Source organism: Perissodus microlepis, chromosome 1, assembly GCF_051167445.1.
Source record: "Perissodus microlepis isolate ML-2025 ecotype Zambia chromosome 1, ASM5116744v1, whole genome shotgun sequence".
In the NCBI taxonomy this organism is placed as follows: domain Eukaryota; kingdom Metazoa; phylum Chordata; class Actinopteri; order Cichliformes; family Cichlidae; genus Perissodus; species Perissodus microlepis.
In genome coordinates this window covers 17,145,314-17,433,671 of record NC_140461.1, presented here as the reverse complement: position 1 = coordinate 17,433,671, position 288,358 = coordinate 17,145,314, and the positions used below count along the sequence as shown (strand labels likewise).

The 288,358-nt window shown below is 41.3% G+C and overlaps 6 protein-coding genes across 10 annotated transcripts; 2 read left to right on the top strand and 4 right to left on the bottom strand.

The window, feature by feature from the left end:
• Positions 1 to 71,934: 71,934 nt before the first annotated feature.
• Positions 71,935 to 75,879, bottom strand: irf8 (interferon regulatory factor 8). Its single transcript, XM_084932435.1, has 9 exons — positions 75,767 to 75,879; positions 75,409 to 75,620; positions 74,855 to 75,038; positions 74,553 to 74,650; positions 74,230 to 74,287; positions 73,761 to 73,808; positions 73,239 to 73,631; positions 72,976 to 73,091; positions 71,935 to 72,804 (listed from the first exon to the last, which is right to left on the bottom strand). The coding sequence occupies exons 2-9, from the start codon at positions 75,577 to 75,579 to the stop codon at positions 72,610 to 72,612; spliced, it is 1,263 nt and encodes a 420-aa protein (XP_084788561.1). The 5' UTR covers positions 75,580 to 75,620; positions 75,767 to 75,879; the 3' UTR covers positions 71,935 to 72,609.
• Positions 75,880 to 77,326: 1,447 nt separating this feature from the next.
• On the bottom strand, positions 77,327 to 94,119 carry dusp22a (dual specificity phosphatase 22a). Its single transcript, XM_084932434.1, has 7 exons — positions 93,792 to 94,119; positions 92,996 to 93,029; positions 92,287 to 92,369; positions 90,887 to 90,936; positions 87,939 to 88,013; positions 87,554 to 87,725; positions 77,327 to 78,873 (listed from the first exon to the last, which is right to left on the bottom strand). The coding sequence occupies exons 1-7, from the start codon at positions 93,810 to 93,812 to the stop codon at positions 78,670 to 78,672; spliced, it is 639 nt and encodes a 212-aa protein (XP_084788560.1). The 5' UTR covers positions 93,813 to 94,119; the 3' UTR covers positions 77,327 to 78,669.
• Positions 94,120 to 95,450: 1,331 nt separating this feature from the next.
• Positions 95,451 to 98,091, bottom strand: cox4i1 (cytochrome c oxidase subunit 4I1). The gene is made up of 5 exons (XM_084932432.1): positions 97,982 to 98,091; positions 97,180 to 97,256; positions 96,282 to 96,446; positions 95,943 to 96,074; positions 95,451 to 95,776 (listed from the first exon to the last, which is right to left on the bottom strand). The coding sequence occupies exons 2-5, from the start codon at positions 97,253 to 97,255 to the stop codon at positions 95,640 to 95,642; spliced, it is 510 nt and encodes a 169-aa protein (XP_084788558.1). The 5' UTR covers position 97,256; positions 97,982 to 98,091; the 3' UTR covers positions 95,451 to 95,639.
• Positions 98,092 to 98,096: 5 nt separating this feature from the next.
• Positions 98,097 to 102,908, top strand: emc8 (ER membrane protein complex subunit 8). Its single transcript, XM_084932431.1, has 5 exons — positions 98,097 to 98,642; positions 100,034 to 100,110; positions 100,220 to 100,289; positions 101,457 to 101,551; positions 101,771 to 102,908. Exons 1-5 carry the CDS (start codon positions 98,430 to 98,432, stop codon positions 101,928 to 101,930), a joined length of 615 nt encoding a protein of 204 aa, XP_084788557.1. The 5' UTR covers positions 98,097 to 98,429; the 3' UTR covers positions 101,931 to 102,908.
• Positions 102,909 to 105,743: 2,835 nt separating this feature from the next.
• Positions 105,744 to 109,685, top strand: gins2 (GINS complex subunit 2). The gene is made up of 5 exons (XM_084932429.1): positions 105,744 to 105,920; positions 107,104 to 107,218; positions 107,761 to 107,860; positions 107,970 to 108,096; positions 109,094 to 109,685. Exons 1-5 carry the CDS (start codon positions 105,831 to 105,833, stop codon positions 109,187 to 109,189), a joined length of 528 nt encoding a protein of 175 aa, XP_084788555.1. The 5' UTR covers positions 105,744 to 105,830; the 3' UTR covers positions 109,190 to 109,685.
• A 137-nt stretch (positions 109,686 to 109,822) lies between these two features.
• On the bottom strand, positions 109,823 to 274,766 carry gse1b (Gse1 coiled-coil protein b). 5 transcript variants are annotated; one of them, XM_084932396.1, is made up of 17 exons: positions 271,799 to 274,766; positions 225,359 to 225,497; positions 133,860 to 134,057; positions 126,883 to 127,091; positions 122,289 to 122,455; positions 121,851 to 122,045; positions 120,283 to 120,450; positions 119,773 to 120,140; positions 119,243 to 119,564; positions 117,261 to 117,904; positions 117,002 to 117,114; positions 116,626 to 116,887; positions 115,237 to 115,350; positions 114,692 to 115,054; positions 114,170 to 114,508; positions 112,923 to 113,026; positions 109,823 to 112,507 (listed from the first exon to the last, which is right to left on the bottom strand). In XM_084932396.1, the coding sequence occupies exons 1-17, from the start codon at positions 274,307 to 274,309 to the stop codon at positions 112,367 to 112,369; spliced, it is 6,357 nt and encodes a 2,118-aa protein (XP_084788522.1). In that variant the 5' UTR covers positions 274,310 to 274,766; the 3' UTR covers positions 109,823 to 112,366. The 5 variants fall into 5 exon arrangements, with proteins under 5 accessions (XP_084788522.1, XP_084788554.1, XP_084788531.1 ...); XM_084932428.1 differs by lacking the exons at positions 225,359 to 225,497; positions 271,799 to 274,766 and adding an exon at positions 192,147 to 192,397; XM_084932405.1 differs by lacking the exons at positions 225,359 to 225,497; positions 271,799 to 274,766 and adding an exon at positions 173,164 to 173,989.
• Positions 274,767 to 288,358: the final 13,592 nt, after the last annotated feature.

Genomic DNA, 288,358 nt, shown 5'->3' with positions numbered 1-288,358 from the left:
TTGTCTTTTGTGCGCATGGGGCAAGTGTGGAAATATTGTGAAACCAGATGTTACTTCTATAATTCTGCGAGTCTCTGCTTTTCTGCAGCGATGCTCTTTGTGTGTGTCATGTTAGCTCAAGACTGGCAGTGCCACTTTAATGACCTAAAGCTTAAAGTCTTAAACCGGGACAATTTTGCCATTAAACCCCTGTCTCTCTCACACAGAGCTTTTGCTTGAGTGCTCTTGTTACTGGGGGGAATCTGTCAGTGTGACGCAGTGCTGGTTTGTCTTGGCAGCCACTATACTGCTATGGGATACAGATGTTAACGGTCTCTGTGTGTGTTTCTCAATTAAAGCATTAATCCAAATCAACCCAAATGATCGCACACAGCGCAACGACAACCAGGGAGGCCCCTTGTACTTTCTTTCTCCTTTTCTCGCCTGCTTTACATTTCTATCTTCCCTTTCTTTCTTCTTAAATGTCCATCTTTTCTCGCCCCGTGGCCTCTTTAATTGTCTCCATCACCTCTTCAGTTCATCAGCGTAATCCACCTCTCTCCTTCCTCCTCCCGCTCCCTCCTGTGATTACTCACCCTGCATTCCTTCAGCATGCATCAAAGCAGCCATTTCTAAATGTGGAAAAAGTGAATGTGGAGAAGAGGAAGACAATAGCGCAATGAGGCTCCGCTCTGACGACCATTTCATTTTTCCACTATTTTCTAAGATTTGAAGGTGTTTATGTTCCTCTCTCTGCATCTTCTATAGTATACCGTATATTATGCTGCTATACAGGGCATGTAATTTGACGCAATGACAGATTTCGAGCTTCTGAAGGCAAGCCTTTAATTCGGAGGGATAACACGACTTTTATGGGCATTGCAAACCCCCATGGTTAACGTCTGGGTGCAAATGCATACAAACACCAGCAACCCACCCACTCACTCATAAGGCGCTCTCAAACAGCAGGTCACAAACATCCTGCTGTAGCTACCAGTAACTCATCATGTGTACAAACAAATGTCTTGCGGAGGCAGGATGCACTTTGGAGAATGACACCCACCTGCACAGGTCAAGCAGTGTGCAAGTCTATGAACTCAAATATATGTTCACATTTGGCCAGTGCTCACTGAAGACCCCCTTCGCCTTCACCCAAAGAGGGCACACACTTAAACACCGTTGTGCTTCTCCACATGTACATAAGTTAAACTCCCACTTCAAATGTTCCTGAATGTACTCACAGAGCCAAGCAGGCTTAACAATGGGCAGATATAGAGCAATCTTGAGTAAACAGTCAAAATATGGCTTCAGGCAGGGAGGGGATGAGCTCCATCTGGAGAAGTTGGTGCCAGATACACATAAGTGATCACGGGCCTGCGTGTGTCTGTGCATGTGTGAGCACGCTCATGTACAATGGCAATTCTAAAGATGAAGATGTCAATGTCCTGGTGTATGTGCGTGCACTGCGGAGTGTCTGAATGTGTGTGTTCCCCTGTCCTCCCAATCCAAACACAGTTAACAGTAGCATGCTGTCATAACACCCTGCCATTCAGCAATGGAGGCTGCTGTTCATACTAAACAGGCAGAAAGCTGGAGGAGAGAGAGAAATGCTGGAGAAACAGGGAGAGGCTGAGGCAGCAACAAGTGTGGAAGTGAGTGAACGGGAAGAAGTAGAGATAAGGTAGGCGTGAGATATTGACCTTGAGTATATAAAAAGAAAAGAAGGATTATACTATTGTGAACAGGTTTCTAATAGTTCAGAAGGTTTCATGGTAGAGGGTTGGAAAACCTGCAGTAAGCTTCCCGAGGTCATCTGTGATTGCATGTGCCTACATGTTTTTTTGTTTGTTTGTTTAATTAAAAGGGGGTATATGTGCATCGCAGTGCATATATTTATACCTGTCGCTTCATGTAATTAAGCAAATGGGAGCAGAAACTAAATAAATGACACCAAAGGACACATTCTGATATTTCACGTCAGCTTTCATGCTCAGCTAAATTTATTCATGCCTGTTACATGTTTTCATCGCTTTTATTTTCATAATTAAAAAAGATAGCTACATATAAAAATCTAAAGAAACCGTTTTTAAATATAAAACATGTTGAATTCACACGAAAACAAAAATATTCCAAAATAACTCAAAACTGGTCTCGTGGTGAATTTCAAAATGTCCTTTGAGGTCAACTCAACAATAACCGAAACTCTAAACAGTGAAAACGATGGAACACACACAGACTCGCACACATGGGCCTTCAGTTTGGGGGGGGGGGTGTTCCAGTGTAAACAACAATGACATGATTTTATTTTCCTCCTTCCCACCGCTCTGTAACACAGCTTTCTCGCTTGCACTTTCTTTCCACGTCTTCTCACGATGAAGAGGAGCACACATTGCGGCTCATTATGCTCGTTTCACTGTGAAATGCCCTTGTAATGTTCTAAGAAGACAAACAGCTATAACAGTTTATGTAAATGTTAAACTGCTTCTTTTAAAAGAAAGAAAAACTGTTCACTATCTTTTATAACATCCCCGTCTAAATCTATATCAAATATCTGTGCTCAAACAAAGGAAATCCCCAAATAAATTCCATTAAGATTTTATATTTAAGTCAGAATTATAAAAAAAAAATCACCTTTAAACAGCTGCAAAGCAGACCCATGCAAAGAGAGTACAGCTGGAAATCTTGTTTAAAAAAATTTATTAATTAATAATTGTCCTATCTGGCTTTTAGTTCATTTTTCAATATTTTTGAAGTTTGAGAAAATGACTCTTCCAAAAGAATGACAAATACTAAGGTTTCTCCCCACAGAGCCTTTAATTGTCTGCACACCCTTAAACCATATATTACATTTTAAAATGACAGAACTACTGGAGAACAAACATTTTACTCGATTACAACACCAGCTATATCAGATGAAATTACAGAACAGCCTGTGAAACATTTTGCATTTGTTTGGTTATTTTTAATAATATTTCAAATTTTTTAAAGAAACTCTTATCAAAGACCTTTTGTACCACACATTCTTCATGTCCGTTAGCTACCACATATTTCACATGGGCAGATATAAACCTTACATTTGCCCCTACTGACTGTGTGAGGTAGTTTTTTTGTCTGTCTTACCCCATCACTGCGGTGCTCTGCAGGATTATAGGGTTGAAAGCGCCACCTAATAACAGGGTGCACCACGAGTTGTGCTCATTTTGCGGACGGATAGCTGATACCTCAACTCATCCTGTCATTGTCATCTAAAATCCATGGCTCTAATTAGCTGTAAATATAGGTGATTTTTTTTCTCCTCCAAATTATGCACTGGGCTCTCTCTTATGTAAATTGAGTTAGCGAATCAAAACATCTTCTCAAAGACACACAAATATGGAAAGACAGAAACTCAAATTATTAGAGTATAATATTGTTTAAAGTGCAACCTGCTCAGTAAACAAAGTTATGGATCCCAAAAGTTTGATTTTTTTTTTTCTCTTTTTCTCTGGTCAGGCTGAACTTGGCAGCAGTATTGGTGGACATTTTTCTCTGTCAGGCCGCAGGAGTCAGTACAGCAGAGCCAGCTGCCGAGGCTCACAGCCTGGCCTCTAATTAAAACAGTGGAAAATGAGATAACTCCACAGATCCATCATGGCCGCTGTTGGCTGTCAGAGTGCTCGGGGGCTGCCACCCACCGTATGTTTACACCAGGGCCACTCGGCCTCTCTGCTCTCAGGGTGTTTTTAGAGTCCCGGCCTGATTTCTCTAATGGGCCGAGAGTTGGGTTTTTTTTTTGTAAGTCTCCTTCCACCCTTACTTTGCTTCGAACCTCTCTTCCACCCCTCCTTGAAGTGTTCCTGAAGGGGTTGACAGAGGCTTGGGGTGGCGAGGCACCTCCACCTCCCCTTTCCATCCCCTCCTTCCATATTTCCCACCCACTCTGCCTCGTTAGGCCTTCATTTATTAGGCCCTAATGGAAGCTGGGAGTGCTGTGATGTCATGCACTAGAGCACAGAGAGGGGAACCTTTCTCTGTTTTTTCTTTCCTCATCCTTTAGTCATGCTTCAGATTCTTCATTTATACGCAACACTTTTCCATTTCACCCTTGTCTGCTTACAGCATCCTTTCCTTCCCGTTTGTCTTGAACTCCTGCACTTTGCTTTGCTTAGGTCAGGGGTTCGCAGTCGATATAGACAGAAAAGACCAAGGCCAGTCTGGCAGATCTGTTGCAAGGTCTCGCGCGGGGTATGAGGGAGTGCACAGAGGTCCACGGCACATCACGGTCAGCAATTCATTTATGGGTAGAGACTTGGAACGTGCCTGCGGTGCTTGACTATTTTGTGTTAAAAGACTTATTTTGACAGGTGCCATTTAAAAGAGAGTAAAACTGCCCCTGTGATTAGAGTAAGGCAAAAGCTGTCTTCGTTCTAGCTGAAGAATGGCAGAGTGTTAGCAGATATCCTTCAAACTCTCATGCCAGCCTCGCTAATGAGCCTAAGGCCTCTTCCATAGCTTTTGCCAAAACACTGCAGAGGAATCCAGCTACCAGCTCTGTTTCCCTTCAGCAAGCAGAGAACAGCAGCCTTTCACACTGGAAGGAATGTGAAGGTAGAGATGAAGGACTCGTCACAGCTGGAGATTTGTTAGCACCCTGTTAGCAGCTCTGAAATCTCTGTTGTTGAAAAATAAGCCACGAATTAGCTTCTCTAATGCTGTCTTGAAAGAAGAAATATTTTCCATTTGACTGAGATTTTAATGATTTAACAGGTAGTTTCATTTAAAAAAAAAAAAAAAAAAGCTCTATATGTTGTGACAAGTGTCTTCAAAATACATAAATTAAATCTCCATTACCGATTCATAATTTTTAAAATCTACATACTGGGCTTTTTTTTGTGACCGAAAGGCTAAATTACATTAAAATATCAGAGTTTATTATGAAAGAATAAACACAAATAAAAGCTGGAAAGATGAGCAGGATTCATGTTTCTAAGCCTCTGTGTGTGTGTGGTGTCCAATAGGCCACCCAACGACAAAGCTCATTAGTTTCGGCAACACATTACTTCATGTTTCAGGTTAAATATCATTACAAAAAGCCCATTGATCATGCCGCTGTGAATTCAGCTAAGTTGATGACAAAGACCACAAATGTGATACTTGGTCCTGTAACTGGATCTGGATGTTTTTGTTCTCATTTCAGAGGCGTGCACACACAGTTTGGTCAGCAGCATGTGCCTCATTTAGAAATCAAGCAGAGATCATTACAGTACCACCCTCTCTCTCTCTCTCTCTCTCTCTCGCTCTCTCTCTCAGTAGTAGCTAACACATTTTCAGACGTCAACAGATGTCAAATTACTCTACAATTAGGCCAATGGGCCTCCTTGCACGATTGCATTGTGTGCTTTTGCTAGAAAGGGCTTGGTAAGTTGGGCTTTTGATTTCTATATGATGACAAGTCATCCATCACGCTGAACACTCTCTCTCCCTGCTCCCCTGCTCACATCTCTCTCTTCCAAACAGACTTTCTTCTTCTTGCTCTCTCTCTTCTCCTGACCTCACTCCATACTCACTTGCTCCTTTTCTGCCCCCCCCTGACTCTCGGTCCCCTCCCTGCTGTCACTCTTAGTCAGGATGAAAAAAGGTCAGTGTAAGAGTCAGCTATGAGAAAGAACAGGAGAGTAAACAGAGGAGAGAGATCAAGAGCATTTTACACCCGGTATAAATATTTGCAGAAATGTGGCTGCAACACGTGGAACACACATGAAGAAAAATAAGGAGGGGAGAACATTGCTGCAGTTGGATTTCTGCACACATGCACATGCGACCCACATGTAGGCATGCACATATACACAAACCGACAAAGCATTTTTAAAGCCTTTCTCTATTGCTGGCGTTTGGCCTGGTAGGGCAGTGCAGTGAGCAGAAAGACCACCCTTTAACTAAATGGCTTGTGATGCAAGCCCGCATGTAACAATGTAGTGACCTTGAGCACAAAATCCAATCCCTCCAGAATCAGATGACCATTTGCTTCATAAGAAAAAAATGCTTTCCATGTTATTTCAGTTCCAGTGATTGTTATGTTAGAACAGAAGAGCGATTATCTTGTATTACTGTGGATGATGTGACCTGTGGACATGTCGTGAATTCCCTGTCAGACTCTTGTCATCTGACTGACCGCTAAGCCCGCATTGCACACAGCTGGTTTCAGTATCACTACCTCCCTTGTAATTACTGACAAGCCTGCAAGCACCCAGAGACACCACTGAAGGTCTTGGCTGTGATGGATGGACAGGTGAGGAGACCCTTGTCACTGAGAGCACGATAGCTCACAAGAAGCAACTGGGTGTTGACAGAGTGATAAGTTTATACTAACAGATCACAGATAATGTGGTAGATTGGCGAGACTGGCCCATGTTAGAGGTGCTGACAAACAGCAACAGCAACTTTTAAGAAATAGCACCGAGGGACTGATTAAAGAACTTGACCGATAAAGATACTGTAAACACGCCTAACTTGGAATTCCCTTTTATTTAAGATACCAAAGAATGAATGAGTCAAATCATTACAGTTACCAAAATTAATGGTAACTGATCCTAAATTACTGGAGAAGTCCAAATGCATAGCTCTTTGTAGCTACCCTGCAAGAGAAAACAGAACATCACTGCTGCCTTAAAAGGAAGGAAACATGTAACAGATGCAGAAAGACATGATAGGAGATGGTGGCTCTGTTCTATCCCCTCTTCTCCAGTCACTGCAGTCGCCTTCACTCAGTCATTCATTCAATCCTAACTCTATTTCCTTTTCTTTATCTGTCCAGCTTTCCTCCACTGGTGCTTCCAGAGAAAGCTCACTCAGGCGGCCTAAAACATGACTGAGGTAGACTGTTGGACTTTACTGACCTGCATACTAGAAAATATTTCCTGAATGTTAAAGAAACTCTGACATATATGGGAAGAGTGACATTATATGTGCCAGAATATGCATTTATGAGTCACATAGCTTCTGAAAAAAATGTATTTATAGCCAAGTTTGCACCTTCTAAAACTAGGACCTGTTTCCTAATTATAAAGTCACAAAGTTAAAGATAGCCAAACAAATATTCTGTGCGTCTTTAAGGAGCTATATGAAACCGTTCCTCTTGTTCTTCATTAAACAAATCATGTTTTAAATGTTGCTGAAATGTGTGGCAGCTTGCAGTCTGTATAACACAGCAAATACACACGCTGTCAGATTAGTTTGCAGAGTCTTGCTATCCTTAGCATTGCTAGCAGTAGTAGCCTTGGGTTCTTCAATGCTAGCATTCACATCCTGGTGCAGAATATGGTTGCACAGTTTATTCTGATAAGGCAAACATACAGCTGTTATATTTTTGTTCATTTCACATAAAAGTACTGCAGAAGAGTGGCAGCTAGCGTGGCTGTCATCTTTTTAGCTAATCTCTTTTTTTTTCTTTTTTTTTTTTGCAAATATTGTAATGTAACAATTTTATTTCAAGTATTTTTATTGGCAAACTAAAAGGTAAAAATTCACCAGTTACTGTCACAGGATACAAACAAAACAAACAAAAGTCAAAAGATCTCAAAGTCATTTTTGAAATATCAGGGTCATATGTCACTCGCTTTGGATATTATCAGTCCATACAATGGGCGTTATTAGCAGAAATCAGTCCCATAGATATGGGCCAGGACTGATTTCTGCTAATAACGCCCATTGTATAGACTGATAACATCCAAAGCGGGTGTCTTAGTGATCCTCCATCTGGATGGATGATAACAACCTTCTGAACAGTCTAGGAGGCAGAGAAGGTCCCTCCTGGCCCATATCTATGGGATTGATTTCTGCTAATAACGCCCATTGTATGGACTGATAACATCTGAAGCGGGTGCATATGTTCAGGTTCAGTAAGTTTATTCTACATACAATGAAAATGTTATTGATCACTGAATAAAATTCATAAATAAATGAATTGCTCGGAGGAATATTTTTGTTTAAAAAATGTAACCAAAGTCAAGTCATTGGTTTTGAACAAATTTGGTTGTCTTTAATCTTCTTTAAGCTCACCTCTGTGAGGAAGACCTGAGAAATGGTTGCACATTTGCTAAGCATGCAGATTCCTCTGGTCTCTTCTCTTTTGTCATTCTACAACTAGTCCCATGTGATGGCTTCCCTTCCCTGGGTCAGGTTCGGCTGGAGGATTCTTCCTGTTACAATAGCGTTTTTCCTTCCCACTGTTGCATAGTGCTTGGTCGTCTGATTGCTGGGGTTTCCTCGCTAATATTGTAGACTCTTCACCCTACAATATAAAGTGCCATAAGGTGACTGCTGTTGTGAATTGGTGCTACATAAAAAAATTGAATTGAATTGAAAATTCAGAAAAAAACATTTCAGTAATAGCACACTTTGCTGAGAAAGACAGAAGACAAGTAGACAAAAGACATTACACAATATCTACAACATACACTGAGCTTAAACATAATATGGTTTATTAAAATAAATAATAAATGACTATTAAAAAAGTTGTTTGTCAAGTAAAATGATATCATTCTCTGACTTCATTTCTCTCTCAACGCAGCGCTTTTATACAACCAAATGGAAGGTGAACTTTGTTTTCGCAGGCATATGAATCAGCAAATGAAGTAATCAGCAACTTGACTATCACAGCAATTATGTACACTAAACAAACAGTTTTACATAATTAACAGCAGATTACACTCAGTGAACCTTTGAGCCACTACATCCCACCCCTTCATCGTTTATCTGTGCAGCGAGGGTTAAAAGGCCATCACCAGCCTCTGCCTCCTCCCAGTCCAGCCCCATGTAACCACCAGGCTGCTCATCTGAGGCTTCAAATGCCCTCTCCAGCACAGGGTAATTGAGGGGTGAACAGATAAGGAAACTAGCTCAGTTGATCTGCTGGTATGAGGAGGCGGTGGTGGGGGAGTGAAGGGGTGGTGTCCCCAGAGCATCAGGGTCATTTGGCTGCTCTCCCTGGATTGTCAGTGGAATGTCAGAGACAACCAGACACATTTTATAGACCTACTTCTAAAGAGAATTTGTTAGTCAGTCTCTTAATTCTTTCTGACTTTCTGACCCAAAGCTAATGCGTTCCCACAGAGAATGCAAAGTTTTGGGTTTTTTTTTTTAAGGTCACAAATATAAACCTACAGTAGATATATAATGTTTACTTTTACTAGTTTAATTGACTTTACAAAGTAGCTGAATGCTGTAGTTTTTACTCGAGTTTCTCCGAAATTTCAGCTGTAAACTGGGCGTGCTGTTTTTGTATTTACAACAGGGGGTACGTAGGGTTAACTCAAAATGAACTATAAAGCCCATGTTCATAGCAAGAAAGCGTCGAGTCGACAAATGTGGAAAACTTTTACTGATTAAAAACTAAATCTGCTAATTGAAATATATTTATACTGAACACAAGTATTTCCAGACCAAGCTCAATTTGGAGACTGATTTTAATTTGCATAGAAAATACACTAGTGTACAAAAATCTTAAGCTAGCCCCTTTTAGCCCCGTTTTTTTATTTATTGGTTTTAAGCGGCCAGACTTTCTTGTAAGTCTTTAAAAAGGTCTGAGCAGTAGCTCTTCATCAGATTTTCTATACGTCTTTTTTTTTTTTTTTTTTTTTTTGTTTAAAGGTTGTTAAGGCACTTAACACTGATCTATGAGTCATTCAAGGATAAAAATGGCACATAACTCTAGGGATGAACCAGTGATGTGTCTACACATAACAGAAAACTTAGCAAAGCAAAGAACCAATTTTGACTTATCTACCTACTCTCCAAAGTCTCATCACACACAGTCTAAATGCAGGAAAAATAATACCTTTGGAATTTGTTCCATCCTGACACAGAATGGAACAAAAGGCAGCCAACGTACAAAGAAGAGCTTTGAATGTCCTTCAAGAAGCCTGGACAAGTATTCCTGAAGACTGCTTGAAGAAATTAAAAGAAAGTTTGCCTAAGAGACCTCAGGTTGTGTTGAAGAATAAAGGTGGTCATGCCAAATGTTGACTTTCATACTCTTCGGAATAATACAAACTCTTGTTTTGCTTTGTATAATGTATTTGTAACAATGTAGTTTATTGTAATGTATTTAATAATGTATATTTATATGTTTATGCATACTTTAATAAATCACTGGCCTTGTTTTCTATTTTCCTAACATAAAGATACATAAAGAATAAAGGAAATAAGTGTCTCAAGACTTTTGCACAAAGACTGGCACCTGTAAAAGCTGCTACACCTGTAGAGGTTTTTCTACCTTTGGACAAAGCCACACTAGGCTTTCCCTCCTTTTTCCAACAGTTAGCTGTAAAGTTGCCTGTTTCTGCCCACTCACAGCAGATTCTGGATGCTGAGGTGAAAGTGCCATCATTTAACTTATCTCACGTTCATTCAGACATTTTTTCATAATAATCATTTATGATTATTACAATACTGTCTGTTATGTACTCTATACATGCAAAATCTTGTCCCGGTCATATAAAAAATATTTCTAAGATCTCTTCCTATCCCTCTGTCACTCACTCTGTGGTTTCTGCGCTGCTCTGTGTCTGCTACATGACTCTGAGCTCTGGCGCTTCTGTCACTTCCAGCTGCTCTCTCTATCAGCTGTCATCACGTCTGCAAGACCATCACTGCCAATTAATTCTCTGCATCCCCACACTACTTCTCAAGAGCAGCAGCTCCATGTTGTTGTGCGTACTATTCCTGGGAGCTACATCAGTGGTGTTCAAGGCTGTGACGTCGTCTCAGAGGCAGCTGTTTTTATTCTTATGTCCTCCTTGCACCCACTCTCAGGGCCTGGCAGAGTGCTGAGTAATAGCTTAATGCTGAGGAATTTTTAATGTTCTTCCTTCTTATAAATGATTTAACTACAGTTACTACCTCCTACTATCCTCTTCCAAAATAAATTCTCTCTCTGTCATGTATTTGGGCAAAAGCTCTTCTTTAGGTTCAAGCATGCCAGACTTCTAGAGATTCTGAGGAAAACAAAATAACTAACAGGCATCACATCTGAGGTGTGTTCAGGGCTTGGTTGAGCTGTGGTCAAAGAGTGAGATTAGGAGGAGGGGCAATGAACCCTGGGGTCCTGTGTTGGCCCAGTAATGGCCCAATTTTATCATCCTACGACTTCCTGTAGCCTCCTCTCCTGGGAAGGCCTGTTGGAGCTCTGCTGGAAGCTCCTGATAAAAAAGCCTGGCTAATGTTCACATGCTGCTGGGAACAAGAGGGAGAGAGAGGCAGAAAAAGAGACATAGAGAGAGAGAATGTAGAAACAGCAAGCGTGATTAATTTCGACTGTCACAAAAGCAGAAATAACCTAACATACCTCTGCCGAGTCCTCTAATGATGTAATAAAGTGTTGTGTGGGGTCACGACGACACAAACCATGAGAACACTCACTCACACACATGTGTCACATGTCAGTAGTTGTAAGACAGTGGAAAGCAGACCAGAGTGTACGAGTGCATAGATGATGGGAGGGAAGATTGTTATTTTGGTGTTTTTGGCCCCAGATGAGAGTAAATCCAGTCAGAGGATAGGCATGCTTGACGCCAGGCATGAAAAACCATGGGAGCAGGGACCAGGAAGAAGAGAGAGATCCCAGGGCACCACGCTGACTTCCTGTGTTGTGAAACAAAGAAACTCAATAAGAGATTTAGACACGGGTAGGAAGTGCGGGAAAAGGTGAAGTAAGATATAATGAGATGAAGAACACTTCAGTTTTAATCAAGCTGAAAAAACTGAAAACTTGCAGGAGATCACAGTAAAGAGGAAGGAAGGGGAACGAGATGAACTGATAAGCGCTCAACAGGACTCACACAGCTTTGTGTGCTTGTGGACTCTATAAGTGACCTTACACTGACACAGTGTCATGCATTAATAAATCTTCAGGCAGATTTTCAGTTTGTGAAAGTCTGTGTGACATTTTCTCACATGTCTGAAGAATATCAGCATTTTTTAAAGATCAGCTTCAGTTATGCAATCTATTCCTCTGTTTATAGCAATACAGTACCTCAGAAATATCATTTACAAAAAACTCTGTGTAGTTGTTCATAAATAAGACCACAGTTACCTGTTTCCGTTCACTTGAAGCAGATCCTGCCATTAATAAATTAGATGAAATCAGTACACTCAGTCAGAGAACTTTCAGCACACACGCAAACTGTCATTGGAGTTGGCCAATTATTTTTTATGATATACTTTTCTCAAAAGAGGCGTTTTACCAAAACCTGATAGAGTCAGGTAATGAAAATCTGACTGGTTATATGTTATTGGCCCATATTGACACAATACCACCATTGATCACAGTTTTTAGGTAATTCCTGGAATTGTTGACACTCCCAGTCATCCTGAACTACCAGCCTTGTATTTTCTCTAATGTGTTTGGTTTGGTTTCCCACAAATTCTCTAAATATCAATACAGCGTTTGATAGATGCAGTAATATGAGTTTTGTATTCATGTGAAGCTGAGTTTATATTTGTTGGCATTGTACCTTGTCCTGTTGGACTTGTCAACTTTATGTTTTACTGTGAGTCCATTGATAGGACCGCTTGATTAACTGACTTGTGCTGCGTTTGAAGAATAGTTTGTTTCCCGTGTAAGGGTTGGTGACCTATGAGTTACCGTTTCAGATATCCTTTGCACTGTCAGTGCTAGGTAATTTGCCAAATAAGGTAGATATCTGTTAAATCTTACTTTCTGTCTGGTCCAATCTTAAGTGAAGACCAATTATCTACTGGAATTATATTTGTTGACATTTCTCTTTTCTCTCTTCCTCCTTACCTGATGAGGCGCATGTGTTGAAAGTAGAAATGAAATGCTTCCTGTCCTTGTATGCGCATATGTGCAGGGTGAGCAGCATGCACCAATGAAAACAGATGAAATGGAGGAGTTGGGGTAAAAGTGGGTTTTAAAGCAGCCTGCAGATTAGATAACCTGTAGACTGTAGGTAAAAGCAACACATGAGAGTTGCCAACTGGCTGCGCAGAATTGTATCAGCTGAGCCATAATCTGATATGGGTGGGTAGTGATTTAGCCTCACTTCGTGGCAAGCCTGAACTAATTCTATGATGATGATGAAAAAGGTATGTCTTTGTAAAAGGACACTTTGGCACTTCAGCTGTTTTTTTGTTGTTTTTTTAGCAAGTTCTTATTGTCAGACTTGTATTTACACTTAATAGACCTAATACATCTTGAGCTTGAAAATAAAACTCTTGAGTAATTTTGACTACAAATGGTATTAGTGGTGAAAAGCTGCAGGTTCCATTAATAACTGCATTATAACAGCTATCAAATGCTAAAATAGAAGAGGAGAGATATCAATTTAGTTTTGATGAAAACCCTGGAGAGAAAAAGAGTGATGGGAAAACACAGTATACTGTAGTACTGGGACAACTGGAGCAGGGGCTAAAATGAAAGGGAAGTTTGAATCTGTTTTGTCATGCCAAATAATGTTTTATTTCTCTGGAGATAAAAGCCTTTCATGATGTCCAGCATGAAAAAAAGCCATCTCTCTACAGTGCTGTCTGGGTGGAGCTGATGCACAATGTTGAATGAATTCCATTAGGCCTTAAATTACCTTTAATAATAAAACAACAGGCAATTACCGGGGCACCATTAACATGGAACTGAGGTGTTTGCTCGTGCGTGTGGCGTGGGCCAAACATATGGTTCGGCTCATGACTGGCCCAGCGTTATAAAGCTAACATTGTCATGACTGATGTATGGTGGCGTAGTAGTGGGCTCTGAAAGATCCATTTGTCTTCTCAATTAAAGCTGAGAGGGGGAAGAGAGGAACGGGATATGGGGCCAAGGAGGTTAGGGGGCTACCCCCTGTGCGGTCCACACTTAAGAACATGTGGTGGGGCTGACTCTGTGTATTTGTGTGTTTGTAAGACAGAAAGAGGGAGAGAGTGAACAAGTGTGTATCCGTCAGTTGGATGCAGGCCAGATGAAGCCTGGGAGTTGTTTTGGCAGCCCTTTTCACCTAAATGCCCCTACTCTCCCACTTCACTCTCTTCTCCCATATCTTTTTCTTGCTATGTCCCCCACCCCTCTCCATTTTGCCATGTAGTCAGGAATCTCTTCCCTGGGGCAGAGACCACTTTAATGTGGGAAGCCTGGCAAAGGCAATCAGGGACCCAGACTTTTCTACGCCACACACACACACACATGCACACACACACTTGCACTTAAACATACACATAGACATACACCCAGAGTAGTCTCTTATCTGACTTGACGACATGGCATGCATGTTCTCTATTTCCTTCTATGATCTAGCACTGTCTCACCATCAAGCACTACAACCTAGATAAGACCAAATTAGGGAAAAAGGGGAAGAGGAGAGCTATTATTACAAGGTTTAAAACTTCACAAATCAGTTTTTTATCCATTAGGGTACAGTTTTCATCAGCTAGTTAAATAATTATACTATCTACAAAGACATTCTTTGATGCTTGTCAGCTTATCCGGCACATGCATAGTGTTTTTCGTGTTATTTTATCTGACAAATTAGCTTAAGTAGAGCACAATTTAGGTCAAACTGTTTTCGCCTTGTGTGTATCAATTAGGGGAACTGATGAATTAGTTGCTGTGGATTTCTGTCTGAGCTGGGAAACTAAATGTTGACGAAATTCAGACTGTGTGAAACCCAACCATCACAAATTCAAATGTCACTTTGTGACAGCCACTAATATTAGTGCCTTACTTTGGCCACCAAAGTGCAAAAAGTTCAGTAAATGCAATGGTTTTACCGTAAGACACATCTGAGATTAATAATTAATGCTGGAACAAAGAATCAGATTACTTCATATGACGAGGTTGACTATTGCTGCAAGGCATAAGAAAATGTACACCAAAACTGAAATTCTCTGTGTTTGCCATCCAGGGCCTGAAGTGGTCTGCACTAAACAACCACTGAGACTAAACAACTTTTTGTAATGTCTCATTCGTTATGTGAAGTATAGCCTTTCATTAGCATCATGGCACAAAAAAGAATAAAGGGTCTTGCACTTTTGTCTTTGTCTCAAAGAGTAGACTGTAGACACATAGAATAAAGGGCGCAAACGGTTTTCTGTGAACTTTCTGTGAGTTTTAAGACACCAGTGGTGCACGTGCAGCGGTGATCATTTTAGCATGAACAAGCAGGAATGCTGCATAGTTAAAATGCTGTTTTCAAAAAGCTTTCATTTAAGAACCACTGTACTTCAGTTATCACATTTAAATGTGATAACTGATTATTTTAAGTTAATCAAATGTAAAAACTTAATCTGCAATTCTTAATTCGTCTAATCAAATAAATATAACAGAGTGGGAGGCAAAAGTACTGAATTATATGTGACTAATGATCTATCTATCTAAATAAGTTAAAATATGAATAGTGAATTTAAAGCACATGTAAATCAGAACTGTACTTGTCCAGATGTAATGAATTTACTTCCCACAGCTGGAGTACACACACTCCGCTTTCCTAACATGTGATATGCAAACAACTTCAGTGCAATAGTAAAAGAAACAGAAAAAAACACACTAATCCAAACTCTAATCCAGACTTTCTCCTTTTTCATCGCTGACAACAAAAATCACACATATTCCACTGGTGACTGTATTCCCAGCTGCGGCAGTGCTAATGCTATGGAAAAATCAAAATAAAGGCAGTATTGTTCTGAAACTTTTTATCCTATCCAACAGATCCTAATTGCCCCTTCTCATTATCCTGCCTCGGTGGTACACTGTTGGTGGTATGCAGTGAAATAGAATAGCACTTCTAAGGGGCACAGGGGAAGTGCACTATATGCTCAGTGTGTGATGCTTTTTAATTCAAGGTCTCATCCAATTCCCCGTTGCTCCTTGTGCCGGAACATCTGGAGCAGGCGTTAGCCCTCTGTCCGTGCGTCTAATAATTGCTGGCAGCACAGCAAAACAGATCTCACTGGCTGCTTATGAGGCTATAGTATGACACCAGGTATGGTGATCATTTCCGAGGTTTAATACAATCCTGCTATGGCAGCACACATCACTTTCACTCACCTTATTTCAACTTGTGCACTCTTCAGCCAGTTGAATATGTTGCGGATTTTTTTTAAAAAGAAGAAAAAATCTACTTTTCTATCACAGAGTAAGTTGACACTTGACACAGCACCAACAGGAACACGGTGTGGATTGAAGTTGCTTTAGAGCTAACCTCTTCTAATGAGATGCTGGCCGCATTTCTCTTTGTATTTATTGTGAAAATGTATAATAACTTAAGCGAGCAGTTTAAGGCGGAAATGTTTCGAGCGTGGTCTTCTCATGTGAAACTAAATCCTCTGCTGCATTATGGAAATTTGAGGCTCGCAGCGAGTGCTAAGCAAACTGAGGCCACTCTAATAGTGTGGTGCACTCTAATGAAATCAGCAACCCTAGGCCTCAGGAATGAGATCCATGCACCACTTTTCATTCCCTACATCCTCACCCAAGCCGGCTTTTCAATTGGGCATCCCACTGCTAGTTTTAAGGAGACAAGGCTGCGTGTCTCATCTGGCTAAGAGGATGGTAGGCTATCTCGCAATCTGCAGCACTTTAGTGTTTCAGAGGCACTGTGTTCCCTGCCAGGGTCAGATTGAGAACAGAGAGGGAAGAGATGTATAATGCACTGAATCATAGGCTACTGTAGTTGTGTACCAAACACAAATACCTTTCTGGAGACAATGCCAAGAGTCGTAATTTTAACTTTATATGGATGGTCTGATGAGAAACAGGACAGAAAGTCCGAAAAAAAAGGTTTGCCTTTGGTTATATGGTCGTCTCTGTCTTTCCTTCTGTCTCACCACAGAGTGTGACAACACTCTCTAAATACAGATTATCATGTCTAAATGAAACCCGCTGCCCTTGCCTTCTTTGCACTATAATTTAATAATCTAATATTTATATTAAGTCCTGATATTAGTTTATGGAAAATCGTCACATGCAGTTTAAGCCCAAATCAGTTAGCCAGCCAATTTCAAAAGGTGTGATTACAAGCATTGAAGCTACCATGGGTAGCATTTCTTCCTCTTTTTTAACTCCTTTACTAAAACCATGTATTTTAGATTGGTGGGTGAATGATGTATCAAGGTTTGAGTGACTTAATTGAGGAGACAGACCCTTTTAAGGAGGTGAATTGGCAATGTAAGAGACACCCGCACAGCCCCACAGACGGAGGAACCCTTAGGAAGTTCTGGGTTAATTAGATTTGTCCTACAACGCAGCTCAGCCCTTTTCACTTTAAATATTTATGGCTCACACATCAGGAAAACAGACATTCGAGACCTTTCTGAAAGCCGGCTAACTCCTCATACTGAACTGTTCCCCCAACCGCCTGCACACTCACACACACTCTCTCACACACACAAGAGGCAGGAACGCACAACACAAACAGAGGACTAGAACTGAGGTACAGAAACACTCGCCCACATAAGCACGAGTCCACTCTCTGCTCAAAATAAATTTAAATTTAATGGCTGTGATTCACTGTTTATCTTTTTCTCAAGGGTTCCTGCATGTGAGGAAAACTAGGGGATATTTTGGTTTATGTTGAAGTGATGTCCACCGCACATGAAGCCAGAATATTTTAATGCCATTTCAATACCCCATAATTTCTAATTATAAAATTGTATTGGGTATAATGTTTGCATCTATATGTTCCCAAGTGCGCAAGGAATTTTGGACCATTGACAAGTAAGGCCTTAAATAGTTGTGTTTTCACTGTACTAGGACATATGGTGTGTCAGCTGCTGTTTGTGCAGAAGCTCTGGGGCAAAGTCAGTTGCATATATGCATGTATGTATTTGGCATCATTGCCCTCCCCGTCATTCTCCCCGTGGACTGCTCTGGGTCACAGAAGACCCTCGATTCTCTGTGACCCCATTCGACACTTCAGCGATACTCTCTGGTTACTGTTTCTCCAGACTTGCAACCCTTGCCAATACACTGACACAAACACACACACATGCACACATACCCTTAAATAGCTGTGTTAGACCCTTGGTAGTTTCTCTGTACAAGGAAAGACACTGAGACACAGAGAAGTCACACTAGAGACTAGACATGGGGAGGGGAGAGATATAAAATAGATCAAAAGAAAAAAGGAGGGAGACAAAGAGAAGAACAGAGAGAAAATCTGAAAATTAAAGAGGCTACGACTCTGAGGGGAAGAAAGGGAGAGCGACAGAGATGTCTTGAAGGCAGCCAGACGCCTGTTTGCAGCCTGAGAACAGGCCTGTCCAACTATCTTTCTTTGTCCTTTAAAGCTCTACAAGGCCTGGGAGACGTTTTATAGTAGCAGATCCTCTTGGCTTTTAGTCCATCCCTGGATTCCATGGGATTGTATTCCATTACTGTTTCTATATATAGACGAGGGGGGTGGGAACTAACAAAATTAACAAATTCAAGCAGTGAGAAAGTTAATAAGAAAAATGTTTTTTCCCCCTTAATATTAAAAATCTGAATTTAAACAGTTCCAGAAAATTTCCTACGTAAAATTCCTTCACATGGTAGCAAGCATTCACAAGCATTCTCCTGACACTGAACTTGGAAGTTGTCTAAGTGCTTGACCCTTTGATAATGTGACACAACAGTTCTTTTGTGCCATCATACGATCTGTTGTTAACTGGAGTGTTATGCTGCTATTTGATCCAGAGAATGAATGTTGTTTCTGTCCCGGGAAGGGCGGCGGCAGGGGGGGGGGTGGGGGTGCATACTGCTTTTTACTGAGCCTGCTGTGTCTGCTCAGGACCACACAGCCATGCAGCCTGGGACCCTGGGACCCCAAATCATTAGATATAAGAGGTCTGTGAGACACTTCATGCTCCACCCCACCCCTTGGCAGGACTGTTTTAGCCCAATCATGTGCTTCCAGCTGACAGACTGATGCAACAATTATGAGCATTTAGCACAGCAGATATGAGAAGATATGTGAAAGGGCAACAGGCAAACCAAAACGTCTGAATGATGAATAGGTCACACCATGTCTGTGTATGAGAAGTCAGAGATTTTAAGATCTTTTCAATAAGCACTTTATGATTCTAATTTCTATGTAGTGCTCCCAAGTTGATTTTTCTCAGCTATCAACTTTTCGGTCACTGTGATGTTTTGTGCACACCACCAGCATAAAAGAGTGCAATAAATGTGAGTTCATGTTTTCTGAGTAATTGGAATGCAAATTACAAAACAGTTTCACTTAACTGACGTTTTCAGGTAAAAGCACACTGACCCTCAAAGCATGTTAACGCCATCTAGAGGGTGCTATTAGCAATCCATACACACTGCTAAGTCACACACTCAGACTCATGTCCAGCATTGAAACAATGAAGGGTTTTTTCATAATATAAATAATTACTCTAAGAAAAAGCAATACTATAACCCAAGGAGCTTCTAATATTACAAAGGAAAAAAATACACTACTGTTTATCCTTAAAGAAATTTTAGACATTCATCATCATCGGCGTGCAAACACAAGTGTAAATTGAGCGCAGATCATAATTCTAAGTCTGCCAAAGCTGCAGAGTAAATGCAACCAGTGCAATCTTAAAATCTCAGATTTGATCATTTTTAAATCTGGGAAACATTTAAAATGTTGTTGCTAGATATGATAAAAGAAAGACGAAAGAGTAGTTTAAAAAGCAACTATTCTGTGATCACTGACAATGACTGTGGCAATAAATAGATTTAATTAAAACAGCTGGGATGCATCCTCATTATATAGTTTTATTTGCTATGTTGTTGCAAAATTATGGATTTTTTTCTATAGTTTTAATAACAAAGAAAATGCATCACGCCAGGCAGGGACCTGTCTGATACTTTATTCATTTCTTAGGCAGAGGGGTGCAGAACACAATCATTTTTCATCCCCAGGATAAGTGCTACAAATTCTAATGTTTCATGCACGATATCCTGGTTATAACCTGTGCAGCGTGTTGTTGGCACAACGCATTTTAGATAGCAACAACAGAAAAAAAAACAAACCATCGTGTTGAAAGTAGCAAAAGTTGTATGGTATTTCACCTCTGAAAGCTAAACACAGAGTGCGCTTTGAGCCCAGACAAACCAAAACTCCAAGTATGGATTTTGCCATTGAGAAGAATGCCATGTTTAAAATAAACTGCTTATATTTTGCAAACCACTGCTCTATAAATACTCCACACAATGAACTACTCTTAGCCTCTGAATGATAAAACTGTTTTGCTATGTTCTTTATATAAAATGGGCTAATAATTTTTTTTAACAATAAACACAATAAAAGTCATTATTATTATTATTATTATTATTATTATTATTATTATTATTATTATTATTATTATTATTAATTTGATTTTAGAATGTTTCAGAATTTGGACCAAAAATCCAAACATTTGGTGCAAAATGGTTTTTAAATAATTATTTATGGAATTTTTTTCAGAGGTCATCCTTTGCACACATAAGGTTGGAGCTAAGATGGGAAATGCAATGAAGCATTTTAGGACCATATGCCCACCTTTTAAAAAACTGAATGAGTCACCTCTCTCTCAAGCCTTCCTGTGCCGTGGCTCTACTCCCTCTCCTAGGTTTCCTCACCAGTTGGTCCTCCTTTTTCCTAAGAGGAACCTGGGGACAGGCTTTAAGATGTTGGGGGGGGGCAGCATAAGGGAAGTGGCCTACGTGAGAGTCTCATTAAGGACCAATATAGCAGGTTTAGGCCTTCATCTGTCTAGGGAAACAATAGAAGATTCAGAGCCAAAGTCTTTTAACTTTTAATCTGACAGTGTCACCAGAGTCTGAAGTAAATGAGCCTGAAAACAGGTCGTATTCATACTTTACACTCCCCATTTAGGCCAAGGCATCTGCATGTCTTATATTGTATTAATTTATTTTTAATCTACTATGATAAACATAATAAATAAAGAAGAAGAATTGTAAATTATCCAAATTACCCATAAAATAAATATTAAAATTTAAAAAGTATTATTTTTTGACTAATTTCCTAAAGGGAATATCTATTCCAAGAGTTTCATTTATTGCTAGTTTTAGCTAGTGAATTTTACCATGACTGTCATCAATATTTTATATCTTATGGCTTAAATTATAAATAACTTTGAAGATTTTTATTACTGTGCCTATCTTGCAGCAAACGTCTCTTCACTGTGTTATTTGACTGTTTGCAGACATACTTTGTGCAATCATTGTTTTTTAGGATAGGGGTCTCTGGAAAAGGTCTTGTATGTCTGTATATGTGTGAGAACTTCGGCTCAACCCGTGTACAGGTCATGACCTCATTGTGTTCCCTGGTAGGGACCCAGACACTCTTGTGGCAGGCCAGGAAGGACAGAGTCTGTGTTATTCTTCCCTGCTACCTGTCAACCATATTTCACTGCTCCGTGACCTTCACCAGCTCCCTACTCAGCAGGCAAGTGTCCAGCTCCCCCTGAAACTCTCTGCCTGGGCTCCTCAGTGCCATGGATCCCCAAAACTCCTGTCAACAGATATAACCTCGCCATCATATATCTGCCCTACAGCACCATTTTCCATCTTTAGGGACACTGCTTCCAATTCGTTTCCTCAAAAACAGTCCTGACCTCAAGTCACAAAGGTTTCTCAACCCCTGATTCTTCCTGTCCAGACACTGACCCATACCAATGTCCTTGTCCAGCTGACCCACTGCAGCTTCAAACTTCCAACTTCTGCTTAGCTTAGCTCACAGCTTTGTTAAGAAGTCCTTCCTTTTACTCTTGAGGAACTTGTTGTTGGCTAGTACAAAAATGCTTCCTAGGTCGTTTTAGCAATTCTGTTGGTTGCACCTCATTAATGTGCACAATGCAAAATCCACCCTTATATTACAATTATCATAATATATTAGCAGCAATATAGGTGTTCTCAACTATCCTTTCTTACAGCTAAAAAAAAAGATAGTGGTGTTGTGGCCATCCTGTGATCGGAATTTATCAAGCCTTGGAGGGCTGTGTGCAAGAACCAAGAATTTAGCTTGTTCCATTATGAGATAAAGGCCAGATGAGGAGGGAACACAGCCCAAGCTACCTGTCATTCGTTATCATAAATGTGGTATTAAATGTGGAGATAAGCGATGAAAGAAGAAGGAGGCACGGTGCTGAGGATTACTGATGCACGGGCGGGAGTGTGTTGTAAGCAGACAGATGGTGCAGTCCAGCTCTGCTCTGCCTGATCCCCCTGACAGCTGCACTAGATCCTCGATGGAGGTGAGCTTGGAGTCGTTGCTGAACTCAGAGTACATCATGTCTTTCCACTGGAAATGCTGACCTTGTGTTTCAGTGTGCATGTGTGTGTGTGTGTGTGTGTGTGTGCGTGTGTGTGTGTGTGTGTGTGTGTGTGTTTGTGTGTGCGCATCTATTCTCATGGTAAAGTGATGCGGGGCAGGCGGCATGACTGGTGGCAGTGGGGAGTAATTGTGATTGAGAGCATTACTTCTCACTCCACCCTATGTCACGGTGATATACCCCCCCACCACCACCAAAAAAAGCACGCGCACACACACACACACAGACACACACACATTCATAGGCTCTCCCATGGGTCATTCTGACACTGTCCAGATAAAGAAAGAGACTGATGGTTATGTGGACTTGTGGAAAGAGAGAAAAAGGATGTGTGTATGTGTGTAAGTGTTTGTGTGGTATATATTTATTTTTGTTTAGCCTTTGCGTGTTAACATGTTTGCCAAACTTCTAAATTGTGTGTGAAGGCGAGATTTGTGAAGTATGATAAGCTTTTTTTTCCCCGTGTTTCGGATTTCAGCAGAAATTTGAAGGAATCGTTAAAAAACACTGCCTTCCTTTAAGTTAGTGTGCATGCTTGATTTAAAGCAGTACCTTGTGTTTTCTCTGCAAAATGTCTGTTTTCTCTTTATCTAATATTCCAGAGAAATTAATCATGAAGTTATAGTGGGATTTAGTGAGATTAAGATGTCTCCAGATGCAGTTATTTTTCCCACATAAAGTAAAAACAGTGTATCAAAGTGTCATCATTTGTGCTGTAAAGATCAAGACAACAAAAAAAACTTTGCTCAGTGTATTTTTATATTTTGATAAGCAACTCAACTGTGACTTTTGGTTAATCATCATGATGTGATTTCCCAGCTAATCTATGTGTGGTTTTTCCCCAGAAGAGGCTGCATGCCTCCGACATGGAGGCGGACACACTCTTCAAACTGCACTTTGAGATTTGGCAGTAGAACAGCAGTGTACTTACGAGTCCCTTCCTGTTTGTGTTTACTTACTGTTACAGCACTGCTATATCGAAAGATTGCACTGTGTGAAACCTGTGGGTCTTTTGGTAATAGTGAGGCTATTGACGGTGTCATCCAGGTTCACATAAGGTCCTAGGCCAACCATGTGCCAGTCTGTTGTTCCTCGGTGCTCTATGTTGCTCCGCCCTGACCTGCCGTATGCTTTTGCCCACAGGGGAACCCTGCCGATGGGGCGTGTGCTTGCGTGCGTAGGCCCCTGAGCCCCGGCCCCTGTGTGGTCTGCCTGTATGTGTATGTGTGTGGTCTTCCCGGCCCCCTGCTCATCTGTCCGAGGCCTGCTAACGGCCTGCCCAATGACCACGGCTGTTTACTTTACTTCTGTCTGCACCAACTGAACTCTGATCGCCCGCTTCCTCCAGCTGGGGCAAATCAGGCCCCAGCTCCAGCTCTCAGCAGCCCATGGAGAGGCCCCAGAATGTGGGACAAGATGGGACATTGGGTCCTGGTGGATTAAGACACCTTCAGATCCACCCACGTATCCCAACTCTGCTTTCCTATCCACTCTTGTTCCCAACTTCTCGGTGACTGGTAGCCATACTCAGGCATATGGTTGCTGCAAGGCAAAGCTGCCTGTAATTATGCTGTCAGAGGCCTGTCCTCATTGGCCAGGATAATTGGTCTCTCTGTAACCGTCAGTATCAGGAACATTTCAGTCTCTCTCATCAGTGGAAACAGACAGACTGGCAACTCACCCAGATGCAGACATTCAGATGTTGGAGGTAACCATTGTTTTTTTGAAAATATGAGCCTGCAGATGTTGGCATTATTGAGGGTAGATGTTCTGACAACAAGAGGAGAGACAAATTTTCTAGTTTTTCAGTATGTATGTATATTTTCTATCCACTTCAGTATTATATTTTGTTACAGATCAGCATGAAATTGGTTAGAAATGTATGCTTAGATTTCGTGCTACACTCTATCTGCTGTATTAAATGTTCTTTATCCCGTTTTTATTGTCTCACCCACCTCTATACACAGAAAATCCAAAGGTTTGCATTTATTAATGAACTTATTTACAGTGAAGGTCAAAGAGTTAAATGGCCGAGTGTGCCACTATACACAGGGCATATGATCCTACATAAATCCACAGAGTAATGAGGTGGAAGAGCGGCATACCTACTCCCCCCCCACGCCCGCCCGACCCCCTCCTTTTCTATTCTTCCCCTGTCTTTGGTAATTCCTCTTATTAAGGATGGATTGGTGTTGAGTGTGTATGCACGAGTGTTGAACTATAGGTCCTGATTTTGGAACTGGGGAGAAGACAATCAGGGGGAGGCTGGTAGTGTTTAAGACCTGTGTTTGGCCAGGGAAGCCAGGAAAGGCCCTCTGGGGTCACCCTCTACTGCTTTACAAATTGAGGGCTATGCCGGCAGGCGCCAAGGCAGAGCCGAATGAGCGAGCCTGCTGACCTGTGACCCTGGGCGAGCCCTTGCGCAGGAGCCCTTGTAACCCAGGAGAGGCGACCATTGACATCTGGGGGTCAAATTCCTCATCTTCCTCCTCCAAGGCTGCAGGGGATTCCTGGGTCTTCCAGCATCCATCCTGCACAAATTAGATTTAGCACTGGCCATTCCAAAAATAAACAGCTGGTTTAAGCATATATTTATTCTGATCCTAGTATTAAATAAAATGACTTGTTGGAGGAGGTGGCTTTACAGGCACAAAAGAGGAGCAGGTAATAATGACTTGGTTGTAAATTTTGTTTAAGAAAAGCATCAGGCAATCTTTAGAACTTCCTGAGGATTTTCGTGAACGTACTGGCATATTACTGGAGTCCTGAATTAGAGTGGAATGATGCAGTACTAAAACAAAACATGATATCCTTGAGTTAAAAGGCCTGCATGGAATCACTTATTTCTGGGAATCTGAACTACTGACTCATCAGAGGATGCTGTCATAATCTACAAACAAGCTTTCTTACATTTTATGATCATTTTCAGATTTTGTAAATTTGAAAATATGTTTACTGTGCCACCAAATAAAAAAAAAAATACTCAGTTTCAGAATTTGTGTGAGGGAACTTTTTCACATTCAAGGGCCACCACTTCTGAGCATGGCTGTCTCCAGCTTGCTTTCTTCTCATTATGTATAGAGTGTGTGCAACCAGAACCCCAACTTTCCATGTACAGCAGAGCAACATCTGTCTGTAATGTAACGTTTCCTAACATTTCATACTATATGGGTAATTCCTGACAGCTTAGATCCTGTAAAAACACACGGTTACACCCACACTCTAACAGACAGACCCAATCTTCTCATGCCAGCCTAAAGAAACCGTCATCGGCTGCATCTGGCGTGGGTGTCACCAGGCTCCCTGCGGCGCTTCATGTAAACATCTTCCCACCTCTAAAGCTCTTTCCATGTTGCGCTCTCTGGTGACTGCTGCTTAATAGTAATTGCTTCAGGAAGTATGATCACCATGGTTCAGGGGCTTCCTAATTCTATCAGAGGCCAAAAGGAGGGTTTTTTTGGGGGGTGGGGGGGTGGGGGGGGTAATAGGTACACAGACTGAGAGAAATAATCACTCCGTGAGAGGCAGAGATAAAACAGGGAAAATAAAAGGAAGGGTACGTTTGGGATCAAAAACATGTGACCTTGTTGTTAGACTCCGAAGGATTGTCACAGTCATTTTAGCACAGAGACGATTTGTATTGTTGTCAGAGGAAATTTACGTGCAGCAGCATGGGAGCAATTCAAATTACGGATTGCATCCTAATGTAAATAGCTGATGCTTTTATTGCACGCTTAAATTTAGAGAGCAACAATGAGAGGTCATAACTTCCATAGCGGGAACATAATGAATCACTACTGCTATTATTTAGCCAACATATGGTCTCCAGTGGGACTTTCATTGCTCCTCTGGATGAATAAAAAGCATATGTAGCCTTTAATTAAGTAGTCTAAATTCTAAAGAGCAGGGAAGATTATAGGTAAACATGCTATGTTAACAGGTGAGACTGAAGATTTTACTATAGTGCATACTATTTTGTAGTGCAAAACCATGTATTTGGTCACATGCGTGCGTGTGTGGCCAGCTGGGGCACATGGCTCCTGACACCCACGAAATGAAGAGGCCAAGGGGTGCTGAGAATTTCCTCCACAGGTCTCTGAGCATGTCCACATGCATGGTTAAACCTCACCACTGGAAACACATCCTGCCCCATCACGTCACCCTCTGGCCAAAGCCCTCCTGGACTGCAGCGTTTCCCATGGTTGACAGTGACACAGACAGCGAGAGGTGTCAGACCGCAGCCCTTGGCTATCCATTCCTCGCTGTCATACTCAGATGCTGCAACGCTGCATGGGTGTGTATGTATGTGGCTCCACATCTGTGCAGCTGTCCAGCATATATATATATATATATATGTATGTATATATATATATATATGTATGTGTATATATATATATATATATATATATATATATGTATATATATATATATATATATATATATATATATATATATATATATATGTATGTATATATATATATATATATATATATATATATATATATATATATATATATATATATATATATATATATATATATGTATATATATACACACATGCATAAATGTGCAAGGAAAATGGGTGTGAGTGTGTGATAGCTAATCTCTCGCCAGCAAGACTCCCATAAGAGCCCCCTCTAAAAGGCCCGGTGACATATATAGAATAGCAGGAAGAGGGGACATCCGAGTGAGGCTGCTGGAATTTCGCCATTACATGCGACTTTGGATGCTCCTGCGCTCCCACGTATGTCATTTGAAAGAATAGAAGAAAGGTAATGGAAAACAATCTGTCTTTTGAGGTCAGCTAATTTATGCGCTTCCTAAAAACAAGACAGGCAGATGCCAAATGTGCGAAAGCAAAGGTGGATTTATTAGGTCTGAAAAATAATGTATTCAAAGATATAAAAGGCTGCGTACACATTCCGGGAAACAAACTGGCATCTTACCTATGATACTGTATCATTATCTTAGTTGAAAACACACCCAGAGGCAGTGAAGACTGAGTGTGTGGGAGACTGACAGCAAGACAGAAAGTCATAAAGAGAAAGAGTACTCCAGTGTGCTATGTGTAGTGAACTGTGAGTGGCCTCTTGGTTGGTAGACCATAAGAATCCGCTCTGCTCAATATCTGTTTACTACTCCCCAACACCTTGGCAAGGCTCCACCCAACATAGCTGCAACCATTTAAAGTGCATTAAAAACACAGGTGTATGCACACATTTTCACTGCAAGAGATAAAGCCCTATACAGAGACAAAGCAGAGCTATAAAACTCTTTTTATGTTGGGAGTTCTTGTAGCTAAGAGTAAACACCTATATTATGGCACAGCATATTATTTTGAAAGATCCTATTCCATCACTCGGTGAATTACGTTATGGTTTCTGTCCAGGCTTCCACTTGGGCTTCTAGAATATTCTATTAGGCATGGTGGTGTTCGTTCCCTGGCATTGAGTTAGTTCTGATGGCGTTGATGGTGGTCAAATCCAGATGTGAGGTATGTAGTCCTCTGGTCATGTAGACTAAACCTGCGGAGAGAAGCGCTCCAGTCCTCCATTGGCTCACTGCTCCACAGCAGGGCTGTTGCCCACATGTGATTCTTCCAGCATGGGCAGTAACACAAAATGTGACAAAAACTTGTTGATAATGCAGCTTACGTCACAGGGAGGACTGGGCATGTGAGTGTCAGTTAACTCTGGTCAGTGTTTTTGTTGTAGTCAACCCCCAAAACCTTACTGTACAGTGTGCATGCCTTCAGGGCAGAACTGGAGAATTTAATAATAATTTATCCGAATTCCTGAAATGATTGGGATTTCAGAGCAACAAAAATCGTAAATAATTTTTAAAATTCTTAAAAGGCCTTTTATCCAGCTTCATTTGCCTGTAAAAAAAATACTTCTGTCATTTGACTTGTTATGTAAATGTTATGACCAGATAGTGTCAGATATGTCCTGGAAAATCTTGGTATTCACTTTATCATTCCATAATAAAAAATGGTGACTTTCCACCCATTTTCTAAGCCACTTCCTGTTTGGTATCACGGGGAAATCCCAACCTCACAACAAAAATTGCTATGCTACGGTTTAGGCCTGTCTTTGTTTCTGCCTTGAACATCGGTGTCGGCTGGATGAAAGGAACACTAATAGCTGCCACAGTGACTTAACACAAAAGAAGCACTACATCAATCCTCAAAATGCATGCCTATTCGTCAAAAGCCCGGAACAGTTAGGAGCTGCGCAGTTAGCACAACTTTCACAGCGTCTTAAATTGTCCTAAGAAGTGTGTTAAGGCACAATCAGCAGCTTTCATCCCTCTGCACATAAACATTTCCTTCCTCTTAACAATTTGTTCCTATCTCTAACTTCCTGCTTGGCTTCTGTCCTCATGCCAGCCACCCCTCAGAGCGATATATGATATCATATCTCAATTATGACTCTGTAATTTCAGCTATTATGCTACACAAGAAAGTGTTGTCCCTAGGGGGGACATCCCTATGTCAAATGTCCAACATGAGGTCACACTCTCTCCTAAACTGACAGCAAAAAGACAATTCTGGCCCAGGATAAAGTAGAACGTGGGCTTCTTGCAGTTTCCAGTAAGCACGTTGCCACTGAGTCAGAGGTGGTAGATGGGAGAGAAAAATCACCCCTAGTATAACTAGACATCCCTGGGCTTCCATTGTACCACCTCTGTGTCCTCATCACCCACGCAATGTGGTGAAAGTCCTTCTTGTTACCTCTCCATCCTTCCAACACCCCTGCCATTGTACTGTAACCCCACTGTCTCCTTTTCTTTCCTGTCCTTGGATTTTTGGGGTTTGGAACGGTGAAAATGATACAGGAGACATTCATGTCTTTGGCTGCTGTTCAGAGTCGGGGGCTCCGTCTGCACTGGGAGAAAGCTTCTGTTGTATTGCTGCCCTTCACTCTGTCGGGCTGTGTCCTTGTTTTTGTGCAGCGGGGCTGCCTTTACAGGTGAACGGCAGCCGGTGGATTCCAGGAGGTCTGACTGTAAAACAGGTAGAGTGTAGACTTCTTCTCTGATCTGCCTCCCGCTGGGGAGAATCTTGTTGCCTTACCAACCCCAGGACATTTGGGGATGGAGAAATATTTTCATAACTGATTGTGTGTGTGTTTGTGATAGAAAAGTGAGAGAAAAGGAGAACTAGGGTGACATATTCTCCAAATTGACATGGGTAAAATGCAGCAGCTCGATAACCCCCACCCTTTAGCTCTCCTGTGCTTCTCTCCCTCATTGGAGAGTATTTGTATTTCATACCAGAGATATAGGAAGCAGGACTGGAATGTGCCGGGCTTTGGCTTCTGAGTGAAAGGCGCTGTAATACTTTTGACACTAATCACAGAGTTCACATATTGGTTTGATTTCTGCAGATTAAGCTCTAATGGCCAAACACTCTCAGGGTTAATCAATGTGTGAGTAGATGGGGTAGGTCTGGGGCCACGTGGAGCACATGGTGTTGGATCTGTGTTTGAGGATAGCTGCTCATGGAAAAAAGTGGGGAGACAATGAAACTAACTGGTTGATCCCAGTTACTACCTGGGATGAGGAGGATAAAAAGTGAGGCAGGAAGAGCTGGTAATGTGCCGTGGACCGACCTGTTGCCTGACAGAGACCCAGCTGGATGTGCAGAATGCTAATGGGCTGGGAGTGAAGAGACTCCAGCTGGCTCCGCAGGAATAAGAAGACCACTACAGTGCCTCCCATAAAGTAAAGGTCATGGGTTCAGTCTGTCTGAGTTTCTCTGTAAAAGAGCATAAAACAAAATCCCTTACAAGAAAAAAACTGCAACATAAAGAAAAAAGAAGAAGAAAAAAAGAAAATAATAGACACTACTACTCAAGAAAAAAAACCCTTAATCTTAGTTTGTTTTGTGTTTTTCTCATGAGTGTTGATTACAGATTTAGGGTTAAGTTTATACGTCTCTACTATCTATTAGCTTTAGCAATAAAATGATAACATTGTCTCTTGAGAAAAGATACGATCCAGTAACATATACCTCCAAAACTTTACCACTCTTTCCAAACCAACCTGGCCTGTTGTGGTAGAGGTTTGGACACTGCGTCTGCCCAAATGTGGGCTTTAAACACCAGAGAGAAAGCAAACATTTCAGAGAATGTCATATGGTTAGCATGATGAAAAATATACAGCTTGGCAGCGCAGACCAGCATGACCACGAGCCAAGGAAAGCACAAATAGAGAGTTAAAAAACGTTCACAGGCTTCTACTGTGCTAAGATTTATCAATACTACCAATATCAGTGGGCCCTATATTTGAAATGCAGGAGACCAATCAGTTAAACTAATACGATTTTACCCATTTAGACTGAAAACTGTGTTTTTCTACAGCCTGCCTTTGTCACACTGTGGTATTACATCACTGTGGGTGCTTGGAAAAGGAATGGGAATTTATTATAACATTTTAAAAAAATGTTAAGTATTGCAGTTATGAGAGGAAGGCCAGATTGTCTAAGCTGAAATAAAATAGGCAGCAAGCCTGCTGTGTGGCCGAGCTTCACTGAGAGAGTTTAAACAGATAATATGTCTTTCTCTTATGACTGATAAGCACACGCACATGTACACACACACTCACTCACACACAACCTTCTTGTGGCATGCTGACTGTGTTTATCTCAGTCCAGACACCGGGTAATAAAGCACATTCGTTGTCAGCGCCAAGCCCAGCCGTGCGCTCTTCTTTGCCCGACAAACACAGACGCAGCTCGGGGAGAGAAGCTGGACCAAGGGCCCCCTCCGCTGGAGAGCCTGAAGAGGTTTGGCTGTTAGGCTGATGTGTGACAGCATGTGTTTACTTATTACGGTGCTGACTGTATCTTAAGTGACAGTGAGGCTTATCCATTAAGTTCGAGTCCAGGTCCCAGAGAGATAAATAACTGGATGGCCGAGTGCCACGAGGCCAATCTGAAATGCTTTGCTGCTAAAAAAAAGAAAAAAGAAAAAAGTTTGTTGTGAAAGGAGATCACACTGATGAAATGTGTCTCCCTGCATCTTAATATAAAACTTCAGTGCAATATTTTCAGAATCATACAATAAAGGCAGATGAACTACTTGATTTTAGGGCAGAGAGCAATACAATTTAATCTATATTTTTTCATTTTTGATTGTTTTTTTTATGTGCTTTGCTTTATAATCCACTCATGTCCAACCTTGTTACATTAATGAATGTATAGCATTGTATACAGTACTTTTAATCATTTAAAGTTCATGTCCTTTCATAATGGTACTGATGTGAAAAATTGCTGCCCGAATTTTCAGTTGAGTGAATCTGCAATTCTCCTTTTCTTATATCTTATATAAGAACATTTTGTGCACACTTTATATACGTTATGATATATGATTCGCTATATTATTATCTTAACCTGCCTTTAAACGCAAGCGTGTCTAACATGTGCTACCTGTTATGTCCGAGTGCCAGCATTCATCAAACAAAATTTTAGCTGGATGGCCTTTGTCATCATCAGGCTGGTGGGATGAACTCGCTTGCGTGAATTTGTGGCTCACTTAAGGAAATAATTTTAACAGATGGTTTTTGATGGGTACAATGCAATATGTATTACATCACCAAGGGTTGGTATAATGTGTACTTGTCCCCACACATAAAAGAGACAGGTTGTGTGCATGAGCACTTGGTCATACATGTGCAGTTGTTTTGAAGTGGTGTTTATGTTAAGCTGTGATTAACACCATCCAGGTGCTCTTGTTGGCAGAGCTGTGCAGCCGCTGTTTTAGACACTTGCATATTTTCCCTCTGCCTGGGTCCAGTCAGCCATATTTACAAAGCTGGACGAGCCAACACGCTGAACTGCTGACCACCATTTATTCTTGGACTGTCTCGTAAACGATGCTCCTCCTTGGAAAGACAGTGCGCATGCACGAGGGAAGGCGAGATGAGTGGGGGAGGAAGAATTCCAGAGTGACAATGAGTGCAATTTGGTGTTTGAAATTGGAGGGTGTAGGAAAGGGAGGCAAGCAATGGAAGAGAAAGGGGGCGAGGGTTTGGGACAGAGGAAACATAGGTGTGATGGTCTGCTTCAACGGGAATGAGTCGAAGATGGATGCTGTAGCCAATATTCAGACAGCGTTAAGCATTTAATTAACCCTATCTCCAGTGGTTCAGACAGGAATTCCAGTCTCAAGCCTCACAGAATACTGGTCCTAGCAGACGAGCTGGATAGTGGATTAAATCTGTGTTCACCAGCGATTCAGAGCAGTATAGAATAAAATAGAGTCATAAGTACTGTTGGTGTGAATTGTCAGAGCAGTGTGTCTAAAAACATTTCTTCTGAATACATTTAAATGTATTAAAATGAAAAGAGTGCTTTATATGTACAAAAATAATTGGATCAATTGAAGAGAAATGTTCCTGTGCATGACATTTTATGACAAAGTTAAAATGTTCACAAATAACTTATGAGTACATAAAGAAGACTTGCTCAAAGGGCTGCTATTAAACATTTATCTGTAATTTAGTTTCATACTGAAGAACAGGTCTGTGCATCCAGTACTGGTAGTGTACAAGAAAAGAAAGAAAATGTCAGGAAGTGAGGAAAAACAGGAGGGCAGGAACAGGTCAGTATAACACCATTATCCATATCATAGCAGAACGTTTGTACTGACATTACAAAGTTATTATTATTTTTCATTTCTGACCTGGAAGATCAGGATACAGATATGGGAAGAGGGACAGGAAGCAGTGGCTCATTCTGAAAGAAAAAATAATAAAGAACAACTTTAGAAGAAAGCTGTTTTTTTTCACCAGCATGCAAAAAAATGTAAAATTGTGTATCAGTGGTGCAATCACTAACATTTATTTAAGTGAAACTCCTGTTCCACGTCATTATAATGATGCACCCGAATTTCAGACAGTTTACTGGAAATCAAGCAGATCTCATTAGTCATACGAGATGATTTATGTTTTAAATGTGCAAATTTGCAAAGATTGCAGATTGCGCTTATTTTGAACATGAAACTGAAATATGCACCTGTATTTAAATCATGAATGTTACTGTTTAATAAATAGTAAAATATCATCTTCCGTAGTGGTCAACATGATGAATTAGGAAATTTATTCCAGTTAAAAACTAAATTGAAGTCTTTATTTTAACCTCCTTATTTCACATTTGTCAACAGAAACATTTCACAGTTTTTTAAACACACTGAAAGGCTTTTATTGTTGAACTGCGTTAAAGGTGTTGCCCTGCATGTGTTTGTTTGTGTGTGTCCTAGTGAAAATGAGACAACTGTCCCTCTACCCAGCTTGCAATGTTCAGTAATTATTTAATATGATTTTGAAAGAGGCACTTAGCCGTTCATTAAAAACTAATGAATGGCAGGGACATTCTCGTTTTCTCACATAAATATGATGTCACACAGATGTAGGTTAACAGTCTCTGGTATGTTTTAATTACTCAGCAGGAGTTTTGGATGTGATTACATATGGAGATGAGCTCAAAGTTGCATGCTAATACACAGATGTAATCAGCAAATAAAACCATGAGCTGCGATGTTGTGTCACATTAACCTACCATAGGGCAACTGTTGTTATGAACTCACATTGCTTCAATAAAGCTAAATGTATTTAAATTAAAGGTTTTAATCAGTCTTCAGCTTTTTATTCTTTTTTATTTTGGACACACTGTGTATATTTTCATTTCAGGATTTTAGCACAGGTCCCCCCCCCCCCCCCCCCCCCCTTTATAACCACATTTTGATGGAAACACCAAGAGTCTTGCACTGACATTTCCATGTTCTCATCTCAGTAGAACCTGTTTACAGCCCTCCCATAACCCCTGTGCTCTGACAGTGAAAAGAAGAGCATGCACTTTTGATTAAACTACCACAGCCGTATGTTTACTTCAAGTTAAGTGGAGGTCACAAGCATTTTTTTTTTCTTCCATTCCCCACCCTCCCCAATAAATCTCTTTCCGGCCAGAGGAGAAGAGGCTTAGGGCGGAGAGAGAGGGAAAGAGACCCCGCGCTCGGTGGTCCTCTGCAGCCAGCGCTCGGGAGAGCAGGAGCTAAGAAAATAAACTCTCTCCTCTGGCACTGAGGGTGGGCGATGCCACTCTGCGACAGAGGACGGCAGGTTCTGGTGAGTGTTACTGAACTGTCACTACCCCATTCCCTTCGAGCGCCCCCATCACTCCCCATCAGTGTCCCACTGGAGTGGGCTGAGCAAGTAGGACAAGGGGTGGGGTCAGAGCCAAGCATTCCCTGCATTCCCAGCCAGCCAGTAAGGCGGCAGGTACAAGCAAAAACACAAGTTCACACACACAAGCGCATGCACACACACACAAAAACACACATGCTGGAGTAAATGCGCATGCTCCCACTGCTGCTGCAATAGTGCAGGCCACCAGGGCACACGTCACTGTTGTCAGATTGAACAAGACACAGAGCTAATCCAAACCAGTTCCAGGCTTCACTTGAGATACACACACTCAGAGATACACGCACATGCATATACAAAACGCACGTCCATACACACAGGTATGCTCACATTTATCTACAAAAGATTCTTATCATTCACAAGTACACAACCAAAGCCAAATTATATATTTTGGAGGTGCTCATAAGTATGCATCTGTGTGTGTTTGTGCACGTGTGTGTGTTGGTGTGTGTGTGTGCATGAGAGAGAGAAAGAAAGAGGGGGAGCAAGACCAGCTGCTTAATGTTTAACTGGAGCAGCTCTTAGTAGACTTGGCGTGCCCTGACAAAATCCATTTTGTGATGGAGCTGTGATTACAATGATAGGCCTGGAATTATGATGCTGGCTCTACAGCACGGTTTGTTCACAGCTGTAGTGTGCACCATCCTTTGTGCACTCATCCTCCTTTCTCATTCTTCCTTCCTTTCTCACCTCATTACAGCGAGGGTTACATTGCTGCAATAGTTTGCTAAGTCCACATTTTGAAATATATGAGACGAGTGAATTCAGCATGTCAGGTGAGTGCTGCCCATGTGTGCTGAGAGATTTTCCAGAGAGTGGGGGGCATAGTTGCCATGAAGTTTGGTTGAATGAGAAATGTGTCAGGATTTATCCCTTAAAGGCTTTGATGAGGCTTTTTCTATATATAATAAATGGTCAAATAACCATGAGTGGTCAGACACTGATCTACTAATTCTGGGTTTCTTGGTGAAACCTTATCATATTAGCAATGATCAGTGGAATGAAGTTGACCTTCTGAACCCCACTGAAACAGAACACAAACCAAATGTGCATTTAGCACAAAGCTCCCGTAGCATAAATTGGACTCATTTGAGATACTCTGAGAAATCAAACCCCATCGTGCGCAGATGCTGAGATAGATTTTTCCATTCCTACTGATTCATCCAACTCAGATGTAATCTCTTCTTCTCTCACTGTTGGTTCAGAATGGTAAATGCATAATGGCAGCAGATCCTAACACTCCATCACCTCCGCCCCAACCCCCCTACTCTCAAACACACACACACATACACACATGCAAACATATGATGGTTTTCATACTGATTTGAAGCTATAAAGGTCCTCAAGTATCCTGTAGTTTATATGCCAGTGGTTCACTTAGACAACGCTAAACACTCCTGTGAGTGGCACTCCCATTGTGACTGTTTCTATCCCATTAGTATCTTCACTAAAGATTCTTGTTCTGAAGTGTAGCGTTTGTATACGTGCCAGCAAGGTAGTTGATTAACCATTTATTCTTCAGTGGTAGTTATCAGGACACAATCTACACATGTAAACACACACTTAATACAACACAACATGCACACTCCTCTCCCCTTTCTGTCCAGGATCTGGGTGTTCCACAGCACAACTCTCTGCCCTCTTGCTTCGGCTTTCCTCTCCATGCTAAATGTTATCCTTTGGGCTCCTAATTGCCTGTAATTTGCTTGCTGAAAGAATCCCCAGCTTGTCTGGACCAGCGACGCATGGTAACCTGAGAACCCCTGAGGGGGAGGCAGGGGAGGAACAGTGCGGGAAGGACAGAAGAAACCAGGGGAAGTAGACAGATTAAGAGGGCAGGACGTGAAGGTGAGGAGGAATAAAAAGAGGTGAGGACAGAACATGAGTAATTGCACAAACAGAACTGTTGAATAAAAATTCAGATGGAAGTTTTCATCTAATACGCTTGATTTGTTTGGTTAAGAACAAAGTCTGCATCCAAACCCCATATCCATAGATATTTATTGCATTAAATATTAATACTCACTGACACTTTCATCTAAAAGTCAAAGTGAAACACGTTGAATTTGAAAGTTGGTTGTGTAAAGCTTTTATTTAATTTTATTTATTTGTTTATGCATTCATTTTTATGTTTGTTGCAATTTATAGGAAACTAATCCTGAAAGTCATCATGTAAACTTCACATACTTTATATATAATTGGCATTACATTTTTAAAGAAGTGTTTTTCTTTAAAATGTAAATATTTCTGCAAATTTGGATACTGGCATTTACAACTTACTAGAAACCAATTGGACTGCAATCTTTATGCTTTTACATACAGTGCTAAATGTTTTTATTGCTATCCCACAGCGCAAAAAATGAGAACATCTGAGAAATTTAAAGAGTTACATTGTTATTTTTATTTCATTACATATTCAAGAGAGAAATTATTTAGGTTCAGGTAAAATAAATAAATAAATCTGTCTATTATTGACAAAAAAAAAAAATAGAAGCTAAAACATTTCATAAGGTAACAAATTCTCCCAAAACATGCATAGAACACTGAAAACATGGTATAATTCATTCACGTAGCTGTGCCCAGACAGATATCTGAATTACTGGAGCACACTGATCCGTTTGGACTGTTTGAGCCCAGTTACACACTCTTAGGTGCACTTGCAAACACACATTCACACATTTACTGCTTCAAACCTTTCTGATCAGAGTATACTGTGGTCACATGGACAGGATACAAGGTCTTGATTGTTTGCTTTAATTTCCTGCGGTGAGGGATGATGACTGCCTCCCCGCCTTCCTTCTTGTCTGTCTTCCAGCAAGTTTAACATGCCTCGCTCCCAATGTACCAGAGAAAACCACGAGAAAGTCAGACACTCAGACACATTTCCCAAAAATTAATCCACAACAAAGGATTTGTCACCAAACAAGTCCCCCCACCTACCTCAGTTGGCTCAAAATCTAGTCTTTTGGTCCCTTCCCCTTCCTCCTACTGCACAAGACACCAAATGCTGTGGACAAGGTAAACTGCTTGGCCATGGCTCTCTTTAAGCATACAGTTGATTGCTATGAGATTACACTGCTCCTTTTCAGCTGGGGTCAGCGTCCTCATGTTTGACAGTTGGAATCACAAGCAAATTGTGTCATTTCCTACTTGTTGTAGCTCTCACCATGCATGTGTATGTGCATGTGTGCGTGTGGCTGTCTGATCTCCTTAGACAGCCTAAAGTTTGCAGGCTGTTATGTGACCTGTGAATCGCAAGTTTACTGCAAGAGCAACCGTCCTACTTTTCAAGAAAATATAGCATTTTCCTTCCCCCCTTTCTGGAAACTCGTGACTCATCACATTTCTGTTGTTCAGCGTGTTTCTCAGTTCAGTGTTTGGTAATCTTTTTGTAATCGTTACTATTGTGACTTTCCTAAAATGTCATTGCAACAGTCTCACGTTGTTTCTGTGGTCGGTGCCAGCAGCATTGGCCTATTGTAGAGTAGAGCTGGTTTACAGTTTACATGTGAATGTTTGTCTGTACTCTGTACTCCTCCTAAATGGGACCACCCAGGAGCGCAGTGAAGTGGTACTGGTCTCCCTCTCCATCGCTTTCTCGGTCTCACAGTATATTTGTGTCTTTCGTTCCTTTCTGTTATTTTGTAAGGCTGTGCTCCTGTCTTTATAAGAAGAAGTAAAGGCTAACTCACTCATCTCCAGATCGTAAAATGTGCCCTGGACGCACGGTCATGAAAATATCAAAACAAGCAGAATACTCTCTGAGTGGCCTCATCTTTATTGTGGTGTTGTTGATGATGTTTTATAGCTGAAACGTGTTCATTCTTTGCCAAACAGTAAACAAGAAGACAGAAAAAAAGGTGCTGATATTCTGCTTGTTTTGATTCTTTTCTCTTTCCCAAAATCAATACGCTTTGCTGACATAGACATTAATCCTGCATTGCCAGCCTAACAAACACAGAAATACAGAAAACTGTATCTTACAGGAAATTCTGGACGTACAAGTTTGGGTTTAATTTATTCCAGAATAGCCTGTGACAGTACAGAAGCACTGTGTAGGAACTGATCTGATGGATTCTGGTATTATTGTGTTCACAAAGTTCAGTTGTGCAGTAAACAGCAACAAAATATCTATCTAGAAAATTCGACTTTCATTTGAGCAAAATGCATTTGCTGCTTGCTGCTTTCTTAGTCACATGGTATGGTATGGTAGCACAGTCAGAATTTAGGTGTTTTATACTGTTGAGGTTTTAAACGATACCATGGTGACTTCAGGCAAAATATAAAAATTAACTTTCCTATTATTTTATTCACTTAACCAAGAAATTTGTAAAATTGTTTTATAATGTATTGCTGCTGCAAGCATGTGCCCCATACTATGTATTTCTTAGATGCTATTTAAGATCATTCAATTATTTATTATCTGTCTAATAGCAGGACCTGTCCAGGATGTGCTCAGTCTGACACCCAGTACTGTCAGCTGGGATATACCCCAGCTGCCCCACAAGCCGAGCTGGATAAGCGGTAAAGTGAATGGATGGATGGATGTTTAATGGCAGACTGAGGGTGGGATGGTGGTGGTGGCTGAAGCATGAGCCCTGTCCCACTGTGTCTCCTCTGCTTTGGCCTCTCCTGTCCTAAAACACACAGTCCTACTGTTTATGTACTGGGGTCATGGACTCTCTTGCTGAAGATATCAGTCATATCTCTCTATCATGACCTGTTCCCTGGAGATATTCCATAATAGTCCATCTTTGCACTGCCATGATAACACCATGCGCAAAACAACGAAAAAAAAAAAGAAAAAGAAAGGAAATGCCTTTTGGTTCCGGTTAAGCTTGATTCACTTTTGAGTACATGGCATGTCAAATGTTTGACAAGCTTTGCTGAGGATAACCTTACACTTTGAGCACAACAGACAATAACGAATCTGCGGCTTTGCCTCGTTTCAGAAGATGATGCAGTAGGTTGATTAATAAAGACATAAATATAATTTAGTCTAAATTACAGTATCATTTATGGCACTTATTTTTTTCCTCTCAAATGTGAAAAATGTATTGCTCAGTGTGGGAAATTTGCTAAGTGCATCAATCATTTGTAAATACAAACAGTTAGGATGCCACATCTTACACACACACAGACACATGGACTCAATCTGAAATTAGTTTTACAGAAAGTGTGAGAGTTACAGATCAGAGCTGACGAGAATCCAACGCTGTGTAGTGGCCACTGCCAGTGGAAACAAAGAGATGTTGTGTTTGGACTAGCTTCCATGTCCCACTGCGATAGGGCCAGATGAGTGAGTGGAAGTGCAGGCAGCCTAATTGGAGAGAGAGTGAAAAAGCACAATGTTGGACTGCTGGCCCCTTGTGACGTCACCTTGGCTCAGCTAGTGCTGTTTCACTGAACAACAAAATACATGTGCACCTAATGTTTCTGCTCAGCTGCAACCAATCCCGTGCTGTGGGAGATCCTGCAGGTTTTCACTTCAACTAAGTCCAGTCCAAAGATGTTTCCGTAACGCCAAATTATAATTAAGAGTGTGGAATCTATCACAGAGTGATAGTACGAAAGTGCTGTATGTTTCTCACGCAAGGAGAAAACGTATGCAACAGATGAATGATGAAATTACTTTATTTAGATATGATTGATTTAAGTTTCATTTTAGAAGCATGTGTTTCATCTGTAAAATGCTACCAGAAATGAATCATCTGAAATTTGGACAGAAGTTGGCTGAAAATACTGTTAAGTAAAAATGTTAACATTTTAATGAAATCATTTAAAATATTCACTTAAAAAATTTAACTGTGCATTTTATTTATAATCCATAAACTCTGCAAATAACCCAGATCATTACAATAGCTGCCATTCTAAAATCTCTGTTTTTCAGAACCTGAAAAAAGGTCACATCTAAATATTGTGCGTTATGGTTTTGTGCTTGCGTGTATTCGTGTATGATAGAAGTGATGCTGTTTGTTGTTGTTGTTTTAATTCAGTTTCTAATTTTTCCTCACTCTTCAAATGTGTGACATTGGCTTCTGGTTAAGTTCAGATTTGTTTAATCCACATGTAATATTTTGCTTTGCCGCCATTTTTGGCACCAAGATTTGACTGAGGGAAATGTGGAAAAGAGAGATGAGAGGTTTTGCTGAAAAAAAGCCCTCTGCCTGTTCTCATGTCACAGCCAATCTAATCAGCCTGCCAGGACTAAAGAGGGGTACAGAGGAGGTCTCTAATTACTCATTTGTTCTGTATCTCCAACCACTCAGCAACAATAGTTAGCCCCGGTCTCAACCTCCCCCAACTTCCCCTGTGCTCCGACTAACTGCATGCACACACGCACATGCCCACACAGTAGATGTTTACTTGTAATCATGGCATTTAGTTACAAATATGATGTGTACAAGAAATGGAAAACACAAATGAATGCAGACCAGAGACCTTGAAGCTAGTTACAAAGTTACAAATATACATTTAGCAGACGGTCTCATACAGAGCAGCTCGTACAGAATGAACTGGGAATCCAGTCAAATCGATTTTATAAAAAGACAAACTGTCCATCAGACCAGTGTCAGGTTCGGTGGTTAGAGTGGTTCAAGCTGATTTAACTTGGCGGGACAGTTAGACAGCAGCTTAAACAATGAGAAGGAACTGATGCTTGAGACTGGGCAAGATAACAAAACTGTCACTGAGGACATATTGCAACCCCAAATTCAACTATTTTGTTAAAACAAATTCACTTTATTTTTCAATATTTTTTTGCATAGTCCTTTGCTGAAGTGGTATCTTTACAGGAACTCTACAACTTTCTTTACTTTTAAATCAACATATTTAAGCAACTTCTTTGATTATTCCTTATCTGACATGTTTTTTTGATGTTTTATTTTCAATAGTTTAATATTTTATTTTATTATTGTAGACATTCTATCTTTAAAAAATATATTGATGACTAAAGCTCGTATTACAAGACTTTATATTTGCGTTCTTAAAGAAATGGAAATAAGATTTGTCTAAAAACACAAACAAAAAAACTAGGTTATTGCGTCCACTTAAACAGTTTCTTTTAAACAAATTTTAGACAAATTTTTACAGGTAAATTGGTCACGTGTTTTAACTATTCAAAGTAATCAAAATATGTAGAAAAAGAATCATTCAGTCTTCTCATTATGCACTGATAGAACCTCGCATTCACACGCAAAAACCAAGCTAGGGCATGCAGTAACTGGGTCACAGGGTTAACACAAGCCAATTACCAGAACAGTTAAGGAGTGGACAGGAAACACAATATTTACCACATGACTGCCACAGTGATGTGCCACACACAGAAACGTGTTGTTTATGCCTCGTTCTTTGACTTTGCCATTAGGTTTCACTGCAGAGGTGAAAGCTACACTGAGCCTGAGCAACAATAAGCACCTTCGGAAGAACTGCAGGTTTAAAGATTGCGATTCAAAACTTGCTTTATTTTTCTTTTAAACAGCGGAAACGATATCGAATGAATTTATGAATTCATATACAAACAACTGAAAGCTTTGTCTTTGTTTCCTGTTAATCAAACCATATTTCTGTGTATATATTTGATCGCACCAGCTCTGGATTATTATTTTTTTTATTCTTGTTCAACTTTCTCAAGCATAAAGAAATGTGAGGCTATCACGGTTTGAATGAGAGCGAGTCATATCACAGAATCTCAGTTTCTACGAAAAGAGACAACATTCATACTATTCTCTGATGTTTTGACAGACTTGATAACTATAAATGTCCGTATATCAGACGTGTTTATATTGGGGATGTTTGGTTTGACCCTGGCGTGTGGCTGTGGGACAGTGCGGGGGGTCTCACTGCTTCCTGTTTATCACATCTTCCACGTGAATGTCAAACAGTTTACCTAACAAGGTACGCTCTCTCTGTCTTCTCTCTGTCACAGCCGTGGATGCACACACACGTATACAAAAAAATACACATGCACTGTCATGCAACATACACATACACAAACATACGCAAAACTCACATAAACACACTCAAATGCATGTCTTTGTAAAAATATACCCCCTCTTTTTCTATCTCAAGCACACGCACACACACACACACACACACACACACACACACACACACACACACACACACACACACACACACACACACACACACAAACTCCTATACACAGGAGTGACTGGATTTCAGCAAGGCAGGAAGTTAATATCATTAAGTCAATGTAATGTAAGAACACGTAAAATAAAGTAAGTAAAAAAAGGATTTTAGATATAATAACAGAAGCAAAAAAGGGCAAAACAGGCTTTCCTTAGTTTCAACTTGAATTGAACTATTTTTAGTATCAGTACAAATTAGAAAAGTAAGAAGCACTGATTCAGCACTGCCTACCTTCAAGACAGAGCTTATACACACTTTTTTTCCAAGGCATTATTCAGGGGGGGATAAGAATAAATTTTGTTTTTATATAACATATCCATCTGTCATGTCTTTATGCTGGAGTAATATAACAACAAAAGGCAGCAGAGAGAAAAGGAGTATATTCCTGTTATGTGTATGTATGCAACAGTACACTGTGCAGGCTGTAGGAGCAGACTTTTTTTTTCTTTCTGTAAAAATGTCACTGAGATGTCTTTTCAGGAACAATTCTTCCTGTCTTGGTTTCAGGGATTTCTCCAGACTTAACTGTCTTGTAAACCTTGCAAAAGCTATACAAAGTAACACGAGATCCTGCATGTCAGAGCGAGAGAGAGGGGGCAGAAAGAGGGAAGAGGAAAGAGTGGGATTGAACCAAAGTAGGGATGCATGTGAACGACTGGATGAGGTGATGGTAATTTGCAAGCTCCGTTTTAGAGCTTTAGAAGATCCGCCATCTATCTGATATCCACTGTGGCTCTAAAATCCTCAGTGGGTGGCTGAATGTTTGAGTGTTTGAACATGTTAAAGTAATAATTCTCATGTTGTTTAATGAAACTGTGTCCATGGCATTGAAACAAAACCGTTAGTAGCAATTTTGTTTTATTTTTCACTGGTCACATTTTATTTAGATTATTTAAAAAAAAACACATATTCACTCACATTAAAGTTATGAGTTCAAAGTTCTGATAATACATATGATAGTTTTACATTTTATAATCACTAAAGTGATTTATTTATGTATTTTGGTATCATTTCCCTTAGTTTATATTTTTACAACGACAACAATAATAATAATTTGATGCCTTAGAAACCCTAAATATGATTACAACCAAGATACCTGGTCATTAAGAATAATTGTTTTTATCATTCGCCACATTTTTTTGTTAATGTCACACTGCTCATCATAATAAACATATCACATACCTTCATTTACTGCATGCAAAAATCCATGTCGATTATTTTTCTTTTATTTTCTATTCTAATCTTTTTTTCTTTCTTTGTTTTCTTACTTACTCATTGATATAACAAAAACTGTAGCCCAATAAGTTAGCTGGGCCCCTCTGGGATGCTGCTACAGGTCTAAGCCCTAGAGCAATGTTGACGGACAGACCAGAAATTTGCCCAGATAATAACCCCAGGGATTAGGAACCAAATGGAGTCCCTGGACTTAACTCAGTCAAAGTAATCAAACATGGCGAAGGACAGGACGTACACAGGCATATAACCATTGTGGGAGAAAAAGCACACCGCAAAGACTTTTAAATACAACCCTTCTATGTATTATTTAGCAATTTTTCCCTTTTCCCCAATTAATTTTTTCCATTCTTCCGGATAATACGCCATGTAATGCCGCCTTGTGTGTGTTTGTGTGTGTGTGTGTCTTGTGCGTTCGTATAAAAGAGAGAGAGGAAAGGGAGCAAATGAGACAGCAGACGAATGTGTGTGTGGGTGGTCTTCTAAAACTAGAGCACACAGCCATTGAAGCTCTAAACTGCGAGTATAAGTCAACTGTTAAAGGCCACACGAGCAGCCTGAATGAAATCACAATATTCCAAAATGAAAAAAAGCTCACGGAGAGCAGGGAACGGTGTCCCACTGAGACATGCTGAAGGTCTGTGGATGGGCCTGGCTGCTCCCCTCTACAAAGCAACTCTTTCACAAGGGGAAACGTTCATGAGATGGCCGATTCACCTAATGAAGTTTCAATAGATTTAAATAGCCGGAGAGCCAAAGCCAGGTCTGAGTAAAGGAAAGGAAAAGACCTCGAGTCATACACGCCTGCTCCTGCTGCCTGCCCTGACTACAGCCATCCAATTCTATGTTCATATGAGCAACTGGACAGGGAAAGGGACCAAAAAGGAAATTAAAATTAAGAAAACCATTTAAAAAATAAAGAGTGATGATCACAATTGTATAACTCAAAAACTGTTAACATTTCCATTGTGAGGTTTAGTGCTTCTTAAGGAATCTGACGTCCAACAGCATCAAGCAAAGCGGCGAACAGTCACGGAGCTGTAGAAAATCACCAGCTCCACCTCTTTATACGTCTATCAGCAGACAAACTCTTTCCAGCTCATCATCCCTCCCTCAGTTTTCTTTTCCCCATCTCTCTCACAGTCTCCTCTGCTCTCTCTGACAGCCTTCACTCTCTCAGCCTGTCTGTCTCTGTGGATTTCCTGTGGCCTCAGGGCTCCTCTATATCCACCGCTCTCCAGAGACTCGGCTTGTCCTCTACACATACGTAGACATACACACACACACAAACACACACACAATCAACTCCATGTCTCTGGGGCCGCAGTGATAGAGATCTTCAGTTCGGTCCACCGCTTCCCTCTGGGGTCAGACTAGAAGAGATGCTGCCAATAACGGGGATGTAAGTGTGTGCACGCACGTGTGTTATGTCAGTCATTCTCTGTATATGTAGTCTCTACTGCATGTGTACCTCTGGAAGTTTATCTGCATTAGACCTTCATTTCTCTGGATGCACTTCTGAGCCGAAGTAAGATGGAAGGAGAGACTCAGAAACAGACACACAGAGAGAAAGACTGAGAGTCTTTGCCCTGTGAGAAGAGGATAAAGTGGGCAGAAGCTCTTGTAGCTGCAGGGCTCCAGTCTCTGCCAATGGTTTCCAGATGGGGCTCATTAGCCCTGCATTGCTCCAGCGCATTGACCACTATAATCCACTAGGATGTCAATACACATGCTCTAAGTGACACAACACACACACACACACACACAAACAACAAACAAGGTCCAACAAACAAACTGACATACATGTAAAATTGATACATGTAAAATTGATGTGATTAACAATTAGTGTGTGCACATCCTGTAATACGGCAAAACTCAGTGTAAAAGATAATTAAGTAACAAAGCAGTGATTCCATAGGACAACCAGAAACTACATAAGTACCTAAATGTCACTAGAAAAATCTAAGATTATCATATTTATTGTGTTTCAGTTTATTTTAATATACATCAGTTCCAGTATATTGCAGGTTCAGTATTACTGATGAACAAACATGCATGGAGAATTTTAACTTAGTGAGTTTGAGACAATTTCAACGAAAAGCCATATTTGGTTAAAAAAAAGTTTACTTTTGGCATTTTTGCCAAGTAGGCCAGCAACCTGGAGCCACTTCTTCAACATTAACACTGAAACTAAGATTTTGGGGTCCCATTTAAACTGCTACTTGAGGACGCTGATGTATTTGTCTTCTGGCTCAGTTGTACACCAGAGCCTCCAACTTGCGTGCACTGTCTTTTTTGTATGTAATAACCTCCTTATCAGAACAACAAAACTGTCAAATTGCATTTATAAAGTGGACTAAAGATTATAGGAGAAAATAATTACAAGTATAAAATGACCTCAAATGTATTTTCTCCACATAAATATTCTTATTTTATATAAATCTTACTTAAACGCATTCTAGAGTACATTTTTTACTCGCTTTTCACCCCTGAGAATCACATATGAAAATGAAATTTAAGAGATGAACACAATGTGGTGTGTGGAAGAAAATCCTTCCCACGCACTGCTGTGGCCGCACAAAGAGACAGTGTTCAGAGGCCGACAGTGTGGCGATGCGTGACATGTTGGTGTGAAGCTGCCTGTAAAACCCACAGAAACAGGTATGGGTCACGAGCAACAGCACACATGGAGGGTCAGCCTGTGCTTTCTCACTGTGTCTGCGCTGAGTGTTTGTGTAGGGTGGAGGTGGACGTGGACGTGGTGGATGTGTGTCTGTAACTGTGTATTTTTGGAAACCTCATGATACAGAACAGCATCTCCACTTGAACCCATGGTGCACCATTCATGGAGGCTTGTCAGTGGGTGTGAGCATCCACAAACCCACCATCCTACCCCCGGTCAATATCACACTCGCACGCGCACACACATTCTACATACAGACACAGTTTTCTGCACACATGAACTCAGCATACTTTGACCACCACATATGGTATCGGTTTTAACCCTCTCTTTTCATTGTCCAAAACCAGAAGTTATCGTCAACCAATGATGGATGCATCTGTAAACTGAGGATATATCATTAGCAATAGTTAACAGCCTCATGATGTTTACATTATTGATACACAGCTGCTGAGGAGTGTCAAACAAGCAGCGTGGATAAATATGTTTTCCAGGTGGGACTATTGATCACCAAAAGGTTTATCCCCCTTCAGCTAGTGGTGCTACACCTCAAGATCGATTGATACCTTCATTAGCCAACTGGATGTGACCCTAACCCAATACCAAATCTGTGTTTGTTATTGTGAGAAAGAAATGAGCCCAGTGGGGATAAAGCTGGCTGTGCCGATAAAAGGACAGGAGAGATGGTGACAGACAGGAAAATAAAGAAAGGTAAGAGAGAGAAAGTAGTGTTGAGAGGAAGGAAATGCATAAAATGGAAATATTGAAGGTTTGTTTAAGGGTTCATTTTACACTGAAGACTGGATAATGAAAAAGATGACCAGCTACTTATCACATTCATTGGAGACATGCATATAAATGCACATGCCTTTCAGGGCTAGTAGTTTGCTGCCCAGCCCTACATTACATTGGCGTATGTATGTGCAAGCAGGCTGGCTTAACATCTGGTTTCCATGAGGGTCTGAGCAGACTGAGAGCAGCCAAGTACAGCACAGAAGGTATTAGAGGTAATTTACTTATTAGAGAAAAAAGACTCAATCTCAGGAGCTGTGATTGTAAATGGAGATGGGGCTTATCTGAGGGACTATCGGTGTCCCTGCAGGGGAAATACAAGTAGGCAAGCAGTGGCAGTTTAACACAAACAAGTGTACATCATAGCCACAAACATACATGCACACATGTTAACACAAGCACACATGAACAACACCATGCAACATTATTCCATTTGAATTTTTTTAGCTCATACTTATAAATTGGATTACTTGAACTGCGGCCCTTCGTGTCACACCAATAACAACATAGCTGATAAATGAGGAGGCTCTTTTAACAGAGGTCACGACTTCATTGTTTAACTGCGAAGACTGACTGCTGGCCTGTTGAGTCACAGTAAGTATGTGGGTCACCCAACACAAAATGTAATTTCATGCTTAGCTAAAATCCTTTTTTTTAGTTTTTATTTTGGTCATTAATCGTTGAGTATTTATTTTTATTCATTATTGAGATATAATTGCTGCAATGGAGAGTGCAAAGGATCATTTCTCAGCAAAGTTATGTATTACTTACTAGTCATTTCTTTATTTGAAAACTAATTAAATTACTTACTCACTCCTTGGAGTAAGCAATTTGTTGCGCTACTTTTTGCATTGCTTTAAAATTCCTCTGTAACATGTACTGAAATATTCTGCCACATAATTACAAAATAAAAATAAAATTAGGACATACATGCAGTTTTTTTAGTGTTTAAGTTTGAACACACGATTGACAATGCAAAGGAAAGATTGCTACCTTGACTCTACTGCAGAAACATTTACAGTTTGAGGCTACAATGAACTAAATTGCTCATCACAGCCTCTGTCACCTGCTGAAATCAGGCTCTGGCTGCGGGTCAGCATACGCTCAACATTATCATCACTGTTTTGCTAATTTTGTGTTATGCAAAGAGACAATTTTGTGTTAGCAGCCTAATGCATATATAATGCTTATTTCTGTCCTGGATTTTACCATCGTGCACTTGTCCTTTCATGTAATTAAAATAAAAGTAATACCCATATCATCACACCTCAAAATTTGTAGACAGTGTGATCATTTTTCTCCTCTTTGCACTCAAATCAGATGATTGTAACACAAGTGCAAAGGGAAAAAATGAACATTTGGTAGGGTGTTTTTGCCTATCTGCACAATAGGCAGCTATTTAAAAAATGTTAAAATAAACAATAATGTTAAAATAAAATGCACTATATAAATAAAATTGTCCTTGATATTGTGATTAACAATATAAATGAAACAGTAAATTTGTTACTTTCAACTGAATTGAAGTGAACTGAAAGTAAAGTGATAACTGAATTTGCTACAGTAATGCACGATATTACAGAATTATCAGAACATGTAATCTGATTATACCCCACACTGGTCAGGATGTATAGCATAATTAAAAACAATATTTTTTGATTTTAAAGCAAGTTAAATGTCTCTCTTCAAAATATTTTTTTTGCTATGGAAAATGCAGTTACTCTAGATAAGGAAAATAATGTATAGTATTTTTGCTCAGAAAAAAATCAAGGAGAAAATAATGTGCATACAAAAAGTGATCTCATTCATGGCCACAGAATGGCCACATCACTTAAACTGATGGTCAGTTTCCCTCTCCCAGCGCAGACACATCAGAATAAAGCCGTTTCTTCTTGTTCGTGGTGATAGCACTGGTTGCTTGACCAGTATGATTCCTCCACTGCTACAATAAGTGGAGACCCAAATGGTTACTTGGAAAGGCAATCAAAAGCAGCAGTTTTTTTCTTTGCCATTAGAAATCATGTGTGTCACACTAGACCTGAAAAGAGTGGAAATAAACCAGAAGCTAGCGTAAAGCCTAGAAGGGTGAAAAGAAGAAGAGCTGACAAGCCTTACCTTGATTTACCCCAGGCAATAAGATAATTTATTGTACTGTAAGCATAGAGGGAGGCTTTGTGTCAGTTTTATCATCGTGAGTATCAGGAAATGCTTTTACTTTTTATTTTCCTAGTTAAGATAAATCTTTTCTTTTCTTTTTTGGGGATTTGTTGCTAAATCCTGTCATCGTGAAGCTATTTCACTCAAGGGCACCAAGAGATGACATCAGTGTTTAGAGATGTTGTCACAGTTAATGGTTCCCAAAGAAATCATTGTTGTTATCTGTTTGTAAATCGAATGACGCGTTTGTGGCTAGTTAGTCATCAACAACCTGCGTCTGTAGCAAGCTGGAAATATTTTCACCTTTGTGTAACTGCCATAACTACTTGATGCGTACAATAGAAGTAAAATTGAAAAGACATGGGAAATTGTGGAGAATGTGCACAGTACTGCTAGGTAAAAATCTTGAGCAACCCTTAATTTCTTTCTATTTTGCAAGGAAAATGGGTAATGGGTGCAGTAATTTATTGAGGTATGTAGAAACATAAATGGAAATGCAGAATATAAGGCAAAAACAGAGGTTGCACAGTTCTAATTAGCTCAATATTTGGTATAACCATCTTTTTTCTAGCCTGAACTCAAACTTTCTTGTAATTTCTTGTAATTTTAAATAGTTTTCAGGAATAATTCACGAGACCTCTTGATAGACATCCCATAGCTTTTATTTGGATGTTGGCTGCCTTTTATTCCATTCTCGAGATGATTCCACAGTTCTCTAATGATGCCGAGGTCTAGTCTATGGGGAGGCCAGTCCATGACTGATGTGTTCAGCTATATCTTTTTCTATCCATCTTTTATGCCTTTTACGGCATTTGCATTGTGTTTGACATTTTTCACTGTTATGCTCAAAAACGAAGCTATTGCCAAGGGGATGGAGGATTAAAGTCTATTCTTACTTTTCTGTAATTCAGTTTTATGTCCAACACCACTGGCGGACATTCAGCCCAAAGTCCAGAGCCTCCGAAGTGTTTCACTGATCGCTATAGCCCTTCATTGTCGTACTTCTCTTCTGACCTTTTACATATAGAGTGACGAGGATATGAACCAAAAATTTTTAACTTGGATTCCATGAGACCCGTTGCCATTGATTTTGAGTCTAGTTCTTGTATAATTTTACATACCTCACCCATATCTCCTTGTTTTCCTTCCTTTAGAGTGCTTCTCAACACCACCCTGAAACAATGAGGCTTCATTGAACACTTAGAACACTTTAATCTCTCAAGGCCGGTATTGGGTTTTGGCCAGAGTTTTTATCCATTACTAAAGACATGACTTTCAGATCACATTTATCTGCTTTAGATAGGTTTTCTACTTGTATTTGTCTTCTACTTGTCTATTTTTCTCAGGTGTTTTAAGAACACACTCCACACCATGTTGGGAAATGCCATGCTTTCAGCTAATAGCTTTCTGGGAATCTCCTTTTTGGTACAAAAATACTATTACTATTACTATTACTAATACTATATGCTTGTCAAACTGCATTATTGCTGCCATTTTCTTTAGAGCCAATTGACGTGATTGGGGGAAACTATGTTTTTGTAACAAACTGCTAATAACTGCATAGAAAGCACCTGAAAATATATTTTAAAATTAGTTCTTTGCCAAATCATCTGTTATGGGTAAAAACAACACTGGTTCATCCCTGCTTTTTTGATTTATGCTTGAATGATTCATAGGTCAGTCTTACGTGTCTAAGCAAACAAAAAGCATTCCTCTAAAAGTAATCAGTTTCAAGGTCTGGTCTGAAAAGGAGTGAAAAAGCAGCCAATGTTGAAAGAAAAATTATGAAAGACCTTCAGAAGACCTGGAGAACTGCTGGTCAAGACCATTTTGAAAAATTACAAGAATGTCTGCCGCCTTAAATGACAAATATCTTTTAAAAATTAAGGTTGGCCCGAGATTTTAGCACAGCATTGTAACACTTCAGATTATAGCCACTCAATCTATGTGAAGCAGATTTTAGTGCTTCACTGAGTGGCTGAATGGCTTTCATTGTTGTCTCCAAGTGATCTATGACTCTGGTATACTCCTCCAGAAAAGAAGTCATCCCCCATACTCTACCTTACATGCTAACTATCCACAACTGTGCAGCTGAAACCAGATAGTCCAAAAAAACACAACAGACATTAAACTGCACAAGCACTGGCTTCTGAGCTCTGTGGATTACAAAATCAAAGACGTCATTTGCATCCGGCTCACACACACTCAGACAAATGCCCCCGCACCGTGAGCATCATCTGCTCTTTATTTTTCCAGCTCCCACATGTTCTTGTAGGTGATGAAGAGAATAGTAAGCCTGTGTTGTTCCACATGTCATCTCGGATTTTAGTGCATCATTAAGCAATTTTCCTTGGCCAGTGAGCTGAAATGAACAAAATCTGAACAAACTGTTTTTTGGGTCATTTATTGTTTGACTATTTTTTATATTTACCTCCTAAATGTATTTATAATTGTGTGTCTCTGGGGGACAGCGTGCCTCATCCTACCACACACCACACCCTTAAATCACCTTTGCTCTTTAGAGATGAGCTACAACTTGGTCTGCAGTGTAAGTGAGCAAGAGCTGTTGTGATGTGTTTGCGTGTTTGGGGAGGGAGGGAGGTTGTTGGATTAGGGAGGAGAGTTTTTGGCACCCAATCCATTGATTGATGGAGTAAATTGGGTGGGCCAGGGCTCACTGAAAGGAGGAGTGTGTCGGGTAACATCTGCCCTCAGCTGTCTGCTGTCTGATCGATCCCTGCACAGTGGTGGGCCAGAGAAGCTCTACTACTGATAAAACGTTCACACGGGTACGCACACAGATTAAATTCCTTCTATGGCTCAGTGTTCACACACATATTAAAGTATCTTTATAAAGTGGAAAGGCTTCATTGCATTTGAATGTGCTGGTTTGAGATGAACTGCTGAAGACTCACTGCTGAGTTTACGAGGGAGAGCTCTCTGTCTGTTTTGTGTCTCTGTGTCAGGGTGACTTTACCACAGTGATCTGGCTCATTTCTTCCTCTACAGCACTTCAAATTGTTTTTTATTCTTTACTGTGGTAGTTCTGCTTTTCTTTTAAAAAGTACTCAGTTTAGAAAGTACTAGGTATTATAACTACTAGCCAAAGCGTTCTGTTTTGCCCGTTATTAAACGTGCAGTGTATGTTTTAGGGTTTGAGGCCTACAGTAACTTAGTATTGTATTGCACTTGGCTTTGAAGGTCTACCCTCGCTCCTTTTATCCTTCTCTCTGTCCATGTCTACGTCCAAAGAGATGCTCTAACCGCCACTGTCTGTGTGGCCTCCTTTGTTGTAATGCTGGCCTGCTGTTCCCTTTCCAGAGAAACCATGGTGTGTCATAGCCACAGAAATAGATTTGTGTTTACATCACCTTAAACCCAGCCCAGTGCTTGTTTTGAAAGATGTTCTGTGGTGAACTCTGTGGAAAAAAATGTTTCTTTTTCTTTGGGTTGGAAAGAAATCACCAGGTATACTTATAAAATTCACCCTGGTTGAGTTAACAGCGATTTCACATCTTGAAGCTGAGCCCTAATTTGGGACAGATTTACAAAAGTATGCTTCAAAGGTCTCTGTTTTTAGACAGTACTGTGTGAAGAAGTATTTGCAGATCTTACACCACCGTGAGTGTTTAACTGGATGGGTATAGTGACAATGAGCTTTTGCAGCTTTCCAAGCTCTGACAAAGTGGAGTGCTGATTTCTGTGGTTATTCCTCAGGTGTGATAGTGTAGTGCAGGACGCCCCCTACAGGATTTAGGCTACACTGCAAAACCGTTTGCTGCTAATTGAAAAACAATTCCACACACCTAATCCACAAACTGCTTTGTAGCAATATCAAACCTACAAAGTGATAAAATGATCGGCACCAGTCTTTTATCATTTCTATGATAAATTATGAGGCCACTGATCCTACCTTGCTATGATAAAGTCACTGGTAGACTATAACAGAAGGAACTTCTTTAAATGAAACTCACAGATGTCACTTCGTTGGTATGATGAAATATACAATGCATATCTGTTTATATGCTTATTACTTCACCACATTTGTAAACTAGAACAGCAGAAGGACTATAAACTATCCTTTTTATCTACTATTACAAGCATACATTGTCTTTACGATCTTCTAAAAAATACAGCCTACTGCTATGACTAGCTATACTCTATGCTGGCTCGGTGTACGAATGAGTAAGCGACGATAAGTCTGAGTGTTCTCTACTTGATGAGTGGCCGATAAGATGGCAGGGGTCAGATGTGAGTGGTCATCTCCTCACCACTCTCAGAGCGTACCATAAATTACATGATAGTGTCTGGGTGCTGTCAAGCCTGCCTGCTGCCCACTGGGGTTAAACCAACAGTGGCCTGAGAGGGGAGGTGGACAGACAGAGGGAGGCCAGGGAAAATTCTGCTTTGTCTTCTTCAGTGACAGCAATAGCAGTGCGTCAGTGATAGGGAGTGAAGACACAGAAGACACTCTTGCTGTAGGTATATGCTTAAATGAATCACTATTAATATTCACTTGTGCATTTTACTCTGCAGACTTTTAGAGATTTTCATGCCATACTCATTCTTTTGGGTACAACAAACCAGTGCCATAGCTGACTTTCTTCCCATGTAGTGACTTATTTTCTCTCTCCATCTGCTTCTCTCTTTGTCCCACCATTCTTCCCTTAAGTGGAGGCTGAAGCAGTGACGGCCTTACCCAGGGCTAAAGATAGAGCTCTTTAGAGCCTTCATCTGTCATTCTGTGACAGTATTGTAATCAGGCCCAGAAGATCCTGCCTACAGGCCGGACTCGACAAGGGGCTTGAGCAGTCCTAAGCCCACTGGACAGCTGCCAACCCACGGGAGGCATGCAAGTAAATGCAGCATAACCCTCATGCTTTAGCTAATGTCAGAGCATGGAGGATAAATTTATACAAAGCTGCTGAGAATTGAGAACGCTTAAAAACATGACTAAATATTGGAGCTTCAACTTAGACTCCGGTGATGCCACCAAAGAGAGGACTCCAGCTATTTGGGTATCACTGTGTCAAAATAAAATGTAAAACCGCAAACCCCCTGGTTCTAAAAAAGAAAATACTGCATTCACCATACAGACTGATGGGAAAGATGGTCAACAAAACAAAACAAAGCCTCAAGCTGCAAACAACCAGAAGTTGATCATAGCAGTGAGAGCTGCTAATATTTATACTGGTGTAAATTTAATTTAGCATCAGTGACTGTGAAACATTTCACCTTAACATTTAAAGTCCACTGGGGTCCTGCGCTGCTACTCTGAGTAATATGTTATCGTGTAACATTGCTTTGTTTTGCCTAAATCCAAAGATTTCAGATTACACAAGAGTGCATGGATAGTGTAAACACTCAAAATGAAATTTCAACATCCTAACAATGGATTTTCCTAAATTTCCTCAAAAGAAGACGTCTTCTGCAACCATGAGTAAAACCAGAGATGTACGATGGTCGATGATTAAGATAGCAAGTATCTCGTTTTTTTCTGTGTTTGATCATTCACATGTGTACATTTGCTCCTGTGCATATTCTCATCTTCATTTTTGTTTTTCGCTTCAGTCTTCTTATGATGAACTTTCTGCTGTAGGCAAAAGTGGAGGTCGGCTGAGAGAAAGCAAAAGAGAGACAGAGATACTATCAACATCCTGTCTGTGTGACCTGGTGCAAATGTTCATGTTAGACAGCAATCTGCTGGATCGTGTAATCCCTCTGAGATTGCAGCACAAGGAAAGAAAAAAAACATGAGGCTGTGTTTGTATGAGGCTCATTCACAGAAATAGAACTGGATTATTATACTTCTGTAATCAATTTAGCTATTAAATTACATTTTTTATTGACTGCATGAAAGTTTTATACCAGAATTTGCACATAGCTTTTTTTTTAATAGGTTTATTTATTTAAATGGTAATTTCACCCAAATTGCAAAAACACATTTTGTTATTTGTTTCTTATAACAAAAGATTTAATATCCGCAGGTTTTGAGGCACCCACATCTGAAATGTCTTCCATTGCACACCAGAATGAGGGCAAATGGAATTTTATTTGTGGTTTTCACAGCACTCAAACTTAAGAAACCATCCCTATACTTAGATAACCATTCAGCATGACATACAATCAACAAGTTTTTATTGGAACTGTCTACCGAAGAAATTGGCCTTAAGAAAACTGGCAGTGTGTTCTGTGGATTCTCTTGAATAGCCTAAGAGAGATGCTGTTTCCAGAAATGACTCAAATGTAACAATTCTAGTGGATAGCAAAGTCAGTCTGTGGGTCAGCTGCTGGCCTAAATGCCATAGCATTTTACAAACAGTGTAGCTGCAGAAATTCATGGCAGGCAATCTATTCAACTAACTTTCATGATCCCTGTGACTTTTCCTCTAGCTCCACCATGAGGTTAATATCTATGGAGGTGGGTAAAATGCCTCCACATGTTTTGCTCCCACTTGGAACAGTTGTAATCTGTTTGGTATCTAAGTTGAATTTGTTTTTGTTTTTTCTCAAAAACACTGACGTAAAAGCGTGGAGTCACACAGAGCTGTGATGTAATGAAGTATCAGATGACACATCTCAAATTTTGGAATGATTAAGCAGATCTATCTTTATGTTAAGAATAAATAGCTTCACAGTAAACAGAGATTTGTGTTGCAACAAACCGGTCTTCTAACAACATAACCATTGAAAATAATGATTTTCTTTAGTGCTACGTGTACCGTAAACCACTGGTAAGCATGACAGCAGAGAACTAACAAATCCCTCCTACAAGGTAAAGTCACTTATCACCCACCAGCATGCACACTTGCATTGAATATGACATGTGAACAACCCAGGGGATCACAAGTCCACAGAAAAACTGACGCCTAAAAAAGAGGAAAAAAAGACTCTAACATGAGTATGTTTGTAGCCAGAGATTGGAGTAATTTCCTGAGAGTGGGCATGAAAATGCTGCTCCAGCTCTCCCAGGAAATGGGTTAATGTGGGAAAGCTGAGAGTTGCAGCCATGTTGGGTTTAAGGGTTAGTGGCAGGGTTGTGGTTAGAGCGTGTATAAGCCTGGAGCTGTAGTCAGTCTGACTAATGATAAATGGATGGTGCAAGTAAGAAAATGGTGGGTGGATGGGGCGGAAGTTCTTCCTGCTTTTTAAGCTGACCTTAACAGTCTTCTTTTTTAATGACCAGAGATTGAGAAACAGCTTTCCTCTCACATGCAAACACATCCCCATACGAATCCTCATACATGCTAACATATTAAACATCAACGCATCAGTTATCTTTTGCTCTTTTTTACGCCATATATTACACCAGTGTAATTAACTTTATAGTGTTTGGTAAATGTTCATTGGTATGCAGACAACATTTTAATTTTGGGGGTCAGACGTGGGCAGAATTCCCTGGTGTGCAGGTATCACTGGCTGGCATCAGCTTGCTCAGAGCTCATCGTCTGAAACTGCTCTTTTATTACAGGAAATTGCGTGTGGAATGAGCACCAATCTGGCTCCCTATGACACATCTGTACCAAGGGACCCACTGATGCAGGTCAGAGTTTGAATAGCAAGTGAGTCGGTGCAGTTAGAATCAGTCTGTTCATGTGTTTGAGTCCCAGTGGGCACCCAGTGAGTTTTAGATGTTCAGTATGAGGATATTTTCAAAGATGAGGCTATAATTGTCAAGGGTTAAAGTTTCTTTCTTTTATTTTAAGTTACAGGACAGTAACTTTGGGTTAGTAAGAGTTATGGCCTCATTTTTATTAGGATGATGACTTTGATTTGGGTTAAGGTTAATCAAGAGATAATAACCTTTGAGTTAGGGTATGTGTATGTGTGTATTTGTCTTTGTGTATGTCACGTATGTGTGTGTGGTCTGCTGAAATGATAGATGTGTAGAGGGAGGAGGGTGAGGCGGGCAGTAAACAGTGAGACATGCATGTAGGAGGTCTGGGTGCAGACTAAAGCCAGAGCTGTCAGGTTCCCAGACAGAGATACAGATAGATTCCATCCCTTGGTCTACACAGCACTATAAACCTTCCCACCAACCAGCTGGGATTAACAACCTTTAGACCAATAAATGATCAGTTTTCTCTGGTGCTGGGGTCATCATTAGGTTCTTAGGAACTGTATTGCTCAGCCAGAAAGTGTATTTATTGTCTGTTGTCATGTATTTTCTGATTCGGACATTAGGAAAACCCCAAAGAAGCTGTGCAACCTCCACGCTGTGGATGGTGGTTATAATAAGTAAATCATATAACTTATATAAAGATGTCTTTATATTAAATAAACATATATTAATATTAGAAGAAAAAGTTAGTCAAGTGTACTTTTACACTCCACACATTCATACACTTTGAAATAAATACATATTAGAGTAATATAGTCAGTTATTTTAAGTAACAAGACTAATATTAATTAAAGAAAAGTGTGACTGGGTCTTATTTAGAATTAGAAAAGTTCCTATTCACTATATAAAAGACAGTGTAACTTAATGAAGTGAGACTGAATTACTTTATATACATTTTACATCAATAAAAAAAACATTTGGCAATAAAGATTCTGAATAAACTATGATTAAAATTATCCCAGAATTCCACTGAATATATTTTAATAAGTTAATCTTCAAGAAATGGATCACAATAGGAAAAAAGCAGGTGATTTGGCTTGCTTTTGTATCTTAAATTCTAACTTGTTCTAAACTGGAGAACTCTATATGTTTGAGCTTTTTTGGCCATGTATAAAGCGGCATTACAGTGCTGCTGGAGTACTGATAAGATTTAAAAATTCTGCCAACTAATGTGATCTTACGTCCACAGGGTTTACTCTGAAGTCCTTTTTAGAGTAGGGCAGAGTGGTGTATGTATTGATGGGTGTGCATATGTGTGTATGTGTATGAGGGTGGAAGGCTTCCTCTTCTGACCCTCTTTGCACCCAGGGGTCACACATTGTTTCAGAGGATGCAGACACCCAGGCTGATGGATGACCATTCAGTCTGCTTCCTCAGGCTCGCCGTTACTCGGGAAATCGTAATTCACCCCAAGGGAGAGGCTTAAGGCGAACCAGGTCTTCTCTTCTCCGGCTGTTTGCTGCTGGATCCAGGATGCGATGAAGAGGGTTGAGAGCTCAGCTGCTTCAGCTGGCCTCTTAGGAGAGGTGGAGTAAATCTTAAGCTTATATCATATTATACCGTGCTGATGGCTATTGCCATATATGGGGCAACCAAAAATGCAGCTTGTTTTTTTTTTTCTTCATCCTCGCATTTAGCCACTATATGTATGCAGTAACTTAAAACTCATGCTTGTTTACAGACAGCCTTTGTCATGTGTTGAGCTTACAGTTGGAATGATACAGCCAATGGTCTCTGCTCTCTTTCAACAGATACAGCTACAACTTTTGTTATGATCCAAGGTCAAGTGCGTTTTACAATAATTTCTCAGCATTTTGCAAATTCTAAAAAACACAACCGAAAACCTCTTTTCACATGAGGCGCAAGAAAAAAGCCCCTCTCTCATGGTAACATGATTGGTCAAACCACAAAAGGTACTCTCACATCCCCAAACTTTGAAGGAACTCTCTATTTCATACCCAAAATAACAGTGAAAAACAACTTTAACTACTTTTCTCACAGACACATAAAGTGGACATGTGGACAAGTTGTTCCATTAGTTTTCTTGACAAGTCAGAGTACCTAAGAGGACTAAAGACTAAGACTGATGAGCCCTTGGTTCAGTGCATGCCATCACCACCCGTGCTCACTGCCAAGTATTCAATTAGGATCAATGAGTGATTAGGTGTAGATGAGGTAGAAATCATTGTAAGGCTTGGTGTGGAAAGTCTTTAAAATATATGTATCTGTGCGTGTGTGTGTGTCTGTGCATGTGTGTGTGTAACAAAGACAAAACGAGACAGACATAGTTTTGAGTGACTCAATAATACAATGAGCTTCTAAATGAGCCACTTAAAGACTCGCAGACCTGTCTGAGTTGTCCTGAGCTTCGACACCATCTGCTTTTATGACTCATTAATTGAACAAATGTTTATAGTAAAAGACAAGAAAGAATATTAAATAGATGTCGAGTCATCTCACACTGTCAAACACTCTTCGACATCAAAACTATTTTAAAAAATCTACTTAATTTTAAATTTGATTTTTTTAAATCTTCATAGTTCTGTTTTTCAATATAATGTCAGCAAGACTATTAAAGAGATTCAAATACTCCACTTTAATATAATAGCAATGGTTTCTGTGGTGACTAATTTTGGAAAAAAAATAGAATTCACAACCTCCACCCTTTTCCTGTATTTCCTAAAATAACAACAGACAAGACTGCCAGAGAAGAGCTCAAAAGTTGAAAACATGTAATAAGGATAACATAAACTTCTCCAGCAAAGTATTCACACATTACCAAAGATACAAGAAACTTTCTTTAGATACTGCAAATTAATATATATTTTTTTATTGGATCACATTCTTAAGTTGTACATAGAAATGTTATTACCACAGCTACTCACTTTACAAAAGAATTTGTCACAACATAATTTGCAGAACAATCACAGAAAAATATCTATAGCTGGGGGGTGGTCACGTGTGTGACGTCTAGAGGCTTTAAATGTAGCAGAAACAACAAATAAACAATTATCCCAGAGAGCTCATAGACAGATATGATCTGCTTTTCCTGAAGGAATCGCTTAGGAAAATGAAGGAATGGAATTATCTGTGGTGTGCATCAAGATGGCAAGCAGTGCCAAGAAGAATTAGATCCTGTTTGTTATCGGTGGCATACGGGGAGCCTTTGGAAATAATACAAACTTTATGAGACTCTGTTTTCCACAGATTTTACATATTAAATGCAGAATTGTAAAGTAACACTCTAAGCAGAATTTTCAGGTATCTGTACTTTACTTGAGAACTTTTTACTTTTACTTTTTATCTGTACTCTCTATTCCTTTTGGGTTATCCGTTACCAGTGCTTATCGCATACAAAGGGATAAAAGAGGCACAAAGATAACGAGCTTCAGTTACATTTACACACAAAAGCTGTAAGAACTGTCCTTCAAAAAGTAGCTACTTTTTACTTTCTGAATTTGAGTACATTTCAGAGCCTTTACTTTATCCCTTTTACTTAAAATGTTGAATCGGTACTTCAGTTAAACTAAACGAAAACCAATGTACCGTGCTGTAGTGTGTGGCTAGTTTATAACCTCGTGATTCCACTAGATGGCAATGTGAAGCTTTGAAAGCTGAGGTGAGCTGCCGGTTTTTTCTTTCAGCACTGGCGTCTTGAAGAAAACTCATAATGAAACGTGCAATAATAACCAATAACTCATCTTTCACCAACAGCATATTTCCTCTTTTCATAAATTTCACTATTTCCTTCTCATGCCGTTGAGCACTCGTATGACATTAGACCTTTCTTTTTGCCCTAAATTACATAACAGGATTTTCCCCTGCGCACTCTCTATTGATGTGAATTGCAAACTGTGCAAACCATCATGGTTAACTAGCCATAGAGGATCTGCTTCAGTGGTGCCACTTTTTCTCTTCTTCGACGGGGCACGGCAGAGAACGGCAACATGCAAATCTCGTGATAAAAATACACTTGAATCCCTCATCGGGTTTCTGCTTTTAAAAATGCAAATTCTTCTCAATTTTTCCTGTGTGCCATATTTTGCTTTCAATCCCCCCTCAAAAGTGCTTATTATGCATGAATACATTGTTATAAGTGTACTATGTTCACAATATCACAATCCATAACTATGCAATATTTATAACAGATCTAGCACTTTTGTATTTTTAATTCAACTACATTGACAGGTAATTCCACCTTGGTCATGTGATGGTCATGTATGGATTATGGTATTTCAAAGAGGGAAGTGCATAATGTGACTGTACTTTCTACTAAGGCTTGTGGTCGACAGACAGCTTGGCCCACAGACTCATTCAGCTGTACTGGAACCGATTTAGAGCGACTTTAAATAATCCATAACAGCAGCACCTGCTGCCTGGCCCATGTGTGGCTTCTTATTCTGAGAGAGGTTGTGTAATCAATGTGACTTATGCAGTCGGTCCAACGATATAGTTGGAAACATGGTTTAAAACCACAAAGGTCCTGTTCCTCAATCAAAGATGGAGTTAAATGTAATCCACCACAGATCATGCATGCATGCATGCAAAAACGAAATAATTACAAATGATCAATTCACTGACAAAGCAATATAAAATTGTCTGTTTGCTAAATGATGTTGTGCAAACAGTGCTTGCTGTATTCTTGTTTTGCATGTAACTGATAAAATAAAGCAATATTGTCAAGACTGTACATATCTAGAGAGAGTGATGTCAAAATATCTGTATTGAAAGTCTGTTTCACAGGTATTTTTCTGCTATCACCTTTCTGGCTACCCACATCCCGTCACCTTTGTGCTTTGCATGCACATACACATGCTCAGACAGAGAGCACTGAGCTGTGAGGTTCATGTCAATATACCTCTCATGCTCGCCTAGCTCTGGTTCCTCTGGGACTGTTACCCCACCCTGGCGTTCCCCTTCATTTCAAAATCCATCACCTTCTTTTCGTGTTGATAAGTTTTGCTTCTCTTGAACATGAAACAGAAAAACATCATGCATGAATGTTGTTTATTCACATACTATGCATGTATTACTGTAGTTAAATGCGAATCAGTATGTTTCCAGTAGCAGCTTATGCCATTTGCTGCTGCTGATAGTGGCAACATCAAGAGCTCCAAACAATATTGTGAAAGAATAAACTTGATGAAAGTTGAGAAGTCTCATTTTACCTGATGTCAAGAAATCCAACATTCTTTCTAGTAACTGTTGTAAAAGGTGGAAAAAATAACTTCAGACACAGTTTTAAAACAGTTACAGTGTGAATCCAACCTGTCTCACTTAAATCGTTTCTAAAGGTCATGTATAAGGCCTGTGAATTCTGGCACTCAGAAAAGCTGACATATAGGTAAGCTTCAAACTGAAAAAAGTCAATGTTTTAAAAACAATCAACATTTGTCATTCTCATCATAAATTAGTCGTTTCTCTCCCATTCAAGTTTTAGTCCCATAAACCACTTCTCTGTACTCTGCCACTGCACGCCTATAGAGCAGCTGTTCCTCTTTTTTAGGGGAGAAGTTGACTGCTGGATCTTCTTTCTGGGCTTCTCTCTGTATTTCCTGTCCAGAAACAAATCAGGCGGTCAGGGATCACTCTTGTCAAAGAGTGCAACAAACAGGACGTGGAGTGATGCAATTTTCAGCTGTTCCTTCACCCACTGATTCAGAAATACTGCATTCACACATGTCGTTAAAAGGTGTTTTAACCCAAGCCTCTGATCACTGATAATTTTCAATTTAATCTGCTTACAGGGTTTCTTTTAAATTACCACAAATGTCAGCTGTTGATACAAATGCCTGTTAGATAAGTCACATGTCAGATATTTAAAGGAAACGTGCATACACAAAGAATGAGGGGCTTGTCTAGCAAATGTTTAAAAAGCAATAAAACGACACGCGCCGATGTAACAAATCGACTGTAACCTTTGAATACTTTGAAAGTGATGGTGCCTTACAATAAAACCCTTTCCTATAAATCTGTAAAGTTCCTTATTTTCACTTTTGCATGTCAATTTTTTTCCTCCTGCGTCACACACTTTCCAGTGGGTGTATGATTCTATCAAACAGTCTTGTTGTCTTCATTATGAAATTGATCAAACAACAAGAATCCAAATATCAGTTTCTGAATGTTTTTACTGCTCTTTGTTCAAAATACATTAGCAGCTTACCCCCACACCTCTCCACCCCCACCCCTTTCCCCCCCAAAAGACCACCATAGGTGTGTAACTAAAGGGACTTTTGGGTTGAAGGACATGAACTGATACTGATTAGAGGATATGATCCTAGATAAGTGGCTACCATAGTGTGTATGTGTGTGGATGTACATGTGTATGAGTGTGCGTAGGTGTGTGTGTGTGTGTGTGTGTGTGTGTGTGTGTGTGTGTGTGTGTGTGTGTGTGTGTGTGTGTGTGTGTGTGTGTCTACACAACGTGTGTGTGGTTAGGTGGCTTTCTCCCTGTGTCCCAGGATGTGGGCTCCTCGTCCACCTGTCTCTCCACTCACAGTGTCCTCAGTGCTCTCCCAGTTCCTCTCTGAATGCCTATTCTCATCTCACCCACACTGAGTCTAAACCAGTGTTCTCCCCAGAGACACCACCAACGCCTTCAGCAGCACAACTTGAATAACACAACCTGTTCAATGTAAATCATAACTTCCCACTGAGACATTTCTTACACTCTGACTAGCTCACCTTTCAGGGCTAAGAATAAGTCCTATAATTAGGCTCTTTTACATAATTCTTCAAAAATCTACCAGACCGCAAATGATAAAATGACGTGGTGCATGAAGATATTTTTCATTAGAACTTATAATAATGGATTGCATTTATATAGCGCTTTTCGGGGCCCTCAAAGCGCTTTACAATTCCACTATAAGCTACAGTTCTGTGACAGAAGCAAGGCTGCCAAATCGCACCATCGGCCCCTCTGGCCATCACCAGTAGGTGAAGTGTCTTGCCCAAGGACACAACGACCGAGACTGTCCGAGCCGGGACTCGAACTGGCAACCTTCCGGTTACAAGACGAACTGCCAACTCTTTGAGCCACGATCGCCCCTTATGACTGCGTGTATTACATTACAGCTGATACCAACACTGAAGAAAAAAAGGAAATTAATTTAAAGGTCAGTGCTGAGCCTGCAGCCAACCTCCGCACAATAAGTGAGGAGTCAGCATTAGAGAGAAATCAGGAAACAACAAAAAAACAAGAAAAAATAATTTCTTTAGTCTATCAGAGAAAGCTTTCAAATCGTAGTGATTCCTCTTTTGCTTAATTTCCTTGAAGCGCTGCTTTTCACGGGAAGAACTGCTTCCTTTAAGCGCCTATATAGAGCACAGATTGAAATGTTACAGCAGATGGGCATGGTTGCGTATGATAGCAACATTACTTCTGTTTGTCATCAGTCTCTAATGGTTTATTGTGGGAAGCCTCAGACGCCACAAAGAGATGTTGCAATGCAACAAGAACCACACTGCAGACACTGAAAAACTGAGCAGAAAAGCGTCCCTTGGCAGAAAACACACAGAAACATTTGTCTACTTCTCTGCCGTCTGCTCACCCTGCAGATCCTGCCATGTCAACACAGCAATGTTTTGGTTTTTTTTTTAGTTTTTCAACATAAGTGAAAGGATAGAAGCAGTTCCAAGAATCTGTGCTTTAGAAGTAAAAACACTTAAAATAAAATTGATCATTCACAGAAGTTATTGTTTTAAGATTTTGTCTCTTCCCAGAAAAACTTTTTCCACTATGCCATTTCTGTTCAAGTGGGAAAGAAATCATATTATACAATACTGTCGAAGATAATATTTAGCACAAGACACAACACAGCATGAGACACAAAATACAAGAGTACAGATCAAGTAAGAGATCCAATTTATAAAGGTAATGCAGTGTTTCAGAGTACCAGTAATGTACCTATCTTTAAAGGTAGATAACTATAGATAGGTCATTTAAGTGCCTAATAACTTGAAGGAATGTACTTTACCTGAATTGTGACTTATAATAATAATAATAATAATAATAATAATAATTTTTGAAAGTGGTCTTGTGCAATAGTTCTGCTTTCTGAAGTATTGTTGTTGTTTGTTTTGTTTTTGTTTTGTTGATGTTTACTGTTTGTTTGTGTTTACTTATTTTAAATCATGTACTTGTGCTGGATCATTTTCACAGGAATGTTTTTCTTGTTTTTTGAAATTTAACACTGACCTGTGAATCTTTCAAGCAGACTTTGGGGATTAAACTGTGCTGTGTTTACAATATGACTAATGTTGTAGACACATTGAGTAATGAATTAAGCAACTGTTCTTTGTGACTTTGGTACTAGCTGCCTGTTACAAAAATATATAATTCCCTGGCATTTCTTTAATTAAATCTATGAAAAATGTCAAAGATAACACACTTATAAACGTGGTGATTCCCAAAGAGCTGTAAACGTGGTATATCATCGTCTGGAAAGCATCTGATTAAGGCTTCATTTGTCAGCATGACAGTAGTCCCAAACACACTGCTAAAGCAGTAAAAGCATACCTGAACAGAAAAATACAATGGGACACTGTCAGTCATGAATTGGCCTCCCAGTGCCCGGAGCTCACCATTATTGAACATTATTAACAGAGAATGGAACAAAGAGCAGCCCAGAATTGCACAAATTATGTTTTTTTTAGCTTATATACTATATTTCTGTGTTTGCACTTGTTTTAGTAAATTGACATCTATTTACCATTTTCCTAAAAAATATATATATAACAGCATGAGGGTGGACTCAAGATTTTTGAACTGCTTTGGATGAAATCGTTGTTGAAACAGTACAAAGCACAATATTTCAATCTTTTGATTCAAATTTGTAGAATGGATCAAGAATGTATGTTTTTATCAAACATACATTCTTGGTGAAACTAAGGGCCTCTCTTTCTTCCTGTAAAGGCCTCCAAAGACAATCATGGTAATTGGAGGAGTCAAATTCATATTGCAGAGGGACAGCGTTTGTAGTTTTTAGACTCTCCAAACAGAAATACAGAAGTGAAGTACAGCTTTGAGTGAAAGCATGAAGTGCAAAGATTTGACTCCCTGTGAGTCAGATCTGTGCATATGGAACATGGAACGTGCACATATTTATACTGTACCATGGTTCTTCATTTACAAGACTCACGTGAAGAGACTAGTGAATGGCATATTTTTCTAAATGGCAAAATAATCAGAAGTTAGTGGTAGACAGGAAAGAGGGGAAACAGGCAGACTAGCTCTGTAAAAAGGTGACATCTGCTTGGCAGCACTCCTAAAAGCTCTGTAAGTTCAATGCCAGACATTTTAAGAAACAACAACAGTAACCTGTAGAAATGAAAAGCCATGCTACCAGTTTTACTGTTAGACTGATTTACTGTCCACTTTTTAGGCTAACCTTGCTGGTTTCTGGGTGCAGCTGCAAATTTACTATACAGTATTTCCTAAAAGCATATTCTGTAAATGCTGACAAAGTAATAATATGTGTTTATCTAGCAGTTTAACAATGTGGCTGACACTTCAGCAGAACAATAAACACTAAAATCATCTTTATCAACAGAAAGAAAAACTAGATGAACTTGCAAATAATTAATCCCAAGCAGAGTTATTACATTTTAAAGCTTCAACAAGGCTATAGCTGGGGAGAGCCTCATTAAACTTTGATGTTCTGGATGGACCGAGCATGTTTTCAAATTAAACTGACACTCATTTGTCATTCATGTGTATAATCACAAGAAAGTGTAAAATACCTAAAAAAAAGAAATTAGTTTCTTCTAGTGTCTAACATGGTATTTGAGGGTGGAGGGGGTGAAATCAGTTTCCTGTGACAGTTTTTGAAGTAAGTTCCTGTTCTGTGGAACTTAGACAGTACTCCCCCATGTAAATAACCACAAGCACACACAGACAGACACAGTATTCCACCTGTGTTTTTATTCAATGAACCATTCAGTATTCTAATTTAAGTGAAAGGTTTTATCCAGAGATGTCATATGAACAGCACATGACTCCTTTAATTGGGTGATTTTTGTGTGAGTCATTGCAGCAAATCTGCTTGTCATTATTAAAAGCTATTTCAAGTCTTACCCATCCCTGGTACCCAGAAGCATCTACATACTAAAAATTTATGATGTTGGGTCTATAATTATTCTTTTCAACCAATGGCTTGTACTTGTAGTTTGTGTTTATGTTTATGATTGCAATTATTGCTTATTTGTTAAAACTTGTTTTTTTGGTCTATTTACATTATTTATTATTTATTTATTTGTTCTTTCTCTATTCCTGTAAATTCCACTCTGAACTACTTTTTCTTTTACGTTAGGTTCTTAACTTAATGAAAACAATATATGTGCACAATATGGTGTAGTGAGTCAGTACAATACAATGACTACCATAGAAACCAATGCTTTTCGTATTAGGGAACCGAAAATACATACACACACAAACTGTGTGTGTACTAATAATTTTCATGTCACAGGGACCCATCAACATTCCTGAAAATCTATGTGATTAAATGCAGTGATCTGGAATTAAATTTAACCTGATATTTGATTTTCTTTGGAAGCACAAAACAGCAAAGTTGAAGCTGAAATTTTGTTTGTTTTGGAAACTATAAACACTGGCCACTATATTAGATACACTTTGCCTTTTGCCTTCAGAAGTGCTTCATGCCATATGCTCAAGAAGGTGCTGGAAACATTCCTCAGAGATTTCGGTCCATCCTGACATGACGGCATCACACAGTCATCACACAGTTGCTGCATATCCATGCCAATCTCCCTTTTTGCACAACATCCTAAAGCCTCAATTTCCTGTCCTTAGCTGACCTAAGTGGCCTCTAGCATGGTCTTCTGTTTCAAGTTGTGCATTCAGAAATGTTCTTCTGCTTATCCTGGTTGTAATGAGTGGTGTTTTTACTTACTGTTGCTTTCCTAACAGCTTAAAGCAATCTGGCTATTCACCTCTGACCTGTGAGGCATTTTCGCAAACAGATCTGCTGCTATATTTTCTCCTTTTTTCTGTCTTTCTTTTTTTTTGCCCATTATTTGTAAACCCTAGAGATGGTTGTGTGGGAAAATCCCAGTACATGAGCAGTTTCTGAAATACTCAGACTAGCCCATCTGGCATCAACAACCATGTCGCATCCAAAGTCACTTAAATTACCTTTCTTCCCTATTCTGATGGTGTGTTTCAGCTGCTGAAGTTTAGTCACTTCTTTGTTATACCTGCATGCCTAAACGCACTGACTTGCTGCCATATGGTCGACCGATTTCATTTTTGCATTAACAAGCAATTGAATAGGTGTACCTAATGAAGAGGCTCAATAGTGTACATGCTTATTTTGAATTTTAATTCAATAATGATGAAATTGACTGGTTATTTAACATCAAAATAACATAATTACAAGAGATCTCTTGGATGACACTGTGTTAAAAACAGACATGATTCTCTGATAGAAATCACTGCAGATGCTCTACACAAGCCCCCCTGAAAACCACTATCACTCTATCCAAGATGCTTTAATTTAATCATACTGTACACACTTCCCTACCAATAATGACACCATATACCCAGTTTAACGCCTTGTCTGATACAATCATGGCCCACAGTGACCAACTGTGTGAAACACAGAACAAGAAGTAGATGAAGAAGAAGAATGAATGTCATTGTCTTATTGGGAATCATTTGCTCATTTAATGGTAGCAGTGAATCCCTTCTCTTCCTGTCTTTTGTCATCATTAGTCACTGGGAAGATGTTTGTGTGTGTGGGGAAGGAGCAGTTGAGAGATTCCCTGACATATGTTGTCTAGATCCCTCTTTTAGTTTCAGATTGTGTCTTAGTTTCATCATTTCTAAGCCAGAGCCATAAACATTGTGTGTTCATAGTAAATGACCATTTTAGTAGTGGAGGTGTTCCCTCTAAATATACTTTTGCTGCTGTCACTGTGACAAAGTAAGTGGCAAGATTCATGGGTAGTTGCTTTTATAATGATTTAACAATTTTCAAACTCAATAACATGGTTAAGTGTTGTTTCACAAGAAGTGTATATGGATCCTTATGTCCTCATATGTTATTTGTTTTTAACCACTTCATCTTCACAATCATTTGCAGTTACTGTAGGTAAGCATTTTAAAATACATACATTCCTATTTCTTTTTCAGTTTCCAAAGTCTATACTAAATAATGACCAAGATTATTGTTTGTTGTTTGTTATTTCCCAACTGACATGCACTAGAGGTCAACTTGTGTTTCAGTACAGTTTAGAGGCCTGGAGACTTACATGAGGTGGGTAATTCATCACAAACACTAATTTTGCTTTTGTTTCTGGTATCAGATTGTGATACCAAAAAACAAATGTCTGGTATCAGTTTACCATTTGGGTGTAGAATCAAGCTATAACCTGTATATAAAAGATGGAAGCGGCCTAGTCAGTTACTGGTTTGTGAATTCCCATTGGAAGTTTCAACTTTAGTGTTATTGCCTCCAGCATGTTGTTCTTTGGAGCCAGAAATAACCCTATTTAGATGACAGGGTGAAATGCTAAGTTATTAGCTAATACTAACAAGCTTGGTTAGCAAGCTGCATCCATAGACTGTCGAGGCATTCCTACTAATAAGTATGCACCAAAAACAAAACAGCACAAAAAAACCCAGTGATATTATTTCTAAGATTATAATATTAAAAATAATCCAAAAGACACCAACAGTATAAACATATGGAAGAAGAAGAACTCCAGTTAGCAGAACTGAACAGCCACACGCTCCAAACTTGTAGCTTTGGCATAGTTAAGGTCATGAGGCTCATTACTTTGACCTTAGGATAAAGTTGCTGTTTGTTAATTTGTTATTTTGTTTTTTATTGCAAGTAACCTACATTAATACAGAAACCCAACAATCACATGACTCCCTATGAGCAAGTGCTTTGGCAACAGTGGAAAGGAAAAACTCAGTTTTAACAGGAAGAGAGAACAAAGACATTCTTTGGAAAAGAGTCATAGATTCATAATAATTAATAATTAAATGCAGAGTGGTTTATAAATAGATAGTGAGTGAAAAAGGTGAGTGAAGAAGAAATACTCAGTGCCTCATGGGAAGCCCCCAGCAATCTAGACTTATTGCGGCATAACTAAGGAAGGATTCAGTGTCACCTGATCCACCCCTAACCACATGCTTTGTCATAAAGGAAAGTTTTAAGCCTAATCTTAAAAGTCGAGAGGGTGACTGTCTCCAGTGATACTGTACTACGAGGTCTTCAACAGACGTTGTATGCGACAAGAACGATTTTAAATTCAATTCTGAATTTAACAAAGAGCTCGTGAAGAGAAGCTAGTATACTCTGCTCATAACAAACTACAGTAGTCTAGCCTTGAAGTAATAAATGCATGAACTAGTTTTTCAGTATCACTCTAACACAGGATGTTTCTAGTTTTAGAGATATTGCGCAAATGGAAGAAAGCAATCCTACATATTTGTTCAATATGCAGACTGAAGGAAATATCCTGGTCAAAAATTACTCCAAGATTCCTCACAGTGTTGCTGGAGGCCAAAGTAATGCGTTTTAGAGTAAGCATCTGGTTAGAAACCATATTTCTAAGATTTTTAAGGCCCGAGCACAATAACCTCAGTTTTATCTTAATTTAGAAGCCAAAAATTAGAGGCCATCCTGGTCTTTAAGATATTCAAGCAGTTTGACTAATTGGTATGTGTCATCTGGCTTTAAGAATAGTTAAAACTGGGTTGAATAGAGGTGGAAATGTATGCTATCACTGCTAATAATACTGCCTAAGGGAAGCATGTATAATATAAACAGAACTGGTCCTAGCAAAGAACCCTGTGGAGCTCTTAACCTTAGCGTGGGAATATTTGTTTTAAGTGAGCACAAGGGTTTTGGTAAACCACTTAACAAAGTTTACAGCAAACTGATTTAAAGCTTTAGTCACACAGGCAACCTGTCGGCAACCATCTAGTAACCACCAGTTGCTGGGGAAAAGTGTGGCCGTAACCAATTGATAAGTGGCTGCTGGAGGCTGGTAGAAGCTGTTTGCATGAAATTGGTTGCAAAGACATAAATGGTGCTGCACCGAAAACCTCCTCGTGATTGCTTTGATTCATAGCAGGTTGCTGCAATTACTAATAGACCTTTTGCTTTCAAAGTAAAAAGCTATGTCTCACTACTGCAACCAAAGCATTTCAAAAGCTGCACCTTTTAAAATTTTACTATAGCTTGAAGAGTGACTAGCAAGTATTTGCAGACAAGTTAGTGTTTCCATGCAAACTTTGAGTGAATCACAAGGTAGCTTTTTGGCACAGCACCCTCTGTGGAGCTGATTTCAACTGGTGACAGCCAGGAACCGCCAGCTAATCAACTGGTCAGGGAAACTCATTTTCAGGGAAACCATTGTTACAGTGTTCCAGACCAGTCTCTAGGCCTGTGTGAGTAGGGCTTGAGTTCATACTAGTTATAAACTGTGAGTAGTTTGGACTAAGTTTTTGTTCTCTACACTGGTAAGATTACCTCTCTTTCTATTTTCTCCATTTTGACAAACTGTCACTGAAATAGTGCTCCAAAAAATGAAGGAAATTCAATGAGTGCTTAGATTGTGCGTACTTTAGCTTGCAATACCAACCATTCCTGGACTACCAAGCATAGGATAATAAAATGGAATCCCTGGTTTCATTACAGTGTGCTTTGGGAATATGCTGGCATCATTTTAACACATATATCACTATTTCATGTCATTTCCTTGATCTGAACAACAGTACTTTCTCTACAGGTCATTTTTGTCAAAATAGAATAGTCCTTTTTAAACAACAATGATTGTACACAAATGAATACAAATGTAGTTCAGTAAAAAAGGTTTTATTTGAAACACGGTCTACAAAAGGTTGAACTAAAGATCTATCATTTAAAAAGTCTGATAGTAAAACCTATCTTTCATTAAATGCCACTTTGCATCTAAAACTTTATGCAACTTTTATCAACTCAACACTTGATAAAATTTGGTTGTTTATTCAGCTGGTTGTCAAACAAGAAAGAAACTCAAAAAGTAAGAAAAAGATAGAATATCAAAAATAAAATTCAGTGTAGCAAACTAAATTGCTTTTATATATCAAACTGCTGCCATTTTGCAAAAAGACTTTGAATAGAAATCTTTATAGATACGAAAGATTTGTATCTATAAAGACTTTAGTTGTAGGAAATACAGTATTTGAACATGCATGAATATGCTACCTGTTCTCTTAAGTTGGATAATAAAAAAACATCTTACAAAAATGAATCAGACGTTAGGCAGAGTTATGCCCTGTATTTACACAAAAGTAAACATTACTTGTATAGAAAAATTTGTCGACTTTCTAATATGGAGCTTCAGCTTTAAAGTCTTATAGTCAAAGAAGAAATGTGCTCTTTCACGTTTGGCTCACCAGCGTGTGTTAGAAAAGCAAAGAATGTTCTTCTTATGTTCTGTATTCAGTTTAGAGCAAGCTGAAGAGCTCTTGTCAGGTATTACTGCTCACATCTTAGGCAGTGATTGGCATGTTGTCCCTGTAAGTTGTCCTTTGAGGAGCACTGTAGCTGCACAGATCCTGGTAGATGCGAGCCATCTGGTCAGTGGCCGCATCATCAGACATCTCTAGGTTTGGGTTGTTGCAATAAGGCTGGGCACGACGCATGTTCATTGTCTCAAGCACGTGCTGGCAGTTCACTGAAGTGATCTGCCATGAGGACAAAAAAAAACAAAAAATTATGTTTTTTGTTTTTTCTCAGAATAAAGCCATAACTAGCTCTTGTTTAAAAACTATCAAGGCTCAAAAATAAAGTGATATTTCTAATGCTTTACTAGTCAGCACTCTGAGTGAGACATGTTATCATTTCACACGTCTTACCTGGACGATGATCAGTTTGTTTTTGGCACTGTTGTGATCATGCAACTCTTCTCCAAAACACAGAGTCACTGTTGGATCAGGAGCAGGAATCTGACCCTCCTGGTACAGCTGTAGAGCTGGAGCATATAAAACAAACGAACAGCTGTTTAGATAATCTTCGCAAATTATCAGTATCTAGTCTTATGTCCTTTAAGCGAAAGAAATAGAAAACAAAGCTGTATTTTTCTGTAAATCCAAAATATGGAACCAATATAGAGCCTCACCTTGAAGAAACCTTGCTGTATCAAATATCTTGACAACAGCATCCCTGTCGAGTTTGCCAGGCATTGAGCCATATTGCGAGCCCACATCTCCCAATCCGCTCCAGAAGACACGGCTCTGGCACAGCCTTTTGATGTAGATGCCATCTTGGTTTGCACGGACCAATACACCTCTCTCCAGGTGGCCCAGAAGCTTGCGCGTGACATAGCGCTGCCGTTCAAACTCAATGAGTTCAGCAGGGGGGAAATAAACACTCTGCATGCTGTCTGAACTGTAGAGGGCACCCCGACCCAGGGGATGTTGCGGAGAGATTCGGCATCCTTCAGGATGAGTCACCAATGTGGAGTGCATCAGCTTTCCTCCATAGTAAAAATTGATCATCATTTGGCAGAGGGCTATAGAAGAAAACATTTGGTCAGATTCAGAAATGAAAACAAATACGTACAAATGTAACAAAAATATGGAAGCTGAAAGCTTGTTTACAAGTAGATGATATAAGGTCATGGATAACAATAAGCAAATACCTGAACTGAGACTGCTTGATGGTAAAGGTTCCTGATGCAGTGGGAAAGCTGTGAATTAGAGGAGGAAGAGGTGGGTTAAGGCCTTTTTTCAAGGCAGTGGACACAACCACAGTGTCATGTCTTTACTTTGCTGCGTCATCAGAAATGCCATTTCTCTATTACAATCTCACGAAGAAATAATCACAAGAGTCAGCAAAGTTTTACAGGATGTTAGTCAATTCTTCCATTGCAGAATTCAACAGTCAAGTAAATAACCTCCATTTAGCACCCACAAATGCAGAGACACTGAGTTTTCCGCTGGGGTTATTTTGTGAATAAATTCAAGCTTATGTCTCTCAAAAGTGGTGTCACAACAATAGTGTGATATATGAAAGCTGAGACAAAAGACCCAGTGACAAATTGCTGTGAATAGCTTCATTTAATCTAGCTGTGTGTTGCATTGTAAACTGGGTACAAAGTATAATCTTACCATTGACACTGCCCTGGGACCAATATTCTGGACTGGCTTGGATGCTACAGCTTTCCTCCTGCAAAGGACAATAATATAATAAGATGTTATCAAAAGCACCTTTGTACACTTTACAGCTGTGAAGAAGTGGGACGGTTTTCATGCTGAGTGTAACAAGCGCGAACCCCGTGAAGTGCGCGAAGTACTGCAGGAGACAGCACAGTGTGGTAAGGGGGAAAAAAAGTGACAAGAAAGCTAAGTGACAATAAAGGCTAAGTGCATCTAAATATATGTGGGGGTGGGGTGGAATGAAAAAAAGATTTTAAAGTTAGACTTCATCTCACCTCTTTAATGAGCTCTTCTAGCTCGGGGTTGCAGTCCATATCTGTGATCTCACCAGAGCTGGTGGTAGCTGTCATAGCCATCACTGAACTTTTGCCGTCTGTGGGTGAAAGAACAGTACACAATGAGTCGGTTCAAAGTGCATATATACTCTTTTAATTATTCACTGCTATAGGAACTACAGTCTGTAATAAGTATTTTGCTCTCAGTTCTAATCACAAATGAAAAAGTGATTTTGCTAACTGCTAGAGATAACAGAGTGTATTGTGAGATATCCGTGTACTGTGAGATAACACAAACTCACGTTTTTGCTCTTCTTCTGGAACAATGCGGTACACTTTATAAGGCTCAGAAATATCAAGCTGTGACCTCTCAGTCACCTCCTCGAAGTCAGGGCTTTTATTCAGGGCGCAGCGAAGTCTGGTCTTCCATGTTGCAGGCTCAGCCTTGTCCCCCTCCTTATACTTGCCTTTAAACACAGCCCAGGCCTTGAGGATAAAAAGAAAAGTAGTGGATTAAACCGTAAGACATGTACATCATTTTTGTAAACTCTTCTTGAGAAAGAAAGAAAAAAGAATAAATGAAAGAAAATCTAAGTTATATAGCTACACCACAATGCATTAAAATGTATCGACACTTCATAAGACAATAACTCTAAGTTAAAAATGCACAAAAAGGACAAAAAGAAAAAAAAAGTGAAAAATTATTTTAATAGTCTAAATCACACAAAAGAATCAGACTTATAGTAAGAGGAGAAGTGTTGGACAGCTTTGAGAATCACACCAGTTCTGGTTTTAGCGCGCAAAAAAAACAAAACAAAAACAAAACAATCTTTAAATGGGGCAAAATGAGACAAACCTTAAAAATGGATGCGTCTATTTCTTGGTTGTAATCCTGTTTTCCTGCGTGTTTCCATGGAATTCGGAACATAGTGCGGCTTTCATCCTCCCACAGGAGTCCAGAATACTGCGCACTTTGGATCTGCTCCATCAGCCACTGCTTCAGTCGCCGACCTCCCGTGTTTGACATCTTGATGGTGGAAACTCTCTTTTTAGATGGCGCACTTATATCTATATGTGGAAAATGTCGCGTAAAGTTCGTTAAATAGTATAAGTTAACTTTCTTTAAGATATTATGAAAATGTCTTATTCGAGCCGAAGCTTATAAAGCGCTATCGTCTTTTTTAAAAAGAGAGATTAAAATCAAAGGCACTTACAGATTGACAGGTAGATAAGCTCTTGGCACGGGGTTGTGATCTTGATAGAATGCGCACTGTCAGATTTAATCAAGTGAGCTCTCCGAAACGCATGCCTTTAAACTTTTTTGTGCCCCGTGTCATGAATGAATAAATCTGTGGTAGGATTTGACAACGCTGCCACACTCTGACCAATGACGAGTACTGACGCTTCAGTAAGACTGCCCATACCGGAAGACTTTTTCTTCTAACCGTGGGCATTTACAAGAAATGGCCTGACACAGACGATGGTTATAAAGTTACTGCCTACGCTAAAAGCTGCGTGGACGCGGCGCTATGAATAAACCCGTAAAGTCACAAGTTACCTTGTGCTTTGAGGGGATTTCTACTCTCCAGACCAAGGTACTATATCCCTTCTGCGCCCACTCATCCTCCGATGAGAAAGTTTAGAAGGTTGTGCAGGTAAAAGTGGTCAGCTGTCAGTGCGATGGTGAGGTGGACTGATTCCATGTGTCAGAGACACCTGGGAGTTGTTACACTGTTACCGTTATTTAAAGTGATCGTGATTATATGTGAAATATTAGGCTCAAAACGGGGAACCGCAGCGTATTATTAAAACAAAACATTAACTATTATTTTTCCCAGTAAAAACATTTACTGTTATTCTCTGTCCATCATGAAATCCCTGTGACATCATTTAGGGACTAATGTGCCTGTTTATTACAGAAACTGACACTTACTGTCATATTTGAACTAAGATTTCAAACAGAAACATCAATCTGCTTCTCACTTTTATATGAACATAGGCTTATATGAATTTGTGTACACCAAAAATGTAGAATACAAAAAAATAAAGTAGCAAGCTAATTAAATACTCGATTCTTTATGCACATGTAGAGTGATTTAAATAATTTCATCATCTGATAAAAAACAAGACTTGGGAGATGTAGTTGGGATTCAGTTATGGTAAAATGGTAAATGGCCTGTATTTGTTTACTATTCCCTAAGGACCCCAAAGCGCTTTACACGTTCAGTCATCCACCCATTCACACACACATTCACACACTGGTGATGGCAAGCTACATTGTAGCCACAGCCACCCTGGGGTGCACTGACAGTTCAATTCATTATACATGTCCTAACAGAAGGCTTCCAGTTAGCATTTTAATATTTTGCTGAACTGTAAGGTAGTTCTCTGGAAATCCTGTCAACAGTTAACCTGTCTGGACATGCCTATGTGATTACAAAAATCCCCCCACCCCACTTGGTGTGTAAAGGAATATTAAGTAAATACACACTTTCAACGAGATACTGCTGTTTAGAGGAGGAAACTGGAAGCAACCCCACCGGCCCAGCAGGAACGAATTCCAAGGAAAGACTTACGCTTCACTTCTTGGAAGGCTGGCTTCATAACGTAATCCTTATTTTAGACTGATATTTGTTTCATTATGTAAAACAATGAAAACCTTAAGGAAAAAAATGAAATTCATTTCATTATTTTAACCATTCTAACGTTTTATCCTCAAATATCTCAAGCAAAATCTGCTTTTTATGCTTTACTATAAAGACAAAGACACACCGTTATCTTCATAGGGTGGATTTATTAACAATTCCATTTTTTCTCCATCACTGCATTTCATTATAAAACACAACAAACAAAACACCATAAATACACAATTAGGACAACAAACATTATCCACAAAACTATAAACAGAAATTCTTTAAAAATCTGTTTTGACACAGTAAAAAGATAACATCAGAGCTTCGGTAAAATCAGGAAGACTTTAACATTTGGACTACAGACATCCTGAATATGTAGTTATACTTTAAATTCAAATTCCCAAATTTAACCTGCTGTTAATAAACTTAAAGGAACATTTTGCCTTGTTTTCAATGTATTTTTAGGTGTCACTCATAGTGGTTTATTTGTAATGTCCACAGTGTGGTCTCCGTGTGTCAACCTACTTAAAAAGGTTTGGCTCTTCTTTAATCCTCTGTGCCTGATGAGGGATAACTTAGTACCAGTCCTCTCAGCCCTGCAATGAATGCAAAGAAGAAATAATTGCTGGGAACTGATAAGTTTTCTTTTTTGCCTCACAATATTCTACTAGTTTATATAAAGACTTGTTTTGTTGTTTTGGTGTGGATTTCTGATACTAGATTTTGTAACAAATATTGGTACAAGTGGTGTGTACACAGCTTGGAATTTTCTCTACGATGAACCAAATGAAAGTGAAAGTGCTAACTATACTGAAAGAGCAGTATCCAACTATGTCAACATGAATACTGTAAATTACATAGGCAGTGATAAACTCATTGTTTTGTGATCTTTGTAGGTGGCTAGTACAGTTATAGGTAGGATGAATGTAACAACAAATTTCATGCTGTCAAACCTACAAACACAAAAAGCAGTGCTGATTTGCAATCTTGTACGTATCAAATCAACCATCAGTTTGGTTTTAGATTTAACTGAGATTTAACAGACTAGATATTTATATAACTATAGGCAAAATGTTCATTTAAGATGCCGTTAGTTGATTATGGCATTAAGGCTGCTGAGCTGAACATTGCAGGAGTCCATGTAGAAACAAAGGTCATCACTCATCATGGCTAAGGTGCTGAGGTGTTTAGAGTAAGGCGTCTGTGAGCACCAATACCCCTGTTTTGGTTGTAAGGGACTGTGGCAGGTACTGGTAGTGGTTATAGGTCTGTAGCACAATTCTAAATCAACCTCCATCTCTTCATAAAAAAACGGACGCGAATAAAGTAAAAAGTGCTCGATATTATCTTATGCTTTTAGAGTTGTATGAATACATGTAGGTTAGATATGACTGAGGGTTGATTTGGAAATGAGTACAGAATAGTGGGTACTGCCTATTTCCAGGCAGCAATGGGCACAAGTTTGGCATGACCAGACTTGTGTTTCAGCCGCTTCCTTCATCATCACCATCAGCATCAGCATCAGCATTGGATCGCATGGATGGGTAGCCACTGACAGTTATCCAGCTGTGATCACCTCCCCTCTTCTGGCTCTGCTGTTGCTCTGTGTACTGGCTCAGCAGGGCACCCACCTGCTCCTGGTCATTGAATGGACTGGGACGGAAACTTGACCGTAACCATACTCTGTACTGAAGATGAGAGGGGAAAGGAAAACAGTTAATTAAAATAACATTTTTTATGGTTAAGATCAAACTACATAATACAATTTTACATAACTCACTGCCATATATTTTATATACATGAAACAGGCAAATATTTCAAGCCTTATTTGTTTTATTTTTTTAATGACAATAATTCATAGCTTATAAAAATCAGAAATCCAGTATCTCAAATTGAAAAAGAATTTACCATAAGAAATATCCAACTTCTGACAAGTACGTTCATTAATACACAATACTTCGAGCTCCTTTACCACTAAATACTGCATCAGTGGAGTGTGGCATCGAAGCAATTAGCTTGTGGCACTGCTGAGGTGTTACTGAACACTTCGGCAGTGCCGCAAGCACGGCTTTAGCCCGTCTTTATTTTTGGTTCAGGTGTTTCTTGTCTTCCTCATAGTTTATCTGTGGGGGTTAAGGTCAGACGCAATAGAGTTGGCTGGCCAGTCAAGCATGGTAATGCCATGGTTACCAAACCATTTGGTAGCAGAGTCTTGATGCATGCTCAATCATCCATGTTCATCTGGAGCATTCGTCACTTAGATGAGTGACAAAATGTTTCTCCCACTAAAAACACTACATCTAGATGAATAGAATCAACTTTCTGGCATTTGGCATGAGACACTGTGGGCAGGTGATGAGTTCTGCTGGAAAAGGAAACCAGCATCACCACAAAGCTTGTCAGCAGATGTGTGCATGGAGTACTCTTAAAAATCTGGTAGACAGCTGCACTGACTTTGACTGGACTAAGCACAAAAAGCTAGAGATAAAATGGCACCCCAAATCATCAGACTGTGGAAACTTCCCGCTGGACTTCCAACACCTTGGATTCAGTGCCTCTATGGTTTTTCTTCAGATTCTAGAACTTAAGTTCCCAAATAAACTTCTACTTTCACCTGAAAAGAGGATTTTGTCCCCCTGAGCAAAAGTCCAGTTCTTTTTCTCCTCAGCCACATAAGTCTCCTTTGATACTGTCTCTGATTCAGGATATGACTGATATTATGAATGTGACAGTTGTAGCTCCTTTGCCAAAGACTGTGCTTTGTTGGCTCCTGATGCACTAACACCAGCCTCTGTCCACTCCTTGTGAAATTCACCCAATTTCTTGGCTCAACTTTACTCTCAAGGCTGTGGTCATCCCAGTTACTTTTCCTACCGCATTTCCCCCCCTCAGTCAGCTTACCATTAATATGCTTTCATGTAACACTCTGGGAACAGCAAGTTTTTTTTTAACCAATGATTTCCTGTGGCTTGCCCTCCTTGGGGAGGGCGTTGATGATCATCTGGACAACTGTCAACTCGGCAGTCTTTCCCATGATTGCGGTTGCATGTATTGAACTAGACTGAGACATGCACAATATTTACACTGACTGAATAGTAATCTTCAGATTTTCATGAGCTAAAATCCATATCAACACAATTAAAACAAAAAATTGCAATGTTTCACCATGTAATGAATTCAGGATATAGTACACTTTACATTTTAAAATTAAGTTATTTGAAATTAAAAAAAAAACTTTTTCAATATTACATTTTTTTTTAGATTTGCTAGTATAGTGACTTTTTATTATAACTGTATTCATACTGTAAGTTACAATAACAAATATACAACATAAATTGTCCTCCCTAAAATTCACAGATCTCCTTGAAACATAGTTGCCTCACACCACATCTACAGTGTCTTCAAACAGTACATTAGTCTGCTTAACATTGAGAAACAGGTGGATTATAAGCTATAAATACATATCCACCCAAGTTTCATTAGAGAACATGTCAAAAGAATAGTTTGAGTATTCATACCGAAAAGCTAAATTTACAGAAAGTAGTGCAATTAAAATGGTGACACACTTGTTTAGTTTTTTTCATGGAAAATGCAACTCTCTTGTTCCTCTTTTTCTAAACCTATATGCAATTTGTGCAGCTTTGTGATCATATATCTATATCTATCTATCTATCTATATCTATATCTATATATATATATATATTATATATATCTATGTCACCAGAGATACGAGTGTATTTTGAACCTTCTATGAAATATTTATATTATTTATATTTAAAGTATATTTTAATTTAATTTAAACTGTCTTATGTGTTTAAAAGGGAAGTGTGTGTGCTTGTGTGTGTGTGTGTATGTAAGTGAGAGCGCAAGAGAGAGCTGAATGAAAATTTGCTGCTCCACATTGATAAAAAAAAGTTTGTCGTTTCCTGATCCAATAACACCGAAGTGAACTCCTTCAAATGACTGTAGTTAGGGGTGGGCAATATATAGACTATATTCGATATATTGCAAGTTTTCCCATGTACGACGGTTAAAGTGGCTTTATCGTAACCATCGAGTATAAATTTTCAATTTCAATATTGAACTGTCTGCATGTAATTCACTGTGAGGTTTTTTTTTCCCCCACATGCTGCAAATGCATCATTAATCAGCCCCTCCCAACCGAAAAATTTTCTACCTGGTACACATGCTCACCGCATGTGTGTTTATATACTACCAGGTAGCGAAAAATATGGCAACAGTGGGAATTTCAGAGGAGTGAGGGGATGAGACTCACTGTCATTTGTATTTCACAAGGAGGACGTCAAACAAAATGCGGTAATTTGCAAAACGTGCTGTAAAACTATTGCCGCAAAAGGTAGCAGTACCCCAAATTTTTCCCACCAGCTGAAAAGTCATTCATTGCAAAATGAACAATGTTTTAAAACTCTGCATGTCAATGTCTCCCTACACACCAAAGAAAATGTTAAATAAACCAGCTGCGATACCTGTGAATGTTCTTGGTCTAGGGTTGACCACAGAAAGAGTCTTACTGTGACAGTACTATCATATGTGAAAAACCTCTGTGATGGTTAAAAAAATGGTTAAAATAAAACATTTCAATTCATTCAGATGTTTTTTGTATTCAAAGTTGGAAAAAAATATTGAATGGTTGATTTGAATGACTATACCAGTGCAATATCAGGCACTACATGCTTGAAAATAACACTTGTTTTTGGAGGTTATTTAAACATATCGTGATATATATATTGTGTATCGTGATATAGCTTAAAAAAAAAAAAAAAAAAAAAAAAAAAAATCGCAATATTAGATTTTCCTCACATTGCCCAGGCCGAACTGTAGTACAGTTTATTGACTTTTCAGAGCTAGATATAAACACTAGAAGTCGCTAGAAGGGGTAGTTATCAATAAGTGTATTATATGCAGCAGAATTACTTTGCAGTAAACATTTAAACGTTTGTTTAATAAAAGGTCAAAAAGGGAGGTGCTGTAATGATGTCCAGGAATTATTCAATTATTTTGTGCAATACCTTACTCTTTAATGAAGTGAAAGTCTCCATCTTCCTAAAATTAGTACTGTCACACTCACCCTAAAAATCAAACAGAGCACGACTGACTCATAATATTAATAGAACTGTAAAAATTAATAACAAATCAAAGCAAAGATTTAAGATAAGCCATCAATAAACTCAGTCATATCCGAATCCTATACAACACTTGCTCTTATCTGTCATTATACCATCTTGATAAAGAATATGAATCATGTCAGAAGTGTTTCACGTGGTACACAAACTGAAAGTAGAAACTCATAAAATCGGTAGAAGCTCACCCAGTGATGAATTTGTTCAAGTCATAACATTAGTAAATTCTGACAAGGCTCCAGTTTATTGCCCAACTTCACAATGAAGGCAACATGAAAGATCTGCACCTTTTTAAATTCATCATGCTACTCATAAGCAGATAGATCTGCGGTCATCACTGCCACCACTCACCAGTGCACCTGCACACCCACACAAACACGCTTTCCAATTGTCAGATTGTTCTTTTTGTAAATGACAACTCAGTAATCCAGTTACAAGCGAGCATTTGGCTGGGTTACAATATTATGATCTGTAGCAAATTTATAGATAAATTTAAGGCTTTTTAGAGAAATTGAAATTTAAAAAGCCTGGAGCTGTTTTGCTTCATTCAGTTTCAGGAACTTGTTTTTCTAACCTTTGTTGAACTTTTACAGAATGTCTACAGACTACAAAGCTTTAGTCACTATGTATATTACACTGTATCTCACATGCACTGCAACCATGACCATTGATACACAATGTCGCTAGAGCTGTATTGAAGACATTGCTGAATTCAGATTCTTCACTTTCTATCTGAGACACATGTGGGAAACTCACAAATACACAAAACCTATTTCCCTTTAAATCCTCGAAGTCAATGCAAAGTCTACAAATAATGACCATTTTTTTTTCCAGTCATGTTATTTTGCAAGATGCTGACAGTAATGGTTAAACACGTGATGAGCAGTACCGAGCTAATGCAATCCCAGCAAACCCCCTACAGTTCCCCTTCTGTGTGCAACGACTACTTAAGTGCCAATGGAATGGAATCACACAGTTAGAGCTATCGCTAAATAAATTTGGTAAAATTATCCAAAATGTTTAAGCCAGTGTTTGAAATATTATATTATATATAATTATATATATAATATATAAAATATAATATTATATTATTAATATATATAATAAATAAATTATTATTAAAACACTTTACAGTAACATTACCAATAAATAGAAATGTATGGTTAATTAAACAAATTAGTTTTTACTATTAAACTAATGGTAGAAAGTTTGGGAACAACTGAAGTAATCTAAATTTATCTGGTTAATAACTGTTGTTTGAAACATGTTTTAGATAGTTATAATGTAAACATGCAACTGATACTTAGAATACTTGTTTTAAAGAGTATACTGGCGGGTAGGGTGGCAGTGGTTTAAATCACAAAACTGTGAACCTGGAGACCACAGTTTGTGTCCTGTTTCATGAACTGTTTAATTTCATTTTCACTTTTGTTTACTTGGGCTTTGTCTTGCTTTTGGTTAGGCGTAGCCACCAAGATAAGTCAGGTTTACAAAAAGATGAGATTTTCTGTTAAATTAAAGTTAGGAGAAGGACCACTCTTAATGTTGCCAACAAGCGTCCACCACATGGCTGAAGCTAAAGTAAACCATGGATATATTTGAGATTTGCTTTAAATACACAACCATACTTACCTGGAAATATTTTCTAGAACAGACCATACAATAGGAAGTTAAAATTCACATTTAAAGGGGACCTATTATGGTAGTTTGCATTGCCATGTTTTTATTTCTGGACTATGTGGACTTTATCTGATTCATAGTTTTTAAAAAAAATGATTATCTTCTTCTAAACTTTGGTGCAGTTTCTTAGTTCCCACTGTATTTGGACAGTTGACTCAAAGGCTGGCGAAACAAGCCATCCTTAAGCTGCAAAAACAGAAAAAACCCATCTGAGAAATTGCTACAATATTAGGAGTGGCCAAATCTACAGTTTGGTAAATCCTGAAAAAGAAAGAAAGCACTAGTGAACTCAGACATCCACAGAAGACAACAGTAGTGGATGATCGCAGAATCATTTTCATGGTGAAGGAGGTAGGAGGTAGGCGACATTCAAGTCCACCATAAAAAAAAAAAAAAAGACTGCATGAAATTAAATACAGAGGGTTCACAGCAAGGTGCTAGCCACTCATAAGCCTCAAGAATAGAAAGGCTAGATTGAAAAAAAAAAAAAAAACATCTAAAAAAGCCAGCGCAGTTCTGAAAAAACATTCTTTGGACACATGAAACCAAGATCAACCTCTACTGGAATGATGGCAAGAAAAAAAAGGTATAGAGAACATTATAAGAACAGCTCATGATCCAAAGTATACCACATCATCTGTAAAACACGGCGGAAGCAGCATGATGGCTTGGGCATGCATAGCTGCCAGTGGCACTGGGACACTAGTGTTTACTGATGATGTCTGTGAAGGTTCTCAGTCATCCAGGTCATCGTAATCTAAGGAGCTTGGAAAGAAAAGCGTCTGGACTTGTTGCTTGAAGATGTTTCGCCTCTCATCTGAGAAGCTTCTTCAGTTCTAGGGTCAAAATGTGGAGAGTTCCAGATTTAAGCCCTACGGGAATGTCCCCCCAAGAGGGAACTCTACCTAATCACACGAGCCAAGGTGTGAAAATGAGTGTAGGTCACAATCAGCCAAGGTTTCGGGTGAGCTCATTGTGAAACCTAGCCCCACCCTATCATGTGATTTCCTGAGGTCAAATGGCCCAGGATGTGAGTGGGCATTAAGGTGTCTTATTGATGATGTGACACAGTACAGAAGCAGCTGAATTAATTTTGGGGGTGTTCAGAGACGTACTGTCTGCTCAAATCCAGCTAAATGCAGCCAAATTGATTGTGCGGCATTTCATAATACAATGACAAAGGACAATGACGCAAAACATACAGCCAAAGCAACCCAGGAGTTTATTAAAGCAAAGAAGTGGAATATTTTTGAATGGCCAAGTCAGTCACCTGATCTTAACCACAATAAACATGCATTTCACATGTTGTAGACTAAACTTTAGACAAAAAGGCCCACAAACAAACAGCAACTGAAAGAAGCTGCAGTAAAGGTCTGGCAGAGCATTAAAAAGAAAGAAACCCAGCATCTGATGATGTCCATGAGTTCATGAGTTCAAGACTTCAGGCTATCATTGCCAGCAAAGGGTTTTCAACCAAGTATTTGAAATGAACATTTCAATTTTAGTTTTTCAATTTCTCCAATTACTTTTGAGCCCTTGAAATGAAGGGAGTGTGTTAAAAATGCTTTAGTTCCTCTTTTTTTTTTTTGTTCAAACCACCAAATTAAAGCTGAAAGTTTGTACTTCAACTGCATCTGAGTTGATTTATTTAAAATTTATTGTGGTAAGTCCTTTAGTTGGTTACGAGAGGTGTAGAAGTGTGTCATGGGAGTTAGGTCCTGGATCAATAGGAAGTGCAACAAGTTGTCCATAGAATCTACCAAACAAAGGCTCACAGCTCTGGACAGAGGCCATGGGAATAAATGGCCTTTTCTCCCAAAACCTATCCAGGGTACACTCTCAGCTGCAAGTACAATAGTATGAGGGCAAATCCATGCAGAGCTGAAAAGGAGCAATAGTGAAAGAGCATCTTGGAGAGAAAGGTGTCACACAACACCAGCCTAAGAGCAGACCAAAGCAACCTTTCAGAACAAAAAACATTCAATAACAAGTCTCCAGAATGAAGACCTGAATAGGACCAGGACCTGACATCTAAACGTACTGGGTAAAGAAGCTAACTGCACTTCACAAAAGCCTGGCAAAAAAACAAATAAGTGGGATGCTAACAGCAGGTGTTCATCCAGGTGTTCAGACTGGCTAAGACCAGGTAATCAAAGCACCATCTACTGGTTGATAGAGCAAAACATCAAGACTCTAAGAACAGTAGTCCAACCTTAGTATGGCTTGGAATGATGAGAAGAAAGTCTAAAACTCAGTAATCTACACATTGGAAGTACCTCCATGAGGTAAAAAAAAAAAGATGATCAGAAGCCAGCTCAATAGAGGGAATAAGATCCAAGATATTATAATACACATGCTTTATTGGTCATCAGCTACCCATCTGGAAGAATAAGCTGGCCACAGGACATGGATGCCACTCATGATCGATGTGCAACTTGCTAAGAAACATTTAACTAAATATTAGTCTGGGTGTATGTATATATTTGAGCATGTATTTTTACTTTTGATCCTGTATGAATTAGACAAAATCTAAAATAACTTCAAACTTGTGCACCCACTTCTTGTTTTTTTAAAGTTACTGAAGATGTATGCTGCATAATGATTCCACCCAATGAAAACCCAAAATTACAATGACATTTATGCCCATGATGAGTGGATGTAAACTTGACAACAACCTTATGCATATATGTATTTATATATAAGAAAAAAGCAAGGTAATATTCTGAAAGTGCATGAATCAAAACTAAAAACATTACAGGAATGTTTTTTTAAATGTGTGATCATAGATTAGGCATTCTAAAAGTTAAAACAGCTATGCAAACCTGTGAAGCTGCTGGTGGCAAAAACAAAACAAAACACACTCAACTTTTTTAGAAAGGTGAGAAATGCAGAGATGATCCTCCTTGATGTGCAGCAGAGGAGCATTAGAAACCCTTGCTGTGAGTTCTGAACATAAGAGTTAGTACTAAGATGTGTTAGTGATTGAATGCAATATTAAGAACGTATGTACTATTTTAAAGACTGGATTACTCATTGACAAAATGAGTAATTGGCTTGTGTGTACAAAAGACCATTATGCCATTGTGATATTAAAATATTTGAGGGTTCGTAAACCATTGCATATAACAGAAGATAATCGTGTGTGCTGGTTTAGTTTTCCCAGTTGTAAATCTCAGATCTGTCATTTCAAACGAATACTTCTTGTCCTCAACAAGAATTACAAGCAATTTAACAAAAAGAATATAAATAGGTATGCATCAGTTGAACAGATTAACAGTTGCTAGACTGACCACAGACTGCCTGTGCTGTGTAATGGTGTATGTGTCATATCCTGTGTGCATGTATGTGTGTGGGTCTGTATCACAAATAACAGAGCACAAGAGTTTCTACAGAATGCCAGTATACCACAAAGCTACTCCTAGAAAAAGCACTTTAAAATTTGACTTTAAGCTGAAACACTGAAGTAGTAAAAGGGAATTGGATGCATTCTGTAGGTAGTGTACAGTGTGTGTGCATTCATGTCTTCTCTGTTTCTTTGCATGTTTACCTCTGAGACTTGTGTAGTCTGGTACTCCTGCAGCTGCTGCTGGAAGCCATAGTTTGGCCCAACAAAGGAACGAACAGCTTTGACAGCAGACAGACACTCCTCCCAGCTATAGTGGGTGACAGTCATCAGGTAGGCCACCACCATGGTAGTGCTCCTTGATACACCTGCAAGGCTGCAAGAACACAAAGGACATTTGGCTTATTTGGTTCTTTTCATTAAGCAGCTGGATGTTTAATACCTTACTTCCTACGGTTAACTGGTAAAAAAAAATGGGACAGGCCACAAACCATCAGGACAAATGTCATGTTGACTGTGAAAGTACCTAAAAAAGACAGCTGATCTGTTCTGGTTTTGAGTAGGAAGCTGGCTGGATGTAAATACCTACCAGTGAACTAGACAAGATCCACCATTCAAGCGACATTCATGGATGAAGCTAATGCACTCTTTAAAATGCTGCAGTCTGGAAAGACATAAAAAAAAAAAAAGCACAGTAAAGTTTTCTGAGTCAATATAGTATTGCTCATCATACAGAAAACAACAGTTCACTTTTACTAAGGTCATAGTAACATTTAAGGAGTGTAAAGCTAAAAATGGAATACACATTATAGGATATGAAAAAGGCCACCTTGAACTGAAACTGTGTTAAAGGCCCAAACATTGTGGTTCCATACAGGTTGTTAAAACCATAATAATATACTAAGATTATCTGTAGAAACTACAGATTACTCTCAGATTTAGAGATAAGTTCAGAAATGTGTGAGGTAGTTTCAACAGATTTATGTTATATCTCAGAAACAGGAGAACATACTGTGGTGTGTTTTTTTTTCCCTTCAGCTACTCCAAGCTGTCATGTGAGAAAGAGGTTGGGTATGCTCAAACAGAGAGTCTGTGGTCGACCAGAGCACAGACAGTAGGGACAGACAAGGGAAGTAAATGCCGTCATTTTGTCTTAACTGCAAAATTTGGTCTTTTTCCAGCGCTGGGTTACTCAGTGCGAACAGAGGCATCGTTTTAGGTTTACACCAAAAATACAGCAAATGCCATTTCATGGGTAAATTTAGAAAATAAATCACCGCTAATTGTAAGATCGCAAAAAATCCACACAAAACATCTTCCAATATAAAGCAGCATAATGCAATGCTATTGCTCCTTAAATATCCTCCTTATACACTGTCAGGAAACACTGCTGGTGTTTTGCATAATCAAGAATTGCATGGCTGATAGTGCTGTCTCCTGAGGAGCAGATGCTGGTTACTCAATAGCAGACAGGGTAACAGACTGGGGCTAAAATAGACTGTCACTTTACTTTTTTCCTCCTTCCTGAGATCCAAACTCTTCTTTAAAAGATGTCTCCTCAGCACTTTGTTCTGTCATCCTAGCACAGAAGTTTCCGGCAGTCTTGTTTAATATGCAGAAAACTAAGTTGTGACAAACATTTACGGTTAAGTAGAACTGAATAGAAAATGACTGTGAGGAGAACACTGGAATAAAAATAGTCCTCTAGCAACAAAAAGCTGTTAGATTACTGTATGTTTAATATGCAAAATGAGCTTCTGCATTTCTATGGTGATTTTTAAAAATATAATTATATTAATATGCCTAAAACAACAACAACAACAACAACAAAAATCATTTTTTTAAAAAAAGCTTCCTTAGTTATGACCAAAGCACATCACGTTGATGCAAATGCAAAAGTTTACACCTTCATGCTCTATGCACACTAACAGACTTTCTCAGAGAAGGTTAAAAAAAAAGGGGAACCCCTGGCTCTCTACAAATATCTACATACATTGTTAGCAACTATATAAATAACATTTAATGCCATTTCAATTAAGCACTTGCTGTCTTGGGTGTGAATTCCTCATAGCATTTACTGTCTTCAGTGTGAATTTCACAAAACACTGACATCACAAGACGCACAGAAGCTTAAATAGGTTTAATCTGCTTGCTAGTTGCTAGATACATTTATTTTGTTATGCTCCTTGTTGTCTGCTGCACGAATAACAATAAAAAGGGCTGTTTCTGCAGTCTGACCACAGTTTTGCTGTATTAGTATTATTTCTGTGATTTAGGACATAGGTCAAAGATTTGCTGTCACTTTAGTTTTCTTTTGTATAGTATGTGAAGATTCCTAGTGAGGATGTTCTAAATACATCAACCTTAATCCTTTTCTGCTGAACTGAAGCAATCATAGAGGTGAAGGTTTTTCAGAAAGCTTTAAACCTTTACAAAATCCATGTGAGACAGTTTCTGCTGTGTACCATCACCATGTAACAGAGGCCATCACATGTAATGACAGGGGCCCCTAGATCATGGCATGCATGGTGGGGCGGCAGTTGGCCTCACCCTCCCATCACTCAGACCAGTGATTGTGACAGAGGGGGTTTATTAAAGCCCTGGGTGGTCGATGCAAACAGCCAGATGTCACACTTAGGTTTCCTTCCTCTGCTGCCTGAGGGAAGGACGCTTGATTGCGACAGTGGAGGTCAGACATCTCCAGCCCAACAATCATCAACTTCCAACCAGCCACTAAACCTCAGTTCTCACTGAGTTACATTTGACTCAGTTCTACTTTTTTACAAACTAAAGCAAATAAAGTTCCCCTTCAAATCAAGGAGAGGTTGAGTAACTGTGGAGCTCAAAGTAACGCTGAGATTTTTTGACCCAACAAGGTAAAGTCTTTGACATAATGTACTGGAGATTTATCAAATTCCTACTAATGTCCCACTTGTACCTATGCATGAACCCTGACTAACCACGTAGGGCACTAGTGCAGACATAACAACGTAATTCCTCTCCAACGCCAATAAAGACCTTAAAGTAAGCCATCAACCAGGGTCATATGACACTAAAGTTTAATGCTTAAACTCCAACTGAATAATGGCTCTTTACTGTCCCCTCAGTTCATGCTTCAAACTTAAAGCAACAAGGGATGTGTGAGGTCAAAGACTGCTATGACTAATGCGTCGTGTTAGCGGCAGCTCCCAGAGCAGCAACAAGTCAGACTCTGGATGAACAGTGACACATTAAACATACTTACTCGTCTGTTATTTATTCACTTAACCTTTCTCTCACAAGCACATGAAAAAATAAAAGCCCTCTTTTGCTCAGTCTTTAGGAACAGGATGAAATGAAGTAAATATTAAATAACTTTAATCTATCATTAGATGGCTGTAACTCCTATGTATGACTACTGTTTGAGTTACTGCTCTTCTCCTCTCCTATAAATAGTCTACTGCATACATTTTGAAATTTGCAAAGGAACCAAGACATACTAGAGGGTGAAAAAGAATCCACCAATGTTTTTAAACCTTCATGTACGCATTTACTCACAGGTTCTGGCTGGAAGCATCAGCTGCATGAATGCAAAGGTATGTCATGTCCTGCAAAACATTAGTGAAAAATGTTAGGAGACAGGCAACTAAATATTGGACAAGTTGTGTAATACTAATAAAAAGACACTCAAGTGAATTAGTGACATGCTGTGGTAGCATCTCAAAAACACAGTGTCTTCAAAAGAAATTCAGCGCTCTGTGTAAGACTAAGAATAGTTTCCCAGATTACAATTTTAAGTATTTGAGATTTCATCACATATGGTGTATAATATTATTTAAAGAATGACATTATTATAGATTAAAAAGAAATTACTGGATGCAAAAACACGCTTAAAACCAGTTAAAACCACAGTTGGCATGGAGCCCCAACAAGTTTGTTGTACATGTACAATGACAGCAAAGAGCTATTGCAATCTACTCTATTCTATGAAGAGGAGACGAGAGGGACTTTGTTGTTTATTATCACAGCCCGTTTCAAACCCCAATGACCTTTGATGTCATAGGCAACATAGTAAATTGTGTATTAACATAAGCTGCCAAAGCTTTCTGCATTTAAAATAAGCATGTCTTGAGTAGTACAAGCGTCTCTGTGATCAAGTGACTTTGATATTTTTGTGGCAGATTACAAAAAATCTGTCATAACAATACAACAAAGGAGGCTCCAAACTGACAGAAGCTAAATTTATACGTAAAAAGAAATTATAGTAATTGGTGTCCTTAGTTTCTAAACGTTTACAGGTTTGTATTAAAATAGGAAGCGGCACGCACGGTAGTAAACACGTCCCTTTTCTGGAAGATATTGCTGGAATCAATTTCAAAATAAGCATACATTTATTTTTAATATTTCTTCTGTTTTATTTGTACAATTTTCAGTTAATATATATGAGGTATGGGGTTTTATTGAATTTTGTTTTTGTTTAGAAAACATTGTAACCTTTTGTCAGTCTGGTTGTACATCAATATCTAATGTGTTCCCCTGGTCTTGGTCAGTGTCCAACACACAAAACAATGCATTTACAGTAAGCAGTGTGTGAAACCAGAGACAATGTGAAACTTACAGAGATATACTGCGGTGGTGAATATCGGTGTTCTAAATCATATTTCTCACACTTAACCTTTTTCTTTACCAGAGTAAAAAAAAGTTCACAGTTTTACACATCATAAGATTCTGTCTTTTAATACACATGAACCTCATAATTTATCTGTCAATCTCAGTCTCAAGACTTCAAAGCAATCCAACCATAACTCATCACCACCCCCAGATGGCTGAAAGCACAAATTACATTATTAACATTGCATGCATGACTTTAAAAAAAACACCAGGTAAGATTTTCCACAGAAAGTAGCAATTTGTAATCATAATACATCCAGAAATACTAACCATGATTTCCCACTAACCTCAAACACCGGTTTTGCATTGTTGTACACAGACAGGATGTGTGTGATGCCATTCTTAGATAAACTTTCTCTGTTTTCTGAATCTGTGACAAGGAGAGAGGGAAACATATCTCAATAGGTCCTTTGGTATGAATCTTACACAAACAATCATGACTTTGACCAGTTACAAGCAGCTACAGAAGCAGGTCTGTGAGTAGTTTGTTATCCTGCAACATTACTTAGTACAGATGGGCAAGTGGTCACTTGTCCCTGTCATTTTAGCTATATTTAGCCATTATACTCTTACCGTCATCAAGGCAGCTAAAGTTAGAATGTTCCAAATGCCATATTAACTTGAGGAGGTTGCATCGGACTAGAGTGAAACACAAGGCTCTGGATTGTTATTTTAGTTTTTATGCCACACAGTTTAATTTTCTTGTGGGCGAGACTTTACAATATTACATTATTTTACTCTTTAAGCTACAAATATATGTGCTTAAAAGGGAGGGCTTATGTTAAAAAATATGCTTTCACCTTTTCATATAGAAGAGTTAAGTTATGTTGAGTTAAAATTCCCCTAATTAAACATTATTTGAGAATTAATGACAATATGTAAAGTGTGCTCAGAGCAAAATATTGTACTCTAATGCTACACCAAACACCTGGCCCAACTGGGCTTTCTATACTGTATGTAATTAAAGCAATAAATCTACATACATGTTTGTCTTACCTCTTATATTCCCAAGGTAGAGTCCATCAACAACCTGTGAAGGAGCAGTCACAGACATGTTGCACTTAGATGTTCATTACAATTCAGCTTCAAGAACCTCGCATGAAAAGAACAAATGTTCTGGTTCGAGCCAGATTGGATTTAAAGCTTAAGGCTTAAGATCCTAGTGGAGCTACGAGCAAAGGAAACGTTCCTTATGGCCATACAAGGCTTGAAGCAATGATGCATGGTTATCTGAATGATGTGATGGGTGGCAAACGGCCACTGAGTGTTACTGTACAGCTTTGGTACTATACCTATGGAACAATAGCTGTATGAAGGTAATGAAGTGCTGGATTGATTCTAATGAAATATCTCACTACAGTACCTTAACATTGTTGTGGCAGCTCAAAATAGATGCGGATGACAATTTCATTTTTAGGAAGAAATCAATATAAACAATCTTACTTTTTAATAAAAGCAACATGAGTTAGATTTTTCTTTTTAGGAGGACCCTTTTAACTGTCAATTAACAATGACAGTGCAATATCACAGCATCAAAACATGACATGCAGACACAGACACTTAACTTAAGGTTGGCAAACAACAGTATTGTAGGTTAGAGTCTAGCACAGGAGCCCTGGCTTGGATTCAAATTTTGTTTTTTTTGACAGGGCAGAACGTGTCACGTGATTGACTAGCGACCAGTGATTGGCGCCTGCGTTTACCAGCATCGCTTTGGACTTTTAACCATCAAAAACACCCCCAAACAGCGTAATGACATGACATAAACAACAACAGCAAACCGCAAACCTACCTTATTCATTCCGTTGCCCATGGTATCCCTGGAACAGTCTGCAGTTAGCTAAAAGACTTTAATGCGTTGAAGAGCTAGGATATGGACTTTGTATCCAAAATGCGAGGTTAGCCTGTGTGACTGGACTGACTCTTCAAGCGGTTAAATAACCTTCGCTTCAGACGCTACTTTTGCATATTTAACAGCATTATTATATTAAACTGCTTTAAACCCACTTGTATTTGTGTTAGCTTTGACCTCGTTTCAGCCCCAACAACAGTTCCATCATGCTGTGTCGTCTTCCGGATTGTTTTGACGTGAAGTGGGTGCAGCTGCGGGTTCATCCGGCGTGTGACATCACAGCATGTTGCAGGCGACACAACAACTGTGCTTTCTCAGCTTACACCTTCAGGGGGAAGCTAGAGATAAAGTCACAATCAGACCTAGTATACAGTATAAGATTCAAACGTAATTTTATGAGGAACACAGAAAACCCATATTTATCGCTGCAATTTCGCCTCAGCCCCAGCTGGATTTGAACATTTTTCGTAATCTAACCCTGTGTGGTTGTTTAGTCTTTAATGTTAACCCTCTATGGTATGCTGATGCCTTCAGGCAGCAAACAAGATTTTTGGTGATTATTATTATTTTGTGACACAAGACACCTCCGTGTTTAGCTAATTAACGAGTAGATGAGGTTTTGATCTTTGATCTGGGGTGGAGCAATCCTTTCCGGGGCCAAGACACAGCTTATAGTGCTAGCTGCTGCTAAGTATAATTTCATTTTTATGCATGTTTAAATTGAAATAAGTTTTTATGGCAGATTCTGATTTAATTTATTTACTAAAACACCGTTTTTGGTCTGTTGCCTCAGAGCAGTATTGCGCAGTTAGGCCACTTTTCTTCGGGCAATAATGGTAAAACATTGGCTTTAAATTCTTGTCCTTGGGGCTACTTGTCCTCCCATAAAAGCACAGGATGTTTTCCGATTTTTTCTGTCAATGTGATGTTTGTAAAGATATGACACACATTTCCCTTACCTCACAAAAGTAATGAATATCCCAGATTTCAACCAACCAAGACATACATCTTGTAAAAGTTTTCATGCAAATTCCTCCACAACTTTTTCTGATTCTGATAAACTCCATCACAGCTCAGGCGGTAGAGCAGGCCACTTAGTTATTGGAAGGTTTGTGGTTTGACTCCAGTGTGCTCCAGTTTGCAATTCAAATATCCTTGGGCAACTAACCCCAAGCTGCTGTAAACACGAGTGAATGTTGGAAAGCAGTTACATAGAACGAGCATTGTGCTTGTGCAAATGGGTGAACAGAGTTGTCTAAAGCACTTTGAGTGCTCAGATAGAAGTAGAAAAGAATATAAGAACCAGTTCATTACACCCTTCGGTAGAAAAAGAAACAGCCAAATAGTTGCATCTTATTTTCCTCAGAGGTACTGGAGCAATATTCAGCAGTCCATAGACCAAAATGTACTCAAAATTCAGGATTATGGTTACAGAAAATAATGAACAAACACATTATATATATATATATATATATATATATATATATATATATTAGATAAATTTCAACCATAAGAATAATTTTATATCTAGCTGCCATAGTTTGTATCTGATATGTAAAATCAGTGTTAATGAAGGAGTCATACAGTTAACACAGTTAATCAGAGGTTTTAAACAGTTTAACAATTTTTATTTTTATTATACACAACGACCTTAAGAGGAAGTGGTCTTCCAAAAATCACAGGTAAGGTGAGGTAATGTGGACATCTGATAAATACAGAAATATATGTATTTTTGTATCTTTGAGTTGGTCTGCCTGTATATAGAACTGTTATAGTCCTCTTGGTCTTTTACTTTTTCCACTGCTTGTTTTCGTAGTCCCAGTGAGCTGAGAAACCCTGCACTGGGCCCATTCTCATGTCCAGCATTCTCTGCAGCTCCTTCTCCTTGTACTCTCTCTCAAACGTATGTGGAACAGGTCCATACACTGGAAAGAAACAATAACAAATGAGTCAAGTGATGAGCCAGATTATACCGCAAAAAAATGTGTTCAATACTGCATTCTTTACTTAACCAACATGAAAACCTGAGGCAGCTGAACATCAGATATTACACAGGTTTCCTTGCATATAAGCAATATTTTTCATAATTACCATATTTCCTCTGCCAAAGCACAACCAGCCCAGTGAAGCCAATGAAGAAGAAGATTCCTCCAACCACAGACTTCCACTCTCCTGATCCCTGGTTCATCTCAGCGAAGCTCTGCTTGAAGCTGATGCGGTACACTGTAAAGTGGAAAAACAACTCTAGATTACATTTTTGAAGAATTTGGAAACACAAATACTCTTGGAATTTATCATTACACCACTCCCATTATTTAGCATGAATTTAAACAATTTTAGTACTCCCTATCCTACATAATAGGAGTGGTGCAGTTATACATTACATTAGTATAAATGTGTGAACAACACTATAGCGTTATTGAGTCCTACATGCAATCTTCTCCTCATTAGAGAGTGCAACCCAGGAGCCCTTCTCCTTCTCCTTCAGAGACTTCTGCTCTGCACTCAGGTTCTGCACATAACTGACGTCGGGGAGAGGGCTGTCACGCCTGTCGAAGTAGGCAGGGAGGGCATAGTCCTCAACCTTAGCAACACCTGCAGGGGAGACCACAGTAACTCATCAAATTACTTTCACACATAATCCCTCACTTTATGTCAATGCTTTTTTTTAAACATAACCTTATTTTAGTTACCGGGCTTATTCCAAGACCAGATTTGTTTTAATTTTGTTTTTACATTTCTGCTCTCAAACCCTGGATCTAGTTCACTGTAGTATTGTTTATCACTGTTTAGATGTACTTCCACTTGAAACTGCAGACAAAAACAAAACCCACACACACAAGATTGTGTGTGTGGCTTTCTGATTGTGAGCAGTGTTTAGTTTCTCATTTGACCTATAATAAACTGCAACATTGCAGCAGCAACAGCACTCCTGAAAAGCCTGTTTTTTGTTAGTAAAGTAAAACCCATTGTAATCTGTACTTAAAAAAAACATTTTATCTCTGTGTAATTTTGGCTGTAAAACTGGTGCATCTTCTTTAATCTATTGTCATAAACTTAAGGTGTCAGTTACCAGAGACAAGCTTTTTTTTCTTCACACCAGCCAAGCTCCCATTACATATTAGAAATGTAGTATTACAGGAAGAACATGGATTCATTTTACAACACAAACAGCTTCATTTATTTTAAATGGTCAACTGAAGGTACATTTTAAACGTTTAGGTGTATATGAACAGAGATTTCAAAAGGTCAGTGGCACAAGCGGAGTCTATTGTTATACTGCCAGCCATAAATAGAACACATTCAATGCATTTCGTCTTATACCTACCATGTCCTCCACGGACACAGACAGATGTGGAAATGGCACGTTTGCCAATAAGGCTTAGGGCTCTGGTTGCCAGCATTCTGTGGAAAACGTCATATAAGAGAAATTAAGAAACCGTATTAAGCACTAATAAAGGTTAAATGACTTTACAATTGTTTCTGTCTAACCCCGTTTCAATAGGAGATCGTGTACATACATAACAAAGAGTAGGCTGCACAGGGTCCATATTTACATCACAATCTTTATAAGCTATTTATATACATAAAATCCTGACTCATTTTAAAATAAGTCAGTTACCATCCATATGTAAAATTTCCCTACATGAAATAATCGTCCAGGTTGATGGGCTTATTGTTAAGATTGCAAAATATTTGGTTTTACTACGACCGTCCGGCTAACCTGACGTTAGCATTAGCAACAAACACAAGGTCATAGCACCAGGGGATAAATACTCGTAGAAATACCAGATTCTCTGATGCGACCATGCAATATTCATCATTCTTCTATTGACTGAAACTACATTAATGCGTAATAACGGCAGATGACTGAAACATGTACTATCTTCACATCAAACCCGCCTTCATAAATCTGATGCTACATGCTAATGACAGCTACCCGGAACATTAGTCAGTCCTCGCTCCTATCTGCTCCGACAAAGTCACTACTTATTTCGGTTAAAATAGGCGATTCTTCGCAAGCCGTTACTTTTTCCTAGGATGCACATGTCGCGGATGCTAAAATTATGTATATCTACGAAGGATAAGTAATTTATTATTGAGTTTTAAAAAATAAAATAAAACCATACCTCTTGTCTCTTTCTTGCTCCCGTCCGCCGACAGTCTGAAGGGAAGTGTGACTGGGAACGGAAAAACGTAAATTGTGCGTTTGACCGGATGGACTCTGATCTCGTTTTACGACAGTTCTGATTTACGGCACCACCGGTGCTACAGCAACGAGTGGAAGGTGGAAGTAAGATTAGCTTCTGTGACTGCACGCCGACTAATTTATCCAGCATAAAAGGACTGCTGTAATTTCGGATAATTGTAGAGCTTAATGAACTCATCACAAACTGTACTTCGACATCATATCGTGGCAGTAAGTTAACTGCTAAGGTGTACATCTACTTTTCTCCGGGCATGTCAAGTAACGATAGCTAACGGTAGCAGGTAGCTGCCCCCCCCCTCCTTATCGTCTAACTTAGCCACTCAGGAAGCTTTAGTCTTTACTGAAAATCTGCCGACTTTCTTATAAAAATGCCCATTCAGCTGACAAGTCAGGCGTACTGTAAAATGCTTTTACATGCTGCCAAATATCCACACTGCGCCGTGAATGGATTGCTGGTGGCCGAAAAGAAGAAGGACAAAAAGAAAGACAGCCACAGTGAGCCAGTTCTGTGCGTGGACTGTGTGCCTCTGTTTCACGGTACTCTAGCTCTGGCACCAATGCTAGAAGTAGCCTTAACGCTGGTAAGTATTTGCTTATAGAGTTCTGTGAAGAAAAAAATTTCCCCAATTAAATAGAAAATGTAGGTTTTAAAGTGATGATTTCATTTATTGAAGTAAAAAAAAAAAAATCACTGTATTTCACTATCCACACCCAGGCCTGATTACTGTAGATCTGTTACATCAAGAAATCACTTCACGTTTGTCTGTCATGTCTGTCTAAAAACAACTCAAAGTATTACATCTTTCTATGATCTAAAGGCACTCAGAAGAAAAAAAAAGTCACTAGTATATGCTGGCGTGGAAAGGTTGCACAGCAATTCTTATTGTCATTAGAATGATGAGAGCCATTATCAACCAGTGGAGAAATCTTGGAACAGTGGTGAACCCTCTCAGGCTTGGCCAGCCTACCAAAATCACTCCAAGAGCACATCAGTGACTCATGCAGGAGAACCCAAAAGAACCCCAAACAACTAAAGACCTGTAAGTGTCACTTGCTTCAGTTAAAGTCAGAGTTCATGATTCACTGGCTGAAAATGGCATCCATTGGAGAGCTCTAAGGCTAAAACCATAAACCTGTTTACAACTGGCATGAAACTACCACAGAATTTCATAAGATGAACATCATAACAACAATCAAACATGGTGGTAGTGTGATGGTCTGGGGTTGCTTTTGCTGTTTCAGGCCCTGGACAACTGGCTGCACTTGTAATTAGAACCATGAATTCTGCTGTACCAGAAAGTGCACTTGGGTTCTACAGCAGGACAATAATGTGAAAAAAAGGAGGAAGTCCAGCTCTGAGTGATTAAAAAGAAGTACATTCACAGAATGTTAGTTTTGAGGTTACCTAGTCAAAATCTGCACTTACATTTTTAAGGGATGCTTTGGCATTCCTCCAGTTATCACTTGACTTAAGGTCTTGCTGCCAAGGGTGGCACAAGTAGTTATTGGGTTTAGGGGACAATAAATTTTTCACAGGGCCAGGTAGGTTTGGGTAGCTTCATTTTACCCTGACTAATTATTGTATTTTGTATTTACTCAGGGCATCTTTGTTTAATATTATCTTTTGTTTGACGACAAATTCTGGTTTAGACACTTGCCATCTAGTATGCCTTCTAAAATGACAGTACAGTTTTTCTTTTGTTTTAAATGTTTTATTGTAGCAATTTGTTAGGTTGTGGTGCTTTTGAAGTATCCTGCTTTACTCTAAAATCCATTACTAATGTTGCGCCACTTTTATTTATGGTAGTGAGACTGGAAATAATATCAAATTAATGTCTGCAGCTCTGAAATAGTTATGAAGTTTCAGTCTAGCTCTATATCCATTTTCCTATGTTTAAAATAAAATATACCTGACCTAAACTATGTTTCTGTTCTTGTATGTCAACCTGATGGGCCCCTGCTCCAACTCCAGATTGACACTTGGTGTAAAGAAAATAATTATGTCATTGTCGGATATTATCAAGCCAACGAACGCACAAAGGATTCAAGGTAGAAACACTGGCGCCGTGCTGTTCCAGGGAAAAACAACCACTGAGAAACCATGCTGCATCCTGCTTTGGACCTCACTTTAATATATGCTTGATCTTTTCTCCTGCAGGCCCAACCAAGTTGCAGAGAAAGTGGCAGCCAGAATTTCTGAGAACTTCAGTGAAGCAGCAATTGTTATGGTAACTGTAAATTATTAAGGCTGATGCAACTGGGTTACACGTTATGGTTTTTTTTTTCTTTCTCCAAAGCAATTGCTACATCCATTGTTATAAATGCATCCTCTTCATGTAGCAGCTGAGTTTTAGTTTAGTAAAAATGAACCAAAATCCTTAAATACACTTGTCAGCACAAGCCTCTATTTATGTCTCTATACAGTAATATATAATATTGTATAAATAGAGTGACTGATGTTGCTCTACAGGTTGAAAATAAAGCCTCAAAATTCTATCAGATATTTCAGTGAAATTTGCTATAATGACATTTATGATGATGTAGAAAAAAATGCTGAGCCCTTTATAGGTGATTGCAGTTCGCAGACAGCAGGATTTAATCCATGCAAACAAAGTGTAGCACATCTTTCATCCTTCTTTTCCAATGAGTTGCTATCACTGATGACACACTGCCCAATTTGAAGTGCGAATCTATCGCCACAAGGTGCAGCAGCAGCGGCATTGTAAGACAATAGCATTGACACAGCAAATGTAAGCACAGTATCCTCGCATTTAATAAATGACAATGTTTCGGTCCTGTTGACCTTCAGCAAGAGCTGGGTTGTAATTTTATAGTTTAAACGTATTAGCTGTAAGTGGGAGAGCGTGCGATGAGTTAGCATTGTTTCTGTGGAATTTTGTCACACATTTGGTTGTGCAAAGATTTTGAATTAGTACTTTGAAACATACTAAAACTTAAATAAAACAAAATACTTTCTACCCAGGGTGCTGCATCTTGAGTTGAGATTTTTTAACCAGCTGCTTAAAGCCAGCTGCTTTTCCACCATGTAACCGCATCAGTCATTTCTAGCCACTGTTTGCTCTACCTGTCATATGTAGTCCAACTGGCAAGTGCTCCAGCAAGACTCTGTTGAGTCACCTTTAGCAGGAACAGTTTTCTTCCATATTTTGCAAAGCATTGTTTTGTTGGAGGTCATTGAAGTAGCTGCCTTTTTACTGAATCATTCAGTCTGACATGCAGCTCTCAGTCTCAGACCTGTCTGGGCGAAATAATTAGATGCATTATAAAATATATAACACTGTTTCTGAAAGACATTTTTCTTAGACCCTGGTCTGGTCTGTTGCAGTTGTTGTTATCACCTAAATTCACAGTACATTTTGCGTGTTTTCCTGCAGGTGGACAGCAGTAAGTTAACAATGAGCTGTTCCGAACCCATCGTCTTGATCTATGATCACCACGAAAACAAGTGGAAAAGCAGAGAAGTAACGGCGTAAGTGTTAAGAGCTATTTTAGTGTGAGATTTTATCTTCCTCTGCAGACTTTTTGTGTAGCTAACTCAGAGCTTCCAGCATACTTACAACTCCAAGTGTTCTCTCATTTACTTGGATTATTTAGACAAAGTACATTACACTGTAATTACATTGTAATTACTGTGTATTTTCAGTATTAATAGCTTGAATATGTAATTTTTCAAAAAACTGTTTTCCAGTGACTCCTTTGAGGACTGGAGCGAAGCACAGAAAATCACATCTGCCCTGCTGGTGGGTCGTTCCTATGAGAACTTGATTGATTTTGACAGTCACTTGGATGATCTGAGGAACGACTGGACCAACCCTGTTATTAACAAGTCCGTCCTGGATCTGTGCTAAGACCTTCAGTTGGGAGTACCAATGACACACACATGCACGCACACACACACATGTGAACAACTATATTGCTGCCAATTCAGCATGCACACTGCTACTTGTGTAGCACAGGAGAATGAAAAAGCTGAACCTATAGTCTGCGTTCCATAAAAAGTCTCTCGCTGATGGGAACTTGTGGGGCGCTGGCCAGTTAGGCCAAATGTTTTAAGGGCAAGCACCATATGTGCGCTGTTGGCCCGTGTCCACCTTTTACAGGTTGATGCTGCAGTGATGAAAGCTTTTATGGGTTTTTTTTTTTATGCAACTTTGGGTTTTTTTCCCCTGCAATGGGTTTTGATATCCTGTTTTGTGTAAAAGTTTAGATTCTAGAGGTTTAAACCTATACATTTGCTTTTAGCCATACAGAGATCAAGTTCTAAATAAGTTCTAAATTATTAATTTTTAGGTAATGATTTTACAACTGATAGGATAAATGTGTGTTCTTTATTAAGTTTCTTGTTTATAAAAGATCTGAAGGAAAATTCACAGATATAAGTGAAGTCTGAAAGTTTTAGATGACGTTGAACCAGAGATTTGGCCCATTCAAAAGCCCCAACTTTAATCTTTCCGTAGATGCATTTCTAGCGTGCATGCTTCTCGGTACTGCCACTAATGCGACGGAGAATGTCAGTCTGGATGATGCACATGTGCATTTTGGCTCTTGATTTATGATCTGGAAGACCGGCTCTATACTGAATCAGATCACAGGAATGTGTGAATTTTGTTTTGTGTGGATATCCATTCTAAGAACTAGATAAATTCTATGTTAACACTTAACTGATTATTCTAAAACCAAATATTAAAAAGTTAATATTTATTGTGAGACTACAGAAACACCTTTTGTAATTGAGATTAGAATTAATCAGTTAATTGTGTGGATGAAACATTTTCTACTGCAATTGTTTTGAGCTGAATGTTCAATGAAACTGATTTTTGAAAACATCTACATGTTTCTACAGGTCTCTTATTGCCTCTTATGTGTTAAACCTATTTAGCTGTGTCTTATACAGTTATTTGCAAAAGGACTGTTCAGCCATGCTAAGGTAAAGTGAAGCCTTACTGTTTCTATAGGCTTATAGAGTTGCATTTGAACAGACTACAAGTCTTCTGGAACAAAGTCCACTGGGCACAAACACAGAAGACAAACTGAAAACACAAACAGCATATAAGCACAAACACCTCATACCAACAGTTGCGTAATGGAAGAGGGGTGATGATTTAGGCTTGTTTTGCAGCCACAGGACCTGGGCACCTTGGCAGTTACTGAACTGACCATGAAATCCTCTGTATCTGAGGCCATCTGTCTGAGAGCTTGATCAAAACTGGGTCAAGGAACAGGACAATAATCCACAGCACAACAGCAAATCTACAAGAAAACATCTGAAAAAGAAAAGAATCAAGATGTTGCAGTGGTCCAGTTAAAGTCCAGACCTCAACCTCATTGAAATGCTGTGGCTGGACCTTAAGAGAACTGTGCATAAACAAATATCCACAAACCTCAATGAACTGAAGCGGCGTTACAAAAAACAATGGATCAAAGTTCCTCCACGCTGTGAGCGACTGATAAACTCATACGCAAAGCAAGCACTTCAAGTTATTGCTCTTAAGGTGATTCTACAAGCAGAGTCATGTGAAAGCTTTCTTTTTCACATGACTGCATCTCTGCCATGATAATTTAAAAAAAGCCTAAAATCACTTTTAGAATAATCACTGCCCAGCTTTGGGGTTTTTTTTGTATGGTTTAGCGGCAGCCTGTTGAATTAAGTTTTTTTAATAGTTTTGTTCAAGAACAAAATACACAGAGTGCTTTACAGCACAGAATAAGATGCAAATAAAATGGTATATTAAAAAACAAAATAAAAGCAATCCTGCATATATGGGTCTTAAGTTTATTTTTAAAGATATCAATCAGTCAACAGACTTTAGATCCAGTGGAAGCGATTTCCATAACTTGGGAGCCACAATCACCTTTTGTCTTTAACCTGGACCAAGGTACAGCCAATAAACACTGTCGGCTAACCTCAGAGTGCTAGAGGTCATGAATGGTTGTAGTAGCTGCGGTTTTCTAATAATTTAGTGGTGCAAAGTTCATATTCGCACGTGTCTACAGATTATTTCATGCTTTGTGACCATTCTAATCTATAGCTTCAGTCTCCCATACTCTGCATAATGTAAATCTTGTAAAATGAAAACTAAATGACAGTGTGGTCGTATCTGAAGCAAGACTGTGAAGAACTCATGGAAGTTTTTAAACAAATGACACTGTATATTTTCCTAATATCCATATTCATTTTATGCTGCTTTCTACTCCAGCACGGTAAGTGAGACAACAGAAATCTGACAGCAACTTACATTATTTTTAAATGTATAAAAAGCTAATAAAGTGGTCCCTACATTGACTAGTTACACCTTACATGCTACTTACACGCTGCCATATCAGCAAAAATAAATAAACAATAGTAATAAACAAAATAAAAAATGGAATTAAAACAGAGATGTTAGAGATGTGAAAGTGGTTTAAATTGTGAATGTAGTATTCTAGTTTCAGTAAAGATAAGTACTTCTTCTATCAGTGCACGATAAATGAACTGAAACTAATTCTGTCTAACTACAGCATGGGTGCATTTCTGCAGAAATACCTCAAGCACAGTCCACTGACAGGAAATATTTGAAGTGGATTTGAGAGCAGATGTTATTAAAATAAATGGTTTGGATTTATGAAGAAGTTTCATTGCTGTTTTAAATAATAGATTGCGGTGTCTTCTGTCACTTTTCTTTGTTCGTTTTATCTCAGCAAATTTATTTGAGATGTGTGGGGTGAATGTTGTGAGACCGTTTGCACAACCCAGGAAGAATCCTTTGGATGGATTTATTGACACAGAAGGCCGTAAAATATGAGGCAGTGAAAAATTGCATGTAAAACTGTGATAAAAAATGAAATATGAATGAAATAGAAAACATAATAAGACTGAGGTTATGTAAAACAGAATTCTGCAGAGTGGTAATGCAAGAATGGTTCTTTATGGCAAAAAGGTTGAATATGTCTGAGGGAGAATGAGGTCCGTAGTGTAGAAAGGAGCAGGTGTGACGGGTTGTCCATGATGTTCAGTGACCTCCTGTCTCTCACTGACCCAAATGCCTCCAGATAGACTGATGATCCTAACGTCATCACTGGCCTGGATGCTGGCACAGACCGGCAGAAGTTCTTCAACATCTTGCTGAACACACTGAAGGATCTGGACCTCCTCAGAAAGTAATCAATTGATCCCCTTCTTGTACACAGCATCGCTGTAGGTTCTTCAGTACAGTCTGTCACTGAACACCAAGTATCTGTTGTTAGCTGTCCACTGATTCAGCCTCCTCACCCACGATTCTAATGGGTTCAGACCCAGTCACTGACAAAAACATCTAACTTTGTTCTCACATGTAAAAGCTCACTGCCACCTTTCTTGTTATTGCCTGGTGAATGCTGCCATCTGGTGGAGTTTAGTTGCAACTGTTGTCATTCTCACATGGCCCACTTCCTTCTTCCGGGCAAGACAATGCTAAACTAAAATTTAAGGTATGGTCAGCTTCGTCACGGCCAGGCCCGCACCTCACACGTAAATTAACAATTTTAAAAATGCAATTAACACCGAGATTCGAGAAATTATACAGAAAAATAAAAATGTGACGTGCCGTAATACGGCACACAATAATGTTCACTTTTGCGATACTGCGCTTCCTGTTGATGACGTAGTTGCCTTTTTCTTGTCTTCATTGTCGGTTAATGCTGCCTTCAGCGCGGGAACGGTTTGTAGTGCAGTTCGAGTGGGACAGAAGTTTTTGAACACACACACACACACACACACAAACCAAACAGATATGGACGCTTCGGAGGTCGAGTTCCTTGCGGAGAAAGAGATGGTGAAGATAATACCAAATTTCAGCCTAGATAAAGTCTTTTTAATCGGGGTAAGTCAGTTGTGTCTGTATTTAAGTAGCTGGTTTTTGACCAGATACTGAGACGTTGACAGTTACTGTAGCAATATTAGCTAAACCTTGGGCTAAAACCTTGTATTATATCACGACACACTCAGTTTAAAGCTGGAGGTATGTATGTATGTAAAGATGTTTCTGTTTGAGTGGATCACTTCACTCAGTGACTGATTAAAACACGCACAAAAAAGCCTCATCTCTCAAACAGACTTTAACGAACTACCATCCATTTACATAGATATAAGTCGCTCCAGCTAAATTAAAATCTGTCTAAATATATTTCGAAAAAATTGAAGCTCCAATAATATTCGGTACCGTATCTTTGGCCTTTCAAAAAGTGCCCCGAACTATTACTGCTATATTATACTGCAGTTTTTATTATCGATCAAGTAAATACAGGCTCAGCACTGCAATAAAACACGCTTTTCAGCTTTATGTATTTTGTTTGATTGTTTGTTTTGGATTATTTTATTTTTTGGGAGACTTGGAATGTAACTGTGCCTGTCTGCAAAACACTTTGGGTCAAATGTATTTTATAAACAAAGCAGACTTGACAGTTAACACATGAATGCGCGATTTTTGGAGCCACCATGAGAGTGTATGAGATTAAAATCTCATACACTCTCATGGTGTTTTCCATTTTCCAAACCCCCCTTTTTTTCCTTTTTAAATTTTAAAAATAAATAACAGCTAACAAGCTCCCTTTGAGCTTGAGATCTGTGGACTCAGTGGTCTTTGAAGAAAAAAAGAAAAACAAAACAGCTAAAAATTCATCTTTTTAAACTTGCTTTTGGTTGATTTTTGTTTTTATGTTTTAACTTCCGTGAAGAGCTCTGTGATTTTATCTTGAAAGGTGCTATATAAATAAAATTTTACTTACTTACTTTACTTACTAGAGTAAAGTCATGGAATATTTTTCGGTATTTTTTACATAGCTGGCTGCACAAGAGAGCCTGTGTTATTCATCAAGCTCTCAGGATGGCTCGTTTGATGTAAATCAGACTGTAACTTGTAGTTGCTGCTGTTGGAAAGAGACATTGTTTATCTTCTAGCAATGTTTTTTATTAATCATGAAAGTGCACATGTGTATCTTTCCAACTTCACTGAAGTGGGGAATGCATTGTGCTGCATGATAAAATATATGTATTTGTGTTCTCAGGGAGATCTGGGTCCCTTCAACCCTGGACTACCTATTGATGTTCCCGTGTGGCTGGCTCTAAACCTAAAACAGAGACAGAAGTGTAGAATTATTCCTCCTGAGTGGATGGATGTTGGTAAAGTTCAAAGTTTTTCCTGATGCGGTCTTTGCAGGTGTTTGTTTCCAGGCATGAACTGACAGGATTACTTAAAAATGTTTCAGATGAGGGTCTTTCAGTATTTTGAGTATTTTTTCCTTCACATTATGACATATGTAATCATTACTGGCCTACCATGTTAAGCCTAGACCTGCCTTGCCATAACTTTGACATGTAAGTAATGCTAAAATATTTACCTCCTACGACTATTTTTCCAAATTTGCATTAGATAAGTAAAAAAAAATGGGAACAAGAAATGCAGTAAGATTGTTCCCTTAGTTGTAAGAGGCAAATTATTCAGATTTTGTGTTCATTACAAATGCAAAATGTGTAAAATATGTGTATGTCGTTGTTGCTGTAAGAAATGCTGAAAAGAGTAAATTCATTGGTGGTTTTATTTGGAATATCTGTTTTACTTCTCCTACAAAAGTCAGCAGAAAAGAGAGGAGTCTTGAAAATCTTTCAGCATTTTTGTGTATCGCTGCAGTTTGCTGCTGTTGACATTTTCCTTCACTGTGCAGAGAAACTGGAGGAGATGCGAGACCTTGAGAGAAAAGAGGATATGTTTACACCTGTTCCCAGTCCTTACTACATGGAGCTTACCAAGCTGCTACTAAACCAGTGAGTCATATACAATTAAGTAATCCACAGAAATACAGCCCTCAGTACTGTTGTGTGCTTGGTGTATGTGCCCCCTCCCCTTAAAAGAGAGGTTTCTGTGTTTCTGCAGCGCGTCTGACAATATTCCTAAAGCAGATGAGATCCGTACACTGGTCAAAGACATCTGGGATACTCGCATTGCCAAGCTCCGCTTTTCTGCTGACAGTTTCATCAGTCAGCAGGAAGCTTATGCCAAGGTAAAACTAATCACATGTAGAGTGTTTAGTATTCTCTGCTGTCACTTAACCATTGAGTTTTGAACATTTAATTGAGTTGAAAACAGATGCAAAGTAAGTAAAAATTCAACAGCATAATAACAGAATTACCAGTTCCACATAAAAGGACAGTGTGACATTTATTCATTATCCCTTCAAGTTGTGGACCCATTGCATATTGAGATCCTTTAGAAAAAGTGGCATCACCTTAAGTTCCCCCAATTTAATTGGCTGTATATAAGCATTCAGTAAATGTTATCTATAGGTAATGTAGAATCTGATTTAAGTGTTCCATAATGTGTTTTCTTAACAGCTACACTCCCACTTTAGGTGTTTCCCTCACACTGTCTTAAAAGTAAAGCTAATGTGGAACTGTCTTACACTTGCATTCTTTCTGATGACCTGCAGGGGGTGATTCATGTGGTTGAGGGCTGACAGTAGAGAAGAAAAACCTTTTGGCTCCCTATGACCTCATGAAACACTTTACTGACGTGTTTATGGTCTCAAACCCAAGTTTTAAGCCTTATAGGAACAGCATGATGGCTATTTTGATTCAACAGAAAGGACTGCCCCCATCTGAAGACAGACGCTCTCTGCAGGCAGACTTGTAGTCTGTAGTAGCTTTTCATGTCCGGTTTCTTCATTATTAAGACGGCAACGGTGAAAACATTTGGCTTGAGGCTCCACATAGGGACTTCACAAATCAATGGGTGATGTCAGTTGAGAAAGTGCCCATCTTTTCTATACAGTCTATGGTATTACTGCAAATCAGTGACATGTAACTGTCAACATAAAAAAAAAAAACAGTAATAAAAGATTCATTGGTTATGTTGCAATTGCTGACAATACCATACCGCATATTAACAGTGACAGTCACAATGAACTTTCACCTGTTTATCATTGAGTTACCTACTGTGTCACAGAGTAACATTGTTATTTTAAATCTTTGAATATACCTAATTCCTCTTTCTGTCCACAGCTGGACAACCTTACTCTGATGGAGATCAACACCATACGAGCGTTTCTTCTTGATACTCTCAACTGTATGTACAAGCTACGGTCCAACTTGCAGTGAGGGGCAGCTCATGGACTACTGGTAAAAAAGCTCAAACACACACAAGGCTTGCTAAAAAGGGTTGGATTTAGCAAGACTGGGGTTAAACCTAACATTAAAGACAGTTTTCTGGAAAAGTGAAGAGATTTACTCAACTATTTAAGTTATCATGTTGCTCTCTGGTCTGATTTGTGTGAATCTGCATGTAGTTACAGACTGAAAGCTTTGTATCTGCTGTTTGCAGTGAGTGTATCATTTGTGAATGTTGTCATTAGGTTTCAAAATGTATGTATGTGCATGTAAACAGAGTATATACATGTATACTTTTTTTTTCACAATTTTTAATCAGTCTTATTCTGATTTTTGATCTTGTTGTTGTGTTAGTGATTAAAAAAGATGTTTTCTGGTTTACTAGAATGAATGTGGTTTCTGTCAAACATTGGTAAACTAAACAATTCCTTCCTAAAATGTATTTAGGTGGGGAAAAAAAACCCACATTAAAAGGAATTCCACTCAACTCTTGTTGCATTTTATTCTAAAGATGGATAATATTGGTTGATATTGTTCTCAGGATTGCACCGAAAATGAATCCGTTTCCACATCTCCAGTGCAAAATGTCCAGCTGTTAAACCAGAACCCACAAAGAGACAAAGGTTGATATTTAACATTTTTGAAATATTTTATTTTCTTTTTTGTCTGAAATCACAGCCATATATTCATAAATACCTAATTACTACATTCAACAAAGAATATATTACATTACAATGAATTCAAACAAGTACATTTTAAAAACAGGATTTCACAGCATCTAGACATCCTCCACTGAGTAATGGGGCTATTGCATGAGCGTGCGTGGGTTGGAGACACGGGGAGGCTGAGCAAGAGAGGCTTACCACACTGCACCTTCCTCCCCAGCTCAATGGCAGCTTACCTCAGCATGCATGCTCCTTCACTTACAGATAGGTTACGCTGTTGGCTTTCTTCTTTGTAAAAAAAAAAAAAAAATCTGACTACACTCTGTATTCCTCTAAACTGGCGTACGTCTCATTTATATAAAAACAAAAATTGTCTTGTGACTCATTTGGATGAAAGAAACTTGGTATCTGTTTGTGACTTGTACATATTTGAAAGGTATGACATACAGTAGACACTTGGATGTAATATGCAAAGTCCCTGATCACTGATGTTATGTCATGTAATGTCTGTCCTGTAGACGGAAACTCATTCACATGCTCCCAAATTCTTGAGGCACTTGTAATAAAGTGTATGTAAGGGGGTAAGTTGTGCTTCAGTACTTTTTTTTAAAAAATAAATTAAATATTGGTACATTTTTAAAGTTTTTATTTGCAAATACTGAAATCCTTAACCCACTCACATCAAACATCCCACCACCACACCTTAACATGTCAAACGATGACCTAGACACCTCATTTCACTGTGTCTGAGGTCTCCAAGTGCACATAGAACCATAAGGTGGAGACAAGATGAATTACAGGGTAGAAAGTCACTGTAATACGAGCCAAATCTCATTAGGAAGATGGGGGGCAGATGGAGGTTGTAAACAGATATCCAAGGTAAAGCAAACCTTTCTGATTTTAAATGTACCAGGAGCTGCTCAGTTAAGCGTCCTGCCTGGTTTCTAGGACATCTTGGCAACTTTGTGGGGGTGGAGAGCGTCCTAAAAATAGAGAAATGCAAAGAGTAGATGATGTTATGTCAAACATATTCAGCAGTATAAGATGGCCATTCTGGTTTGTATGTTTGGCTACCCAACTGCAACTAATAATTTACTATGCTATAGTTTTATCATTATTTTGGCACCATTTCGTCTCATGGCTGCTGACAGGGGCTTGATCTTGTAAGGCATACCGCAAACCGTCATATCGTGTGTTTGAGTTCAATGCTATGTGTCATACAAAGGAAAGTGAAGGTCCAAAAACAGGATAAAGCAAGATTTATCTGCTGGCTGTGTAAGAAAATGTCTTACAATAATCAAGAAAATCAAGTTTTAAAAAAAAGTGGCTGTGGATCTGGTTTCTGCATGAGTACTTTATGCCAGCAACAGTAAAGCTGACTGGGAGGAGCTGATGAAATGGGCATTAAAACAGAGACACACTGCTGTGAATGAAGGGGGAGTGGAGGGCATGAGCCATATCTCAGGACCTCTAAGTAAGCTTTGCTGAGCTCAGAGGCCAGATAAGGTGGCTGTGGCTGGGGTCTCAGCTGCGCAGTGCTGGGACAGAATAAGAGGAGTGCATCCTGCTTCCTCTCACTCTGCTAAATGTCTCAAAACAAGCTGTTCTAGCCAGCAGCAGTACAAACACTAAAAGCAAGGCTTTCTTTTTTTTCAACCCAAAAAGCATAAACATATAAAATGGCAGGCTTTTTCTTTTAAAAGAACAATGATTAAAGTAATAAAAACATACAAAATTCTTTTTAAGTCTTCATATTATATACAATACAAGGCTTAAGCACCTTTTAAAATTCTTATTTTGAAATTTTCTATTTCGAAATAAAACATTTACTTAATTCTTTCCAAAAATGTGCATTTTCTAAGTTCTTCCCTAATTTGAACAGTTCTTTGTTGTAACACAGTACCACCAGGTAGTTCTTCAGCTTTTATTAAGTGCATTTCCAGTTCAAAAGCTCATGTGGCCACAAAATAAAAGGAAAAAAAAAAAGAAAAGAAATCAGTCCCAAATGACCAAAGGTCTTCTTTTGGAGATTTGGAGCTTTCAAGTCTTGTAACAACACCCCCCTCTGGGGGTAGCTGCTCCCTCATTGGCAGGATTGTCTGTGTAGCTGTAGCTGTGGCGGTGAGGGATGCAGGGACTGAACAATAGCGCAGCAGGGACTGAAGAATGAAAAGCAGGTGTCATCTTGATCTTCAGGTTTTTCTGCCCCATACACTCACTGATCTTGGAGTTGGCTACATTGGCACACATTAGTGGCTTGTGGTGCAGTCCCTGTTGACCCATAATCCAAAGACTGCCTGTACTTCACTGAATGGTCCGGTCTCCTCTGCATTCACCTATCTATCTATCCATCCATTCACTCCATTCATTCATTCATCGTATCTAGCCAGCCGTATTATCCTCCATGGAGCTATGAGGACCAGGCCATTAAAAATAAACTCTGGGTGTCAGTCTGAAAGGGGAGGAGGCTGGGGCCCAAGGGCTATCAAAATCAGCGTCATGGTCACCTCGGAGGGTAACCTTTATAATGGCCGGCTCTTGGCCAGTGTGTCTGTGGCAGCGTCAAACACTTCCTGAAGTGTTCCATTTCTGCTTGTAGCTTCTCTCTTTCCACTGCCAGCTTCTGTCTTTGGGACATCAGCTCCTAGGTAACCAAGGACATTAAAAATATATAAGAATATATATATATATATATATATATATATTTTTTTTTTTAATTCACAGTGATCTTCATGAGAAGGCAAACCTGTGCTATATATAACAATATTTACAAAGATAAGTGAAAAACAGAAAAGCAATAATATGAGTGTAATAAAGAAAAGCTGTCTGGATTCCAGTGATTAATCAGAAGAGGCCAATAGTGTAAAGTATAAGTTTTTACTTTGCTCTGCTATTTATGAAACCACTGATCTACGAAAATAAATAAAGTTGTGCACCCACTCCTATTATACATGCTCATAATTTCTTAGCAGAGCGCCGCTGCTAAGTCACTTGCAGTTATGTAGTAAATATTTTGACTTCCTGGCCTCAGCTTAAGTGGCTCCGTATGCTTGTCTTACCCCCATGGTATGAGACAGCTGCTCAGCAGTTAGACTAAGGTTGTAGTTCTGAGCTTCTAGTCTTCGACACTGGCTCTGCAGTACTTGTCGCTCCAAAGTTTGCTCTGGATCAGAAAATGGAATAAGAGAAAATGAAGAAAAAAAGGATTAGCAGAATTTGGACCATCTAAATAGATGCAGGATAACCTGCTGCAAATGCCTTCAGGCTCCTGCCTTCATTGTTAAAGGTCTTAAAATACACTAGTGGCAGGCTGTGAATGTAAGACTGGGAGTAATTAGAGATCAACTCAACCATTTTTCACTAATTTTCTTGTACAAATACTAAATACAAATTGAATTGTGTAAAATGAACAATGACTACTACCCTCTAGTGGTAACAGAATGCTACAACAACTTAAAATAGGATATACATTATACTCATAAGGAAGTGACACGGAAACAAAGAACATTACAGAAATAATGTGACAACTCTTTCAAACTTCATAAATCATAATTTCATTATTATCACCTGTTTTATTTACTTTTCCCAAGCATATGCAGTGGCAATAAACCAGAAATGTGTGGTTGGCTTTAATATTCTTTATTTCTACTGTAGTTTTTCATCCAGAAATGTATTTATATGACATAATTTATTTATAGAAACTACAGATGTTGACTACAGTTAGTTACCTTACTTTCAGTGTTTTATTTTTGATATATGCGATTGATTACCCAATGTGTTGTGGGTGTTTTTAAGCTTTTTGTGACTTTTTTTCATGACCTGCTGGAACAAAGTGCTCTCTGTGTTCCAGGCATTCAGATTTACAAGTTTAAGCACTGTGTTTTTCTTTTTCTTCACTGAATATTAGCACTGTGTCTCTTTACAGCTAGCAGGAGAATGCGTAGTTGAGTGGGGTTCACAGAAGTGAATAGGAAAGTAGGGCCTCGCTGCAGGCAAAGAGCTAAAAGGTGAATGCGGGCCCAATTTGCATATTTGTAGATCACGCTCAATGATGGAAAAAATGTATAGTTGGATCTAAACCAAGTAATTCTGATTTAGGGGATAAATCAATGACACATGCAAAATATTATGTATTTGTGCACAATCAGTAATCTCAGTATATATTCCAAAGAATAAAGAAAACCCCTAATCACTCGTAAAATTATACAATGATAATAACAGAGGGACTGTTAAAGCTGTTTATGTATGTAAAGTGATCTAATATCAATCCATGTAATACACAGGCACAGGCACCTCAGCTACTTACCTTCCACATATTCCTGATAAGCTTCAAATATAGATTCAATCCCCTGCCACTTGAAAACTGAAGCCTCTTCTTCCTCCTCCTCGTCTTCCTCTTCAGAGTCCTCTGGACCAGACATGTCCTCCCTCATCCCCGATGCCTCCCTGTGCTGAGGCATCGAGAGGTGCTGCCCGTTGGGCTGAGGGTGAGAGTGCAAAAGTGGATGTGGAAATGACTGTGGAGTTGAGTGGGACTGTGAATGTGGCTGTGGTGGTCGGCCAGGAGGGCCCTGAAGCTCGGGAATGTTGTAGTGAACAGAGGACTCCTGGAGGTGGGATGACTCTGACACCCCTGCGGCTCCACCTAATGGATAAATGTTGAGGAGAAGAAAGCGATGTCACATTTCATCAATTTCATATTTTACACATAGGGGTATTTTCCATCATTTCTTCATATTTGATAGTCTCTCCAAAAATTGTGTTGGCCTGCTCTCCATTTATTCACCTTTCCAAAGATTCCTATTAGACCTTATTTTGAGCTGTTTACCTTTATGTTTCTGCAGAGTGGACTGTAGCACAGATTCATGGAACTGCTGGGCAAATTCCTCTGGGGCGAAGTCCCGTGGTTGTGTGCGTCCATTGATGCTGTGATGACCTTCTTTAGCCTGCAGGGGGAGTGGGGGCCTCAAGCTGTTAAGCAGGCTGGAGCTCCTCTTTGAGATCGGTCCCTCACTGGGCCCCCGGGCCTTGTCTGGGTAGACAGCTGGAGAAGGGGGTGCCTTTGGTCTTAATGTGTCCCCAAGGGGTTTTGGATGCCCATTGGGGGATGTTGGGCAATGCGAGGAGGGGCTGCGTGGTCTGACACTGTGGTGCTCCTCTGGTTCAGAGGGAGGCTGGGAGAATGCAGGATCTGCAATCATTTAAACATATGTTAGTGCTGATGAGGTCAAGATCCACAATATTACAATGCAATGAGAAACTGTTGTTACTTTACATCTTCACATTCACGGCCCCAATTATAACCCCTCTTCATTTGCATTACACAGATTAGCACCACTTTAACATGTTTATGTTCATTAGCATGTAACTTACTAGAGATCTGGGTTGGAGGACTTTTACACAGTGGATGTGGAGCATGTCTGATGGTATCCAAGGTCACAGTCTTTTCTTTAATTGCCTGTAGCAGCTCCACTACCCTTTCATTATCTAAAACAGGAAAAAAAAACAAAAACACATTTTGCATCAGTCCTAGTCTTATTTCCAATTTCACTCAGTAGCACTCATTTTGCCAAGTGTGATGTGTGTGTGCGTAAAAGGAGGTGGCCTGACAGTGTGGGAGGCATGGCATCTGTGATTAGGAAACAGTAAATGAAGAATAAATGAAGAGTATTAGACTAAGATCATTGTAAGCCTACTGCCGCCCCTCCCAATTCAGTCAGTGCATGGGTGTCTATTTTTGAAATTTAGGCACATTTTGGCCGTGTAAAGAGAACCCTGACATAAGTCAATTTTTGGAATGCATTGTTAAATATAATATATATGTTATGTTAAAAATATGTTCAATACGATGCATTAAATATAGGTATGTGGCACTGACAAGATCATTTCAACCCCTTATTTCCTTTGAGGCTTAAGTCAGCAAGCTACCTCGAGAGACGGTAATGGAAGTAAAGCATTAATGAGATGTAGGATGAACTGAAAATGACTAGTGCTCTCTATTAGCTAAATGAGCATGCAATCAGTCTTCTTCTTCACACTGCTGAAATGAGATGTCAAAGAGAAAAGATATGAATAATTGATGGAGGTGTTTGGTATGGTGCATTAAAGGCACTGGGGCAGTTCTGTGCTGTACGAGTTACTAGCTAGATTGCCAAAGCATACAGATGTGTGCCCTGTTATTCCTTGATATAATATTCAAACATTTGTCAGTGTCAGGGAAAAGTAGTCTGTATCTCCAATTTATGAAATTTTCTCATTGAAGGCAACAAGCATGGCCTCTTTCATACAGGAGATCTTTCCTTTTGCAATGAGGAAGCCACTCATGCACTGATAGGGAAGGTTAGCTCTTCCACCAACCACAAAAAAGCAAAACTAAAAGATGCACATTTAAAATAACCGCAGAACAGACATATACATATATATACATATACACATACACATATATACATACATACACACACACATATATACATACATACACACATACATACACACATACACACACACATATACATACATACATACATACATACATATATATATATACATACATATATATATATATATATATATATACATACATATATATATATATATATATATATATATATATATATATATATATATATATATATATATATATATATATATATATATATATATATACACACACACACACACCTGGAGGGTTAAAGCAAAAATGAGTAAGCAAATCAAAAGTGTAGAATGCTCTAATCTCTTTCTCACTAAAAATTGCCTTACCTTTTCTCTGCTGTACAGTCACATGGGACAGTCTAAACATGGTGAGGAATCGCTTCTTATCCTCCAACTCTGGCGCTCGGTCCATCTCCTCAGGGGTAAAACGTGTGCTGAGCTGAGGTGGAGGAGTGCGTTTTAATTGTGAGGCAGGTGGGGAGGGACTGTGCTCTCTGAGCATCCTCCTTCTTTTCCTTCTCTTCTGCTGCACCAGCTCATCCCGTCGGCCCATTGTGGTCAGGCCAAACACTCCCAGAAAGTCCAGTTTCTGTACAGAGATGAGAAAAACAATCATCTTACTGTGATGTTTCATCATGAGCGCTTGTGTGTTCTTCAATCATGCAAAGGTACAGAAAGCACATGTGTTGGAAAATCTTTTTACCTCTGTAGAGTCATCCAGTTTCAGTGGAGGCTGCTCTGCTACTCTCCTGAGGTGGGCTCTCACCTCTTCTTCATCACTCTCATCGTATGAGTCATCCAGCTCATAATAGTACCCTGCAGCAAACACAGAGGTCACCCCTGACACTCACCTCTTTAAATTCTCTAATAAGGATGTCAGTTCTATATCTATAAAAAAAAAAGAACTGATCTTTGATTTTCCAAGCAAGTTATACATCTCATCATAGTATGTGGGTAAGTACCTTTCTCCCTGGCCTCCTTTCTCCTCTTCTCCTCCAGGTCCAGCTTGCTGACAGGCCTCCGATGCTGCTGAAGAAACTCGTCATAGATCAGCTTCGCGTCTGGGACCATGCCCAATGAGGCTACCTGTCCCAGTCCCATTGTTGACCCAGAAACCACTGCTTGTCCATGTCTACTATACCCTGGGTGACCCTGGAGGCTCTTTATTCCAGCATTGGTTTTCAGGCTTCCCTCCAGTTCATATTGGCTGGAGAGAGACATGGAAGCCCTCTGCTGGCTCAAAAATGAATGGGCGGATTTCTCTAAATCAGCAAGGTATGTGCTGGGCTCAGGCAGACCTGGGGGACCTCTCAAAGGAGGATATTTCTCCATTGCACCACCGTCTCTTCTTCGGGCCCCGTCTTCATATCTGGAGGGTCCTGGGGGCAGCCGACTGAGCTCATAGTGTCCCATCCCTGAGGGCTCATGGTTACGTCTCGACTCTGAGGCTGTGTCTATAAGAGATGCAGGGTTCCACAGGGTGGTAGGAGGCGGAGGGTGATGTTCACGCGGTGGTTGTGGAGGTTTGGGGGAGATGAGAGGTGGAGGGGCACCTAAGAGAGGGTTGAGTTCCCTGTTTCCTGGTTCATGATGATTAGGTATTGGTCTGCAGAGATACAACGGAACAGCAATTATTAATCTGTTATACATGCAGGGTAACACCCATATCTCTTCTAAAATTGAGAAATAGTGTTTCTGAATCATGCATGCTATGCAGGGACGCACAACATTTGCCCATATGCCCTGCCTACTTCCTTTCATCCATGTCAGTATGTCTGTGGATCTGCGTGTCTGTGCAAAGCAGTGTTATCAAGCCCAGACAGAGTAGCCCAGAGCAGAGTGAGAATGTGGCCAAGGCACACACACTGTCCTCCAGATATAGAGAGCTGTTTTTGATCTGGTAGGCCCTTGTAGTGAGGCATGCACACACAGGAAGAGAGCAGTATACTGAGGAAGAGGCCGGAGCAATGTTCTCCTAACAGGCTTCTGGAGAAGAGAAGAACTGACAGAGAGAGCTTAAGAAGAACAATGAATTATTAGAATAGGGCTCACGTTAAATGATGAGAGTAGAAGAAAATAGCCTGAAAGGGAGAGCAAGGTTGTAAAGGAAAGAATGATACAGTGGGGGGAAAAGAAATGGTAATGGCAGACAACTGATGGACACTGTCTCAAACTTCATTCCAAATCAAACCTGGCAGGAGCAGGCACTGCATGACCACTCAAATTATCTATGCCTCCTGTTTGTGTTTTCTTTTCTGTGTGTTTGTGTGTGTGTCACTGAGTAAATGTGTCTTATCTGCAATCTGCAGCCTGTCAGCTGTGATTCTGCGATTATACTGTAGGTAAGTTACCGATAGCAGACGTGTGTATCTTTCCAGTCCTACCAGCATGAACCACAACCTCACTTCTGAATCAAACACAATAACACACACAGAGGCACAGTAACAAATAAGGTCTGGGGCTTATGCTATGCAAGAGTGAGAGGATTAAAAAGTATTAGCCCTTGTGTATCTTAGCAGTTCCACTTGCTGGCTATTTGAACCCCCTACCCATTTCAACTCATGAAACAGCAGTCATCAGGATCCCTCTTCATAACCTACAACAATGCCTAAACAGTGCCTATTATTTTTCTACATGTCAGGCATGGAAGGGAGCTTGGACAGATATAGAGTAGATGTGAAGCTTCTTACTCTTTTACAGTCCTGCCTGAAAACAAACTTCTAAAGCCTGCCAGCCTCCAAGACTTCAAAACCACAGGCACAACTGTCCCTATCAGACTAGCAGAGCCAGCCAAAAAACCCCAGAAATAGTGAGCACATTGCCCCAAAAGCTGCTCGTCTCTATCAGATAACAGGAGAAAATAAATACTGCAACTACATGCTATGTTGTATGACATTTTTGCGCAAATTGGCTGGACTGAAACAAGTTAAGCGTGCAGTCTCACCTGTGCGACTCCGTCCTGTGATCTGGAGTGTCACCTGGCCGACCCAAGTCCAGGTGCTGCTCCAGAACCTGCTGGCGGAATTCAGACACCTGGCACTGACGATCTTCTTTCTCCTGTCGCAGCTTGCGTTGCCGTGCCATCCACCTCTCCTCCTCGTCTTTCCTCTGAGCAATCATTGAGGCTGCAAGCCCTGTTCCTGCAGTGCCAGGCCCCATGTAGATGCTGTGGCCTGAGATTAGACCATGATGTGATTGGACTATAGATGGATGGATTCCTGGTGGGACTGGTTTGGGAGCTGGAAGAGCGGGCTCTTTGGTTTTGTCTGTAGAGAAAGATTGGTATAAAAGAATTTAACATTTATGTTATAACAGATAATTCCATTCATGAAACAATTACTTCAAAAATTAATTTTGTGTATTTATTTGGTCTATAAAACAGCTTTGAAGAGTCAGAAATATCAGAGAGATATCCACTTTAAAGGTAAAAAGACTGTAGCTAATAGAGGCTAGGTAGGATGCATGGACACATACCAGCCCGATTAGGGGTTAGTCTTTCAGGCTTGGTTCGGTCCTCCTGTCCTCTCATGGCATGGAGCTCAGCCAGATAGTGGTTCTCCATGGCCTTGGATGCCTGCAGCTCTTTTTCCCTCAGTGCCCTCTCCTTCTGCCTCTCGAGTTCCTTCTCTCTTTCTCTCTCCTTCTCCCGTTCTCTCTCGCGCTCCCTCTCCCTTTCCCTTTCTCGTTGCCTCTCCCTCTCCGCCTCTTCCCGTTCCCTCTCCCTTTCTCGTTCTCTCTCCCGTTCCTTCTCTCTCTCAGCCTCTCGTTCCCTCTCTTTTTCACGCTCGCGTTCTCGTTCGCGTTCCCTCTCTCGTTGCCGCAGCTCATCCTCTAGCTGAAGCCTAAAAAACAGAGAGGAGAGAGAAACAAAAGAGGAAAGATGACGTGAGTGAAGACAACTCATGACCACAGCACACCACTTTGATATGCCTCATATAAATAAATGTGACTGTATACAGCACTCATCAATTAAGCAGGCTTTACCTGTCAGACTGCAATGCCGACAATGAGGGGTGCGTGAAATCTCCAGGGTAGCGGATGCCTGGTAGATGCATGTGAACAGCAGAGGGGTGGATAGGAGGTAAAGCTCCCCCTGTTGGCAGTGGGTAGAAAGGTGACCTCAAAGCAGAGAGGCAGAACGGGTCATCCATCCTGAGAGATAAAAAGTGAGAGAGAGAGAGAGAGAGAGAAGAGAGGAAAAGAGGGAGTCAGTCAGTCTCCCTGTGTGATAGTGCAGTGTTCACTTTCATTAACCTGTGTGCCTCCATCTTCCAAAGAAGGAACATCACAGGCTTTTCCATCTTCCAAGGAAGTAACAGTGTCTGTCAGATAACCTCAATCACAACACAGCATCCAGGAAGACAGTGCGATGTATGTTGATGCTGTGTGTTTGTGTATGTGTGTGGCATCCGCTGCTCAAGCCCTCATTAAATCCATTACAGCACAGTGTGTGATGGGTGCTGCAGTCCTGTGATCTTGCTTGGTTGACAGACCAGGAGCACACAGCCTGTGAGACAGCCCAAAGCAAGCCTGGCTCTTTTCAACATACACGCAGAGTGCACATGATCATACACAGTGTCCATGAAAAATTCTATTAATTTAACAAATATTCCACACTATATTTCTGACTGTTTTTGTTGTTGTTAATAATCGTGCTGTTGCTTTTGAAAAGGATGCCGAAAAAAATCAATCAATAAAAATTTCAGAACAAGACCCTTTTCCAGATATATAAACAGGATTCTTTAATAATTTCTCACAAACCCACAGATGCTCTAGACATGAAGTAAAAAATTTAAAACCAAGCTGTTGCTCTCCTCCTCTCATAGCCTAGCTTGGGTATAGACATGGAAAATGGGTTGTGCTCTTAATTGGTTGGCCTTACACAGCTTCAAAACAGAAACATAAGAATGCTGTTTTTATTTTATTTTATTATTTTTTTTTTAACTTTCATTAGAACACTTCTAAAGTATGCAAATAATATTACTACAGCCTTTGGAGCAGTCATGTATATCTATTTTTAATCAGCCTGTTAAGCATTTTCTGATACAGCTGAGCCAGATATTTTCTAAGAGGGTTCTTAGCAACAGCCTGTCAGAAAATACAGCCTGCACTCATATAGCTATCATTTAACACTGATCTGATCTTTTGCAAAGACTCCCAGTGCCCCCAGTGCTCAGTAGTAGAATGTACTTTTTAACAGACAATCTTATCTCGCTTCTGTTTGCAGACTTCCTTCCTTCTGTTGTGCTAGTCTTTTATCTGGAACTTCATTTTAATTTGTGTTGCCCTGTCTTTTTTGCATCTCTCTTTAACTTCTTCACGCTTCATAAAAATCTTACTTCTAGTTAAATAAATACACACATAAAAAAAAAAACTAACAAAAAAAACATAATTTTAACTCTGAGAGCTTGAAATCTGGTCATTTATACACTACTGCATTTACTGCTGAGCAGAACGAGCAGAACAAATATCTGCTTCAGTTGTATGTGCTGGTTTTGCACAGTTCACTCTCAGAGGAAATGGATGCCAAGTCAACAAATGCAGAGGCCTACCTGTATGAAGTGAAGGTTGAAGGGTGGGGCAGGTAGCTGTGGGAGTAGTAGGCAGCTGCAGTGGCAGGGTCTAGGCCCAAGGGCAAAGAGGGCATCCGGAGGGCATCCTCGGCTGTAGCATAAGGCCGAAAACCCCGGAGATACTCCTCTGGTACAGGACCAGGTGGCACTGCGTTAGGCAACTGTCTGGGCAGGCTGAAGGTAACAGAGGGAGTACAAGCACAAAACAAGAAAAAAAATATTGTGACTTCAATTTGTATGTGTTCTGTGTTGTGGAAATTCATTATATTTTTACCAAGAAACTATACAAATTTAAATTGCTTCCCAGCACCCATGTCAACAAGGCATGTGTGTTGCTGCTGTATTTTTAATACAGCCTTGAATGAACATGTACACTTTGCAAATCCATAGAAAATGTTAAAGCAGGGATCGACTCACTTAAGAGGTTGAAACCGTGACTCCTGCATGACAGCTCCTGGAGTGAGACCAAAGGCATAGGGGTTTCCCAGGAGGTGTGCAGGGACTGAGGGGCCACCCTTTTCCTGGGAGAGGGCTCCTTCTGCGCCCAGACGTTCCCTGCTGGCCCCATGAGGCCCTGCGTCAGCCTGCAGAGCGATACAGAGAGAATCTTAGTCATTGTTTGTGAGGACCTGTGACCGTTACGGTTGTCACTGCTCATGGAGCCCATCTTACGAGAAGACAGAACAGGGAAATAATAGGCCTGCTTGTGGTGAAGCAGCCTCCTCACTCTTGCTTCCTACCTCAGGCACTTTTGTACATTTTCTCACACATACCACCTCCCTGTAAAAATAGACAGCTCAACAAATCTCCAAGGAGGATATTTGGTAAAATGGATGAAGCAGGCAGACAGGGGTAACAAAAAAGCCTCACTGTTTTTGTCTCTAATTGTAAACAAGAGATGTCATCCTTATGATCGATGAGGATGTGGTAATGGTAGACAACAGCCGTGCTTCTAGAGATCTTAACTTTGATCTTAGCAAAGTGCGTGTATGCGCATCAGCGTGCGTGCAGAGCAACATCTACAGGGAAGACAACAAAGTCCAAAAAGCAACATCCCTCTGCCTCTGTTTCTCTTTCTTCCTTCTCGTTCACCTCCCTCCCTCCCTCTGGCAGCAAGCCTGGTCTCACTTATCCAATCCCACAACAAACACACACAGACACTCAGCAGGCACATACACCGTTTCAGAGCTACAAAGACATCCTGCTGTGGGAGTGGGAGTGCATTTTCAGAAGCTACAGTTTCCCTCTGACTACAAATGCAATTGGAGAAGTGAAAAACGCTACAACCCTTGTAAGTTGAACAAGAAAGGTGTTTATATATGAATATACAGGTAAGGAGGATTTTCGTAGGACTGGTGGAACATTTATCTCTTGTTTCGCAAAATGGTAATAGAAGTTGGCAAGGGAACAACTAGAAAGAAGAAAAAGAGGGGAGAAAGCAAAGAAAGAGATTAAGCCATAAAGAAGGTGAACAAGAGGGGAAGGCAGTTCCTGCCCCACTAAATTAACCTCTGGGCTCCCTGGGATTAGAGAGAGACCTTACAGCAGTATGACCCTCTCTCTCACCACTGCCTCTGATAAAACAAATCCCATTTAGTGAGCCATTACCTCCACATCCTGTTCCACAACCACTGACCCAGACTGACACTGATGCGCTAACATCCAGTATTAAATGCCTCTAATGTTTAGACTCCCCACATAACCCTGTTTCTTAACCCCCACCCCCACCCCCCACAAAATCTTACTGTTTACTCCTTGTTATTTGTTGCGCTTCGCTAAACAGTGTGGCACTTGATTCTCTCAAAGCACCCATCTCTATAATCCCCCCCACTGCCATCGCCATTCTTTTCAAGCCTTATGAACACAGGGAGAGCTGTGTTCCCCGCTGCTCCCAGCAGTCACCTGAAAAAGCACTTCACATATGTTAAAACTCTATCAGATAGTGACTTTGAAAGAAAATGCAGTTTCTGTTTGCTCTTTGCTCCACCTCATTCCTTTTTTTGCACAGCCTTGCTGTCCAACACTGCTGATTTGGGGCTGTCCCGAAAGCCCTCGTAACTCTTTCTCTTCTGAACCCACATTAACTTTAAGGTGCAATGTGCGTGTATTTCCTCAACCCATCCGCTCTTCATTATCATGAGCTCGAACTATCAGTGAGCAACAATTGTGAAAGAAAACCGTGGGTCTTACATTGACAGTTAATTGATTTCTATCACTTGATTGATTGATGACAAGCGATCGGAATAGGATAAAACAGCCCAATCACTTTGATGCTCGTTACATGGTGTGGAGAGTCAGCAACCGTCTCAATCAGACAGTTGCTGCACCTTTCCTTCACTGTGTGTCCCCAGTACACAACCAGTGCATTTTTGATGGCATACGATAAAAAAAAGAAAAAGAACACACACACACACACACACACACACACACACACACACACACACACACACACACACACACAGAATGAATTCTAATTTATTTTCAAGACCTGACCAACGACTATCTGGTATTTTTCTGGTGATCAGTAGTTGATATTCTGCATTACACACAACTTGTGTGTCATGAGGCAATCACGGTTTTATAACCATGGCTATGACTTAATAACTGTCAATTGGTGCAAGTCCCAGACATAGATTAACACAGAAATTGAATTAAGTGTTCCTTTCCAACGAATTTCACAGAAATCGTCTCATAAGACGATCAGACAAAGAAGCCTATAAAACAACAAATGCTGGTGCTGGACTGGTTTCAGCTTCTTCCTTTCACCATTTTCACTGTCACTGAAGGGCAACCAGTTATGCCAACAAGAGATGCTCGTGATTTTCACATTTTCAGATAGTCATTAAATAGATTTTAAATAATGATAATAATAGTGTACACTAGTGTTTTTTGTATTAAAATGTAAATTCTCCTTTATTTTACCAGTGTCTGATAGTATGCATTGCACTACTACCATCAGAAGGAAACACAACAACAACAGCAACAATGCATTACGAATGCTAACATAACTAATACTAATATACCAGGATTGGTATAATGTATGGTGTTGTGAGATTAGTAGGCAAAGGGTAAACTCTGCCAGGCTAAGTTAGCATGCCAAAAAATTACTAAAACAATGCACAAAGATTCGAGAGCGATGTGGGATCTTTGAAGAATGGCTGAAACAAATATGTTTTTCTTGAAACATCCATCTCAGCCACTTACATTTAAACTGATCAAAGCAATTTGGAAACCTGCATTCAGCCTATATCTGTCATGTACACACATTTTGAGCTTGATATCCATTTGACTGTATATACATGTACACATGTATGAATTAATGTACGGATGCATGCCTACCTAAAAACATGTAGCTTCTACATATATCAGGGCCATGAAAAAAAACATGAACAACAAAGAGAAAACCTTCCATCCTATGAGAAAGGCACCTTATAGTCAACTCAGGCACCTACACATTCAAGCAGCCATCCCATTTTGACCTTTCACCTGCTAAAATACATGGCCTTCTATTCCTGCACTATTCTCCAGTAGCCTGTCATATACACACACTACTGTGCACAAATACAAGCACTCAAACTCAAAGACACATCCATTAACAGCCATCTTCCTCTGTGTGAGCCAGGCCCCTGTAACCCTCAGTGAGGGTGGGAGACCCCGCGCATTGTAGAGTGCTCGTTTACGCCTCTCAGATGGAGCCATGAATCCAAATTGCCAATTATAAAGCAATTACAGGCAGCAGCGGGAGCAGACTCCTGCAGTCATTAAAGCAAAATGCCAACGCACCAAGCCCTCCCTTCTTCACTGCCTTGCCTGTTACCCCCCTCTGAAAGACAGACTCATCTCTCAGCCTGAGAGACACTAAAATGCTCTTTTAAAGCAGTGAAAGCAGGACACATTAATTTGTACACACAGCAACAAACAAGTTTTCCCGGACATGCTGCATGGGTTCTCGGAACTTGACTGCTCCTTCTGTTTGTAACCGTTTGCGCAATTCAGTAACAGAAAGTTCCATTAAAGTCATCTTTGTTTTACAGGAAGATTTTGATAATATGTGTGTGTGTATCCTTAAGGATTCTCTGGCTCTGTGTGAGTTATGCGTGCTGGGTGAAGCGGCACCCTAACAATGACGGGGTGTCGCTTCACCCTGTTGCTGTCCCTTGAGCCCATAGCCAGTCACCCCTACCTCTTGTTCACATTACTTCCCTTAAATTGTGAGCAACAGGGAATTCTTACTCAGTTTTCTTTTTCGTCCATCCTTTTTGAAATTTCTGTGCTAACAAAATTACAAAAATGGTGGCATCTCTACAAGGGCTTCCTGTGTGTCTGTCCCTTGCAGCTCTAACTGACCCTGTACTGCAAAAGGTTCATTTCATAAAAGCTATAGCTAGAGAGGGGGGAGGGTCAGGAGGGGTTTGCAAAAGAGAGGACAATGGTCTGAATGCTACCACACACTGCTGCCTGGCTGACCTCCTTATTCCCTCTTCACTATCCCCCTTCTGTTTGTCTCCAGGGAACCGTCAGCCGCTCAGAGATTCCGCATGTTGCCGAGTGCTGTTCATAACCGTGCACTTGGCTTGAACTATTAGCCCTAAGCTGAGATAAGGCGGCTTAAAGTAAGGCCATAATCCATAATCCACTCCTTATCAAAGCAAGCAGCTCTCCCTCTTTCTCTCTTCCCCACTATGAGTGGGTGCCAGGTTGACAAGGGAGACGACGCACTTGACTGCTTAGGTGAAAGGGGTGAGGCCGGTGGAGAGGTTGAATGGTTACGGGAGGCCCAAGCCTGGGACTGTGGTTGGGCTGGTCTAAGGGCCAAGTTGGAGAGGGGGCGAAGGGGCACAGATGTTATCGGCCATTGAGGCTGTCACCTCGATGTCCCAGTGGCAGCTGGCAATGTTTAACGCACAAATCCATTAGTTGGTAGTGGCTGATGAGACGTTTATAGACAGGCTATCTATGTTACCCATGTACATATACAAAATACAAACGGCCACACTGAAGAAATATTTACCTGGCGCCCCTCGCTTCTCCATAGGCCGTTGCTGGTCTTTGTTGGAGCAATGGTGACTACAGGTGGAGTGTTTGGCACAGTGTGGCCTGCTGGGGGTACCAGGACAGGACCAGGACCAAGAGGACCCCTCTTGGGTGTACTGACTGGAGAGCTGTGATTGGTGGCTGGTGAAGACACTGGTGGTGACTCACTGCTGATGGAGGATGCAGCTGGAGAAACAAAAAAAAAAAGTAGGATCAGTCAAAGTCTGTAAGAAATAAGATGAATGTCCAGTTTTCCTCTACTGGTAAAAGGTAAAATTAACATGATTCTGTAGCTCTTTCACAAGGGAATAAAAAAAGGGTTTGGAACATTACAAAAGCAATGGATAACACACACACACGTAAACACACACATATACACACCGAGGGCCAGATGGATAGCCCAAGGCCCCTATTATGAAGTGACAGTGATCAGGATGAGCAGCCTTGTGAGAGTCACACAGCCTTCACATGCAGAACACACATTCACACACACTACAAGAATACAGCTTCAACAGCCATACTGTATGTATGTGGCGCTTGTAGCCAAAGACTGAAATCCCCCCGCCACACATATACATATAAACACACACACACACGCACAGCAGGTGGTGAAAAGCTGGCCCAATGAGCTTCTCTGCTCCACTGTAGCTGTGCCACATTAACAAAGCCCTCCAGGGAAACCCTGTAGCGCAGGGTCACGGTCTGGTCACATGCCTTGCTTTCTACACATTTTGCTTTTTCTCCCTCAAGTTGCAAATCTTTCCTATGATACGGTCACATTTTTCTATATCCCTTCAACTCCTCCTCACCAGCAGGCTACAGCCTTTGTTGGGTCTTCCTTTTCTTTTCTTTTTTTTTGTTTTAAATGATACTCATGTTTTGCCCATTTAATCTTAATTTCTTCCCCCTTTCTACCAACATCCTCTTTCTCTTTGACAGGACAGTATTGCTGTATGTCTCTGCATTACGGAGTCAAAGTGGGTCAAAACCTCTCTATGGGACACACACTTTGGTGGTGTAAAAAAAAAAAAAAGAAAAAAAAAAAAAGACTGCAACGATGAGCGCTCATGCGTGAGTGTTTTTGTGCATTAGACTGTTTACGTGCAGACATTTAAAATAAAAAGCAGCTGAAACCTCAGGCCAGTTTCAGGGCAGCTTCCTGTAACAAAAAAAAAAGCACATCTTTACTCAGTGGCCATTTCTTCCCTGCATTGGTTTCCATGGCAACAAAACCTAACAGACAGCGTCAGCTTATGGTAGGTGTGGTCAGGACACTGACTGATTTTAAGTACTTAACTCTGACTAATACTACTAAATAATGGAAAGAATCGATAAATGCAGCGAGGTGACGTCTAGAGAAAAATCAGAGAATCTGATAAATCAAATCTGTGTGTGAGGGGAAGTGGTGGTAAGACTGGCAGTGTTGGGGTTTTTTGGGGGGAGGTAAAAAAAAAACACAAAACAAGGTATGTGAGACCAGAAGATGGTTGACGATACATGAAGTGAGACACGAAAGTGAAAAACGATAGAAGATGGGGAGCATTTGGGGGGAGAGAAAATAAAGTGAGTGTGCAAAAGGAGCGTGAGGTGAGGCGAGAAATAGTAGCAGAAAGGAAAGCAGAGAGATAAGGGGTGCAGATGGGTGTGTGGGTGGTGGTGGGGCGGCTGCTGGGGGGGGGGGGCAGTCATATCTTGTCTGCACAATGGCAATTAGTGGCCTAATCCTCCCCCCTCACCTCGGAGAGCCATTACTCTACCCTGCAAGACAAGGCCAATCAATAGCAGCCCACTCAGCCAGGGGAACGGAGGTACACTTAATACAGCTCTAGTGTCACAGCCTATTCACTCATCACACGCTCACAACATGCATACACAAGGATGGGGAACAAATAAGGCTGGAGGAATGGAAGAGGTGAATGTGTGTGTGTGTGTGTGTGTGTGTGTGTGTATGCGTGCACACGCACGGAAGGGGGAAGTTGGGGGTGCTAAGCAACAGACCTATACTCCATCTATTTCGCTCAGCCCCCCATCTCCTCTTCCTCCTCCTTTTCCATGTAGAGGCAGAGCAGACCAGAGAAGAGGAGGGCAGACTAAATAAGAGAGCAGGAAGAGAAGCGCGTGAGGGTGAGGAGGAAATAAAAGAGACAAGTGCCTTCTACCAAACGGCTTCATTCTCTTCTTACAGCTTGCAGAATTGATGTGCTCTTCTAAGCGTCCTTCCGCGATGCATACGCACACTCGTACACAAAGACCACAAACAGCTATTATTCCTCTATCGTTCCCCCCTCCTTCTCTCTAACAACACCCCATGCAACCACCACCCACCTACCAACTTTTCGTACACCCTCCTTCGTTTTCCTTCTGTTCGTCAAACACAGTGCTTGCCAAGCAGACGTAAATCTGTCAGGCTCGATGCACAATTTTTATAAACACAGAGTACTTGCAGCAAGCAATAGCAACTGGGGATGTCTACAAGAGGGGCTGCATGTTTAAATGTGTACCATTTTTAACCTCCTTCCTTCAATGTCCATATCAATGTGTGTGTGTGTGTGTATGGGGGGGGGGGTGTTCCCCCACACCTTTTTCCCCACATTACTATGGCCATATGATAGGAGGGGGGAAAAAATCATATATATGAGGTGTGTGACTGGCACTAACCTGGTTGCCATTCTACCTATACCGAGAGAAGATGGCCATACATGGTGACCCTGTAGGGAGCGAGAAGAGGCAGAGGGAGTAGGAGGAATAAAGCACAAGCTGTTTTCCCCAGGGTCTAAAACAGGCTCATCAGCTCTCAACCTTCACTTCATTAGCAGTACTGATTGTCACTTGCTCAGTGTATCGTGGTGTGTGTGGTGTGATGACGGGGTTGAATGGAGGGGGTTGCAGAAAAAGAAAAAGAGAAGCCGTAGGAGACGGTAGAGAAAGAAAGAGCAAGGAAAAGACAGAAAGGGAGAGAAAGCTGTCTTAGTCCCAAGCTGCCTGTGATTAATGTGAGGCTCCTTTCTCTATCGCCTCTTCTATTAACAGTCCCACTCTCCCAGACTGCCTCCACACTTGACCGCTCAAGCTGAGCTGCACTATCATGCACACACACACGATGCACCCAACAGAAGCAATGAACAAACGAAGTCGTAGTCAGAGGTGTTCCTGGGCAGACCAATGACCCAGTGAAAAAGTTGACACAACTCCTCAGTATTCAACACAACACAAAAATCTTTCAGTGTTGCCAAAAGGCACCTACCAACCCTCTGCCGCCACCATCACCAGCAACACCCCTGTCAAGATAGCCAAACAGAATCTGCTCCCTTCCACCCACCCACACCTCGTCCTCCACCCTCCTTCCTCCCAGCATGCATTACAACAACATCAGCACTTAATTAAACAGTCCATTTCACACCTGGTGTGCATAGCAGTGCCCAGCCAACCCTGCATCCATATGCCACCTCACCAGCATGCACTAGCGCAAGCCTCAACACGTGCACTCTCACACACAAACACACGCATACACAAAAACATTGCACACACCTGCTACTACAGTCTTGGCCATGCACTGACAACACAACACAAAGCCTGTAATCTGCATCGCTGTGTTGGGGGAGGGGAGAGGCACACAGTGTGTATTGCTGTGCCAGGGAGAGAAAGGAAGACAGTACAAGATGGCGGATGGAAATAAGAGGAGCTATCCTCTGTCCCTTCGGCTGATGGTGCAAACGGTACATTACGTTTAAATGCCGTTTAAAAAATCAGGAGAGGTGTAAGGCTGCTGTGTATAGATAGAGTTAGGAAGAAAGGGGACGCAAATAAGCTTGTTTGTAAGTGTTTCAGGGACAGTCACGGCCTGCAGTGTTTTGCCTTTGAGAAACACACATACACACACACACTGAGCACAGCGAGGCTGTGCGAGCTCCAGGCAGGCTCCAGATGGAGAGGTCATAGACACACTGCCCCGCTGTCCCAGCATGCTCTGGGCTCCCAGAAACAAGGGAAGCCTCGGGCCACACACGCACACACACAGACGCACACACACATACAGATACACACAATTTGACCGACACCCCAGGTTCTTCACAAATCTACTAATTACTTCCTATCCCTCTTTTATCCAGCCAGCTCATTCCAACTATCTTGTATACCTTTATTTTCCCTCTCTTCATGTTCTCTCCAGGCAGTGCACTACAGTTGGTATGGACACAGCCATGAAACTCTTGTGGTGTTTATGTGTCTATGAGTGAGTAAGAAGAAACAACAGAGAAGATTAAACCCAGGGCTGCCTAATTAATCAGATATCAGCAGGTCTGCCTCTTTGAGGCAGTGTGTTAACTGTGTCTGTGTGCATTTGTGAGCATATGTGTGTGTTTTCAAGCAAGTGTGCACTGGATGAGAGTGTGTCCTTTATGCTGCTCCGATACTCATTATCCATCACCTCCCCTCTTCAACGCAGCACTCAGTACACAGAGCTATTCATTATACTCGCCACAGACAAGTGACAATGTATGTGTCTGTGTGTGCGCGTGAATGGGTGTGTGGGTTTGTATATAAACAGCAGTCGTGCTCAGGGTCTTAAATCAGTTCAGCAGCCGGTGGCAGTGATACTTGTACTCAAATCTAACTAATTCCTTCAGACCCGAGGACACTGAGTCATGGCACCTTGTATATACTGCACTATTTACCTCACAGCATCAACAGAGGGTGAGTGAGAAAGAGAGGCTGAGTCAAAAGGTAATGAGAGGACAGCAGGCTGCAGCATGCAAAGAAATCACGAGGCTTACACAGTTGAAAAGGCAACTGTTTGTATGTGTGGGTGACTGGGTGTGTGCTCTGTATAAATACAGGCTCTGCAGACAGAGAAGGGGCTTGAGCTTCAGGGGGACTCGTGTCTCTCTGCCCACCCTGGAGATGGTGCTCCTAACACAGGCAGTCAGCCCTTATGCCTGATGGCTGACTCACTGACACGTCAGATCCTACTTCAACGAGGAAACAGTCAGCAGGACTCAAAATAATAAAGGGGATTTCTTTTTTGTTCTTTTAATAAAAAGGTGGTGAAGAAGTTTTTATCAGACAGGATCTAGTATTTGTATGACATAGACAGAAGCTCTCTGTCTTGGCAGATTGTGAATTACAGATTGAAGTAGACACTTTTTTCACCTTTTAACACAACAAAAAATAGAAACACACAAGAACTTGTACTTTTGCTTTCCTTGTGTACTCTACCAACTAAGAAAAGGGGGCCATGTAACAAAGATAAGGGAAAAGCTGCATTTATAAACAGGAGTCCACAATAAAAATGAAAAGGCAGTGTTTGACAGAGCGAGAGAGAAAACTGTGACAAAGTAAAGGGGCTGGCATGCAGGGTGGAGGGAGTGAAGAGAGTTGATGGGAAAGAAGTACTGAGGGGGAGGTGAGGAGAGGTTGGGTCTGAGTGCTCTCTATGAGTGTAATAAATCGTCTGCAGGGCTCTGGGTCCCATACTGTAGTGGGCTGGGGAGCAAGGTGTCCAGGGACAGCCAGAAAGGAGGGGACCATCTGATTTAGGAGCCAGAGCAAGGGTGGACAGCTGGGGTAGCTGAGCCTCTCTGGAGCCAAGGCACAGAGCCACATATACAAACACACACACACTCACAAATAATGTCGTCCTATTGAGGTTCTCTTGTGTAGAATGTGGTTTATAACCTTATTTGTATGTTTACGTATGCACCGGTGACACTCAGGTACACATATTTAAGACATATTTGCATGGGTCTACGTAGTGGAGAGACTAGTTTTGCATAAAATGAAAAAACAAAACAAAGCCAGAAATCTACAAGCAGAAATCCACAAAAACATTTAAAATGAAACATCTGAAGAGTGAATTCTGGTTGGTTTACAGTTATTAACAAGCAACTAAACCCCTTAGTGGTTATTTCACATTCATACAGCTCCAACAGAGCAATTCTAGTGAAGTTTCATGTGTGTAACCACTGACAAGGAAGTATGTATGACAGTGAGTTGGAGAGTCAAGACACACACAGTGACAAGCAGGCCCAAGTGTACATGGATTCACATACAGCACATTAAGTGGGTCAGCTAGAGTGGCTCCCTTCATACCAGCCTCTGTGGGGACACCAACTAATTTAACCCTATGTGGATATCCCTACATTGCTAATAACAGTTGAACACAGCTATGCTGGTCTTGGAGTATACATGCATGCACAAATAGGAGCACTTCTATAAACACACACACACACACACACACACACACACACACATATATACATATATATCTATATGTATATATGTGGACACAAAAAGGCTAAATATACAACCCACAGACAGCTTACAGGAGGTGCAAAACACCAAGTCTAACAAGTATGGCTATGTGAAGCAAGATTAAGATATAAGACACACCTGGAACAGGTTTTGGTATTATCAAAATATTTTCAGCTAACCACTTTACAGTCTGACCTTAATACCCAAATTAGAAACTCTAACCTTAACGTTGTATGGGGACCTATTATGTAATTTCCTGGAATACTAGAGTTGATTTGCATGAATCATTGTTCAAAATGACCTGTAGTTTACTCACACTGGCTCTTGCTTCTGCCCCTCAGTTCACCTTCTGTCTGAGAAAAGCCCCTTTAGCTTCATGTCCTTTAAAAGCACCGTTTGTCTGATACGACCATATCGAGGCTACTCCAGCTCTAACAGTTAAACATCATTTTTCAAGTGAAAAACACAACAGGAAATGCTCACATTTAAATAAACACTATATATTGGTCTGTAAATTTACACTACTCAGATAGTGCATACAAAACGATTAAGCTCTCCATCAATAAAAATAATAATAATTCATTCTTTATGTGAAAGGAACTCTTCCTACGGCACTACAGATCAGATTTTAGATGAGAATTCAAAGTAACTGTCCAAATTTCAGTTCCGTGTAACATCCCTGTCGTATGGGCCGGCTGGCTTTACCTCGCGGTTCTTCTGCCTGTTTTGCCAGTTTACGGAGGGCTGCAGCAAATCCCGAATGAGTTGACTGGGCAGCTGGGCTTCCATTGGCTACGATAGAGCCATTGAGAGGTGACGGGGTAAGAGGGCTGACCGTCGCCGTGGTACGGGTCGCCGTGGAGATCATTCCTAATGATGGTGACTTTGGCTCATGGCTCATGCCTACAAATGAAGAACAAAGGAAGAGAATGGAAAAGTATTAGGGACCAATACTGCATTTCCATTAAAGAATGAGAAAAAATTCAAGGCATGAGGATCTGTGTAAATAAAAATACAGCGTGTGGTGCTGGGTTTCTGTTTGTGACAGCTGGAGAGGATGGGGGATCAGTGGTGTGAGGGGTTGAGGAGCAGAGGGGCTTTGGCTGTATGGCATAGGGTCAGAGGTGAGAGGTTAGGAGGGCAGGTCACTCTTTGTTTTGCTCAAAGAGCTGCAGTTGACTGCATGTGTGCCAGAGGTCCATGGTCATAGAGTTTACATAGCTCCTCTACTGAGCATGCTCCAACATTACTACCTTTAAATAGAAATATCATATTTGTTTAAAAAAAATCAGCACGAAAATATTCAGAGTGCCTTTTGGTTCCCTCACATAACCATCACTTAAGAAAATGTTTCTCACACTGACACTGAGCTTGATTGAAAAAAGCAAAACAAAACAAAACAAAAAAACCAATAAAAGAAAATGCTGCGTCGCAAAGAGAAACAGACTTAATATAAAAGTGAAATTGATGGCAGTCTGGGCTAGAAGAAGCTCTGATGGCTGAAGGGGTTAGAAAGGGTGAGGAGGGTTGAGAGGGTCTGTCCTTTCCTTCCTTCCCGTGTATGTGTGTGTTGAAAAGTGACACCATGTTGACAGCCCCACGGTCAGTGGAATCCCTAAATGCCAGAGCGGTGTCTGATACCCCTACGTGCTCAAGCAAAACACACATACACGCACGCACGGACACACAAAGGAAGGCTCGGAGGACAGTTTAGCTTCAGACTCGAATATCTTCTGTTGCACAAACAATAACGTACACACAGTTGTTCTGAATTCTCCCTTAAAAACAACATTTAAAATGAACTTTCAATGAACATGATGACTAAGATCTGCTTACTAAAAAGTAGCGGTTTGGCAAGCAAGTTCAGATCTCAGTTTTCCGCAGAAGCCTAGCAGAGCCACAAAGGTACATTTTCACTTTTAAGGGTACTTTTTCTATATTTAAGCCTAGCATCCCCACTACTCGGGTAATTTTGGCCTCTGAAAACAAAAAACGTTCTTGGAACAGTCCTGCGTTTAGTATAAAAACTCCAGGATTTGGTTGGGCAGAAACAGAAAAATTTGTAAACAATGGTGCAAATGCCCACGTTTGTTTACCGATCTTATCAGTCACAAAAATTCAGCTAAGATTTTACAGTTCCCATTCATTTTAGGATTATATTTTACTCGTGTGGGTACTCCTGTCACTCTAAAATGTTGCCATATTTGCTTTGCAATTTACGCTTTTATACTTTGTTATTTTCAGTGACTTTTATGCGTTTCATGTTTGCATCACACACGCCTGTCCAGTGAATGGTCAATGTGATTTGCGGTTAGGTTAGTAAAGCTGAAGACCATTTCTGAAAGTGTGCACAACGGAGATTGTTTTCATTTTAAAAACACTGCTTTAAGTGAAAATGTATTGTTGTGGATGTAGCCTGAGAGGGCTATAAAAAGATCATTTTCCCTTCTGAGAAGAGAGCAGAAGCAGAGCACCGTGTGTGTGTGTGTGTGTGTGTGTGTGTGTGTGTGTGTGTGTGTGTGTGTGTGTGTGTGTTTTCAAGTGGATACACACACAGTGGCAAGTCAGGCATGAGAGAGTGAATAGCATTCCCAACACCTCTCAAGTTGTCCTGCCTGTAACCTCCCAGTTACCCAGTGCACTTTCAATGAACCCAGCAAACAATTAATAATGGAATCACTAAAGTAACACACACAGAGCCTGGTGACAGACCGGCAAACAAGCAAAAGCACACACCAAGTTCAACTCCATTCCAGTAACGTGACTTAAGACAATAGCGTGCTACTCTTCCCTCCCTATTTAGGGAAAGTCCGACAAAGTCAGGAGGACATATTCAAGGAACTTTTTCTAAATGAGTAACTACAGAGACAGCAGCTTATGGTTGACTGTATCAACAACACATATAAACCACAGCACAAACAGAAACAAATGTGAGTAGCAGTGAAAGAAGAGACGAACAAGCACGCAGCCTGAGAAATACACGCAGAGGCGCACATCCGGAGTTCTCGCAGCGGTTCAAGAACCCCCCTCACAGATAAAAAGTGTGATCGAAGCTTCTTACTGCACAAAGGAGTGGAGCCGCCTGGATCTCCCATGCCTGCATCTTCTCATTGAGCCCAGCCCAGTGCGCACAGGTAACGAGCGCCAGGACACACACCATCTTACTGCTCCCTTCTCTCTCACTCACTCCTCGCCTATCTCTCTCGTCCTGCCCGTCCACTCGCTCCCTGCCTGCCCGGCTGCCTTCCTGTCTCACAAAGACCATGTAGAGCTTATCTAACAAAGCAACACACTACGCACGCCGCCTCTCTCTCCCCTCCGTGCTCTCGCTCGTTCTCTCTCTCTAACTGAGAAAACAGAAATTCTTAGGCTAGCAGCTGCTGCGATGTCACATGACCTCACCCCCACCCCCTCCCCACAGTCTCCCTCACTCCTCCTCCTCCACCCTTCTCAACCTATAATTCCTCAGCCATTTGCAGATAACAGACAGAGGCATGCATGCCCTGCAAAGGCGAATTGGAGGAGGGGGAGGGGAGGGAAGGAGGAGACGGAGGAGAAACAGGGAAGGGTGCTCAGCCGGTCATCACATCTGACCCCATTGCTGGCAAGCTTCATGAAGCGTGTGCGTGTGGGGTCGTGTATGCATATGCATGAATGAAGGGGGAGCAGGTAGGTGAAATATGCGAGGCTCCCTTTTTTTTTTTCTTCTTAAGACAAATACAAAGAAGTTAGGAGAAAGAAAGAAAGAACATGCCCTGGCCTGTGTCAAGCCCTACAGCACAACACAGAAACTCTTTTGTAAATTATTAGCCTCAATTCAACTCAGTTCAATTTGCTTTATTCACACATTTCCACAACTGAAAATTCTCAAATTAAAGTGAAACTAAGGCTATTTCAAAGCAAATACAAAAAGAAAATCATTCTTCTCCTTTTTACACGAATCTGTAACATTTCACACAAATGAGGATGTCATACCAAAAAAAAATGTATGCGCAATTTAACCTTTACCACATGCACACACACACACACACACACACACACACGCACACACACACATACACACACACAGGGGTTCCTTTGAGTAAACACAGTATGCCACAATTAAAAAGAGCTGTTATCAGGGTGGGGGAGCCTAATGTGTAATAGTGGTTGGGGTGGAGGACTCAGGAAAAGGGTAAAAGTGTGGGTTTGACTTCCCCTCTCTGTGTCCTGCTGTCATAGCAGGGGTGTGAATGACTTGTTTTAGTCATTTCCTCCTTCCGCCACTCGCTACTTTTCTCAGAACAGCAAAGGAGCATGTGAGCGAGAGATACAGTCTTTGGGTTAAAACAACATAGTGGCCAGCACTTCGCCAAATGCCACCTCCCAGAAATCCTCTCTGTTCCTCCAGAGAAGTTTGTCCCTTGTGAACACAGGACCACCACAGTCATCGCTGTTTCCGGCCTTCTCTTCCATTTTTTGTCTAAAACCACGAAGATCAACCAGCTGGTTCTGAACAACACATCCTATCAAAGATTGGTGGTGTGTGTGTGTGTGTGTGTGTGTGTGTGTGTGTGTGTGTGTGTGTGTGTGTGTGTGTGTGTGCTTATGCTTCTATGTTCTGAGTAATCTACCAGCAGTCATGAGTAGCATAACTCATAAGGAATCCTTTTCTCATGGTTTAAGTCTTGCTTTGTTGCATACACACACACAATCTATCCCCCTATCAGTCTGCCCTCATTTCCTGTCACCACCATCTCTCATCCAGTAAAGTAAATACCCAGAAATGGACAACAAACAGTGGCATTTTCCCAGTTAGCTTCCAACAACAAAACAGATAAACACCTATTACTTTAACGTACTAATGATTACAAATCATGTCATCAGTGACAGTGTGATTATATTTCTTTCGAAACAGGGAAAACACAAGCCATGCACAAGCCGTGTAGGCTCTATTTTCAGACTAAGTGAAGATGAAGACTATGATCTAAGGAAAGCATGAGTAATGTCTCTTGAATTTCCAGATAAGTGGGCCTGCTGTCATTTCTTAACATCACTCAGTTACAACACACTTGCTCAGGGTGTGCAGTGTCAGGCCTTTCATTCTTCAAACAACCAGCAGATGGCATCGTCTAACAGTCAATCAGGGGAATCCTCTGTCAGTAAAACAGCGTATGTCACAGTCCTTTAATCCAGTAATACACAAAAGAAAATGGATACATTTTAATGATATCGTTGTGGATTAAGAGAAGGACAAACCAAGGTTAAGGATGTTAACGCAACATTTACAGAGATATGAATAAATTAGATCTATTGACACTGGAGCAAACGCTGAGCATTTTTTTCTGACAACCCAAGGGTTAAAGGAGTCTATTACACACCAAGCTTACTGATGCAATTAACCCTTTCTGTTACGCCCTAAAGGAAAACAAATACAAAGCCCTGAAAAAGAATGTAGACTACAACAGGCTACATACAAACATGATTCTACGCACCCACAAACACACACACACAGAACAGATTGACTGCTAAATGGCATACAGTAAACGCACTGTTTTAACACCCAGCTGGGAGAGAAGCAGATCAACTCCCATAGTCAAACAAACACACTGACACACACAGTTCCACCCTTTTGCTGGTTGGAATGCAGATTAGGCTTTCATGCGCACACTCGCACACACGCGCACACACACAGGGAACGTAAATCCTCTTGGCTACTGTATGCCCTGGCCAGTGGAGAGATAATGCAGTGGCAGCTCTAGCGAGTGGTTAATCTTTAACCAGGAAGGGATTTGCCTATCAGCTTGTTAAAACTAGCAGTGCCGTGCTGCTGGCCCATCTATTTGATCCAGTCACCAACCTGTCTTGGCCAAGTCCAATACAGCACGGACTGAAATTGTACTGCCAACTGACACATGACAACCAGTGCGTTTCCACGCTTTACTTCACTCAGGCAGCAGATGCCTCTTTTCTAGAGGCATGGTAAAGCACACTTCAGTCGTGCCACAATATTGTGGCTCTGTTTAGGAACAGAGCCAAACCGGTCAGTGTCTCGCTTAAAATGAGCAATAAAAATGTCATTACAATAAACCAGTTGGCTCAATGCATGTGGTCGGGCAGGCGACTGAAGCACAGTTTCTAAAAGCCTTGCTGTGGTCAGCTTTGAATACTTCTGTAGCTCTAATGTAATATAGCTGTGTGGTCTGCTGTTGTGTTCCACTTCAACATTCCAGTTCTTATTTTCGTCTACAGCATGAACGCTGGTTTCTCATAATCTGTTCTTTGATGTACTACGATGTAGTATCAGAGCTATATTTGTCAATACAACACAAACATTTACTCCCACTACTTCAAGGCTAAATGAATTCTAGCACAGTTTGTTCCCTGATTAGCAAAGGACATTTGATATTTGTTTTTTTATCAACAGGCCAGTATTAAATATTTGAATAAGGAACAGTGAACAAGATGTTAATGGAATGCTTGAACTCCAAGTGACGTGCGTTTAGTTCAGTTTTTGCAGACGTGCCTCAAGCATGTCATCAGCTAAGCGTCTCACCCAAAAGTAAGAGGAAAATTATTTTTTTCTTACATTATGGGCTCTAATCAGAGTTGCTCAGCAGAGCTAAAAACTGATGGCAATTCCCAGAGGGAAAGCATATATCAGCTAGACTGTCACACCTAAACTTCAGACAAAGTCGAGAAAATCAAGTTTCGACTTTGCCCAAAGATGGCCTCTTTCACAAACAGACAACAGGAAATAGTCGGCATCACTAGTGGAAATATATAGGTTTAGATAAGAGGTGGCGCCTGGGTAGAGACAAGGAGACGGGACACAGCGTGCCCACTCACTCACTGCGAGTTCTCCAAACAGTTACTTAGTTGATTCTGTACTAGGAAGCTGGAAGAATTAAGTCCATGTAATACTTGACCCAAATTATTTGGAAAATGGTGTAACATATGTAACTCTTCTGGGTTATTACCACAAAGGTTCAGGGCTGCAGTGCACATGTGACCAAACCTTTAGCCTTAGCAGCTCAGACACTGACAGAGGAAGGATTTAGAGTCAATTTGATGAGTACATGTCATCGTGACTGGTTGACAGAAGCTCAAGGTAGCACAAGATGTGCTGACAGGAGGATGAAATAGATGACAGGAAACTATGTAAGAAGTTTAACATGAAAGAAACTTCAGATTAAAGAGACAACGGAGACAAACGAGGGTTCACAAAACAGCAGTTAAGTAAGCTGCAATTAAGGTTAAACCAACCTAGCTAAACAGGATGTAATATGAGCATAATATCTGCTACCACTGCAAAGTTATCATGTGCCTAAAGCTGGCCAAAAAAGACTGCATAGCAACAGGAAACATAACTCTGCGGCACACTAAATCTAAACTTTGAGTGATATGCTGTTTATAAATGGTACTCATGTATCCATAAACAGCTAAGGTTGACCAAAAAAAAGATGATCTTTAAGGTGCACAGGCAGCTATTCCAAAACAAAGAAAAACCACTTGACCAAGGACATAATATCAAAGGTGGTTGTAAATGCTCACAGATATGAGTCTGGATATTAACAGTGCAAACAGATGTATGTTTCATTCTCACTCGTGAACACACATTCACACATAAGCAGACTATCCAGGAGCACAGCAGGATAAACCTGCTCTGGTAGTTCCAAGTTTGTTTGAGTTCTTAGATGAGATGTCATAGTCTACCCTCAGGCACGATACAGCGGACGTGTACGTGTGTTTCCATAGACACACACACACACACACACACACACACCTACGAGTGCCATCTCTTTCACTCCATACCAAAGACAAAAACCTAATATCAGAGAAATCCTGAAAGGTGGAAGAAGAAAAGGAAGACCAAGACAGAGGAAGAAAAAAATCACAGTGGTGGTGTAGGAGGAGGGGGGTGGGGTGAGGGTGGGGGGCTGAGCGAGAGATCAGTCAAGAAGCCGAAAGAGAGGGAGACAGCATTGCCTGTGTCTGAGCTGTCATTATACAGCAGGCCTCCATTATGGAGCTACAGCAGAGAACAGAGTACATCTCTCTCTGACCTGGCTTGCTCACATTGTCCTACACACACACACACACACACACACACCTAAACACACAAGCACGCAGACACCACTGTGCAACAAGCAAAGAGAGCAGTCTTTCTGTCTTCTACGTTGTGAGGCTTTAAATGATACGGCTGTGTACGTGAACGTGCATGTGTGTGAACACCTTATTATTCATCCCTCACCTCCTACTTCTCTTCCTCTCGTACACTCACTGTTTTCACCCCACCCCCAACCTGCCTTCCAGCAGCCAGCAACAAAAACACAGAGATTTCAAAAGACCAGCCGGCATCTCTCTCCCTCTCTTCACCTTCTTCTCTTCAATTCTCCAACGCACACACAGCCACAGAGAAACAGTGTGTCCTCGGGGCAGGCACGAGCTGAGATGATTTTCTCTCCTCTCCTCCTCCCTGCATCCGACTTACCCACCCCAACAGTGCCATTTCCTCTGTCTGTTAATTACATAGCGGCTGTGGTAGGGGTGGCTGGGGTTGTGGTGGTGTGTGCGCGCATGAGCGCATGTCATCTTGGGAGTGTGTAGTTGTGTTCTCGGAGACACCAGCGTGGGCGTATGACAGAACAGTCTGGTTACACTTCACAATGCTGCTTGGAGAGTGTGAACACACACATGCAGAGATACACATTCATCCACACAAACACGCACAAGAGCCTCCTGTCTGTGTTTCTGGCTCTTTGTGGTCGATGCCCCAGGAGTCAAGCTGCTGTCTGTATGGCTGTGCCCTCTGCAGCCTCTTGCTGAGGGGGACACAGCCTTGCTGCTCCCCTGATGAGAGGGCCTGCTTCAGCCCCAGCCCAGCTGTTCGTCAGAAAGCATGGAGGCTGTTAGCTCAGATATTACCATGTCCTGCCAACTCCCTCTTTTAATCAACCTCACCTGTTACAGAGACTGAAAAAGGTTGACAGATTGGCTCCGAAAAAGGGAGGGCGACATTACAAACGTTACAGATCTCCCACACATGAACTCAAAAACCAAAAGACAAAAATCTACCATGGAGCTTATCGTCTTTTCTGCACCTGTGATTCTTTAGCGTACTTTTAGCCACATAAACTGATACGTACACAGGCACAGATGACACACACAATGCTGACAAATAAGCAGACAACCTATATATCCCACAAACCTGAATAAATTGTATTGTTCTGAACTGTGATACTCTCAGTGCTTGGGGACATCATTGCATGTAACATATTTTGGTTGTTATCATCATTCAGCTTGCTCCCTCCTCCTCTCTTTATCTCCCTCCACAAGCCTCCTCAGGAGATGAGCACAGTTTTTGTTTTTTTTGCTGGATTCCCTACATAGACTCCTCACTTCATCCGCTCTCCCTTTTCTATTCTCTCTGTGATGTACTCTTCTGGGTTGTGGTTGCCTAATTAGCACTGCAAGTGCTCTGCATGGGCCCTGACTCCCAAGCGGCACCGCCGCACACACACACACAAGCAGACACACACAGAGACAGACATGCACACAGCACCCACTTGACTTTCCATAGCTGTTGCTGAGAGTTGGCCTGTTGTAATCTTGTAATTGGTATAATTGGTGTGTGTTCCCGGTCGTGCATGCGTGTGCGTGTCCAAATGTGTGGATGCTGCACGGTTTGACGAGTGAACCTCTCTTCTCTAGGCGAGCACGAAGAAGGCAAACCACTGTCACCATGGCCAAATCTTCGTGAGTAGCCACAAAAACAAGGCTTTGCCACAGAGCTGAGACTTGTGGTGTCCTTGATTCTCTCAAGTACTTGACAAGTACACCATTTGCAGAACAGTCATTCATTTAAAAAGTGATTTTAATATTTCACAACGTTCGAGGGTCAGTCCAGATTAATCACAATGGCTCTTGCAGTGCTTAAAACTTCAAATAGAAATTTCTCAGTAATATTACAATGAATTTGAGCATTGCTTGTTTATTAACTGGACCAGCGAACTGTGTGATTTAAGATTAGATCCACAAAGAATGCAAAAAGAATAAGAAGTGGTTCAAAAGTGCAAATGTTCATGACTTATCTAGTTAGCACAGGGGAAATCTAAGGATCTGTAAGATTAAAGCTAGAACAGTTACACAACCTTACAAACATTTACTCAGTTGTTACTTGTTTATTCAACCAAAAGGAAAACAGCTGACGACAATTATTTTGACAACTGATCACTCAATTTAGTCATGCAACACTTTGTCAGGTTCCAGTTTCTCAAATTAGTTTCTTTATCCTTTCTTATCTTTTTTCTTTATTTTTTTAAATGATCAAACTTTTACCTTTGGCCTTTATAAATCTTTATAAATTAGATTAGATTTTATTGTTTACATTTTTTATGATTTTTTTTATAGTGTGCATGAGAAGAAATCATTATTAGTCATAGAATTAAACCATTCAAGTATATTAAACTTTCTGTTAAATGTAAACATCCGTTTGTGTTCTGTGTGCACATACAACACAGGTGCCTGTACTTGCCATGGTACTGTGCAAATGTAACAAAAAACTGGATTGGCTTGCAACGATCCACAGATTTTGTGGTGCAGAATGTATTAAGAGGCAATGAAGTGTGCAGCGTGCTTGTGCAGGTGTTGAGTACATCGGCATGATCTTTCTCAATGGCTTACTCAACATTTAAGAGATTCACTTGCCATCCTAAAAGAACGACAAAACAGTTGATTGACATAATGCATACATCCATGAGATTGAATAGACTGGGAAAACCATGCAGCGATGTACCCCCCCCTGTGTGTTTATGTTATCCGCTCACTAAATTATTAGAAATTATGTCAATCGGTTGCAATGCAACGAGAAACGCACAAGGTTGATGTGATACTGAGATAAGAGACAACGCGTATGGAAGATGTGAAACCGAGATATAAACAAAAATACAGAAAGAACAGTTCCCAAAATGCATACGCTTTAAGTTATGCAAATATCAGCCAGCTAAAACAAGTCTAGCTGGCAACTAGATTCTCTGTGAGAGCACGTTTAACACAGCAACTGTGGCCTCCACCAACACAGGCATGCAGCTCTGTCCATGAGCTTATTAAAACACTTGGCCGCAAAATTGCTTCACTTCTTCAGGCACATATCTGACCTTGTACTCATACACAATGAGGCATGCTAACAAACAGACACATACAATATGACAGTCAGCTGATATGGCAGATATCGCAGAAACAGAGGAAAAGACAGAAATGGAGGAAACAAGAGAGGCAAAGAGTCATGTTGAAGAGAGGTGGAAGCAGACACAGATAGAGGCAAAAAGAGATGATGATGTGATAGCAGAAGAAAAGGGCTTTGTTGAAGAGTAGCCCTTAGCACAAAGCTGTTTTTAGTGTGACTGGAGAAAGCACAAGACGGACAGACATGCTATGTGAATTGTGCTGAGGTACACACACCAAAAAAAAAAAAAAAAAGGTTAATGAAAGAGGCTCTACTTGGTGAGGGCAATAGTCAAGTATGGTCAGTATTGAGTGTGTGTATGATTCGCTTATCTACTGCTCTCACGTTGCCTGTGTTGTGTTTATTTGGCCCGTGCTTATCAGGCTCTGGGGTATGACAACGACAGCAGCAAACACGAGCTACACAAACATACGCATATAATCTAAAGAGGTGGTTTGGTCTGCTCAATGTAGCAAGAGCGGTTTGTGTGAATGAAAATGTTTTTTTTAATCGTACGCCTCAGGCAATCAAATCCAAACTGAAGCTTCAGAATACAAAGTTGAGACTGTGACAAAGTTGCTGGAAATTACTCCACAGATGAACACTGCGCCCTGTTGTCTAAATGAAATCACGATGGCTACCAAAGCAGTATGTCTCCAATGCAGTTCAGGGAATGGCTCTCGAAGCATGGGACTCGACCACAATGGAGAGCAGTGTGACTCACCTTGCATCTATAAAGATTGCCCGCACAGTCCTCATGTTCGAAAAAGAAACCCTGAAAAATGTGACACTAAACTGGGGAAAACAACGATTTAAGCTCCAATCAAGCCAAAGTGAATAAAAGTGTTTCTAGTTACGAGAAGTATAATATGGTACGGTCAGAGAATATGTATAAAAGATTAAGTCAATAAAGTGAAGCCACTGGAGAAATGCTTTAAACCTACATTCGTCCAATGCCCAGCACAAGAAATACTCCTCTGGTTGCAAACAGACAATACAGACTGTATAGAAAGTCCATACTTCTAGATTGATTTATGACCTAGTTAAAGACTTTCCTAATGAGTTTATAGTTCCAATTTCTACTTCCAAATCTTAATTAAAACAGCACAATGTTCACTGTGTGAGTTATGGTCCCATACAGAAAAATATAGAAGGCAGAGAAGGATATGATTTAGGACAGGGGTCGGCAACCCTAGGCACGCGTGCCACGGCTGGCACGCGAAGGGTTAACTGATGGCACGACCATAGCTGGACTGGCCATCGGGCATACCGGGCATTTGCTCAGTGGGCCGATGGTGATTTTCCGTTTTTATGGGCCGATGATTTTTTATTTTTATTTTTTGTAACGGTATAAATAATGAAATGTGGTGGATTGGCCAGATGCTGGCCAGTGTGTAAAAAATAACTGGTGGTGGCTATGGCGGAGCTTCCACAGATTCAGTGACATTAGCAAGTGGTGGAGGCCAGCAGGTGGATGAGGGAAAGGGAAGGCAGGAGGAGCAGAGACCCGAGGCGGCTGCTGGTCCGAGTGTCAGGTGAACTGAAATTCAGGTAAGAAGTTATGACCTGCAGTCTATCTGGGTCAGATATAAACCAAGTTTAGGTGGAGTTTATTTTTGTTGTGCTGACTTTTTACAGTCAGTTACAATAACTCGTACTGCGTACTAGCTAGCATGATGGAGTTTATACAGCTGGGTGGGTGCTATGATTTTACTGATAGTGAACTTTATTTTATTCATAAGGTTAGTTAGTAGAGTTGCCAACCGTCCCGTAAAAAGACGAATCGTCCCGCATTCAGAGAAAATATTACGCGTTTCGTATTGAGCTGATAAGGAACACAGTTTGTCCCGTACTTCAGCTAGAATGAAAAAAAAAAAAAAAACACACAAAGCTGGAGTTATTCTGTCGGTATGCTGCACAGCTGTTTCTTCTTCTCTCATTCTCTCCCCCTCCCTCTCCTGTTGCTACTTCAATCATGAAACTGATCAATGATCAGCTGATCGGCTTTTCTCTCTTGTTTGTTTATCGCCCACTTTGCACCAGAAAGAGGAAACCGCCGGATGTCACGTTAAACAACAGCAGCATGTTTAAGCTTGATCAGCTGTTTATTTATTTAATATTAATTCCTAGTATCAGCTGATGTTTGCTGGAGCCACAGCTGTAAAAGCTGCTGGTCGTGATATTTGTTTGGATATGTGGTGAGAGGGAAACATGAAGATGAAACCAGGAGATGTCCTTACTGAATCATCAGAGCTGAACAGGTGATGGAGAAACAGGTTTACCTTTTAGGTGACATGAATGAGTTGAAGGGAAGTTATAAGGCAAGGAAGAAATACACGGATACAGCCGTAGATTTGAGACAGAATTCACAATGTGTTTTTGGGACTTTCAGGTGTATGGACCAATGTTTTATTTTCTGTTCAAACCAGAAAGCTTTAATGAGCAGCTAGACTTGTCTCGCATTAACTGGCTGAGTTAATGCCAGTTAATGCAACATCGAAGCAGCTGGAATCCATAGCTGTGCGTGTTCATGGAGCTTGCATTTTCACCTGCTGGACATCACTACCTGACAAGTTTAACTGTCTTCAAAACATTGCAGAGGCCTAATTGACAGTATTTGGTTCTACATATCTGTGTGAGCAGATTTTCTCTCACATGAAGAGTGTCCTCAGGCCGTCTGAATGCTGGACGCTCGGAGACCTGTGTCTCTGAGTGGGAGACCAGAGATCAGGGTGTATTAACAAACATGCCATATTGGCTCAGTTTATTTTTCTTATCATTGTTGTGAGGAGACCATAAATAGCATTTGCATTTTCTGTTGTACAGTTCATTTGCTGTTATGGAGTTCTTGTTATGGATAAAAAGTGTCTTTTTATTTTTTTTTTTGAAAATAGCTGATGGCTATTCGCTGCCAACATCTGCAAACAAATATAATTCTATAAAGTGGTTCTATATAGTATGTAACTGTTAATATAGAGCGTTATTAAATTTATTGCTAATACAATCATATGGCAGACTGACTTCTGAGGAAATTTTAGATGGCACTCATCATCAGAAAGGTTGCCTACTCCTGATTTAGGATATGGCTACACAGAGGTTGATAAATGGCCATTGTATGAGCATGCTGTGTCCTCTTTTTCTGAGATCTACTCACTCATTACACCCAGCTTTGAAAACAAATAAATAAATAAATGAAGTGAGTTGAGGCTTCAAAATGGGACTTCCCAAGCCAATGTGTAACATTGTGGCCATCTTTTAAACACAAACTATAGTTTCAGGTGCTGGTTTAGCTCAGTGCGTGCGCAGACAACCACAGGCCGAACGGCTGAGAGTGGCAGGCCCGGGTTCTAGTCTGACCCTTTACCGCATGTCTTCCCCCTTCTATCTCTGCCCCCGCTTTCCTGTCCTTTCTTCACTGTGCCTCTCAAATAAAGCTGAAAAAAGGCCAAACACAAACTATAGTTTAACTTGAGGTGAAGATCTTTTAGGTGAAAAATGGTAAAAGGTTAACTTGTGTGAGAGTGATAAAAATCCACTCTTACAGATGAATGTACGATACAAGACAACAATGCCCCGACACTAATTTCCATGTTTAACAAATTATTCTGATCATGTAAACACAGGTACAATATACGTCCTACTAGTTTTTACCTCTGAAATCTCAGATCTACTTGGAATATTTTTTCAGCAATGTGAAGCGATCCTATGCAAGTAACCCTCATTACAAGGACTTGAGTCTACAAATTGAGGCCAAGACTCTCATTAAAACTCCCATATTCACGTCTACTTGCCATCAGTGTAACAACTTTACATATTTAAATGCACTTATATCGGGTAGCTTTGACACTTCGTACAGCCTTCCTGATCTATTACTGGAGAATTATGCTACTGTTACTGAAGTCCTTTGTTTTTATGTAAAATTAACCATCTAGCCTCAAAATAATGTGGTGTGTCACAAGGCATGTGAGTGTGCCAGGCTGTATGACAAGGCCTTAATGTTTTTAAAAGCATGCACTAACCAACACACACATATCATACTGATGAAATTAAGCAATGTTTAACAGCAGTGCTGGGTGACAAGAAATGCATCTCTACACATTCTACAGAGCAGGTTTAGCTTGCTCTCATACACAGAGTAAACAAACACACACACGTAAAGTAATAAGTGGCTTTATTACTGGAAATGAGGAGGAAAATGTTGCAGGCCTGAGAAAAAAAAAGGAGGACATCAGACACAGGAAGCTGTTGGCTCTCTGGCTCTATACTTTACTACTTCTTTCTACCTGTGGAACTGTCTGCTTGGTCCTTCACCCAACGTCCCATCTGTCTTCTCTTCAGATAAATACTTTATGACCTGTTTGTTCAGCTGTCTTCACTGGTCATCACATTTACAGCTTACATTTACTACGGTTTTTTTAAACACTCAATAGGAGATTCTTAGAAAGACAATCAAACACACAAACTCAATTCGTCCCAAAGGGAAAAGCCAAAAACCCAAAGGTTAAACCTACAAAATCTAAGACATGCCCCATGAGAGTTCTAGCTAGGGATACAGAAGGGCAAAAACACAGAGAGGGAAAGACAGAGAAGGAAAGGAAACATGGCAGAGGGTATGTAGACAAAACAGAAAAAAGCCCTCAATTTCCTAAACGTCCCTACACTTGTATTCTCTTCCATCACAGAGCTGGACCACAGGCGAATCCAGCCCTGTCACACAAAGAGAGCGGTAAATGCACCCACAATTTCATACCACCTAAGGACATTGTTGTGATGCTAGTAAAAGCCAAGCCTCACCTAGTAAAACACATCCCATTCTCTGTAATAGAGAACTATGTAAACCCATGCAAAGGCCTTTCTACAGTCTGTGCTATTCAAAGCTATCAATGTGGGCTGTTGATAAGAAAATGCAAAGTGGGTCACCTTTAACTCCAGGCTCCTTGTGTAAACAGTACAGGAAGCTGCTTGGGACTCTCCTAATCACTCTCTAAACAGAGCCAGGTGCTGTTGCCACAGACAAACTGTCACCAACACTCTGCTCAACACAGCTGCTGTCTAGCCCCCAGACACTCACAGCACTGCAGGCTACCACAGCATGACAAACAGCACAACGACACCTGAAAACATGCCAACCTCGTATAAGTGCTCTTGCAGCATAAAGCTTCAAGAACTTTTAAATGGCAGATTACAACTGAAAAAATTCTGTTCCTCAGAGCAAGATTTGCATAAGTAATCTCCTACTCTTATCATGTGCTGAACCATCAGAGACATGTAAGTCTGTGACAAGAGAGGATAAATCCAACCAAAGTCAGCTAACTCACTTCTGCTAACAACACTATATTTGTTCCTCTTAGTATATATAATATCTTGCTAAGACTTAATTTTCACAAACTGTGGTAGACAAACAAAGAACACTTTTTAGTGTCTCAAAACATTACTGGGCAATCGAAAGGTTTCTGTTAATCACTCCGAAAGGTAATGCTTCATTTAAAACAAGCAGAAAATAATCATTATCAGCAGGTGCTTGTTCGCTTAAACTAGGCCAGGCACAGCAGAGGTTTTCCTGATGAGGAAACAAATTGCATCACATAGAGAAGTTGCATTACAGTTAAACATAAGTAGGTGATTTAATACTCCTTGATGGCTGATGATCAAAAAAAAAAAAAAAAGACTGTAGACGAGATCAGGCAGACAGGCAAAAACTGAATGCTATTAATGCAGAAAACTCAACTGCTATCACAACCAGCAGAGTGTTTCATAGGTGCAAAGTTATTATCTTAAGTCCACCGAACAAAAGAGCCATCACAATTGCATAGTTGTGGTAAAAACAACAGGTACATTCATGCAGCACCCAGGTTTTTATCCACCTTAAGTATGAAACAATGCAAACTGCACCGCCCCACCTCCATCTAGTTTGTTAAGCAAAAAGGAGCTGAAAATGCTTTTCCAGTTTTCAGAAGTGCAGTCAGCAAATTATACATGAATACTAAAATACCAAAACTGTGCATCTGTGTCCTGCATGTCTGAAGACCCATTACAGTGACTTCTATGTAGTTTTTATCAATAATGTTGGATTATTAATTACAACCTGGTTAAATTTAGATAACCCTAACCCTGCCCTCTCTATTAGCAATGACTGATCCTAACCCAGCAGCCTTGTGACATGATCACTGTTCTGTTTATATATATATTAATGTGCTGTAGTGGGGAAAAAGAGACATGAAAATAAAAACCCCTAACAATTCTATCTGTGACATCACTACTTCAGGCTTTATTTTAAGAGCACACAATTTGCAGTCCCATTGTAATAACAGAGATCCCTAAATAAATTAAAAGCAAGATTAGAAACTGCTTCTCCAGCTGAATGACAGGTTTTATAAGATGGAGAAAACACAGGACATCATCCATTCTGCTCTCAATCTACATCCACATGAATGAGTTTCATTTTAAAATGAAAAAAATCTCTATCCGAATGAACATGTTAGCATGAAAACATATACTGGAGTTGTCGCAAAGCAAATATGGCACGATGGGAAAGGAGTACCCGTGAAATAAAAAAAAAATGGCACAAAGTGACCTAGCTAGATGGTTTTGGCTTCATTTATGTGTCTGATAATACCCATCAGGAAATGAAAGTAGCAGTTTGTGTCACTGGTTCCAACATTATTCCATTTAAGTGTAAATGTAAATTTAAATGTAGCCAAAGTTACTGTTTTTGAATTGAATTAAAACTTAATAATCTGTCTGTATCCTCAATTTTTTACATCTAATAAACATTTGGTGATTACGAACAGTTAATTAAAAGACATATTGTGCTGAAAGGCATAACATCAGAGGGAGTGAGAGCTGAATCTGTGAAAGCAGTCTAATTTGGACTGGTTAAATGGCAGGTTGAGCATGTGTTCATGCGGAGGATTTCCTGTATGAAACACAAATTAGTGAAGTGGTGACACCGGCTATCATCAGAGGTAAAAGATGGCAGTTGTAGGCTCACGTTAACCGCACTTGAGGAGAACTCCTAAAAGCACCTGGCCTGCAACCACATATCTAGAATATGGCTTAATCTGGATCAATATCTTGACTAAATACACAGTGAATGACAACCGTAAGATACATTTACATGATTTCTTTTGATAGGAGTGAAACTAACTCTATACATATAGTGTCTGTGATAACCAAAATACCTGGGATGACACCATTTCCTGTTCTATTCTAGTGCCAACTGATGTGCCCCCCTCATTTACTTTTAATTGTCCTACACTGTATTTTTTTGCCCTTTACTCTACTGTAAGCCATTTCTGGCTCTATTCTGAGAAGCCGGACTGTTTCCCATGTCAGTTACAATAAGTAATGGATTAAACACCTCGGAGTTATGCCAAAAATGTCAGAACAAAGTCATGACAGAGGGATAGCCATGTAGCAATGAATGACCTATCTCCACCACCAGTCAGCAGCTGTTAAAAAGAAAGCAGGAGGTCAGATTCCCTGCTCTTGCAGTTATGGCAAAGCTTATCAGCAGCAGCTAAAACACACAACAAGGCTCCTTCTGGCTACAGATAAACTCAATCCGCCGCACGGTGTGTGCAGTAAAGCCTGTTGCTTCACCGCTGTGTTTGCAGGCCGTGTTTTAAACCCAGGTTGTGTGACGAGACTAACGAGCGGTGTGTGCGTCTGTTTCAGTGTGTTCCCCACAGAAGAAAGAAAGAAAGAAAGAAAGAAAGAAAGTGAAGGAGCGCGTGGGATGTGGTTCAAGACGGTCCACCTGCCACGCGCACGCGTACAAACACGTACAGGGAGAGATCCTCCAACCCGACAGCACCAAATGGTCAAGATGCGTTAGCAGTCACATTTAGAGGAAATGCCCCGAGAAGCAACACAGAAAAGACAACAACTGCGAAGGAGCCAAACGAACTGAAGACTGCGGATTAACAACAAAGTAAATCCATCAATACAGTTTTAAACAGGCTAAAGAGTCCGTGTCAAAAGGGTCTAAAGTGAGCGTAAATGGCTTAACGCAGAAACCCCGAGCTATGCTTTAATGGGCTAATAACAACAGTGAACCGGTAACAACGTTACAAGAAGTTCATTTGAGGGGGTGGGGGGTCGGCCGCTTTTCTTTAGACCTTCGGGTAATCTGCATTTTAAAACACGATTATATTAAAGTCCTTAATAACAAGTGAGTAACGATATATAAATACTGAGCGATATTAAGGGCTAGATGGCCGCGTGAGCGCACCGGAGCGACTCGTTTTCTTTCTCTTTCTGTTGCACTCACTCTCTCTTGTCTCTTTTTCACACATTAGCACGCACACACAAAAGCACGCGCGCGCACACCAGCGAGGGCTACACACACACACACACACACACACATACACACACATACATACACAAGGGCTCGGCACCGACCTTCGAAAAATAAAATGAAATAACTAGCACCCGTTTCCTCGATATAGTAACGACTTCCTCAACAAACCCTCGCCGTATGTTCGCTCGTATACACAAACAACCTCCAGGTTTGAAAACAGATTCACAAAAAAATCACTCACCGCAAACAAGTATGGGCTATTCCAGTGTTTATAAATTGGTTTAAAAAAGGTTTTAAAAAAAATCTCCTTCCGTTAGCGGTGAAAGCGTTGATCCATCCTCCGTCGAGAACAGAGACCGTGCACTTTTGTTGTCACGCAGGAAGCTCCGACGCCTAGCGAGGCCACAGCGACGGAGCACAGCAGAGCAGAGCGCCGGAGAGAGGAGGAGAGAGGCGGCCGGCTGCCGGGAGCCGAGAGGTGGAGCTTCCGCCCCGGCGGGGGCCGGACCACAGGCACACAGAAAGACTGGCAAGGCGGAGGGGGGCGGGGGGTAGAAGCACCTGCTCCCTCCCCGTCACGCCCCCAGTCAACAGGGCTGACCTCGCATAGTCATCCCAGAGGGACAAGAATGCACGTTAAAGGCTTCACCAGGATGTAAAGGGTTAGACTACTTCCTGATCAGTTAAAATTAAATTCGCACTAAGTTATCCTGTGATTTAAATTTCTGTTTCGTATGTACGCATGCGTATGTATACTAATATCTAATCTTAGTATTAGTACCTTGAATAGTATCTTACGAAATACACTGATACAAAATAGATCACTTAATGTAATCACATAATCCAATAAAAACAGATATCATTGCTCTTTTGTTTTGCTAATTACCACTACAGCGTGACAACACAGGGTACAGTACTCGAATCTCTGTTTCAAATCTCCATATTTTGTCTAATTTTCTGTCTTCATTTATTTATTTGTACTATTTGTATTTATATGTTCCATTTCTATTGTATATATTAATCGGCATCTGTGGGTGGACCGCAAAGAAAGAATTTCATTGCACAGAGAAATGCCTTTTCTCTTGTGACACATGACAATAAACACTTTGAATCTTGAATCTTCAAAGTAGGTAATTTAAAAATGAAAGTAATTCCAGCAAATGTCCACAAGGGGACAGCCGACCACAAAAAGCACACAGAAGCCTTTGCTAAAAAAAAAAAAAGCCTTTACCCCCGTCTGGCTTATCAATGGTTTTACTGTGGATTAGATACCAGCGACTGCACAGGCTGTAAAATCAAAGCCAAACTTGTAAACAGTAAAGACAGGGTGTTCTCGCGATGCCAAGGATGAAACTGAGGATTAAGCAGGTGATGGCTGGGGAGGGGAGAGGTCTGAGGGCCTTTTGTACATTGTGGTGTACACTGCTAATTTAGGGATGCACTGGATCAAATGTAAGCTTAATTCCGTATAGCTCATTTGTGTGTACTATTAAACGGTAAAGCACAGCAGAAAAAAAGCACTACCCAACACGCATGGCGTGCTCTGTCAGGCAGCACAACCCTCCTCTATGAGTGAGCGCATTTGTGCACCACATGTCACGTCTTTCATCCAAGTGATAGTGTATCATTCGCCTCTACTTGACCTGTAAGAGAGAGTGAGAGAGCAGGTAGACAACAATGCCCCACGGAGACTTCAGCCTTTGATGTACCTCCTGTCTGTTCAGCTCAGTTCTGCAGACACAATAAGCATCTCCTTTTCTGTTTAATTAGTCAAATAGACATTTGGGCATTAAAATCTATTTGCTGACTCAAAATTTTCAGTCAATTAGTATTTTTTATGGTCTTTTTTTCAATCACTAATCACATATTAGCTATTAGACTTTAGTAATTTATTGTGATTAGTCATTGTTGAAAATGAATGAGTCATTATTAGAAGATAATCTCTGGCATCACAGTATTTGAAATATTCATAAATATGTTTTGTTCTATAACAAGCATCAGTGTGACTGCATTAATCAGTGAGAGAACAAAAGGATAATCTAATACGTTTGAAAAAAACAAAACAAAACCGTTTCTTAATTCCTTTAGTCACAGGCCAACCTATTAGAAGCATGCAGAGGCTCATTTTGATGCGCAGTTTAGGAAACTATGTGATTTTACATATACACGAGTTGGAAATGTAGCTTTTTTTTTGTGCCTCTTTCCGACCCACCGCATATTAATACAAAGCTGCAGTATTTAGCACACAGTGTAATTAACTTGTGTCCAAAAGAGTGTGAAAACAACTTCAAAACGCCTGCACCATGTAAAACCTCCACCAAGTGGTTAAACGTTTATGTTTTCATCCACAGTGTCGGGTGTACACGAATACTTTTCAACAAACACACATTTGCCTTTTCTTAATTGCTACATCTCTCCCAGCTGCAGGTGTACTGCCGTGTAACTATGGGAGTCTGCAGGGCATTTCTGTTCTCCTCCTCCTTTCCTCTTTCACCAGCCTTTCTTCTTAACCTCCTGCACCTTCCTCCTTTAATACTAAACATCCCCCATTCCTACCATCCCTCATTGATTTGACTACTTGCCAGTTCACATACTCGCTCCTAACATCGCCTCCTCCTCCTCCACTTTTTCATTTTCTCTACAGCCTTTACTCTCCTATGCATTACTTCTCCTGTTTCTCCTCTCTCTGGCTCCCCATTTTGCTTTCTCTCTCTTGCTCTCTCCGCCTCCCTCTCTCACTTGCTCTCTCAGCAGCAGACCTGGCCTTAGGCATCGTTAGCTTAATTTAATAAAGGGGCTTAAGCTTTTGAGAGGCTTTTGAAGGATCTGACTGCTGTTACATTCATTACAATCTATCAGCCACAAGAGACACAGCCTTGTTGCATGGCTGAGAAAGGGATCGAGTGTGTGTGTGTGTGTGTGTGTGTGTGTGTGTGTGAACATGTGTGAGTATGCCGGTAAGGTTGTAATAATATTTGCTGTAATTATTGGAGCTATGATGGAGTCACACACCTTGTGAACTCTCAATTCACTTCTGGTCTACATCGTAAAGTGCCTGCCTGTATGCATATGTTTGGTGGAGAGTGGCGTCTGGTCAAAGAGCTGCCCACCACTACAAATGCATGCATGCTTTCCTTCCCTTCGGCATCTTAAAAAAAAAAAAAAAATTCTTCACCTCCTTTTTGAACTCCCTCAGTCCTCTCAACGACAAACGCCACAGATTCCCCCCCACCTCCGACTTCACCTCCATCAAGCTGACGACAAGTGGCAGCCCTTTTAGACTTCACCATAGGGAGACACAGTCAGAGTGGACGGGTTGGAAAAGACTTCAGCCACCCCTGTGGACATTGTGCCTGGGTCCCTTTTTTTTAACACTGAGCTTAATATCCAGACTATACTAGGCTTTGCCTCCTACCTCCATCACCCACACAAAACCTTAGCAAAGCAGCGATCTCAGCAAGCACAAAGGATGCAGGAGAAAAAAAAATCATCAGGCTTTGCATATGTCTGTGCATGTACAGGCATATGTACATATGTGCCTGTGTGTGAGAGAGCGAGAGCTGGAGGGCATATGCTGTACCTCTGGGGTGTGTGTTCCACATTCTTCCAAGCCAGATATTAAATTAAGGCGAGAGATGTAATTAACATGCAGATCAGATGCCACACTGAGGACAGAAGGGGTCTTCAGTCAGTGACATGTTAGACAAGAAAGAGAGAGTGATGGATGGAATGACAGATAAAAAAAAGAGGGAGAAACACAACATGTCCCACATTATTTTCTTCAGTTACTGACCTGCTGTCAGTACTGCATCACCAGAAAAACAGAAAGAAAGTAGATAGCTGCAACTAATGATTAGTTGACCAAGTATTTTCTTCATTAACTGAATAACTGGTTGCTCTGTAACATCATTTCAGCAATTTGCAAATTATTGGGCAATTATTTTTTTAGGCAAATCAATTAAGGGAGTAGTGATTTCAGTCATTTTACCTTTATTTATATGTAGATATACCATGTGTTGTACAATAATACAAGATAAAATTTAAGTTTTACTCCAAACAGTATATAATATTGTAAAAAAAAAAATTAAAAAGCACAGTATTAGATATTTCTTCTTCTTCCTCTTCTCTAAATAAAAAAAAATGGCTTTCAGACCAACTATCAGACAGCACAAATCTAAACTGCTTGCATGTTATAACATGCTGATGTAGGCTGTTGCTATGTACAGTTGATCAAATAAAAGTCTTGGAATGCTGAGAATAGCAATAACACAGGGGAAAAAAATCTGCCATGTTGCGGTTAGAAAACTGTGACCTCATGCATTATACGTCACTTTATGTACTGTCCTGTCTTGAGGGTGAGGCAAATCTCTGTATATGGCGCTCTCCATCACTACTGGGGTACATCTGAATGAAACCACAACTAATACTGGCATAAAAGTAGTCCAATATGAAGCCAGCATGTGACTGAATAGTGCTTTAGATACAACTAAAAAGCACAACTGATTTCTAATATGCCAGCAACATACAGAGTCTTATTAGTGATATAGACCCAGCTGTTTTTTGCTGACCTTGCCTAAACCAGACCCCAGTCTCGTAAAGTATTTCCACTCATGCATATACTTTGGTCAATTATAAATGCAAGGGAAAGGCCGTCTTTAAACCTGTGCATGCTGGAGAAGACTTTAATGAGATTAGGGGAGGGATGCACAGCAGTCTCTTTTACATTTGCTTTACGTGGCTGTAAATATGCTGCTTATCTGCTCTGCCCCTTATCATACATACATGCAGGCAGTGTCCATGTATGCAGTTCCACAGGCTCACTCTTAGCACACAGTAGAGAAGACAGGGAAAAAAAAGAAAAACTAAGGAATACATTTCTATATGTTGAAGAGACGTCGATTCAAACAGGAAGTAGGGAGGTGGTGTGTGGAGCGAGCATGCTCTGCTGTGTTCCCTCCTCACTCCCCTTCTCTGTGGGTGTCTGTATGTGTGTGTGAGAGCAACAGGGGAGTGTGGTGAGGCCTATTAACAGACGAAGTGGTAATAGGCAGGGGGAGCCAGGATGTGTCTAAGCCACTGACCTGCCCATTAGCTCTCTCCACTCCGCTAAGCCCTCACATCGATCACCCAGCCACACATCATTGATCTGGAAAACCAGGCACGAGCGCACCACTCAGACATACCCTCCGTTTCTCAAGCCTCTCTTTTGCGGTGTAGGTGTGTGTGTGTGTATGAGGAAGAGAGACAGATGATGCGTCTGCATGTGTGGGAGGGGGTTGTAAATGTGTGTGACTTTCTACGTGTGCACTAACCCGTGTGCTCTTGTGTGGTTTATCTTTATGGATGTTAGACAAGCCCCCGGGTCTGGGTGGACATACACATTCACAGACACCTTTCATTAAACATGCAAAAGGGCAAAGGAATTTAAAAACCTGCTGTTATATCATTCTTCCAATTATTCAAATAGATTCCACCTTCCCACCCCTCTGCTGTGTATAATTAACAATGTACACTCCTCGATTAACCACACTGGCATAAGCTAATTGTCAGCTGTCATTCTGAATGTTGTGAGACAGACACCCTAAACCCCTACGCACACACCCACACAAACACAGACGAGCAAAACAATTTATGACGTTCATAAATGTTCATACAATTGTGTGAATATGTATTTCTACACTTAGTACACCTCCATTTCTTGTTAAGCGTGATGTAGGTCCCGCTCTAAATGCAGCAGAAGTTAATAAGAGCTGAATGTTTATGGGTAATACCTCAGCTGCTAATTAGATCAAATTGTTCCCACCTCACTGTTATTGTAGATATGAAACCTCTCTGCCTGTTCCTTTAGATTCAGCAGCAGACAGAGGTACAACAATATTTATTTCCTGATAAAGAGACAAAGAAACCAAAAGAGAGGGATGAAGGCAAAGTACCAGGCATTATCATTTTACTGAAGGGAATAGTAGAGGGGGAGGGGGTACAGAGGGAGGGCGGGAAGGAAATGAAACGGAGCATCCAAAGAGAAAGTGTGGAAAGGAAAGCGCTGGGATCAGTACAGATGGAGACATGCATGCATGTCAGGCAGCAGCAGATGTGCTCGTGTGTTTCGGAAGAAATAGCGAGAGGAAATAATAATTAATAAATAGGAAGATAGAAGAGGTGCACGGTGAAGAATTGTGTCTGAGCCGTTTTTACATATACAAACACAAACAAGCGTCTTGTAAATTTATGCAAATGCGTTCTAACAGACAGCACAACAATCACTGGTACTATAGCGCCGTAGGTTGCCATACAAAAGACAAAAAACACAAAACATTGATATAGATGAATCAGCCTTCAGCTCAGAACACTTTACTCCAAGCTTTTAGGTGACACTCAGTTTGAAAGTAAGCTGTGATACCCCTTGTTTTTAGTTTGTATGGATTCAAACATAGGAATTATGTAAAGGAGTTTGACCCATTTGAATGAAAGAAGACTGCGAGTGTTATGTCTAATTACAAATTCTTTTGCGACTTGTGTATCACTTTTTAAATGCAACATAACCTACTAAAAGCTGGAATCTTTTTCTCATTATCCCCACCCTCTTCCATACACCCACCCCGCTCTCCTCTCACCCACCCCTGTAAACTTGTGCACCCTCAAACAGATGGCACAGGGATGATGAAAGCCAAACCAGTTATTTATCTAATTATGACTTAGCACTTAACAGCATAATCTCCCCCTGCAATTGTGAGGTATTCAAATAGGGGTGATTAAGGGGGTTATGCAAATCTAAACAAAATGCCTGCAGTGGTGTTAGTACGAACAAACCAGCATGTCCACTTGAATGATCCTAATATAGACACGCTGCTAAGTTTTTAAGTGCTGTTTCTCAGATTGTTATGGTCAACGTGTCCACAAATGTACAGTATACCATGATATATGGAGCAGTAAATGTACAGGAGATGAATAAACGGAAAGAGAGAGACAGAGAGATTTGGCAAAAGCCAGGGTGAATTCAAGCGCATGCTAATAGGGTAATTGCATTGATTTCCATTTAGCTGCACTCTCTGATGTTATTTACAGCATTTAGCCCGGCAAACAAGCCCTCTCTCCTCTCTCTGCTCCGGGTTTGCTTTTAACCAACTGTGACATGCTGTCAACCCCTTTTCCTCTGCCCTCTGTCCCCTTCACCCTTTTCACAACTGCCAAAAAGCCAAATACATTATTAGGCCATTAATACCAGTCATGCTTACACATCCCTCCAGCCCCCTCCCTCCTTATTTATTCCAGTATTGCAGTTCCTCCCTCCCTCTCGCTTCTCCTCTCAGGCCTGCTGGCATGGCCACTGAGCTGCTTTGAAGTGCCCGTGTTTATCCATTTGGTCTGAGATGTGGTTGTGCGTGGTGTGAGGTGGTCAGAGGGTTTTTTTTACCACCCCCCCTCGATGGACCAAATGTCAAGGTCTTCCAAGCGTTAAAGTCAAATCACGATTTTCACTCAAGGTGTTCTGGAGGCTCCCATCGCAGCTGAGATGCACCTCCTCAAAAAGTTGTGGTAATAGCTGGTGCAAGAACTGTTTGTGCTTCTGTCCGATTTGCTCTCTGTATATTTGTTACAAGCATCGCTACCTGATGCTGAAGATCTGTTGTGCTGAAGTAAAAGAAAGTCTTGTTTTCATAATGCTAGTCAAAGCTGGATTCCTGTAAAACAAAATGCATGAGGAAATGTAAAAATGATAATGGGGCTTGTGCTGTGACAGATGACGGATTCAAATTCGACAGCCTATAAGGAGTCTGTCTTTTCTCACCTGTCTCATTTGTTTCACACAATAGACTTACTATATGAGGAAATGAGTGTGAGAAAAAGGGCTGGCACTTTATTAGCATGCAGCAGACAGAGCATTGTATTAGCGCTGTATTAATGTGGTGGTCACGTCTGGGACACAGACAGACTGCATTAAGCTCATCATCCCTCTTCTGCACACATCAAGGACTCAACCAAGACCTGCAAGCTACCAAAGTAGTTAAAGAGCAACAGGATTTGTGGAACATCTCCAGCCACTGATTTTTGCGCTTTAACAGTGCGGGAGGATATGCGGTTGCTATGTTATTATAAGCATAATGTATATAAGAGTGTACTGTGCGTTCAAGGTGAACATATGTGTTCTGAATCTTGTATTCGTATAGAGCTTCCTCACATATGACTCACTTCATTCACTTCGAAGGACTGCGTAGGTGGCATAGTGGCTTCATATTAACACCACAGAAACACTAGTGTGCGTGCAATACATATATGTGAGTTCAGCATATGACATTAAAGCTTACCTAAAGCATACTGCAGTATCATCAGTTCCTGCACATTCTGTCATTCCCTTTCCCTGAACGTAGCAATGTTAGCAGGGTTGTAGCGCTCCAAGCCAAGTTCATCTGCATTCAATTTCACAAAGGCAGGAAAAGGCCAAGAAGACTACCAGCTGAATATGCTGTTTGCAGGTGTTGTAGCCTTTACTCAGTAAATTAAAGATGTTACAGTCAAAGGCAGAGGTAGTAAGATACATTTCTTTATGCTTGCTCTCTTTACTTGCTCTTTTACCACCTCTTATTATTTCACTGACTGTTGCAGGTCTATTCACGTCCACCATCCAGTCAGTGCAGCCATCTTTCATACCTACCAGTTCTCTTCCCTTGTGTCTCTCTTTGAGATTTTGAATTAGCTTAGATAATAAAGAGGAACACAACAGAAAAAAGATTATGCTTTATAAAGAGACACAAGGCCCATGGTGAAGCATCATGTGCCACTGCTCCAAGTCCTGCTGTGACAGTGCTTTTACGAAGAAAACGGTGGTGTGAGAGCAAGTGAAAGTAAAGATCATTATTTTGCACTTTGTTTAGGTATGTTTTTCTCCCTTGCCTCCATTACTTTCTTTCTCCCTGGGGTTCAAACTGCAAAAGTGAGCACCCTACTATAAGACGATAAGGAAGGCTAAGGCGCTTGTATCCTTGCAGAACACACACACTCAGAGGGATAAGCTATGGACTAGTACGGATCCTTGATACACATAAACATGGAGAAGCAGACGTTACAAAGCACAAGCTCTCATCTCACTGCTAAGCAAGCAGGGAAAGGAGGGAGGGAAGATGAGGAGGGAATGAAAGGATTTAGTCTTCATCTGCGGATGAACATGCCATCTCCTCCTCCCTGTTAGCACAGATTCCCTTGCTTCCCTTTGCCTCTAATTGCCAATTCAGCCCTCCTTTCAGCTCTGTCAGTCTGCCCTCAAAACACCCACTGTCTTTGGACAACTGGGTTACTGATGACTGATACATGAAGTGTTTGGTAACACTTTACATTCCAAAGCAACATAAGCTATGGCTATGAACATTGGAAACACATTCTTTAAGCCAAGCACGCGCTTCGCACTCCTCCGACACACTTTCTTTGCATGCAGATGGTGTGTGTTTAAAGCCAGCAGGGCAAGGCCGCGCATGCAAGAGTATCTGCGATACGTGTGTAAATGTGCGAGCGTACTGGTCTGCCTATGTGAGTGCTTGACGTCTCACCTGGGGGACAAGAAATTAACACGAGCAAATTTTAAAGCGTTCATTCCCGTTTTGCTGGTAACAAGACCATCTGCTAACCATACTGCCCCACACAGGGAGGGAAAAAAGGAGAAGCGGGCTGCACTGAAATTACTCCCACAATCCCTTTCTCCCTCTCTGTCTCTCTCTTTTTAGCTGCATCCGATCCACACTCTCTCTAGCACGGTGAGGGGCAGAGATAACACCTCAAGGCCATGGTATTGCTGCCAGCCTTTAAACCGCTTCGTCTCCCTCTGCCCTGCTCTCTGTGGTTTTCTTGATGAAAGAGAGGAGGCAGATCAGAGGAAAACATGGCAGTCCAAACACTTGAGTCCACAGCCAAGGCTAAAACCAGAGCACAGAGTCACGGCCCCTTCAGCATCCACTTACAGCACAAACTTGTGGACACCCATATATATGGGGAAAAAAAACCCACATGTGCATACACACACCTCTTTTATTTATTTATTTATTGGGCACTTACGACATCCACAATACTGCATGACTGCACCAGCATGCACAGACATGAAATTCTTTGTGTGCAGGTGTATGTGTGTATTAGGATAACGATGGGCTCCGGTGGGCTGTGATAAACCTTCTCTGACGGCGGCTTAATGAGGGCACTGCCTTTTGGCTCGTGCGTGTGTGTCAGTGTTGAGGAGCCAAAACACAAAGACCCTGATTAATAAACTCTTAAGTACACAGGAAACGCGTATCAATTTCTCTTCTGTTCAGCATGTTATACATGTCAAGTTTTGATTCACTAACATGAAAAATGAAAAAAAAAAAAAGTATCCCCTTGCTTTCCACTGCTCGCATTAGTACTGCTACTTTTTAGTAAAAACTCTCGGAAGTGTTTTGTTCACAGCCGATAATGACAGAGGAAAAGAGAGAGAGTGAGAGGAATACACTGATCTAATTAGCAGCTAGTTAGCAGCAAAACAGTTGAGTCCAATTAGGAGGTGTGTTGTAGCGCATGTAGTGAAGAGTTTAAATGCTATCCTGATTATCAACACTGTTTATTTGTTCTTCTACCGGGAGACTCACTTAGTGCACCTGACTGATAGATTTAGACAAACAGGGTGAAGAGAAGAGCGAGTGTTTATTTTAGATAGAGGTTGAGTTAAGCAACTCGGTGTGTGTGTGTGTGTGTGTGTGTGTGTGCATATGTGTATGCCTAAGGTTTGAAGGGTTGTAAAGTGAGTAAACAATTGTCCTTCTATGTATCCACCTGTGTGCTTGCATGCACGAGTCTCCATTGTGAGAGAGCACACTCGGAATCCCGTTATAATCCAAAATTTTAAGATACCATTTCCAGCAGCCCCAAACTCGGCTTTTACTGTCACATACCACAAACACACTGCGCCTCCCTTTCTCTCTTGCTCTTCCTCCCGTCCTTTTGGCAGAGTCTCCCCCTGCCGGCAGGTGCACACTCCGGTGGCAGCCAAAGTGCCAACCTGCCCTCCATATGCCCGCCTCCGCAGTGCCAGCTTACTCTTGCCACTCCCCACCAGGATTCAGCTGGCCAGCCCTCCCCAAATCTGTTCACACTCCCCAACACTCACCCTCCCTTACAGCATCCACCCCTAGACATTCTTCAAACACACACACACACACACACCCCTAACCTCCTCTTGTCTCGCACAAAGACATGAAGCACTTTTGGCAGCCTACTCACATTCACTTGTCTTATCTTTCCTTGTGCTTCATCTTCCCCCTTCAGCCCTTTTCTCACCTTACACTCTGCGTTACTCTGACCTTCATCTGCTCTACTCCCACCTCCTGAGCAACCCTTAGTTGTCGCGCTCTTTTTTGAGACCTCCCTTGACATAATGCCGAGAGACCGGAGCAGACACTCACAGAACAAGAAGCCAGGCCACATCAATCAGCGCAGGAGCGTATGACGACCGCGTGTCAGATCGATGCATCATCCTTCGACTGGTTGTACTCTGGGATTTATCGGGGAAACCAGCGTTGTAGGGCAAGTTTTACTCCTAGCAAGTTACTCTGGTTTGTACTGGGCTCAAGGCACCGACGCATGGTGTGAGTGTTTGAAACGGAGCATGTTTATATGTCTCCACTCACTTAGAACTGCTCACATAACCTTGTCTGACCGTTCAGCTTGTTCAGTTTTCCCTCAGGATGCGAAACAACCCCCATACCCTCTGACACCAAGCAACCAAATAAACACAAGTCAAAGCATAAACACACAAACAGAGAGCCCAAAGAACTGGATGTGAGAGGATGAGCTATATCCCCCCCCCCCCCCCGCCCCTTTTATGTTGTCATCAAAAAGAAAAAAAAGGCATCATTTCTCAAACACATATTGTTCAGCCACATGGACAAACAACAGCGCAGTGTGTGAGATTTACACCCAGCTATAGCTGCTGTGCTATTTATTTTGTGGACCCTGTAAGGCTTCTATAAACACAGAGTGATGGAGCGGTAATCCTGTGCCCTCTCCTCATTACTCCTCCTGCTGAGGAAGTCATCTGACCGGCCCCGAGCCATCTATTCAGGTCACAACCATCATCTATCATCCATCATCTAGTCTCTCCCAGTCTCTCTGTCGCATGCTCACTCACACACAATTCAGTGTGTGACATTAGTTTTAATGTGGCATTTTAGACCCTGTCAGCGAGCACTTGCCCCATGCCAAACCACCTTATAAGAACCACAAAGAGCGAAGAACTGAGAAAGTGAGAGTAGGTACGGACAGGGACAAGAGAGGACAAACAAAGGAAGAAAAATGAAAGTGAGAAAGAGAGAGACCTTGCCTTGAGTTATCTCCCGTCTTTAACGGGATGTGATGAGCTCTCGTCATTCTCTTAATCTATCTCCCATGATTCAATTCCATTTCCTGTGTGCCAAGAGGCTGGTAGCATGGCACCAATCAGACACACAAAGAAGCACACACTCACAAACACAATCTAAAAAGAAAAAAAACACTGCATGAAAAGCAGGAGGTTATTCATTCACTACAACATTTAATGTACCATACAGCATGTCCTGCTGATTCGGTGAGGTCACTGGCTGTTCATTCTTAACCCTTCCAACACTCACATATGGTGACACAGGCACGTACCCTGGACCCAAGAGATGAAAGGGGCACCGACACCCCGCCTAACACCTGGCTAAGAGGGAGGCAACTGAACAGCATATGCACAGAAAGCTGGTAGCAGATACTCATCTAAGAGGAAAGTGAGAAAAGACTATGTTGCAAACTGCATCTAGAGAAAGTAGCTGTATGTCTATATAGGGAGGACAAATAACTGACACAACAAAGAGAAGGAGGAGGGGTTGGAATGGGCAAATTGCATTTTCTTCATTTCTTGCCATAAGTGAAGGGATTGCTTTGATGGTTAAGCTCTGAAATCCCATCGGCTAATGATTGGAAAGCTGTCAGCTTAAAAGGCTGCCCTCACCCACCACAAGAAACACATACAATGATACACACAAATACACACTGCTCTACGGAACTTCAGAGTAGAAAAATAGCAGTTTCTTTATTACCCTCTCTCTGGGTAGCACGGTTCCCTCTTTTCCCCTCCTCTTCCTCATAAATCTTAGCCTCACACACTCCTAATTACCACAGGAAGTGAGGGAGGATTACCCTGCTTCTCCCCCTAACATCATCTATCTCCTGCTTTGTGCTTGTTCCTCCACCGACCATCCATTTATGGTGCAGTTAAAAGGGCAGGGAACATATGAGATCATTGACATTTGTCACCTCTCAGGTGTGAGTATATTTGTAACTGCGTAGCCGTGGAAAAGAGGCCGTTCGTGTTTATTCAAATCGTTCAGTGCGAGGACCTGACTGCTCAGACTGGTGTAGCGAGCAGGTGGTCTGGCAGGGAGGAAGTGCGCAAGATGTAACTGAACCTTTACTGCACTGCAGAAGATAGTCATCTGGCAACCGATAGATCTTACCCACTGTCAGTCTGTCTGTTTATCTGTATGTGAGGAAGGTTATGCAACTTCGTGCATCACCCTTCTGATTTTATGGTAAAGTTTAGAAATACAGATTACATTTTTTTTAAGCTATGAAAATATCTGCATCACCAAAATAAGTTTTTTCAGAAAAAACTTTGGTTAGACATTTTATGTTGATTTTGATATCTGCTGTATATGTTCCAGGGGTTAAAGCAATAGATCATCAACTCTAACCTCTGGAGTCAGAGTTGTGTCCAGCACCGTGTTATAATGCTTGATCTGTCAACAGTCATGTAAACCGCTTGCACAAAAAGTCAAGTATGTGCTGCAGGTTAAAATCAATAAAAGGCTCTAACCTTAAAAAAAAACCCTCATACACTCTTCGACCTTCCTAGCACCATCTTTCTCTTCACACCTGCCTCCTTTAGTCAGTCTGTCTAGCTAACATGGTCTGGGTGAAGTGGCTAATGCAAAACACATTTTTTAGCCATCTGCCATTAGTTGGGGAGCTGTCAATACACACACTTTATAACCTGCGCATGAAGATATAATTTGTTGAGTTGGATAAAAATAATTTTATTAGTTGATTAGTCATAGTCTTCTCAAACTATCTTTGTCCTATTGGTTTTCTTAAATTAGTTTTTAAAAAAGCACAATATGGCTCGAACACCTGGATACAATTACTGTGCTCAATAATCCTAAAAGCTAGGTTTGAGTACTTTGCCAAGTGGTTTTTATTTCTTTATTTCACCAGATTTTATCAACACGCTGGGGTTGCAACCATTCAGGATATGTTATTGGAACTTAGTGATGTAGTCTGGATGAAAATGAAGGATGAGTTTGAGAATTGGAGCGTTTTGAAGGAGAGTAACAGACACTGAAAGTAGTGTGTGTGACAAGTCATTACAGGAGCCACCTGCTGCAGTGGTAACTACCACAAAGGCAGTTTGGAGCGCTGGGGCAGGTGTTTATATGTCTGTCTGTGGAAAGATCTTATCAACACTGTAACATCACAAGCACAAAAAAAGCAGTCACATAACTTTACAAGGTGAGTAGTTCCCATTCAAATCCAGTCACAATTTGGTCTCTGCTTTCCTTTTCTCTCACAGACAACACAAATTAGGTTTGTTCGGATATTGCTTCCTCTGTCCTTGTAGTCCTTGTATTACTAGATCATAACAAATCAATTAGACAACTAGCCTCAATGAGAGCAGCATTAACTCCAAGTATTCCACACCCATTCTCAATGCATTTTAGTAATTTCAGCAGTCAGATGGTGGGAGGTTTACAAGGCGCTCTCCACTCTGCTGCCTAAAGTTAAACTGAAATTCATCTGAGTGTTCCTAAGTGAAAATAAATACCATGTATGTGCCCATGTGTCACTGTGTAATGATGTGCATCCATGGGCGTCTGCACGCGTGTCTGTCTGTGTGAACCCAGCATCATCAGATGCAGGGAGGGTTTAATTAGAATTCTCTGTAGTCTAATTTGATTAGTGGAGGCAAAGGAAGATGAAGGAAATTAGAGATCAGCTATTTCTGCTGCTGGAATAATGTTTCAGGAAAGGCGTGACAGCACAGCCACACGCCCATGCACATGTACGCACATACACGCGTTCAACCACAAAATATGAGTGTGTCTACTTATGGCCCTCGCATTCCGCTTGGGCGTCATTTCAGTTCACAGTGACTTAACTCGAAAGATCAGAGGTGAGTGTCCGCTGCTGTAGCCAAGTGTTTCGTAGGGACTCAGAGACCGACTGGACGTAGAAAACCTGTCAACGATATCCCTGGATGCACACGGTGCTGTAGAGAAAAAGCGTTTACCATCCCACTACTGCTTCTATATGTACAATCCACAGCCTCAGAGGAGCAGAACAAACAAATCCACACACAACACAAAGCATTACACAAACAGCATTGCATCTCCCTGGCGCCAAACTGACAAGACTACCGGAGAGCGAACTGACAGTAGTCCATAAATCATAGTTGCAACTGTGATACCAGTGAAGCCCTCATTACCCCCCTGCACCTGTTAGTATACCAAATGTCTGTTAGAAAAGTGTGTAAGGGTTTTGTGTGTATGTTCATGTCTGCCAATGCAGGTGAACTAAATTTCCTGTTAGATATACTACGGTAGAAAAAAAAGGCTCCAGTATGAGGAAGGCATAGAAACAGTTCAGCATTTAGAGTTAAATGGGTGTAATTTATAATTTTCACATCAGGCTATTTAATGAAGTCAACAGATCACTATTTTAGGACATTTTAAAACACACAGCATTATACCCCAGCTTGTCGTGTTTGCACTTTAATTTTTAAACAAATTAAACAGAAGAGATGTTCCACCTTGGACTCTTTTAATTCGTTTTAGCACATTTTAGCGGAGCGGTGTGTGAGATGGTGGGATGATGGATGATCTTTTAGCTGTTTGAATAAGGGGCTGGTTGAGGTTGTGCCACCGGTTGCAGCAGATGGCCGCCCCTCCCTGAGCCTTTTTTCCTATTAAAAGGGAGTTTTTCCTTCCCACTGTCACCAAAGTGCTTGCTCACAGGGCGCATGTGATTTTTGGGTTTTTCTTTGTATGTGTTACAATATAAAGCACCTTGAGGCGATTGTTGTTGTGATTTGGCGCTGTATAAATATTATTGAATTGAATTGAAAGATGTGAGTACAGGTTCTCTGTAAAATACAAAAATGTGTGTGCATTTCTGGAGCTCCACGGACCCGGTAGCTGGTGGTGGCTTGTATCCAAAGAGAAGAGGCCACAGGTGTGAAGGGTCAGGGTTTAACAACTCCTGGGTTTATGAGGAGGCTAACAGGGCAGCCGGAGAGACACGGCACCGCCGACCTTTACAGCCATGACCGGGGCAGTACCACCTGCGGACTGGCGTGGAACAGATGCCACATCGAGAATGGGTCATAGCTTTTATAGCAAGGGCAGAGTGAGGGAGAGAGAGGAGCAGAGAGAAAGGGCGAGGGAGCTAGTAGTCCATCACCGTGACTGCTTTACTGCTGCTACTGCCATCTAATGACAGAGCTGTCAGAGCACATGGAGTGGGAGGAATGGAGCGATGGTTGGAGCGAGGACCAAAGGGGGAGTAAAATAGATAAATGGGTACAATGATAGAGCGAACTGTGGGATAAAAGCACAGTGGGAGGAGGAGAAAGATGCAGAGAGATGGGTCACACTTGAGTTGACGCTAGCATAAAGGGAGAAAGATGCAGTGGGGAGATCTGTAGGAATTGATCAGAGGAGATGGTCTCAGCTAGGAATAAAGAGAAGGAACATGCAAAGGTATTGTGGTTAATTGGATATAATGATTTCACTACTCCACAGATAATCTTCTAACACAGTATGGACCCCTCTGCTGGTTTTATCAATGAATGCTCTCCTGTGGCTTAGTTTATGAGTGTGTGATGTTGCGCACATATCCACAAGCAAATTCTCAATATGCACATTTACCCCGAAATCTACAGACAGCACTCTAGCCGAACTTTTTTTGCTGTTTTTTTTTTTTTTTTTTTTGAACAAGCACTTGGTAATCACCAGTGATTAGTCTACACTCTGATCTAGGGCTTAACACCCAGCATGGCTCCCACACATATTGATTCCCTCTGCGTGTGCATGTGTCTGAAAGAGAAGAGAAAGGCATTTTGTCCAGATTACCATGTTCTTCTGAAATTGATTTTCAAAGAGAGCCAGGGAGAACGGGAAGAGAAGAAGATCACAACAATTAAACTGGTTTATTACCAGATTTGTTTATCTGCGCATTTTGTTCTCCTCTAAAATAAATATCAGTTATCTTTTGGTAAACTGTGCATTTCAGTCTTTTTTTTGTACCCTTTCCTGACAAGTAGGCTGGATAACAAAGTGCAAAGTCTGAATGAATCTGTCTACCTCGGGAGGTTTCAAGTAGACTCTGACAGGATTAGCTCTCAACACAAAAACCTTGTCAGTCTGTGGCCTGTCATAACAAAACTTCAGCCTTTCTTGCTCTTTAACCTCACCCCACCTGCTTGCTTCTGTGGTTTGTGGTTTCAGCTTCACAGGTTGTTTTTATTGTCACAGGCACAGACTCTGCTGCCCATCCTGTTTTCTGTAACTCTTACACCTTTCCCCCCTGTTTCTCAGCATGTAACCCTCAGGGTAGAAGTACAGACACCACTGGGGGGGGGGGGGGGGGACAACAACAGAGGAAAGAGATACAGTGGATTTGTGCATGACAGTCAAGCTTATTAGACAAGATCGTTGGTTCAGTGACCAATATAGTTAACATGCGCACACCAAAAAGATATAATGTTTAGAATGCTGGGTTTTACAAACAGCAGGTATAGAGGACGATCATTAGAGGGTGACAGCTGTGAGAAGGCAAGATGGACATGTAGCTAGAAGAATAGATACCTGAGGAGTGTAAAAGTGGGACGGGGGTATAGTGACAAACAGCGACTATGACCCTCCTCCATTTTGAAGTGGTTGCTCCCTGGCTCTGCTCCACCTCGCCTGTGATGTAAATGCAACCCAAGTTCAAGTGCTTCTCCTTTGCACCTTTATCTCGACACCCCTCGCTGCTATTCTCTCTTAATACATTTCTTTCTCCACTTTCTCTGCCTTCTTCCCATCAATAACCACCCCCAACCCATTCCTCTTTATTTAACCCAACCTTTTTTGTTGTCAAATAATCATGGAGAACTAGCATGTGTCTGACATGGTCTCCAAGGCAACGGCGGTTAAGACGGGAAGGCAGGCAGGGGCTCATTTAGTGGCTGAATGAAAGAAGGGGGAAGAGAAGAAGCAACCCACAGAGCTAGGCGCGCACGCTTATGTGCGCACACACACACACAAACACACACACACACACCTTACTAGCTTTGGCCACTGTCACAGCAAAGACCTGTGTCTCTAATCTGCGTGACTCTCCCGCTGCAGGCTACATTGGTGTGGGAGGTTTAGGGATCACAAGAGCACACATGTGCACACACACACAACGACACACACCAAGACACACATGCAGTAATGAAGAGTGAAGAAAGGGTCACAGATACCACTGGAAAAATAAGGGAAGAGGAGGACAAGGAGGATGAAGAGGGAAATAATGAAGATGACTGGGTGGTTAACGGGAGTCAGAGAGTCAAAGAGAAGAAGTCCTGAGGCATCGGAGAGGGAATGTGAGGAGATAAAGGAGGTTACAGCCAGCAACTCAATCCCTGTCTTCTTTTAAATGTCTCCTGATTTTGTCTCATCACATTCTGCAGATTTCCCCACAAACAGTCTCTCTCCGCTTGTTCTGGTTAATTCTTATATTGCTCAGTTTGATTCAAGCGTAAACTTGGAAAATAAAGAGCGCTCTGGTCAGAGGCTTTGACACATGTAGAAAAGTAGTGCATTGAGTCTTTTGTCCTCCTCTCTAACCCCTGACACAAACACCTCTCTGTGTTTCTTTCTGTCTTTATTTCTCACACAGCAGGCACTCTGTGGCCTTTACCAGCAAATATCCATTTCAAAACCAGTCGTCTGAAAAGAGAAGTGGCTGGAAAGACACGGTGGAGATAGGCACATGCAGAAGGAGGCTAAAAAATAGATAAAAAGCTGTTAAAGCTCACAAATGACATCAGCCTATATTAAAGTACTTAGGTTTTGGTGTGCTTCTTCGCTATTCAAGAAAGAAAAGCGTCTGTACCCTTAAAGAGGTAATCACAGGTACGACTTAAGTATTTTGGCTCTTAGGTTTTTTGTTACTACTAATTTATAACTGTTAATCTTTGGAGTCCTCCGTGTTTCTGCGATATCAACGCAAAAAAAATGGTGCTTGAAACATAAAAAAACATAACATAATAAAATGTAAAATCATACAAAAGAAAGCAGTATACACTCAACTAAACACTTCATGTGAAGTGCAGCACATTTTATGTCTGCGCTGTGGGTCACGTCCTTAAACTAATACACAATTAATACAAAAATGTGTATGGAAAAAAGAAAGACTTAAGCGGTCGGTCATGGACTAACTGCACACTCTCCTGCTGACTAATGCACATAAATTATTTATCTCTAAGAAGTGTTGGTGAAGTGTACTCAGTTAAGCTGCAGGGAGACAACATCCACACACAGATGAAAGCACACATTAAACAGAAGACAAGCACCATTGTGCAGATTTAGGTTACGGTATAAAACTGAATTATAGCTAGATTTAGATTACGAAAAAGCTGTATAAAGAGCAAAAAGCATCTCTGAGTTGATGGAAGAGTACGGAGGTGTGTGGGTTTACAGTGTGTATGTCAAGCAATCAAGCAGGAGGCAAAGCATTTAAATATTTATGAACACATGAATACATATGCAAAAGGCACAGAAAGAGAAAAGAAAACATTGCCTCTCTCAAGTTTTCTTCTCTACCATTCTACCTCAGTTTGTCATTCTCCTCTCTTCTCTCACTGCCCTCTCTTGGCTGTCCTCTCAACAATCAGTGCCCAGTGAGCCACGAGACGCACTTAAGCACCGACCGGCGGTAACCTCACGCCGCCCTAGTATTTTTTTCTCACACTCACCACACGCACGCTCCTACAAAAACTGCAAACATGCACGTATGCATGTGAGCATACACACGTATAAAAACCCTAAAAAGATAGACCACACGTACAAAACTATGCATTTGCTTCTCTACTCATTGTGTAGCTGAATAAAACAAAGCAGCCGGGTTAGTGTCCCGTTTACCTGCTGACTTCCACGATAAAGAGCTGAGAGGTTAGAGGAACAGAGTGCGAGCTGCTGTCACACAGCATTACCAGCCTCGGATCTCAGGTTCCAACCTCAGGATCAACAGCACAAAGACAAGTGTCTCCTCAGATGCACTCTAGAGCTAACCTCAAACCTCTAGAGCACTTTGTTACAACACACAATTACACGCAGAGAGAATGACACACATACACAACATGCCCACACAAATGTGCATTTAGAAAATGATTTAATACACACACGCGTTCATTTTCACACCACACATGAATGACATAAGCTTACCTGGCAAGTAGTAAAGTGGTGCTTTTAGTCCAAACATGGTTTCTGTTTAAGTGTCATGAAGCCAAAGCAACTTGTTTCAAATGTGTAGGCAGCAGCCCTGTCCTGGATGACTTCGACAGAAAGGGACTGCGCCTTCGCAGCCACCCAGAAACGAGGCTCAGTGTGTGGTGAGGCTGGGCTGGGACTCAGCCTGTCATCCCTGCTTTCTGGTCCTCGCTAACCAAGCGTGAGGCTGGGACCGCCCAGCCAGCCAGGACACACACACATACACAAACACTCAGACAGCCACACAGATACACACAGACAGAGCAGTGCAAGGGTCAACCCCAGAGCACGCTCGTGCTCTCGACCCCCTCACTCTTGCCCAAGATCCCAGGGGCAAAGGGTCACAACACTTGCTGTTCGTTTCTAAGCAGCAGCAGGAAACGCGCTTTCTCAATCTCTTTCGTACATGAGCGCACACAAACAGACACGCACACACACCCGGCGAGTCGGGACAGCCGGAGAGAGAGATGTAAAAGCTAGCGGTCCAGTGTCAAGAAGAGGTGAAAAGAGGAAGGAGGGAGAATAAACTCAGGCTGGGTAAATCCTGCAGACAAGAGCAACGACTGATTCCTAGGACTGCCTTTTATCCCTCTATCCAAGAAAGATGATCAGAAGAGAGACAGCTCTGCTTCCTCCGCTACTGCTGCCACTCTCTCTCTCGCTCTCTCATTTTCTCACCCTCCCCCCCCCCCCCTCTCTCTCTCTCTCTTTCACTGCCGATACACAAGGAAAGAGGTGGAGGAGAGGAGGAGAGAAGGAGGGCAGAATGAACTCCCTCCAGGCAACAAGACTGCCAGATAGCGAGGAAGGGAGTGTGTGTGTGTGTGTGTGTGTGTGTGTGTGTGTGTGTGTGTGTGTGTGTGTGTGTGTGTGTGTGTGTGTGTGTGTGTGCGTCAGTGTGAGGGGGTTGGTGGTGTTAGAGCAAAAGAAGAGCCTGAATAGGCAAGGGTACAGATGAGAAGGAAATACCAGCCAGTGCTGATGCTTCACCCGAGGAGGAGAATGGTCACAGTTCAATTTGGAGTTAGGGTGACAGCTGATTGGACAGCACCAGTGACAGCGAGAGGCCAACGACTATCAAGGGAGCATCTGTTCTCACTGTATCAGACAGTAGGAAAGCATCAACCCGTAGAGAGTGCAGAGTGTGTGTTGTGGGTCTTCAAGGGCAGCTCACAATAGAACAGCTACGTATTTGGAGGAGGAAAATATAAAAGATCCCCCGCCTCCATTCTCTCCTCTGAAAATGAGAGTCCTCGTCTCTGTCTGCAAGTGTGTGGGTGCATTTGTGTGTCCGTCTAGGAAACTTGGCTTGTGCAGTCTTCTGCACAGACTGCTCACCATGCTGCGCCGACAGCAGACTTTCCCCCTTTCTCTCTCGCTGCCTCTCTCCTCATCATACACACACGCATACACACACGCAAATAAACACACAAAACATGCTGCGTTATGCCCCCTGCTCCACACAAAAACCTGACCGAGATGGTGGCAATAGGGGTGAGGAGTTAACTATCTGCTGGGAAGCATCCATGCCAAACCATATCAGCCACAAAAACAGCAGGCGCGGGGGCAAGAGCAAGAAAGTAAGGAAAAAAATAAAGAAAGGGAAAAGATAGATGATTTTGAAATAGTCTGCCACGATATTTTGCCCCTGGGTTGCTCTCCAACCCATTCTATGAAAAAGAGAGGGAGGGAAGGCTGGCAGGAGTTTAGTGATGAAAGAGAGAGGAGGCACACTGAGGGGTCCCATGCCTCCAGCAAGACTCGGAGGACACAGGAAAAGACAGCACACATCGAGAGAAACAGCGGGAGTGTGAAAGCCATGCTCATAGGCAAATAGGCCAAATAATCACTAACAAGGACTGGTGACTGAAGGAAGAGGGAGAGACACAGAGGGACAGACTAATTTGAAAGGGGGAGTCTATAAATTGAGATGAGAAGTAAAGAAGATTTAAGTCTTTTAAGTAAGACTAGCACGATTGGTAGAATGTGTAACTTCTAACATAAAGGTGGATAAGTAAGTTCAGCATGTTGACATTTACCCACCCTTTATACTGTATTCCTTATGGTTAAGTGCGTCCGAATAACACGCATCATCTTTGCTGAGAGGCATCTGTGTGATTCTGTGTTGTGTTGCAAAGGTGTGTGCGTGAGGCAGGTGTTGAAGTGTCTCACACCTTGTGAGAGAGGTTGGGAGGCGATGTGTCCCCCTGAGGGACAACACCACCTAGCCTGATGACACACTGGCAGACACAGAGACAGACAGAGAACTAAAAATACGATGCCCAATTTCCGCAACTTGGACCGCATGAAGATGAGGAGGACCGAAGGAGAACAACAAGATTTGTTCGTTTTTTCAAACAACAGAGGCTTGCTTCCAACAAGCCTTCTGAGACTTCAATTAAAACAACATCTTCTAACTTATGACTACAAATACATCTTTGAACAATATTGCTATGGGGTAAAAAAACAACATTTTACCAGGAATAGGTTATCCCAGTTTTTTTTTTTCATCGTTTCTTTTTAAGGGTGGCACCTTTGATGACATTTTTTTTTCCTTCTCCTAGTTTTACATTGCAGTAACTACTGAAGATCACTTCTTAAACCTCAAATGCTGTGTATGCCTCTGATGATGAAGATGCAGACTTTTTTCCATCATTTTCAGGATCTATTTTGTCGTATTTGCAGCAGCCACCAATGGACTTCAGGAAAACCACTTAAAGAAATTTGCTAAACTAAAGCAGCTTAAAAAGGTAGATTAAAGAACTTTGTTAAAAATAGGAATGATCAAATTCGCAATTTCATCCATCCATCCATCTATTTTGTTCTGCTCATCCAGATCAGGGTCTGAGAGGAGCTGGAGCCTATCCCATCTGCTACATGGCAAGAGGCAGGGTACAACGTGGACAGGACGCTGGTTTGTTTCAGGGGTAACACAGACAGAGAGGCAACCATTCATGCACAAACTACAGCAAACTTCAAATCACCAATTAACTGAACCCCTTGCAAGTCACTGGGGTGTTGGAGCAAAACCAACATCAAAACCAAAGCCACCGCCTACATTCAAATCGAGGACCTTCTTGCAGTCATATATTATATGATATGGTATCATATCACAAAACATTTGCTATATGATGATTTTTCCTTTGGCTTAAATTTAGGAGGTTTACCCACAATAAAGCTGCTGCTTGAAGAATGCATAATGTGTGCACGACTTCATGGAATAAGATATAAAAAGTAGGTGGGGATCTAAAACGGGAATTTAATTACAGTAACAGAGAAGTTGTAATAAAAATAAATAAATAAATAAAAATTCACTGTAATTTTAATTTCAGTGGTATTTTCAGTTGAATTAAATACACAAAAATATAAAAATATAGTACAGTGCTGTTGGAGAACAGCAACAGAGTCAAAAAAGTCACTAATCCAATATGTTGAAATCAAAGTCCTGACCTCAAGATAACAAAATATATGCTCAACTGCTTATTTCAATGTTATCATTGTTGGCATGCAGGATTGGTGATTTAGATTATTCTCACGCAGAACATGCAGAGCGCTTGAAGGGACACATGCAATAAGTGTGCTACGATCTAAAAGTCATACCTCATGTTGGTTGACACAGAAAAAAAATGGCAGTCGGTGATGTAAAAATTTCAAACGGCTGCAGCATGACAGTTTTTTCCCCCCAAAACAAACCCAAGATACCTTTTTGTTTAACAGGATCTTCTGTAACAAAGACATGAAACATCCCAAGTTTTAAATGCAAACTCAGATTGACCGTTTGCTCGTTTAGTTTTTCTTTTTTACACTAGTAAAATGAGAAAAAGAGCAGTAACGTCACAGGTTACTGTGTTGAAATCAAATCATGTGGGTTATTGCAGAGATGAAAAGTGGGACTGACAGGTAACGATAAAGAATCATGTGTCTGCTTTTTTATTTCGCTGCTCATTAAGGGACAGGCAGTGCTGGAGAACAGCTATTGTCCTCTGTTATTCAACGTAGTGTAATGAGTCACAGTTGACAAGTGCACTGCAGAAGAAGAAACGTACATGGAGGCACACACACACACACACACACACACACACCCCCTCTCTCTCTCGCTCTCTCTCGCTCTCTGAAAGGGTATAAAAGCTCCCTGGGGACCAAGGCAGCATGTGAGACTGAAACACTGTGATCAAGAACTAACAGGGAGAGGGAAAGAACAAGAGAGGGGAAGAACAAAAACAAGTGAAAAGGGGGTTTAAAAAAAGAATAAAATGAAAACGGCATGGATAGGAAGACACAGTCAGCTGACAAAGACGGGGATGAAAACAGGTAGAGAGACAAAGAGAGAGGAGAGAGCGAGAGAGAGAGAGATTATATTCCTTAATTCTTTGGCTATGTTCAGAGAAAGCAAGACTGAGCTCAGTCACACATACTGTACACATACACACACATAAACCTGCCACACTCACTTCCTGTCAACCCACTATACTATTGTCTTCCCTATATACCCCCCTTCAAAGACATAATCACTCTCTGAAGCATTGTGCCCAAGTGTGTGTCTGTGTGTGTGTGTGTGCGCAAGTGTGTGCTGGTGAGAGAGGGTTGAACGTATGACTTCTTCCTCAGCAGGGAGTGCCAGGATAAGACATCACTATAATCTTTACCTACCCCGCACAGCCTCTGGAGTGCCAAATAGACTTGCAAAGATAAACACACACAAACATATACTGTGCATCCCGGTAACGCGCTGCACTCTGACGCGAATGCAAAAAGAGAAGGTGTGGGATTCTCAAAGAGAAGAAAGAAATAAAGCCTGTGTTGCACGCAACGTCACAAGTGAGGATGTGCATTCAAAAAACAAAAGTGTCAGGGATTTTCAGTGTAAATTTAAAGCAATTCACCTTTTAAATGGGGGGAAAAAAAACACTCTACATCTTCAATGGGTTCTTTGGAACATACTCATTATATGACTGAATACAAAAAAGGCACTAATTGCATATGTGTAATAAAAGTCCTTTCCACTTTGCAAATCCTTCTTTACATGCTGCAACCGATAAGCATCACAAATGACAACCATGAAATTGAGCGTAAACATAATTCAAACCATGCAGTGATGCTGTTTCATTGAGTATCTCTCTATCAGTAAGGAGATTTCTAATAGCCAGTAATTGTGATAGGAGAAATGTTTGAAGTTATAGCATGGTGAGTACAATCCTTCACAGTGTGATCCTGCTTCTTGAAAATACACAATCTTGAAAATAATTTACCAAATATCGGATAAATAAAGTATTTATCATTTCATCTGTCAATGCCCAGTGCATGTCAATGCCCTACAGAGCAACCAACATGAAGGGTGTGGCAAAATATCAATATAGGAGAACATTATACAAATTTCTCTTGTGGTGCAATTATCAAGACGTACATGCCAAGTACAGAATTCTTTATTGAAACATGCAGCTGCTACAAACAGATTCCCGCAACACTGAAGTACTGACCTACAAAAGACTCATGACTCCTCGTGGTGGTGCAGCAAACATGGCTGAAACTGCTGTGGTACGATGCCAAAAACTGAATTGTAGATGTGCAGTTACTTCCAGGTAAAATAGAGGTTTCCTAAGACCTTCTCTTACAAAATCAGTAATATAAATCGAATTATTAAATGCATGCATCGCTATTTTTAGTTGTTTTTTTAAACAACAGAACTAATATGGCTGTCCAAGGGATGATAATTGTTTCCCAAAAGCCAATTTGTGTGATGTTTTTGTGTTTTTCAGGCTGATGGGGAAAATATTTCCAACTTAGCGAAGCAGCTAAAAGACCGGCATCCAGATCTGTTAAAAAATTCAAGTTGTGCAAGTTAAATTAACACTCACATCATCCGAAGTATTTTCCTTTTCAGATTATCCTGAAATGTAAATCACCAATTAATTTGGAGAACCTGGCACTGCCACTATGAAGTCCACTTTGTTCCACAGGGTAAAATGTTTGCAATCCGTTTGCAAAGTGATGATGTGATGACCCCTGCTTCTGGGTCCAAACAAGGCTGTTGTCTTTTTAACATGTTTTAATGCTTTGTATCTTGTTCTCTTTAATCTGAACAAGCCCTTAAAAAAAGGCAGTGATCACTGTTTGCATCTCTTGGTTTTTATTACCACTATTCATTTTAAAACCTTACAATGTAGCTACAGCCCAGCCTGTGCATCAGTAAATTAATGACTAACCTCATATTGTGGAGGGACTATCAAAGGTGTTCTCCTGACTGAAGTTTGGTTCGTTTACAGTATCCTGCCATGCGATTGCGTTTGTCCCTAACCATCAGGAATCCTGCCGTTAACTTTTACCAAATGGGAAAAAGTTAGCGTTCATCCTCCAGCTTCACTGTGCTAATGTGTATATGTTATGCTAACCATAGCTGTGTAGCTAGCCACCACGTGTATCATGATATCGTGTTTGTGGGTGATGTTGCGTATTGTGAGTTACTCTGCGAGTCCCATTTTTACCTTAAATGGCCTCCGTGAGCAGAAAAGAGAGAGGGAGCGATTTTATTTATTTAAAAAAAAAGCAGCATAAGTGTGTCCGCATCAACTCTGATGCGAAATAATATCGTCACCCTTCTCTCACCCTTATCTGCTAAGACTCGCACTCGCTCCGCCATTACGCGCTCCCATTTAACCTGACCTCGCACTGGTGATTAGAAGCCTGTGAAGTGTGTGAGCGTGTGTGCGCGTATATATTGGTCTTTGTGTGTGAGATGCTTCTCTCTGTATGCTAATCACAGCCTAGCGCTGAGAATTAATTTGCAAATGTGTCATTACCCATCAGGCTCAGCAGCAATAACCCTGCAATTACACAACTCTCACTTGGCCAGCTGAGCACCACACACACACGTGCAGGCAAACGGATGTGTACACACACATAGGCATGGGCGCGCGCGCACACACAAGACTGGACTAAATGGATTCTGATTCTGGTGTTCTGGTGTACAGATGCAATATTCAGGAAATATTTCTACACAAATATATCTGCTTTGCTGCGGAGAGAAAAAAACATAAACAGTTCTGTACGAGATGTAGGAGATATCCGGTGTGTTTAGAGTCTAATCACAGCTCCTCGCCTCGGTGTCAACAGGACAGCAACCGAGGTCACCTGCGCACTTTTCACTCACTCCACATTAAAGGGAAGTGCGGCCTTGCTAAGAACAACAGCATCGCACAGAGCCTTCATATTACGGATACAGCAACATAAAAACGTGCATGTGTGTGCATTATTTTGAACACTTACCTGTGAAGTAAGGCATCGGGATAAGAGGTGAAGTGCGCAGCAGCCATGAGGAGGAAGGCAGTTGACATGGAAAAGAAAGAATACAAAGCTGTGAGTACCTATGTGCCACATTTCAGGCCGAAAATGCTTACCAATAGCTTCGTTTTTAAACATCTTTAAAGCGAATTACAAATTAAAGAAAATGCTGGATAAGAGATTGGTGAAACCACAATAATTCACATTTCTTTGCAGGGTTGGAGGTGCTCACTGAAAAGGCTTGTGGTATTAAAAATAGCCTGTGTATTCAGTATATCTTATTATCCCAAGCTGCTGCCTTACATTACGCATAGAGAGAAGTAGAAAGGGTCTGTGTCGGGTCCACCTCTGAAGCTGAGGAAAGACTGACACTGTTTACCATTCGAGCTGCTAGATGAGGTTTTAGGTTGTTAGCTCACAACAACGTTTTAACAACTGCACTCTGTTTCAAAGTTGAGGTCAAGCAAGGGTGACATTAAAACTAAATGTTTGCTCTGTCACTGGATGCAGACCACCTGCTCTTCAACTCTACTTTACACATCACATAACCTTGTATGGTTATAGCTCCACCACAAATCTGCGTCTGCTACAAGAAACTAAGCTTCAATGGCCCACACGCTCACCTAAAGCACGCTACACTCCTGTCACAAATACTTCAACACTTTACGCACATTAGCTCTAGTGCTGACCCTGTTGCCCTGTGCTTCTGTGACACCAAAGGTGTTTAAATGTGGATGTATAACATACGTGTCTTTCAACTTACCAAAACCTTGTACACGAAAACTAAGACTGAATACGTTTTATCAACAGAGAAATAACAGTAATAATAATTTTAAAATGCTACAAAGATTCATGCCTTTTCTAAGGTCATGCAGTCTGGCAGACGAAAGACAAGTAAAAAAAAAAACCTTAATATGGCAGAAACCTTCAAATCAAAAAGAGAAAAGAGAAGGTTTATTGGTTAAAATAAAAGAATCACAGGTCACCATCCAACAACTGGTGATGTTTTACTGCTGCCAAATCTGCTTTTGTGAATTTTTTAAAAAAAAAGAAAAAGATGGTGAAGATAAACACTCGAATCTCCAGTTAATAAATAAATGTACTGGAGGCACTGCTAGCAAATAACAATGCAAGACTGAGTCTAGGTTGACTCTCTGTTCTGGCAAAACTGATCAAACTGCTGCACAAATATCAGAACACTTTCAGTATTGACAACCAAGGCCTGGAGAGGTTCTTGTCAAGGCTCTCGTACTATCCAGTACGAGAGCCTTGAGCCAAAGGCAGCAGCAGCAGTAACTGACTGACTGCACAGAGCACATCTGGTCTGATTTGTGCTCAGGAGAATTTGCAATAATACTGTAACCAGCTACAAGGCAGCATATATGCAGCATATATGCTGCATATATGCTTTGAGATAAATGTTAGTTAAGGTATTGATACAAACATCAGCAAAATAACTGTCCAGGCAGAGGCAATCATCCAGTGGTCACATGTTACTTTAGAAGAGAGATGTTTGCACTCTATAGCCACTGCACACACAGAAACCTGCCAGTTTTCGTTGTTGGAACGATAGCAATCAGATGAACACATTGCGTCATGCTCCTCCTGAGCTGACAGCTATCAGTGTTTGAAATTCCCTGCTTGGCCTTTGCTTCTCGATCTTTGTGATGGTGAACCGTTGCGGCTCAGCAAGCATCCAAATTTCTCACTAAATTCACAGATTTGCTTTTACTGTCCAGAAAGCAGTAATGATAATATCATTGATGGTGATATTATTTCCAAATCTCAAATGCTGTCACTAAGAGTTTAAAGTGGATTTCCTTTTAAAATATTCCCACCTATATTGACCAAAACCCAATTATACACTCACTTAGACTTACAAATTCACTGGAACCATTTGGAGGGAGCTGGCCTGAGCTGGCAAACTGATGTGCCGTCATATCATTTCCCTCCCACAATGCCTTGTGGCACACCTGCTTCCTAGCACAGACAACAGAAGCGTCCCTGTTCTCAGTCGAGGGAATGCATCGCGCCACACGTCTTTGCTCTGATGAGGCTTTTTATAGTCACTCAGCTCTCTTACCTGCATCCTCCAACTCTTCATCTGTCTCCATATCAAAGACATCAGATCTGCTGCCTCTCAGCAAGTCCCGTTTTTATTAGACAGAAGAGCAGAGAACCAGAGAAAGTACTGAACTGGAGAAGAAGGAAGGAGGGGCGCTTTAAAAGTGCTGCTCATTTGATTAACAAATATGTGTTCACATGTGAGCTGTGTGTTCCTCTGTTTAATGTGTGTGTGCGTATGTGGGTGTGTGTCTGTGTAATCACCCGGGGGCAGGTGTATGGTATGCAAACGCAGCTGAGGAAGCCTAGAGAGCAGACACAGCAGGAGAATCCTGCTCTACAGCAACACCCGGAAAAATGAAAAAAAAAAAGCTGACAGGCTACGTATGCACACACACACACACACACACACACAGATACACACATATGATTAGACACATACACGTTTACGTACATGTGCAGAAACAGGAATAGCACACACAATTCAATATACTTGATTTAATATTTAATTTTGTGCATGCATACACATGAGGCTGAGTCCACACACAAACACACACACACTCGCGCACACACACAGAGCTGTTGGCGGTGTGTTTTTCGCTTGACTTGTGCTCTCCTGTGACATTTCCTCATTGGCTTGTTTGTCTCAATTATCCCTGCTTATTGGTTAACCCATTAACTTACACACAGGGAGGAGGAAAGGCGAGCGAGACCGAGAGAATAGGAGAAAGAGAGAGGGAGAGCTGGATTATGGCTCGACCTGCCTTAGGCATGTTGTGCATCACACAACTGTATGAGGCCACAAACACGGGCCTGGCCGGGCGCCAAGCAAACACACAAGTTGTACATGTAACAGGCAACAGAGAGCAGCTGACGGGGCAGCAGAGAACCAGCACCGCAGGGCCTGTTGGAGGGCTGAACTGACCTTCTCCACTCACCATTGTGCTTTTGGATTTGGAACACACTACCTTACAACATGGTTTTTATCTTTGTGTGTGTGTGTGTGTGTGTGTGTGTGTGTGTGTGAGTTTTGTATTTGGTAAGCACATCATTAAAAGCGCCAACGTGTGTGCCCGTAATGTTTGTGTGTTGGACGACTGCCTGTGTGTTTGTGTGTGTAGAAGGAGGTTGCCTTGCCCTGTGTCAGGCCTCTGCTGTGCTCAGTAAGTGAGGCGTGCTAATACTGCGTGTGCTCAGGTTTCACGCATCAGCACACAGTCGAAGAGACTTACCCGAGGTCACAGACTGTCAACCCCTCTCCACCCCCACCTTTTATTTTTACTCCTCCCTCCTTTGACTCAATCCTTCCTTTTCTCACACTAAATACTTTACCTTTAGCCAAGCTTCAGCACTCCTTTGGCTCTTCCCCCCCTCCCTCTCTCCCACTTTGCTATCAGTCCTCCCTTCCCGCTGCCTCTCCTCCCACCTTCTCTTCATCCCCAGAGAATTCCATCATGCTCAGCCTTTTAGTATCTTTCATGTCTTTTACCTGTCAACAGAGGAGAGAACGTGCGAGCCTCTCCCCAACAAAGGAAAAACACCCTCCTGTCATCTCAGAAAATGCTGCAGGGTGGAGGGGGCGCAGGGAGGAAGATCGACAGGGGGACAGAGGGAGGTAGATAGCACGGAAAGCAGAATCAAAAGGGAAATGTTGGGCTGAGGGAATAGAAATACGACGCAGAAGGAAGGAACTTGAGCCATTCCTGAGCAATTTAGCTGTGCAATCTAATATAGGAGAATGCCTAAAAAACACAATGCCATCATGTTACTGAACATAACGCTCTTTTTGCACGGTGAGCTCCTATCCTAATGATAAAGAGCAATTCATGCTACATGTGAACACAAGAACACAGACTTTCATGCATGACCTCCTCAGCTTCACACAGCTATAGTCTGTGAATCCTCAGGAGCTCAGTTCAGCTCCACCGCACTCCACAACAGTACCAGCAGTGCACATTCACACGGGATAAAACTATAAGCTTTGCAATCCAATAGGCACCTCACTCAATCTGTGACTGCCTCTCTATCCGATGCCCAGTGTGCGTGTGTGTGTGCATTTTGTGTGAGTGAATCCTTTGCTAGTACTAATCTGCTGGCACAGTCCCCGTCCTCATCGTTGCCCTCGTCTCCGTATTATTCTGGGATTAGCTTGTGTGTTAGCCTAGCCGCAGCCCACAGCCCGAGCTGGGGAGAGGCAGCCATCTTAGAACAATGCCTATTGATGAAACACTAAGAGGCTTGATTGGATTAATCATCTCTCCCTTTTTTTTCTCTCCTCCTTTTCTAGCTGTCCCGCTTTGTTTCCGCTCCTCTACTGTTTCCCTTCTTTACTTGTGCCTTTCCCTCCTTCTCTTCAAAGCACAATAACACCCAGATTTTGTTGTCTCTCCCCGGCGAGGAGATGACGCTGTTAACGCCCCCTTGCTGGATAACGAACGCAAACAACAGGCTGGCGGTTTACGAGGGCACTTCAAGGTAAAAAGTAAACATCTAATTAAGAGGAGAATCAAATAGCTCCAAACTGCTTCTGTGTGGTAATACATTTTACATTATGGTGCTTAAATAGCGAGGCCCTCCTTGATGAGAACAAAACACTGCCTATGATAATGAATGTTTGATTATAATTAAGAATATAATCGTAGGAAAAGGTTGAGAAGAGAACTGTATGGAGGAGTCAGATGTTTCCTTTTTTTCTTTCCATGAAACACACGAGCAAGAGCTGCCAGAATGTGTGAGACACGACAGCAGCAGCAGCACAGAAAGAGAGAAATAGGGGTGAATCTCTACAGATTTGGCCTGTTTAGTTGGGGCACTCTACCAAGTGGCAGTCGCTAGCCTGGGCGGCCTTTGGCCTGCTGTCCCCACCAATCACATTCCAGCCCCAACTACGCCAGCGTGGACCCACAGCAACCCTCAAGCCTGGTGCCAAACGCCTGCGCGCAAACACACACAAAGGCACACACCGGCAACCACAGCTCACGCAAACACTGCAGCCAACTCCATTTTCAAACATGGATAACAACTGAATTAACACTCTGTGATCCTCTGCCAAAGCAGAAGGATGCTCCTTTATATATTCAAACACACACTTGCACGCACGTTAACGCAAACAAGCACGCTTAACCACAAACACACACATAAGACACAGACAAACACACGGGATACACAAGAGGCTTTTTGGGTGGAGTTATCTGCGTGTAGATTTTAAATGCATCTCGCCCTTATGTCCCTTATGTCTCTCTCATGTTCTCTCTGTGGCTCTGTTTCGCTCTCGCTGTGCCTTTTCTGCTTGGTGCAAAGATAAAAGCAAATTATAGTCTCATGCTGGTGTTGCTACGCTAAAGCCATTTAAACGGTGGCACCTCTGTTTCGTGCTTCAATGTCTGGAATGTAGAAATTGGGTTGAAAACAAGGCCGAGTCAGAGCGGAGAGGAGACGAGGGAAGGCAAGGCCGGTTTTATAATGCAGTTGGGTCATCTTTTGTTCTCTCTGACCTGACGCTCAAACCAATCTAAAATGCTGCAATAATAATGATCAACATCAATGATAAATTACACCACCTTCTTCTCCTTTCCTCCTCCTTCCCCTTTTACTCCTCCGCATCTTATTCCTCTCCTGTTATTTGCTCAATCTGGGGGAGAAACTGAAATCCTCCCATCACAGTCGCAATCTGACCGCTTCTTTTCTTTCTTTCTTCTTTTCATCCTAAAGCCCTGTTTTCTTTGTTTTTATATGATGAATACAGTGGCATGGACTGCTAATGTTGCACAAAAATATGTAAAGATATGACCAAATGCAGGGAGACACGCAAGATCTGAGACTACGCTTATTTTTGAAGACACCTATTGTCACAGCTATGGGCATGTAAAGATGTTTTTCTCTGTTGAAAATCGAAGCAGGAAAACGATGGCAACCGGCTAAAGGAAAAAAAAATGGAAAGAGGCAATCACCTGATATCATGGCTATTCATCCTGCAGAGCAAAGAGCTGTTTGGTCTTCCACCAACACAAAGAGAAAAAGGCCGTCCAAGAATCCCTCCTTTCTCTTCCCTCTCCGTCTTTTTTCCCCACAGATTAATCTGTCCAACAGCCGTATAAATCTCCACACTCACTGTGGAGAAATGCTCTGCATGGATCATTTATGTATGACAGAAAAAGGAGATAAACCTTGGTAAACCTCTCCAAGACACTCAATGAAAAAAAAAGTCCAAATCAAACTCAGTGTGTTTTTTAGGGCCTAAACTGACCTCATGTGACATGTACTTTTTACATTACCCACTAAAGTGTGAGTGCCGTGTTGGACGTGCTGCTTGTTAAAGCGTCACGATCATTTACGACTGAGGTCAACATCAATGTTTTTTTGCTTGAAGTCTGGAGGAGAGGCGGAGGAAGGGATCAAGAGAAGGGGGTTAAGGGTGGTGGGCTGTAACCATGGTGCTGCTGAGGTTGGTCACTGTGGGAACGGGCATTTTGCAATGTTGAGGAAGCGGGGTGGGTGGGGGGCTTTCTCTGAATTTTCCACTGTCAGAGTTCACACAAAATAACTCAAGAAAATACATTTGTTATCACATTAATAATAAATGCTGGCAAACAAGAACATACTGAACAGAAATGCTGGCTATTCTTTCAACTACCCTGCAGAGGCGCCACACCCTGTATAACACTTCTTGTAAAAAAATCACTCCAATACTAGACACAACAAATAAGATTAAGGCTGTAAGAAATACTTATTTTACTCTAAGCTAATGATTATCATGATTCTTTTAAAAAACAATGTTACAATTATTTTCATAAATATAGAAAAAGATCTTGAACCTTTTTAAAACATACTTTCATACCCTTTAGATTAACATGTGTTCTCATCACCTGGCATTCATAAAATAACAGCCTATCCAATATTAATCGGTGCCTACCATATTCTATCTCTTCCAGGAACTGATTAACACTTCAACCCACAAGATGGAGATACCTCCATTTCACTTTTTTTGGCAGTCTCTCCAAAGCGTGCATAAATCTTGCTTGACAGTTGGAATGGAAAGGCCTGTGTCTCCTTGCAGAAACCTCTCCTATTAGATACAGCTGATGATCAGAGTTTTCCAAATTTATTATTTATTTCTTTTTAAAGGAGGAATTTGATCAAACAGACAGAGGCTCTTCTGTTTCGGGACAGTTATTGCAAAATTAGCGTCATCAATCTCACTGACTGCAATCCCTATTAACAGATCTGATCTGTGAATGTGTCTCTCCCAGCTGTCTGTACCATCCTACCAATCTTCCGATAATGAGCGGAAGCTGTGTGATTTAGATGCTATTTGTTTGCATAGATTGAACATAAGGTGTACTCGCGTATGTGCGCATGATTGGTTTCCTGTCCCTGTCAGTAAACAAACCTGCTCAAAATGTCGAAGGGAGAGAGGCACTTTTAACAGTGACCAGTGCAGCAGGATTTACAGCACACTTACGATCACACCCTCAATTAAACCTACACAATAGTGTCTGTGTACGTGCGCGCGTGTCTGTGCTGAGTGGGATAATAACTACCGCACCGAATAGTGGGATGTGAAGTCTATGAGTAAGCACTGCAACACTTAGATTTCCCCTCTTGCCATGATGTCACTGAATTTATTACTTGCTCTTGCTTAAGACCATACCCGCTGTAAATCACACACATACACACTCTCACAAACACACACACACGAGTTGCTGTCTGTGTAAGGATTATGATGAGGAGCGGCGCACATGGGGGCTGTGATGAAGGGGAAACAAACAGAGCGTGGAGATGGATGATGGATGGCTCCACTCATTCAATGAGCCAGTCTGAGATGAACATACACTTAGGCAATACATTGCCTGGTCTCGGCCTCCATCTTCCTGTCTCCTGTTCTGCGACAGATAACTCTGTGGCACCTTGATGTGCTGATAGTACCGCTGCAGACCAGCAACAGAAAGATGATTTCCAGGCTGATAGGTGGGCCGTTGAACACCGGCAGTAGTAGAGCCGTGAGTCATGGGCTGACACTACTAGCAGAGTGGTGACTCCCACTGAGTGGGGAATGGAGATAATAGAGGAGGGCCCACTCAAAGTCGAGCAGGGAGCAGTGTCAGGCGGGCTGGAGGTGACCAGAAGGGAGAGTAATTGCCTCACTGCGTTCAAGGTGCTTGAAATGATCTGTGACCTGTTCCAAGTGTGTGCACTTGAGGGAGGGGCGAGATACATATTGTGCGAGGGAGGCATAGGGCAAGAGAGAGAAATGACTGTTGCACATGCCCATTTCCTGCTGCCGTGGGGTCACGCCTGAGCCAGGAAGTGTGGGTTGGAGTGGAAGGTGGAATAACGAAGGGATAATCTTGTCTGAGCTCCAGTGAGAGAGGGCAGGGGGCTTGTTATGAGAAAATGAAAGGGGAGAGGTGGAGGAAAGGAGTGCCACGGGCCATTAGAGACACCTCTGCTACACATAATAGCAGGTAGTGGAGAAAGGGCTGACTGCAAGCAGCTCAGTGGAGCTGAGGTAAGAGAGGGAAAGAGTAGGAGAAATGCGTTTCCTGTGCAAAAAAAAACTGCACTAAAACAAAGTTACACTTGCCCACACAACATGCCGTTTGTCAATCCGGGTATGCTGGCATACGCAAAGTAATGCTACCATTTTTGGTGATTATTGCCACACAAAGTTCATAATATATAATTGCATTCTAAGTAATGACTATGACATAAATGAGATGTGTTCACTTGCTACAGAAAAGCTCACACAATTGTGTCACGTAACTGTAACACAGATTGTTAAATGCAAAACCTCAAACAGTGTTGGAAAAAAAAACATCCCCAGTGATTTCTAGACTTTGTATCTTAATATGAAAATGATATTCATTTCCACGGTGTTAAATATTACACCAGCCAGTTCCTGGTACTTAAGTCTAGTCTGCAGAACACTAAGAATCTGTTATCACCATGTGGACTTAGTGTCTGCCTCTCGTGCATTACTTTCTTTCTTTCTTTTTTAATTATTTGTCTAATAAGTAGGTGGCAAAATTACAGGCTGAACAGAGAATATCACGAAGACATACAGATGGTATTGAGAAAAAAAAAGATGACTAGATTGGAGTGAACTCTCAATTCTTAATTTTCTGGACTCTTTTATTTCCATCCTTTCTAACTCTTCTCATCTTCTCACTGCCCTGTGGCGCAAACTGCCTAATCAGAAGGTATCTGCTTGGTTATGGCTTAAAAGCATAAAAAAGGGAGCGGGTCAGAGTTTTACACATGCTGCTGTGAACACAGACAGGTCCTCAGATTTTTTTCTTTTCCTTCTCTCCAACCTTGATGCTTCTCCCATTCATTCTCTTTATCCCTCACTGACTTACATGCTTCACTTCCTGTGCTGTATTCTCAACAGCATTTACTGAGCTAATTAACGGGGCAGAAGGTTGAGCACTGCTCAACTGAGACAACTCCTTCTCTTTGTCTCTTGCACATGTGGATAACTACATATAGAAAATAAGAACGTCTTGTAAGAAGAGACAGGGTGTGGGGGAGAAACAGAAGGATAAATGAACTTCTGTGATAAACCGTGTTGTTGATGTCGATGCTAGAATGCAAGAGCTGCCTGGGACTGCTTTTCTTTTCTCAAATTAAATGTTGTGGGAGACACTGGATGAGGCTCAGTATGTCTAAGAAAATGCCCTGCTGCCCAGAAGCCCCACAATGCAGATAAGCAAACGTGAAGTGACTAAATCAATGGCTGACTGAGTAAAAGGCACCTTCAGACTTTGGAAAAACAATGATTGCATGGCTTTATTGCATGCCACACAGTGCAAGAGGGATCTAATGAAATCTTGATCCGAATCTGTGAACAGACCATACGTGGTGAATCAAAGGGCTACAATGCAGCTGGTATCAGCTTGTGTCATCTGTGCTTCTCTTATTTATTAAAAACGCAGCTCTTTGCTTCCCCCCTTTGTCTTATGGTTCTTGTTCCAAGTCAAGGAACACAACACATGATGATGCAGACCTATGTCAGATTTGCAAAGTGTAAATGAACACATCCTGCCCCCCAACATTTATTTATATTTATTATTTACGTTTTTGCCCCCCAGCTGCTCTTCCTGTGTATTTTGCACATAACACCAGAGACAGTTTAGTAGCCTCACATATAAGAAACAAGATTTTAAAAAATCTCACAAAGTTAAAGCTATATGGAAGCCATTATGGTCACTGAGGAAAAGCTTATACATTAAGCACACATGCTCTGTTTCTGCCTCCCTACAGGCTCACACAGTGCAAGTTACAAAGTTACATGTCTTTCATTGCTGGGTTCATCCTCTGAAAAGTGGATGAGAGCAAGCTTTAATTTGATGATGGCAAATTGCAGAAAGAAGCAGAGAGAGGAAGGGACAAAGAGAGCCCAGGAGGAAAACAGATGTACTGTAGATGCAGGAGAGCAAAAAGCACAGCTTTTATTCTGAGGCTGTGCTGAGAGAAATGTCACCTTATTATTAGAGTAGAAAGGCCATTCTCTGCTACCCGAGAAACACGATACTCAACGTATTTTTACAAAATGCGTGGGTCATTCAGTATGAGGGCATTTCAAGAGCAAGGACGATTTCTCAGTCTATTATACCCAAGGCACTTTTTAATGAACTTTGGGGGAGGTTTTTTTGGGATTTTAATTCTCCTGTTACAAAAATACATTAAATGCAATGCAATAAATGAATCACATAAATAATAATAAACAAATAATCAGTGATATTAAATAACTGCTTAAAAAAACAGCTTTTTCCTTTTTTTTTTTCCTTTTTTCTTTTTTAAGAATAAGTGTTGGTAGAGACCAAACTAGGGCTGTTGTCAGGTTTCAAGAAAGAAAGCTCCTGTGGAATTTCAAGTGTTCCCAGTGGATGTCAAATATGACATTTCTTTGCTTAAATTTGAGCTATAAGCACTTTAGAAAACACTGTTTTTATGAGACTGTTTTGGACTTTTTCTGCCCCTTAGTGGTCAAAAATCCATTAGTTTTTTTTGTTTCTTTTTAAATTGTCCTTGACTCGTATAAGGAACGCTAAAACAGTCACAATAACACTTTAAACTAAAAGTGTACTCTGGTTTAGTAAAGCGAAGATTGTGTTTTAATTGCAACATTTTTTTAACATGTATTTAGGAGACCAAGATTTTAGATGTAAGATAAAAAGAAGCTTCCCAGTGAGCAGTGTTGGGAAGGTTACTTTTAAAATGTATTCCACTACAGATTACAGAATACATGCCCCAAAATGTACTTTGTAACGTATTCCGTTACGTTACTCAATGAGAGTAACGTATTCTGAATACTTTGGATTACTTAATATATTATCATGCTTTTTACAACTACACGAATGTACTATTGCTGTGATTTATTACTATTACTGAAGGTCCGCGGCTCCGAACCGTAGTAAAGGGACCTCTGGCTAATACCTCGGGTTCGTAGCCGAAAACTAGCTTTACTTTGTTGTCTGGGTCAACTTTGCTAGCCAGAGACAGAGAGAGGCGTTGAAAGGCTGCTCCAACGGAGCTTATTGTTTCGGAGGAAAACACGAACACAGCGTACAGTCGAGTCTTAATAGCTTACTTACAACTGGGCTCATCAGGCACTCTTCTTGGCTGCAGTGGTTATTATTATGTTTACATGCTTCCAGCTCCCGTTTCTGCTCGATGACAGCTCCTTTTCTCCCTCCTCGCGCTCACAGACACATAACGCAGTCCATTCTCCCTGCAGCACGGACTACACTGCCCATGAGGCTACATTCTTTAGGGCTATGCAATGATTGGGGCTATGCCTGTAGCATTCTGCCTATTAGCTTAGCACGACAACAACAAAAACAAAAAGGCGCTCTCTCACCCAGGAAACACAGTCGCAGAGAGCGCGTCATCCTGTAACCATGGCAACCGTAACGCTGCCGCCTGGAACAACAGAACAGCTGTCAAACAAAACCCAAACAGTCCTGACCCGCAACAATATGAAACAGGGAAGTACCGCCGTGTAATCCATTTATTTCAACAAAGTAACTGTATTCTAAATACCACCTTTTTAAAATGGTAACTGTAACGGAATACAGTTACTCATATTTTGTATTTTAAATACGTAACGGCGGTACATGTATTCCGTTACTCCTCAACACTGCCAGTGAGGTATAAATAAACTAGTGTGTATGCAGGATCAGAACTTCATTCAACTTCAACTCCACAATCTCTGCGTTAATCAAATGTGTCCTTATTAAAAACTACTAATGCCATGTATTTAATGTTTTTATCTTCAACAATTTCTCGTTTTTAATCACCTCACTTTTTTTCATCACGTGTTCTCCAAGAAAGTTCTCAAAAGTGTATGCAACAACAAAAAAAGGAAAATGCAACATCATATCCACTCAGTGCTAGATTACAGACAGAGAAACCAAAGTGAGAGACCAAGAAAATTCTTTATAAACAATCATTAGCTACAGATCCCAAGTCTCCATCCCCACTTTATTTATTTTCTGCTTCCTAACTCAGCCTTCGTGCCTCGTTTCATTTGTACCTTTAAAACTCGAGCTGGACTGAGTCACTCGCTGCGTCTGCAAGTCGTCATGCTAAAATTCTTCCCGTTTTCTGTTTCTGTTCGGCTCATTCATGGTCAGTTTGGACACACATGCACAAACTACAAGCTGCTGTGTTTTCGTTATGCTTCTGGATGCGAACTCGGTTGAACAGAGACGCAGATAATAACGAGGAACTCGCCATGACAAATTCTGTTTGCAGAATAGCCCTGCACCAGTTGAGACTGGATACTGCGGCACGCTTTCTTTTGAGTGTGTGTGTGTGCTTTTTTTGTACGCAAACACAATATATCCACATAAAGAGCACAAGCTATATTAGCTGTGAGACCACTGAGCAATATGCATCCTGTACTGGATTCAGAATATGATATTTTTTTTATTTTTTAAATCATTGCATCGATCAATAGAGTCTTCACAAAGAATGTGTTTGTAGCAGGGACTGACCACACTTACTTGGTCGATAATTCAGGGAAAATTCTCTGTGCTGTTAAGAGTTTCCTGGTAGGGCTTCAGACAAATTCATTACCACCAAGAAAAGAAAATAAATAAAAATTAAATATGCTCAGGAAAGCTTTTGTAACATTTTTGGTGTTTTCTTTTTCTTTCAGAAATTTTTATTTTGGTGCAAACCTTGTCACACATCTTCAAATTACCACAGATGTGATTCATGATAGTGATAAGCCAAACATTTTCAGGAAAACACTAAGCTAAAATGGATCATGAGATAACTTATTAAGATGATAGACGCAACAGATTTGTGTTTTCTTTTGCCAATATTTGGCTTTTTATCTACTTGCTGTGTCAAAAACCAACATCCAGGTTGTGTCTGCTAATGTAAACCTGATGAATCAAAGCGGGTCATGATGTAAGTGTGTCATACATTATTCTCTGTCCCTCTTACTGAGTGACTCTCCCTTAGTTTACTTGAATCTTTGTTTGTCTTGCTACACCCCCCTCACTCTCTCCACATACAGGAGCCATATGGATGCTGGTGGTGCTGCAGGCGGAGCTGGGCATGGGAAGATTATTGATGTTTGCTCTTACAAAGCCAAGGTCTAGGCCATGAATTGCAAACTCCAGCCTCCACTGGCCCCAGACATTAGTGGCCTCAGATAAGACATGAAGGACAGCCTGCATTATAAGAAAAACGGCTTCACTGCATACTCTCCCAAGCCTCCTTGCTGAGGCATATAACACTCACACATAAAGCACAACACAGTCGCACATGTACACGTGCACAAAGCGCGATTACGAGCAGTGATTTGTAATCAGTCAAGGATGTATTTGTGTTGCTGTCATGGTACTTTGTGTTTTAAATTGTGTCCAACTTTTGTGTGCCGATTTTAGATGATGTAAAAAAGGAAAAACATAATTCACTGAGGTCGTAGATAAGAAAATCCTAACACAATCTGCAGGATGAGGATTGAGACTGGAAATTGTACAAGTATATACAGCTGTGACACACAAGAAAATCCAAGTAAACTGTTAAGAAATCAAATCACAAGAAATTCTGTGTCCAGTGGGTTCAGTGTAGTGACTGGATCTGGATAACATCCTAATTCAAAACTAAGAGCAATGTTACAGGCCTCGAAAACACCAGCGCTCCAGTCTGACCACACAGCACCATCCAATAAGCATTTCCTCTGACCTCTGCCCCAAACTGATCTAAGGGTCAGGGGGTCTTGCTCTGGTGACTGTCTGTAGCCTGCTGCCTCGACCTCTCAGGTCAAAAGAGTTCAAAGGTTAAGTTAAAGGCTCTAAAACCATTAGACATGTGGTCTAAAGCCCATTCATTACTATCTACAACCCTGAGACAACAACATGCTTTATTAGTATCTGACCCTTTGGCTTCCTGGCATGGAAACCCTGCCCTGCACCTGAACCATGAGCAGCCCAAGCAAAGTCTGACACTGCAAATGGGACTGAGAACAGCAGTGAAGGCAGAGGTCACAACTGCATTACCAAACTTGATTTTTTTTATGCATTTTTTTAATATTTGTGTTTTGGGGCTCTCCAGAATTATACAACAAAATCATCAAGGCTGAGAAATTGAAATGAAAGAGAAGTGTAAGGCCAGAGGGTGACATAGAGACTGTGAAAAGGCCTTTTTTGTTGAATCCTCTTTTTCCATTGAAACAAGAAAAAAACTGACGTTTAAAGAGAAAGAGTTCATGCTTCACACCTCAAAGCTTCCGGTCAGCGTGTGTGGACACGTGATGAATTCAGTTCGAATTCAGTTTGATTCCATTTTTATTTATATAGCGCCAGTTCACAGCAGCAGTTGTCTCAAAGCGCTTACCACACTGCTACATCTGAGATGATTTTTAACACTTTTCTTGTCACGAGGATGTGTGAGCTCAGACCTGATTGTGGTTATAATGGGCTGAGGTGTCATCTAAGAGTGAGAAAGCATGTGCGCGGGTAAACCCTCAGTCTCCCCTCCCTCCCCTCCCGTGCCCAAATGCAAACTGACACACGCCCTCACTCACACACATGATCTTGATCAACAGTGCCAAGCTCCTTCATTATTTAATCAGAACCACTCTTTGCAGTGGCTAAATTATTTAGCAAGTGTATGTTCACACAATCCCTCGCTGAAAGGTAGTACAAGGGTTTTCTAAAAACCCACTGCTCCCACACGCAGCAGCCATGAAGCACACTGCTTCTTGCCTTTAACTGTTCCTTTCTCTGTTATCTTTATGTCTCCTCCTGATCTCATGAGTAATACTTTTACAAACACAGCGAGATGATTTAGGAGACACTGGGTTAGCTAACTAATGTGCCACATATTTCAATAACAGATTTGCTGAATAGAACAGAGGAGAGCAGTTTGTCTCCCTCCCGCTGTCCTCCTGGCATCTTCTGGGCTCATAGAGGAAAACACACAGTCAAAAGGACAGAGACACTAATTCAGGATGCAGATGGACAGGCAGACAGACAGATGGACCGAGGGAAGGACAGACAGATTTCCACAGGCTCTTGGAGGTAGTCTCACCCAGACTACAGGCCGTGTCTGCCCCAGTCTGACTATCTTTGCAGCACAAGCCCTTCCTGTGGTAGAGAGAGCTAGAGGTCCAAAGGACCAACTTGCTTCCTGCTCCTCCTGGCCTCACCTCCTCTCAAGCTGCCAGGGCCCTCAAACCCCACATCTCATACACACACACAGAGCAGAAGACACACTTGCACACGCCACACCCCCCGCCCACAAAGAAGGCCCTCCCTGCAGGAGCCCGCTGACTCTTCCAGGGACCAGACAGGTGGTAGGAGCAGAGCGGGCACGCGAATGCCAGCCCACTGCCAAGGGCTCTGTGCCAGTTGGCACACAGTTAACAGGCGCACTCCCTCAATGTAGAGCGCAGTACACACATGAAGATAACAGGCCGACACATATGCTTGCCTTAATGTACTTGTGAGGACCTTTCAAAACTTCCCTTTTAACCCGCAAACAATCTTGAAGAATTGATTACTTGCCAAAACCAGCTCAGTATCTTACAACTGATACCAACAGACAACTAAATGACTCAGACAGAAACACACACAAGCCATGATAAAGCCTCTCTCTCTATATATATATATAAATAAAGTAGTCATCCGTACAGTCAACATATAATACGACATGTTAGAGTTTATTATCTGTTTAATAGATATTATTATTGTTATATGTAACGTTTCACCAGCTGAGCATTTCATTTCAATCATTTTTAAACAAAAATAATTTGTTGTATTTTTTTGATATTCTATTTTGTCAATGATTTATTGTATTTGACTTATTTAAAATGTGAAATTACATGCTCAAAGTAACTTTACAGCATATTTATTCCGTATGAGATGCTTAAATCAGGCCTGGTGATTCATTCAAACCAAAACTGCAGTGTAGAGGCGCAAGAGGTCGACTTCCAGCCATCATTTGAAAGGTGCAGTTTAAAAAGGTTTGCGATAGGCTGCAGCTAGATAGGCTGTGAATATCCCGCTTAAAGTTAAAGTTAATCAAGGTCAAATAGTCTGAGGGAGAATAAAATGTACAGTTTACGAACTGAACATGAATATTTTTCCTTTTTTGAACACAAAGTGGTGGTACATTTATGTCCTCTCATTGCTTCAAAATTCACTGCCATGACAGAGATGGGAAAAAAGATACATGAATAAAACTTAATTATTTGACATTGTAGATTACATTTAAAATATTATTTAGAGTAAGTAGCAAGGTTAAATACACTTATCTGGGGTGATGGATTAGCTCACCAGGTTGACTAATTGACATAAGGCTAGTTCAGAGGCTTGGATTTGACTCCACCCCAAGTCGTTTCCTGTGTATCTACCACCTTTTCTTTCTACTCTTTATTATCATTTCATAAGACTCTTCAAAATAGTTAAAAAAAAAAACAGAATAGATGAAAACTAGAATCAAACCAATTATCTTGAATTGCTCTTTAAATATATATATTTTTAAGTGTGGCAACTATATAAATGTGTTTCTTTTCAGAAATTTCTGATCCAAAACTTTATTTCTTCCTTGACAAAACTGGCACAAAGTAGATAATTCAAAATCAGCTCTCTGTCTGGTGGCACAAATCTCGCACATACAGAGATGTGCATAGCCTCTCACACATGTCACTGGCAGATTTTGCAGCATGTGTGCTGATCGCCATATGCCAACTAAAAGAGAGGACTGATGTCTTCACTATCTCTGTATTAGACACCCACACTTTACGCCATCTCAATGAGCGCTTAATATTTTTCCTCCATTCCACAAAGCCCTTTTATAGGCAATTATATTCAAACACAGAAACATACTGCACCTCTGAAACAACCAACACCCGTTAAGAAAGCAAGAATTTCTGATCACCGCAGTATTTGTGCTTTGCCAACACTCAAGGTGCACTTTGAAGCACAAAACATGTCATTGCATATAATATAGGTGTGTCTAAGAAGGCATTAGATTCATGCGAGGCCGGATAGAAATTGTAATAAAAATTCTACTGACTGTGAAAGAAGTCTCTAATTATAAACAGCCCTACTTTTTTATTCTACTCCAGCTGACAAACTGACAAGAACAATTGTCTTCCTCTCCCTCTTGAGACATTATACTTTGATAAAGAGAGTGTTATTCCTGCATGAGAGCAGAACATAAAGTGTCATAATATCATTCCTGAGCAATGAAAGATCTGACAAGACATCTACAGGAGGTTTTATGAGATGTAGGGAACTTGTTTTGTTACTTTATTAATTTATATGCTGCTTCCACACTGTTACAATGCAGCAGGGTGGAGAACCTACTGGGTTTCTGCCAGAAACATTTTTTTGTACTGTGATTCGCCCGGTCCAGGGGTGGTGGTGGTGCTACCATGAGAACACGTTTGCCTGTAAAACATGGTGACAAAGAAGAATGCTCTTACAGATTAATCGTGATATACTCCAACAATCAGGCTGTTAAAGCTGCAGAAAGTCCAGTAAGAAAGCAGTCAGATAGTTTTTACATTAGCAGTTTTTAACAGACACGACCCAGTGATCTCCTCCTTGTGCTTCTCTTAACTTCTTTCTAATTCTTCTCATGTCATTCTGCCTGCATGTATTCACTCCAGCAATGCTTGTATTTGGCTTTTTTCTACCCTTCTCCAATCAAGTTCCTTTGTTTTTGTTTTGTTTTTTTTAAATATAGATTAAAGTTACGTCAAGATTAGTCAAAGAAATGAAATACACTTTTAGATTCTTAGCCTACACTTAAACCACCCAGTTTGCATTTCCTGCACAAACGTGTACACACACACACACACACACACACACACACACACACACACACACACACACACACACTATTCAGTATTAAACATGTCGACATATGCTAGCAGGGGCAGAGGAGGCAGGGTAACGGTTACAAAACTAATACTGCTTAATGGCTTTCTATTCTGTGCTGTTTCAGTCAGGAGTCTCCTTTAGTGGTGTTCTTAGTCTTTGCTCCGTAAAACAGCCCCTTGTCCTTTCTCCATGCCCCCCCCCCCCCAATCCTTTTGCTCTTGAGAGAGGTCCTGTCCCGGGCCAGCAGAATTGTGGCCGACCTTTAACCCTTGCTCGCTAATTACAGTACCATGGCGACACTTCAAGTACTTTGTCGCCCCTAATGCTGCAAAAAGTGAGTGCATGTGCGCACACAAAGAACACACACACAAGCAAACACACACACTTGTCAGGACCCACATTCCAAAATGCAACAGCACACAGACACACACACAAAGACACACACACACACACACACAGCTACACAAACACATTGTTCCAGCTTGCTTGCTCTACAAAGTCATTTAATTGGGGCCCAATTCAATAGTGAATGGCAGGGATCCCTGTGACCCAGCCATTATAATAGAGAGCCCACCCCACCCCTCCCTACCCGGTCTCTTCCTCATCATCACTCCTACTTAGCCACCAAATCCCAGTCTTCTCCCATCACCTTTCTCATTCTTTTTTTCTCATTTTTGTTTGCAGAAGGCAGAAAAGACAATTAGGAAGCAGAACTATTCTCCCTCTTCCATCTAACAGCTAACAGAGCTTTTCCTCTCCTTCTAGGCAAGGAGTACAATATATCCCCTTGCTGTCAGCAGACAGGTATTCTGACAGTTCTAGGCTCTAGTCTCCTCCTGCCCCAAGATATAAATGATGCCTTGCACCCTGTTCCTTCGAAGGATACGTAAACATGTTTTCATATCCACTTCTAGTAGAATTAAATATAATGCAAAGTCAGATACAAACATTCCTTTAGTATAATCCCAACAAAAAAGAAATTCATAGGTATATTTATACCCAATAGCAAAATTTCATTAGCTCTGAGGAGAAAAGGTTAACTGATTGCGACATTTCTGACAAACAACCTAAATTCATGTTCCCATATATATTTGAAATGGCAATATAGCTTTATAGAGACACCCTCACAAGAATGCACAATAGTTTGACCTTTGAACTTCAGACCTGCTCCTCCTGTGAACAGAGCAACAACAGACAGCTGGCATCATGGCCACAACCTTTGTGTTAAATAGGAAAACAATGAAGCCACTGCCCTGTGGTCACCCACTTGGAGAAACAGTCTTTAGGGTCAGATGCACTAGCCAAAGGCAAAGACCAATACGAAGGTCCTGACTCTAGGGATCAGTTTTTTTTTTTCTAGGGACGTGGAATGTCACCTCTCTGGTGGGTTAGGAAAGAGAACTGGTGTGGAAGTGAAGTGGTAGACTCACAGACTAAAACTCCTGGAGAGGATTGATCAGGATGAAAGGTACTTGGGAAACCAACGGACAAGCATCTCCATGTTGTAGTTACCTGTCTCTATGTAATATTATATGTTCCGCCTAACCTGCGAACACCCTAACAGCAACTGCAAAATGCTGCAGAACAAGAAGAAGGGATGCGTGCTTATACCCTGCTTACTTTCTTTCAAAGTGACCCGACTTGAGATAAGTGGGATTACATGTATGTACTGACAGATGAATGGACTGACTGATAAAAGGAGGAAAAACAACAAGAAACAAGCTAGAAAAAACAAGATTCAGAAAAGATTTATTAGCTGCATGGCTTCATCTGTATTTATTGGTCTGAGGTTCTGCTTTTTTTTTTTTTTTTAACTCTTTCTCATTGTCTACTTGAAAAGCATACAGAGTCTCACAGGCAGGATGATGCACAATGTTAAAGGAAAACTGGCTTGATGCATTTGTGTTTGTTTTGCATGTGTGTGTGTGTGCACGTGCTATGAGTGTCTAACAGGTTGAAGACTCTGGCTGCTCTTCTCTGGAACAGTTTGGGAAACAAATGACATTTCCTCTCCAAAGGCAAGCGGGAGGCAGATTGATACTGCAGCCTGTTTGAAGAGCGGAAGGCACAATTATACAGGAAAGAAGAGAAGGTGATGTGTATGCACTACGGATGAGTGTAGGAGTAAATGGTGGATGAAAGACCAATGCAATGGGGAAACAATATGGAGAGAGGGAAAAAAAGAGAGACGTACATACAAGGCAAAGAGCACAAATTTTTACGGCGAAACAAAATAATTACCAGTGGTTATTACTGGTGAAAGAGATGGTGGGTATGGGACTGAATTTGACTCATTTCTATGTTCTGTAGAATCAGTTATAGATTTTGCACACTCCCTTTTGTGTACACATGCAGGCAGGATTGTTACGCTGGGAATTCCTCTCGATGCTGCACGATCTTGTGCGTGGCAAGCACAGCATTCATTACGTATGCCCCCCCACACCTTCTCTTTACGTGGGTCAGTGTCACATACAAGCACTCACATCTACATAGGCACTTCAGTGTGCACACACTAATGCAAATATAGATACACGTATGCTAAGTGGCCTAAAGACACCTAAACCTTGAGTCAAATGCCAGGAATGCTGCATTAGGGGCTAAATGTCTGTGAAGGTTCTCAGTCATCCAGGTCATCGTAGTCAAAGGAGCTTGCAAAGAAAAAAACAGCCCTCTATGAATCTCCTTCTTTTTCTCTGTCTCTCTCTCTCTCTCTCACACACACACGCACACACACACACACACACGCACGCACACACACACCTTCCACACAGCCATAATGTTTCTTGAAAAAAAACCCAAAAACCAAAAGTGGTATCCGCATGCAGGTCCCTCTCCTTTTCATTTTCAGATAAAAAGAAGATAGAGAGGTTACCACAGAGATAGGGGCGGTAAAGTCATGTGTTTCATTTTTTTTAACATAAAAAAGGGGGCTGGTGAATGATTCATTTTTTAAAAGACGGCAAGGAAAGCGCAGACAGAACAAAGCAAGGAAAAAAGGCCACAGCCCTCATTTTTCTTTTACTCCACCCATTCTTGCTTTTTATCCTTTTGCTCTTTTTGCCTCCAATAACAGGAATATTACTCTCACCCACCTCTCTTTTATCTTTTGTTTGAGCATATCTGTCTCCTCCAAGCCTATATCCTGTGCTATCCGCTTTTCCCCGTCTTATCTGTGCAAATTCATGTTGTGCCGCTGTTCTCTTTATGTGCCTCGCATCACATCTCTCCGCTCTCTCTCTCTTCTTCTCAGTTTGACCCCACCTCTCAATGTTAGTGAATGTCCTCTTTCTCCTTCTCTATTGTGCTGACGGCAGTGCCAAAAGAGGCACACTGTGTGTGTGTATGTGTCTGCATGTGTGTGTCTGTGTTAGATGCTTCTCTGACCCTCTAATCAGTGCGAGGAGAAACAGAGGAGGACTTGTGCTGCCCAGCAGGGTCAGAGGGCGTGTAGAGTCAGCCATTACCCTCTTTCAGACACACACACATACATTCACACACACACACAACGCTTGGGCTTAACGCCCAGTGAGGCATCTGCCTCTGAACAGACAATCCTGTGTACAACAGCACAGCAAGAAATGCACCCACAGACACAAAATACACACACAGGAATAGATAGGAAAGACCGAGCTACTCTGTATCTGTGCACTCTTTGACTGCTCCAACCCCAGGTCACCTTATCAGCTGTGTCTCATCTATCACAGGCACAACTCTCACTCTCCACACACTCACATACACACCTACACGCATACACACACACCACACACCTCTTAGGAAGCAATTTTAGCTTGTGTCGACATGGCTCCAGTTCTTCCAGCTGACTGCTTCGGAGTACAGGGTAAAGATGCTGTGTAAACAACATCTAATATGACTCATCCACTTGTGAAGGAATCACTCATGATGTATGCACACACTCAAAGATACACACCTCACATCATTAAGAGGAAATTATTTATTTCCATAACCTTCTAATTAGTTAATGACTGAATCAACTGAATGGGTTCCAAAGTTATTGTTATCTTATAGCAGTTGTAGTTCCTACAGTCTCAAAATGACAAACAGGCTTACACACTCTCTCGCGCCAAACTGCCTGCTATTACAGACAGAATGGTAGAATTTCATGTAGAAATACTGGAGAAAAGACCTCTTATACGGGCTGTTAATGAGTATATAATCCTATATTTGTCAAATAATGCCATTAAAAAGGCAACAATTAGCCCCAACACCTCAAGCCTGGTAGAGAGGTTCAATTTATTGGCAAGCAGTCAACTAATTGACACGTGGGTGCCAGGAATCACTTGCCTGTCATAGAGGCCACAGTCCTAATTATGCAAATTGTATGCTTTGATACAATTTAAATTATATTAGGTAGAAAGATGAAAACCATGTTTTACTGGGTTGTATATTTGTTTTCTAGATTTGGTAATTTCTAGGAGTCTATGGGGATCTACTCACCTTTGGAGCAAGCCTCAAGTGGCCGTTCTAGGAACTGCGGTTTTATCACTTCTGTGTTGGTTTTGAAGAATGCCAAAAGTCTGAAATCGTGATTAATGTGGTGAAAAGGTTAAACTGTCGCGGTTTCTAAGGACACTTGGGAATGAATGTAGGCACCGTTATTGCTATTAGTAAGAACTGCGTTTTTCCTTTTATGACAAGTTAAAATGTATGTTGGTAAAAAAAAGTCTGCTGCTACTTCTAACAGAGAAATAAAAATAATACAAAAAACAATTGGGACTAATTTAGACCGTCTTTATGCATAAAAATATTTAGATTCTACACATTTAAATAAAAAAAATCATTACTGGCTCTGGAGATCCCTGATTTGTCCTGCTTTAGTCAACGTCTATTATGGGTTGGCTATTTAATAAAAAAACATTCTTAAGTTTCAGTGCAAAGGGCTGTGACCTAAAACTGTACAGCGAAGTAGAATGCCAGATTTTCAACCAATTAATTACACTGAAGTTCACAGTTCAGAGTAATGAGCTGGCAGCGGTTGAATGATATCAATTACGGTTGTCGTAATTGCCACCATCGCTGTTGTCGTCATCATGCACTTTCATCACCAATATGTTCTCGTTGGAAATACAGTCATCGCCTTTGTTCGCCGTTTAATCCTTTCATCTCCCCTGTCCTCTGCTCTGCACTGTTGTCCTTTCCCTTCACCTCTTCTCTTTCCAGCACCCTCTCTTTCAAAATCATTCTACTCTCCTGCTCGGTGTGACGATCCCACACTGTTCCCTATAGACTGAAAGAAAGGCCGGCTTAACATTGTAGCAGCTTGGCAACCAGGCACTAAAACAGGGGGGTGTAAAAAAAAAAAAAAGAAAAAAAGAAGAAAGAAAAAAAAAACCTGTGTTTTCCCTTGAGCCTCTTCTTCCCTCCATCTCTGACCCTCGTTTCTCTACCCTCTCTCTGTGATTCTCTTCTCTAAGCTGGCTGATGGTGGTGGGGTCGGGGACCCTGGCTGAGTGGAACTCATTACAGACTCCCTTCATTTCCATTCTGAGTGGGGCCTGTAGAGAGAGTGCGCACCAGGGCATTGAGGTGCACTCGCTCAGGGAACGGGGCGAACACATTGAGCAAGACTCCACTTATGAAGAGTGACGGCCAACAGAAACAGCCTTTAATACCCCACAGAGGAATAAGAAGGAGAGGGTGGGGAGGGAGAGGGGCAGGCTAGCACGCCAACCGCTGAGAGAGAAGCAAGGAGAGAGGGAGAGGCGGCAAGGAGAGAAAACAGCAAAGGAAGAAAATAGGAGGACGAGGCAGAGAGCAGGGCAAGCTGTGGGGCAGACACAACAAGAAGGCTTATTTAATAAACATGAGCTGGAGCCCAGTGCAATCGAGTGCTACAACGGAAAGCTTATGCAGATGAGAGGCGACCTAATGACTAAATGGAGTGGATGGAGAAAAGAAAAGAAAAGAGAGGAGGGAGAGATTAAAGAGGAAATGGAAGGCAGAGGCGAGGGAGTAGTGTTTAAGTGTCTGTGATGGAGTGTAAACAGAGGAGTTTCTCTGCTGTGTGGGGAAAGACTTTGTTAAACACAGAGAAGGAGGAGAACTGAAGGCAACACAGCTTTGCCCGTGATGCAGCTGTGCAGGTTAACATCAGACAATCAAGGGGATAATGAGGGTGCAGCTGGTATGGCCTTGTATAACCTCATCAGGAGAGGAAATGTTTAGATGAAAAGTGTTCATCTAAGCATTTTATTTGTTCTGCATTCTTCTGCGTGCACAATGTCTGCCGTTTGCCGCGATCAACACAAACGGGGGAAATTTGTAAAAAATTATAGAGCCGTATTTGTGCATCACTGAGTTCCATTACAGATGAAGGGGCCCCCAAGCTTTAAACAAGGGAATGCTTTAGAGGCATATGCAAAGGAGTACTTTTTGATAGTGTGTGTGTGCAGGAGAGATGGGTCCGGGCTTTTGGAGGAGGGAAAAAGCTGTTTACCTGGAACAGAGGATTATGGGACAACTCCCTGTGGCATGTTGAAAGCTGCGGGGGTCTGGGAGGGCTGGGCCTTAAATCAGTTTAGGAAACAGTCACACCTCTCTAAGTCCCTCACCGCCACTGTCTCCTCTTTTTTTAACTGTCTGTCTACCTCTGCCTTTCACGCACACACACTCACGCTTCATCACCCCAGAAATATTCACCCCTTCTCCATTTCCTTATTTTTTTTCTTACAAAATGTTTAAATCGCAGCTGGCTTCCCAAACGTAATCCATCAGACAGTATTTCATTTTCTCCCTGCATAAGTTACTCTTTTTGCTCTTTTCCCAAATCGCAAAACAGATTCAAAATTGCAATTTAGAAATAATTTCTAAAAAAGCATAAATGTCACGCATAGTCAAATGAAAGAGAAGTTAAACTATAGAGGCAAAAAAAATGGTAAGATATTTAATAAATCGAAGAATAAATGCTCTTAAATGAGAATATACCAGCACCAAATGATGGGATTTCTTTTCTGCCAAGTTCTTCCATTAACTGGAAGCAAGTATCTATGTGAAGGCACAGAGGGCTTTGTCTCCATCACATTAGTGACAGTTTTGCCCTGCATAGTATACTGAGAGACCATAGAAAATACTGCAGTGAGATCCGAGAAAGGAGGAGAGCTGTGGGTGGACGCCAGATAGAACACTCCTACTCTAAACTGGGACAGTCTGTTGGCAGCGCACAGGCTGCATGTGTGTGTAAGCATGTATTACAATTGTTTCTGTTCCCGTGTTATAAAATGTTTGCATTCCTCACTTTGTTTTCTTCCCGTCCAAAGAGTGTAGGTGGATGATACTTTGAGCGCGTGTGTCTATTTGTGTATTCTCACCATTGACGTGAGCTGGCAAGTGTGTGTCTCCCAGTGTGAGTGGGAGTGAGAGTGTATGTGCCACACTGAGTTTAATTAGCCTGCATGGTGCTAGCGGGGCTGTGGTCAGGCAGGGCTGTGGAGCAGTGAATGGGAGCAGGTGGCCTCTGCGACTTGAGCAAGTCAGGTCCAGTCTCTCGAGTGCCCCGCCACCGCCACCCCACCCACCCACGCAGCCCTGGCCTTGACTGATGGGGACAGAGGGCTTACCTGCATGCCTCACTGAGCCTCTCTAATCGCTAACATGCTGCCTTTTACCTGCCTGGCCTATTCGCCCCACAACAGGGAGGGCGAAGACTTTCTGTGAGATTCTCTGTCTTTTAAGCAACTCAAACAGAAAAAACAGGACCCGTCTATATTTCTACAGCAAGAAATCTGGAGAAAGACCAGGTCAAGAGCTGACAGAAACATTCAGAGAGAGAAAAAGAGAGAGAGGGGCGTAGGACAGTGAATGCCAAGTGGCAGCAGTGGCATGTCTCTACCACCTGTCCTGGGGAATATGAACCCCTCTCACTCCTCCTGTTCTCTCAATGTGGGATGACACTGGCTCCCTGTCTGCCTGTCTGGCTAACTGACTGTCAGCCTGTCCATCTATCCGTCTGACCGTCTGTCAGCCTCACTCCTAGTCAGTTAAGTTCGTCAGCTTGCCCGTTAGCCCATTAGTCTTGCCTCTGGCTGCTACCTGCTAAAACAGCTTGTGAGCACCACCTGTATTCATCCCTTCACCACTTTAATGTCCACCTCTATCCTTCTATTTGTGTCAATTTCTCCACCTCTTCTCATTATCCTCTTGGTTTTTTGCCATCATCTTTGCCGCCTCCCTCACTGTCTCCTCATTTCTTTCCTATTCCTTTGTTTCTTTCCTAGCAACTCTTCCATTATTTTTTCCACCCCTACCCCCCGGCTGCAGTTCAACCAAGCCAAGCACACTAATAAGCTTTAGCTATGCACAAGCTATCATGGCAACCAGTCATTTCAATTACAGCAACCACACGTGAACACCCCTGACACACATGCACACACACTAATATGTCCATGCACAGCGTGACGGAAAACATTACCTCCAAAACACAAGGATATAAGAGCTTGTTTCATTCTCTGCCAGCTACATTAAACTTCAAACAGGTCTTCCTCATTTTTAATATGCACACTCTGTAGTCTCTTAGACAGGAAATGACTTTTACAAAACATTGTAACTAGATTGAACAAACACTATGAAGACAGAGGTTATGCTGGGGGTAACATTTCCTGACACCTATCTCGGCAACTGGAAACATCTAGGACAGGCACCGCCAGCGTAGCCTAAAGACTCGGCTGGTGCGGGGTGTACAAATCTCTGTTTGAAAATGCACAAAGACACCAGAGAATGCATTCACAAGCACAAGTGTGCATAAGCAATCAGTCAAATGCATATATATACACACACTCGCTTACACATACGTGCACAGAGGACAGCAGAAACTCCTCCTGCCAGCCCTGCACCATCTGTCTCTCTGTCTGTGCTTCACAGCCGTGCCCAAACAGGGCCCCAGCAGAGCCAGTGTGAAATTAGCTGCCTTTGTGGGGCTTTGTCTGCTTGTGCATGTCTGTTTGGGTGTACCAGCACGCTTGGTTTAGATGCGTATTTTAGAACATATTTGCAGTCAGTCTGTCAAGAGGTAACCCATGTTGGATTTCAAAAGTGTGCATGCATGTGTGTGTACATAAGAGAAGTGATGGCACTGAGAAAATCCACCGTATCATCTAAGGACCGATTCCCTCGACCTCCGAGCAATCACACTGACTTCAGCCTCATACACTCCACCTACACAAGCCTGCAAGTGAGGTGGGTGTCTGTTTACATGCTATTGTCTGCTCAGGCTGTTCCTGCAAGCCTATCTTGGCCTGGTCTGCCATAACTGGCTCCCAGAGTGCTCTTTGATATCCACTCAGCGGTCTGACCTTTCATGACCTTTGACCTGATCTTGTAACCTCGGGCTTTTGAGAGCTCTGTCCTCTTCCTCTCTGCCTACTAATACGTGATAAATCATGTCTGCTCTGTCACTGTTCTGGATCCGTGTGCACGTACTCTCTCTCTTATCTCTCTCGCTCTCTCTCTCTCTCTCACACACACACACACACACACACACATGCACGCACACACACGCATCAATTATCCCACTGCCACATCATCACCTTACCCTGCTAACATTAATGAGTCCAGGGGTTAAAGGTTGTTGACATTCCTTTCACGGTCCTGTGTGAACACTATTGCATGCCCACCCCCACCACGCACACAGACAGACACAGGCCACAAAAAAGAGAGATTTGCTCACAGAGCTCTGTGGTAATGTGAAAAGCTGAAGTTGTGCTCCTGTATAGAGTTTCAGAGTTGAGAAAGTCTTGAGGCTGATTCAGTGTGTGGTCTGAGGCTTACACAGGGCAGTCTGGGCTGTTGCTAGCCAGACTGATGAAGAACGCTGCTGCCTTGTGACAGATAATCATTGTATTCTTCTCCACTGCAGAGTCTTGGCCAGGAGACAAACCGTCTGGCAAACAGACAGCTTTACGGCGCAGAGCTCAATCAAACTGTCTCCCTACCCAGCGGTAAATACATACACACACACACACACACACACACACACACACACACACACACACACACACACACACACACACACACACACACACACACACACACACACACACACCAGCAAGCCTCACATACAAACACACACGCATGGAAACCTAGAGCTAGCAGAGCCTAACCTAGATTGATAACACCAAGCAAATCAGTCTGTCGATTCCCAAAGACGGCTTACAGCTTTATCAACAGTGACATTTTGATTGTTGCATACTTTACTTACCTAATTAATTTAGAAGTGTTCTAATTCAAATGTCATTAACATTGTACACTGGTTGATTTCAGCCATTATTCCTACATAGATGAGCAGTAAAGTAGGCAGTCATGACAAAAGGAAGACAGCCTCTGCTTCACTGTTCCAAGAGCCCTCTGCTGGATGGACGCGGTACACCACAAACCCTCGGTGCTTCACTGCTGTGTGTTTCAGCAGTAGAAAATTGTCAAAAGTCAGAGTCAGATCTGATAGTCTCCCCAAAGAGAAGCACACTCCTTGCTATCAACGCAAAAAGTGGTCAAGCCAGGCAACATGTACCGGGGATATAGTACAGTAACTGTGTGCAGTGATGTGAGGTGAGTCTAGCTTATTTGCTCCTTAGAAACAAGGAAATGGAAAAGAGCAGTCTATATGTTCAGAAAATTCTATGCATGTGTGCATATGTTTGCGTGTGTGTCAGCGAGAGTGAGAGCAAAGGGTGAGATCAAGCTTCTGTCTCAGTGCTCTGAGTACATTTTAAAGACGCATGTGTGTGAGTGTGCAGTGCACCCAGACATATGTGCATGTCCTATAGTTTCAGCACTGCTTACTGACCCCTAACCCTCACTGCCATCGCTAGACCCTGCTACAATTGTCCCTTTGAGCCCCCTGTGGCCTCTGTGGCCCCCAAGGGGGGTGGTTTGCATGCATGCATGTGTGTGTGTGTGTGTGTGTGTGTGTGTGTGTGTGTGTGCTGTTGAGCCAGAAGACCAGTCATGGCAGTCTGATCCTGAGCTGAGCTAACAGGATTAGAGGAGCCAGGGCTAAGAGGGGAGGAGTCCCTGCCGTCTCGGTCTCCTGGGGATCAGAAATGACACTCGGCCTCAGCAGATGCCCTTAGAGCTGCAGACGACTAACTCCCAATACAGATTCAAAGGTGGGAGTGAGGGAATAACAACAGACCTGCGTAGGCAGCTGCCACCTTGAATCCTCAGAACTGCCAAGAAAACCTTTAAAGTGAAAGAAAAGCACAGACAAATCTTCCTTCTTCTTGTCAAAACTCCCTTTAGGAAGGTACTTCTCTTAACTTTAGCTGTTCCCAATAGCCAGTGGTTTACTCCAAAAATAATGCTCTTCCATTACAGAGAAGCACTTTTTGTTAAAGGTTTGTGATACCTTTCAGCTAGCAATTGGTTAAAAGTAATTAAAACTTGCAGAGCTCATTGTGGGTGATTGATGCATTTGACGAGCTGAAACCAAATCAGACCACTTCAGACCAGTTTACATGTGGCTCTAATGATGGCTGGCTGAATCACATTGGGTTAATGAATTTAGGGAGTCTCTAATCAAATCTGTGTGATCTGGCAACAAGACTGACATGTGTGTGTGTGTGACTGTGTGTTTTTGTATGTGAGTGTTTATTGATAACGTGAGGAAATAAACCCATCTGGAGCCAGGCAGGGGAGAGAAATTCTTGCTGCATGCTTCTGATACAAAATAAAACGTGATGTCAGGGTTTTCCTAAAGTGCAATAATAAGCATGAAGACATCAAAGTGTGGGAGGAGAGAAAAGCAGAAAGAGGACGAGTGAGAGAAATACGGGGACTCGTATGCATGTCTATGAGAGCGTGCGCATGCATTCATAATTGCACATCTGGCAACCCAAAGAACAAGGTTCCACAGTGACCCTATTTAGCTCTCCGTAATATACTCACACTCTCATTACTACCCAGTTTGCGTGTGTGTTTGTGTGTGTGAGTGTGCTTGTCTGCATGTGTGAGTTATTCTAGCTGCTTCTTCCATTATGCTGTGTTTAAACATGAGAGAGCTCTTTGAGACAAGAGAGAGCTGCGTGAGGGGATCAAACAGTCACACATACACACTCAGTCAAGCACAAACACGCACACAGGCACACATCAGCGTGCTTATACATACACAATCTCAGACACACGCGCACACACGGAGACGCAAAAATGCAATACACCCCCCACACTTCTCTGATTAATAAAGGTCAATTAGCAATTATAATTTCCATATTTAATCAGTCCCCTGTGGTGTTGCTCTGTGGCCTGAGCTTTGACAACTGGCTCTCTCCCGCTCTCTCGCTTTCTTTCTCCCTCTCTCTTTCATCTCTGCTGATGCTGCTCTCACTCCACCTCTCTTGCTTCATGTCACGCTCCTGTGCTCTCCCCATCTACGTCATTAACATCTGAGCACGAGCGCCCTGCTTTTCCACCTCATTGTATCCGAGCCCCTCCCGTCTTACCATGTCATCCCTACATCCTCCCATCCCCCCTTCTCTACTTTCTAACTCCATTCTCCCTCGCTTCCCCTCACTCTCTCTCTTTCTGCATCCTCCCTGCATCCTCCTCCCTCTCTCTATCTCTGATGAATGCATCCCCTCATTAATCTTGATGTTTTTCCTCTTGCTGTGTTCTTCCACAGGCCTTCAAACCTCTCGCTAATTGCAATTAATCACTGAGGGAAACAGATGCTGGGAACAAAGGCAACCTGGGGGGGGGGCATGAGTCTGTACATGTGTTTATGTGTGTACGGCTATCAGCGTGCACATGTGTGTCCACAAATGTGTACAACAGGGCGGAGGTTCAATGAAGCTGTCAGTCAGTGTGCCACACAAAAGTTGGGTATCTGCAGGGTGCTGACATGAACCCTGGGCTGCGTGTGCTGGGGGTGTCAGGAAGAGTTCTCATGTTTGCTTATATGCAGGTGATTTTTGTATGCTGTGCTGTACTTGCCTGACCCTGTCACAGCTCATCGTAATACCAGCCTAGCCTCCCTCTTTGGCATTGGCAATGAGAGCTCATAAAAAGATAAAAGCATGCGTACGAGGACAAGAGGAAAGAAAAAAAAAAAAAAAAAACGAGGAAGAAAAGCATTTCCTTGCATTAGCCATTTGGCTAATAGCTGCTCTATCTACATTCCAGCTTGCATGATAAATGTGTGACAGTCATTGTTCCAGTACAGTTAATGATTTTATTTTAAAAATTAAGAAAACATGAAGATGACAGACCTACATGTTCCTTCCTACTTATGTGTGTTAAAATACGGTGATTACTAATGTTACTTTATTTCACATACAGAGAATAATCCCACTTTCTCTTGTTTTTTTTGTTTTTATTCCTACCTCCTCCCCTTCTCTCCCCATGCCTCCTTCAGTTGTCTGTCATAGCTGTTCAGCCTTCTGCCTTAAGAATCTGCACAACAGCTCCCTAAGAATGCGCACAATGTTTTGGAGGAATAAAGCACACACAAATATACACGGGCATGCACAGAAACACTATTCGTAACTGTTCAGCTGAATCACAGACAAGAGAGTGAGGTTTAATGTGTGTGTGCATGTGTGTGTTCATATGTAAGGTGCTATTATCCATCACTACAGTATCTGCATCACTTATCAGCCACAAGGAGGCTGAGAAAAAAAGGCTCCTGGAAAACACAAGCACTCGAAACAAAATGGAGAATAAATGAAAAGAAACCACAAGTCGTATATTCTGCTGGGTGCACGCATGCATTGATGCCAGCACACAAACACCTAAGCAGCGTAGTCTGAAATTACAACTACTCGAAGGAGATGTGAACGTCACAAAGACTCATCAAACAATCAGTGGGAGACGCTGCGAGGCTCGGCTGTGTTTTAACACAAGCCTGTTATGCTACAAATCCACTCCAGGACGCAGCAGAATGTCCAACACAAAAGACTCCAGATAACAGACTCCTGCTTTTCTTCTCCCTCATTGCTGGGAGAGGATCATTCTAAGTAGCTTTGAGCCTCTGCGTACGGGGGCATCAGAGGGACAATAATGAAATCAAGCTGATCTGATATATTCTCTCAGAATAACACAATACGGTGACCCCTACATAACCCCGAGCACGCACCATCACCCTCCAAATGCAAAAGATCTTGGTGATAGCAGGACCAAAAGGGGAGCAAGGGGAAGGAGGGGGTTAAATGGAGGGAAGGTAAATGAGGTAGTGTAAAGAGTGTAGCGCCTCATGAATTGTTAAAAAGACGTGAAGCAGGTGTTGTGGTAATACTCAAGGAGGTGTGGGCCTACCCCATGCACCCCTTCTCTCATTCTCTCTTTCACACAGTCACAACAAGTCACAAATACAAAGAAGCATCTACTTGAGGCATAAACAAAAACGGGAAAGTGACAAATGTTATTTAAAAATGATCACACGGTGGGATGATGAAGACTCTTAATGTATACACAAGTGTCACTGAGTCACAGATAATGACAGCACAGTACACATGGCTCAGGCCTAGCACCTCTGCTCTGCAGTAACTTCATTTGTCACTGCTGTTGTCACACTTCAAAGCCCAAAGCATATTGAGCTGTTTCTCATTCCCAGTAAAAGGTAGAGAGGGAGGAGATCTTCGAAGAAAGCCTGGAGAAAGCTCGATTAAGCGTCTACTGTTCTTTATCTGACAATACTGTAACTTCAAGAAATGACAAAGCCTACTTCCCCAAACACACCAACCCCCTGCGCACACCGACATAGTCCCCTGACAGTTCCTTCCCAGCAGGCTCCACTCAGCCTTTATTCATTTTTTATACACACCTCCTGTGAGTCTATTGCTCGGCACGCAGCAATCGCTGCGCTTAACCCATTATGCTAGGTAACGCTCCCCGGAATGGTTGCTCCCTCCCCAGGATAAATTATTAACTTCCTCCACGTCCCGCCATTTATCACTGAGCCCCATCGAACAGAACAGGAGAACCATTGCTCATATCCATGGCAACAAGGGCCCATTTGTGCAGCAGTTGGATGCTGCTGATGATGAGGGGAGAGATGAGGAAGATGAAGAGAGAAGCCAAATAATACCTGCTTTTATCACGGTCTCTATTGGAAGCATGCAAGCCTGCTCTTCTTTTTTAGTTGATTTTTCTTTCGCCTCTACCTCTTTTTACAACCTCTGTGTGCAGCCCCTTGCCTCTTCCTCTGTGGCTCCTCTCGGCTTATTCACACTACCAGCCCTCTCCTCAAGTCTGAGATGGCAGCAGTATGGGTAATTAGATCAGAGCTTTTCTTTTGTCTCCATGGAGATGAATCATACAGTCAGAGTGACAGTCTGAGCTTTAGTGCTACGCGGTAACCTAATCAGAATGTTTGAACCCCGGCCAGAGTGGCAACATAACCACATAATAGCAAGATGAACCTGCAATGACCTGCATCCCAGCGCACAGCAGGGCACACAGACGGGGGTGATGAGCAGGTCTGGTTAAACACACCGGATCACATCCCGAGATGTGTTTGTGCGCATCAGAGAGTGTGTGTGTGTGTGTGTGTGTCTATGTGCATGAGTGAGTGCCTGAGCTTGAGAGGCGTAGGCCCTCACAGGTGTCCTAATTCATGAGCAATCGCAACTCATGAATAATTAAACGCAAAATGCAAATGTGCTCCTTTGATCATTTACATTCATGTCTAACAGCATTAATTAATCAAACAAACCTTTTCTTTTTCCCCAGTGGAATAGTAGGAAAAAAACCCACCAGCAGTCAGAGCACAAAAACACTTAAACACATGTAGGCAGACAAATATACGAAAAAGAAAATCCACACAGTAAACAAGTTCACTAATCACACCATTTAGCCACATCTAAAGAAGCTAAAATTATGTATATTCAGTTTGTAGAGCGACTCAACCTTGTGCCATCCACTCGGTTAAGATGAGTAAGTATTCCTGCATGTAAACGGACTCTTATGATATCCCTTTTAGTAGCTACACCTGTATGCTAATGTGGTTCACACAAAAACACAATGCAATTTCAGCATAAGCTCTATGGTAAGCCATCACCTGATGTATTGCTGTGATAGTAAGTTAGATGCTACATCTAACTCACAGGTCCTGCAGTACCAACTGCTCAAATATACACACGAGCATAGTCACCACCAACCTATAACTGCATGCACAAGCTCGCACAGCATGATACAATTCAAACAGAAAGAGAACTGAGACTGATTCTCATGTTTAAAGTGCAAAATTCTGTTGTCAACAGTTGGCTCTAACGGATAACCTCACAACTGAACACAAGTACATGCACAGAAACCACAGCTGGCTGATCAGGATTTCATAGGCTTTTTGATATGCCCACTCTGTGAGATGGACCTTATAAACAGACTCTGTTCAGCTGACCTCTTGTTTATAGCAACAGTATCATACACAAATGAAAACCTCATAAAGCAAGAAACAGATCTCCCTCCCTCCTCTCTCCCATCTTTCCACATCCTGTCTCTCAGATTTTCTCAATTATTGGTCGTCTCCTTTGCTTAACCTCCACCCTCACCAAACGAACTCCTCTCTTTCGCTTAATAAGCCTGTTTGCATGCAGTGCACACTTTTAAACAAACACAGACTCTAATGCATACCTAGCCAGACTCCTATAACTCTCTGCTGGCACCACTCCCCTCCTGTCGCACCCTTCTGTCATCAATTCCTGCTCAGTGATAGAGAGCGGTGCATCTGACTTATGGAGGATATCAATATCTCAGACATAAAATGGAGAAGGGAAGGATGGACACCTCAGGCTTCTTTTAGGATGCCTCGTAAAGCTAAATGATAGTTGAAGGGGATGAGAGACTGAAGGGAAGGTGGGGCAAGGGAGGAAAAGCGAGTGGTGATTGTTAACGTTATGGCAGGAGAGGCGTAAATAAGGGAGATAGAGATTTACAGCGTGCGGGTGACGTTTGAGAGTGAGGTGTTTGTTGAGTGGTGACAGTAGTATTAACAAGGTTACAAAGGACTGAGTGGGTTTGCTTGCTGTTTGCATGTGTGTGTAATTGGCGATTTACGTTTGAGCACAGTTGACAGTGTGTATTATCCAATGGCTGATCTCACCAAGGGATTTATGTTAACAGCCAGCATTCGAAGTGTCTAACAGTAGGCTGTAAATAGCTGTCTGTCTCCAGTGACATTGCCAAAACATCCATAAACCTGTCACCTAGGACAGTTTCAGTCACATTCGACAGGAAGGGCCAAGCAGCCATTAAACTATCAGCTTACACTGAGAAGGCAGGTCTGCACGGTGGCGTTGGGGGGGTTGTGCTGCAAGTATTAATGAATCTACTAGAGCATTTAAAATAACTGCAAAATAGGTGTTTTACGAGGGTGGAGCATTGTGTGTATCTAAATATTCATAATATGGTTGAAATGGACAGGTTGACACTGGCTGGAGTTCTCTGCAGGCTGTTAACAGATACAGCACGCTGAACTATGGTTAGCCCTCTGACTCACACAGAAGTAACTGCACCAACACATATGTTTGATAAGTACACACACACACACACACACACACACACACACACACACACAGAGGTGCTTCAGAGTGAGGTCAAGCAGACATTGTTGAACTAAGAAGAGGATCAATAGTGCTCTGAGTGTTTGTGCACCTCTTGCTTCCCTCCCACATTTTCTTTGCTCATTTGCGATCTTTCCACCTCTTTCTCTCTCTTCCTCTTGTTACCTTTATGCACATATACAATGCTACCAGTATAGCACGCATGCAGCAGAGCAGCAGCCATTACTGTACAGCAGGGCATTTCTCATACTACTGCAATCCTCGCTATGCTCTCTTACAACTGACTGCTTTACCATCTCTGCTGTGTGGTATAACTGTCACCACTGCATGTGTGTCTGCGTGTGTTTCTGGATGTGTCCCAGAGGCTGTGTTCATACTACTGTGGGAAATCTATGGCTGGTGACTCCAACTCACTGGCACCCTACTAGCAATAGCCTGGATGTGATAGGCAGATGAAAAGAGAACAAGGCAGTGACAGAACGACAAGCAGAGAAGAGGCAGAGAGAACATGTAAAGGACAAAATGCTTTCTTCCCTAGTTGGGAGCATCTCATTTTTTCTCATTAGGGGAACTCATCTGAGCTCAGAGGATAAAAGGAGGACTGATAGCCGGTCTTTCTCTTTCACTCCGTCTCTCCTCTTTCTCTTTTTCTCCTACTGTGCACATGCCACCTAATTAATTACACCCTACCATTGCATTGCTACAACAACCACTGCCGTCTAATTAACAGCAAGCCTCAATCATGACCCCACTTCTAGGGTTCTGGATCTGTTTGTGTGCGTGAGTTAGAGAGGTGGAGGAGGAGTACTGTAAATGTGTGATACGCTGTAGGGAGGATGGAGAAAAACAGCAGGCAAAAGAGAGAGAGGGAGAGAAGGGTAGGTTGATTAAAATTTAAGATGAAGAAAGAAACAAATGGATGACACATAGCTTGCAAGAAGCAGTGAGAAGAGCTTAGTTAAGACAAACCATTAATGAGAAGACAATTATTTAAATATGACAGATGCTCAAAAGAAGAGAGCAGAGATGGGGCAAGATAGATGGCGCATCTCCTCCCCAGTCCCAGCTGGACTTTATCAAGCAGACTGGAGCCAGCGAGGTTGGTGGGGAGTTCCAACTGTGGCGCGTTTCACCCCGGATACGTCACTACCAATCCCCCTTGAGCCTGCATGAGCCTGGCCAGGCCTTGGTGCTGCTTAAGCCTGTCAGGCCAGGCTCATCGGCTCCTACCGGCCCAAACACACTCATACTGATTTTATCAGAGAGAAGAATAGAGCGAGGCAGACACTCAACACACATCAGCTGTACAAGCTGCAAACCACGTATGCTACATGTAACGTCCCTGTGGTTTAATGGTCTGCAAAAAGAGATGAAGAGAAAGACGAAGAGGGCGGCAGCTGTAATTTGTTTAGTGTATGTGAATCGATTAGAGTTAGGGTCGTATTATTCTTCTCCCACGTCACACACAAGAGAACTGAAGCCCAGTGGAGCAATCAAGGGCTTAAATGGAGTTATGCGCACACACAAACACAAACACACACCCTGGTTTCCCGAGTGTCTTCTAAATAGTTTATGCAGAACATGAGGCCATACGTATGGTAAATGAGAGGTGAAAAAAAAAAAAAAAAAACACCCAAGAAACTGATGAGGGGGGCCACACCGGATGTAAATTATACACTAATGGGAAAATACAGTTAAATGTAGATAACCAACAGATAAAAATGACACCATAATTAATATTAAGGTGTCAACCTATATCCAGTGACTGCTTTATTAATAGTGTTAAAGCCATTTTGAAGAGCCAAGTAGACTTTTCTTGTAATTACATCCAGACATATCTAGTGTTGCTCCCAAAAAACGTTTGTGCCTCATATTACATCATAAAAAAGATCCATGCAGTTATTTCATACATGTTGCTTATTTCAGTTTATTATACAATAATTATTATATAATAATAATAATGCAATGAAAGCTAATATTAATTTTAAGAATTTTTTATGTTTATATAGTATTTATGTGAAAGAAACCTGGGCAGGATAATTTAATATACTTTATGTATTATGTATTTTACCATTTTAATATTAGCATAAGTGCAGTCAAAAGGAAATGCTCATGAGAAAGCAGAGGTGGATATGATATTATCTTGTCAATAACATTTTGATAAATGCAAAATAATAAAATAACACAATATAATAAAGTCATATTAGATATTTAATCAAACTCACTTACATTACGTACATTACACGTTTACATTTTTACTCTTGGGCACCATTATAAGACGAGTATACAGTCTTTCTTTATTTTCATGTACAGAGTCGTATAAAGGCGAAAACGTGACACGTATATAGTTTCACTAGAACAACATAAATGGAAGATATAGAGGAGGATAGGAGAGGGAGGAAGAAGGAGAGAAAGTGAAACAGAATGTACTAGTAATGGGCCAACGGCAGAGGGGAGAGGCCATGTTCGCTGTCAGCCATTAACATGGCCAGGACTAAATTATTCACTGCACTCTGTCACCTTACACAAGCCTGGGCTAACACAGACTAAAGAGGGCTGTGTGCGTATGTGTGTGTGCATGTGGGTGTGTGAGAGTGTGCGTGTGAATGAACTGTGGCTGGTAGGAGGTGGAAGGGAAGGATTCCTTTAAAGAAGGGGCTCTGTAATGCCATCCTGTGGCTAGAAGAAGAAAGACTATGTACGAGCTTTTTCAATTAGAGGGAGCACACCTACACAAGCATTTGCAACCATACACCAGATCAAGAACACGCCTTTATGTTACTCTGAAAAATCTGCATGCAAATAATATACAAGTGCTAACCTTCTCTTGCCCTTTGAGTGTACGACAAGCACACGCAAATACATAAACATGCAAGCACAAACACCGCAAGCAAAAACATTTAAAAAAGACACGAAAGAACAGAGAACTGTTTTGTGTAGAGGAAGCTGATTTCCATATAGCCTGCTGGTTTACTAAGGAACAGGAGAGGGTGGTTAGGAAGAGCAGCTGGGCAAACAATACAACCTCACCTGGAGTCATTTATATGGATTGCTTGTGTGTCTGTGCCCGTTTGTGTGCGTTATGCCTATGTGTGTGAGGGTTTGTGTGTTTGGTTGTTATGTCGAGAGGGGTGTCTCCTGTTGCTGCTCTTCTTCATCATGTTCCTGAAAGTGCCGTTGGCAAGGAAACCGGGGAGAGAGAGAGCAAGCGCGAGACACATGAGAGACAAGTCAACGAGCACAGTTTCGGGTAAGAGCAAGACAAAATGGGGAACAAAAGGCAGACAAATGAGAGAGGAAAAATAAAAGCAGAAGATCATGGCAGAGAGTGCTGGTGGTTGTTGGAGCAGCGGGGCTAGAAGAAGATGGAGGAGGGAGTTACAGAGGGGAGCCAAAGAGCATGTGACAGTGCGACCCATGCCTCCCACTGACAAGCTTTATTACAGTCCCACCTGCCGAGAGACAGCAAAAAGCACTTAGTCTCAGCCAAGTCGCCTGACAGCAGAGGACAGTTCGAAAGGAGGGAAAGAGAGAGGGATCAGAGAGTGGGAAGAAAGGAAGGAGAGAGGCTAGAAGTGGAGACAGGAAGGCTGGATGGGAGGAAGGGATGATTAAAGTCATGGGGTTGCAAAAAGGGCTGGAGAGGAAAGGTGATATAAATAAAGGTGACACACAGAGAAAAAAAAGCAAATAAAAATTAATTCAATATTGTTATTAGATGACCACCACTGGCAAAAATACACTTTAATTAAATATTTTCATCTATAGAAAACAGCCTCACTTTTACTTGTACCCACTGTGGATTAATTCCAGCAGTGTAGCTCTTTTGGTGAGCTATTACATTGCTCGATTTTCTAATTTTCCCCCATGTTCTCGATAATGTCGGAGGGCACAGTGGTGCAAAGATGATTACTGTCACCTCGCAACAAGAAACTTTTGTGTTTGACTCCACCGACTGGCTGCGGCTCCTCTGTATCCTCCCCCTGTGCCTGTGTGGTTACTCAGCTTCACCCAAGAGTTCAAAGACATGTTGAGTTAACTGGTGATCCTGGCCATAGGTGCAAATGTGATTGAGAATGGTTGTCTGTCTCTCCGTGTTAGGCTCGGTGACCTGTCTAGAGTGTACTTCCTCCTTTTTTTGCCCTATGACAGCTGGGATAGCCTCTACAAAGCTTGCTGCCAGTTTTTAGCACATCAGGCCTAATCATGCTTGAACACCTGCTTCCTTTCTCAATGTGAGGTCAAAGGTCAGAGTCTGGAAGTTTCTCACTAAGCTGTCTTTTTTCTTCTTTTTTTTCCTGAGCTGTCTTGAACGTTGCCTGATGGCTTCCACTCTGGGCCTCCACCTCACATTAGGTGGTCTCAGTGTGTAAATATAGTATATCTTAATACATCTAAATATATTTTTTCTCAAGTCCAAAAAAGGGAATCACAATGCACTGAGTTGACAAGCAGTACTGGCAACAGGTTTAGTTACTTGAAGTTAAAAAGCAACACTTTCAAAAACAACATAAATTTATTAATTTGTTTACTCAATAACATGGGGTTTAAACTCTTTGGATAAAAATTGGCAATGCATTTCAACATATTGTAATTGATGTAGTTTAAGATCATTTTAAAGCATTGCAGATCAAGCTTTACAAATCCTTTAAGACCAGCTGTGGTGAGTGGTATAATAGTAGAATATAGCAAGTGCCTGTACAAGAAAAAAGTTAAGCAAGGGACTTTCACCTTGGAGAGAAGGTGTCGAATCCCTTGTGGAGCCAAAAGTTAGCCTATCTGTTGTGAGGCAGTCAGGAAAAGAGAGAGGGAGAGAAGAGAGCTGCAGAAGAGGGCATACTGGCAACAAGCTTGTTGCAGGAATAGTTGATGAAGACACTTCTTTATCACTCTTGACTGTGTCATTGTCATTGTGCAGAAAGAATGTCAGATTCCAAACATTGCCTCCCCGATGGTGTTAGGATAGCAAGGTAGGTAAGAATATTGATATATGCAGTATAGAGCTAAATATCCACCCAGAAATAACAATGCAATTTTAGATACTGCCATCATTTAGTGCATCAGCTCACATCTAATAGAGCTCCAGCCTGATGATGTATCTGCTGATGAGCTATGGCCAAGTAATGACATGCTCCGCTGCCTGTGAATCTATAGGTCTCTTCCCTAAGTCTACACTTTCAGGCTCCCAGGCTCTGGTTGGAAAACCACAGTCACTAAATCAAACCCATCCGGAGGGAAGAGGAGAGAAAGTGAGAGAGCGATGGAAAGAAAGAGACGGTGAATATGGGGGGGAAAGGGGGTCAACAGCCCGTTTCTCGGCCTTTCAGGGAAAGGAATGTGTTGGAAGGGGTACAAATCAACCAGGAGTGACTGCACAATAAGGTCAGTGTGACCAGAGGAGAATCCCGACACAAATGCTCGACTTGCACATATACACGCACAGGAGCAAACACATTAAACACACAAATGCAAACACAGTGAGTGATTGAGTCGGGGCATAAGCTCATGCCCACCATGCGAGTGGCTAATAACCATGGCATGTTGCCAAACCCACTGTCTCCTAACTAATCCCCCCATGCACGCCAGCACTGGCGCCACACACTGCAGAACAGGGCTCTGTTTCTCAAAAGTTCTATGATCATTACTGAATTACTCAGATACATGAATGAAAAAACAGGCACACACGCCATCCAGTTTGCAAGGCCCTGAAGAAAAGATAATGAAACAAACAATGAAAACACTGTGAATTAATATTTGTTTATTGAGACTGCCTGCTCTCACTTAACACACACACACACACACACACACACACACACACACACACACACACACACACACACACATCTCAATGCCCACTCTGATGGGCTGGAAAAAGAGGGCAGAGAAGTGGCACTTTGCCAAGTGTGGTGCTGCCAAGAGACTCAGTATACCCCAGTCTCCAGCGGCATTTTAATCACACACACACACACATACACACACACACACTTTCCCATCTGCTGTGCTTCATAGAAGCGGTGGCAAGCTTGTCACTGTCATTTGAAGTTGTCCCACCCTCCCATCCCCACAGAGGGGGACAAAAGAGAAGAAGAAAAGAGAGGGAGCCGAGGAGGGGGAGCAAGCAGTGGCATTCCTCCCCATGCTTCCTCTGTCACCCTCCAGTCGTCCTCTATTGAGCGCATTCCTTGCTACCACATCTTCAGCTCACCATCCTCTCCTTCCCCACCCCTCAGCGCCTCAGTCGTGTAACCTCTTTGCTCTCTTATTCCTTGCGCTGCTCCTTACATACACATGCCGATCTGCCCACTGGACAAAAGACGGGGGAAAGTGCAGCTGTAATCATCTTCTTACAGCCGGCTTTGTTTAATGTTTGCATGTGTAGCTTACTGTGTTGTGGCATGACTGTTTGAGCAGTCAACCTGCTGTCTTCCCTAACACTCTTAATGTGGAATGTTAACCAGACACAACAAGCTCAGTCTTTCCAAGCAGATGCAAGTGGCCAAAGACTGTTAAGTATCCACCCTCTGTGCCCCAACCAGTACCCACACCCTACCTTCAGGGGTGTTCCATGCTCCCACTGTGGGTAATTGTGATTGTATTGAACTGGCCAAAAGCCAAGTGCACTCAACTGCCAAGTCTGCCAAGTCCAGCTGTGCTGTTGCGATCAAAACACACTCACAGCTCATCTCATGGCAATCAGCATGCGTAATTCCCTTGTCAAAATATACATATGTACACAACAACATGAAGGCATATGTTTCTGAATGGATTTGTTGAGTGTGAAAAGGACAGAAGGCTGCTCTGACACAGTGGAACAGAGCAGAGTAAAGGCTAACAATTTCTTCTTATGCTGTTTTTATAGTTTTATTGTTTTACATTGTTTTATTTACTGTTATATTGTTTTTATATTCCCATTTCCTGTGTTATAAAGCACTTTGTGATTTTTATCTGTGAAAAGCGCTATATAAATAAATTTTACTTACTTACTAACAAAGGCAGGAATCAAAGACGCTGTGAGACGGATAAATGCTCCAACAGTTGAGATAAAGAAGAGAATAGCACCACAGATTCTCACTCCATATACCCTTACTATTATATAGGCTATATAAGTCCTGCGTGTCACTCCCTCTATTAGAAATCTGTGCAGTTAGTGTAGCAGGAGGTTTACCTTTGTCCTTCCTCACCATTAATGATGTATTGGCTGTGTAGTTGCTCTGACTGGGTTGTGAAGTATTCGTCAAATCAAGGGTCCACAAGCATGAAGCACATCGTGGTCAGCCCAGTTCAAACCCTCTGTTTCCTTCCATATGAGGGTTCACTGCAATGGTTTTGAGCATTTGAAATGAAAAGTGGCTCCTTCTGAAATATTTCTGACATGATGTGACCGAGCAGAGAGTGTAGACTGCAGTGGACAGTAGGAACTGTCTCAGATCATCAGTCTATCGCTATAGCTTCACTACGGTTGCTGCATGGGGACATTTAATGATTTAAACCCTACAGCCCTGTGTACCTCTTTACTCTATTCTGTGTGAACACGGAAAGCGTGTCTTGTGTCACGTTTCTGGCCCAAGAGAAGGAAATGGGCCGTGTCATGTCAGTGTGAGCTGCAGCGCAACACGCATGATGAAGAGCGCTTAAATAACTTATGAAAACCCTGTTCTCATACCACAGTAGACCACAGGGAGGACCATTCAATGTTACGTGTGTGTCTGTAGATGTGAGGTCCCCCCCACCCCTTGTCATGACTGTTTAGCCAAGTGCCTTTGTGGTGGTGCTACAGTGTCTGTGTGTTTAGTTAGAAGGAGAGCTTTAGATGGTTTCTGTAAACAACAACAGGGCACTCGTGGCTAAACAGAAATAGCCGTGGAAAAAAGAAAGCGAGGCCTGAGCAGGAAAGAGCAAAAGAGAGAGAGAGAGCTGAAGAAAGCGACAGTGGAAAAGAGGAGGATGAGATAAGAAACGTACAAAACGGTGATGTTTATTAGTGTAAACATTTCCATAAATAAAGGAGAGAAGAAAAAGGGAATTTTGCATTCACTTAAAAGGCAGTTTGGCTAAACTGATGAGAGGAGACAGCCAGCACTTTCCACATAAACACACTGAGCTCCAAACCCCTCTGTTGTGATGGCCTCCCTCAGGACATATAGTCACAATTTTTTTGTGGCTGTGCCTGCTTCATCATAACATCTTCAACCTCATTTTCCAGCATTACTTTAGCAGTCCCATCCTCTTAACCCTCAGGTCAAGCACCACTTAAATGCACTATAAAGGAGATGTGAACTGATGCAAAACATACAATTTCAATAGCTGATTAAAAAGTGTATTTGATTAATCTATCTGGAAGTAAACTTTCAAGTTAATAACAAAAAAGGGCTTTGTAAAAAGACGAAGTCAAAAGTAATTTTTGTCACTTTTCGGTTAGAGTGTCAGAACTGCCAAAGATCTCATTTCATTCACTCCGGGGGTCTCACCACTTCCTGTGTTGCTACATAGCAGGGTCACACAGATACCTCACACAGGAAAAAGTAAGCACGGATAAGTTGCTTACCAAGTAAAGAGTATATATTTCGAGGGTGTGGTTCATTCTAGCTGTAGAGTGTTTAGTACTGAATGTTCTGAGTGACAGACTCTCGAGTAGTTCTGGCCACAGGAGACACACAGAGACAAGATCAACAAATGCAATATTAAACATATCAGTCAGTCAGATAATACTGCTAATGGCTGGAGAATGGCAAAAGGAAATTCGATTGCACTGCTTTATAGTCCAGTAAGCTCTGTAAAATCACAGTAGTGTTAAGTGAAATGCTTTGAATCACAGATCCCTGGTGCGTAAAAGACAAATAAAAGGCTTCAGTGTTTTAAGCAAAACAGAAAAACAACAAAGAGAAGCAATAGTGATGAAAATAGGGAAGACAGAAGCATAAAACCAGTGGAACAAGTGGGTTTTGCAATACTCACTGGAAAGCTGACGGTCTGCTCTCTCTGCCTCCAAGGTCAGTGGCCGAGGAGGAGTGTAGTCACCTGTAGTTTGTGAGGGCCCCGAACCTGCGTCCACTTCCTTACTGGCTCCTGCTGCAGCCTCAATCACAGTACTACCCTGAAACATAGAAAGACTGTTAGGGTACCGAGGTATAAGAGGCGTTTATTAAGTCTAAATACATTTCCTAGAATAACCATCAACAACAACTCAGTTTAAAGATTCTCCTCCTGTGAAAGTCACAATACGAGAGATGCTGTGGAAATGTTTGCAAAACATACTTGTTCTTACTTTATCAGGGCTAAAGCAGAAATACTGGTATTGTAATAAACTTTAAACAACAACAAGAGATTGATGGTGCAAATATAGCAATTAACTGCAGATCTATTTTGACTGCAAACATTTTTAGCTGCTGTCACAGCACTCAGATTTCTGCTATAAAAAGACAACAACCGAAGGGGGATGCAGCTCTGGGTGAAGAAATGTCCCTTCCCTGAAGTGACAGAGCTACAAAACAGAGAGACAGACAGACAGAATCAAAGAGCGAGACAGAGGGAGACTTTTCCTGACAGACCAAGTCTGTTTGTACGTGCTCTACTCTGCCCCCTTCCACAGCTGAAAGAGGAAAGATGGATGAGACATCAGCAGAGAGACAAGCTGACCATGAAAAGCAGAGGGAGAAGCAGAGGGTGGCTGTCAGCGAGGTGAGAGAGAAGAGTGGGAAAGACTTTAAAAAAAAAAAGAAAAGAAAAAAAGACCGTGATGGCTCCCTCCATTGACGAGTAGCAGAGAGACAGGCAGGGGAGGTGCAGCACATCTTAAGACAAAAAGGCACCCTGGGCTTATGAAATATACATAGCTCTCAGCTGGAGACAGAGACACGGAGCGACAGAGCAGAGGAGGGCCCTGAAGACTGACGAGACTCCACTACCCCTCCTAAACACACACTGCTAAAAATAAAATACACAGACACATTCCTAATGACTTCTCATGAGGAGCCGGGGGGAGTAGTTAGAGTCTTTTTTTCCTCCTTTATTTTAGTGTGTGTGCCCGCCTGACTGAATGCATGTATTCACAGACATTTGTTGATGTTTGTGAAACATCAAGGTGCGTCAATGCTTCCTCCTACAGTTACAAGTTGAGTGGGCAAACCCAAAACGGTAAATATGACACAACAAACTGACAAGTGCTTTGGCAGTTGGCCTGTATGTAAATTCGCATACTGGTCAGGGGATTTTTTGTTAGCTCAACCGCTTCTCTCAAATCTGCCCACGGGCCTTCTTTTCAGGCCCAGACAGCTGCCTGTGCCACACTAGCAGTTAAAAACCATTTAAAATACACCTCACTTAACAATACATTCACCCTTTGTTCAAGCCAATGATTCACCTCTCCTACGCACTTTTGGTTATGGATATACCACTGAGGTATTAGGATTCTCATCCCATTGTATTTCTGTGCACCTGTCTAACCAGCAAGAATGTCACTGGGTATTTTGACTTCTTTGCTTTATTATATCTTATCTTAGCCTCTTCATCAGGCATGTTGGGTATGCTTTAAGGCTCTACACACCTTAAAAGCAAAGTAAGGGGGAGGACAGTGCAGGCAAATAGTCATGTCTGAGCCCGTGGATTAGCTCTACTCCAGACAACACACACAACAAACATGCTCACGTGTTTCCTAACCTTTTCTGCCTCTCACTCTCTTTCATTAGCCACTTTGGTGTCTTTTTTTCTTGTTTAAAAGGCACAAGTAAATGGCTTATTTATGAACTCCCTAAAGTGGATGTAAAACTATAAAAAAAGAAAGGAGAAGGGCACAGAGAAGCAGCTAGCAGGGCATGAACTTTTGTATCTAGTCAAGGACATTAGCCTACATAATTTAATTACTCAGATATTGTTTCGTTTCTCATCCGCTAAACTGGATGGCAGGAAGCAGCACTTAAAAATCCAACCCTCAAAGAAAAAGCCAAGATAACAGGACTCATTGATGCTAATTTAGATGTTGGCATCAAATGGCTCAGTTAGACCCAAAATATTGGGAAGCTATATATTTTCACAATGTCTTGGTGACACAACATAACCCTGTGACAGCAGCAGAAGTGCTTTCATACACAGCTATAAGCTAAGCAAAGTGTTACCTTCTCAATGACTAGCAAATAATGTAGCGATTCATGATTTGTTCTTAATCCGTTTAATGTGTTGGCATGCTGATATTTGTTAATACGTATAACTGCAAAGTGCAGCTAGGGCTAAGGAATTCTCTGTGACGCATGTCTTTGTTTGTTCCCAAGGTGTCACACAAATTGAAATGATAGCAGGAAATTTAAGAGGAAGACAATTGATTGCACATCCAACCCAACCCAAGCAAAAGCTCTTAATTTATTTTTACAAAAACTGCAAGTAACTACCTCTTAGTGCCTCGCCAACTCCATCAATCACTAAAACAGTAAATCTGAATCACACATTTATGCTGCATTGCCAAAAATAAGAAAGAAAAATGTGCCCGCATAAATAAAACTGATCTAAAGCTATATAACCACTCTTTTATTTGAAGAGCTGTGCCTGAGTGTGCATGCACACTTATGTTGACATATGCTTTCTGAATAGACCAGAAATAGACCAAGGCCATTTAAGATGCAAAGCAGGAGTCAGGAGGTGAAATGAGAAAGATCTACAGAGGTAGTACTAATTGAGGTTAATTCCAGAGTTCAGCATTATCTCTCTAATCGGTAAGGAGGGTGTTAGTAATGGATGATGTCACAGGACATGGAGAGAGCCTGCCAGCACAAATCACTTGCAGTGCGAAGTATAGTACGCCCTCCAAGGATCACAAGACATTAGTAGCTGAGAGCAGATCTTGATAGGCGGCTAAAGATAAACAGTCCAGAGGGTACGCAGGCTTACATGTAGAAAAGTGTGCATGCTTGTGTGCCTCTATTACTGTCTTAGAGAAAAAGGCTTTTCAGTCAAGAGAGCCACGACCTCTGTAGTTATCTGCCTGTCTTAACCTACATATCACCTGTCAGCTTCTAAGCAGCGTTGACAACCTCTTGCACGCATCCACTCACCCTGTTCTAGAGTCTGTATCACTTCTTCTAAGTGAGACGCAGGGAGTGATGAGGCAACGCATGTGCACATCACTCAAAAAGACATTTAGCCTTTGATAATTACTCTCTGTCTCGCTCATCCACACTCACTGTGGCCTAACTCAGGCCTCTTCGGCGAGAAGCACTTTAGTCACGTCCACACCATCAATACTTAAACCCTGCACAACATCTGCAGTTCAGCACCTTCCAGATTCATTAAGGAGGAGGACTGGGGGGGACCAAAAGGATACGTCAATAAGCAAAGCTGGTGTGCGCACATTTGTGTGTGTGTGTCACCAGGGTGCAGGGCCATCCTTAAGCACTGCTGACAGTCTAGACAGGAAATACACTTGAGGATGTCAATAAGTTAGTCAGCGGGAATGACGAGAGATCAATACTAACACAGGATGATGTCAGTGGCTGCAGATGAGATCACCTGAAGCATCAGGTATGAGGATCGACATTAGATGTGGCTTGATATAAAATTAATGGTATTATCACATAGTGTGGGTAAGAGAGAAAGTGGGTGAACATCATTTTTTCTTTTAATTACTCATGACATGCTGATCTACAAATACATGAAGATATAACTGATACTGAATCCAGACTTTTGAAAGACTTTCAAGTAACTGAAGAAGCTTCTCGGATGAAACTCAAAGAAGTCCTGTCGCTTTTCTTTCCAAGCTCTTTAGACTAAAAACACAATTCCACTTATTGTCTTTATTACCCTGGCATTACCGGTTAAATCACAATTGTGTTGAATCGTTAAACTTTCTAGAGCAAAGGAAATATTTCATATGAAAATGCCACGGATTAAAACTTCAACATTTTTGGGAATCAACACCTTTAAGTTGCATAAAGCGATTCTCCCTTGAGATCTGTGAAAACGATGAGATGATGCTGATTTCACCCACGGGACATGACTGCTTTATATCACATTGCCTTTCTTGCCGTGGCGTTTGGCGTGAGTGCCTGCGTGTGTGCGCACGCCGCTCGATGTGTGTTTGCGTGTGTTCTCAGCTCTACTGACATTTCCTCAAACGTGGTTGACATTTCCAGGGGATTTGAAGACTTGATCCCTTCTGTGTTTGAAGAGCTGTGTGCGGCCCTCCTCACAGCACCGAAGGAAACGCTGCACTATACATTGCCTGCCTTTTAGAGACGACTGGTTCACTGCTTGGTCTTTTCCTTAGTCTTGCTGTTTTCCCCTGAGGTGTGGAGTGTTTCTGCTTTTCTCAACTGAGGCAGAAAAGCTATAAGCAAAAGATATGAGAGAAGAAAGTAGATAGAGATAGTGTGGGAGGGAGTGAGAGGGAGAGAAAACAAGAATGTGTGATGGAGAGAGGGAGAGATCCGTTTCTCCTGCTACAGGCTGGTTAGTGGAGCGAACTGACACAGACTGACATCTCTCTTCCACGGAGACTGAGTTAAAAAGAGCTTGACTACTCTTTGTCCATTACTCTCTCTCACTCTCTCTCTTTCTCCAGCTTTCCCACTTCTTACTCTTTCAGATGTCCAACCCTCTCTCTCTTTCTCCTTCTCTCTCTGACCACCCCGAGGCTCCTGTGTCTTGCTTTTTCTGCCTGGATGGACTGTGCAGCAGTCCTGTCCTAGCCTGGGGCTCAAATTACACCCTACCGCCCTGTGTTAGCCTCACATGCGCGCGTGCACGTGCGCACACACACACACACACACACACACACACACACACACACACACACACACACGTATGTACACACGCAAAATGCACAGAAGCCCATACGGTAGCCGCGAGGAGGCCCAGGGCCCAAACACAGGTCAGGGCTGGGTCAGTTAAAGGCAGATGGACAGCAAACCCAAATGAATCAAGTCTCACACCAAGTAAAATAAATTCATATTTGATAGTGTGTGTAAGTGTATTTAAACACTAATAAAAACATTGATCTTGTGGCATAATAAAAAATATGCCTGATATTCAAATAACCGTGAAATGAGAAGACTCTATGTCAAGACCACATGTCTTGCATGGTCAGTTCAAAGTCATCCTGTCATTACCACAAACCTAAAAACTGATGTTAGGTATGATCTTGGTCTCCTGTCCTCAGCAAACACCTTAAGCACCAGACTAAATCAGCATTATGTCTTTAACCAAACCACATCTTTATGGCGCACAAAAAAAGTAAAAGTAACTCCCCAGGACCATAAGATCCTGTAGGTCAGATGATTTGTGCGTGTGTGCTGATCTGACCTCACTATCTCCCTGCCCTTCAAATGTCAGTGATGTCATGGTTGTAAAAGATGTGTTTCCTGATGGAGAGCGGAAGGGAAGCATTCAGTTGCTTCCTGGGTCTATTTGTCCCTAGGAGCAGGATGCAGGGGTACAAGTGACTCAATAACAATGTGTCACTTTATGGACCCCCATGTAGGATACACAGTATCACCCCCTTCAAGGCAAGTCATACTACACTGCAGAGCAGGAGCAGGGGAGCATTCAGATTTAGTGCTTATAGTACTGCATATATGGTACAGACAAAAGCATGTATAGTTTATTTTACTCCTGCCTGTTACCCTTCATAGTTTATCTCCAAAATTCAAAGTCAAAGTTACAGTATTGCACTTCTATTTCAGTTATTTGAACTGAGGCTTAGAAAGGTTAAACCTGCAGTTAGGTCTCAAGCTGTGGGTTGAAAACAAACTAGATGGGTGTCAATAAATCAAGAGAAATGCTGCTTTACGGCAATGCAGTGTGTCCTTGAGTTAATGTATCAAATGCTACATGAATGCAATCCATTTTTCTTCAGCCTCAGTCACAATGCTCTAACAACAAAATATCATTCATATGCCAACACGCAAGCATGCACACACCCAGCTGGGCATAATGCAGGACTGCATCCTTCTCTCAAATCTGTTGGGATCTCTAGCAGGAAGAGGGTAAGTGCTATTGATTGGCTTCTTCCTGCTTCAGTTGGCTGTCGGACTGAAAACAAGCTTGACCATTTGACAGTATACTTATTTTTTTTAAAGTGTAGCTTAACTACATACACACTTAACACACATGGAGCTCATATTTCCATTCATCTAGTACAGAATCAGAATCAGGTCCCTTGTGTTTACATGAAAACAAAGTACTTAAAATTATGTTAAAATCTATTTTTAAGTGAAAGTGTGACAGAAAAAAAGCAGTTTGTAATCATTATATGAATAAATTTAATTAAGAAACCAGGCAATGGACTCATGATCATTATCTACATACGTTTTGGATCAGGCTGTTCTTTAAAATCACATCATGAAACTCATATACTGCAGTTGCCTGTTCTGCTTGTATACAGGTACCAAGAGAAGCCAGCATGAAGACAGGCACTTGGGTCAATATAAAACACTCCTCTGGGCAGCACTGTGACATTATGAATAGAAACCTTTGGTGTTCGATGGTATTTTGATATGAAGCAAAACAAAGCTGCAAGGATACAAATCAGACAGAGATAAAGTCTATAAAAAGACACTGATGGTGACAGATAGGCTGCTCACTGTGGCTTAAAAAATCAAAGGGAGGGTTGGAAGCAGTGGTAAAGGGGTATGCACATATGTGGGTGGACTAATGACACTACTTTAAAAAACAAAACAAAAACAAAAACAGCCTACGTAAAGAAATTATCTACAAGTTATCATTGCACACCTCATTGAGACAGCAAGAAATTAACTGGTCTCTAAAACTAGCTTTCTAAAATAAACAAACTCTTTAGTTACATGTGCACAAATGCCTCAAATAAGATGTAAATAAAGCAAAAACCTTGTGAAAGGGAACAATCATCTTCACAACTGACTCAGCTGGTCAAATGATATACTGTGCAACAGTGGAAAATTTAGGTATAACAGTTATATTAAATTACATTTAAGGTGCAATTATGACTCAGAGAAACAGTCAGCACTTTCAGTAGTGTTGTAAAATCAGTTTTACTCTGTTTTCAGTCAAGTGAAGTATGCACAAGTTGTAAAAAAAAAAAAAAGAAAAAAAAAAGAAAAGAGAAGGAAAAAGAAAAGAACAAAACCGATTTATCTACCCGTGATTTATCCCATCATATCTAAGGTTCAATATTAACCATGTTAGCATTTAAATGTCTTTTTTTATGTGCAGTCTTTATTGCACCATTTACTGGGAAATGTGAATGGCTGGTGTCAGCCAAAAAAAACACCCACTGCTGTGCTCATATATCTGTTGTCAGGCGCCAAGAAAATATATACAGTAGGTAATATATACAGCAGAGCACAGCAAAACAACTCTATTCTCCAGAGAGAGAAGAAAGTAGGGAGACAGCGAGAACAAGATAGAGAGAGATATACTGATAGAAGGAGAGAGAGAGAGAGAGAGAAACACAAAGGGCTGTTTTCTGCTGGGTGGGTAAAGTGTGTCCAGGGGGCAGCTGAGTGAGCACACACACAACACAAAGTCTGTCATTAGTTCCAGCTTTCTGCAGACACAACAAACCGTGTGTGTGTGTGTGCATATGACAGAGAGAAAGAGAGAAGGAAAGAGAGAGTGACAATGCATCCATGTGCGCCGCTGGGTATGTGTAAAGGTTTTGTGCATGTGTGTGGAGTTTTAGACATTGACAAAAGCCTGTGTTGTTGAGCTTGTCCTCTCTGATGTACTGCTCCTTCAGGATCACAGGCCTGTGCAGTCAATACTCGCTCTGCCTAGCTGTGCGGATGTGTGCGCGTTAGATTAGTCACAATCCTCCTTTCTCCTCTTTTCATCTTCTCCTCCCCTCTTCTCTCTCCATCCTCCTCTCAGTGTCTTCCTCTGACACTGCCACACACACTGCCTCCTATCTACCAGCTGCCACTATGCAGCCATTCATCAGAGCTATGATTAGCGAGCGGAGGAATGTCATGTAGCTGCAGCCGACTTCTCACCCCGACCCTGACCTTTCACCTCTGGGTGACCCCTGACGACCCGGAGCAGGAGCAGCTGCTTTTACTCTGTGATGACATGCTCCATTAGGCCTGACACCTGCTGCTACACGTATCAAATCACTGTGACACACAGTCTTGCACACACTCACACACATAGAAACACACACACACACACACAGAAATACATACAATTTGTACACACAAAGATGCAAAAAATGGGTGGTAGAAGCAAGATTCACAACAGTTACTTATGCACAGGCATACACAAACACAATGGCCTTTGCACATGCTAATGTAGAAAGGCGGCCCTCTTATGGGATTACACAGTCATTACAGAGAGGGGGTCATGAGGGGCACCTGTAGCTGAGCGGCTCCACAGTCTATTAGGATCCAGTGTGTGTGAAAAACAGAGAGAGAATAAAAGAGACCAAATATGTAGTATATAAATTGAGGTATAAGCAGGACTAGAGTAGTGTTATACAGCCAACACTAGCACCATTCAGTGGGCACTGTGCATATGTTCAGTGTGCAATAAGACCTTCTTTGTATGAGTGAGTGTTTTTGTGTGTGTGTGTGTGTGTGTGTGTGTGTGTGTGTGTGTGTGCGTGCGCCCATGTCTGTGTGTGGGCCCCAGGCCGACTCTGACAGCTCAGTGGTAGCCATCTGCTGGCAGTCACACTAGGAGAAAGCAACCGCAGCCAAACAATGGAGAGCAATGACAGGCCAGGATTTGTGGGTAGTTTTCTATATGTGTGTGTGCATGCATGCGTGTGTCGTGGGGTGGGGGGTTCTGTGTGTATTTTAGTGTGGTGTGCGCGCTTTCCCTTCAAAGATCCAAATGAGCCCCTCTCTATGAGCATGTGCAGAGGGGCGTGGCTGTTGTTGATAGGCTGTCTCTGTTACCAGGCGATAGATTAACAAGCCCAAATGGCCATCTGAGGAGGATAGATAGCATGGGCGAGTGTGGGCTCACTTCATCTGCCTAGTCTATGTTTATATGTCCGGCCAACAGTTTTCTCTTTAATCTCCTTTATCACTCCATATCCTTCTCTGTGTAAGATTGAAGTTCATACATAAAAAACCCACAAAAAATAAAATGTTAGGTGGATGTGCACGTACTGCACTTTGGTGCACACATGCACAATTTACTCGCACATAACATCAAAGACTTTCTTTGTATATCCATCCAAAAAAAACAACAAAAAAAAAAACTGTTTGTCTCTCTCTCTCCATCTGCAGGTAGAGTGTCATCATGAATGTAGACAGATGGTTTGGTGTTGGAAGGAAGCTGGCTCCCTGGATTTGACACAGCAGTCTGAGAGCAAGCATCATCCAGCTGGGTAGAGGCCTACACTGCCTTCTATAAAGAGCTTGCCAGGTGGCCAAGAAACAGGCTGCTGGGCTCCTGCAGCCACTACACGCATTACCCTGTAGTCACTATTCTGCTATTATATCACCAAACATGACACAGAGCTGTTTTTGACACAGACCAACAAATAAGTCAAGACCACAAGTCAGAAGCAGATAAACTGAAAAGCAAAACGCCAACATGGAGGGGAGAAATGGCTGATTATGAAAAGAATCCTTCTCCCTGCACTCTATTTGACCAAGTGCACTGTCTGTGTTGTGTGTGTTGCTTTGGCCATCCATGCCGTTGGATGGCAGCACTTCAAAGGCAGCCATCAGCAAGTTCCTTCTCTTCCACCTCCCGCTGTTGCTAGTTTGTGTGTATGTTTGTCAATGTGTGCATGTGGAGCAGTGCCTCCTGTAGCTGGGGGCTACTGGTGATCACCACTACCGCAGCGAGGCTGGCATTGCATGCCCGCTGGCACACTAACAGGGCACACCTATTTACACAAACCCAGACTGAATGGCAGGCATTGTCTGGGTGAGAATGCAACATTTAAGCTTCTGATTAAGGCAGAACAAAACCCTGAGGGGCAAGAGTGGTGAATGCAGGGAGGGAGAGAGCCAGAGAGGGAACGAGATGAAGGGAGGCAGGAAAGCGAGGCTCTATAAAGGGGGATCTCATCTACTGTAGCTGTGGGAAGGTGAGATAGGAGGGGGAATTTGAGAGAGGAAATGAAAAGAAGGAGGCGAAAAAGGCGAGAGGGCAAGAATTGGCAGCCATGTAAGGGACTCAGAAAGGCAGGCATGGGAAGTGAGAAGAAGAGGAGGTAGGTGAGGATGAAAAGCAGTGGTAGGAAGGGAACCAAGAGGGAGGCAGGGAGGAAAAGGGGTGGTGGGGGGATGAGCAGGGAGGCAGGCTTAGGAAGAGATAAAAAGACAACACAGAAGGAGCCAAGCAGTGAGGCAAAGAGGGAGAAGACAGAAGGAGCTGCTGTCGAGGTATCCTCACTGATAAGGATGAAGTGATGTTACCCTATAATAGCAATGAAAATAGACAGATAGCGCCCTCCAATGGTGCTCGTGCTCTAGTAATGCACTCTAAATCCTGCCCCCTCTTGTTCAGGGACTGTACTGCAAATAAACAAGAGTAGCCAATTCCAAATCAATTAAAGTGGTAACACAGTCATTTAAGCTGCTTTCTAGTTGGTTCTCAAACTTGAATTTGACACTAAGGATGGATGATTTAACAAAAAAAGATGTAATATTCACAGAAAGCATGTAAAGCTTCTTCATTCAAAACAGTTCAGACACACATGAAATTCTCTGTTTATACGTGTGTGTGTGTGTGTGTGTGTGTGTGTGTGTGTGTGTGTGTGTGTGTGTGTGTGTGTGTGTGTGTGTACAATTAGCAGCACCTTGGCAACGTATGGGCAAAAACAGAATGCGTACGACAAGGGGTGAGCTACTCCCTGAATGTGTGTGTATCCTAGCAACAAGACAGACGTAGTAGCAGAGCAGCTGGCAGCATGGGACACAGAGGCCATGACGGATTTAACATGATGTGCGCGTGCGTGCGTGTGTGTGCGTTTTACATTTAACAGCTGTTAAGAGATTTAGGTATGGCTGTTTGTGGACATGCTTAAACACTCACCACCACTGTGTCAGTTCGTCAACTGAAATATTATAAGAAAATAAACTCACATGATGGCAGTTCTTGTCCATCAAAGTAAGCATTAAACATGCAATTGTGTATCTATTTATGTACTGTAATTAGACAACTTTAGAACCCATTGATTAGTTAGCCTGTGAGCATAACAGACAATATTTTGGGGCTTCCTGTGTCGCCATCAATTAATTGCTGTTCTGTCTACCAGTCACTGTTTTAGGAATGCAGTTTAAAAAAAAAGAAAGATATTATATTTTGTCAAATGAACTCCCTCCCCTCTCCATCATGCTTACTTGTATGGAATCAACACCTGGTCAAACCACAAAAGCTTGATGGATAAATTATCTCATCCCTTGTCTAAACATTTTCCATATGTAGAATATATGTAGTGATTATTCTACAGACAACAGGAAATGGAAAACCCAGACTCTTTGCAGAAGTGAAATAGCCATGAAAATGTAATCTATTCTCTATGATGATTGATTAAATCCAATTTTGTAAGTATTTACCAAACAGAATGAAAGATATTTCACAAACTACGGTCTGTCTGTGGCAGCTGTTGTCCATGTGGATGTTTACGAAAAAAAAAGGAAAAATGCATGTCCATGAACATGCATCACTAGATTAAATTTCATGACCTTTGCAAAATTCCACAAGACTGTGTTGAAAAAGCAAATAAGCTATAAATAAACCAAAATAAACTTCCGTCTCCGCTCAAGGCTAACATTCCCATGGCCAAAATGTGGAAAAAAAAATTTCAAAAATTGAAACTTACATCCTTCTTTAGAATTTACAATATGAAGGATCCTTGTTTACCCCCAAACTGCCTTTCCTACTGCCTGAAACATCAAAATCTGTTTACTGGTCTCAGAAGTAATACTTTGAAACACGTGATCTATCCAGACTTCTATAGGTCATCTATGCCTGAAGGTGCTGTGTCAAGGATACATGAGTCTCTACTAGCATGAGACAGAAATCTTAGAGCAAAACAAATCTGTCAGTAAAGACAGACGCACTTTCAGTTGTGAGTCTGGTGCTGTTAAAACAATGCACTACTAAAATCAGTAGAGTACTCTTTGGGTGTTTTTGTAGTGTTATTTATACTTTTCAACATAGTTTCCAATTAGAACATTCAGTATCTGAGCAAAACATGCTCATGGTTTGTTCATCTGTCTTTTTATATATCACATATAAAAAGAGCAACTTCAAAGGTTTTATTTTATCTCACAGTCTTTTCACAGGGACATTTGTCCCTGTGCAGCCGATTACACAAGCATACACGCACTATCTGTAGTGCCAGCAGTCCTCAGGACCAGATGTGCACCAGCAACTGTGGAAGCTCTCCATGGTAAGGTGGTTTCCAAACCTCAGGCCAGTTGGAGGGCTCTGGCCTGGGCAGAACTCTGTCTCCTCGGGCCTTACTGACTGCCAGCTTCTGCTCCACGGAGGAACGTCACCTAACAGCTAATCACCAAGTCTAAACCGCTTCTGCAATGCAGAGCCAAACCACAATAAGGAGATAACACATTTCACTAACACTACTGCAATCATGTGGCCTCATACCATCTGTCCCCATGTTCTCTGTCTTTCAATACTCAGCAGTGGGGTGAAAGAGTCAGCGGAGATTATTTACACACACCATTACATCGCCTCAAATTTGAACATTAATCTGAATGATGACACACATTTCCTTGCTACACAAACAGGCGTAAGGGATCCCGATCAGAAGAGAGTTTTATATAATATACGTCATATATACAAGTCATAATTAACATTTAAGATATCTAAACAGACTGTTGTATGTTTGTAATAAAGCAATGATGGCAGGGGCAGATGGTGACGAAAGAAAATAATAAAAAAAAAAATTGGAGTGTTTTGTTTCTATTTGACTCTGTGCGGTACACTGCTGCTAACCCAATTACATTATTCTAACCCCTCCTTTCTCTGTTTTTCTCTGCAGGCGGTCTCAGGAAGTGTGATGTCTTTTAAAATGGCGCCTGCTTCATGTGTTTTATGTTTCCTCATAAAAAAAAAGCTTCCTTTAAACCCTTTGCTCACCAGTGTTCTCACTATGATAGGATGTCAAGTAAGCAATAGTGGGAATCACGACACAGAGCTAGGAAGAAAGAAAGACTGATTTCAGGAGGTTTGCCTTGCCCCATTTTTATATGTCTTTGATTTTCTTTAAATAATTCCAGTAATTCCATATCCTGAAGGATTTAATTTAAACTGTGAGGTTGAAAAAGTTTGATGAAAAGCATAAAAAATATAGCCTGGCAATTCTTTTGTGCATTTTTTTCCTTTCCTATCATGTTATTTATCATACGACCCATTGGACGGAGTGCTACTCTTAGATACAGAACCACTGCTTTAGAATTAAGATGTCCTATTATAACAGCTGCAAGCACACAATCCTGGTCATTACTGACAGTGCCCTGTGTTCTTGGGTGTTGTTTTTTGTCATGCCTATCCCAATTTTTGTAAGCTGGCCAAGGCATGAGTCTGCCAGGTCAGTCTCTATAGGTATCTTTATAATGAATCGATGCTGGAGCAAAGGATTCCCACAATACCCTCCTAGCTGAGGAAGATTGCTGCAAGAATTGGAAAAGATGAGACATTCTGCAGAAAAGTTTAGGGGGGAAAAAACTGCTCCTGTGTCTGCATTTAAATTATGTAATTCCTTTACATTACATCCTTCTGTTGGTATTCCAGGGCTGAAGCAGTGCATTTTCTTCAGCGGGGACATTTATGAGAACCTTGAAGCAAGTTAAGAGCATCAAGTCAAGGTTATAGAGTTGTGTTTACTTCACTATTTGAGCAATGACCAATATGACTAGGGATGGGTATCGTACTTTTGAAATGGTGCCGGTGCTTAAACGGTGCTCGAACCGGTGCTTAAAGAATGGAGAACACAAAATTGGTCCAAAAACCTCTCATGTTCAGCTGTTTTTTTTGTAAAAAGATAGCAATGTTAGCTTTTTCTGCAGCTATAGGGGATTTATAGTATCACTCTTGGCTGGAAGCAGTGCTTAATCAATGGAAAAAACACAAACTTTGTCCAAAAACCTCTCATGTTTAGCTGTTTCCCTCTTTTTTTTGGTCATTTTAGCCTTTTTGGCCAGGGTGAAGGGAGTATCTGCCATCAAACAAGAAGACAGCCGCATGTAACTACGACGGTGTTTGCTAGTTCACCTTACATGCATTAATTTAATAACGTGGTTAGCTTACACATGAATGTCAGAACCGGTGCCATAATGGCACCGGATACCGGTACCCATCCCTAAATATGACAAGCAGTCTCACCTTACTTTGGGAGTTTTGAGAAAATACTTGCCCCTGTGATAAGTTTTGAGAGTTTAAAATCCTATCCTAAATCGCAATGAGATTCAATGAGCTCTTAGTCAAGGTGAACATTATGAATTGTATTACGAGTAACATAATTCTGCAAAGAGGTTTTCAGACTCAATGATACACTGAGGTGCTTAGTGGTTATGCTTAGGGTTCAATCACACAGCACTGGAAGCTGGTGAGCAACCGTCTGGCAACCACTGGGTATATGGAAAACAAACAAACAAATAAATAAATAAAATAAAAAGCATATATTCCCCAACTGGTTGAGAGGCATTGCTGGATGTTCCTGGAAGTCACTGTGAAATCAGCTGCTAAAGCCCCATTACCACATGTTGTGGTTGCCAGCAGTTTGCTGACTTAACTGCAACTACTCCTAAACTACTCACAAAGCAGTAGTGAATCTGCAAAAAGTGCAACACCAACTGGAAATGGAGACCATTTGCCTTCAAAGTAAAGGTTATGCCTTACTGCAGCCTACACATTTCAAAAACAAAAGGTTATGCCTTTCCAGTTTGCATGGCACTATTTAAAGATTCACTACAGCTTGGCGAACAAATGGCAAAGGTCTACAGATAAGACAGCGTCTTCCATGCAACTGCAGCAATCTGCTAGTAACCAAAGCAATACTTTTGTCCAGCATCCTTGTTGTGACCAATTTCACCTTCCAACAGGCAGGAACCTCTAGCATCCAGTTTCCAACTGTTCAGGGAATACACATTTTTCCCCAGTGACCAGAGTTTGCCAGGGGGTCACTGACCAGTCTCTAGGCCTGTGTGACTGAGACTTTAGAAAGGATATTGCAAACACATTAAGCTGGACCAAAGAACCTCAAACCTGATATCAAATAATTTCTGATCTACTAAGGATATCCTCAACGCCCAATGATGTTTTTCTTTTTTCTTTTTTTATCTTATAATAAGTGTTATAGAGAAGCGTTGTTTTTAGATTTTTTTTGACAGTGTGGCAGCAGGGAAGTGAGCACAAAAATATCCTCAGCACATCTTCAGTGATACACACTTACACAGACACACTCAAAGCTGGCTCATATGCATGCCTCAAGAGTCAGACCACAACCGAACCATAAAACATCCCAACCACACACACGCACAGACACTGAAACAGACTTCAAGACTCTGTACATTGCTGCACTGCTTCCATCTCAGTCCTTGATGCTTCCCCCACCCCATCCTTCTCCTCAGTCAATTTTTTATCAATACTCCTGTTTTGCCCACTTGGTCCATTAGAGTGTTTTAAGGCCACATTAATAGCACGGCCTATGCCACCATCATATTGCGAGATAGCACCTCCCAGTCAGCTCTCTCCATTTCTTTTTCTCCATCCTCTCTTCGTCCACGGGCTAAAACAATCGATCACTTCAAACTCCTTGTAGTCCTTTCTGAATCAATGTCTCGTTAAGAACTGGAAGGGGCTGTAATAGTGTGCTCTTGTAAGTGTGTGAACATGTGTGATCAGTGTGTGGCAGAAAATGAAAAAGTCTGCCAGAAGGAAACAAAGAGAAAGAGAGTTTGGTACCATAAAAATGAATCTCACCGTGCTGTTCATCCTGGGACACCAACTATTAAAATAAGCTGTGATCAACTTCCTGGGGGACAGGAAATCATAGAGGTTGGGCACCCTGGAAACGAATGTGGATGGGTCAGCAATAGAGAGAGAGAGAGAGAGAGGTATAGGAAGGAGACAGCGTGTGTGCATGTGTGTGTGTGGAAGACTGTGTGAGAGAAATGAGCCAAACCTCACCGCTAACTTGGCCAGGGCTTCTGGAGCCAGAGAGAAAGCCTTGCTAACCACAAACTCTCTGTCTCCCTGTCTCTCTCACATACACACCCTTGTTGAAAGTGTCTAACTGTTTGAATACGTCATTTCAAAACATGGGTTACTGGCCAGGACAGCGAGGGAAGTAGCTTGTGAAAAAAAGAAGGCTATATATGAAGAAAAACTGCAGTGGCTGGGACAAAGTGAGCGGAGAACAATGCCTTAATTCATTTTGATCCTGAGAAAAACAAACACGAAACATATTCTCCCGCTACAGTTGTGTGATCCTCTCACATCTCCTGCCCTCACCACTCCACTGTATTTAAATTCCTGTTGCTGCAGCTCATTATATTTCCCAAATGCACTAGAGTAGGTGGTTGCATTGCTGCACTTAGAGTCAATAGCGGGACTGCAGAGCCATGAAAATGAATAAGGATAGAGGCTCTTCACACAATGTCACTGTGTAAAAAGGCCTGGGAGTGCTAATCTACAGCATGGCTGCTCTTGGCCCATTTATATTTCACACTGACACTACATTAGCTGCCCCTGGATGAGCACAGAGTCTGCAAACTCGGCTCTGCCTTACCCACAGACAGTACCGAGAAGTAACTAATTACATATGAAATTTAATTTCACACTAAGTATATCCATAATCAGTTACAGATGCAGGAAAAAATGTAATGAAATTACTGTTATTCTTCAAAATGTTGGGTGATTTTAAAAAGGGTAAATATGAAAGTATTCCCTTCAGTAAACGAATATACATCTTTCTGCGGTGCAGGAATGCTGTTGGGTCAGCAAAGCAGTTGGTACATATATGAGTCCAACACTATTAAAAACAGGACGGCCTACAGGAACCTGTCTCTAGACAGGCTTCATTCAATAAGCAGTATGTGATCAAATTTTGAGTATTGATTTTGTGACCAGCAGTCCATGCCAAGGTGGATTGCCATGTCATAAGGTAAGAATCTGTTCTGTGCTGGATATTCAATAAATGTCTTTAATACAGCGCTATATTAAGTTTGGTTAAGAGTGGTGAAAACGCTGTCAGCATTAAAATGTTTCATGTCAAACCCAAGCTTAGAGAAGCTTACTCCAAGTTTATAATATTACAGTTACAATACTTCTATTAAGTAACTGAAACTAGTTAATAGTAATGAGTAACTAGTAACATTTTTCACAGATAAATAAGAATTTATTTCAATGTTAAAGTGAAGAAAAAAGTACTAAAATGAGAAGCTTGCTCCAAATTAAAATGCCACAACTTCAATGGGATTCTGACAATGGAAGATAAAAGTAGGCTACAGAAAAGGGCAAAAAGAAGCGGCGGGTGTAAGAAGACAGCTTATTTATGGAAAAGACGTAATAATACTGTGTAGTACAAAGGTTTCTCACCTCAAACAGGTTAATCTGTCACCTCAGGCAACCCTGTCTGAACGCCTGGACATCTGACAGTGCACACAAACACACTAAGGCATAATCAGACACACACACCTCTGTCTGTGTCGACACAAGCTTGTAGGTAGGTTGAGAAGTGTTGCTAAAGGGAGCGCATGCAGGTTCTCTGTGGCATTTTTTCTTTTTTGTTTGTTTTATTTATTTTTTCCTCATGATAGAGGTTTAGGAAAAGCTACACAGAGTTGTTTGTGTGTGTGAGACAGACTGTGTGCGACAGAGTGTGCTAGCAGGCAGAGACAAAAGGAGCATATGGCAGCAGCAGCCGAGGCTGTAAATTAAACATAGAGGAAGATTAGATAATGAATGTGTGCTCTGAGACAAAGAGACAACAGTAAGCCAGAGGCGGAGCAGACCGCTCCAGCACCAGAACTGTATGTGTGTATATGTCGTTAAACACATAATAAATGCGTGGAGCAAACAAATAAGGTAACCGACTGGCATGAAATCATTACAAAGAAATAAAAAGACAAAAGAAATGAGAAACACGGGGACGGGGGGCTGTATATAAAACCTTGACCAGTCACACGTGTGAGGGACAGTGCAAGAAACTGGACCCCTCCTCTCTAAATTACACATAGTCTAATGCATGCTCAGGCATACAGAAAGAGTCATATGACATATCAACTCTGAAAGTTAACACTACTTTCAATAACATAGTAAACAAATATAGTTCTTATTTTTCTGTTTTCTGAAGAATATCATTTTGCTAGAACAAATCACGTATCTTCAGCAACCCAAACTTTACAGTGTTCCCTTCATTCGCCCAGTGATATGCAAAAACACATTCAAAGGCAGAGAGCATGAAGCTATTTTTGCCTGACAAATGACACTTCAACATGTAGGTCGTAAACTGGCAAACCTCTCTACCTGCTGATTTAGAAAAAATAAAACATTAAGAGTATTCTGTACTACTGTAGATTAAACTACTCAGTAGTATATAAAATATATAAAGAAGTTTTAACCTAACCACACACAGGAAAAAAAAAAATGCTGAACGGAAGTATATTTATAACAATAAATAAACATGTTTAGCTCAGAGCCACTATAGTCAATAGAGTGTTTTTTTTATATCCAGAAAATTTAGTGGTGTAGCTCCGCTCTGGGACCTCCCCACTCTTTTGTATGAGTGAAAAGCATACAGTGGGATGAGTGTACCTCCCTGCCCTTCTGTGTACATACATGCAAAGCCAGAGGCAGAGGAAATCAGCAGAAAGACCCCAGCACAGAACATAGCTGATATCAGAGACAACAAATATGACTTTGGTTAAGTCAGATACTGGATGAAAGGAGAAGATGAGCTAGAGGCAGGATGCAAAATGGCTTGCAGATGTGCACCACCTGTAGGCCACTGATAGCTGATCTGCCAGGACTGAGCTTGAATTTGTGGCTTGCTTGAAGGGATGTAATGCTCAGTTATGTTATTTTGAAGTTTACTGTACATTTTAGAGTTATCTTATATTTACTTCAATCATATTTTCAATGCAAGACTTTAATTTAAAATTAAAAAATTTAAAGTTTTAATGATTCAATTCAGTATTTTTGTCAGTCTAACATGTATATCTATTCACAATCATCACAGAGTATGTAAGTACAGAATATATGTCTGTACCCTGTCTCGGCCTTAACGCGTGGGCTAATCTGAGCGACACTTTGCACAAACATCAGCACACATACAGCAATTATTAACATCTATGTGCTTTTCAAAAACATTTATTATAAATCTCCAATTCTTCTGATTCTTATATTGTTTGTCCCTTTGCAAATGCAGTGTTACCTTCTCTGCATTTCGTTCAAGTGTCATGTTCAATGTATGCTGTCTGTACATAACTCAACAGTTACAAATTTGGAATGAAAGATTTGAGAAAGCACGACAGTCCTGGGAAAAAAATCCTGTAGGATAGGTTTTTGCTAATTACTATAATATTTATGTTATAGGATAGTATTTGTTGAGATTTTTAAGAATGTATTTTTATTTTATTTTACAATTTTTATTTTATTCTATTCTATTGTGTACAGTATCTTATTGATATTTTATTCTAGTGGTTTTTCTCCAATTTTTCTATGCAACTTTGCACTGTCCACTGCTGTAACAAAACAAATTTCCCACACATGGGACTAATAAAGGTTATCTTATCTTATCTTATCTTTACCACATAACTAAAATGCTGGATGATCACAACTCTGTGGTTCAACTCTGTGGTATTACCCTGTGATTCCTATTATTAAATGTCTGACATGGGATTAGAAACTGAGTCTGTACCATATTAACTGTGTCCATATTCTTATCACCTAAGTATGCACGTTTACACACTTCAAACACAGCTTGAACGCCCACACACATACACAGACTGAACTTCTACAAGCCTCTATCTTGCTCTGTGTGTGTGTGTGTGTGTGTGTGTGTGTGGGGAGGGGGAGGGGGGGGGGGAATGGGGGGGGGGGAGTATGGTTTAGGGTAATCTGTCACTGTCTCATTACTGGCCCACATAAAGCAGGGGGTGTGGGGTGTAATGCAATAACAAAAAAAAAAAAAAAAAAAAAAAAAGGAAAAAAGAATCAGAAGCGAGGGAGGGAAGACGAGGAGGGGACCAGGTTACCCTAATTCAATAATGGATATCGGCTGGATGCAGATGAAACTGATGTGCACCTCAGTTGAGTAACTTTAGTAATTAGTTGTATCTCAGACCAGGAAACTAGGAAACAAATGTACATCACCTTAAACTGATTTAAAATGTGAAATACTTCTCAGCCTTTAAATTCTTTAGAGCTTTCAGAAATGCTAGCAGCTGCCTTGGGGATCAAAACTTACTATTTTCTTTTACATATCTGGCATGCAGGAAATGCATACCCACAATGAAGAGGCCTTGCAACATGGTGAAACTACAAACTTGTATTTGTATAAATATGTAATACATACATTCCTGAGTTGTGAGCACAAGCGTGAATAGTGATAACGTTTCTGTGTGTTGTCCTCTGGAAAGAGTGTGTCAATAGTAAGCCCTTGATATTAATATCCCTCAGACTTATAGATACTAGAACATTAGCAGCATTAGTATATTTCTTTGTACAGCTAGTAGATGATACTATTTCTCCGCTAGTTACATATCTTTTTAATCTTTCTACACTTTGTTAGGGAGCTTGAAATTCGTCTTAGTGAACAACTAAAAGACTTCCTTTTTATAAATCGTCAGGTTTCAGGGAAAATTACAAAATATCTTTAGCAGCCTTAAAAATATAATGTCTTTGCTTGTTTTCATTATGTAACACGCAACACTGTGCAATCCTTTTTACTGATTTAGTCAAAGGCTTTGACACAGGCTTCGCAGGAAGAACATTGTTGAAAGGTTTCAAAATTATTCAGGTGCAGGTAGAAGGAGTCGCATATAGCTTCCCCAGAGTAACTAAAGGAGTACCCCAGGGTTTCATTCTAGGACCACTGCTATTTGTTGCATTTATCTTGGTCATAAATATGACAACAGCAAGCTTTCATTTTCAAGCAAACAGTATGGTGAGGATTTGATCATGTTCTCCTACTCCTAACCAGGCACTCCGTTAGCTACGATCAATGTTTAATACAGTGCACCTAGTGTGTGATTTAAAAATTGTTTTAAATGCGCATAAATTAAACTGAAAATGTTCCCAAACAAAATAAAAACCACTGAACCTCTCACATATCAATACAGTTCAGGACAGGATCAAGTTAATATCTATTTGTAAGCACTTGGAAATTATAATTGATGACTCTCCCTCTTTTATACCTCACATTCAGTTGCTGGTGAGAAAATTTAAAAACATGCCCTCTAAGGAGATCCCTTCTCAAGCATTTTAACCCCCTCTCACAACTTGCCTCAGGTGACCTCAACAGCTCATATAATGGTGGGGTGGGGCAGTGCTTTACAGAGGTTTCAAATCTTAGCCCTGGTGACAGCAATGACCCATGCTGTTTTTCAACTCATGGCTCATCTGATGACTCAAATGATTAATAGTAGGTCATGAACCCCAAAACCGTCCCCCACTAGAGGTTAAATACCTGGGATTTTCCATCAGTTGTTTTAGAATTGAAGAAGCCTGGATGAGAGGCAAAACGATCCTAAAGTCCAGTTGCTGTCTTTTCAAGCACTATTGACTACCATGACATGAATGACTGAGAATCTGCACAAATGTAAGTGCCAGGCCAGGATCTTGTAAAAAGAGATTTTTAATATCAAGAGTCATATTTTAATAATAAATATATAAATGGAAATCTTTACACTGTATGTATGTGCGCGTGCGCGCGCGCGCGCACACACACACACACACACACACACACACACACACACACACACACACACACACACACACACAGATTGCTTTGACTACACCCACATGTACCACCGCTGCCTGGAAGGCTAACAGGGGGGAATCATAATCACACACACAGGAGATAAAGGTGATCTGTTGGAGCCATAATGAGGGAACACTGTTGTTGTGAGCCAGTCACTGCAGCTCTGATTACAGGCCGGTGTTCAGTTTCTATACTAGGAGTAAACACATGAGAATACTGCCACTGTGGGGATTTGACAGTAAGCACACACACACACACACGCACGCACACACACAGGTTGGTATAGTGTAGATGAAAACACAGCCAGAATGTGAGTGCCTTCATGTGTGAAGGTTTAGTAGGCTGAAGCCCAACACACACCACTTTCCCTGCTTACCGTCTGTCTCTTCAAAAGACAAAGCATGGCCTTTACTGCCCCCAGCTCATTAGCTGCACCAGAGATAGAGATAAACAGCACATGCAAAGACATTGATACGTTGTGTTTTTTCACTGATGCTACGGACACCTTAGCAGTTTAGTGGCATTTGGCAGTGGTCAGAAAAGGATAGTCTTCTTGCTGATGTATACACACATAGCAAGGAACTTATTTCTCTATAACCTATGATTCGTTGCAAAACTATTAAAAAACTATATTGCTAACATTTCCCCTCTTGTAGCAGAATCCACTGTGGTACTGTAAGTGAACTAAAGTATGCCTTTTTTACTGCCTGTTGGTAGATTTGCAGAGCATTCAGCCTGCCACCAGGGATTAGCTCAATTCTCCACTCAATCTCACAAGTGCACACACTATATGAGGGGATCTACTGGATGTGCATTTGTTTGTATTAATGTGTGTGTTTGTGTATACACTCAAGGGTGATATTAGTTAATCATAGCCTTCACTCAGCATAAATAAAGACCAATTACTGTGGATCCCTATGGGCCCTTCGCTATTAGCACACTAAAAACCCTAAAGAGTGTTGCCCCATAGCTAATACAGCCTTGGTGTAGCAGTCAGCCTTCTGAATCATGATGATAAGCAGAGGGTAACAGAAGGACAATAATTACAGGATCACAACTACTGGGGCTGGATTAGACATGCATGCAGCAGGGAAGATCAGTAAGTACTCAAAAGAATAATGATAAACATCATGAAAAGTATACCTTTTTGATAAGTGCTAAGCTTCATTTATAACTAACTTTACAATAATAACCAAAAGAAGAAGAATTTGGGTTTCTGCCAGTGATAAAAAAAAATGAGATGGGATTCTGGTTGATAGTAAAATAGGGCTACTTCTACATATTGAGTTGTCCATTCATTTATGTGTCACTGCATGTATTATACTGTTACATAATGAAATGGGCTTCATATCAATCCTTAGTTCAAAAGGGTATAAGACCTTAAAGGGTGTTAAACCATCTTATCTTAGACACAGAAAATACTGCCACGCATGAACAGGGATTGCTGCAGTTCTGCCAAATAATTAAACTGAGGTTGTTTTATTTCAAGAAAATAAAAACTAAATTATGTGAGATGCCACAAGCCAGAGTCCAACCTTTGTAAAGATCAAAGTGCATAGAACTGCAAACTTGCAGTTAAGTTTATATTATAATAATTAAGTAGTTTTATTTTCTCTGCAACGGCACGACAGAAATATTTAAAACACATCTGTCCAAAGTAATGGACTAAGCTGGAAGGCATTGCATATGGCACACCCTGTAACATCAAAATCTGCTGTTAAGTGGAAACTTCACTCTTTTGCCCATTTGGTCAAATTTTGTACTGTGATCTTTAGCAAGATTTTAAAAAAATAAAAAGATGAACTAAACCACTGGGTCCAGAGTGCCACTGTGAATTTATCTTTCCTTTGACTTAATGTATACATGTGGACAAGTGACACAGCAGCCACAGAGACATGTGATCCACAGCACGTGCACAAATGCAAAAATACACACACAAATATAGTGGACCCTTGCTGGCAGCCGCTCATCACCCGGAGAGGCCAACCTAATTTGGAGGACAGGCTCCTCTTTGCCTGCTGGGGAGGCAGCAGGGATTATGAGCCTTTATACACACTAATCTAGTTTAGCCACGCTGGGAGAGGGAATCTGTGTATCTCTCTCTGTGTGTGTGTGTGTGTGTGTGTGTGTGTGTGTGTGTGTGTGTGTGTGTGTGTGTGTGTGTGTGTGTGTGTGTGTGTGTGCGCGCGCGCGCGCGTTTGGGGGTGGGGGGCTGGTGGTGCAATAGAGACAGTAAAACAGGAATATACATCACTGGAGTGCAGAAGCACGTATGCATGTGCAGTATGTGAATTCTTCGATATTAGTGCGTGTATGGGTGTGTGTGTGTGTGTGTGTGTGTGTGTGTGTGTGTGTGTGTGGCAACCTTGTCTGTGTGAGCAGAGATAGAGAAGCTCTCAAACTGGTTAGAGATGTGGCTTAGCCTTTTGTCCTTTGACAGCTGCTGGCAGAAACTACATAGGAACAAAAGCGCACACATACAAACAGAGCTAAGAGTGATGCGCAAGCAAGAACACACATCTTGGCATAATCAAAGCTACAAGCCTGTTATGTCAGGCTCGATGTTAGTGTGTGCAATAGCAAGAGATCTGGGACAAAAGCGTCCTGTCTCTGTTAAAATCAAGACTGGGAGGTTGGAGGTTAAACAGGCTGAAGGCAACCATCTGCAAACCCAGGTGTGGGTGAACTGGACAGACAGCTGGCTTAAACACACATACACACACACTCAAGTGGAGCACAATGCTGACAGGACAATTTCAAAACCTGCCTGGCATGTGTTAGCTCACTGTTTAAAATGTGTGCATCTTAACAGAGTCACGTGTTGTTGGCTTCCTGGCTGAGTCAAGTTGGTCAGAGAGGCCAGTACATTATGTTGCCTCTGTGTGTGTTGTCAATGAAACATGGGCATGAAAGCGAATTGGTTTGAAGCACCGATGCAGTCCAAATTGCAAAACACGGGAGACAGATCTCACGGCCAAACCAGAGCTCAGGCCACACTGGGAATCACAGAGGAAGACTTTAAGGGAGAGAAAGAGAGAGAGAGAGGAAGGAAACCAAAGAGCTAGGCTAGAGTGATAGAGGATTAGGAGAGAGAGAAAAGAGAGTTAGGACCACAGACTGTACAAGCTTACAGTGTGTATGAGCACTGGTTTGAGTAATTACAGACTTGCCTGGTGTGTGGAGCCGAGAGTCTACCACAACACAGCCCGAGTGATGACACCATACACCACACACACATATGCAAACACACACACACACACACACACACACACACACACACACACACACACACACACACACAGTAATTACCATACAAAGCATTTAAACAGCTGCTCCATATCCCCACTCTTCAGAAACCACACATACATTCATGCACAGTTTCCAAGCCACCCTAGAACTATTGCACTATTGCACAAGGAAGCTTATTTACACACACATGCATGCACACACACACGTACACAAATGGATATGCAAATGTAAACAGACAAACACACACACAAGCCCGGGCAATTACTTTTAGCCTGCTTTGACTAGAGAACAAATGCTTAGGTCTACACCCTGGCTGCATACCTACTGGTGTCTCCATATTTTCATTAATTGGAGATCTCCATCTCTGCATTTGCCTAGCAATAAAACGCTCCTGAATGGAGCAATCACACCATCTGGTGGCTTTCAACATTATTACACATCCACAAAAAAGCTGTCAAAAACTACTTTCTTGAAAGACAAACATTAATGATATGGAGCTGTAGCTAAAGATAGGAGAATTCCACTGAGGACAAACTAAAAATGACTCATAAAACGCACACCTTGTCCTTAAGACAAGATGTCTCCAGAAGCAGGAAGCCAAAACAGGTTATCTGGCCTGACCTCGGTCTCTTTGAACAGATCAAGCAACAATAGCAGACGCCGTTGGTCTTGATTTCTGGAATTGGCAACAATGTCCCGATTTACTCTTTAACTGGAATGTCTGTCTGCTGTGTGGCACTTCCTGACAGGAAGTACATACAGTACAGAGATAGGGAAAGAGACACAGATGGAGAGACGCGGGGGGGTGGGGGGGTGGGGGGATGTTAAAGTCCAATACAGGATAAAATACCATCATTAAAATAGCATTTTGATCTCTGGCTCCTTCAAATGTCAAAGCATCCTGGATAAGACACTGAACCTGAATTGGGAGGCGAGGACCTTGGACAGCAGCTCTGCCATCATTAGTGAGTTCAAAAGAACCTGCATTGTGAAAAGGCTCTATTTAAATGCACACCATTTACAATGTAGGGTTCTTAATCTTACATTTATTCTATTTTTATTCCAAAATATAGCTTTTACTGTACAAATAAAATAGCTACCTCTATTGCTTGCAGAGAGTTTGCTTCTATTATAGACACATACAATATGTGTTTACATTAAATTTGGTGTCATGGTCTTGCTTTTATTAGTACAATAGCCATGCACAGAAACAGGGACACTGTGTTAAGTGGAGACAGACTGACGAGTCATGATGGGCTCTTCCTCCTCTTTTCTTACTTGTATTTTTTTTTTTTGCCATTTTTCTCCTTCTTGTGTTCTTAACCTTTTTATAACCTTTACCTCTACCCAAATCCCCCCAGTCTCACCCCTAATCATCTCCCTTCTCTCATTCTCACACACGTATCTCCCTGTGTGAGTTATTACACTTCTTTTCCTTGTATCTGCCTCATCTACCATTTGCTATAGAAAGATATTTCCTCCTGGATGACAAACAGAACCGATATACAACATACAAGGGGATTAGTGTAGAGCAGTACATGATGTGAAGACCCTCAAAAGTCACCTCTGAACTTGTTAAGGTAAAAGATTTGTGGCAGAGAGGGAGTGAATGAGGAGGGAAAGGAGAAGGTCAGGGTTAAACAGAGAGACAGAGAAAGAGCGAGGGGAGGGGGAGGATAAAGGAAAAGAGCAGATCAAGGCATGAGAGCTTTGTGCTCCCTCTCTTGGCAAGACTCGGTGGTTGTGTTGCTCTGTGTGTAAGCGTTGTCTGTGTACAGCGAGTGTGCGGGCGCATACACACACATGCCTCTGCTCCTGGCAGACTCAGACTAGGCATTAAAATTATTGGTGCCGCCAGCGTGCTGCGGCCCCCGCTGAAAAGGAGGGAGGTGAGCAGGGAGGGCAGGAGGGAGGGAGGGCTGGAGTCACCAAGTGCTAATCAGACCCATGTGTGTGTGGCCAGTGCTGCTCTGAACAGCTGTTCCCATGCTGAGGACCTGGCCACCACGCACACAGAAACACACAGAAACACACACGCGCACATTTCCTATAAAGCCATACAGGTATAATTCATTTATAGTTAGTACATATACCACCAAGGCAAGTGTGAATGTTTATATCAAATATATAACAGATTTTTGAAAATAATGATGGTTAAAGAATAGTGAGGAGGGACTGAGGCATAATGCACTTGTGTCTTTTATTCAAATTACTATTGTTCTAAACTGAACTTTTAACCTAACCACATCCCTTTTTTGTCTGCTTTTTACAAGTTTTGGATTTTCTGAGAGAATACAGATACTACGTGCCAGGGGGAAAAAAGCAAAATAGAATATGAAAAGACAGTGAAAAGGCTATGGAAGTGGCATGTCCCCCCTCCCCTCCTCCACCTGGGGGACAACAGGAAGAGTCAAAGAGTAGAGAGAGGAAGTGCTGTTATTTATTCTATCAATGGAGAGAGGAAGAGACCCCCACTTAACAACCCTACAGCTGGCAGACACCAATGCAAAACACACACTCTCACACACAATCTACAATAAAGAGGACCGTGATCCATCTTACTTTGCGTGTTTAGATTAGCCCTTGCAGCTTTAATAATTGGATCTTTAGTCTGCAACAGAGCTCTGTGAAGCAGATAAGCATGCTGCAGAAAGAGGATATCTTTGTGAGTGTAATGAGGCAGAGCTATCACGTGCCCTGCAAAATTAGTGTATTTGTGGTGGGCAGGGAATGTCAGGAATCACCCAAGAAGGATGCAGGGTCCATACGGTCAACTCTCACTGCATACATTTGGCTTTCTCCTTTTCTCTCACTCTCATAAGTACTCAGGGCTATAGCTATAGATGGTGTGTGTATTTGTGGTGCGTGCACAGAGCAAAAGATGCAGCTGAGATAATGATAAAAGAATCCAGAGCCGGTGAAGTTCATTAACATCCAAAGGAAGAAAAATAAAGCCTTTACCCAAAGTCACAGACTGTCTGTGTGTGAGAGAGGTGAAAGAGTTAGTGGTCAATATGTGCCACTTTCTTACCTTGTAGTTTTTAGAAGTCGGGCTCACATCTGTGTGTTTCTGTCTGCCAATCCCAAGCAAGACAGAACTCCTCATTTCACAACAGTCTCTAGAAACTATGTTTGTAACACAAAACACGATGGTAGCCAATCAGGGAACAGCACTCAGCTGATGACAGAGATTTCACAGGACATGAGTAATCTGAGTATTTAGACCAGCCAAGTATTTGTGTGCGTGCTAGAATGCAGGTGTGTAAACTAAGTGCAGATTCCCAGCGGTGACAATTCTGTTCTGCAAAGTGAGTTACAGTGGCACCAATAAAGACAGACAATAAGATGTGAATCAGCAGACAGAGCGTGTATAAGTTTGCAAATGACTCATCGATAGCTTTGGTGTTACTTTGAAAGACAGAGGGGCAGTGTAAAAGTGGAGACAGGGACGTAATTGTTGTGGAGCCTGAGCAAAACCACACAAATATGCTGTATTATGCACAAAAGCAAAGCTTTCGCACACAAATGCCAGACAGATGAAAAAGGGAGCAAGATGTCCAGTGTAGCCAGATGATGGAGAGAGAGAGAGAGAGAGAGAGCGAGAGAGCGAGTGGTGTTATGAGTGAGATGAGTAAATCCAGACTCCATCATCAAACAGATGTTAAATCACAGATGTGATTCTGTCACTGTAAACACACATTTTTTGCTCAAGGAAACTGATATCGCTCATGTTCATCTGTTTAAATGCTCTGCAATCTTATACAGTTCCTCAGCTGGTGCTCCCCACAAAAGAAAATTCAACATGAGCTGAGATTCACCTCGGAGGAGAGAGGAGAAATAAGTGGTGGTGGTGGTTGGGGTCCTGTGTTTAAAGGGTAAGGGTTAATGCTGTCGTAAAGACACACAAGATGAAAAGTACAGGCACTATACCAACCAAGAGACACGTTTGACAGAGTTAAATAAGTGAAAGTAAATTTATATTAGAGTGAGTGTAGAGTGAACTAACAGGAGTGTGAGGGGAAAAATCACTGACTGTGACACTGATGTGTCAAGTGCACCTCTTCACTTCCATCTGCAGCAGCTTAGAGTTACTTACAGGTGCAGTAATGATGCATTACTGGTTTCATTTACAGGGCAGTGAGTAACACTCCACACACACCTTTACTGTAACGATCAGCAACTCAGTCCTCACAATGAACACGTCCCCCGCCCCCCAAAAAAGACTTCAAGTTTTCTACACAGGTGGGGGAGGACAGTGAAAAATAAATCGTTTTGCACAGTGTTGAAACGTCAAGTGACCGACCAGCTGGGATCTGGTTCCTGTACAGTAAAAGTTTCAGTGTCTTTGTAGCTCCCGACACCTTCTGTCCTGTAAGGAACGATGGATACAATAAAAAAAAAAACCCTCACTCAAAACAGCCCGCAGCATCTGGACCCGGCACCATCCCCGCTTTAAAATAAGCAGCAAAGAGCTATTTAAACAGGGCCATGTTACAGCCCCTCATAAAACAAATACACACAGGAATAATTGTATCAACACAGCAACCTGGCAGGGTAAGAAAAAAAAGTTTCTCTGTGGGGGGTACTAGGACGCTATCCTGAAGAGTAGTTAGGTGGTGCTGAGGGGTGGTGTGTGGAAACGGGTGGGATGGAAGAGGAAAAAAGGGGGGGGGGGGGGGGGGGGAGGAAAAAAAACAGGTCCCACAGAGCTACCGTGCAGGCGCCAGCAAAGACAGCGAGGGTGGAAAGGAGGGGTGGAGAGAGGAAAGGAGGGGGAGAAAGACCCTGGTGAAACTCTCAACAGATGCGTGAAGCCCTTGTCAGCATTCCTGCTAGGTAACGCAAGGTCAGGAGCAAGCAGGAAGACAATATGAGGACTATTTGGGCTCCCTGAGCGCCAGATGTGTTTTAATAAGACGGCTGCCCTCCTAGCTAATAAGGTCAGCCTCTGGCTCCAGCCAGACGAGCAAACAAGTAGACTCTTGGCAGGAATTCAGCTCCAGCTTGGCACAGCCTCCCTCCCTGCTTCCTGCCTCGCTCTCTCACTCATTCACTCACTCTCTCTCACAAGCTCTGAGAGATGGATGGAAGCCGACTCTCTCTCTCTCTCTCTCTCTTTCTCTCCTTCTGTGCGGGTCTGCATGACTCATTCCGTTTCATACACCCGCCTTTTATTAGATACTTCCTTTTTTTCTCCGAGGGAAGAGGGAGAACTACTGCCTAAAAACTGGAGCCTTTGAGAACATCTGTGCTTGAATCATGCACTGAACACACGCACACCCACACACATAAGGCCGCATAAACACACACACTCTAACAAGTATAAACACACGATTTATACCAGTTCACCTACTGAGTCGTTCACACTGACTACCTTTTACAACCAAAAATGAAAAAAAAAAAGAAGCAATTCACCTAATGCTGATACATAAGTAATGAGAAGCTAAAATTAGTTATAAAAATAAACAGTGGACCAATAAATCTGACTCCTCCAGAGGGGAAAATAAAGACGCGGCACCGGCGCCAGAAAAGATTGGCTTGCTCTGCACTGAAAGGGAGACAGAGGAGGTGAAGAATGAGGAGGTGGAGGAGGAAGATTTAGAGTTTAGAATGAAAATGAAGGAGGGAAAAAAACAAAGATATAAAGATCCAGAGCCAGAATGAGGAGTCCTGGCAGCTTGGGTGGAGGTGTAAGCAAGCTGCTGCCACTTCATGGAGCGCAAAAAGAAGCTCATTCTCAAAGTGAAGGGCAAAATATTCAACAAGTAAAGCAGTAGGAGAAAAAGCAACGGAGGGAACAAAGTGGAAACTTTCAAAAGTAACAACACAAACAAAGTGTTGAGTAATTTAACTTTGATTAAACACAAACTGAGAAATCTGAATGTAAGAAATGATTGCACATTCACTGCTCTATATGACAGCCTCCTAGCTCTCTATTATGCACTAAGGTCAAGTTGACATCATCTTGGCCTCACACAAAAATCACCCCATCAAAGGCAGACCCTCTCGTAATGGTGCCTGCAGTTTTTAAATATTTACCTCAAGGCTGAGCCACACACAGGGAAAAATCTGCTCCTGCATACACATTGTACCCCCACTCTCACCTATATGTCCTAGTGACACACACCAGGTGGACACACGATAAGCTAGCAGATTAATGGAAATCGTGCAAAAAATGTTAACACATTTTTTTACTGACAGAGTGATTGACTCTAAAAAAGCTGATTGTTTCAGTGTATTGCCATGCTGAGAGACACTTTTAATTCAAGACAGACTCTACAATAATACATACAGAGAAAAACCCAACAATCATATGCCCCCTATGAGCAAGCACTTTGGCGACCAGTGTTGGTCAAGTTACTTGAAAAAAGTAATCAGTAACTAATTACTGATTACTTCCCCAAAAAAGTATTCCCGTTACTTTACTGATTACTTATTTTCAAAAGTAATTAATTACTTAGTTACTTAGTTACTTTTTAAAAACACGATTTACAACCTGAATAGGTAATAAAGCGATAGATCTTTCAGCCCAGTTCTACTTTTTCTGCATAATCCATCATACAAAATGTAATCAAATGGAAAAGTCTCCTTTTTTAAAACTTGTTTTATCAGTTTTAATCTTTTAACTTTATGCATCAAGCAAAAATTAAATTATATGCACCATTCTCTGACTTGAAGAAATTTGTTTAACATTTAAACCTATTTTCTGCACATTCCTGCACATAAAATAAAATATTTTTTGTGTTTACACTCAGTCTTTCAAATAGATGCAAGTAAAGCAGAAAATAAATAAAGTCAAAGACTAGCATTCCTGTTGCTCTATTTTCACCTGTAAAGCAGGCGGAGGTTTACCCTGGTGCAGGTGTGCCGCAGCGGTCAGTGGAAGAATCCGCGAGTTTCTCTGTGAATTTCCCATTACGTCGTTGCGCACTCGGAGCTTGTTTAGGGTTTTTTTCGCTGTAAAAAGAAGTTTTCGTCCCACGCACAACGGACGCTAATGTTTTTGTCACTTTTTATGGAATCAAACTCAAAGGTCAGTACTTCCACGCTTTAAACGCTGCACGCTCATACTCCCGCACTCGATATATGATCCATTGTTGATCTGCACACAGCTGTTGTCACGAACGTCGCACTCGCTTACGTCATTGTCATGAGACATTCTCGCAAAAAAATCACGGTTTTAGTAACGCGGTAACGCAGCGTTCCTACGGGAAAGTAACGGTAATCTAATTACTGTTTTTGCAATAGTAATCCCTTACTTTACTCGTTACTTGAAAAAAGTAATCAGATTACACTGCCCATCTCTGTTGGCGACAGTGGGAAGGAAAAAAACTCCCTTTTAACAGGAAGAAACCTCCAGCAGAACCAGCGCATGGAGGAGTGGCCATCTGCCATGACTGCTTGGGGTAAGAGAAGGAAGACAGGATAAGACTTTGATACGAGGAGTTTCACATTTAACCTATTCTTCGACATGAGCAACGACAAAGATACACTTGGTAATCTTCACAAAGAAATTATTGTAATTATAATTTGGTTGTGTCAAACGGCGCTGTAACAAATTAAGCGAAACATGTGAATTCACATTTTATGGCTCGTCTATTCTATTACCAATAAGTGAGGCTGCTGTACCTTCATAAAACAGGAAGCACCTCATAATGTAGTGAATAAATATGCAACATATGCCAATTTACAATCTTCTGCAGTTAAACAGAACCTGTATTGTTTTCACAAGGAAAAGATTAGCTTCATATCACGAGTCCTCCGCTGTGGTCATGTGTCCTGTTTGTCCATTTGTCTGTGTTTATTGGACATGAGGGTGAGGAGAAGACGACCATCCATCACTGGGTTAGAAAAGGTTTCTGTTCCAGGGGTTAGACCTTCCTGTGTTAAAGCCCGCAGACAGGGAACATTTGGCTAGGTGTAATTCGATATGACCTCGTCACAGTGAGTTTGAGGTTACAAGGTCAGCAGGCCTTATCATTCAGCAGCAGGCCCTGTTTCTGCTACACACAGATCCCCGCAAGTCACTGACTCCGACCCACACACATCTACAAACACATATGTCTGTGTTCCCACGGTTGCAGCAGGTCTAATGGTTGATGTATAGCAGCTTGTAAAGCGGGATTGTCAGTCGGCTTTAACAGCCTATCACAGAGATCCAACAGGACCACAGCCATGCATGTAGGCCCAGACCACTGACCGGCTCAGCAACACTCCATAAAAGCAGCTCTGAGTCCAGGCACACTTACTCAGCCAAGTACAGGAAAACAACAGAGACAAAAAAATAGCTTTGATCTGTACTGACAGATACTCAAGATGTTCTACCATTCAAAATGCTCCCGTGGTCGCGAACGTAAACTGGAAAGCTCATACTCTTTTTCATACACAATTGCAACCTTATCCAGCCCTACCCACACCTATGATAGTATTTTTAAAACTGTACCTTTATCCCTGCGTTTTCATTTTTTTTCCACAAACAGTTAAAGGTCATTGAAAACGTAGCTTTGGGAAAAGCTTTCCAACTACAAATGTTTGCAGTGTAAACATATAGACAGGGGAAGGTTTTATCTGTTATTTACTGCTTCTCATTGGCCAACTTGACTTTGGATTAAAGTTACATCTCTGCCTGTTTGTTTGATTCTTGCTCTTAACAGCATGCTTCAATTTTGTTTTGTGCTTGTGTGGAGGAAACAAATTTTGGAGAACAAAGAAGGGACAAAGGAAAAAAAATATGCTTGTGCACGTTTGAACTAGACCTCATACACAACTCTGGACGACTCTGACACCTGTGGAGCCGTGCATCGTGGGAGCTCATTCAAGGCCTGCACTGAGTCCAACACTGAGGACACATGTTTCACATTGAGCTAAAGTCAAGCAGCATCTGATCACTGTTCAGCCAGCGTCAGTCTGTCTGAGGCTCTGGTCTGCAGAAATTGCTGTGCTTATTGCTCTCATCAGGCAGACCAACAGGTGGACAACAACTGGCTCACAGAGAAGCCCACCTGGTCTGGATCCAACAGAGTATGTTATATACACAAAATAGCGAGGACATGAATAATAAAATAAACTATCTTTAAAAGATGCAGAATCCACTTGAAAAACACTAGAGTTTTGCTTACATCACACCACATTCATATATTTCATTTACGTGTCTGGAGGGGATCTATGGGTAATTCACTGTTCCTGTTTGTGCACCAAACCCCCAATGCCTGCCTCCTATAGTGCATTGGATAAAAGCAATTCAATGAAGGTGCTTTATACTGTAAGGTAAAGATCCTACAATAATAAATCAATTAAAAAGAAAGAAATGCAAAAAGGATTTAGTGTCAGCATGTGCCAAGTTGTTAAATGCTGGCCTACATCAAACTGGCCTAATGAAATTTTAGAATAAAGACATAATAAATAAACTCTCCTTCAGTATATATCCAAGTTACAATGCTGATTTAAAAATATATGCCACACGAAGGCAATAAAAGGACACAAGCACAATTAAGGAATGAGTCTGATAAGAGGCACCTCTGTGTCAAGTGAGTATAATCTTGACAGATAAATATTCATTAGCAGGTTGCTAATCTACCTGACCTGTGACCTGCTGTGACCTCGCTCTCCTCTGAGGGTATCAAGGAGCACAGCTGTGGGAAGATACGGTGCATACAAACACTTTGATCTTTATTACTCGTCTCCTCCTTTTGTCCTTCCTGCTCGTTATGACCTGTTTATATTTGAGTGGGTTTTAAAATCAAATGCCTGCAGTAGCACACAAAAATGTTATGTGTTGGCTGTAGTAGCACTTGAGGGCACCAATATGTCATTTTAAGTTATAGATAACATCAGTGAGTCGGTTTGTGTGTTATAACAATTTGGTATGCTAATCAACTGGAAAGCACTTTGGTGAAAAATGACTTGAAAACGAGCCCCCACTGTAGCGAGAACTACCACACAAGTGGTTTTAACTCCTTTGGCAGGTGTTTATATGGGTCTCTCTGTGGAGGGATATTGTCAACATGCAGGATACAGTTGCAAAGTTTTACCAAAGATGCATGTGCTCTGAGAACTCATTGCTGGTACAGCTGGTGTCCCCTTGCAAGTCTGTATTTTAAGCATCATTTCATTTTAAAATAATGATCTAAAAGCATATTAAATTGATTCCCCTGTTCACAGCTGCATGTTTATTTGTTGTAATCTGAAGAGACATAGATTAAAGAGTCACAAATGCGCTGAAAGACATGTTTTATAACCATTAAAGCCAGAAACATCAAATAACTGCCAGAAAATTCTAAGTGTGTTTGTTGATCACTCTGACAATTCTTTATAAATAATGAATTAAATATATTCAATATATTTGCTTAAAGTGTATTGTGCAGATTATCTAGGGGGGGAGGGGGGCTCACACTGATGATGTAGAAATCTCAAAAACTCAAATAGGACACATTAGATATTAAGGGTTTAATAGCTGGGTGGTGTTATCATTATTATTATTATTTATTATTATTTTTTTTACATATTGTTCAGGTAAAATAAAACAGTTGCAAATATTTCTCTGCTCTTTTACAGAGTAAGACTAGCAGCTCTCCTGGCATTTGGACATATTAATTATCGCCTTTTCTTAGCAGAGGACTTTGTAATTCTCTATAATTTGTACCAATTATGAAACCCATAATACAAGACAACACACAACTGTTCTGCATGTAGAATAACACCACCAGGAATGCAAACATATGATTGTTATCCTTAACAAACTCTGCAGGCTTACACGGCACAGATAGCATTCAGCTGTGTCTCTGACCTGAAGGCACAACAGGCAGCGAGAATGACTTATGTTTAGAGGAAATAAAGTTCTGAGCCAAATCTCAACAACCCCGACAGCTTCACACAATTAGTCATACATACATATACACATTACTCATACTTATGCACTCACAAGGCTCACCCTCTCTCCACAGTTTGTGTGTATGCATGACTTCAATAGCCACCTTCTTCATACTCTCGCTGAACTGGAGAAGGTTACGGGTTACAGACCATATGAGAATGCAACAAAGAGAACAGAAACACTTCAGTTCAACAGATGTGTATATATAATCAAAGAAACCAATTAATTATATGGTCCACAAAAGCAAAGTAAAAAGATATTATCATCCTAAAAAGGAAAATAAATGGATAGAATAAAAATATGTATTTTTCTGTGAAAATGTAAAAAAAAAAAAAATTATTATTTTTAAGACAGAAAAAGGTATAGAATAATGCTGATGAAAAAAATAAACACTTAGCAGATGTCACAAATCTACAGAAATCCTGACAGTGTGACAAACTTTGTAATGGTCTAGAGCAGCGGTCCCCAACCCCCGGGCCATGGACCTGTTCCGGTCCGTGAGTTGTTTGGTACCGGGCGCGAGAGTTGAGGCTCAGGTGTGAAATTTATGGTTTTCAGGGTTTTTATCGTTATTTTTTATCATTTTTTTCGTTAACTCTGTTTCCCTGGGTATTTCCAAGTGTGTTATGAATAAATCATATTATTTTGGTACTGGTACTGGTTTTATTTTGTTGTATTTATCCGTGACACCTTAAAGGCCGGTCCGTGAAAATATTGTCGGACATAAAATGGTTGGGGACAGCTGGTCTAGAGTTAATCTTTAAGATCCACAAATAAGTAAATGTAGAGATATAATAGATATTATATACTTGTGATTTTTATGCCCTACTAAAAAACCAAGACACTATATATATAGTATGTACAAACATAAGCAAAACAACATACTGACTACATTTTTTTTTTTTAGAAATGTAGTCAACATTTCTTACTGGATGAAAACTAATGTCTCCTGCCTGATTTAACTATAATGTCCTTAGACCTTTGTCACTAAACTGTGTCTAAAAGAGAAGTATGATTGACAGAGGAAAGTAAAGAACCAGAGACAGATAAAGTAGAAAAAGTGATGCTGATGTGTGGACAGTGAGGTCATCAGTTATCACCTTGGTGACCTGAAGTGATGCGAGAGAACTTGTCATCACCTTTGCAAGCAGACACGAAGTGCTTGAACGAGAGAGACAGAAGAAAAGCCCATGTGTGGAAATCTTAAAATGAAAAAAAAAAAATCCAACTGGACCTCATAAATCATCTACACATGGTATAGTGTGTAGCTCTGCATATGCGCCTCTGTTGGTGTTTATGCTCCAGAGATCCATCTCTCTTCTACATGCAAAGTTTCAGTCATATGGTTGTGTTCAGAAGATCACCACCAGAATGGACACCTCTTCAGTCTTGAATGCCCCCTCCTGAGGTGTGAGCTCATGTCTGCACCAGGGATGTTGCCAAAAGAGCACAGAAGCACACACAACATAGAGCGTGTGTGTGTGTGTATAAATGTGCATATGTATGTAAGCATGTGTGTAAAACAGATGGGAGGAAAGAGAGAAATTAGAGAGGGGTAAAAGAAGAGTAGCGACAGAAAGTCTGCAAGAGCATGTGTGTTTCTGTGTGTGTGTGTGTTGGACTGAGGGGGCTGTGAGGGGTAAGAGGCGGCGGGAGGGGGAGGGGGGGTAGAAAAGGGAGAGGGGGAGTGGTGTGGTTAGGCATCCAGAGTCAGTGAACATTTTTCTGGCAAGCTTTCTCTATGCTCCTGGCTGCTTGCCCGGCTCTGAAGCAAACTTAAACAAACTCCTGTTGCAGCCATCTGCTGGGCCCGCGGGATAAATCACAGCACTGCTCCGCTCTGTACTGCTCAGCCGCACCACTATCAGGTTACTGTGTTAGCGGCCTCACACACACACACACACACACACACGCACACACACACGCGCGCACACAGGCACACACTCTCTGACTGTTAGGCATGCAGGAACACATTACAGTTCTCCCTCTCATACACACATACACACACGGAGACACACAGAGTAACGCGTCAGCCTGGAGCCAGGGCCTGCCATGGGGCTCACACCACCAGGAGAAGCCAGCAACATGTGGCCCTGCTAATACCACAGGGAGAGATGAAGAGGAGGACGGAGGTGGGGAGAGAAACAAAGAGTGTCGGGGGGGGGGAGTAGATGAATGAGGTGAAGGGGATGAGGGAGAGAAGGAGAAAGATGGACAGAGGACACAGCTGGAAGAACAAGAATAAGGAAAAAGAAAGGGGGAAAAAAGACAACCTTTGACACCCAAGTCAAGCCAAGTGCAATTTTATAGCCCCCTGTAGAAGAGGGGAACATGAATACATCTAGTACCCCTCTGCCTCTGTGAGCTTTCATAACAAGTTAAGCCTTTTATAATGGCGGCTATCTGAGGATGATGGTTTCCACATCATACTCGTAACAACGCTTATGGTAAAGGTTTCTCTAACGTTATACTTGCCATCTTTTCCAATAGTTTGTGTTATGGCTCCTCTTAAGAAATATTCTGACTCAATAGCATTGTCAATAAATCCTGACATGAGACTGTAATGATGGAGCTCCACATGAAGAGGTTTTCAGATCATTTGACAGCTCAAATCTTCTTTGGTGGCTTACCACTCTGGCTCCTTCGCTGTGGCCTTGAAAGTAAGCTCTGCACATCAACCATGACTAGCACATCGCTCCACATCGCACACAACTCTTGACCATGTGGGATATGCCACTGACCGAGCTGGCAGGTTGCATGTTAGGATAATACTAGCCTCGCAGCCTTGGATTAGGTTAGATATGCTTTCAGTAAGTCATAGACATGACCAGCAGTGGTAAACTGCCACGTGAAACCTATATTAATAACATGTCAACAGTGCAAATGGCATGCGGGCAAAAAGTAACAAATAAATAATGACAGGCCTTCTGGAAGTGTCTGTGGTATCTATCTGTCAGACAGATGCAGAAACTGTATCAGTTTATTTCTGACTCATAGCCTGGTCACGTCAGTGTGGGGAAAATTCACCCATGGAAACTATTCACAAAGTCTTCTGACTATGCCTGTGTGTTTGCGTGTGCATGTGTGTTTCTGTGACTGTCCACTTAACGGTATGTTAAGTAAAGGTAGGTGGAAGTTTATATCACCTTTCCTTGTTTGCATGATGCTCTGGATAACTAAAGGTAACTCAACCTCAACCCAAACTAAAGGTCAAATGTAGCCACTGTCCTAAGTAAGTTTTTTTAAACAGGCGCTACCTAAAATTGCAGCAGTACCACAATTGTGCGATCACTTCAACATTACTACTTTGATGTACAGTGTAGAGATCAGATAATACTAAATGTGGCAAGGCTAGTCTGTATAGTCTGGATTCTTCCAGACACGCAAAAGTCTCTGGCTTCATGGGAGGCTCAGTCCAAAGCTCCCTCTCTGTCTCCTTCTTCCCAGCTGTCCTGAAGCTGGCAGGACAAACTGAGTATGTGTGAGACCAGGTGGCTGAGCGGCATGTGTGGGGGTGCTGGTGAAGGAGGTCACGGCCAGCACTTGGGGATGCTTGCAGGAGGAGGGAGTAATCTAAGAAGGGAATGTCATCCTCAGCCAAAATACGCTCCCAGAAGATCACCAGTAATGTTAATCTTTATCTCTTCATTGGTCGGCTGACAGAAAGAGGTGAAGCGATCTGGCAATTGGTTGGTCAGAGCCGGGAGTCAGAGCCCCTGTTTGCTGAGCGGAGGGGAAGAGGGTGTGTAGTATATTTAGTCCACTCTTTAGTCTCCAGCTGACATCTTCAGTTGTCCTGACAGCAGGGTAAAGTTGAATCTTCTCTTTCTCTCTTCACCCCATTAAAAATATCAGCAGGGCAGCAGGGCAAGAGCAAAGTGGGAAATGAAGGGGAAGAGCCAAAGAATGAAAAATCACATTTAGGCGGATCTTCACCAAAACTTGGGAGGTCTAAAAGACCAAGACTAATGACTAGCACTTAATAGCAATGAATAATATCCAGTCAACTGAGAGTGCAAGTTACATGTTGAATGTCTGGCAAGGAAATAAGTCTGCTATTAGCTACTGTGCTGTCACACACACACACACACACACACACGCGCACACAGTCCAGTTGCATCCAGGTGCAAAACCACACACACACACAGAGTGCACACTTGCACAGCTGTGGCACAATCCAGCTGCCTTTGCCAACACGAGCACGAACACCTGCCATTGCTCCCAACCACCTGGTAGACACACGTGTGCGCAAAGACACGCATTCACACATGCTTGCAGCTGTTCAGTATGTAAATGATCAGAAACATTACTCTTTGTGTATATGTAAGTGTTAGTCTGTGATTGTGGGTGAATGTATGCCATGGTTAGAGTGCAGCTGGTAGAGAGGGTTGAGCTATAGTTGCATTGCACTGTCCTCTATAATTACCACAGTCAAACCAGGTTTACTACTGTATCGTGCCCATATCTAAGTCTGGCACAGGGTGACTGCCTTTATAGCCTAACCACTCTTAAACATTCCAACGCCATGCAAGCAACACAGAAGAATTTACAAAAAAGGCCCATGTGAAGTGGAGGAGCAATATATGACAAACAGATTTACCGTATTTACACATTTGAACAAGCCTTAAAATGTCATACAAAAAAGAAACAAACAGCTTTATTAGGTTGAAAAAAAAAAAGAAATACAGGTGCCAAAATTCGACAAAAAAATGGTTTAAATGGGTTAAACAGAAACAATCCCAATTATTTAATCACGTGTTCTCACACAACTTTTATACAAAGGTAACAGTCGCATCACTTGAGGCAATTTATTCCTCTGGAGTTTTAAAAGATTTATGGAACGCTTTGTACTTCCAATGATTTATAAACAGATTCTGGTGAGTGAAATCAGCAGCTTTCCCCCTTAAGCTGATCTAAAACATATTTAAGGCTTTAACAGAGACATCTTTAGGGGAGCACGTTTTGTCGATTGACATTTGTATATAACAAATGAGAAAAACATTAACACTAATACAACTTTAAATACATCTGTGCATGGAATTTAATGATCATGTCGTACACTCCACAGACTCAATAGGGCAAAGTGATCAAGATACGCTGAACAATGAAGCAGAAGCAAAATTCCCACATACCTGATCATAGCTGAGAAAAGCACACAAGCTTATGTTGACACTGTACATCCACTTTGGTGACTTAATTTCCAACATCCTATTGTCTAGTCCACTTTATTCCTGCATTAGTTTTGATAATTACAACTGATAATTCATTTTTAAACCAATCCCATTTGGTACACAGATGGGGCTGCCAGCTTATACTTTCATGTATATGATCAACAGGAATGACAAAGTAGCTCCACATCCTCTAATCTTTACTGTTGATCTTGCTAAAGGTTCCCAGTTGCATTGTAACTCACACAATCTTAACTGATTACCAGTATTTTGAGCCTCTGCAGCAGCACTGCTTTCTTTCCATCTCTTTGCGTTTCCTAAACTCAAATCAAACTGCATAAAAACAACTTTACTCATGTGAAAAACCTTCCTCTCTGAGAGCAATGTCAACATGAAACAGTGAAAAAAATAATTTACATTCAATTTTCTCAATAACTATAATCGAAGTCTAAATGACTATAATCAGGGCTTGTTAAAGTAAGCACAACATTAGGCTAACAAGTGACAGAATATATTTAAAGGTGCATAAAAAATAGAAAGGCTATCCGAAATGGATTGCTCACAAAATTGGTCTACAACTCATCTAGACTGCGATTTGGATGAAGCTCAGACAACATTTATATATAGTAGTCCATGCAGAAATCCTTGCAATTCCAAAAGGTCCAAAAACATTTGCTCTTAGAGGTGTATAGGTTTGTGATTTTGAGGATGAGACATAAAAGGTAAGACATGAAACACTGGAATACCTCAATCTCATCTACTCCATGTATGATCTGATCTGTCCAGTCAGATATGGGCAAGAATGCAGCACTGGGTAAAGGCTAGCGGGAAGAGACTGAGTAAAGCTTTGAAAGCTAAATCAAAATCCACCTCCAGCAGCTTTGAAATTAAGCCTCTCAAATCCCAGAGGATCCCAGGTGAAACGCAAGGCTGTCCGTCAAACTGCACTGCTAGCAGAGGACAGAACCACAGCTGCAGAAACTTTACACAATCCACGCAACATGACTGGTTTTGAACAAACACATGCACACTCAAAGACACTTTGTTCCACACAGGCAAGGACTGTGTAAAACACTCTGCGGTTGGCGTGCTGTAATATTTCCTTTCATGAAGACATTTTAAGAATCCGTTTTTTCCGATTTTCTTCTGGCTGCAATTTAAATCCAATTAACCCGCTCACCTTCTCTCAACCTCCAATTCTTCTTTTTTCAAATACTTCCAATAATTCATCCACAGTTAACATCAAATCTAAATTTAATGTTGGAGTCACTTCTTTCATTAAGCTATAAATCTTCCCTGGTGAAACTGTCAAGATGCTGATGTGTTTTTACCGTGACAGTGAGAATGTAATATTCATCTTTTTTAAGCCAATACTTCCTGTAAACACACAGTAAACTACAGAAGCACCTTAAATAACACACTACTGCGTACACACAAAGCAATTGAGTGATTTGAGATGTCGAAATCTGTCTCTGCCCTCGGAGCGGATCACCAATAACAATCCACCCGAAACAGCCTCCAGCATACCGCCACTCAAATATAAACGTCATGCGGATACCCTGACAAACAGATCGATCGTGCAGATTTTATCAGTGTGTCTAGCTAGCTATTATTTTATTTGCTGTGATGATCCTTTATGTCATTGTACAAACACTAGACACACCAATAGTTGCAGGGAGAAAGTGGGTTTAGCTAAAAGCCTCACATTTTGAGAGCTACACCATCTGTGGGAGGACACCCTGTTCTTCTTCTTCTTCTTGAAGATGAAGATGGTACTTTATGACTTCATGGCTGCATGTTTGCAGTTGTTGCCAAGCAGAGTGATCAAATGTGCAGTTATTGTGCGATTTGGAAAGGAAAACTACTGTCACCGTCCACTTGATTCATTTTGTAGATTCACACTACATTTAATTTGAGTAATTAAATACATGTAAGATAAACAAACAGAAAGGTGCAATTGAATGCATTATTTGGACATCAATATGACTATAAGGAAGAGAGCTGCACTTTACTGATCCATCAAACAACTACTTAAACTACTTAAAAACACACACATTTGTATGTATAGCCACTGATTCACAACAGCAGTTATCTCACAAACCGTCAGGTAAACGATTACTCGTCCTTTAACCTGCCTTCTATGTCTTGAAGTGCAAAATTCTGCTCTCTATGGAAACAGAGAGCATACAGGTACATTTAAAATTGTGCTGTTTGGCTTCAATCACAAAAACTTATGTATGTAGAAAAAGAGCAGCATTTTTAATAAAAAACAAAATGCACCTTGTTGATTTTTAGCATGCATTAGTAAATATACTGTCTTGCTGTTGTGCGGTCTTATAAAGTGTTTTGCTTCTGTTTTTCAGTCTAGTCTATGCAGTGCACATAATAAGAGCACACTGCAACACAGCACACTTTAACAGCACTACAAACTAACTCATTCAAAATTGACCAGAGCTGAAAAAACACTCATCTGAAACAGTTTCATCAGAAAATAAACATTATGGCTTTCTTCTTTTTCCCCTAATAAACAGTGTAAAAAAACTAGTTGTGGAGTAACACTGGGGAAAACGCAGTTTGAAAAATCTGTTTGCGATAGAGGGTTATATACTTTCAATCAGTTTAAGATTTATATTTTGAAAAAGAAAAAGTGTTTGTCCAGGCATTTCCCAAACCACTGAATAAAACTGTAAACCGTTTGCGAAATGCAACTCAGCGGACATCTGTCTCACTGAGTGCGAGTGGAAGATCTGCTGACCAGCTGCCCCTCCCCAGTCGCAGGCTGGAAGTCTATACTTATGCACCTGTCAAAGGTTAACATGTTGGACCTGTCAAAGGTCGTGTCCAACATACTAATTAAACACACAGTAGCACAACACAGAGCATGATAGCGACCCATTACTTGTGTTTGTCAGTATATCTGCATATAACATTCTGGCTCTTATTTCATGTGTTAATCTGTATCTCGCAAAACAAGCAAATATATATTTCAACAATCTGACACTTCATATTGCAGTTATAAGTATGTGTAAGAATAGAATAGAATAGAGTTTATATTTATACAGCCCCTTTTACCAAACACACTGCACTAAGGGAAACCAGATGGGCACTCCCTCCTGACAGCCGAAATCCCTGCGATGACAGATCCTCTCAAGCATACAGCATGACACTAGAGGACAAAGCACCTGTTCCCCCTGCGGCTCTCTTGCACAGCCCCTTGCCCACAGAAACACTGGCACTTTCTCAGCCATGAGGTCATTGCCTCACACAGGCCAAAACCGGCTGTGCCACCTGCAAACATCCCAATCCAGAATGATCACCCAAACCTCTGCTCATGCTGCCACTGTTCTCATGTAACCAACCTTATGATCCACTAGCCTTAATGGAGAGAAAACCCTGCCCCATAATTACACTATATCACACTATATATATCTGGAGTATCCCCTCTCATGTGACTGTTATGAGCTCATCTAGCTCACATGTGAATGCTTAGACACAGAATAAAGATTTAACTTTGGATTTAGCAAAAGGCAGTATGGACTCTGCAGCACAACTTTATCACTCACAATTCAAGTGCCTACCAATATGACCCAAGTCCATCTTTTTTCCCCTCAATTAAACAACTAAGCTGTTAATAACACATTTCTATAGACACACGTCTGAACTCCAGATGTTTAACTAACCATGGCGGGATTTTCCAAGCATCATCTGGGTTACTAATGACACATCTTTCTTTACAGCATATGACTCAAAATTTTGTTATGCATTTGCATGTTAGTTCAGGATAATGAAGTGCATTAGATTGTTGATTGTTGATTGTTTTCTTTTTTTTGTGACACCGATGCTAACTGTCACCTAGCACTTCTTTACAGAGAAGAGGGAGATATTAGATAGACAGCTCCACAGATGTTCTTCACATGTCCTGTGTGGTCAGTGTGTCAGTGCTTGTTTGCAAGACAGATCTGTTCATAGAGCCAGCTGGCTGTCTCCTCAGATCTTCATTAACACATCACTATCTTTGATTGACCCACACTGGTCCCCTATACAACCACACGGTCAGAAAATTTGCTGTTGATCATCTGGTAAAATTAAATTTTGCTATCATTTTGTGGACTACTTATGCCAAGAGTTTATTGCATCGAAATTACTTCTTATGATACAAGGTTATTTGTCATAAAACCAGCAGATTAATGCACAGTAGCTTTACACAGAAAACGCTGCCAGATCACCCTAATATGGGAAGAATCTGGGTAAAAATGTCACAACGCATGAATGAATGCAGGTCTGGGAAAGTACCAGCTTGGTTTATACAGAGCGCTTTGAGTGCTTAGGTAGAATAGACGCACGCTATATAAGAACCAGTCCATTTACCATTTACTTTGCTACCTACTTTAGCGAAGATCATTGCCAATATCTGTGTATACATTTACTGTAAATATGAATAGGTAGAGCAATTAAACAAATCAATTTAAGAAGAGAAAGACGTTAATGCACAATTTCTTTACCTCACTCTATTTATTTATTTTTTAGTATCAAAATTGATTAATAAAAGTAAAACTGAACTTTAATTGTACAAATTCCTGTTGGTGACAGACTGGTAATCCAATTCTAAAGCTGGTGAAGGAAATTAAGTATATACATAAAGTACCACAAACCTGATTAGAAGCGCTGGCTTCTTTTTTCTTCATAAATCTCTTGAGAATTTTTATTATTATTGCCCTAATCTTTACATTAAATTCCTTCAAAATGCTCCTGAGTGAATGAGCTCAAATCAAAATAAACTATTCAGGTGAGACCCACTTAGTCATGTTTTAACCAAAAAAAAAAAAAAAAAAAAAAGCAAATACAGGACTGCTTTTGTCACCATAGCTTTCCTCTGTTCTTTATAGAAGTAAAATATCTGAGTGCTTTCAGTCTCCACTTACTGAGACATTCACACAAACAACTGTTGTTCCCAATGCAGAGTACATCATTGCACTAAACTTCAAGGACTTTCAGTGATATTAATTTATTTAACATAATTATTTCCCTGCAGTTCTTTATCACCCCTTTTAATTTGACTCAGAGGTTGCATTAGGACAAACACAGTTTGCACTGACAGCTCAAATCCCAGCATACTCAAGTCGATCCAAATCCCAGCATCCTGGGTTTTGGAATGAACAGAGCAGAATTTAAAACAGTAGGAAAAAAAGAATATGACTGTGCCATCTCTCAAACAGCTTTTTTCTCCTTCTTACCTTATGTCTAGACTGTGGCGGCGTTGATTCTTGTTCTTTCCTCTCCCCATCTGAGGCTCCGGGCTCCAGCCTAGCCCTGTCCTGCTGCAAGCTCTGTCCCACCTGCACCATTGCCTTACATTCCTTACATGAGCCAATCACCAACCTCCTGCCATCATCCACAAGGAGCATGCGTGTGCTGCGAGGTGCATATAAGAACACAGGTAGTCTGGCCACAGTAACAGCGCACAGCCTACCTTGCCTGCGCTGCTCCTGCCTGCAGAAGAAGCACACAAAAACCTCACAGCTGTACTGGCGTGCCCAGGGTGAACTGGGTGGTTGGGGGTTGGCACTGGATGAGCTAGAGGTAGAAGGGGTGGGCTGACCTAGACCTTTGCTCTCGTGCTGGGCCCACTGAGCATGCAGGTCATGGTAGCAAAGCTTACAGGCTGACACCAGACCTGTGGCATCAACTGGCTTGGCATGGGGTGCAGGAGGATGGACGGTGAGAAATGGAAAGAAAGGCTCCCTCTCACCACAGCGACCAGGCGGGTTAACATGTAGCTGGTACTCTCCTCCTGCACACAGCTCAGCTCCACACAGGTAGCACACTGACATGGAGGTGCTGGGATGTGAAGCCACCCCCGTTTGAGGGTGGGCTGATCCAGAGAGATCGATAGACATGGCAGCATGGTACCTGACAAGGAATGAGCTGACAGAGGTGATGAGGTCTTCACTGAGGCTAAGTCGATACGCACTCCAGATCTCCTCCAGGATAAAATGGCACTGTGGACAGCAGTGCACACGGCCGTTCCTCACTCCCTGTGCATTAGGGGGGCAAGGCAACATATTAATGAAAGGAAAGTACATCACACCACGGGATTTGCCAACCCCTGCCTGTGCATATGCTACTCTCATGTCTCCTCCACACTCCTGTCCACAAAGGAAGCAGGCCTCGTGGGAAGCCTTAGGTTCAGGTATGCATTCCATGGACCCTGAGGATTTTCCCTCCTGCTGATGAGACTGGGAAGAATGAAGTCCAGTTGTGGTCTGGTTGAGGGGGACTACATACAAACGCTGAAGGACAGGCACATCAGCCAGCTGAAAGCTCTGCCACTGCTGCAAGAGAGAGGTGTGACAGCTGCCACAGACAAAGGTTATACCTGCTGGACTAATAGGTATTGCATTATGGGGTGGGGAGTGAAGCCACAAGAAGGGAAAGAAGGGCTCACCCTGTGCCCTCTCTTGTTTCTGAACACTGACTTTAAAACGTCCATCATGTCTGAGCCCAGCGCCACAGATGTAGCACACACACTCTTCTGGACTGGAGTTTGCAGTGTGGTGTGTCTGATCTGCAACAGGTCTACGTTGTGTTGTGCGGTCTGTTTTGCGGTCATACGATTCCCTGTCGTCATCGCTTGTAATGTTAATCTCATCTTCAGAGTTGTCAGAGTTATTCTCCCTGGGAGGAGCCGTGTTACGTTTAGAGATGACAGCAGCGGTGCCAGCAGAAGACGCAGAAGTGCTGGAGTTCTCCTCGCCTTTTCCCTGGTACAGCAGCGATGGATGCTTGGAAGGAGCACAGCTGCTGTCGGCTACACGCTGGATCTGATGCGACTCCACATGTCTGACATTCTCCTCCTCCAGCCACCGCCTGTTGCGCATAATGACCCCGTTGTCTTGCACAGGTGTGTCAGAGAGCGAGCTGTCATAGCATCGCCGGGGGAATCTCTCCTGGGACTTTGCCAAAGATTCTGGTGATTGACAGATATTGTTCATAATTTTAGCACTGCGCCTCGCCGTCAGAGCACTCTCCGCTTTTGGCGATCCCTGCGCCCTATAAACACCCACCGGGTAACGCACTGCCCGCTGTGTATCTGGGCTGTTTTTAATACCGATGCCATTGTTCTTCCTGCTGCTGTCTCTGGGCGATTTTCCAGATGCTCTCACAAACTTGTCTTTGCCCACACCGACTCTGTAGGCAAAATCCATCTCCTGATCTGAAATGTTCTCGTTTTCTGAAAAAGAAGAGAAATCAGACTCTGCGCCCCCGTCGTAGTTTTGGCTACTGACACTGATCCTCCTCTCCAAATCATAGGAGATGTTCCACTCCTGTGGGACCCGACGAGAGTCGCACTGGTACGGACGTTTCAGCCAGTACATGCGCTTCTCAATGGGTGTCCTGCTCCGCTCGAAAGAGTTCCACTGCTCCGTTAGAAAGCAGTGACATACAGCGCACACCAGTACATGACCATCTGGGCTCACTTCACACGCACCCGGGGCTGGCTCCTGATTTTGGAGAAACGGGAAAAAGGGGATCCTCTCTTTTTGATATGCCACTTGTAACCTTAATTCCTTCCCCGGTGTAACTCCGCTTCCACATATAAAACAGTGAACAAGTCCCCCCAATCCATTCCGATCAGTCCTGGAAATGTTACCGGGCAATGTGCTGTCTTCACCGGGCATAGCTGCAGCCATGAGTCGGTGTTTCCGAGATAAGGGTGCCAATTCCTGGTCACGGGGGGAGTTCATTGTTTCACAACATGTAAGGCTAAGCTACATGGCATAACGTCAACAACACACTCATATTCGTGATGCACACTTGTGCCCAAGTCAGAGAAACCATGCAGTCAATTTCTGTTCAAGTTACTCACTGAGTGATAAGATAGATGATAGTCCATTGAAACGACAGCGTGCGGCAACCGCAGAAAACCGTTAACTGTTATTTTTCAAGCAAAACATCCATAAAACATCCCAGTAGTCCTTGTTATCTGAAGACTGTAGTCCACATTATTGCACTCGGCATCCGTGGGTATGACAGAAGAACAACTTGGAATCACTGTCCGCCTCTCCTGCAAACTTTCCTGCCTGCGCCATGTAACTTTGGCTGCTAACTCGCTCACACTGTACACAGCGCCATCCTCAATTCATGGGACCCGCTTCGACACCCCAAAGGAAACCTCCACCCCCTGTCAGCCCCAGTAATAATTTTACAGAGAGCACACATTCCTTCAGTAGCTGCCGATGCATCAAAGTACTGACCATGCACAGGATGTCCACAGTTTACAGGGGGCGTGCATCAGCCCGACGATCAGGCTCCTTCGTGGATCACCTGTGAGCAAAACCTCAAAAATCCATTAGGGAAACGGTGTAGGATAAACTTTCCATGAACACTTTTTTCCATGCACAAAGGTGATTTCTTTTTTTTTCAAAAGCAGACTTTTGTTAATTTAATTACGCATAGATATTTATGGATTTAAAAATAAATAAATAAAAAAATTATTTTAATGTATTCGAATTAATAGATTAAGATAATGTAAAACTGATAAAACTGATTTTCCAGAAACGTGCTCTATATCAACAAATTAGTGGATATTAATTCCCAGTAAGTTTTTAGTGTTATTTAGAATTTAGACTACATTATTTGGTGATTTTTAATGTTTGTTTACTGGGTGGAATGAAAAGTAGGAGAGTTATACAGTTATTCTTTTATGACAAGTATGCAAGCACTTTTTCTTTCATATCAAAATAATTCTGAACTCCTAGACTACAATTATTATTAATAATAATAATAATAATAATAATAACAATAACAATAATAATAATAATAATAATAATAACAATAATAATAATAACAATAATAATAGTAGTAGTAGAAGCAGCAGTACTAATGACACTTTATTAATATAGCACCTTTACAAAAAGAGTTTAAAGAATGCTTTGACAGAATATTCAAAGGGTAGATTCACACAGAAAGCAGATATAAAAGTCAACACACACACAGAAAGATCAGTCCCCTAAAAGAGGTGATAAAGAGGGCTGTGAACCAGAATTGACCTCCCTCTAACATACGCCCACTCTTCCCTTTGCTGACCTTTAGCATTTTACACAACAAGACTGGGCAGCAGGACAAGTCCAGCAATAAGAGCACAACAGTAAGCAAAAACAATTATGACTGTCTGTCCCATTGTGTGCTGCCCCTGGGCTCATCTGCTGTTCAGTGATCCACTGATGTCAGAGAGTCAGAGGCTACCACTTTCTACTTCTGCACTTCTCCATTATCTGCTCCACTATCATGTCATTATCGCTACTGTGCCACCTGAAGAAAACTGTATCCTCCTCAGTCTTTTAAGAAATCTCAGAAAAATGTGATTGATCATGCACACAGAGATGAGCACAGTTTAAGAATGAAGTAAACCAAAGAAGGTGCTCTGATTTATTGCTGTTTTGCATTTAAATTGCATACTCTAGTTGCTCTTTTCTGGCTTAAAGTTATTCCTAACACATACTCAAACACTAGTAGCTTGTAGTCAATATAGATTTACAATACTGCCTTGTACCGTCAGGCTTTGGTACTGCATCATCTGGGAAATCCCCCTGCCCAGCCAGTTAGAGGCTCATGCAAGCAAATCATAGATGAGCAGAAGAAAAACACAGTGGGGTTATAAGAGGAGCAAAGGAATGCAGATTGCAAGTGATTTGAATGAAATCCTCTTGTTGAGTAGTGCAGGGCCTCCAGGAGGTTTGTCAGAAGAAGGTGATGACAGAAGTGGGGGGAGGGCACAGACACTACGTTTTGTGCATGTGAGTGTGCGCACTGAGGGAGGGGACACCTGCCAATGTGCTTTAAAATGCATAAAATTTTGTTTTGTTCTGTTTTGGATTTCTATACTTTATTTTTTTTTTTAAAAACTACCACTAAACTCAGAGATTTTTGAATGTGTCTGTTTGGATGCATTACTTCAATGTCCTGCATGTGCCTGTGCTTTAATGGACATATGGGAGGCATTATTTTACTGTTATACCACAGGACTCCACAGTTCACCAGTGAGACCTCCTGGAAATTACACATATCAATAAGAGGCAAATGGGAAACGGATTACTATTACCTTTATCTACCATCAAATGGGAGAACTCTGCAAGAAAGTTCTGTTTCAAAGCCTAAAAAGAATTTAAATAGCAAAACTCATATAACCTGCTGACTGTGGGTCATTTTCAGCTGGACAGTGGTTGTAACCTACAGCACTTGCAATGCTTGAGTCTAATATAATAAAACCTCTGTGATTTAATTTCTCTCGAAGTTTGCTTGTTTTACACTAAACATCCCCAAATCAACTGTATGGTTTTTTTTCTTAACAAGAAAAGTAGTGCCATCTAACACCTTCCTCAGGTCTCTCTTAATCACTTTATACCCACCAGTAGGAAATCTTCTACTTTTCATACCTGCTCTTTCTATCAAAGCCTATTTGTCCATGTCATAATGCTCAGCTACACCTACACAGATGTTTTCTCTTATTTTGACTGATTAGGCCTCTCCCACAGGACTTGCTGGACTCAAACAGACTGAGTCTGATTGACACCCCTGACTCTTTTTGTAACTTTAGTCACATAGCTCAGTCCTCTTTCCTCTCTCTGTACCTCTCTTTTTTAAATACTGTTCTGCTGTCAATTTGGGGGGGCTGTTCACAAAAGATGTGCATTTTTCCAAAATATTTTCACGCTGGTTTATATCAGACACTTGTAATATTTGTGTTTGCTGAGAATAACTGGTTACCACTTAAGTCTTGTTACATTAGAGCCCAATAAACTACCCAAGTCTAAACCCCTTCCATTTATATTTTGCCTAATTTATTAATTCCATTATTATCACTTGAAAAAAATAATAATTTTGTAGTGTTTTTGTCAGCTTCAACATTTACTTTTTTTTCAAAGTAAAGGTTTAAAAGTGGCAGATACCTTTTGACACCAGAAATAACAGCCATGCTTAGCTTCCAGCCACAGCTCTGTATCCTGCCAGGCAGGAAGTGAGGGTGTACATGCCATTACAGCGAGGCAACACATAAAGTGAATCAAGCCAAGTTCAGTTACTTGATGGAGAGTCACCACAGCGAATGCACTCCCCCGTTATCTGCTCCCTTATAGTGTCATCGTCATTGTTTGCAGTGGTAATAGGGGAAAAAACAACAAAATAACATTGTGGGATTTTAAGGTTGTGAGGTAGTTCAAGGCTGGAGTTTTCACAGTAGACAATATTAGAATGTAACAAGACGCAGCTCAAATTCTCAAATTGGTGAAAAAGGTTTTCTTATCTGATTTAACTCCTTTATCAGCAGTCATGAGGCATTTCAGGCATTCACAGAGGAGACAGAGAAGGGCAGAGGCCTGGACTTTTTCCTTTTTGTTTGCTTATTGATTTGTTTCTGCAGGATCTCTTCCCTCTCTCCAAGGTCAGGGGTGTAGCTAAGGAATGTGTTTCTTCTGAGCAAGAAGATTTAATGTCCAGCTCACACAGCGTGGACTGGACCACTGCTCATTCACTTATTTGGATTAAGTCAGATGAGCTCTCCCCTCTGCTTTTCAGGCTCAAATACAGTTCACTTACATTATTTTAATAGTATTAATTTATGATCCTTTTCTTCACTCATCTCAAGCTGCATTTTCTTCATTCCTCAGTCCACTCCAAACTGAGTTTTGTGCAAATGCAAAAATTGAGATTAATGATAGTCATGTGATATGACGGTGATGTTCAGGTCAGGAAGCTTCTACTTTCCCTTGTAGTGAACCCCATCACAGATGCAGTTGACCTCTCCCCTCTTTCCCACAGAGGCATAGCCGGGCTGGAGCCTGAGTACATGTGTGTGTGTGTGTGTGTCCTCAGTGGCACAAAGATGACCTACACCACTTTCACCTGTACTTGTCAGTCAGTCTTGAGGCCCCCACCCTGAGGCTCTACACCCCTCCTAGTGCAGACTGAAAAGTCATGACATACCAGCGATGAACATTCCTCCCTTCTCAGGTCACTGAGACGCAACAGATGAAGACTCTTCAAGGAGAAGAAGAAGAGAACATTTGGGGAGGAAAGAAGAAGTAATGAGAAGAGCCAGAAGGCTAAAAGACAGAGCAGACGGAAAACATAGGGAAGGAGAAGTGATAAGTGACCCCGGTGTTTTGCTGTGATCCACGTGGAATTGGAGAGCCTAGAACACCTGTTCTCTGTGGCAGATGTTATCCAGAGCTCTCTCACTGTGTGTCTCTAGGTTACTACAAGTGACTGCTGGAAATGCATTGAGCAATCGTAGAGAGACACGTTTGAATAGCTGGTTTACTTATATTTCTATAACCTTGAAGCTGGGGTGGTTTCAAAGTTGTCAAGGTACAGTTTAAGGATGTAGAGAAAAAAACCCAAACAAACACACACACATATGCTAACACGCTCTATCAATCTCTCTAGCAGCAGAAGCCTTCCAATCTCATGCCCCTCCCTACTACTATTCCTCTCTGGCACATCACCATCTTTTGACTGAGCAGCGGCAGCTAATAACCAAAAAAGAAATAATGATGAGGATGAAAACACAGGACATCAGGGGCAAGAGGAAAGGCCAGCCGAATCCGGGGATGGTGCTGCTCGTAAAGAGACGCCTGGAATAATGGGAAAGGAATGTGGTGTAACGACTCCCTTGGGTCCGGCCCAGCCGAAGGGTTTCTGGCCCAGTAACAACAAATGAGAATGCTTGAGGCTTGCAGGGTGCACACATAAGGGCTTTAACAGCACCCTGCAGTACACACACATACACACTTATAGGCCTGCACATGCACATTGATCTACACAAACACACGCACACTCCCCCCCACCCCCTTCCTGTGCCGACCTACTGGAGTCGGCTGTTGTTGTTGGCTGCTTGCCGCCTTCGGAAGAAGCGCGCCCTCATCCTCTTGCTTCTTTCCTTTTCTTCACTCTTTCTTTTCCTCTTTCGTTCTCTCTCTCTCTCTTGCTGCCAGTGAAATGCTGATGACATGACATCTTCAGCAAAGTCCCTGGAAAAAGTGATTACCGCCCACCCTCACCCATATCAAATAATCCTATTTCTTGTCTGCAATCCCGCCTTTCAGTTCATTCACCATTCAATATCCACCTCAGTGCCTCCTTCTTACTCCATCACCTTTCTGTCTTCATATGTTCCCGTGCAGCTGACCTTGCGCGTGTGGGTGTACATGCATCTTTCTCTTAGTGTTAGCCTTCAGCTCACTTATCTATTGCCCCCAAAGTGGAGCCTATTATTTCAACCTCTGGCAAACAGATTTACACACATTAACTTTCAGCTGTCAAGAACTAGTATTTTCTTCTCAGGTTCTGCTCTTTACCCCATGTGATCGCAGTGCAGGAAAGCCCCTTTGCTCCTGTTCATTTTGCTCCAGTGAGTAGAGGTGCTATCTGATACATGAGGTGCCTGACATACACACAGCTTGTATAAAGAATCTTTAATTCCTTCCTCGCAGACACACACATGTACATGTGAACACACACACACACACACACACACACACACACACACACACACACACACACACACACACACACACACACACACACACACACACACACACACAGGATCTCCTCTCACGCCTTGGCTGAATTCCTGGGTGTGTTGGTCACGCGAGGAGCAGCGTCAATGCTGAGGCGCAGCCAGCATGATGAAAAGTTCAGAAAGGAGAGCGGATGGAAGCAGACTGGACTGCCTCCATCCGCTCTCCTTTCTCCTCCATCCAACCCATCCGCTGGCTAGAGCTATCTTTATATTCAGCTCTTTGACTCACCCATTTGCCCTCCTTATCAGAAGCATTGTGAATTTCCAGAGAATGCCATGGGATACAGAAAGTCTTGTTTCCCCAAACAGGGGTGCGTTTTAATTGTAAAACTGTTTATAATTGCAGGAATGATACAAGTTATTTTATTTCTTGGATATACAATGACAATGACGCATTTACAGTGTAAGAGTATTTCTCATTATTGAGTTTAAGTTGTTGGGGATTATCCTGTATTTCTGTTTTAAATTATTATCAGTGTGGAACTATGACAATTTGTAACATCTATTTTGCTCCATTAATGAATTCCAAAAACTTGGATGAGCCTCACCCTTATATCTATAATGTTAACACTATCTCAAAGAGTCACTTTTCTGTGACAATTCATTGTGGTTATTGCTCTTTATTAAACTATCTATTACATGTAAAAAGATCATAAAAAATTATTTTGCCGCTGTTGCATAGTGCATCATCTAAATGCATGTGTGCACAACACTGACACTTGTTTGTCTGAAAATAAAATGTTTCTGCTTTAGTTTTCCTAACAAGTTGAGTTACCCTTTTCCATTTTTATGCATAGCCATCGAAAGCAGAAAAATCAAGTGATCAGTGGTTTGCATTTCCAAAGAGCAATTCTTTTCTTCTCCCATGCTCATCTCATGCTCTCCACCATGACAACTGCTTTCACAATCCCCCCTCCGAGAGCCATGCCGGGCCAAGGGCCAGAGTCATGAGGAGCGAAAGAGCCTCTTTTCTTCTTCTTTCTTTCTTTCTCTCTGACAACGCATTCCATCGCTTTGAAAATGCAGTCCTGAGTAGTTAAAGATCTCTTTTCTCAGGATACTCTTTCCCCCTACCATGCATATGGTCCCATCATATACAGTAGGCAGTGGAGCCAGTATACTGGCTGAGGAAGGAGAAACACAAGAGAATAAAAAGCCTATTTACTTCTACAGATTAAAAACCATTTACAGAGAGATGACAATCATTCAGAGTATTATTACAGTTTTTTTTCTATTAAATTACTTTCTTAATTTAACCTTTCTCATCTTTCACTGCATTCATTTTCTCTGTTGGTAATAGTGCTTCATTTTCACAACAGTGCTCTCTTGTCTACTATTATAGATTTGTGTGACTGTTTTTTTTTATTGCAATGACATAACATGTGAAGACATCACCCATTTGCACCACTAGATGTCTCTCATTTTGCAAAACATTGGACTGTGTGCTGGGCTGCTATTCGCTCTAGAGTTGTGTACTGTAATATTGTTAGAATACCTTAGGCATCTGGGCTTTGGTTGCATCTGCTACATACAGGAATTTGTAATTGTGTCTTTTTCTGCTATGTCTGTGAGGATGTCTGTGGTATAAATCATATCTGTGATTATGCACAATGTCTAAGCGAGTATCTGTTTCTGCAAACATGAGGAAGTGTGTGTGTGTGGCACTGTTCACCACAGATGTGCTGTGCAGGTGGTCACATTAGTCTCCTGTGTGCTAAACTGCAGTCATGGGGAGGTCACTTCCAATAGCTCACAGACAATTTCTATTTGTACATAAGAATGAAAACACACAGAAAACGCACATTAAGTTTTCACTTTATATACAGATGTAAGTTTGTCTCCAAGTTCTCAGGAGTGTGTGTAATTGAGCACATGTGTGTTCGTCATGATGCCTCACCTCAGCTCTCCCACAGCTTCCCAGCAGCTTCCCGAGGATGAAAGCGAGTGAAACCCCAGACTAGTGGGGCTCCACAGCCAATTAGGATTGTTTGTTTAGCCAGCCACGGCCGCCTAACAGAACAGGAGCGTACAGCCAGCCACACAGCCCTGCAGGGTAAACCTCTCCTCTCTCTTTCCCCCTCATTTTTCCACTTCTCTAAACTCCAGCGATTCCATCTTCTCTCTTCACTTTCCACCCTTTGTCCCTTTTTCTCCAACTTCCATCACCCTTCAGTTAGATTCAGCCTTTCCAAGACTTTCCAAGTCATTAGGTGATAATAGTGACCAGGTTTGTGTTTGTCACTGCTTCTAATCCATTCCTTATATCCCACACATAAATGTTCACATATATTTAATCATTGGTTATTTTCTCTCTCCAGCTCTCTGATACATAGCCTCTGGTAACATAATATTCCAGCTGTGGCAAAGCCTGTCATACATTGTTGCATTTCCCAGCAGTTCAAAATCTACACTTATCCATTCTTAAATTGCTGGACTCAGATTGTGACAGTAGTGTGGTTTCTTCTCGTCTGAGTTTTACTGATTTCTGACCAGCGCAATCCCTCCAGCCTTTTGTCTGATATTTTCATTGTGGAAAACTGCCTCGGTGAGTTATCACTGTACAGGATTTTGCACGCATATTGGTGCTAATCATGACAGGACTTTTCATAGAGGACAACGCCAAAATCAAACCTGATGGGGAGATTTCACAACATGCCTGGATTCACGCACACGCATGTATATCAGCCATTCACCATTTACATCTCCCTCCAGAATTCTAATGTCTCTTTACACCAACCATCTTCCAGTCACATTTTTCCTACTGTGGTTCAATTTCCAATGAGATTTAAAGGGGAGGTGGTAGCCATCAACTAGTATCCCCCGCCTCATCCATCACTGTGATCGGAAACCTACATCTTCTCCCTTCCCTACCTATTCTGCTCTAGACCAACATCTGTCATCTACTTCCTCCTTCTACTGCACTTTTTCCCTCCTTTTCTCATTAGGCCTAACATCCCATGATGGATCAGCTCACTGGCAGACGCCTGAGGGGGACTTTAGTGTTTGCACACCATGGTGTGTGTTGGTGGTAGACAGAGGAGAAATGCAATGGCTATACAGAGAGATGGAGTTGTAGGTTACTACTGAGATACATTTAGACTGTCTAAGTTAGATTCTCAGCACAATGGTAGTTTTTCACTGGATCAGCCACTATAGTTAAACATGTGCACTCAAGTATAAAGTGCATTTGATGACGAGTTGTTTTTCATGGGGGAAAAATGTCAGTGGATATTCCAGTGGAGTCCTCTTTAACTTTACTCAGACTAAAAAAACATCATGTTTTTTTCTTTTTTTCTTTGTTTTTTTATGAACATATATGATCACACATCCAAATGTGCACACACACACCTATATGCATGCAGTGCATACATACTGTAAATACAAGCACGCATACATATACGACTTTTGAGGTTTGTGCTTCCAGCAAAGCAAACATTTTAAAAGGATCTTTGTATACCTCTGCACACTCTTGCTGTGCAAGTGAATAGGTGGGGAAGTACCTGTTTACACACTCAGTAACCCAATCACTGTGTCACACAGGCACGGAAGGGCCAAAAGGTCTGTATGCCCTTCACTCGGCAATAAGTTAACTTGAGAGAATTCCCTTTGAGATCACAGAGCAGATAAATGACACTCTCACGTAAGAAGGTCAGCATGTGACCGGACAAAAGCAACTTCCCACATTCACTATATTGAATTACTTTTGGAGTGAGAGCTGGCAATGCACATCTGACTTCACCAGCAAGTAAAGATAAGTTGCAGACAGAGTTTAAGAGGGTTTGCCTCTGTTAGCTTACTCATAGAGCATTTCAGAGTGGGAATAAAGGTCTGTTCACTGACTCGTTCCACATGGGTGCCTGTGGTTTGGGTCTGTCGTGACCACAGTGCCTGGGTGCAGGCATATGTCTCTCTCTCTCTCTGTGTGTGTGTGTGTGTGTGTGTGTGCGTGTGTGCGTGTAGGTGTTTGTGTGTGTGTGTGTTATCTAACCATTCCTCAAATCTTCAATCAACATGGAGAACCAAAGATCATGGAAACCAAAAGCTGAATGATATCATTTTACAAGACCTGACAGCACTTCTATGAGTAAACCTGGGGTGCTGAGAATTAGTCAGAGACAGAGCTGACTAATTTCTTTGCATTCCTTGCGTGGGTGTACCTGGACCACCTGAACTCTGAACCTGTTGTGCCAGGAGGAGAAAATGAACTTTTAAATTATTTATTTGTCCAGCAATTGTGACTGTTTCTTTTATTTATTTATTTTTATCAGGGTTTTAAGTAACAGGCAAAAAAATAATACATGCTTAATCCACTGTGCAAACAAGGTGTGGAACAGCATCTTAAAGGGGTTATGTTAAAAACGGCATTTTAAACCACTCTTTTCAGGTTGTTATTAACAAATGAGCACGCTCATAACTGAACCAAGATATTAGTTTCCCCTTAAACAAAAATACACAAAAGGGAAGAGAAGTACAGAAAGTTCAGGCACAATTTGGGTGTAGAAACAAAGTTTTTGTCATGTTTAGGGAAGTGCCGCCCGTTGGATTTGCTAACAGACAAGTGAAATCGGCATTTTTTGAGCTATATTCCAGTGACCAGTATTGGTCTGGGTGTCATTTTTAGACTGAGTGTAAATTCCGCTAAATAAAAGACTTAAAGATCTTAAAATCAGTTCATATATATAAAAATAAACATTTTGGAGATTTGTACATTACCTCTATTGGTAATAGCGAGTAAAGCGTGGGCATAAACTAGTACTAATGGATATGTAATAATTTTCAGGGAATCTTGCAACTCATTTTTTTCTTTATCTAACTTTGCTAACAAAATAATTCAATCAACAGAACATTTACTTAATGACGGCCATGAAAAATCGATCCCCCTTATTTTTCAGTCTCCCACTGGAAACAACATCAAGAAACAAACAAAACAGCTTAACTGTCTAGCCTGTGTCTAGCACATTACAGCTCTTCTCTCGCAGTTTGTGCGTCTCTAACTCACTGTCAGGTTGGCTGATCTGTTGCTGGCCTGCAGACTGGCAGGGCTATTGTTTTAATTTCCCTTCCATTAAGCACAGCCCTGAGAGAAAATAGAGGAAAAGTAGGAGAGGAGACTGGAGGGGAGGGGTAGGCAACCATCTTGGGAGGATCTGTTGCTACTAGACAGCGTGTTTATCATAACAGCTGCTGTCCACAGGGGAAACTTGGCAGGCAACATCAAAGGCTCATTCATAGCCCACCTCTACCATCTGACACACATACACAGCCATGCGTGCAGGCACTTACGCACACACACTCGCATGCTATCCTGCCATCCATTGTACACAACATACTGAAAGAAAACAAATAAATAAATCAACTAATAAAAAAGTTGAATTCTCAGGTTAAAGGAAGTTATGTTCCAGCGCTGATTACCTAAGCTGTTAGCTCTCGGCAGTGAGGTCTGTTTTTACGATTGTTCTGGTTTTCGTGTAAATGAATTAAAGTTCCATTTGAGTGGCGCCCCTTGTATATGCCAACACATTCTTCAGATCGAGAGCTGAGCTGGCCTCGCTTCAACACATCTCTCTCACAGACTCCCTTTAATAGGCAGCAGCCCCTAGGATCCCTCCGCAAAACACAGAGAGAGCGAGAGAGAAAGGGGGAGGCAGGAGGGAGGGAGCCAATAAGAGCATTTTTATGCATCACTTTTACCAGACTCCTCAAAGGCTCACAGGCTGAGGTTACAGTTTATATCCTTGTTAAGTCTCCCACTGCTCTGGAAAACCCCAATCCTGCCACTCTGCTGCCATCGTGAGACCAAAAGCACTAACTACAAAAATTGCAGTGGACACGCTTCTTTTTTCTTCACATATATACACCTTTCAAATCACTTTTAATATTAGCCAAACAATTGCTCTGGCTTTGAATATCGAAATAAAGTGATGTTAGTATATGAATTTTATTGTAGCTCCTATTATAAGTATGGAAGTTAACTTCTGCGTGTGACCAGATATGGAAAGCTGGTTACCGAAACATTCTAATTTAAACATTATTATGAATAAAATCACTTTTACAAAATACAAGTAAAAATTTAAATTTAAAATTATTTGTCAGACAAAGTGGAAACTGAAACATTGGATAAATGGATAAACAGACATACAGTGCCAAACAAATATGTTAGACCACCACCCACAGCTGCTCTAAATTACTGGTAATTACCAAAATAATTCAAAAAAATTGTAATGGTTGATCCACTAGTCCATGCATGCTCTTTCTTAAAAATGATATTTTATGACAGTTTTGAATAGTTTTCTTGACAAGTGGACTAATACATTTGTAAAGCACTGTATGTTGATATACACAGGTATATTGATATACACACATTGATATACACAGGTATATTTCTTATATTAACTGTTGTGCACAACCTGTGTAATATGTGATGATTTTAAGATTGGGCAGTTATTCACATAACTCAGATGACTGAACATGTTTACAGGCATTAGTCACAAACCTTTTACAAGACAACCCTTTTATTAAATTTTGTGATTGCAGATACAGTATAGATGACATTTTGACTTATGACAGAAAAGAACGGTGCAGATGTTACATATATATATATATATATATATATATATCTTACTGCTTACTAAAACCATAGATTTTTGAATAATCTAGATTTATATTTATGTACAAAGGATATAGTGACAGAAAAAACAAGCATGTGCAGTTTCCATCATTTTTTTAGCCCATTAGAGTGACAGTCATTTCCTAGAGACCTATGATACCCATAACTATAACCACTGCCACAGAATACTTCAACCGACCGTGTAAAAAAATGTATTGCATGTCATTACAATATAAACAATGAAACCACAGACACACATATTGTTCTTTTCTTATCTAAATGTTAATGAGTATGCAGTTACCCACATCCAGCAGATCATTGCCCCTGTGTCGTAAGCTTTTATATATGGAGAGAGAAAAAATACGAAAAATCAATTTACCCTAACAGTAGTATTACTGCAAGTAAATGCACCCTTTTATGATAAGGTACAGCTGTCTGTATGGGTTATGGTGTTTATTGGTCTATGGTGTCAAATGTTAAATCACAAAATTATTCTATGACTTCTTTTACGTTCTTTGATGAATGAATTCATGATTAATTTAAATCTGAGGTGATTTGAGCTTCTGAGTAGGATGCCTCTTACCAGGTGAGGTGTTTGGGGCATGCTGAAACATCTCATCTCACCTCCTTGTAGGCCATGTGGTAGGCCTAGGACAGGCTGGATAGTATGTCTTTAACTGGGATAGTAATACCTTGGTGGCCTGTCAGAAGAGCAGGAAGAGGTGGCTGGGTATAGGGAAGTCTGGATGGATGGATGGATGGATGGATGGCCAATTGGTGACCAGTGAATCTGAACAGCTACCTCCTGTTGGTGTCAGCTCTGTACCAATACTATAGACTGTATAAAAGAAAGTAATATGAAAGTGTGCTAAACCAGCATTCATGGTGGCCACCAATGATCCTCTGACTTGAAAGACTTCCCCGATGAGTTTATAGGCTCAGTCGCTCATTTCAGCTCATTTCAGCTCATTTCATATAAAACATTAAGTCCAATTTTCAAATTTCTTTATTCTATGTTTCAGAAAAGGTGATTATCCAGGGTATTCCCACGGGCAATGATGAATTATTAACCATATGCATGCAATTGCAAGTCATCTTCTCCTTTCATTCGGCACATTTGATTTCAAAACACCTAGATGGTGATGGTAAAAAAGTTTATCTCAAGTCTTCAAAACAGGATTTCAAAAAAATAATGGGTGTTGTCACAGTAGCTGCGACCATATTTTATACTGTCTATGGCCGATACTAAGTCAAACCCACCAGGGTTTTTACATGTATCCAACATGCAAATATATCACATCTCTAAATCGCCTTCATAAAGACCTTTGAGAATTGTTTCCCAAACCAGCACACACATAACACACCTTGTTAGTCTATCAGGATCTATGTGTGCGTTTTTATCATCGAGGTGAAATGTGCTTCTGGAGAATCCTACTGCAGTGGGAATTAAAACAAATGCATCCTTCAGCGGAATCACATAATGAAAACTATACAGTTATCTTCTGCTCCTGTCACAAGAGGTTTCACCTCTGGTTTAGAGTGTAATAATCTAATAAGGTCACAATGGCTTTTGTGTTTGAGTCTATTATTGTCTGCTTTGAATGAAGG

Coding starts and splice junctions, on each gene's coding strand:
- gins2 (XM_084932429.1), top strand. CDS start 105,831: ATGGACGCTTCGGAGGTCGAGTTCCTTGCGGAGAAAGAGATGGTGAAG. Junction 107,219..107,760: donor TCCTGAGTGGATGGATGTTG/GTAAAGTTCAAA, acceptor TTCACTGTGCAG/AGAAACTGGAGGAGATGCGA. Junction 108,097..109,093: donor AGCAGGAAGCTTATGCCAAG/GTAAAACTAATC, acceptor TTCTGTCCACAG/CTGGACAACCTTACTCTGAT.
- cox4i1 (XM_084932432.1), bottom strand. CDS start 97,255: ATGCTGGCAACCAGAGCCCTAAGCCTTATTGGCAAACGTGCCATTTCC. Junction 96,075..96,281: donor TAATGAGGAGAAGATTGCAT/GTAGGACTCAAT, acceptor TCCACTTTACAG/TGTACCGCATCAGCTTCAAG. Junction 95,777..95,942: donor GCTTTGGCAGAGGAAATATG/GTAATTATGAAA, acceptor GTTTCTTTCCAG/TGTATGGACCTGTTCCACAT.
- emc8 (XM_084932431.1), top strand. CDS start 98,430: ATGCCCATTCAGCTGACAAGTCAGGCGTACTGTAAAATGCTTTTACAT. Junction 98,643..100,033: donor TAGAAGTAGCCTTAACGCTG/GTAAGTATTTGC, acceptor CTCCAACTCCAG/ATTGACACTTGGTGTAAAGA. Junction 101,552..101,770: donor AAAAGCAGAGAAGTAACGGC/GTAAGTGTTAAG, acceptor ACTGTTTTCCAG/TGACTCCTTTGAGGACTGGA.
- gse1b (XM_084932396.1), bottom strand. CDS start 274,309: ATGAACTCCCCCCGTGACCAGGAATTGGCACCCTTATCTCGGAAACAC. Junction 134,058..225,358: donor AGCAGACCGTCAGCTTTCCA/GTGAGTATTGCA, acceptor CTTCATTTGTAG/GCATGAGCCATGAGCCAAAG. Junction 117,905..119,242: donor CACAGGACGGAGTCGCACAG/GTGAGACTGCAC, acceptor GTATCTCTGCAG/ACCAATACCTAATCATCATG.
- irf8 (XM_084932435.1), bottom strand. CDS start 75,579: ATGTCAAACACGGGAGGTCGGCGACTGAAGCAGTGGCTGATGGAGCAG. Junction 74,288..74,552: donor TAGAAGAGCTCATTAAAGAG/GTGAGATGAAGT, acceptor TGTCCTTTGCAG/GAGGAAAGCTGTAGCATCCA. Junction 72,805..72,975: donor ACAAACTGATCATCGTCCAG/GTAAGACGTGTG, acceptor TCCTCATGGCAG/ATCACTTCAGTGAACTGCCA.
- dusp22a (XM_084932434.1), bottom strand. CDS start 93,812: ATGGGCAACGGAATGAATAAG. Junction 90,937..92,286: donor ATGCAAAACCGGTGTTTGAG/GTTAGTGGGAAA, acceptor AATGTTTTGCAG/GACATGACATACCTTTGCAT. Junction 78,874..87,553: donor AGACTACACAAGTCTCAGAG/GTAAACATGCAA, acceptor TCTCATCTTCAG/TACAGAGTATGGTTACGGTC.